This window comes from Drosophila ananassae, chromosome 3R (assembly GCF_017639315.1).
Source record: "Drosophila ananassae strain 14024-0371.13 chromosome 3R, ASM1763931v2, whole genome shotgun sequence".
NCBI lineage: Eukaryota > Metazoa > Arthropoda > Insecta > Diptera > Drosophilidae > Drosophila > Drosophila ananassae.
Window position 1 is genome coordinate 25,233,879 of NC_057930.1, and position 271,310 is coordinate 25,505,188.

General features: G+C 44.2%; 33 protein-coding genes and 5 long non-coding RNA genes across 75 annotated transcripts; 15 read left to right on the forward strand and 23 right to left on the reverse strand.

Moving 5' to 3' along the window:
• Window positions 1-26,695: 26,695 nt before the first annotated feature.
• Window positions 26,696-28,642, forward strand: LOC26514157. Of its 2 annotated transcripts, XR_001408579.3 has the most exons (3): window positions 27,301-27,612; window positions 27,682-27,854; window positions 27,909-28,642. It is a non-coding gene; the product is annotated as an uncharacterized LOC26514157 (long non-coding RNA). The 2 variants fall into 2 exon arrangements; XR_001408578.3 differs by lacking the exon at window positions 27,682-27,854 and having other exon boundaries at window positions 26,696-27,612.
• A 5,719-nt stretch (window positions 28,643-34,361) lies between these two features.
• Window positions 34,362-49,167, reverse strand: LOC6497921 (leucine-rich repeat and calponin homology domain-containing protein). Of its 3 annotated transcripts, XM_001961679.4 has the most exons (8): window positions 48,460-49,166; window positions 40,494-41,011; window positions 39,863-40,431; window positions 39,162-39,801; window positions 38,969-39,106; window positions 38,827-38,904; window positions 37,521-38,492; window positions 34,362-35,345 (listed from the first exon to the last, which is right to left on the reverse strand). In XM_001961679.4, exons 1-8 carry the CDS (start codon window positions 48,794-48,796, stop codon window positions 35,148-35,150), a joined length of 3,450 nt encoding a protein of 1,149 aa, XP_001961715.1. In that variant the 5' UTR covers window positions 48,797-49,166; the 3' UTR covers window positions 34,362-35,147. The 3 variants fall into 3 exon arrangements, with proteins under 3 accessions (XP_001961715.1, XP_014761893.1, XP_032307382.1); XM_014906407.3 differs by lacking the exon at window positions 37,521-38,492 and having other exon boundaries at window positions 48,460-49,163; XM_032451491.2 differs by lacking the exon at window positions 34,362-35,345 and having other exon boundaries at window positions 35,718-38,492; window positions 48,460-49,167.
• Window positions 41,788-42,740, forward strand: LOC6497612 (probable palmitoyltransferase ZDHHC24). Its single transcript, XM_001961680.4, has one exon. It carries the CDS (start codon window positions 41,834-41,836, stop codon window positions 42,644-42,646), a length of 813 nt encoding a protein of 270 aa, XP_001961716.2. The 5' UTR covers window positions 41,788-41,833; the 3' UTR covers window positions 42,647-42,740.
• Window positions 49,168-49,532: 365 nt separating the features above from the next.
• LOC6497613 (restin homolog) lies at window positions 49,533-72,773 on the forward strand. 17 transcript variants are annotated; one of them, XM_014906265.3, is made up of 18 exons: window positions 49,534-50,310; window positions 50,387-50,735; window positions 58,650-58,709; window positions 62,037-62,156; window positions 62,275-62,316; window positions 63,786-63,941; window positions 63,996-64,208; window positions 64,270-64,435; window positions 64,502-64,679; window positions 64,860-64,925; window positions 65,619-65,729; window positions 67,710-67,820; window positions 68,277-68,343; window positions 68,405-69,861; window positions 69,918-71,885; window positions 71,946-72,076; window positions 72,140-72,354; window positions 72,416-72,773. In XM_014906265.3, the coding sequence occupies exons 2-18, from the start codon at window positions 50,471-50,473 to the stop codon at window positions 72,460-72,462; spliced, it is 5,373 nt and encodes a 1,790-aa protein (XP_014761751.1). In that variant the 5' UTR covers window positions 49,534-50,310; window positions 50,387-50,470; the 3' UTR covers window positions 72,463-72,773. The 17 variants fall into 17 exon arrangements, with proteins under 17 accessions (XP_014761745.1, XP_014761751.1, XP_032307565.1 ...); XM_032451674.2 differs by having other exon boundaries at window positions 64,863-64,925; XM_032451675.2 differs by lacking the exon at window positions 64,860-64,925.
• LOC6497920 (DNA-directed RNA polymerase II subunit RPB11) lies at window positions 72,756-73,497 on the reverse strand. The gene is made up of 4 exons (XM_001961677.4): window positions 73,303-73,497; window positions 73,148-73,237; window positions 72,917-73,091; window positions 72,756-72,858 (listed from the first exon to the last, which is right to left on the reverse strand). The coding sequence occupies exons 1-4, from the start codon at window positions 73,353-73,355 to the stop codon at window positions 72,823-72,825; spliced, it is 354 nt and encodes a 117-aa protein (XP_001961713.1). The 5' UTR covers window positions 73,356-73,497; the 3' UTR covers window positions 72,756-72,822.
• A 135-nt stretch (window positions 73,498-73,632) lies between these two features.
• On the reverse strand, window positions 73,633-76,354 carry LOC6497919 (putative E3 ubiquitin-protein ligase UBR7). Its single transcript, XM_014906406.3, has 3 exons — window positions 76,255-76,354; window positions 75,266-76,195; window positions 73,633-74,106 (listed from the first exon to the last, which is right to left on the reverse strand). Exons 2-3 carry the CDS (start codon window positions 76,134-76,136, stop codon window positions 73,730-73,732), a joined length of 1,248 nt encoding a protein of 415 aa, XP_014761892.1. The 5' UTR covers window positions 76,137-76,195; window positions 76,255-76,354; the 3' UTR covers window positions 73,633-73,729.
• Window positions 74,101-75,198, forward strand: LOC6497614 (radial spoke head protein 9 homolog). Its single transcript, XM_001961676.4, has 2 exons — window positions 74,101-74,604; window positions 74,662-75,198. The coding sequence occupies exons 1-2, from the start codon at window positions 74,257-74,259 to the stop codon at window positions 75,157-75,159; spliced, it is 846 nt and encodes a 281-aa protein (XP_001961712.1). The 5' UTR covers window positions 74,101-74,256; the 3' UTR covers window positions 75,160-75,198.
• Window positions 76,355-76,490: 136 nt separating the features above from the next.
• Window positions 76,491-94,532, reverse strand: LOC6497918 (dorsal-related immunity factor Dif). Of its 3 annotated transcripts, XM_001961674.4 has the most exons (7): window positions 89,355-89,871; window positions 82,901-82,948; window positions 81,413-81,973; window positions 80,972-81,354; window positions 80,742-80,817; window positions 78,400-78,507; window positions 76,491-77,531 (listed from the first exon to the last, which is right to left on the reverse strand). In XM_001961674.4, exons 2-7 carry the CDS (start codon window positions 82,926-82,928, stop codon window positions 76,771-76,773), a joined length of 1,917 nt encoding a protein of 638 aa, XP_001961710.2. In that variant the 5' UTR covers window positions 82,929-82,948; window positions 89,355-89,871; the 3' UTR covers window positions 76,491-76,770. The 3 variants fall into 3 exon arrangements, with proteins under 3 accessions (XP_001961710.2, XP_014761891.1, XP_014761890.1); XM_014906405.3 differs by lacking the exons at window positions 76,491-77,531; window positions 89,355-89,871 and adding an exon at window positions 94,202-94,532 and having other exon boundaries at window positions 77,757-80,817; XM_014906404.3 differs by lacking the exon at window positions 76,491-77,531 and having other exon boundaries at window positions 77,757-80,817; window positions 89,355-89,877.
• A 1,281-nt stretch (window positions 94,533-95,813) lies between these two features.
• Window positions 95,814-97,854, forward strand: LOC6497615. Its single transcript, XM_001961673.4, has 4 exons — window positions 95,814-96,118; window positions 96,188-96,764; window positions 96,877-97,343; window positions 97,400-97,854. The coding sequence occupies exons 1-4, from the start codon at window positions 95,958-95,960 to the stop codon at window positions 97,749-97,751; spliced, it is 1,557 nt and encodes a 518-aa protein (XP_001961709.1). The 5' UTR covers window positions 95,814-95,957; the 3' UTR covers window positions 97,752-97,854.
• LOC6497917 lies at window positions 97,729-98,659 on the reverse strand. 2 transcript variants are annotated; one of them, XM_044716568.1, is made up of 4 exons: window positions 98,534-98,659; window positions 98,315-98,473; window positions 98,101-98,262; window positions 97,729-98,040 (listed from the first exon to the last, which is right to left on the reverse strand). In XM_044716568.1, the coding sequence occupies exons 1-4, from the start codon at window positions 98,582-98,584 to the stop codon at window positions 97,885-97,887; spliced, it is 528 nt and encodes a 175-aa protein (XP_044572503.1). In that variant the 5' UTR covers window positions 98,585-98,659; the 3' UTR covers window positions 97,729-97,884. The 2 variants fall into 2 exon arrangements, with proteins under 2 accessions (XP_044572503.1, XP_001961708.2); XM_001961672.4 differs by having other exon boundaries at window positions 98,315-98,659.
• Window positions 98,660-98,783: 124 nt separating this feature from the next.
• Window positions 98,784-111,597, reverse strand: LOC6497916 (embryonic polarity protein dorsal). Of its 6 annotated transcripts, XM_014906400.3 has the most exons (10): window positions 111,360-111,589; window positions 110,478-110,555; window positions 104,367-104,742; window positions 104,126-104,304; window positions 103,671-104,065; window positions 103,533-103,611; window positions 101,028-101,138; window positions 99,960-100,022; window positions 99,322-99,893; window positions 98,784-99,265 (listed from the first exon to the last, which is right to left on the reverse strand). In XM_014906400.3, the coding sequence occupies exons 3-10, from the start codon at window positions 104,726-104,728 to the stop codon at window positions 98,984-98,986; spliced, it is 2,043 nt and encodes a 680-aa protein (XP_014761886.1). In that variant the 5' UTR covers window positions 104,729-104,742; window positions 110,478-110,555; window positions 111,360-111,589; the 3' UTR covers window positions 98,784-98,983. The 6 variants fall into 6 exon arrangements, with proteins under 6 accessions (XP_014761886.1, XP_032307760.1, XP_032307758.1 ...); XM_032451869.2 differs by lacking the exons at window positions 98,784-99,265; window positions 99,322-99,893; window positions 99,960-100,022 and having other exon boundaries at window positions 100,662-103,611; window positions 111,377-111,597; XM_032451867.2 differs by lacking the exons at window positions 98,784-99,265; window positions 99,322-99,893; window positions 99,960-100,022 and having other exon boundaries at window positions 100,662-103,611; window positions 111,360-111,597.
• LOC123257441 lies at window positions 109,946-110,363 on the forward strand. The gene is made up of 2 exons (XR_006507520.1): window positions 109,946-110,247; window positions 110,309-110,363. It is a non-coding gene; the product is annotated as an uncharacterized LOC123257441 (long non-coding RNA).
• Window positions 111,598-113,809: 2,212 nt separating the features above from the next.
• On the forward strand, window positions 113,810-115,297 carry LOC6497616 (ERC protein 2). Of its 2 annotated transcripts, none has more exons than XM_014906266.3 (4): window positions 113,810-114,257; window positions 114,315-114,524; window positions 114,583-114,855; window positions 114,923-115,297. In XM_014906266.3, exons 1-4 carry the CDS (start codon window positions 114,036-114,038, stop codon window positions 114,932-114,934), a joined length of 717 nt encoding a protein of 238 aa, XP_014761752.1. In that variant the 5' UTR covers window positions 113,810-114,035; the 3' UTR covers window positions 114,935-115,297. The 2 variants fall into 2 exon arrangements, with proteins under 2 accessions (XP_014761752.1, XP_001961706.1); XM_001961670.4 differs by having other exon boundaries at window positions 113,812-114,257; window positions 114,583-114,872.
• A 2,361-nt stretch (window positions 115,298-117,658) lies between these two features.
• On the reverse strand, window positions 117,659-129,686 carry LOC6497915 (protein bicaudal D). Of its 3 annotated transcripts, none has more exons than XM_001961669.4 (8): window positions 128,540-129,686; window positions 121,047-121,412; window positions 120,845-120,982; window positions 119,941-120,782; window positions 119,664-119,881; window positions 119,353-119,607; window positions 119,123-119,297; window positions 117,659-118,699 (listed from the first exon to the last, which is right to left on the reverse strand). In XM_001961669.4, the coding sequence occupies exons 1-8, from the start codon at window positions 128,768-128,770 to the stop codon at window positions 118,582-118,584; spliced, it is 2,343 nt and encodes a 780-aa protein (XP_001961705.3). In that variant the 5' UTR covers window positions 128,771-129,686; the 3' UTR covers window positions 117,659-118,581. The 3 variants fall into 3 exon arrangements, 1 of the variants encoding a protein (XP_001961705.3); XR_006507371.1 differs by having other exon boundaries at window positions 118,559-118,699; window positions 118,976-119,297; XR_006507370.1 differs by having other exon boundaries at window positions 118,559-118,699; window positions 118,883-119,297.
• Window positions 129,687-130,011: 325 nt separating this feature from the next.
• LOC6497617 (small glutamine-rich tetratricopeptide repeat-containing protein beta) lies at window positions 130,012-131,291 on the forward strand. Its single transcript, XM_001961668.4, has one exon. The coding sequence runs from the start codon at window positions 130,113-130,115 to the stop codon at window positions 131,151-131,153; it is 1,041 nt and encodes a 346-aa protein (XP_001961704.1). The 5' UTR covers window positions 130,012-130,112; the 3' UTR covers window positions 131,154-131,291.
• A 108-nt stretch (window positions 131,292-131,399) lies between these two features.
• On the reverse strand, window positions 131,400-134,329 carry LOC6497914 (apoptosis inhibitor 5 homolog). 2 transcript variants are annotated; one of them, XM_001961667.3, is made up of 7 exons: window positions 134,115-134,329; window positions 133,858-134,019; window positions 133,244-133,777; window positions 132,958-133,158; window positions 132,692-132,894; window positions 132,448-132,634; window positions 131,400-132,391 (listed from the first exon to the last, which is right to left on the reverse strand). In XM_001961667.3, the coding sequence occupies exons 1-7, from the start codon at window positions 134,181-134,183 to the stop codon at window positions 132,143-132,145; spliced, it is 1,605 nt and encodes a 534-aa protein (XP_001961703.1). In that variant the 5' UTR covers window positions 134,184-134,329; the 3' UTR covers window positions 131,400-132,142. The 2 variants fall into 2 exon arrangements, with proteins under 2 accessions (XP_001961703.1, XP_014761885.1); XM_014906399.2 differs by having other exon boundaries at window positions 132,448-132,643.
• Window positions 134,330-134,456: 127 nt separating this feature from the next.
• LOC6497913 (conserved oligomeric Golgi complex subunit 5) lies at window positions 134,457-137,105 on the reverse strand. 2 transcript variants are annotated; one of them, XM_001961666.4, is made up of 4 exons: window positions 136,963-137,105; window positions 136,277-136,892; window positions 135,148-136,218; window positions 134,457-135,088 (listed from the first exon to the last, which is right to left on the reverse strand). In XM_001961666.4, exons 2-4 carry the CDS (start codon window positions 136,880-136,882, stop codon window positions 134,510-134,512), a joined length of 2,256 nt encoding a protein of 751 aa, XP_001961702.1. In that variant the 5' UTR covers window positions 136,883-136,892; window positions 136,963-137,105; the 3' UTR covers window positions 134,457-134,509. The 2 variants fall into 2 exon arrangements, with proteins under 2 accessions (XP_001961702.1, XP_014761884.1); XM_014906398.3 differs by having other exon boundaries at window positions 136,277-136,895; window positions 136,963-137,082.
• A 2-nt stretch (window positions 137,106-137,107) lies between these two features.
• LOC6497618 (ragulator complex protein LAMTOR3 homolog) lies at window positions 137,108-137,718 on the forward strand. Its single transcript, XM_001961665.4, has 2 exons — window positions 137,108-137,250; window positions 137,318-137,718. Exons 1-2 carry the CDS (start codon window positions 137,207-137,209, stop codon window positions 137,646-137,648), a joined length of 375 nt encoding a protein of 124 aa, XP_001961701.1. The 5' UTR covers window positions 137,108-137,206; the 3' UTR covers window positions 137,649-137,718.
• Window positions 137,719-138,039: 321 nt separating this feature from the next.
• Window positions 138,040-140,149, reverse strand: LOC6497912 (glucosidase 2 subunit beta). The gene is made up of 2 exons (XM_001961664.3): window positions 138,991-140,149; window positions 138,040-138,919 (listed from the first exon to the last, which is right to left on the reverse strand). Exons 1-2 carry the CDS (start codon window positions 140,006-140,008, stop codon window positions 138,276-138,278), a joined length of 1,662 nt encoding a protein of 553 aa, XP_001961700.1. The 5' UTR covers window positions 140,009-140,149; the 3' UTR covers window positions 138,040-138,275.
• A 203-nt stretch (window positions 140,150-140,352) lies between these two features.
• LOC6497619 (mitochondrial inner membrane protease ATP23 homolog) lies at window positions 140,353-141,403 on the forward strand. The gene is made up of 2 exons (XM_001961663.4): window positions 140,353-141,072; window positions 141,129-141,403. Exons 1-2 carry the CDS (start codon window positions 140,416-140,418, stop codon window positions 141,327-141,329), a joined length of 858 nt encoding a protein of 285 aa, XP_001961699.1. The 5' UTR covers window positions 140,353-140,415; the 3' UTR covers window positions 141,330-141,403.
• Window positions 141,404-141,536: 133 nt separating this feature from the next.
• Window positions 141,537-141,911, forward strand: LOC123257329. The gene is made up of 2 exons (XM_044716060.1): window positions 141,537-141,644; window positions 141,736-141,911. The coding sequence occupies exons 1-2, from the start codon at window positions 141,584-141,586 to the stop codon at window positions 141,777-141,779; spliced, it is 105 nt and encodes a 34-aa protein (XP_044571995.1). The 5' UTR covers window positions 141,537-141,583; the 3' UTR covers window positions 141,780-141,911.
• A 451-nt stretch (window positions 141,912-142,362) lies between these two features.
• LOC6497911 (villin-like protein quail) lies at window positions 142,363-153,472 on the reverse strand. Of its 2 annotated transcripts, none has more exons than XM_001961662.4 (7): window positions 153,183-153,472; window positions 145,253-145,462; window positions 144,993-145,195; window positions 144,025-144,937; window positions 142,959-143,966; window positions 142,707-142,904; window positions 142,363-142,643 (listed from the first exon to the last, which is right to left on the reverse strand). In XM_001961662.4, the coding sequence occupies exons 1-7, from the start codon at window positions 153,207-153,209 to the stop codon at window positions 142,530-142,532; spliced, it is 2,673 nt and encodes an 890-aa protein (XP_001961698.1). In that variant the 5' UTR covers window positions 153,210-153,472; the 3' UTR covers window positions 142,363-142,529. The 2 variants fall into 2 exon arrangements, with proteins under 2 accessions (XP_001961698.1, XP_014761883.1); XM_014906397.3 differs by lacking the exon at window positions 153,183-153,472 and adding an exon at window positions 147,143-147,696.
• On the reverse strand, window positions 152,130-153,184 carry LOC116654974. Of its 2 annotated transcripts, XR_004310137.1 has the most exons (3): window positions 153,105-153,184; window positions 152,941-153,046; window positions 152,130-152,881 (listed from the first exon to the last, which is right to left on the reverse strand). It is a non-coding gene; the product is annotated as an uncharacterized LOC116654974 (long non-coding RNA). The 2 variants fall into 2 exon arrangements; XR_004310136.1 differs by having other exon boundaries at window positions 152,941-153,176.
• Window positions 153,473-153,475: 3 nt separating the features above from the next.
• On the forward strand, window positions 153,476-155,652 carry LOC26513955. Its single transcript, XR_001408577.3, has 3 exons — window positions 153,476-154,224; window positions 154,289-154,348; window positions 155,449-155,652. It is a non-coding gene; the product is annotated as an uncharacterized LOC26513955 (long non-coding RNA).
• LOC6497910 lies at window positions 154,340-155,314 on the reverse strand. The gene is made up of 2 exons (XM_001961661.4): window positions 154,877-155,314; window positions 154,340-154,817 (listed from the first exon to the last, which is right to left on the reverse strand). The coding sequence occupies exons 1-2, from the start codon at window positions 155,283-155,285 to the stop codon at window positions 154,573-154,575; spliced, it is 654 nt and encodes a 217-aa protein (XP_001961697.1). The 5' UTR covers window positions 155,286-155,314; the 3' UTR covers window positions 154,340-154,572.
• A 481-nt stretch (window positions 155,653-156,133) lies between the features above and the next one.
• Window positions 156,134-157,791, reverse strand: LOC6497909 (elongation factor Ts, mitochondrial). The gene is made up of 3 exons (XM_001961660.4): window positions 157,171-157,791; window positions 156,864-157,112; window positions 156,134-156,804 (listed from the first exon to the last, which is right to left on the reverse strand). The coding sequence occupies exons 1-3, from the start codon at window positions 157,345-157,347 to the stop codon at window positions 156,274-156,276; spliced, it is 957 nt and encodes a 318-aa protein (XP_001961696.1). The 5' UTR covers window positions 157,348-157,791; the 3' UTR covers window positions 156,134-156,273.
• Window positions 157,792-157,884: 93 nt separating this feature from the next.
• LOC6497620 (dynein axonemal heavy chain 7) lies at window positions 157,885-189,423 on the forward strand. The gene is made up of 23 exons (XM_001961658.3): window positions 157,885-158,482; window positions 158,812-159,036; window positions 160,727-160,889; window positions 160,957-162,770; window positions 162,829-162,951; window positions 163,149-163,302; window positions 163,636-164,382; window positions 164,447-164,995; window positions 165,049-165,495; window positions 165,556-165,669; window positions 165,725-167,238; window positions 167,316-168,102; window positions 168,185-168,367; window positions 168,551-168,897; window positions 168,949-169,788; window positions 169,845-170,210; window positions 173,533-173,820; window positions 173,882-174,297; window positions 174,349-174,527; window positions 175,323-176,699; window positions 177,124-177,373; window positions 188,577-188,728; window positions 188,781-189,423. Exons 1-23 carry the CDS (start codon window positions 157,962-157,964, stop codon window positions 189,285-189,287), a joined length of 12,063 nt encoding a protein of 4,020 aa, XP_001961694.2. The 5' UTR covers window positions 157,885-157,961; the 3' UTR covers window positions 189,288-189,423.
• LOC6497908 (cilia- and flagella-associated protein 91) lies at window positions 177,402-181,046 on the reverse strand. Its single transcript, XM_014906396.3, has 3 exons — window positions 180,657-181,046; window positions 180,366-180,600; window positions 177,402-180,318 (listed from the first exon to the last, which is right to left on the reverse strand). Exons 1-3 carry the CDS (start codon window positions 180,919-180,921, stop codon window positions 177,522-177,524), a joined length of 3,297 nt encoding a protein of 1,098 aa, XP_014761882.1. The 5' UTR covers window positions 180,922-181,046; the 3' UTR covers window positions 177,402-177,521.
• On the reverse strand, window positions 181,186-184,402 carry LOC26515466. The gene is made up of 3 exons (XM_014906950.3): window positions 184,165-184,402; window positions 183,875-184,112; window positions 181,186-183,821 (listed from the first exon to the last, which is right to left on the reverse strand). The coding sequence occupies exons 1-3, from the start codon at window positions 184,358-184,360 to the stop codon at window positions 181,238-181,240; spliced, it is 3,018 nt and encodes a 1,005-aa protein (XP_014762436.1). The 5' UTR covers window positions 184,361-184,402; the 3' UTR covers window positions 181,186-181,237.
• LOC116654456 lies at window positions 184,586-188,468 on the reverse strand. Its single transcript, XM_014906395.2, has 3 exons — window positions 188,164-188,468; window positions 187,865-188,102; window positions 184,586-187,813 (listed from the first exon to the last, which is right to left on the reverse strand). Exons 1-3 carry the CDS (start codon window positions 188,330-188,332, stop codon window positions 184,675-184,677), a joined length of 3,546 nt encoding a protein of 1,181 aa, XP_014761881.1. The 5' UTR covers window positions 188,333-188,468; the 3' UTR covers window positions 184,586-184,674.
• Window positions 189,424-189,540: 117 nt separating the features above from the next.
• LOC6497907 lies at window positions 189,541-193,109 on the reverse strand. Its single transcript, XM_001961657.3, has 3 exons — window positions 192,556-193,109; window positions 192,255-192,492; window positions 189,541-192,202 (listed from the first exon to the last, which is right to left on the reverse strand). The coding sequence occupies exons 1-3, from the start codon at window positions 192,821-192,823 to the stop codon at window positions 189,676-189,678; spliced, it is 3,033 nt and encodes a 1,010-aa protein (XP_001961693.2). The 5' UTR covers window positions 192,824-193,109; the 3' UTR covers window positions 189,541-189,675.
• A 6-nt stretch (window positions 193,110-193,115) lies between these two features.
• LOC26513858 (cilia- and flagella-associated protein 91) lies at window positions 193,116-196,035 on the reverse strand. Its single transcript, XM_014906781.3, has 3 exons — window positions 195,675-196,035; window positions 195,374-195,611; window positions 193,116-195,321 (listed from the first exon to the last, which is right to left on the reverse strand). The coding sequence occupies exons 1-3, from the start codon at window positions 195,940-195,942 to the stop codon at window positions 193,212-193,214; spliced, it is 2,616 nt and encodes an 871-aa protein (XP_014762267.1). The 5' UTR covers window positions 195,943-196,035; the 3' UTR covers window positions 193,116-193,211.
• A 123-nt stretch (window positions 196,036-196,158) lies between these two features.
• Window positions 196,159-198,978, reverse strand: LOC6497906. Its single transcript, XM_001961656.4, has 3 exons — window positions 198,698-198,978; window positions 198,421-198,643; window positions 196,159-198,366 (listed from the first exon to the last, which is right to left on the reverse strand). The coding sequence occupies exons 1-3, from the start codon at window positions 198,885-198,887 to the stop codon at window positions 196,266-196,268; spliced, it is 2,514 nt and encodes an 837-aa protein (XP_001961692.2). The 5' UTR covers window positions 198,888-198,978; the 3' UTR covers window positions 196,159-196,265.
• A 4,777-nt stretch (window positions 198,979-203,755) lies between these two features.
• On the reverse strand, window positions 203,756-204,898 carry LOC123257419. The gene is made up of 2 exons (XR_006507473.1): window positions 204,756-204,898; window positions 203,756-204,258 (listed from the first exon to the last, which is right to left on the reverse strand). It is a non-coding gene; the product is annotated as an uncharacterized LOC123257419 (long non-coding RNA).
• Window positions 204,899-216,480: 11,582 nt separating this feature from the next.
• On the reverse strand, window positions 216,481-218,129 carry LOC6497905 (casein kinase I). The gene has a single exon (XM_001961655.4). The coding sequence runs from the start codon at window positions 217,862-217,864 to the stop codon at window positions 216,698-216,700; it is 1,167 nt and encodes a 388-aa protein (XP_001961691.1). The 5' UTR covers window positions 217,865-218,129; the 3' UTR covers window positions 216,481-216,697.
• A 30,734-nt stretch (window positions 218,130-248,863) lies between these two features.
• LOC6497621 (class E basic helix-loop-helix protein 22) lies at window positions 248,864-250,755 on the forward strand. Of its 3 annotated transcripts, none has more exons than XM_001961654.4 (3): window positions 248,864-249,281; window positions 249,925-250,519; window positions 250,577-250,755. In XM_001961654.4, exons 2-3 carry the CDS (start codon window positions 249,945-249,947, stop codon window positions 250,704-250,706), a joined length of 705 nt encoding a protein of 234 aa, XP_001961690.1. In that variant the 5' UTR covers window positions 248,864-249,281; window positions 249,925-249,944; the 3' UTR covers window positions 250,707-250,755. The 3 variants fall into 3 exon arrangements, with proteins under 3 accessions (XP_001961690.1, XP_032307636.1, XP_044572065.1); XM_032451745.2 differs by having other exon boundaries at window positions 248,864-249,057; XM_044716130.1 differs by lacking the exon at window positions 248,864-249,281 and having other exon boundaries at window positions 249,305-250,519.
• Window positions 250,756-250,831: 76 nt separating this feature from the next.
• On the reverse strand, window positions 250,832-251,855 carry LOC6497904 (cytochrome b5). Its single transcript, XM_001961653.4, has one exon. The coding sequence runs from the start codon at window positions 251,624-251,626 to the stop codon at window positions 251,210-251,212; it is 417 nt and encodes a 138-aa protein (XP_001961689.1). The 5' UTR covers window positions 251,627-251,855; the 3' UTR covers window positions 250,832-251,209.
• Window positions 251,856-254,417: 2,562 nt separating this feature from the next.
• On the forward strand, window positions 254,418-263,207 carry LOC6497622 (synaptotagmin-5). Of its 2 annotated transcripts, none has more exons than XM_014906267.3 (6): window positions 254,418-254,791; window positions 260,191-260,386; window positions 260,879-261,278; window positions 261,333-261,567; window positions 261,622-262,119; window positions 262,186-263,207. In XM_014906267.3, the coding sequence occupies exons 2-6, from the start codon at window positions 260,199-260,201 to the stop codon at window positions 262,362-262,364; spliced, it is 1,500 nt and encodes a 499-aa protein (XP_014761753.1). In that variant the 5' UTR covers window positions 254,418-254,791; window positions 260,191-260,198; the 3' UTR covers window positions 262,365-263,207. The 2 variants fall into 2 exon arrangements, with proteins under 2 accessions (XP_014761753.1, XP_001961688.1); XM_001961652.4 differs by having other exon boundaries at window positions 260,882-261,278.
• Window positions 263,208-271,310: the final 8,103 nt, after the last annotated feature.

Consider the following 271,310-nt stretch of genomic DNA (forward strand, 5'->3'; position numbering starts at 1 on the left):
GGGTGGGGCCAGCAAATAGGGCTCTTGCCACATCGTTGGTTTTTATGGTTTCGCGCACGCACAAAACTTTTGAAAACAACAAAAGGCGCAACAAGAACCCAGTAGCAGTACCAGTGCCAGCAAAACAACATCGCCTTCTTAAATGCCAGTACACTATGGCCATGGCTGGGAAATGTTCATTATATCCGTTAATCGTGGAAATTTCGGGTTATATTAAATTTTCCAAGCACCTGGGTCTACCACAATTTCAGAGAGGATTAAGTTGCAGATATTATTCTGGCTAGAAGTTGTAGGAATTCTAATTAAAATGGGAACAGATTTTCTCAAAGAAATGTAGCTATGCCTCCCTGAGAGTATCTGGAAGTCACATACTCCTGGAATCCTATCGACCATTATGATTATTTTGTGGTTTTGCAACTTCTTCATGTTGCACCTGCAACATCCGTGCATCAGGGGCCGTAACAATGGCCAAAGTATGTAATATTAGCTACATTTGGGAAACTTTTCAGCCAAACCTGGACCTGGATAGAGAGCTTAAAGAGCACCACAGGCCTTCCCAGTCCAATTGGCGGTTAAACGAAAATTTATGCTGCCCAAATCAGAAAATGAAAAGGACTTCCGCCGGCAGAGCGAGGGGCGTGGTGATGGGACGAATTAAACCGAGGCCGAGTGCAACATTAAGTGGCACATAATTGCTTAATCTCTGCGGCTCTTACACGACATTGTAATAATTTATTTGACAGTCGCCCCGTACCCGTCCCTTCGGCGAGTCCTGATGCTCTCCCAGCCCAGAGACATGAAAATTAAAACGAAAATTTTTCAGCCTAGAGACAAGTGGAAGCGGGCTGGGCGGACGAGTGGGCAGACGGGACAACGTCAAGGCAAATTATGCAGTCAGCATGTCCCCGGGCAGGACCCCAAAAAGTGGTTAACAATACAGCGATCCTCGTCGCAAAGTTTTTTTTTTTGAGTTTGTGGGTCAGTAGAGGATTTATGGTTGGCCCAGGAGCGGCTTCAGGTCAGTATTAATCAAAATACAGCCAAGGACCGGAGGGATAATATGCAGATACACGTTCGCATTCAGATCCGATGCTGGTGTGTTTTGTTTCAGGAGATTGAATAAATTATCCAGAAAATGAATGCTTGCATTCTGGCCATTTTTCATATTTCCAGTCCATTTAATTCTTTAGTTCTAGGAATTTGAGGCAATTGTAGTTGCAACATATTGAGACACATCACAGTGAATAAATTTACACCTAATCAAGTGAATATTGAAACAAAGGTGGCCCAAGCCCACACAATGACAAACTTCAAGGATAATGCCTGCCTGCAGCTGCTTGTGACAAAGAGTGGGTCGGAAGAGTAATTGTGTGAGTGGCTTTACAAATGCGTTGCATAATTACGGACACATGATAGATTAATGGATTTTAATTAGAAAATAAGCAAATTCCCAGCTGGAATCCATGGTATTTTCAGTCATAAATCCCCTTAAGTGTGATTGATTGATTGAACTGGCTTTCTTAATCAATATTCTGAAATCTCTATTAACTTTAAAGGTGTTTACAGCATCATCCAAGAACCTAAGAGCTTATTCCAATATCAAGATATAAAGTTATTGCAATATTTTGAGATTCTTTTTTGTAATATTTGTTTATACCACCCACAATATCCTTTTAAATGCATTTTCTGGTGCTCTGGCTGTGACAGGCACCCGCCTAAGGCCTTTATCTGTGTTAAATGATGGTATCGCTTGTTGCCTTTCCCTATTTTTTTTTTTGTTGCAGAAACACACACACACACGACCGGGAAGTGCGGACAGGAGCATAAAATATGCAACCAGCTCTGCCGTTGCACTTTTGAAATATCGTTTCGTGGGTGTCGCATTTATTTACCGAAAGTGAACTCCCGAGGGGGGCGGACAGTGTCCCAGCCCCGTTTAAGGCTCACTTTACAGCTCTTTCTGGCAAAAAATCGGCGAGCAAAATGTGCATATTTTCAATATGATGCCGTGTCAATAACAGTTAAGATTATATTGCCCAGACTTCTGGGTTTTCCCATTCAGTTTCCCCCCACACCCATCCACTTTTCACGTAACTCAAATGTATCACGGTAGAGGGAGGAACTCGATTTATTTCCAGAAGCCCCACCTCGGATTCTGTTGCGATTTCAACCGATCGAAGAACTACACTTTATTATTCATTACGAACCGATGAGTTCTGGGAATTTTTACAGTCAATGAACAGGATTGTTGCCTAATTGACGAAAGGGTTTATTTTTTCGCCCTATCTGCTGCATCATAATTGAAATTAGAAAAGAAATCCCCTATTCAAAGGCTTTGGCATCTTTTAAGTGATTACCCAGAGGAAAAAATGCCAACTTTCTGAAGATTGAAAACTTGTTGGGCGCTAGGAGCTGGGAGCTGGGCAGAGGAGGCAGGCAGTGCATTGAATTTCTGCCAAAGACTTGGTTAAACCGAAAACTTCTGGCTTGGGTTGGGTTCTGGCTTTCGCCTTGCAACGTATCCCTTTCGCAGCCCCTTGCCGCCGAAAGCATCACGCTTTTCAGCCACAAAGTGAGAAACACCACAAGCGCCAAATATTTCATGGAAAAACTGCAAACACAAACGAAAATCCAACAAAAAAGTGAGAGTATGTGGAAGATACCAGAAGGACTAGTCGGTGCAGTGAGAAAAAAGCACTAGTATCACGAAATAAATTGAATGATTTTTCCAGAATCTAGATTCTAAAATATTTGTGTCCACTAGTCCCATGTTTAAATTGAAAACTCGGAAAATCTACTTGGAGATTTCATGAAAAACTTGAAAAGCTAGTGCCTCTGTTGGATATTTGTGTGTTTTCATCGTCTAAATAGTTCCCCTCGAGGAGGGCAAACAGAAAAATATATAGTATATGGTATAGTATGGTATAGAAGTGTGGAGGCATGATTTTTTGGAAAGCAGCCAAAGGAAAAGGAAAAGCGCAGCACAAATACGCATATCAAATTTCTCGCCAGCGCAAACAGAAAACTGAGAAAATCCAACAGCCCGAGAACTCGAGCGAGAGAGAAAGTGTACAAGAGTCCTTTTTTCCTCAACACAAAATAAAAAGAAGAGAAAAACAACAAAAATGGAGACACACTACCAACTATATGTGTGTGTGTGTGCTGGTGTGTCGCACTCAAAGGACTTTTGACTTTGCGTGCAACTGAGCATATGAGCGTGATTTCTGCATTTGAGCTTTGCTGGGGCATAAATGAAAGTCGGACGAGGGGGTTGGCTACTCCACAGAAGGCCCTGGGCCTGGGTGTCCAGTTTGAATCCTCCCATCCTGTTTGTATCTGCCCTGCCCCAGACTCGTCCTTTTCTGGCTGCAAAAAAGCCTGCTGAAATTTCAAGCACTTTTGACACTTTTACAGACACAGAAAGAAAAACAAATATAACATGTTCCAGTTTCCCTAATTTTTTACAAAATAAATATGCTTTTAAAATTTTTAAATAAATTTGAATCCCAAAAATGTTGTTAAAATATTCCAACAGTTATTATGTATCTGGAGAGTGGGTTCATCTCTGAATCCTGGCATAGTCTTACACAAAGATTTACGTACAAAATGTTGACATAAAGTACGCCAAAGTGGAATTGCATTTCGTATGTAACTTGAGTATGCTCTTTTGTTAACACGATGACGATGCTGATGCTGATGATTCTGGCTATGATGAAAATGATGATGGTTTTGCTCCCAAAGCCCAGTCATTTTCCACTTGTCGGGGGTCAGTCCAGCCCTCAAAAAATCCCACTTTTTACACTCTTTGGGCATTTTTAACAAGGCTGAACTCCCACCCAGGCCCACACTCGCCCACACACACATTTGCACACATAAGTGGGTCTCCGATACTCAAAATACTGTTGATTGTTGCAAAAGCTGTTGTAAATATCAAAGAATGTGTTTTCACTCCCCGAGTGTGAAGTGAAATATTTCCAGAATTTTCGGTTGTCGGATTGCCAAAAACGTAATATCTCAAGGCACACAAAATATTAAAAATAAATTAAATTCATTCAAGCCGAGAGTGAAAATTTAACAATTTAATCAAATAACTCGAATTTAATTCATATTTGGGCTGTGACATTTATAGTTTGATTTGCGACACATTTTGTTGTTCCTACAGATGGTAAGGAGAGCCCATAGACCTATTCTTTTAAAATAACTTTTAAAATTTGGGAAGTATACACGACGAAGCGATGCCCCTAACATGACATGCTTCCATACGATCCTTCAGCTGGGGATGTATGGGAAGGACCCATAAGGCCCACAGCGATTTTTTTTTTAGATTTTTCTTCATTTTTTCCGAAGGGATCCCTTCGAAAATGGGGATGAGTATGGAAGGCCCCATATGGCCCACTGGGATGTCTATATCTTTGGCAGTTTTCATCATATCCTGAAGCGGAACACCTCAAACGATTTGTAGATCGATTCTCTATCAATCTGCATCAAAACCTGAGAGAAAAATATTTTTTTTATTTTTATTCATTTTTTCCGATGGGATCCCTTTGAAAATGGGGATGAGTATGGAAGGCCCCATATGGCCCACTGGGATGTGGGCCACTATATCTTTGGCAGTTTTTATCATATCCTGGAGCGGAACACCTTAAACGATTTGTAGATCGATTCTCTATCAATCTGCATCAAAATCTGAGAGAAAAATATTTTTTGATTTTTCTTCATTTTTTCCGATGGGATCCCTTCGAAAATGGGGATGAGTACGGAAAGCCCCATATGGCCCTCAGGGATGTCTATATCTTTGGCAGTTTTTATCATATCCTGGAGCGGAACACTTTAAACGATTTGTAGATCGATTCTCTATCAATCTGCATCAAAATCTGAGAGAAAAATATTTTTTGATTTTTCTTCATTTTTTCCGATGGGATCCCTTCGAAAATGGGGATGAGTACGGAAAGCCCCATATGGCCCTCAGGGATGTCTCTATCTCTGCCAGGTTTCACCTCATTCCGATTCTTGAGAGGAATACCTTAAAAGACTTGTGGATCGATTCTCCATCAATCTGCATCAAAACCCTGAAGCGAAATTATTTTTGGATTTTTCTTCACATTTTCGGGTGGAACGCCCTCGAAAACCTGGGAGTGTATGGGAAGACCAAGAGGGCCCACCGGGATCCTTAAGCGGAATTCTCTTTAAGAATTGTGATTCTCCATCGATTTGCAACAAAAGCCTGAAGAAAAATGTTTTAATTGTTTTGAAAATTTGTTGGTGGACTTTCATAAAATTGCAGGACGTGTAAGTCCCTGTGAATCCCAATTCATTCATAACCATTTTGCTTCTTAAATGCAACTTAAAATAATAGCGTTGGTGCGAAGTCTAGAGTCTAGACCATCCTTCAAACCTAAGCCCGGGATGCTGCACTCTCTCATCCATGCTCTTCTGCGCTGCACTCCTTGGCTGTGCATTAACCCTGGGACTTAGCAGACTGCGCTGGACACCTTGGAGTTTTTACTTGCAAGTCTTTATTATTTCTTTTTCGTTCGAGTCGCTGGGTGGGTGGGTGTTTGTCTATGGAGATGGCGACGTAATTACGGCAAACGGACGCCTGGGGCGCCACTTGGGGGCACTTGCAGCTGCAGCTCCCACTCCTGTTCGGCACCCAGTCTTACATTTTTCAGCACTTAAGTGGCCTTTAACACCTGCTGATGCTGCTTGTTGCAGGTGCAACAATGTTGTTGCTCCTGTCATGTCCTTTTCTTGTCTGTTCCGCATGCAGCGCAGCAGCCATTAGTGGTGCACCGGGATGTGCTGGAGCTATTAAATAAATTTAATTTAAATAATAAACTAATCCGTTCAGATAATTGTTCAATTAGCAATTCAATTTGAAAGTGATTTATCCTTTTGAGAATTGTTCAAACACTTTAAATATTTTAGGCTTAGAGGCTAATTGTTTTCCGTGCAATTCAAAATCCGAAAAGCAAACGCTACGTGACCATAAATAAAATTGACAAATGCGGTTTCTGTTTTTTGCATGATTTTTATTTTTATGGCCGTAATATTTCCTGGATTCCCAACCGCATTTTGCGTCAAATTCGCCAAATTAAGTTTCGTTGCAAAATTGTTATGCAAATTGCAGAGCAGAATGGAAAGCAAATTGTATATTCTATATCGCGATTAGCTCAAGGCAACTCAATTAGTTTAAACGCAAGTCCTTCCTAGGACAGACTCGAAATAAGGACGAAAAAAAATATCGAGAAGATTTCTCGATAATGATTGGATTATCGTTTTCATTATCATTACATTTAATTTTTTTTGTCCTGGCGAGCGAAGAGTGAGTTGAATTTTTGATTTTGCCGGAAGGCAGATGTAAGTACATTCGATAATCGCAGGGCTTTTGTTTTAAAGCTTACATAACATTTAATTTGATTGCTGCATACGCTCAGACGCTCAAATAGCCATGAAAACATATTGAGCAGCAACAGCAGAGGCGGAAAAGGCAACAAAACCGGCAGCAGCAACCCATAAAAGGCTGTTTTATTAACTTCCACACAAATACAAGAGCAATGGTGGAGCAATAGGGCGGGCGGGCTGGCTGTGTGGGCTGGGTGGGCTGTGTGGGCTGTGTGGGTGGGCTTCGAGAGCCTCTGGCAATACAACAAGCGGCAGCAGCAACGGAAACAAAGTGGCCTATAAGCACATCAGCAAACAGAAGAAAACGTTCAAACGGCAACACGTCCAGGTGGCGAAATATTCAAGAAAGGTTTTGACACTTTAAAAGGGAATAGTTCTCATTAATATCATAGTTCTTTACAAAACTCTCTAAAATATATCCCAAAAACTATAATTTTTATGAAATTTTAATCTATAAACTTTAGTTAAATGTCATAATATTTAATATCTATTTGAAAAAAAATACTTTCAATATCAGTCATTGCCTTTTGTCGGCTGGGCAATTATCAGGCACATGGAGGACAATCAAATACTCGCACACCCTCCGAACAGACACAGATACAAAGACTCACTCAGACACACGCAGAACACGGATAGCTATAAGCACATACAATTCAATTTCCTCAAAATGTTGTATTTATTATTTCCTCATTGCATTTGGCGATGACGTTGTCGCTGGAGTTAGTCCGTAAATCGGAACAGTTAAGCAAACGTGGTGGGGGACGACCAGGAGGACATGGCAGACCATGGCAGGGACTGAGCAGCACACACACAAAGCTATTGGATTACACACACACATACAAGAGGGGGTTCTAATAGGATTTATAAATATATAAAATATTAACTACTAAACTATCATATCATGAAAGTAATCAATTAAAATTGTTATATTTCTAAAGCAGAAATTTGATTAAAAAGTGTAATTTTAATGTGCTTCCTCCTACTTTTCTGCCCACAACTGTATTCATGAAATTTGACAATATTGTTGGCATACAAAAGGCAACATCCGAGCAGGTAAGGAAGACACAGTCGGATGACAGAGGCGGCGGAAGGCAAAGCTCCATGGCCGGTAAAGGGGGGTAGCGGGAAAAGGGATAAGGAAGGAGGAAGATCCTGTGTGCAAGGATTTCATGCTTTAAACAATGCGATAAAATGGTATTAGTCACGTTAAATTGAATTTATTTAAGCGCGCTTTTAGGCGCCCCAACAGGCAAGGCTCTCTCTTAAGCTCCTGCTCTCCCATCTCCCACCACCCTCCTGCCCCGCCCACCCTATACCGCCACATCCTTTATGGCTTTGTGTGTACGTGTGTTTTGTTTGTATTTGTATGCGAGTTAAGCCTCATTGTCAGCATATCCTTTGAGTGTTTTATGTTGCAACAGAGCTTGCTGGCTTCAATTGCTACCTGAGTTTATCTCCCCGTATTCATGCATCTCCCATCTCTCTCGCGCCAGCCATGCCCCCTCTCTTTCACGCTCTCTATTAAATACGAAAATTATGCAAATTATGCGGCCTTATTAGATTTATTTGTGGCATTCGGGACTGTTTTTGTGTGTGTAGGGGTGTGGTTGTGTGGTGCTTTTTTCCCTGTTTTAAGTAACCCCCGCAGGGATAGATAGTACCGGCGAAAGAGAGGGGTGTAACAGTGCAGGAAAGAGACGGAAACAGAGGTGGGAATGTGCAAAAGAGACGGCGTTCCTCGTGCTGGTTATTGGATAGCCGGGAAATGATTTACGCGCTCCGACTGCGACCAACAACGCTTATGAGACAGTGAATTATGACTGCCGGTGGCGGTGACATTCCTTTGGAGGCGTGGCAGGTGGCCGGTAGGCGAGAAAAGCCAGAAAGTAGTGGAGACAGAGTGGAAAACAAAGCATAGGGTTCCATGGACCTACAAGTCTGTAAAGGGTATAGTACTCTGGTAACTATCAGGACACTAGTAACTATCGGGTATATCAGATCAAAGGGCATTTGAAAAATATTCGAAACTTCCTCTGGAAAACTCTCCCCCCTGGATCTACGCAGATAATTCCATCGAAATTTATGCAATTCCGACAAAGGCACTCCCCAAATGGAAATCCTGCTAGAACATCAACAAAAAACAAAGAAAACAGTGCTGATCAAGTGCAAATGCTCGACAAAGCCACTAAACCGTTCCCCGCACACATACATATGCACTGGCATGTGCACACCATCTGTGTGTGTGAGAGGAAATGCAATTGAGAGAGGCGAAAAGCGGAAACAACAGTAAAAAAGGATTAAGCCATGTTGTAATTGTTTTGGTCTGCACCAGCTTTTGTCTCTTTCTTTTAGACTCTCGCCCTCTCTCTTTCCTGCTGCCCCGGCTGCATAAATATTTAAAATTTAATTGAAATTGCTTTTGTACTGAGCTATCAGGGGGAGGGGGGTAGTGGGCAGAGGTGGGGTGGTGCTAGGTGGCCTTCGGGGCTTGGGCTTCGCTGGAGATCGAATAACAAGCGTTTGGCAGCTGTGTGGAAATCAACGCCCGAAAGCGTGCCACACACACTGAGGAAAATGTTGGATGGCCCGGGAAAAGTGGTTGCTCCCCTGGGGGGCACATACTTTCGACGGGGGCATGTATCCCGATATCAACTGGAACTACAACTAGCTGCGTTCCCGGCTTGTTTACTGATGTCCGGGGTTTTGGAATAATCAAGGGCAGGCAGAGGAATGCGCTAGATCCATGGGTGGTATCATAAAACCTCTTTCACTTCTCTCTGTACATGGGTAGCCATTTTGGCACCCACCTAGCCATTTCCTTTTCGGACAAAGGCAACGGCAACGGCAACTGCGGTATTCTGCATGCTGCATGCTGCATACTACATGCTACATGCTGCGCCGGGCGACACACAGTGCGTATGCGTTATATGGCTTGTTATTTATCTTTAGCTCATTGCTCTCGGACCAGAGCAGCTTCAGTCCTCAGCTCACAGCATACTGCCCTGCCAATAAACTGGGCGCCAGAAAGGACGACAGATAGGAGGCAGAGGCGAAGGGGCGTGGCTGCAGCACTCAAGGGCGTTTAATTGAATGTACGTGACACGGCACGAGCCCAGAATGGATCGGCTTCCGAATGGAATGCGCCGCCGTAGACACATTAACAGTGGCAGTGTGTCGGACCCACCTTGACATCGTTGCATTTGTACTGTTGCAGGTTGCAGGTTGCTACTAGCTGGTTGCAGGTTGCAGGTTGCCGGTTTCTGGTAGCAGGTTACTGGCTTGCTCTGAGTGCTCCTTGTGCCGGCCATAAATCAATGCAAATTACACTGCCATTGCCACGCCTCTCCCCTGGCTCTCTCCGGCAATGACATGGCCGGAAGCTTAACACATGCTCCTTTGGGGAGTTGACGGCTTAACGAGATGATTTCCAAAAGTATTGCTTAAGGAAGTGAGAGTTATGGAGATACAATGATGGAAAGTCAATCAATTATTTAATATATCAACAAAATTATAGTCAGTTTTAGTAAAGAAAACTGTAGATCTAGCTTACTTTGAGTCAGGTTTTCAATCCACCCTCGCAACTTTCTCCCCTGAACCCTGAACTGTGACAATTTTTCAACACAACTCGCACAATTTTGCATTTTAATCACTCACTCAAAGAATGCTTACAATGATATAATCTTTTCGGTAACTCCTGGGTCGTTGGAATCTCTTGCAACCGGGGTTTTGTGTGTGTGTGTGCTGGAGTGTGTGTGCACATACTGATGCAAATATGCTGTGGCTTTATGTTTGTGAGAGTGCAATTCCCATGCATGTTCAACATGATTAATTTCTGTAATAACTCGATTGGAATCACGCGCCAGCAGCAACTTTTCCATCAGGCATTCCACACACACATTGGGATACCCATGGCGTATATGTAGTATGAGTGTGTGTGAGTGAGTGTGTCCCTGTTGGCCATGCACGTTCCGTTTTTCGCCGCGTACGTGAGGATGGGTTGCTCCTGAAGGCCATGGGCAGTGCCTAGAAAGGGTGTTCTAGCAGAGAGCTTTAAAAATATTTTATTTGCTATTAAATTTATAAATATTTGTAATACTTAGAACTCTCATAAAAACAAAACTATATAAAATAAACTCCCATTGCTACGCCCCTGACAGAATGAAGGCAAGCATCCTCCATACCCGATCAGCTTGTTTTCCATTCCGCTTCTCTGTGGCGGCATTTAGCATTTGACTGCAGCCAGCGAAGCGCACAGGGGCGTCGACTGGGGGGCTTCAGATGATGGGGGGCCCATGCTCTAGTTAAATCATTTGCATCCCGCCCCCTGGCGCCCCAGTGCGGACCCCAAACCATCATGCAGTTCAATAAGTTTTAATGCACTTAATTAATTCCCAATGCGTCTGAGCGGAAGAGGGAGACGGCGATGGGGGCGATGGCGAACGAAAGAGATAGCCACGTTTGCCATGGCAAATTGGATTTTAAAAATATTTCTTTTTGCCCCAACTGGAGTTTGTCAATAACATTAGCATTCCTTGGCTCTCAGATCAAGCCCTGCACTCCGCCGCACGCCGCCCGCCTCCCAGGGCCATCGGAGTCTGTTTACCTAATTTAAGTTATTCTAATTCAATTAGTTCATCGTCTAATTAATCGCATTGCCATCGCAGGGTTGCCATCTCAGCCATCACAACGCTCCTCTGCCTCCTCCTCTCGCTCAAGTCAAACGGAAAATGCAATTTAGTTGAGTAAATATCGGATTCGATGATGTAGAGGATGCATTTGCAGATCCAGACGGCTGTCGGATTCTGCATGGAAATTGGATTACAATCAGCTTTTTTAAAATCGGCAAATCCCCACATTTTCAACACAGAAACATATTCTTATCTGGTAACCCTGGCCAGTGGTATTCTCGACGTTGGCCACACTTTCCATCCAAGCAGGCCTTGACTTCCTCAAAACTTTGAAAGCCTCAGAAATGCTTAGAATTTCCTCATTCGACCGGCAGCAGCTCAGCTGCATGGTCCAATCATTTTATTATTTTCTTTTCCATTTTTACTTTTTATTATTTAAAAATTAATAATATTAAAAATATATTTATATTTATTTCTTTATTTTGTTTTGCCTTGGCTATGGCTGTGGGAAGTCCTTGCGTTGGGCTTCCCAGTCCTCTCCATCAAATCTTTTATTTTTGGTTTCTTCTCCATTTTTAAATTACTTTTTACTTTAATTATGAAGTACATGCAATAGTTCTGATTTTGGAAGCATGAAAATTTGTCAATTAATATTGGCGTTTAGAACCTGTTCCTGTACCCGTTCCCGTTCCGGTTCCTCAATTCATCCCTGATAAAAATTTACCTTTTATTTATGATATTTCTATTGTTTTTCATTTATTATAATTATAAAATTCCATGGTTCTAGTATACCCACGGTTTCAGTACCATAGATCATTCGGGTTATTGCTGATTTACTTCTTGACTTTCAAACCAAAATATCTCTTGAGTTTTTATTTTCTAGAAATGGAAATCCTTGGTGGTAGTAATACGCTTCTGTATCTTCTTTTCTTACTTTTTTATAATTTATATTTAAATTTATTAATTTGCTAATTTTAATTAACATTGGCTTGTTCGAAGTACCAGCGGCCAGAGTTGACTGAGAAATGAGTCCCTTATTTTAAATTTTATTTACAACTAAAAAAATTACAGTATTGGTAGCTGATTTTTATTTATTTATTTGATGCATCGGTATCACTTGGCCATCTTAATCTTCAGTGTGTGCATCTTACTTTCCAATTAAAAAATAGAATAAATGCAAACATTTATTTTTTCAATTAATTTGCATTATTGGTAGCTGATTTGTCTTCTTTGATTTTATTTTATGTTCCAGCATCACTAGTTCGATTCATCCTCTGCATCTTCATTTTCATATAAACATTTAAACATAACATTTTTTAAATTAATCGTTGGTTGCTGTTATTTTTAATTTATTTATTTCGGAGCACCTGCATCACTTGGTTTGTTCGTCGTCCGCATCTTCGTATTTTTTTTCATTTAATAAATATTTTTAAAATGCAACCTATACATATCTTTTAACCTATCATATTTGGTTGCTCATTTATTATTATTTATTTATTTTGCATTTGATTTTACAACGTGATAGATGGAGCTCGCTTGGTGGCCTCTTGCACTACAGAGAAAAACAATGAAGCCAGCCGAATCTCGGCGAGAAATTCAATTGCCAGTGCTCGCGAGCGGGATTTGCTTAAATTAAAAGCAAAGTCAGTCTGGGATGCGAGTACAAATTGCTGGAGAAGCGTTTATTTGTCATAGGATTTGGCCAGCCAGCCGAACAGTGGCCGAAGGAGGAGTGGCAGGAGGTCGGTCGGGCAGGAAAGCTGCAAAGCAACAATACAAACAAGCCCATTGACAGGCGTACCGAAAGAAACAGCTCGAAAAAAGGTGACTGTGCGTGGAGCGGGGCCAGAAAGGGGGGATCTGGTGGCTGAAATACGAGAACCAGCCACGGCCACAGCGGTTAGCTGTGGCGATGACTTAACGGATTTTCAATCTCAGTCGCAGGACGGCAATACCGCCATTTTTCCACAGCTCCCGGTGGGTGCAGCTGAGCCTGGCTACCAGGAAGAGTTGGGTATTTTGGGACTACCCAAGATTGGTAACACAGATCTGTAGATTAGAATTTTATCTGGAAATAAAAGTAATGAAGGAAAGCGCTCTTCTGGTTAACCGACTCTTTTTCAAAGAATAAGGTAGTGCCACAAGGTATCTCGAAGCTGAAACGCTAAATATAACCTGGCCACTTTGCCGCCGATATTTATATTTATTTTATTTCCTTCCACCAGGCAGGCAGGCCAACCCACACCGTCCCTGGCCGCTCTTTTTGTTGTATTAACACTGGACAAGCGCTTGTTTGTTTGTTTGTTTGCCAGCTCGTCTGTCGCTTTCTCTGTTTGCTGGAAACTTTTACTACAGATGGGTGGAGATGGTGGAGAAATCGGCGAGCCAGAGCTGGCCAGAGCGGGGTGTTACATCCGCAATGCATTTCCTTGCGGAGTTAAAATAAATTGCGAATAGTAAAAACCACCAATAAATTGTCATTTCCGTAAGAGGGATATTACATTTTTTAAATTTATGAGCGTGTGTGGACTTTTAACAGAACAGCAACAAAAAAAAACCGAGAGAGACACACAAAATAAATAAAAAAAATAAGCAGTGTGGGCCAATGTTTGCATGTCCAGGGCTACTGTGGCTCCAAAAAAGTTAAATCGAACCGGAATGCTGTAAAAAGTTTCAAACCCTTTTCCGCTCGAACTTCAGCGAAGAGAAGCTTCAATCCGCCGAAAATTCTAATTAACTGATAAACAAAAAGTTGTCTGTGATGGCTGCCCAGCCAGCCACTCCGCTAACCCGCCATCCCGCCACCCGGGGAAAATGAAATATTATTCATATGCATTGACATTGTGAAAATTGCCAAAAATGCTGCAGCGGACAGGTCGGGTCAGACGCTTAAAAAACGATGGGCGACACGCCGACAACGGGGCGTATGTGTAATGTGCAGCAAGACACACAAAACCAAATGCAACCATAACAGATTATAATAAAGTTTATCGATTAATGTGTAAAACAATGCGTAACTCGTCCCACCAACCCACTCCAACTCCCGCCCGCAATTCGAAATGGCATGTTCGGGTGTAGTAGTATGTTTCAATATGCTCACCGCCCGCAGTCCATTTTCCAGGGCCCCCAACCCATCCTTAGGAGCGGTTTTATGGTAAATTTATGTTTGACCAACTAACTTTTTTCGATTTGCCCGACACTCGATTATGACAAGGGGTTATTTCAGATATTTGATGAGATTGGAGAGTGATTACGATGAAATTATTTTTCGATTTATTCTCACTTGGTATTTGGAATGGAATCGACAATGGAGTTTATTTAATTGCATGAATAAAACATTTTCTATTCTAAATAGAATTCTATTTATTTCCCTCTGAATTAGTGTACTTTATGTAGTATACTATCACAATCTTTCATCTTATAAGTAAAATCCCTTCTAATTACTGGTGAGGGTGCTCCCATATTCGATCCTTTCGCTTTCCATTCCTGGCTTACTATTTTGTGTACTTTGTGCGGTTTCTGCAGCAATTTTCGTTTTGACATCTCTTTTGGTCGCTCCCTGGCTCTACCTTTTGGATTTGTGTGTCCTTTTTTTCGCCGCCAAGCTCGTAGATTATTATTTGTACATTTTCCAATGTGTGTCTGTGTTGTAGTCGGTGCTGGTGCCGTTGTGGGTTGGCAATTTGCATGTGGTTATGCGCAAATTTCATTGTTAAGCACCGGAGTCAGAGCTGAAGGCCACTGCATCAACCAGGTGCAGGTGTTTAGTCGCCAAAAAGGGATAGCACTTCTTGAAAACAACAGACTTTAAAGGGCTGGAGATTATCTTATCTATATTATGAATAGGAATATTCTGAATCCATAAAGTAGGTGCTGCCCTAGGCCAATACCATTTTTTGAGCTACTGCTACCATTCGTCGGCACTCGAAATATGAATATTCATTTGTAATCTGGGCATTAGCAGCCAGGACTGCAGGTGTTGGCCCGCCTGTTATTGCTGCTGCGGTAATTAGCTGCTAATGTTTGTTGAGAGTCGTTGCCATTGGCAGTGGGAGGGGGCTCTGGATGGCACTGGAGTGCATGTAATTGGATGCGTCAGATTGCAAGCTAATTATAAGCAATGCAAATACAAGCAAACCGCCGAAATTTTGACTAAGTTAGCATTGGCCCGCCCTACTCCCGCCCTCATAGCTCGCAGGCGTACAGCCTCTATGTATTTTTGTTTTTGGGCTGAAATAGGGTATATATTTATATCCAAACTAATAGCGGGCTATAAATCTGGCCGAGCCACCGCCCTAAGCCAAGATATAAAAGCATAAAAGTTTTCACGATAAATTTCACAAACAAACACCTGAGATACATCATTAGATTAAACACAAAAGATACAACGCGGCAGTGGCGAGGGAGTGTGGCTAAAAGGGAAAATACAAAGATATTGGCCTTGGCTTTTCCGGCACTGGGAAGTGAGTTGATGGAAGTGGTTCAAAAATAAAATTATTTCAAATAAAATATACAGACTATAAGAGGTATAGTAAGAGATTCAATAACTCCTTTAGTTTGAGAATAATTTAAATTATTTTTTGGACCTTAAGTAATAAAATTATAACCCACTGTACCAGGTAATGTTCTTGTTTTTCCCCACCGCTTCGTGGCAAGCTCATTAGTGAAAAATTACTTCTGCGGTGACTTATGTCATTTTGCATGAATTTGTATTTCTGCTTTTGTTTCCTTCAGCATCCTCCTCTCCGCTGGCTGCTTTGAGTTTGTGGCTTGCGGTTGGTCTTGGCGAAGAAATCGCTGGCCATGAATCATCATCTGCATCATTTGGCCAACGAGCTACGGAAGGGAAGGGAAATGAAGGGTAAGGGCAAGGGCAGCTAGGATGACAGTTGACAACGCTGAGGGGAAAATCCTTTGCCGGCTTTAAGGCAAGCCAATTTTTCCGTGTCGTTACGTGCTGCAATTGCACAGATGTCAGGCAAAACTTTGTTTGGCTTTGGCAGGCAAATCATTAAAACGGAATGCCAAGCATCCGTCCGGAGATTGCTCAGCAACTTGTCTTTCCCTCTTACCCTCATGTAGAACAGGCCGCAAAATGTTCGTTTAATGAAGCCCGTTAAATACGCACACACGCGTCATGAAATATTATTAAAGCTCGCCTGCTGCTGTGGCTGGTAATTAAAAAATTGCTCATACGTCACGTGGGCCGATCCCCCCCTTTCTCGCTTCTTTAACGCTTTTCCATAAATGTTACACATACGCACGCCGCGGGTGGCTGAAGTCAGCACTGAAATGTCAACAGTAAATGTTAAAATTTAATAATGAAAAAAATGGAGCCACCGCGGCAGAGTGAAAAATTACAAAATACAATGCCTGGTGAAGCAGGCGAAAATAATTTTATTTATATTTCATCAAGCATTTAAATTTTAACACTTTTTTTTGTCAAATCTTGCTGTTGAAGCATTAAGCTGGAGGGCTTTGGGCCCAGATCAGATCAGATATGTACGGATATCTGGTTAATTTGTGTGGGAGTCAGCCCTGTCTCGGAAGGCTTTAAATATCCAAAGGATGACAGCGAATAAATGCAATTACTTTCAGCTTGGCCTTTATTTAATTTACAAATAATGGCATAACCTTCCAAAGCACTCCCATAAAATGCAATTTTCAAAGTCAATCCCTCTGCCGCTGATACATTTTGGCACATGGCATTCGTTCGTGGGTTAAATAAATTAAATTGTTACAGGATAATCGCCGAAAAAGAGCAAAACTTTCCGTCAATGAGGAATTTCTCTGTTTGAAAATTAAATTAAAATGCCAGCGCGCAAAATGCTGGTGAAAGAAATGTATTTTCTTGATAGTTTTTTTTTTTATTTATATTTTTGATGTGTGTGTGTGGTTAGTGCTTTGGCCAGCTGCTGTTAAAAAAGTGGCATGGTTATGGTACAGGAAAAAAATATGGAAAACTTTAAAGAAATAATTTAACATTTTAAATGGATTTTTGAAGTATTCATTCCCTGAAATTCTTTGATTTAATGATGCAATTTTATTTAATATTTGTGATAGTTTTATAGTTTAAAAAAAACTTGTTTCGCTTAGTGGCAATACTAGCCTCAGCACGCGCTGCTCTCCCATTCAACCTAAGGACGAAGGACGAGCTTGCCCCTCCTTCGCGCCCCCCAGACGCTGCAGCATTTTCATCAGCGCATCGCACACCGCGTTGTCATTTATCAAAAAAGCTAAAAGAATATATTTGCATTCTGAAATATGGCATTTTTATGCATTGGTGTGTTGCATTTTGCAAAACGGCAACAGCATCCCAGCGTCCTCCTGCCATAAATGAAAAAATTTCATATGAAATGCGAATTCATAAGGCGAGAAATATACGTCGAGATGTATGGGAGTTTGCGGTGTGTGTTGTGTATACGCCACGTTGCTCGCAATTTATGCAGACATTCACTTTACACACAACCCATGGACGTTACTTCGACACATAAACACACCTATACGGATGGTCGTATATTCGCGTAATACCCGCCGGTGAGAAAGTTCTGCAAGTAAGTGCATTGGCCAGTTCTTTTCAAACTGATGACTTGTCTGAGAGGCGAACGCTGAAAGGATTCCTGTACAGGATGCCTAATGAAGCTAAAAACTACACAGCTTGCACAACAATATTTATCATCGTAATATCTGCAAAGTATCCTTTATCTGCAAATTTCTTGGGAAAATAAATAAAATATCTTGTAACAACTACTACTTTTTTGCAGTTGTACCCCATCAAAAAATAGTTGAGGCAATGCTGCCCCTGAACCATTTTCTATACCAGAAACTGCCCCAATATTATTGCAGATGAAGCTGTGGTAATTTGCCTCGGGCCTGGCCCTTTCGCCCTGCTCTCAGTATTCAAACATAAAGACACAAATGGTCGGCATAAAATACAAAGCTTAATGCTTTAATAAAATGCCTCATGGGCGCTCACACATGCTATTCAATTGCCAGTGGAGCTCCGAACAAATTAAGCATTGGCCACAGTGTCCTGGGTGGTGCCAGGAGCTGTGAAAGAGACGGAGCTGGGCACTGGCATATGCAATAGCACTTTAAGCACAGTTCGGGCTCAACAATCTCCCTTACCCTTCAGCTCGGCCCAGAAACCACCTGCCAATGCTACATTTTACTTGTACAACAGTTTTTGTAGCTTCTTTCAGATACTCAGTAGTCGGAGAGTTGCTGGGAATAGAAAATGAATGCTAAAGGATAGTTTAACAGATATATTCTTCACAAGTTATCCTTCGAAGAACTTATCATTTTAATCTTTTATTTAAAATTCGCAATGATATTCTAGACTAGTCTAGACTTCTATTATCCCTTCAGTGCCTACCCTTTAAGGGAGTGCCAATTTTATATCCTGTTTGTTACCCCCTTTCACTATTTTATGCTTGTTCGTTTTCCTTTCTACTTTATTCCTCGCATCTGCTGCTCTATACTTTTTTGGATGTTTACTAATTAACCGAAACATGCGCTCCTTGTAGTTACGCCTTACTTTGCCACTTCCCGTTGTTGCTGCCACACGAGCTAGTGTTAGTGCGTGTCCTGCAACGTGCTAGTGTGTGTGCTGGCATTGATGAAAGGCCTGGAAGGAATTCCGGCAAGGGCTCTACGTATGTGTATTATTTTGCAATTAACAATCTGCGCCTTCCAGCAACGCCCATATACTTTAGTAGCAAAAACCAAAAAAAAAAAGAGAAAGGCTCTTCCGAACTCGAATTTATTGACTTTAAGGCTTTTTTGGGAGATGCCGGGAATTTAATTCGCTCGTTACCCGCTGCCCATACGTCCCGTGTGTCCGCTCTTAATGAGCTGATAATGAATTTATTAAATTCACTACTCGTTTGCATTTTATAGTCCAGTCGAGTCTATCCCATAGATAAATTAACTCTTCGTGTGCGTTTTTGCTCGCTTTGTATTTTTCATGGAGCTACCACCGCTCCCAGCCACTCAGTTGGCCAGCGAAATTATTTATTTATTATTTATGCAGAGTCAAGCCGTGTAAATTGATCCGAATGCTGTTTCGCGTTTTTGCATTCCCTTATTGTTGTTAATTTATGCACTTTGTTTAATAATTTTAATGGCATCACGGAAACAAAGTGGGCCAAGCTGGAGCATAATAAATCAGCATTAAAACGTATAAACTAGCCTATGGATGAACTAAAAAAATGAGAAAATAAGAGTTTATTTCAAGATATCCATGTGGATATGATCTCTCCCATCTATTCATAAAATAAAGTGAAAACAAGGCTTAAAGCGAAACAGGAAATTAGCTAAATTATAAATATATCCATAATATATTTCGTGTGCTTTCTCGCCCCCGGACTACTTTTTGTTTTTAATCCCCTTTCAGTTCCCATCTCCCAGCAACGTTTATTGGCCTCAATTATGCCGCAAAATTTGTAAACATTTAATGCTAATTAAATTTAAATGCAATTAACTCGAGTGCCTGATTTGATAGCAACTAATGCATTGCCCTTTTTTTACATAATTCATACATAAACAAATATATCCTTTTAAATGACCATTTTATTAGGCTTAGCACAAAACATTGTAATTATCAGGCTGATGCGAATTCAAATTGCTTTTCGCACTAGAACTGCCTGTTAAATGTTGATTTAATTGGTTCACTGAACTATAATGTGATGTTTGTGGTCAACTGGCTGCGGCAATGTATCCTGGCTCAATTGGTAAATGTATGATTTGGATATATAATTTATATTTTCGATTGGTTGCTACAGTGCCCAACTTTACAAGATAAATAATAACTAGCTAAAGACCTGTAGTTGTAGCTATTTTTTTCTCCTAACCAGAAACTAAATAAATAAACTATTAGTTACAAGATCGTTTCAAAATACAATTTAGGATGGATATTAGCCGATTTGGAACGCCTAATTGGATTTAAAATAAGAAACACACTTATATTTCCTCATTTTCTGTTCAAACCTTGAGATTCAAAGACTTACAAACTCTATATACATACATATAATTTTTATACTTAGGAGATGAACAAAATAGTTTTTTTCACTGTCATCATGTGCTTTATGCTGCTCACTTGTGATCTAAGATGTCGGATTTACAGACTGATGAACGGCAAAAAGGCGGTAAATTCCTGAAAGCCTTTTCAATGTAATAATACAATTTTCACATTTAAAGTCACTTTTATGTTAAAATATCATAAAAACTTAAATATTACTATGTAATTAGTTTCACATTCTCCCCTTTATTGTTTTTCCAGTCGGCTGAACTTGATTTGCGAGTTATTTTAAACCTCATTCTGCGGGTTTTTCTATAGTGTTTTGTGCAATTGTTCAAGTGCCACGCCCACGTCCACACACAAACAATATCCCCCTATTGTTGGACACGCATAGACAATGGGAAATCCTCTTATTCAAGGTATCAACATTATCTGCAGCATAATAAGCAGTAGCAGTGGGTAGCAGTAGCCCCACTCCCACTCCACTCCGAGCTCCGTTTATTATTTATTTATTTAAAAATTTCCGCCTAGTATCCGCCTGCTAGTCGCCCCTCTCTGGTCCTTTGCGGTCCAACCTTTTTAGCCACTTTCGTTTTAATGTAATCAAATGAACGTGCCTCGCATTATTCTGTTGCCAATAAATTTCACGAGGCAAATAGATGAGGATTGGATGCCGCTCCCCTGCCACTGCCACCCACGGGAACTTCTCATCGAACACTGGCAAAAAGTAGATGGGATACGAAATCCTCCTGCTGGAAACTACATTTCCTAGGCCCCTCTTTTCTCTAAGTATATATTTCACCGATTCCTCGGCATCTCCCACGAACAATAACAATGAGCTGGCTTCGATTCGCAGTTGCTGTTGTGGCAACGCCTTTTTCTTTGGGGCGACGTGTAAAATTGAAAAATTCTCCCGAGTAGCCAGCGAAAAGGAATAAAAGGAAACAACCGCAGAGTCCTTGCGGAGGACTCCGTTCGACGGGCGATGGCTGTGGAGTGGGGGTCAGGAGCTGTGGGATTTTCGGCCAGGGTGGCCTCTCATATAATTGAAAGGGACAACACGTCGAGTCGAGGCTATTAGGTTCGCTGCCGCTTTCTCCGCCACTTTCTCTCGACCGCTGCACTGCCCCTAGTTCCATTATCATTGCTCTTGAGACTCGGTGGCTAATGGATTTCGGGTCCCCCCACCCACTGTCCCTCGACATTGTATTTATGTATTTTTTTGTAATATTTATGTATTTATTTTCACTCACTGTCCAAGTGCTCAAAAAGCAGAGTAAACAATGCGGAATAACATTTTACTTCACATATCCAGAAAGCGGTTCACCGTAACACCACCCCACCAGCCATCGCCCATCGTTCTCCTCGCACCTCTCACTTAGCGGCAGTGTACTGTACTGTACTAGCCATGCGAAAAATGCAAAATAGCTGAGAGAAAAATATTTCTATTATTTATTTACTCGCCCTCTCTATTTGCATACATCTGTAGGTCCTGCAAAGGGATATTCGGAGCGGTGGAGGTGGAGGGTCCAGGGTCAGGCACAATGAAGCGTGTAGAATGTGTTTAAAGAGGGCTTCCTTTTTTATTTTGCCAGTTGCCTTTGTATATTTTTCATATTTTACACTTAGCAGGGTCCAGATCAAGTAGTATCCTTTTTGTCACACGCACAGGGTATCCTTTTTTCTTTTTAAGGGATACAAGAAATTGTTAAATTGAAAATTGAAACATATATTTTACATTTATAAAAATATAATTTACTGCCTTATATATTATAAATATTAAAATTATAAATAAAACTTTAAATAAATGTAAAATAACTCGCTAGGCGCAACAAAGTATGCTACAAAAACTAAACTGCCCAACTCACGCACACCAACACTAAAGCAAAAAAAGAGATTCCGGTAAAGAGAACGAGAAAATGGTTAGAGGAGCAGGGCAACATTGTTGAGGAGTTTCCATTTTGTGTTTAGAACTCTCAATTGAATCTTGATGCACGTGCCCTGGCACAGAGCCCAAATATAATTCCGAAGCGGACATGGCGATGCCATCGCATTCGGGGGCATATCCTTCTGGCGTGTGGTCCCAAAGGGTGCAGGGTGAATTCTATATTCCGGAGTATCTCAACGCCTCCCCGAACGCCAACGGGGGCTGGCAGCAGCCCAATGGGTTTTTCTTGTTCTTCTTTCATTCATAATAATTTTTATTATGGGTCATCGGCCATTTGTTTAACGCTATCCACACACACTTACGCACGGAAGGGGTGTTTCGGGATGGGATGGCATAGCCCCGGCGCTCGGGGCTGGGGCCCATTTCCTTCAGTCCATCTATTAGACCAAATGTATCCCTCGCCAGAGCCTGGCCTTCCTCCCCCTCTACTGTGTTCTTCAATATTTTTTATATTCCTTATTTTGCATATTTTCGTATTATTTGTTTTATTTATGGGCCCATGACTCTGATAAATGGCCGCAACTTTATCCCTCGTCCTGTCCACCTATCAACGTGTTGATGTGATTTCTTTTCTCAACCGATTACCCTTTAGTTTTTGGATGTTTCAGGGTTATGCTGGAACTTTAAAGGGGATTTTAAGAATAAGAAAAATAAATATTAATTAGTTGAGAAAGAATTTCAAAGTTAGAATTTTAAAGGCAATTTTATTTATAATTTTTACTTATAACCTGATAAGTACAATCTATTCTTAAGAAACATATCCTTTTTTTCTGAAAATTATTTAAATTTCTTATGCAGGACCTCGTACAAAAAGAAAGAGTGGATGGATGGAAAATATGTGTGGGTCGGCGGTAGCAAATTGATAGATGTCCTGTCCGCCCTGTCCTGCTCGTCCGTCCACTGCGTGGACCCGAAAGTGGCAGCTGCTCGTTGTCTACACAAGAATTATGATGGCTAATAACAGGTCTAAGTGGTTGCTCCACAGTGTTCCATCAAAAATCGCATTTGGTCAGCTGCTAACACAAAAATGCAATTGATTCCAAAACTGGACACTTGCTGATGGTTTTCGAGGGACCCGTGTGATAAATCAAACATGAGAGTGCCAGGGCCCCCAAAATGATGCCGCAGGGGTGCCAACATAATTCATCATATGTATCTGAAGCCGTGGCACTGTGTTTACATTTTAGCATAGATTACTTTTGGTCAAACGCAATTAAATTGGGCTTGATGCAGCAGCTCCCGAGCTCCAGAGGCGCTGACTCTGTTTTATTTCATGCCATTTTGGTGATTGTTTTGGCGCAGACAGTAGGACATCGGGACAGAAGGACAACCGACACCCGTCACCCGACACCGAGTATCCTGCAGCCAGCCCTTTTGCATCCTGCCATGGCTCATCACGCTCGGCTACGTTTTCATTTTGGTTCAGTGTGCAGCGAAAAAGTTTTCCCTATGACAAAGTTTGTATCTGCGGATACTCCCCGTCCTAACATCCTTTTGCTGCGTTGCGAGTGTTTTATTTAATTTCCAGAGCGCGGCCATTCGCAATTGCAATTCAAATTCGCATTTCGGGCGAGTAGCTGGGTGCTGGGGGCGTGGCTTTGGCTTTGGGTTACTTAGTAGCCGCCACTCCCTCCCTCCTCTCGATTTTGGAGCCATCAAAGCCAGCAGTTATTCCGAAATTGAATAACTGTCGCTCTGTTTTAGAAAACTTTTAAAGTTCTATGCCACAGTGCGTATACGTAACGGCCTCACATACGCATGTATTACGCATACGCACTGTCGTCCCATTTGAAAACTCCTACTTCAAAGGCTTCCGTGGAATCGTTTCATGAAGAAATTGAATTTATTCCGAATTTTGCGGCAACTGGCGTTAAGGATGTAATTATGTGTTTCCATTTAACCCGATGTCTAGCTTTCGTTTGGCCAATTTGCATTTGTCTAGCTAAGCGACAGCCGGCAATTAAACTCGACTATGCTACCGGCATGGAACAGATAGAGATAGGGGGTCTAGAGCGAGAGAGAGGGAACTAGATTCGAGAAAGAGAAAGGAGGGCATTTTACGAGAAAGTTGTCAGCGCTTTGAAGCATTCTCATCGTGACTTGTCTTCTCCCGTGGCAATTCCATTGAATGTCCGCAGTCAGCCCACAATCTGTTTGTCTGCATAAACCCACCTGTCCTCCGCTCTTCAGAGTCCTTTTCTTCCCCCACTCCCCCTCTTACTACCCCTCTTTGCTCTGCTTTTCCGGCATTGCAGGACGAGTGTGTGTGTGTGTTGGTAAATATGCCCTGCGTCTATTTGCTCTTGTTGCGCTTTAATTTATGCCATACAGCAGCATCAGCAGTGGAAACAGCTCCTGTGGATGCTACACCTCCAGCTCCCACTCCCCCGCACTCCCCTCTCTCTCTCCCTGTCTGTTTGGTGAAGCAAAACCTATTTTCTTTGCAGCTGATTGCATTTTATAGCATTGCAACCTGTCAGGCTAACAGCTTCAAACTCTCAACTCCTTTGGCCCAGGAATTTTCAGCAACACACCGAGCCATTCCCAGTCCCTATCCTTCCCCGACCCAGCCCCCTTCCACCTCTTTTCACCTCCCTTCCACTCTGTATGAATTTTTTAGCGCAACTCGCGTGCTGTTTTCCAGCTGAAGCCAGAAGGGGGGACAGGTGGAAAAAATGATCATGGCAAGAGAATAAATACAAATTCATTTAGCGGAAGACCTAAAGTTTCGGTGCACTTCCAAAAAAAATATACATTTTTTTATAAATAAATAAATAAGTTTTAAAGTAGGTACAACTAGTTCTTTCTGTGTAGTTTCCTTTATTTGTTTTCCTGCGTTTGGTTGGCTTCAGAATTTATTGGCGCCAATCAGCCAACAATAAGCGTGCGAGTTTTGCGGCCCTTAGCCATAATTTGGCTACAATTGTTGGCCACCTCCCCCACACTCCTGCTAAAGGCCCGAGGCCACTTTCGCTGACACCAATTGCTATTTGTTTGCATTCCCAGCCCCAGCAGCTCCTCCATCGCCCGGACTGGCCCCCTTTGTGTGCCAAGTGGTCTTATGCGATTCAAGTTGCGTTTAATAGTTAATGCAAAGCTTTTAAGTACCAGCAGTAGTCACCGGAAACTGCAAGTCGCTGGCGCAAAAAAATACGAAAATAAATAGGGAGAACTAGGCAAAAACCAGAGTAAGAAATGCAGGAAACTGTCGAGGGGAAGCTCAACGCTTCTCATACCGTATGCACTTCCTATGCGATTAAATAATAATGAAATGTAAATAATTAAGAACAGGATAAATAATAGCCTTTCAGCAGTTAAATGTAAAAGAATTCTATTACCAGTTGTGAGCCCTATATGCCCAGCCTTCTCCGCTCAACTGGTCCTGCCGTGGAGTTTAATTTTTAGTATTTCTGCCGGCAATACTCGTTCTTTGCACTGCAACAAGGCGAAACAAGTGCGGCATGTAATTACATTAGCTTTTATTTCTATTATGCGCTCATAACGTATTTTTATACCCTTGCAGAGGGTATTATAATTTTGGTCAAAAGTGTGCAACGCAGTGAAGGAGACATCTCCGACCCTATAAAGTATATATATTCTTGATCAGGATCACCTCCTGAGTCGATATGAGCATGTCCGTCTGTCCGTCTGTCCGTCTGTCCGTTTCTACGCAAACTAGTCTCTCAGTTTTAAAGCTATCGAGTTGAAACTTTGCACACACCCTTCTTTCTGTTGAAGGCAGTATATAAGTCGGAACGGCCGGGATCGGTCGACTATATCCTATAGCTGCCATATAACTGATTGATCGGAAATGCCATAACTTTGGTGTTTTTTAAGTTAGAGGGTTGGGACTTTCCACACATGTTATATTTGACCAAAATATCTTGTGTACAAAATTTCATAAGGATCGGCTAGGACCGACTATATCCTATAGCTGTCATACAACGATCGGAATTGGCATAACTTTGGTGTTTTTTAAGTTAGAAAGATGGGACTTGGTACAGATTCTATTTTGGACAAAATAATCTGATTTGCCAAATTTCATAAGGATCGGCCGACTATATACGATCTTCTATATATCTAATAATATAAGATGCGTGGCGCCACCTAGCGGACTGCGACTGAACTGCAAGGGTATATCAACTTCGGCTCCGCCCGAAGTTAGCTTTCCTTTCTTGTTTATTAATGCAGCATTCCATTAAAGGAATTAATGGCGAAAAGAGTACGGTGGCAGTGGGAGCTCAGGCAAGGGCGGGTAATTAAAAATGATCGGAAAGTTGAGCCAGCATAATGACGTGCTTAGTGCTGCAAGTGCTGGAGTGGAGAGCAGCTGGCCGAATGCGGCAAATGCCGGACCAGAAGCACTCCTGCTCATTGGGCAGAAGGGATGACCCAACAAGTTGTTAAGTGCTCAAGAACCGGTGCCAATATTTGGGTCAACGAGTTGGACTCTGAAAAGGGAGTCTACAATTTTCTATAGCCAGTCATCGGAAGAATATAATTCCCTCTAAGTCACCTCAAAAAGTGTAGGGAGAAATCTCTCAATATATCTTGAAATGGAAGAATTATTAAATAAAATCCAACACCCTCTAAAATCCATTGACACTTCCCTCGACCGCAAAATGCACTCACAATAGAAACTGCGTTAGCATAGGAATTTCATTTAATTTTAATAACAGAAAAAAAAAACCCACAAATATTAAAATTGCAAAAAAATCGCTCGAAAGCCACAAAAATCACAGCCAAAATGCACAAAAGAATATTTTAGCTGAAAATGCAGTGGACGGACTATTAATATATATAAAAAATTCAATTCCGTTTTTTCGGGAATTTATTTCCCGCTCCGCCCATCAATAACCGGAAGATTTTTGATGAACTTGCCAAAGTTTATTAAAAAAAAGAAGGACAATAGAGGACATTCCAACTCCCTCCGACTGTAGCCAGTTAGTCAGCTGATATTTTATTCATTTCATTTCGATATTGAGCCACAAAAGCGCATAAAAAAGGGGCGAGTGTGAAAAGTGCGAGGGAAGTGGCCAATTTTTAGTTATTGCAAGCGATCGGCCAAGTGTGAAAATAGTTTTTAGCCAAGTTTTTCTCATTCATGAAACAATAGAAACGAAAAATGTTGGGAAAATAAAGACTATTTCAATATTTTTCCCTCTTGAATGTATGACTAGGACTAGTACTCTTAGAAAAAGCTTCTAAAAACAAGCTTTCTAACTCGTTCGAATTAACTTTTCCCTGTAAAGCACTCTTACTTAGAGATAAAGTAAGCTGTCTTAATCAGTCTGGCTTACTACCAAGAAACGATAGTATGTCGGTTACTGACACTGTTACTGGCAGCTTTTAACTTGGCCTAAAGGCAACTTGGCCTGTCAAAAGTTTTTGGGGCAGAGCGTCAATGCTATCGTCATTTTGCTTTGACTGCGCACATGATTATTACACGCGCTCACCCACGCCCACCCCCATCAGATCCAGACCCACAGCCCACACCTAGCACACATCCACACCCACACCCACACACTGATAGACAGACACATGCAAACTTTGAACCGAAAAACTTGCCGCAAAAAGTTTTTAAGTAAACGGAGAGGAGGAAGCCGCAAAGGGTAAGAAAAAATTAAACTAAAAACCAACTTTAACTTAATGAAAATGCAATATTTGCCGGGTTGGGGGAGGCGTGTGAAAAGTTTTCCTGCCTGCCTGCCTGCTGGCAATTTATGCAGCAACCGGGGTAGGCCAGGCCAAGGAAATCAAAGACGAATCGAGTTTCATTCTCCAGTTTCTGACTTCTACTCACCAAATCAAAATCGTTTCGGTTGTGCCACATTATATATTTTTCCAAACACAAGTAAATACTAATTTTAATATTTGTTATTAAGTATTAATCCTATTTACTTGTTAGCTAAAACACATCCTGATTATGGCAGACAAAAAGGATGACACTGGAAGCCATGTGGAGGGATGTCCTTGTCTCTTGAAAGGCAAGTGCACTTGCAAGGCCCCCAAGAAGGACAGGGTGGTCTTGAATCCCTAAGAGTACGATCGCTTGATGGCCACCAATGAGGGTCTTGCCAATTTGAAGAGAATGATGCGGCTGGAAGCCGGTCTAGGTGAACCCGACGATGTAATCATCATCGAGGGCTCCGATCTTGAATACTAAACTATATGCTGCGAAACCCAAGACACACCACAAATAGTATATGATCTTCTACCTTTAATAATAGTTTTTACAATGAAATACTGGTACCTCGATTACTAAACAAGTTGCTGCCAAAAACACGATAAATAGGAATGAAGTGCTTCAAAATTTTCAAGTTCAAAGCACACCACGAGTAGGTATTGATCTTCTGCCTTCAAAAATACTTTTTACAATGAAAGACTGGTAACTCTATTTCTAAACTACTTACTGCCATAAAGATGAATAGGAATCGGTGTATCCTTTATCTTAAAACACTGTATCTACAGTGAAACACAAGTATCCGGTTCTTGCAAGCTCACGATGAATAGCTATGGATCTTCCGCCTTCAAAAACTGTTTCTATATGGAGACACTAGTATACATACTATATTTTGTAAGCATGTTTTGGACTGCTGCTTGAAAATAAAGCTCTTGTGACAAAGGAGAAAGACTACACTATCTAGGAGCCTCATTTTTGAGTACAAATTTAAGGCAACCCACTTGGGCAACCCCATTTCGTCTTTCTACTGATACTTTTTATGCGTCTCCTAGTAAGCAGTTTCTTTTTCATGTGTCTGGGGGGGAGCTTTTGGGGAAAAAAGGGTGCCCAGATAATCCAAATCTCATTACGCGCAAGTCGTACTTAAGATTAAAAATAATTATTTCAATTTCTGTGCCAGGCCATCGTCACGTAGTCCCAGGCCAGGTATGTGCCGGGGGCTGGGCTGGGCTGAACTGGGTGGCGGGGGGCCTGAGAAAAAATTGAAAATTCAATTAGAATGCGCCAACTTCATGTGAACAGGCAGCCAGGCGAGTCTAACTGTCTGGCTCTGTAGTCGGCCTCCCTCTGTCTGTCTGCCTGCCTGGCTGCCTGCTCTCCAAAAATGCAATGCCGGCATGTTGTATTACAGGTGGATGTGGGTAGAAATCCTGGCAGCAAGTCCTGCCACCTGGCAGGAGCGGCCCAGAGCAGGCGCCATCGTCGCGTAATCCTTTTGCCAGCCTGCGAGCAACCACAATAATTTGATTTTACTTTGCTTTAACTTCATGAAAAAGTTTCAAGTTTTTTTTCACTTTATTTTATTTTTTTTTGCAACACATACAAACACACCTTGGTCCTGCCTTCGTCCTGGCTTGTGCCTCTGATAAAGTTTTTAATTTTGCTGCTGAAACTCATTTAGCGCAACGCAAGTGCGAAGCTGCGGCAGCAACCGAGGATGATACGTGTTTTAGGATCGTCTGCTGCATATTTAATGGCCGTCGAGCCCCACAAAAAAGGCATCTTAAAGCCCATCCCCCAGGTCGGTGCGTAGACACAGTTGGCTTATTTTTAGCATAATGTTCATACAATTCGCCAGCAGCCAGAAGCCAGCACTGTGCACTTCCCTGCCTTAGGCTCTCCACAATGAATGCCGAAAAATCAACTCGGTCGGAACTTTGGACAAACAGAAATTTGAGCAAGAAATTGCTACACGAACTGGAAAAATACACAATCTACAAAAATTCATCTTCATTATGACGGCGGGACGGGTTGGAATGCATTTAAATGAGGCCTCGCCAAACGCCATTGGCTTTGTTGGACTTTGGAAGGCAAAATTAAATAAAAATTTATATAATTCGAGAGAAGAAATAGGAGAATAGAATTTCCGGCAACATCTTTTAGCCAAATATGTTTTAATTCTTTGGAAAATAAATTTGTTCCATTTCAAATAATCGAAATCAAACACTCTCGAACGTCATTCGGCCAAAGCTGTCGCCGTGATTGGTTTTCTAGCTATTTGATTGCATCAGGTGGTGGTGCTCTTGTCCTGGTCCTGGTCCGAAGGAAATAACTTTTTGAAACACAAAAGTCGATTCGCAATCCCTTTCCCAAGCTGAAATATTTTTAGAGGGCAGAAAACAATGCAATTCCATTTTTTTCCCAGTTCAACAAAAAGAACAGCCAACCACTCTGCCCCACTCGCCACATCTAACCGCTCCGAAAGCAATTCCCTTTGATGGCGTAAAAGTGTTTGAATTTGAATTAATAGGATTAGAATGGAATGACTTTCAATGGGGGTAAATAAATTAAAGTGCTTTTTACCATAAAATTGAATGCAAATGTTGATTCAGTTACAGGATAGAGGCTCTGGAGCAGTAGCTGGAGATGGAGCTGGGACAGAGCCCAAAGCTGGTCGAGTTGATATAAGAGCAATCAGATTAGTTGGCTAAAAAATATTTCCGCATGTAGCAACAGTAGTAGCAGCTCCACCGCAAGTAGAAGCATTTTAATTATCGCAATTCCCCAGGGCGTAGTTTAACTAATTGCCCTCCCCGATGGCTGGGAGGGACTCCTCGGCTGGTGGCTGATAGCTGGGGTGGGATGATTTTTGGGGTGCTTTTCAGAAGTCACAATTAAACTATGGCCCCAGCCGCTGGGCTGAACAATTTCACACGCAACAGTTGAAGAAATTGTGACGACTGGAGTATATACATATTTTTTAAAAGGATATATTTTCTTTTTTAATAAAATAAGTATCTAAAATACTTACAAGATCTGCTGTTCTTAGATTATCCCTCCTAAAATAATATACATTTTTTCTGTTATATTTTCTTCAGTGCATCTACGCACTTTTGGGCCCGTTTCTGTGTCCCTTATCACAGACTCGAAATGACAAAATCTGCCGGTGTCGGTGTACCCCCTAATAGGAAACCGCAAAAAAGTAAACAACGCCATCCTAGAAGAGGAGCCTGCGCTCTGTTGGCCAAAAAATTAGGCATTCCGTGCGAAATGTAGATACGAGATAATCATTTTAATAAATTTCACTGTGACAAATGACTCGGGCCCTCTCTATTTATCCATCCTTTCTTCTGTATATTCGTCCTTTGCCCTATGTCCTTTCCCAGCTGTAGGCGTGAATTAGTAATAAGTGATGCTAGGCTATGCCTTGACTAATTGATGAGAGAAGCCACTCGGCTCCTTACTCTGTGGGCGGACTACATTTTTTTGCTTTTCTAGCAAACAGTATAGGAGTCTTCAAGGAAATAAATGAGGATAAAATTATACTTTATTTTCATTCTTTTTATAGTTATCACCACTCCAGAACATAATTAAAGTCTTTTTTGAAGAGCATGTTTTCTGAATTCGGGGAATATCTAGGAAAAGACTCATATGGCCCACAGCGGTGTCTCTATCTTTGTCAGTTTTCGTACAATCCTTGAGCAGAATACCTTAAAAGACTTGTGGGTCGATTCTCCACCGATCTGCATCAAAACCTGAGAGCAAAATATTTTTTTAATTTTTCTTTTCATTTTCGATGGGATCCCTTCGGAAATGGGGAAGTGTACGGAAGGCTCCTTATGGCCTACTGCGATGTCTATATCTTTGGCAGTTTTCATCAGATCATAGAGCGGAATACCTTAAACGATTTATAGATCGATTCCCTATTATTCTGCATCAAAACCTCAGAGCGAAATATTTTTTAGATTTTTTTTCATTTTTTCTGATAGGATGCCTACGGAATTGGGGAAGTGCAGGGAAGGCTCCATATGGCCCACTGGGATGTCTATATCTTTGTCAGTTTTCATTAGATTCTGGAGCGGAATACCTTAAACGAATTGTGGATCGATTCCCTATCAATCTGCATCAAAACCTGGGTGCAAAATATTTTTTAGATTTTTCTTCATTTTTTCCGATGGGATCCCTTTGAAAATGGGGAAGTGTGCGGAAGGCCCCTTGTAGCCCACTGGGATGTCTATATTTTTGTCAGTTTTCATCAGATCCTGGAGCGGAATACCTTAAACGAATTGTGGATCGATTCCCTATCAATCTGCATCAAAACCTGGGTGCAAAATATTTTTTAAATTTTTCTTCATTTTTTCCGATGGGATCCCTTCGAAAATGGGGAAGTGTGCGGAAGGCCCCTTGTGGCCCACTGGGATGTCTATATCTTTGTCAGTTTTCATTAGATCCTGGAGCTGAATACCTTAAACGAATTGTGGATCGATTCCCTATCAATCTGCATAAAAACCTGAGAGCAAAATATTTTTTAGATTTTTCTTCATTTTTTCCGATGGGATCCCTTCGGAAATGGGGAAGTGTATGGAAGGCCCCATATGGCCCACTGGGATGTCTATATCTTAGTCAGTTTTCATCAGATCCTGGAGCGGAATACCTTAAACGAATTGTGGATCGATTCCCTATCAATCTGCTTCAAAACCTGGGTGCAAAATATTTTTTAGATTTTTCTTCATTTTTTCCGATGGGATCCCTTCGAAAATGGGGAAGTGTACGGAAGGCCCCTTGTGGCCCACTGGGATGTCTATATCTTTGTCAGTTTTCATCAGATCATGGAGCGGAATGATCTTAAACGATTCTCCATCAATCTGCATCAAAAATCTGAAGCGAAAATATCTTTAAATTTTTAGTTCGTTTTTCGGGTGGGACTCCCTTGAAAACCTGGGAATGTACAGGAAAGACCCATAGGTCCCACAGCGATGTATATATCTGTGTCACTTTTCATCCGATCCTTGAGTGGAATACCCTAAATGACTTGTGGATCGATTCCCTATCAATCTGCTTCAAAACCTGGGTGCAAAATATTTTTTAGATTTTTCTTCATTTTTTCCGATGGGATCCCTTCGAAAATGGGGAAGTGTGCGGAAGGCCCCTTGTGGCCCACTGGGATGTCTATATCTTTGTCAGTTTTCATTAGATCCTGGAGCTGAATACCTTAAACGAATTGTGGATCGATTCCCTATCAATCTGCATAAAAACCTGAGAGCAAAATATTTTTTAGATTTTTCTTCATTTTTTCCGATGGGATCCCTTCGGAAATGGGGAAGTGTATGGAAGGCCCCATATGGCCCACTGGGATGTCTATATCTTAGTCAGTTTTCATCAGATCCTGGAGCGGAATACCTTAAACGAATTGTGGATCGATTCCCTATCAATCTGCTTCAAAACCTGGGTGCAAAATATTTTTTAGATTTTTCTTCATTTTTTCCGATGGGATCCCTTCGAAAATGGGGAAGTGTACGGAAGGCCCCTTGTGGCCCACTGGAATGTCTATATATTTGTCAGTTCCTGGAGCGGATCATCAGATCATAGAGGAGAATACCTTAAACGATTTGCGGATCGATTCCCTATCAATCTGCATCAAAACCTGGGAGCAAAATATTTTTTAGATTTTTCTTCATTTTTTCCGATGGGATCCCATTCCCTTCGAAAATGGGGAAGTGTGCGGAAGGCCCCTTGTAGCCCACTGGGATGTCTATATCTTAGTCAGTTTTCATCAGATCCTGGAGCGGAATACCTTAAACGAATTGTGGATCGATTCCCTATCAATCTGCATCAAAACCTGAGAGCAAAATATTTTTTCGTTTTTTCCTCATTTTTTCCGATCGGATCCCTTCGAAAATGGGGAAGTGTACGGAAGGCCCCTTGTGGCCCACTGGGATGTCTATATCTTTGTCAGTTTTCATCAGATCATGGAGCGGAATGATCTTAAACGATTCTCCATCAATCTGCATCAAAAATCTGAAGCGAAAATATCTTTAAATTTTTAGTTCGTTTTTCGGGTGGGACTCCCTTGAAAACCTGGGAATGTACAGGAAAGACCCATAGGTCCCACAGCGATGTATATATCTGTGTCACTTTTCATCCGATCCTTGAGTGGAATACCCTAAATGACTTGTGGATCGATTCTCCACTAATCATCACCAAAGCCCTGAGGCAAAAATATTTGTAGAGTGTATGTCAACTAGCAAAAGTAAATAATTCCTAGCCAAACAATATGCAGAAGAGTAATACCGCTTATAAAGGACCATTCCAAGCCCGTCTAAAGCTTCATAATCTTCTTTTAATTCCCTGTCCCCAGCATTTCCGGCTGGCTTACGGTTCTCGGCACTTGGTTTTTGCAGAAAACACATTTCACTTACCAATAATGACTGCCGTGGGAGCAGCTGTTAAATGGAAATACCGGATGTGTCGAGTGTTTTTAATTTTCGCATGAGCAGTTTGGTTCCAGCCTCCCTGCAACCACCCAATTGTTTGCTTGGCGCATTATGCAAATTATAAAACTACAAAAGAAAACTTTCAGTTATGTTTTTCGGCATTTTTTGAAGCGCCACAGCTGTGTGCCAATTTCTGTTCAACGGGCTGAGGCTAAATCGGGAAAAATAGAAACGAATAAGCGCCTTTTTACGTACGACCAGCTTTTTCTTAGCTTTATTTGATATATAATGGTTTTACAATCGAAGACTTAGGGATCTAATACAATTCGATTCGTAGAAAGGGTGCAGCAGCAGGGCCCGTAGAAAAGTCTACCACAGCTATACGTAGGTCTACAGCTAAGCTACATAATAAATATGCCATAATCATGGTTATGAATATCATATACATGCTCGGGTATACGTCTATATAATGTGGATGTTCATATGTGATTCATACTTAAAACAGTATTCAATATGCAATCGCTAGTCCCTAGAAGATTTGGCTCGATTGGGGTGTGTGTGATTCGCTCGCTTGGGTGTGATGAGGATTTGTAACAAAAAACAAACTGGCGACTTAGACCACAATATATATTCAGATATAGATATATGATATAGCTAACCTCTAACAAATTCATAGCACAAAACAAAATAGCATAAATAATAATAATTTGTGACTTGGCTTACAATTCAAATTTAAATTCAAATCCAAATCGAAATCTTAACTTAAATTCAATCTTAACTAATTCGATTATTTTGTGTAATTTGGTTTCTTTGAGTGTTCCTTGTGTACCTTGTGTTGGTTGTGTTTCATGTGTTTTTTCGTGTATTTACATAAATGAACTACAAACCTAGAAAAATGAGTGAGATATAGATATCAACAAATCATACATTTTGGCATGTATTTATGCAGGTGTGGGTATGTGTTGGAGGGCGGAAACCCATTAGGCCGACTCATCTCGCAATGAGCCGATTATCCAAGAGTCCCAACAGCTCAGGCCAGCGATGTGGGCGACATTGTGGCACGTGTCGTTCTGGTCGGCGATTTGGTGGGCGTGGCGGCTCCACTGCTGCTGCCACTTCCGCCGCCGCCTCCACTGTTGCCATGCAGGCGGAACAGCTCTCCCACCGTAATGGCCACCTGGACAGCACCTTTTCCCTCGAGCACGTCGGCCGCACAGCAAATTAGATTCTAAAAAACAAAAGATTTGCAAAATAAATGTAATTTTCATTTAAGATTAAAGGAGGTTAAGTGGTAGTCTTTGTTTGATGTTACAGGACGATCCACAGGACATTTTTTCCTTATTCAAAGGATTTTTAAGGAAAAAATGTAAGCTTTAGATTTTTTTATACTTTTTTAGAACAGGTAGTTTCAAAAGAAAATAGATCATCTTGTAAAATAAATTATATTCGAACTCTCAGTTTTCCGCCAATGAGAGATATGGGATTGAGTCCCAACTATGGGAATTTCCCTCCACTCGCTGGTTGGTGTCTTTGCTACACACCATAATGTTACTCTAAAACTGTAATGGCTGGAATACAATATTTTTTACGTTTTTCATATATTTTTCTTTTTAATATATTTAGCAATTGTTTGACATTTTGTGCTTACTTTTAAATGCAACAGGTTTTGTATTTCATTTTCTTTTGGTTTGGAAGTAAATGCATGGAATATTCCTCTGACAAAAAGTTGTAGATTTCGATTTCGTTTTCGTAAGTGTATATGATGTTAAATATTAATAGATTATAAAAATTAATGACTGATTACAGTTGGCATTTCGTATAGCTGCCACCACGAGTGCTGGATCTTTCCACAATAATTTTGTTAGACAAAATATATACTTCTGGTTCTAGACTCTAGATAAATATATGTGTTGATCTTTCACTTTTGTGTTTGAGATTGTGCTTCTTGGAGAAATTTGATTAGCTTTCATTTTTTTTTCATTTCATTTTTCATTAAGTACATTTTAGGCTTTTGCTTAAAATAAAGTTAGGAATGTGGTTAGCACAAAGCGTAAGCTACGTCTATAAAGTTAGCTGCAAATCAGAGTTAGAGAAGGGCTTTCTGCTCCTTCGAACACACCAATTACTAATGGGAAAAACATTGCTTTCGAGAAGGATGAAGACTGCAGAAGATCCCTGTGGATCCAGATACAATATAGCTATAGATTATAGGCAGACTAGGGTGTCGGCGATCTGCAGTCAAAGGCACTGTTTTCTGGTTCTGGATTTGAGAGTTTTTATGTCATTGATGTGCATTGAAATCCTTAAAAAGTGTGTAATGTCTGGTCTGTGTTTAATATTTAACAAATGTCTGCTACTCTTCTTTGACACAATACTTTGTACATCGAAAGTACATAAGAAAAAGGTCTATTACTTTGACACATCTGTGACTTATACAGAGTACTATTGAAAAAATAGATATTTCTTGATTTCACTTTCAGAATGAGTTGGAATTGCTTAATGATTTCTGTTGATTTTCTGCTATGTCCTACATCTATTTCACGCTTTTCTACAACTATTTAGAGTGTCCCTGTCATAAAACTCCTCCCACAAAATCCTTCAAAGGTGTTCTCCCACCAAACTGTAACAATTCTCATTCCTGCCACTCTTTCTCTCCCTAAACGTATGTCTATTTAAATATTTAAATATAGTATATAGTTTTCGTGATGTCTTTTTGCCAAAATGGAACATAAATCGATTTCGTTTCGTTGTAACTTAGGTCTTAAATGTTAATGAAATTAGATATTTGGGTAATTGTTTTCCTTTCGAATTCAGTTCAGTTTTTCATAAAATTCTTAATCCAATTTAGAGTTCAATCGCTTGTACTTGAACTAGGAATATGTGGTTAAATGGGAATACTTCATCAAGGGTATGCACAATCTATAAAATAAATACTTAGATACTGCTAGATAGTCGCGAGATAATTAAATTAATGTCTGAACAAGTATTGTCGTTAAAGTAGAAAATAAAACTCAAAGGAACTAGAAACTGTAAGAAACTAAACAAAGGAACTTTTTGCTTAAAAAGAGTCTTCAGTGTTTATAGTTTATATTAATATAGTTCAGAATAGTAGTGCATACCCTTCTAGCAAATACTAGTTGCCTCAAAGTCTTTGGGTTGTCTCTCGATTAAATGCCTCAAAAGTTTCCTGTTTGTGGGTCTCTTAGATGTAGATCGGGTTATATAGAATAGAATATATAAATACGCGGCTTAAACCTAAAAGCGGTAAACAAAAAGCAGCCTCAAGAACTCCCTGTACCGAGTGGAATATCTGCTCCAACTCCGATACCCTATCTCTACTGGCAAGGCAAGGACATAGAAGCTATCGAAACTACATGGACTAGCCGGGCAGCGGGAAGAAGACCAGCCAGAGAAAGGTGGCTATGAAGACGCACGACAGGATCACGGTCAGGGTGTGGGAGTCGTGCTTCAACAGAGTTGCTCCAGCTTCCAGGGTCTTGGTCTTGATCTTCTGCTCCAGCTGCTTCTCCTTCTCCTTGGGCAGGTAGATGCTGAAAACCTCCAGCTTCGGTTTCCCGTTCCGCTGCTGCTCGAAGAACTCGATGCGCTTGCTGATGGCCTCCTTGTTGCTGGAGGACTTTTCCCTGGGGCTATCGCACTTCTCCAGCTGCTGCTCCTTCTCATCAATTACGTGGTAGTGTCCTGCCGGTCCAGCGGCGGCCACATCGTGCTCGTTCTCCACAATCGTGTGCAGTGTCCGGTTGTTGTTGTTGGTGCTGTGGAAGCTGTGCTGCCCGTGGGCGCTCAGCAGGTTCTGCTTGATCTTCTCGTAGGTCTTCTGTTTGGCCCGCAACAGCATCTGGCCCACTGTCGCCTTCTGCCCTCGGCCCACAGACTCCTCACCGCAGTCCTCAACCCCTACATCATCGGAGCCACCGTTCTCGTACAAGACATTCTCTATCTGCAACATCTGTTCTTGCTGTTGGCTGCAGGTTGTTGGCTCGCTGAAGTGCTCGTGCTCAAGATGTTCAACAACCGATTGCTGCTGCCGACGCGATTGCGGCTGATCGTGATGTTGCGGATTGTGCAGATGATGTAGTTGCTGGTGATGCGGATTGGCATCCAGGGCAATCAGAGCGGACACTGTTTGGAGTAGGGCCATGGCATTGGGCACTCTATCGTCCGTATCGTTATCATTGTCAGTATCATTATCGTTATCATTGTTATTGTTGCTGCTGTTGTGTTGCATGTTGCTGTTGCCGGCATCTTTGACATACACATCAGCATCATAGTCATCGTCAGCACGTGGTTGTTGTTGTGCCTCTGGTTGCGGTTCAATTGGCGGCACAACATCTTCACAGGAGCAAATCAACTCCTGCAACCAACACCAATAACAGATGCATCAGTTTCTTGTTTTTTTTGTATTTTTGGGTATATTTGGGAGTGTGTTTGTGTGTGTGAGGGTGTGTTTGAGTGTGTTTCTGTGTGTGGTTGGGACTTGGACTCTTAAAACTAAGCTACAGTGGTCTAGAACAAGAAGCTAAGACACCTTACACCCTAAATCTATCTAAGATGTTGGATACTAAATCTAAAAAGAAGGGTTGGATACAATGCCTTTAAAGTGGTTCCATGATATAATAATGCTTTCAACTTCAAAGGACATTGTATTTTGGGATCTTGGGATGAAATTGACTCTCTGAAGTACGCACCTCATCCACGCCTATGCGCCGGCAGGCCTCCAGGAAGTTGTCCACATTGCGGCGACACCTGGCCATGGTCAGCTTGTTCTGGAAAACAAATTCCAAGCATTATTTAAAGTTTAAAGTTTAAAAAATATGCATAAGAACCTACCACACCCGGAGATGGCACATGTATGCTAGCCACTGAACGCGGACGCACGTAGTTGGCCAAGTGGCAGAGTATGACGCCGTCGGTCAAGGCCGAGGCAATGTCCACCGGTAGTGTCATTTTCAAGCGTGTTTCGATAATCTGCAAGGACACCTTATATCAGAATCTAAAATCTTGTAAGTACACCCCCACTTACACTCCTCAGCTGCGACATCAGCTCGGTCTCCTCCCGCTGGCGGTCGAACTCCCGCCGCATGGTGAAGCTCAGCTTCTCGGCGGGAATGTCATGGTTCCAGGTCACCGAGCGGTGCGCCTTCACTGAGGCCAGTTTCGTGGTGGAGCTGACCGGGGACTTAATGGTGGTGCTGGTGGCTGGGCAGCCGACGCCCCCACTGCCGTTGGACGTGCTGAACTTGTTGGCGCCGTTCTTCAGGGGACTCTGCGGTTTCACGTAGCCGAGGCAGTCCGATGGAACGGCTGACGGAATGCCGGCAGTGGATGGTGGCTTTATTTCAGTGTTGCGGGAAGGAATCACCTTCTGGATGGGTTTCTTTGGTATGACAACATCATCGACTCCATTTCCGTTTCCGTTTCCATTTCCGTTGCCGTTGTGGCCGTTCTGGCCATTCTGGCCGTTCTGGTTCAGACTCGACTGTTTCATTATGGACTTTGGCAGTGTGCTGGACGCGGTAGAGCCGTTGGAAAGGCTCTGCGAGGGAGGCGGCGGCGGGGAGAGGTCCTCGTCGTCGTTGGGACTGTGGTTGGCATTCGGATGCTTCTGCTTGTAGACGCTGACCTCCTGGTTGCGCTGCTGCTTGAGGGCCTCCTTGTATTCCCTGGGAAAGAGTAGGATTAGGATTTGGTGTTCTTGAAATAGAAATCAAGTGTCCCCCTTACTTGTAGGTCTGAATCTGGGGGAAACCCTTGCCGGACTTGCCGTTGCTGGCGTGGGCAGTTCGCTCCTGGTGGTCCAGCATGATGTCCTCGTCCTGGTCCGGCGACGAACCGTTGCTGGAGCTCGAGTGCGTGTAGCTGAGCTTGCAGGGCGAGTCAGCGGGACTCAGGGTGAGGCTCTCGTCCACTATGGTGCTGGTGCTGGAGGTCAGCGAGGCGTCCATCATGTCCGCATGGGAGTGGACCGCACTGGGCAGCGTCCTAGGCAGAGTGGCTGCCGCCGAGCTGGAGACGCAGTGCAGCGGCGAGTCGGTCTTGGACTTGGCGGGGGCGTCGTGCGACCAGCGCTTGTCCAGGCCATCGCTGGTGCTATAGCCGGATTCCACCTGGTGCCTGCGATGGTTGCCTCCAGTGGTGCTCGCCTCGAGGACATTGCCGCTGGAGTTGTGCCGCGGCGCCCGTCGCAGCGTCGTGTAGCCGTCGTAGTTGCCACCCGAGCGAGAGCCCTTCTCGTCCTTGGTGGCCTGCGTCTCCAAAAACTTGAACACATGGACCAGGCCGCGCATGCAGAGCTGTGGAAGATCGGATGGATTAGTAATCTTCCAGAGAAGAGAGAAATTCCTTGGCTACTCACACTAGCTGGCGGCGAAGTCAGGGGATTGTTCTCCAGCTGCAGCTCCACCAGAGTGCCCATGTGGCGGATCTCCAGCGGCAGGCTGGCGATCCTGTTGTTGCTCACGTCCAGGGAGACCAGGCTCAGGCAGGTCAGCTCTCGGGGTAGATACATCAAGTGGTTGCTGCGCAGCGACAGGGAGCGCAGGGACCTCAGCTCCCCCAGGCGGGCCGGCAGGTTGGCCAGCTGGTTGTAGGAGGCGTCCAGATCGGTCAGGGTCTGGTCCAGCCGGCCCAGCTCGTCCGGCAGGGAGGTCAGCCGGTTGTTGGCCACCAGCAGCACCTGCAGGGGCAGGAAGCATATCTCCCGCGGCAACGTGGACAGCTGGTTGCTGCGCAGGTCCAAGTACGTCAGGGAGGAGAGCTGCTTCACCGACTCCGGGATGCTCCGAATGGTGTTGTGGTAGAGGAGCAGCGTCTCCAGGAAGGCGAACGTCGTCACCTCCTCGGGCAGCTCGCAGAATCGGTTCCGGGAGAGGTCTGTGGAGGAAACGGAGGAGGAAGCCTTAATTACAAAGTCTGTTGGAGGAAGGGGAGCGGTAAGTGAACCCGAACCCTGTTCCATTAGCCACGCACTTCTATGTGGCTCTCCCCCCGCCCTCGGCAAGCTGCTGACCCCAATCTGCCGGCAATTTGATTCGCCTTTTCTCCACCCACTCTAAGCTCCAGCAAAAGTCATCCAAATAGGAGTCTAGACAGGGGAGATACCCTGGAAGTTGCTTTACTTCTTCTTCAAAAGTAAGTCATTCCAAACGGATGATGACGTCGCCAACAAACCCTCTTTTTTCAAATGAAAAGTTTAACTTTAAATCACTCTGTCTGCCCTATTTCCAAGACCTATTCCAGTGTATCCCTTTCCATAATCCCCCCGAGAATTCCGACAGTGGGCCAGTGCGTGGAGTGAGCAATTAATTTAGTAAATGAATTTGCATGCGAAACGAGCACAAACAGTGCCAGGTCTGTGAGTGCTGTGAGTGCTGTGGGGGTGCGGTCGCACTGCGGGATAATAATAATGAATAACCAGCACAAGAGGTGGAGCCATGGAGCGATGGAGCGGCCGAAACAGAGACAGGAAGAGGTAGCAGGCCGGAGCAGACAGTGGAGCGTAATCAACGTGAAATTGTGCGTAAAGTTTTGGGGAAAAACGCGAGATTCTTTAGCCAATTGCTGAGATTAAGCAACGAGGGAGTGAGCCTTGGTTCCATGGGAAGCACGAGAGCCCAGCACTCTCGAGAACTACGTCAGTATTTGACATTCTGAACAAATTCCGAGATTCCACAAACAACCCAGAGAGCTCCAGGAATGGCGATCCGTTCCCTGAAGCGGATAGTCCCGCCCAACGCCCTGGAGGGCTTCTTCCTGGTGGTCCTGGTGGCGGGAATGACCGTGGTCCTGGCCATCCTCCTCAACATGATGATGCCGCAAATGGTGGCCCAGGGAACTGCAGCTGTGACACTCTACACCCTGCTGGGCTTCTTCCTCTACACGAACATCATCACCAACATGGCCATGTGCATCCTGGTGGACCCCCGAGCCGATCCCAAGCGCATGGCCCTGGAACTGGAGCTGGCCGGGGGCGGCAAGGGCTGGCACGAGTGCACCGAGTGCCAGATGTGGGTGCCGCCGCGCTCCCGCCACTGCCGGATCTGCGCGGTGTGCGTCCTGAAGCGAGACCACCACTGCATCCTCACCGGCTGCTGCGTGGGCCACCACAACTACCGCTACTTCTTCTACTTCGTCCTCTACATGTTCCTGGCCTCTGCCATCTCGTTCGTGGTGGGCCTGGACTTTGTCTACGTCCACCGGGCCGGCAACTTTGAGTTCTTCCCCATCTACGTGTCCCTGTTCGTGATCGTCATCATCATGTCGCTACTCTTCATGGTCATGTCCGGCTGCATCCTCTACAAGCAGTGGCCAGCTATACGGTATGGGGCTACCAGCCTGGAGGCGGAGGCCCACAACTTTCAGTACAATCTGGGGGTGCTGGGGAACCTCCGGATGTTCCTGGGCAAGTGGATGGTTCTGACCTGGATCTCGCCGTTTATTCCCAGTCCACTGCCCCTCGACGGCGTACACTGGGAGGTTACTAACAGGGAGGTAGGGGATTGTTTGTGAAGGAGGCACAACTTCCATTCCATTTCATGCCCAACTATGCCAAAACCAATAAAGTTCAAGCAGCGAGAAGCGAGCGATGCTACCTGGATGTTCAGTCAGAGACTTCAGCTTCAAGTGGCTCACTGGGCACTTGGGCCAACAGTGCGTATGAAATCGGGGATCTTAATGGGCTCATCGTTAAAGTTTACGAACCACAGACCAGTACCAGTACCAGTACCAGTCTGGGGGCCAACCTTCCGCACCCAGCCTCTGGCGTACTTACGCAACCGGGCCAGAAGGCTGTAAAAAAAAAAAACAAAAAACCAGAAACGCCAGAAAAACTGGCCAACTGGCTGGCTGACTGGCTAGACTGAGCAAGTGACTGATTGACAAACTGACTCCAGACTGTCGGCAGCCGGCTGGGTGATTTACGCACTGAGAGCAGACTTTGCAGGGCAGACTCACTCCTGGCACGGCTCCCAGACAAAGGCGGTGAATGAATGGGAGCTTGACATCGGCTTCTAGACATTAACCTGCCACTTGGAGGGCCACTGCTACTGCTACTGCTACTGCTTCTGCTGTTGCATACTGCATGAGCTTCACAATGATGCAACACACAAAGGAAGAAAGAGCTACACTCGACGGAGTGCTCTCCGACAAATAGGAGACTAAGTTTTCCCTTTAAATCCCTGATTACTCCACCCCTCAAAGCCTAAAATGAAAAAAGACTCCATTTTCCAGAATGCACATCCCTTTGTGTCCTTATATACCGACAAGTTGAATAAACCCTAGGATACGGTAGGATACGGAAATTGGATTTTCCCAAAGAGGAGCCATCAATGTGGGACAAGCACCGACTTTGTACTTTGAACCTGTCCCCCGACGACGTCGGATATTTTCATCTTTCTGACACCTGCTCGTCGTCGGCGCTCGTCCCGGCTCTGGGCTGGCAGCCTTCCAAGAGTTTCCACTCTATTTATCCCGCTTCTGCCCCCCAACTGGCTCTCGGCCAACTTCATCGCAATGCGACAGCCGCAAATGTGTTTTTTATGCCTCGCAAAATAAATCAAACAGCCCGACGCGCCAAAACAGCCAAAAAAGCGAACACCAGAGTGCCCTGTCACCCCATTTTGTTTTCATTTCAAAATTTTGCATTTCTGCGTCGGGGCCTGCGTTTGTTTGCCCACCTGAGGCTATCACCCCTCCCTCATAAGACCATAAATATTGCAGAAATTGTCCTCCAACCAGAGAAACCGCCAATTATCACAAAAAAAAACCGAAAAGGGTGCGGCTCGGGACTCGAAAAATGGAGGAACATGGCTCTGGGCAACGCCCAAGTTAACTCCGGGCCAGACAAAGGCGAGGAAGGAGCACACACGCATGGCCATGGACGAGGGGCAGGAAGGCGGAGAGATGATGTAAGTGGAGCAGGGTATGATGCCTCAGGTCTTTGGAGCATGAGACTTGCAGTTGGGGGAGGAATATTACAAAATGGAGATCAATTTTTAATCCAAAAAGGAAAATCATACATGGATTATAAATTCCTTGAAGGGAGTATGATTATTTCTAACTTTGTAACTGAAATTGTTGGCCAAAAGCCACAAAAACCGGTAGGAATACGCTTTCTGCCATAAACGGACGAGTACTGTTCCGATAAGACTGATGACAGAGTGATATAAAAATCAATTTTAAAGATAAGAGGGCTTCAGATACTTCTAGCTTCAGGGTCTGTCATAAATACAAAAAAAAACTAAACATAAATCCAGAATTTATGGAAATCTTTATAATCCAATACACCCTCGTATGCCCTGGAGCTCATATGGCAAGGACCCATATGGCAGACATTGAAGGGCGTGTGTGGCAAGCCCGGAAGCATCCAGAAATTAAATTGCTGGCGCTTCGAAAAAAAAGTTGGCAGATGGAGCTGGCTCTGGCTCTTGCTCTTCCCCTCTGGCTCCAACTCCAACTCCAGTCTAGCCAAGTGGGCGATGGCTTCTCTAGAGGGAGCACGTGCCAGACTCTATTTGGCTTTCGGGTCTTTAATTTTTCGCTTTTGGTGACTAACGATGCGGATGCCACTTCATGTCCGTTCATTAAAGCTAGCTGGCCATCAGAGTTATTGAAATTAATTTGATTGGCTGACATTGTTCGAAGTGGTGAGTCCAAAGTAGGGCGTCGAAATTAAAAACCATTACGGAAAGGGGTTGCTTTCTATAGAAATATAGACCCTGTTTGAAAATATTATTCTATTTGTTTGGAAGCCACTCGAGATCACTTTGTTATGTGGGCCAATGTCCCAATGCCCAGCTCTTGGAACTCTAATCAAAATAAATAATTTGGAAAATCGCGCCAGGCTCTCTCGCCATCAGTTGATTGCCTTCCGATACTGAAAGCTGGAAGCAATCAACCCACAGAGTCGCACTTTATCAGTCTGCTTTTAATTTCATGTCCAAACACATACAGTGCGCCCCCGATTTGTTTACTCTGGCCCTGGTCGCTGCAATTTCCTCGCCTATGAATTCTTCGCTCTTAATCACAAAACAAACACCCAGTTCTTTGCTGCTGCTTGCCAAGTAGTATAAACATTTGGGAAAACAAATATTGAAAATATTTGGAAGCAAATATTGATTGCTTGGCTTGTGTTTTTGGCCTGTTTTTGTTGCTTCTTGATGAATGTTTTTCTTTCTTAATTCAAAGTGTAGCAGCTGTGATTTTCTAGTTACAGAAATCCAAGGCAGAATGCAAATAAAGGAAAAAGTGGGGGTTCCGAACAATAGCAGTGAGGGATGAGGCTTAACTACTAGTGACTTGAAAGTAAGAGATCGAAACAAGCAAATACCTATTGAAATATATTTATTTTTTGATAGAAAATAGTGCCAAGATAGAGTTTAAGTAACAAGTCTAGAGAGTAACTAGTATATAGTAAAGTAAAGTAACTTCAAAGTAGGAGTTTGAAACTCTCAAATATTTTATTTATTATTTATTATTTTTTCTTCTACAAAATAGCTATAAGACAGAGCTTAAAAATCAATAAGACTACAATTTCAAACACCTCCTTATGTATGACAGTTCCCTTTTTCCAGAGACCACTGTAGACTCTTTGTAATTCGATCCAAGATCTTTGTTCCTCTATTTCTTTCTACGAGCGCGTGCTCTACCAGGCAATTAAGCAACTAGAACTGTGGAAACAATGCCAGCCAGAAGAATTAGCCAGTCGCCTGTTAAATAATGCTTACACTTATAAATTAATGAAAATGACTCAATGTATAGTTTTTTTCTCTATCTGTGTCAAGTTTGCAGTGCCCCCAATGATACCTCCAAGATATGAACATTGCGGGTGTGTGGCGAGTATTCGCATAAGTCGTTCAACCGCAGATAAGCAATTGCATTTGTTGATGAAATAATTTGTTATTTATAGCCCGCAATGGGCACAAAGAGATTGCATTTAGAAATTTGTATAATATGGAAAGAAATATACATAAGTTTCTTCTTTAAATTATTCAATTAGCTGATGGGCATTGAAAGTAAGATTTTCTGGCTAAGAGAGTCTTCTGTGGCTTGTAGTTTGATGAGTTATTGGCTTCACTTTTTCCTTACCTTCCTCTATTGAACATATTCCTTCTGGGAAGTGGCAGTACTTTGTATCTTTGTATCTTTTCCCTCGATTGCGCATGCAAGCCACGAACCGTGCCCGTGCAGTTTGAAATGCACTGGAGATAAGCGACGTGCTGCGGGGCTCGCATTTCCTCTTTTGTCTGCGCGGCAGTCGGGAGACTGGCAATAAAAGTACAAAAAAGCGCAGACTAGCTGTCTTTTTATGCCCCATCATATTTACAATGCAAACAGCCTCGGATATAAGCGTCAGATACACACGACAAAGGGACTATATCCCCACCCAGAACTATTCTTTGACTTCCAAAAAAAAAAAGAAATATAAAGAGAAAAAAAGAAAGACATTTCACTTAGCATCCTATAAATTCCGAGTATCTTTTGGTAAACAATTTATGTGAGAGATACATTTGTGTATCTTTGAGATACTTAATCTTTGGCCTTAAAAAAGCCAGGTGACCACTGCTGTCTCCGCTGCTGCTGCCTTGCGGTCTGCGCAGCTGCCGTTGCTACCTTCTTCCAATGACTTGGACTTCGCTTCTAGCTCCACTCCACTCCACTCCACTCCACTCCACTCCTGCCACTGGCAGCTGCAGTTTCGACCCGTTTTTCTCTGCCGTTCCGCTGCTTTCCTCTTCTGCAAGTTGCAATTATTTTAAACAATTTCCTGCCACAATGCTGTCGCTTCTCTCGATCGACTCTTGCCATTACGGGCTTTGTCTCTCTGTCTGGACTGCTGTTTATGGCTCTGTTTCATTTACGTGGCACGCGTGTTAATTAAGCGCCTCCGTGGAATGCAGTTCCACGGAAAGAATGCCATCAAGGAGAGTGTGGGTGGTGGTGCCTGGCAGCCACAACTTCCTCTTGGGGGTTGCAGGACATGCGTGCAAATAAAGAAAAATGAAAAGAAAAAGAAAAGGCTGCCTTCTTGCCATTGATTTCTCGGAAACCTGAAACCCTTGCCACTTGCGCCGGCAGCCATTAAGGCCAAGAGCTGTTGCCACCTCTTATGGTCCTAATGGGGGTGGCTTCATTGTTCTCAAAGAGGCAGCGGTTCTTGGCTCGACTTTATTTACAAATATTTTCCCCATGGATTAACCCTTAAAGGGGAGCTCCATCATATCCAGCACTTTAATTAGTAATTAGTCACGCCCTCACGGCTTATGACTCAATTGTCGAAAACAGGCCAGAAACGGAAGTCTCCATAAGAGTGGGGAATGGTTTTCCTATTTTGGGTTGATGGCCCGTGACCATAAGTCACGGCTAGTCACAGTCACGTACCAAAGGGAGCTCTGTCGGAAGCGTCTTTTTCTTCTATTTTGAATCAAAAAAAGCCCCTAAAACATGACAGATTGGCTCTCGAAGGGAGCCCCTCTCGCAATTAATCTCTGCGGTCCAAAAATAAACAGTGCCCGGCACTAACTTCCATTCCGGATACTACACGGATGGCATATATGTATACGGGGAAAAGCCAAAAACCCAAAACACAAGTGAAAATCGATGAGAGACATGTCCCGTGCTGAGAACAGATGTTCGAGGGTAGCACCCAGCAGCTGTGGCAGGAGGCAGGAGGCAGCCAGTGTGGGTGGGTGGCAGTGGGCTGTGGGCTGAGAGCAGGGTGGTTCAGGGTGGGTTTCTCCCATTTCCCATTTCCCATGCTGGTGCATATTTCGGCTCTAACAAAAACGAAAGTTGGTTGAACTTCGACGAAATTTTCCACGCCGGCTGCAGTGGCAAAAAAAAAAAAAAAAAGGAAAGAAAGGACATACAGGAAGAAGAAACACGAATAGTGCCGGAGAGCGAAAAACGGCGGCAATATTGTCCTTGAGAGCAGCAGCAGAGGAGAGCTGGAGAGCGAGAGCGAGGAACAGGGAGGCGACTGCCAGGCGAGCACCCTCTGCGGCTGCTGCAGATTATTGATTTTCGCGGCACGAAAGGAAAATTCGCTAATGCAGCTGGGAGAGATAAGGAAAAGCGGTGGAAAACGCACTCGGAACACATCTTCCTACCATCCTTGGAGGGCCGCGCCCTAAACTCCGATATAAGGAGTTCCAGGCTAGGAAAGGGCTGTCCAAGAGGGCTATCTCTCACTGATAACATGACGAGATAATAGCTCTAAAAAGCAAGTTCCAAGGACAAACATTACAACCATTTTCAAACCCTTAAACATGGAAACACTCCAGGACCAACCCTTAGAACTAGAATTATAAATTCGCATCGCGCACCTGCTATTACGGTGTCCGTGAGCACGTACTTCGTGCCCGCTTTGGGAAAGTCCTTCAGCTTGCGATTGGTCAGGATCAGCTCGCCGCTGAAGTGCGCCTCCTCCAGGATCCGCTCCAGCGACCGCGTCAGCTGCGAGTGGCTCAGCAGGGCGGCCGACGTGGATGAGGAGGTGGAGGCGCCGGCCGAGGCATGGCCAGCCCCAGTGCCGGAGTTTCCTGATCCCGACCCAGACCCAGATCCAGGATATGAGGATGAGATGCTGGTGCTGCTACTGACGATCGCACTGCCGCCGCCGACGGCGACGCTGTGGAGGCGCTGGTAGACCGTTGCTGCCATTTCCCGAGCGAGTGGGCGTGGTGGCACTCGCACACACACACAGAGACACTGCCTGGCACTCGCACACCGACACGAAGGCGGACAGACGCTCGAATCGGCAAGAAGTGCCGAAAAATAACAAACTGGCCACTAAAATCACTCTTCTACTCGAAGGCACGCATCTCGAGGCTTTTCCGTTCAGTTTTCGCTCATTGATAATTTTTCCCGGAATTGGATTTTCTTTTGCGGCTTCCTGCTTCGCCTCCCACACACACACAAGCGCACGCACACAGTCACAGGCGTTGGAGCGGCGCGCTATGGAAGTCAACCGTCGGTCTCGGGAATCGAAAAAAAACGAAAATACAAACGAGAAAGACAGCTGGGGCCCGCCATTAATGTGACCAGCGGCCATGTTTGTCCATAATGGCGGCTAAGATATGGCCACTCGTGAAGAGCTGCCAACTTGTGACATAGAAAGATATTTTTCACCACCACAACTAGATATTTTAGGATTTTAAAGACTTTATAAAAAATAATAGTGCCTAGAATAAAAATTATGAATGTTGAAAGTATTGTGTGGAAAAATTTGAAGACCGTAGAGTTTCAATAGGTTTTAGTTCATTATCCTACAATTTTGAATGGAAAAATATATTTCTTTTATTAAAATAATAAAAAAGAGACTAATAATTCACAATTTTAATCTCGATTTTAAATTGAATTTTAAAATGTCGTTACTGAGCACCTGAAAAAGCTAACAGGTAAGAATCCTGAAACACCGCCTGGGCACACTAATCAACAACAACAAAATTCCAACGCAACGCTTGCAAGTTCGTGCAAAAAATAAAATTCTAAAATTAGCTAGAAAGTGTAACAAAAACAAGCGCGTTGTTTTTCAAATCGTTCCGGGCTCGACGGTGCGGCTGGACATCCATTATCCTATCGGTGGGCGTGGAAACCGTAGGACCAGTCCACGGCAATTACATCCCCCTCGGGTTCCGTTCTCTTCCTCTTCTTCAGTAACTGTGTCAAAAAGGCAACAACAAAAAATAGAGCAGCTCTCGGTGCGGTTCGGTGAGAGTGAGGGTCGCTGTGAGCTTTAAATGCACAAATTGATAAGCAATTTGATTCAATTTCGTTCGGTGGAAAGTGTTGCAAGCTGCGTATAACTCGGTCGCATGAAATCAGAGCAAGCAGCGCCAAAAATATCAAGTCAGAATGTCGGAATCGAGCAATCTATATAAATAGACTGCCCTTGACAGTGTCTGGTGTGTGCATAATTTATTCGAGTGATTTTGTTCCGCGTTTTTTGAAATTATAAGCCCGCATTCGAACAACAACAAAGCAGTTTTTGTTTATTTTTCGAGCTCGGCGAACGAAGAGAAAAAGAGAGCTCCCCGCAATCAGCTGTTCGGAGCGACCGCCAAGAGCGTGCGCGCCAAAACAAAAAGAGGAAAACAACACAGGCACAGTGGTCTGCAAGCGACGAAAACTTAACAAAAACTGAAGAATTCTTAAAAAGTTAATCTCTATTGAAGGTAAGTACTCAGCATCTACTTTATTCCACACTAACTTATTCTTGTATAATATTTCAAATATTATTACATTTTCAAGTTTTTTTAAGTCGTTAATTTTAATACGCGTGTGTCAAAAACTAGTGCAAATTTCTAAACAAAAATAGTTAAAATATAGTGCAAAATGAGTGAAGAAACTGGAGACTTGGGCGGAGCTATGCCCCCTCCTACCCTGCCGGCCGGAACTGAACCGGAAGCAACGCCCAGTGCCTCCAACTTGCCGGTGCCCACGCGCTCCAATATCCCCACGCCCGCTTCTTCGGTGACTGGCATCCCAGTGGCCAGCAAGCTGAAGGCTCCGTCCAGTTTCGGGTCGACCGGGTCGGTCTCGAAGATAGGCAGGCCCTGCTGCAACCACACAACCCCAAAGGCCGGACCACCCCCCAGAGGTGAGTTTATTTTCTATATTTTCATGTTTTCCAACACTAACTTTTGAGTACTAAGAAACAGTATTAAAAAATAGAGAAAGTATTTAACAGTTAGTCGGCTATCCTGGCTAAATATTAGGGTTGCCACCTCACAGTTCTGTCAAAATCATAGTCACTTTTTAAACTTCCATGTTGTGTCATCATAAAATTAATTCTGCCTCGGAAAAGTTATTAGTTTTTTTTTAGGATTCTACATTTTTTCGGTGAAATATTATATTGTAGAAGTTGTTCCTCTTCTGATTATATAGAGTTTTTAGGATTCAACTCCCTCAATTTGATGTTAGTTTTGATAAATATTGATTAAAACTTTATCAGAAATATAGTTTTTTATACTCTTAATAGGTAAGTGTTTAATCAAGACAAGAGAAAAAAAAGCCAAGAATAGAGCAGAGAACCTAGAAAGGAGCCTTTTAAGAAAACTACTTTCTTCATAAATACTATCATCAATATAAATTAAGTTTCCTTAATTATTTTACACCCAAAACCATGTAGTAAGATCCTGTCAAATTCAATCATTGTTGTTTCACAACTCTTGACTTTTATTCAAAAAATTCTATCAATTCATGTGCAATTCCGGTTAGAACCACTGCATCCATTCATCGACAGAACTATTCACGGAGACACCCACTTGGATGTACAATAAATGGCTGCAATGATCTAATAAAGGCGATGACACACCCACACACTTGTTCCAAAGAGCACACACACTGACCTCACCCACTCGAAAGTGCACTTTTTGCACAGCCTTGAACCCCAAGAACAGTGCAAGTCTCACTTCTTTTCTGTTTACAAATAATATCTCACTTTGCGTCTCATTTGGGGTGACATGTGTGCCAGCAACCGTTTTGCTTGGCAAACAAATACTTGGGAGCATTATTTAATAATTTGGGAACACCAACGCGCTCCACTCAAGACGAAAATAAACAAAACAAATTGCCGCCCACTCTCGATTATAATTACAGAGCTGGCCCGAAAAGTGTGTTTTTGGTTTGGAGAATTATGGCCAATTAGGCAAGTGCTGCTACCATTTAATTGAGCCGCCCATTGTGGCATATTTGAGGCACGTAACCGCAGCCGTCGACCCACTAGCCCATATAACCAACGATCTGCCATCGATCGACGGGTTTTCTATTTCACCGAAGCACACTCGCTCCATATCCGATTGACAGTCGCAGTGCAACCGCGAAATGGTAGACCGCCACGGGGCAGGGTTACCCAAAATAAACACCATAAATCTTTAGAGAAATGGCAAAAGATTAGACTGAGTCACAAAGTGTAAGTGCGGCACAGTGGGTGAGAAAAGTATGGGGTGTCTGATACCTGAGATATTCCACAAATTAGAACAGTTTTCTGTGAAAGAATTTGGCAAATTACCAATTTAACTAATCCATTCTAAGCTCCACTGCCAAGAGCTCCATCCACTTTCTAAAATCTCTCCTAACGCGATGAAACGGACTGTCCGATCGCAGCACTTAATGTCACACGGCAGAGCCCGTCCGTCTCTCCGGCTCCTAATTGAATTTGTTCTGACGGATGACACAGAAAACACAAAACACACGAACGTATCTGCCAGCTAGAGTGTCTGTCTGGCCGTGTAGATACTCTGAGATACATCGTGCTGCGCACTTTGATGCCTGGTTCCGTTTCTCGGCTCTGATCCGATATGAGCACTGCGGTCGCGCCCGCTGCTCGCGGATGAGCTTATGTCACTTTTATTGATTTCGATCGGAAACCCAAAAGTAGAGCCCCTCTCCCACTGGCAGCTCTGGAAACAGAAAGCCCATTTGTCTTCGCATTTAGATACAATCCGGCAGACTTCTAATGGATGAGCGCTGTCGCAAGCGGGGATTACTCCATTAGATTCCAGATTCTAGGTTGAGAAGGGGGTCTGTTTACATCAGCAGCTCGCCGGGGGAGTCAATATTGGTATTATGATTTAATACTTTTTGTCTTATTTGGCGCGGCCACTTCATTGAGTCGTTAAAGCCGGTATAATTGGAGACACGTGTTGCATATTCAATAAAATCAGTCTCAGTCTCAGGTTTCAAGTTTGGGGAGTCTGGGGATTTTCTTAACTTTTCTCACATCTAATTTTATAATTTATTATTTTGCTGAGACTAGAGGGGTGGTAGGATCTTGGTTTCAGAATAGTTCAATAGAAATAGGGTGGAGTTAGTATCTCAGATCTATATTAGTTCGATCTAGAATATTTTAGTAAAGCTGGGGTGCAGTTAGGATCTTAGATCTATAATAGTTCAAAAGAAGAATAAGGTGGTTCTATGATACCATTCCATGAGATACCGTTCCGTAGATACAATAGGGTAGAGCTAGGCCAATAGATCTACAAGAGTTCCATATAACTTGGATGGAGTTAGGATTTAAGATCTATAAATAAAAGATTCTAAAGATCTAGGGTAGAGTTAGGATCTCGATACCATAAAATTTCCATAGAGGTAGGATGGAGTTAGGATCTTATATCTATAATAGTTCCATGGAACTAAGGTGGTGTAAGGATCACCGATCTTTAATAGATCCTTAAAGCTAGGATGGTAGAGTTAGGATCTCGGTTCCAGAATAGTTCATAGAGCTAGTGTGGAATTAGAATCTCACCCCCCTAATAGTAGTCTCCTAGTAAAAATCACTTAACTAAGACTGACTATTCCAAGATGTCCCATTTGTAAGCCTCTATCCGAAAACACTTTCTCAACAAATCCGTTCTCCTCTTCCCCAGAAAGAATCTATAAATAATTGCCTCTTATCTGCTGGAACGTTTCTCCGCGGCATCCAGCAGCCTGATCTTGGCCAGCAAGTGTGCATGAAAGTGCACGGAATGTTTGTTAATTTGTTTTATTACCTGGAAACTAAACTAAAAAACTAATTAGGCACGCATCGTTGAGCAAACCAGTCCCCTGTGACTCAGAACGTGTGGCAGTCACTTGAAAAAGATCCGTTTTGCGGGAAAGTTCATAGAAATTCTATAAATATTAAAAAGAATCTGAAATCTGCATTATCTTTATGTACTTTTAGAGTGCTAGGGATAAAGTACTTAACGTTGAGAGCCAGAGACTGGCGGCGCCGGTCGATCCATCAATATCCGATCAGAAAATGGGAAATCCAAAATCCAAAGCCATGTGGCAAGAGTGGCGGGAGCCTCGCGTTTGTTTGCAAAATATATTAAAGTACGCGTCCGTGCGAAAATAAAAAATAAAAGCAGTGTGTTTACAGCTCTTATTTTACGCGAGTAGAGTCGTTTATTCAATAAAAACACAGAAAGCGAGGCATTGCCACAGTGTCTGCTCGGCGGGGCACTGGCCAACAAAGCTGGGGTTCCGGTTGGATTTCGCACTCGCTCTCGGTTAGCTCTCCCGCTCCGAAGTATCTCAAAGTTTGCAGTTGCTTCGGAGCGCTATTCGGCGATTGCCGTTCAGTTACTTGTACGACTTTTCGCGAGACGGACGTGTTGGACGCGTGATTGCACCTCAGATGGCAGCCAATTGAACTTGATCGGCTCTATACTATAGCTTATAGTGAACACGCAAACGAAATTGACAAATCCCCAGCCCAGCAGCCACTGTCTAACAGAGTCCAGTTCATTGTTATAAAGCACATAAGCTGATTTAAGTGCCAGACGGTATAAGAACCATCTTTCAAGTCCCTTATCCAAAAGTCCAAGAGAGTAGTGCTGTGTCCTTCGAGAGTCCCTAAAAGGAAAGCATATTTCAGTGCCCATTTCTCGAACTGCTATTGTTTTGATTTTTTTCGGCCACCGGTTTCTCATATTTGTGACGACTAGTGACAGCCTTTGACCTTGGTTTAGTCTGTTGTTTTTAAATTATATTTTTATTTGGTAATCAAATGTATTCTTTTGTTTTTTTTTGTGATTCCCAAACTGTGTTCTCCAGCGTCGTGCTAGCTAATGAATATTTATTTTTGTTCTAGCCAAGCCTAGAATTTTGTGAGGTTCTCTTGTTTAATTAGTTTTTATTGCATTACCAGATAAGATAATAGTTTTTGAATTGTAACATTTTTAGTCTCTTATCTGTGCTAGCGTCTTATTTTAGGGATTGTTTTGTTTCTGGCCGAGTTCGAATTTAAAGGCCGAGATAATTGGCGAACGGAAAAAAGGTTAATAAATAATTATTTCAAATTTTCCCAAACTCTTATCTGCTGACTAACTCTGAGGAGGAGTCAGGCCTTAAGCAATTGATAGAAAAATAATGAAATTGTAGGGAAAAAAGTGGGGTTTTTTCTAAAAACTGACAATAAAATTAAAATTTTCTATGACAGCTTGAACTTTAGGTCTCAGCTCGTCGCTAATTGTGGATTTTCCGGTGCCCCCTTCCTGCGCGGACTCACTTATGCAAGCCAGTTAACACTCAAAAGCTTGTAAATGGGCTTGTAAACTCTCATTGAAATGTCGACTAAGTCGCCGCGATAACCTTAAGGCATTCTATCCAACATCCAACGCAACAACAAAAGTCCATTTGCCGAAACAGTCGAAACAACAACAGACTTCGATTGAAAAGTTGCGGTTAACCGCTAATTAGATATAAAATTTGTTTATTGCTCCGCTGAAGCCCAAAAAAAATATCATTATTAGAGAGATATAGATACGACTGATCAGTCTATAAATAAGCAAGCTGAATGGTAGGACTTTCACAGTCGCAGCAGTATTTGCATATTTTGGTCAAGAGCTGGGCTTTTAGTGCAATTTCATTGAGGCTCTCCTATTGCCAAATCCGATGGCCAACTCTTTATGCAAATTTCGATTTTGTGAATTTAGTTGTTAGCTGGTTTTCAGCTACGACAGCGTCTTTGGATAACTTTCTTTCCGTTTGTGGCTTTCTTTTCTCGGCCACGTTCCGTTCGCATAACGCACATTTCCATTCATCCGTCTGTCTGTCTGTCTGACAATTGTCTAAACATTTTGGCTCTGGCTTTGACATTGTTAGTGTTAACTGGTATTTTATCAGCGGTACACTTTTGTGAATGTTTCTACTTTATTTTTTTCTGATAACAGTCGGTGTAGAATCGTGTATAGAAATTCACTTTTATTTTTTGGTTCTATTTCTCTCTCTCTATAAGGCACTGCCAGCACAAAATGGTATAGCTGTTGCCAAGTGTTATCTTTGAATTAGAAACGAGAGTGAGATCTACAAATACTAGTACTACCCTGGGGAAGTGAAATTCTTTTCCATCTGAGACGCTGATAAGAGAGAAAGAATGTTTTGAGGCCAGGAGCTTGAAACGCAAAAAAGCCAAGACTATTGCTGCTTACACAACTGAAACAAGCTAAAATATATAGAACTATTTACTAAAGGTATCTGCGGATTACACAATCCACCTGTATATATTTTGTGGGCGGGCTGTCGTAAAGCCGCCTTTTGGAGGCATCACCTTGACAGCCCTGCTCTTCCCAGCTGCCGAACGGGGGGACTCTGCCAACCAGAAACCCAGTTCGCACCAACTTCTGAACACATTCCATATACTTTTGTTTACAGACCTTTATTATTGCTATATTTGATTTATATATACGCTGTTTTGAGCTTCCCAATGAGCTCAGCTCGCTGTTTGTTCTAGAATCGAAGATGTGTGGGTGGTGCCACTGGGGCGTATGAGCAATATCCGATGCTGCGAGATCACGTATACGCACCATTGTACTCTGCTGGCTAATTTGCATTGCCTGTTCGTTTGTCTTGCCGTTCGTTTGTGGGCATTTAATTGCGGTAAACGCTTTTCTTTGCCTAATTACGCTTCACACGCCTCGAAAATGATTTTTATTTTTTATTTATTATTTATTATGTGTCGGCTTCTTTGCTTTTCCGCCGGCGCCTTTTACTTTTCTCCATCCCCTGACTGGCACGGCACTTTAATTACAGTTTCTTTGACTAAACACAAATCGGCAATGAAAAGCTTGAACAAAAATATTGAAAAGGTGTAACCACCTTCAGTTAATTAATTTTTATGGTTCGCACAAAGGGGTTTTCTTTCTCCGGCCGCTGTCCAAGCCGATTATGAAATGGTTTTAGAGTTTGCACCTGTTTCACTTGACCATCTCGGGCAGTGATTTGTTGCCCGAATGGAGATCGTAGTTTCGTGTAAACAAACCCATTATTGCCTCCGTTTCTTCCGCACTTTTTTTTAGTTTTCTGCTTCTAATGAATTATTGGCTGAAGGAGCTCGAAATAAGCCTAATGGAAGAGTTCATTAAGAAGCCGAGACTCCAAGAAACTCTTGAATATTAGTCCGTGTATTGAATTGAAAAAAGTGAAGCCGGATGGCAAATGCAAGCAATTTAAGCTCGAACGCTTGACGGCCAACAATTAAGCAAAAATAATCACATTTTCGGTCATTTTTTCGTGTTCTGCTCGGTGTGTGTTTATTATTTTGCTTCCACTCGACTGCCTTTAATTGTTTCGTGTGCAATAAAGCTCTGAGCGAGAACAGCCAAAGCAAAAGTCAAATAAATTAACACGTCACTTACACAATGCTTAGCGGGGTGAAGCACTTGGCTAGACCTCAAGTGGCGGGTTGAGATATTCACCAGAAATATACATAGGTGCGTAAAGGAGTTCTCCAGATATCCAGTCTTTAGTACACATGCTTGATTAAATATTTGCTTCTTGAGAGAGCACCTGCCACAGTTTAAACTCCTCCCAGCTGATGATGGATGATGAACTCCCATTTAATGATGACATTAATGTCCATATGTGAGGGCCTCCTCGAAAACAGTTACAAATTGCGACACGCCCACATTTTAACTGGCGTTCGAACGCTCCATCAAAATTAATTCGAGTGGCAATAGAGTGTGGGTTGCACAACCGCAGAGAGCTTATGGCCACTGACCAAATACAAAGACATTTCGGCATTTTAGCCATTTTTCGAAGACTTATAATTTGACAAAAACAATCCCATAATTAAGTTGTTGTTTGTTTATCTTTAGATCGCAACACACGCGTCTCTTTGAATATTAATTAATCACAAATAGAGGAAAGAAATATTATTATTATTATTATTATTTTATTTTAAGAAGTATACTTTGGAAGACCACTTCTCGTGAGGGGCTTGTTTGTTTTTCTCTCATATGGCAGTTGATTGTCGAAGTAAACAAATACTGATTACAGGTGAAAAAGTCAAATGTCAAATATTGTGTGGTTAGAACTCGGAGTGGAGCTTGTTTTTGGTGGTTTCTGTCTCAATATTGATGGATTGCTCGAGTGGCATATGCTAATGAACTGAGGAGAGTTGTTTTAAGATTTTATTACCCCAGGCAGGTGTAGTGGCATTCGTTTTATGGTCAGTGGACTTTGTGGTCCAGAATATATCTGAATAAAAATCTCAGCCAGTTATAGCTAAAGTTTAACCCATCAGTGTGTATATTTTTGGGGCAAATGTATGTCAAGTTTGGGTTTTGACGGACAGGCTTAAATCAATGAGGCATTCCTTGTCATAATTATGCCAAATTGGTAATTGGATATTTTTCTGTTGGCTCTCGGGTATTATTTTATAAAAAGATAGTAGCTGTCTTTCCGCAGAATACCTGTAGTTTGAGATCCGGGAAACGTTGTCTCTCAAATGTCTTTCACCCAACACTCGCCCAGTTACGTAATCTTTTTGAAAATTGAATGTGACTCTCGGGGAGGGAAGTTGATCTGGCAGGGCGACCCATAACTAATTGCCACTTTGCACACCATTCCGAGGCCAGACTCTCTTTCTGGGCCCGTTACCATGGCCTGAATACGCCTGGCTCGGCTTAGCCCCCAGCCCTTAGCTCTAATTATGTTTTAATTTTAAGTTTTAATGTTTCTGCTCTTATTTGTGTTGCTCACTTTGCGTTTTTGTGCTTGTTTCTTTTTTTAACTTTTGATTTTTTAGACACAGCCAGCATGAGTCGTGAAAGCGATGACTTGAGTTCGATCAATTCGGCTTACACAGGTAATTATGCTTTTTATTTTTATTATTTAACATTTATTTATTGCATTTTATTAATAATTTACACATGACTTTAATTGGCTTCTGCTGACTGCGTTTTTATTTAATCTCCTTAAATGACATTATTAATTATTAATTAATTTTACCATAATTGCTTGCTGATGTGGGTGGAATTAACACATCTGTGTGAAGATCATAATTGAACATTAATAAAATTATTAATAAGAAATTAAATAGACTTGACTATGAGTCATAGGTAGAGCTAGAAATCTCAGCTAGTTATACTCGAGATAGTGTTTTGATAGACAAGTTATCTTATCAGGTCTAGCTGCTCCTCAACATGGTAATTAATTCATCGAGACTAGACCTCACTGCAGTTTTTGTTAACCTCCGAGTCAGACTATATCTACTCTCGTATGCACAGTCTCTTCTCCATCAAGTCCCACGATCTGAGGAGCAATCAATAGCCTATTAGGCCGACTATCATCGGCTATGATAAGTCATAATTTTAATCGCTTTTGGCCTTAGCCGACGGGGGAAATCCATTAGCCTGAAAGCGTCTTTATAGATGGCTTCCATCCAAAAGTGTGGTCTTGGAATGTTCATTCAACTGAGTGCCCTTCTGCTGCCAGCACATGTGTTTTCGGTTTTGTCGCATTTTTATTCGAAACACGTTCTAAGCTCTCTCGTAAAAACTGAAATTGTAATGCGAGTCAAACAGAGGAGGCCCAACCGGTTGTGTTTTTTGGGCATTTACTATATAGTATATATCTCTCGATATCTATAATTAATATATATGGGACACGCCTTGGGCGATCCGGCCCGAATCACGTAAGCATCTTCATCCGGAGAACCAGTTTTCTATTTGGCGAAATTCTAGTTTCTCGCACAAAGGTTCCTGCTGAAAGCATTTAGCATTTCCAGCAATCGACAGAATAAATATTTATAACCGATTCTGGAATTACGGATGCAGTTACTGTGCGCCCAGAACAATGAGCAGCGATTAAATCGATTCAGATAAATGCTGAATGCTATTTTAGATGTCTGGTGGTGCAGTGGCTACTCCCTAACCGGGACAGTAACTAATTTCAAGGAAGTGCTTGTAACTAAAATTAGTAAGTACTCTCAACCACACCTCCGGAAAGTTTATTTTTATCAAAAAACAGAGACTGCTCATTAAGAGCTTCACTGTAGCTGGCTGGGAACTGCCCACAGCGATCAGGAATCTCGAGCTGCAACCGCGACAGCTAATAATCAGCGTTTGTCGGCATTCGCCGGAGAGACTCGCAGATGGATTTGCATTCAACATGCCAAAAAGTCATGTAAGTTGTAAGTCAGGCCCGAAATGTGGGCAGCGCAGGCAGCTCTTTCAAAAACTGGACAAAAATTGCATCACAGCGGAGGGGAGTTGCACTCGAAAATGGCATTTTAGAGAAGAAAAATATCAGCCAAATGGCTGAAGATTTCTTCTCAGTGGATAAACCCACACCTGCAACTCAATGCCAACCTACACTGGCTACCTCAGCAGGGTAACCTGCACACAGTTTAGTTTAATTAAATGTTGTTTAATCATTTCAAAAGATAATAAGCTAGTGACATGACCAGCGCTGTTGGCTGATTTATCGCCGGGGAGCGCGCGATCGATGTGCCTTAGATGGCTGGTTAGGCCGTGTATCTTTTGGCCAGAATCGCAGTTGAATCGTGCACAAAGTGGGTCGATGCGGCGCCACACTCCACTTGGTCTGGAAACTTGGCAGCGAGAGCGCGGTGTGCTTTGATGAATCACCATCGGGCAGTGTGCTGCGTATCTGTCAGATACATGAGTTCATTAGCTGCGACACTGAATGTCAACTGCAAGGAAATCGTCGTTCGTGTTCGTCATCTAGGTGCGTGCGTATTTTTAGAATCAACAGCTACAGCTACAGCTATAGGCTGACATCGATGACGTTTCACAGTTAAATGTTGCAAATTACCTGAGAGGGAGGTCTGACAGGCGGGGGCTAAATTAGCGAAGGTAAGATCGAGTCGGGTGTGATTTATTGGCTGGCATTGGCCGGCTCAGGCTCAGGCTCTCAGGTATTACATAAAGTCAGGCACTCGCTGCGAGATACAAAACAGAACCGTAGAGAAACTGCTCCCTGCCCCTAACAATTAGTGAAAGTTGGCTGAAAAAAAAATAAAAATAGGGAACCACTCGCCAGATACACATTCAAGCGGTTACAACGCCCAATTGTGATAATTAAAAAAATAGCTATGAACATGGCTGTGAGATGGAAAATAAATTGCTACCGTCATGATGTATAATGGCAAATAATAACAAATTGTCTCGCACGATCGGCACTATCCGTATCTGGCAGATACAATTGAACCTTGAAGTTGGCTAGCGTGGCCAACACAGCGCCGTGTCATGGCTGGGCCGCTTGATTAGCCAAAAACAGTAGCCCAAGAGACACAAAAGCCCGAAGAAGAAGGCATCGTCTGCCGTAAATTAAAAAATGAACAACAAAAAATAAATAAAAGCAATTCCAACTGACAAAAACACAATTAACTACATGACGTACAGCTGAAGATGAAGATGGTGTGTATCTGTATCTGTAACTGAAGCTGAACGGAAACTGAAATCGTGAAATTGAAAAATTGAAATCTTTTGCGCGATACTCCTTTGTCTGCAAATGCAATTGTGCTTTTGAGGCTCCTGCTGTCTGGCTTTGAAAACGTTACCAAACTGTCGACAATTTAATTGATTTATGCTCTTGTGGCTCTTTCTCCGCCTGGTGGGCAAATTGGTTTGAAAGTTGGCTTTGCAATTGGAAGTGAAAGAATATCAATAAAGGTGGGGATTAGGGCTTCACGTTCTTCACTTCACTGGTAGTCCGCTAGTCTTCCGCACCATAATTGCCCCACGAACCACAAGATATATGTTGTGTCTATATTTCGGGTCTAATAACATCTCGGATTACCGTTCGCTTTTTTTGTTCGCTGCCATTTAACCTTTACCACAACTGCTTGCGGCCAAGATCTTATTAAAAAGAAGAAACCCAGCCATCGAGCCACAAACTTTCACAACCCAAAAAAAACGAGCAAATTGGGCTTAACACAAATGCGCTAATTTCTAACCAATACCCATAACTACTAAGTATATAAGGCTGTGGATGTAACCAAGTGGCAGTGGCTGGAAAAACTCGAAGCACAGCTTGTTCTCAACCTAACACCCACACGGCTAACAACCTGGCCAAAAACGCCAAAATGCGAATGCATTTTATGGAAATTCGTCTCGAGTTCTCATCTGTATGTACACTATATATACAATATCTGTGAAATACGCTATAGATCTCTATCAAGAGACCGTCAGACGCTTCACGCGCTCCTCGCTCTCACCCACATCCGATTGGGACCGCTTCTCGCCCGCTCGCCGCTCGCTCAAGTCGGAGGCTGGAAGTCGCACATCTTGTAAGTTCTTCGCCCCGCCATCGCCATCCCAGTTCTCAGCATGTATCTTTTTATCTTTTTGTATTTGTATCTGTATCTGTTTTTGTTTTCGTTACTGTTGCTGTTTGTTTCGCAAAAGATGATTATTATCTAGAGGCCACTGGGCGACGTCGCAGCTCAGGTAAGCATAGCATTCCATCTCGATTGTGGGTGGTACATGAAAAATATCTTTACTGGCTTGCTTTACTGGCTGTATCTTGTATCTGCAAAGCGAGTTCTGGCCATGTGCGCAGGTGGCTATCTTATGCATCTGGGTTACTTGCTCGCTCCTTAAACGGCCATTCGGCAGCGCAGATTTATGGCCAACTGTCAGGCGCTGTTACACGTTCCAAGATCTCAGAGATCCAGTCCAAGACATGTATCTTCGGAGGCCCAAAGTATCTTCAAATTAAAGCCTAATGAGCCCCACTCTTTGAGCCACAGTGGGTGTAATTGTGTCTCTAATGAGCCAGACGGTGGCTGTGACAATATTTGCTGACTCAAGCCGGGGGGAAGTCAAGGTCTTTCTGGGGTTAAGCAGGGCTTGAGTTTAATTCACGGGCTCTCGGGCTAATGAATTTGGGCCAGAGTCGTTACGGTTTTAATGGAAAATAAATTGATGGGGAAACTTGATCCGTAAAGTGATTAGAAAATATTAAAGTGAGAGATTAGGCAGGGTTTAGGAGGAAGTAGTAAAGGGTAGTAGGAGGAGCTTAGTAGCCTAGGTCGAAGAGTTGTTTATCAAAAATATATTATTAATATTATTAATTAGATGTTTGATGTTATGTAGATTTATGCTAAAAGATGTATGAATATTCATCACCTTGGTTATGACAAGAAACTGAATAGTAGCTTGTTTATTATTAAGGTTATTAGTGAATAAAAATAATAAATAAATCTTAGAAGCGTTTAAGGCGACAAATGATAATGCTGCTATTGAAAATTATTTAAATAGAAAAGCCAAGCAATCGTAGAGTAGCCTTTTCTGTTTTAAACACTCTTCTAGACAACGAGGCAATAAATTTCAGGCAATTGCAATTTAAGGCGTAGTTCAGTTTCAGCCAGAGCCATTGAGAACTGTGAACAAGTTGCCATATCTAATGGGTGTGGGTGGATGCAGCCAACAAAATGGAATTAACTCTCGGCCGACACGACAGACAGGCCAGGTTGGCGAATTGTTGTTATGACTTCATTGGGCCGCATGCAATTTTTATTTTTGCCTTTAATCGGCTTATTTCCTGCAATTTTCCACTTAATGGCTTTCCACTCAGACCTCTAAAATATGAACAGCCTTTCGAAATGTCTGGCGGGATTAGCACTCTAACCTTAGAAGTGGAATACTGTACAGATTGCAAATGTCAAGTCCGAGTCCGTTTATAGATATTCATTATGCGGGGGATCGCTCTCAATGGTTTTCCACTGAAGCCTGGGATATGCAAATGCCAATTGCCAATGACATCATACTGGTCTGGGTCTGGGTCTGGGTCTGGGGAGATAAATGAAAACGCAGTCAGGCCAATTTTAGCATTGTGAAGTGTACTTGATTGATGACTTAACTGCTGATAGAGACTAATGGACCCCCCAACTCGATTCTTATTTCCCATCGGACAGACCACAACAGCGCCGTGCTGACAGCCAACACAGACCAGTTCATCATCGGCCAGCGGGTCTGGGTGGGAGGCATCCGGTCCGGCAAGATCGCCTACATCGGCGAGACACACTTTGCCCCAGGAGACTGGGCGGGCATAGTCCTAGATGAGCCCAATGGTAAGATCTCAATCTTTTCTTAAAAGTAACTCTGTTAATTATTGTACTTTTCAGGCAAGAATGATGGCTGTGTGTCTGGCAAACGATACTTCCAGTGCGAGCCGAAATGCGGCATTTTCTCTCGCCTCACACGACTCACCACATACCCGATGTCCGGGGCCCAGACCCCGACCTCGCCCTTGGCCAAGAACTCGCCGGACAGATCGCGCACAGTGTCTCCAACTGCCAGCATTCGCAGCTCGATGCTCCGCAGTCCCGGGATAGGCAGTAGGTTTTCTAAAAAACGCTCTTTTTTTGTTGAAAATAATAATCTATTTAACTACCTTAGAAAACGGGTTAACCGTGGGGGACCGTGTGATTGTCTCCTCTGGTTTCGGAAGCCGTCCTGGCCTGCTGCGCTACTTGGGCGAGACCCAGTTCGCTCCTGGCAACTGGTGCGGCGTGGAACTGGACGAGGCTAGTGGCAAGAACGATGGAGCTGTTGATGGTATAAGGTACTGTGACCCGAACTTCAATAAAATAAAATATATCTCCTAAGTAATCACTCGTTTTTCTTTTAGATATTTTGATTGCAAGCCCAAGTACGGTGTGTTCGTCCCGATTGCGAAGGTCTCCCTATCGCCGTCCTCGAAAAAGACGCGACTTTCAAGGACTGGATCGAGGGAGTCTCTGACCTCTATCGGGACCATGAACAGCATCGCTACCACGAATACGTCGCGTATGCGCATGAATGCCCAGGTATAAGCGGTGTCCTTCAGAAAGGACACCTTCTCCCACCTCCACTTCCCCAACAGCTAGGCTACACTAGTTTATGTTCTTATTCTGTTGTTACCTTTTAATTGACCCATTAACCCCTGATTTGTTGATTTTATTTGAGCCCCGGTACTAACTAGTTACAATTCTAATCGCAATCCCTAGCAGCGCAAGTCGAGCACGCCCGTTAAGCCAATTCTAACGACGCCGAAATCCCAATATTCCATGCAGGTATGCTAAATGAAACAATATCTACAAAAAACACAAAGAATGTATGGTATTCGCTGTTGGTTTCCTTGGGTCTTGCATAGCTCTAATAGTTATAGGAGCTCCTAAGCATACTTAGATGGATATCCCCAATCCATTGGCGTTGTATCTTCCGATCTAATGCCACTGGGTTGGGGCTACTTCCTGTGTACATTTGTTCTTAACTTAGTCCTTAAGCCGTACAACTAACACCAGACACTAATACCCACACTACACTACACTCTACACACACTTATCCCACCCAAAACAAGACAGAATATGTAAATTAATAATAAATGTTCTGTTAATGAACTCCTTGTGCAGTTGATGCCACGTTTTTTATTACACTCTGTACGCCTAAAATGAAATCTATTCAATTATTTCCCGCACGCTTCTTCGCCTCTTTTAAATGTTTATTGTTGAATGTTTTTTGTAAATATTGCTACTTTACTTGCATGTGTGTCTGCGCTGTCGACGGTAAAGGTAATGACTCTGCCACAAGCTGCACCCTGTTTGTTTGTTTCTGTTGTACATACACCCACACACTGCCACGCCTATATACGAACTATCTGTCTACCAGTATCCTTCTTCCTATAAACTGTGTTATTGTTCAGGCATATATCATAAAAGCTTGCCTTGTGCTCTATGTGTTTCTCTACCCCTCAAACCCCCATATAGGATCTGCTGCGCGAGAAGCAACAACACGTGGAGCAGCTGATGGTGGAGCGGGACCTGGACCGAGAGGACGCCCAGAACCAGGCGCTGCAGCTGCAGAAGAACATCAACGAGGTAATTATCTTCACCGATACCATGTACACACCGCAGCCCTATGCGGACCGATCGCGACCCTATCTGCCGGCCAAGAAGCCCAAGCAGCGCCATCTGTGGGTGCCCACCACCCTCAGCAGCAGCATAACGAGCAAGTCAACAGTAGCAGCAACATGCAGGCAACCACTCCAGCAGCAGCAGCAGCAGCAGCAGCAACAGCAGCAGCAGCAACATCATCAGGCCAAGCCAAAGAAAGTTTGGTTTTGCGATAAAAAGAAACTCTTTCCAGTTGGCTGACAGCCGACAGCCCAGTCCCAGTCGCAGTCAATGTTTGCTCAGTCACTTGTGCAGTTTCGGTTTCGATTAATTGTGTTATGTTTTGTGTTCGCATTGCACCTGCCCTGCTGGCTGTTGAAAGACTAAACACACCCACACTCCCATACTACTCACTCATTGAGGAAATCATTTCCTTTTCGTTTGGTTGACTCCCTGCCTGTGTTTAACATTTATTTCTTTTTCGCAGTTTTGTGTTTTTCGTTTTGTTGTTACTTAACTCAAACTCACCTTATTTTCGGCACCTTTTAATTTTTGTTCTTAACTCACCGGTCGGTGGAAACAATGAGCCAGTCATCACTCGTCAGTCATTTCCCAAAAAATGATTCATCTGAGAAGAGTACAAATTTCACAAACCTAACTAGGCATGAAGAAGGGATTGGGCTAACAGTGGGTTAAGGGTAGGGGATTATTGGACTCCATTTACTGAAATACAGACCAATTGGCTTCGAGTCTGCCTCCATTACTTACAATCCTAATTATACATTTTTTGTGCAGGCACAAAATACCAATTTAAATATCATTTCTCGCAACTTGCGAGAACTTAACCAGAATCTTGGCGGAATGGCTCATAAATTAAGGTTCTTCCAGAACAGAATCTCTAATGATCTTTCATTTGACCTTCAGTTATCATATCTACACTACAGAGAAATTACAGCAAGTCTGGCCACCAAATAAATTATTATTATTTGCATTAAATGTTGGCACTTTTGCACACTTTGTTTCAAAACCATAGCTCTTGGGGACTATTTTGGGAGATGACTGTCTGGGATGATTCAGTTTTGTGCTTTCTGTTTGGTTACTTTTTCAATAAACTGTTTGTACTTGTAATTACATACCTGCGGGTAGCTGTTAGCCTTTTCTATTTGTGAAGAGCACTGTGAGTTTGAGTGTCGAATTAGCAACAAAATTGTACCCATCCCACCGCGCATTGCGCATCACCCACCACCCACCTTCCCACTCCCCATACTGAACTTGTATCCTTTTTAACGCAAAACCAATTAGAAAGTAGAGTCCTAGGCTGGCCCTGAACGTTATTCTTGTATGATTATAGCAAATACTGATCGAAGCGGATCGCTGGAGACGTCTGATAGCGCGGCACAGCATAAGGCTGTCTGATCTGCGACGCGAGTTCCGCGGCTGGTCGGGCAAGCACGAGAGGCACTGCATCCTTCACAGTGTCCTTACCCCGCTGGGAGTGAAGTGAATGGCCCGGAATTGGAGTGGAGTGCTCAAATTCGATTGGATTCTTCTCATCGAGAAAGAAATTGAAACTGAAGACAATGTTGAAGTCTGCACAGCGTTTTAAGCTGCTACAACCAAATACAGAATAAAAACTATCTACGAGATAAAACAAAACAGAAAAGAGTAAATAACGAAAGCCAATCATATAACCAAAACGAATAAAAAAAAAAAAATACAAAAAAACTGAATACGAAAAGAATTGGAATATGGAAAAGTTGTTCAACAATTTTTGATTATTTTTTACGAAAGCGAATTTTTCTTGCTGTTGGACTAGTTTATACGATACTATATGACTTAACTACTACTATATGAAGAGAAATACATTAACAATATGCAAAACACTATTACCCCTTTAAACGTTGTTTTATTCATGGTCTTGACTCCGATTTCTAATATTATTTTTATCCTTATCTCGATCCTTAGCTGAAAGCAAGAATAGTCGAGCTGGAGACTGAGTTGGGGGATGAGCGCAAGAAGAGCGAAGAATTGCAGTTTTCCGTAGACGAAGCTCAGTTCTGTGGCGATGAATTGAATGTAAGAGAAAGTAGATTTGAAAATCTTAGTATTCATAGACTTTGGACAGAGGATTTGGATAGTTTTTCTAAAAAATATTTATAATTTTATCTTGAATTGCTCTTCAAAGTTAAATATACTTTGTATTTTATTTTTGTAGAGTGTAGAAAGTATTCTTCTTGCTTCTAAATTAATGAAATTCAGCTATATTCTTATTAAATCCCTTAATTATTTTTTTAAGTTTAAAAACTCACCTCAACTGAAGCTAATTCTTTATAGCGGCAGAAAGTATGCTACAGATTTTTTTCAAAAGGTCCAAGCCACAAAGAAAAGCTTCAGTTAAGTAAATCGCTTTTAAATATAATATTACATTGCTTTAAATTACAAACTAAATTCAAAATATATCTATCCAAATCCTGTAGTCAGTCTATAATGAAAACTAGAGACCCAGTAATCTAAATTCCTACTCTTCTTCAGGCTCAATCTCAGGTTTACAAGGAAAAGATCCACGATCTGGAATCCAAGATCACCAATTTGGTGTCGGGTAATAAGAATCTATTTATCATTATACCAACCACGTCCATAATATATACATCCCGCTTTAGCCACGCCCAGTTTGCAGAGTGTCCCGCCGCCTGCCTCGCCTCCGGATGACAGTGCCTTGAAAGAGGAGATCGCCCAGTTGCAAGAGAAACTCGCTGCCCAGCAGAAGGAGGTGGAGTCCCGCATTGCGGAGCAACTGGAGGAGGAGCGACGTCTTCAGGAGAATGTCAAGTACCTGCAGGAGCAGAACGCCACGCTCCAGACTGAGCTGGTTAGCAAGGACGAGGCCCTGGAGAAGTTCTCGCTCTCGCAGAGCGGCATCGAGAATCTGCGCAGGGAACTGGCTCTGCTGAAGGAGGAGAACGAGAAGCAGGCGCTGGAGTCGCAGGCGGAATTCTCCCTCAAGTTGGCCGCCAAATCCGAGGAGCTGGACAAAGTCAGCACCGAACTGCTCAGGCTCAAGGTGGCCTCAGATTCGCTGGAAAGCGAGAGGGCCAACAAAACGGATGAGTGCGAGATTCTGCAGACGGAAGTCCGCATGCGGGATGAGCAGATCAGGGAACTGAGCGAGAAACTGGACGAGATCACCACCCAACTGAATGTCCAAAAGGCTGATAGCTCTGCCCTGGATGAAATGCTGAAACTCCAGCAAGTTGGAGGAGCGGAGAAGGATACTATTCTGGAACAAAGCCAAAAGGAGCTCGCCAAACTCAAGGAGGAGCTGGCCAAAAATCAGCAAGAGCGAGAGCAACTGGAGAAGCAAGTAACTGAAGCACAGCAATCAGCGGCCCAAGAGAAGCTAGTCAGGGAACAGGTGGAATCCGAAATTAGTAAAGTTAAGTTAGAAAAGGAGGCCACTGAGCAGCAGTTGACCGCCAAGCAAACCGAACTAGAAGCTTGCCAAAAGGAGCAGGCTGAAACGAACACGCGACTCCTTAAAACCCAGGAAGAAAATACTCAAAAGGATCTTCACCTGACAGATTCAAGCGCTGCTCTGAAAAAACTCCAACAAGAGCTAGAGGAAAAAGTTCAAGAGGCAGACAATCTTCTGGCTAGCCAGGAGCAGCTGAAGAAGAGTCAGGAGGAAACTGTCAAGGAGAAAGACTCACAGCTTCAGAATCTCCAGTCGAAAGTCTCCGAGACCGAAAATGCTTTGAAAACAAGCCAAACTCAACTGGAGCAACTGCAACAGCAGGCAGCTGCTTCCGGGGAAGAAGGGGCCAAAACCCTGGCCAAGCTGCAGGAGGAGATTAGCCAGCTCAAGTCGGAAGCTGAAAAAGTCCAAGCTCAGTTGAAGTCCACCCAGTCTGATGTGGAATCGAAAGCCAAGCTGCTGGAGACGGCCAATGGATCACTCGACGAAGAAGCTAAAAAGGCGGCCAAGATGCAAGAAGAGATCAGCAGGTTAGTGAAGGAAGTGGAAGAGACTCAGTCGAAGCTCTGTTCAAGTCAGACCGATGTGGAGTCGAAGACCAAGCAGCTTGAGGCTGCCAATGGAGCTCTGGAGAAGGTCAACAAGGTAAGCCCAAGAAAATATGAATCTTTCCGCACTTTTTAATCATATGTTTCCAACAGGACTATGCCGAGTCCCGAGCAGAGGCTTCCCACTTGGAAGATCAACTCAAAGATATTACTGAGAAGCTGCACGCGGAACTCTTAGCGGAACGCTCTTCCAGCACCGACTTGCACTCAAAACTGTCAAAGTTCTCCGAGGAGCTGGCCACCGGCCAGAAGGAGCTCACCAGCAAGGCCGATGCGTGGAGCCAGGAGATGCTGCAAAAGGAGAAGGAGCTTCAGGACCTTCGTCAGCAGCTGCAAGACAGTCAGGATGCTCACACTAAGCTCAAGGCAGAGGGCGAGCGGAAGGAGGCTTCTTTGAGTGAAACCATCAAGACCCTCGAGGATCAGGTGTCCAAAGCACAGATGGAGAACACGCAGCTCAGCAGTGGCACTCAGGAAACCATCAAGGACCTTCAGGAGCGGCTGGAAATCACTAACGCTGAAATCCAGCACAAGGAGAAGATGGCCGCCGAAGATGCTCAGAAGATATCCGACCTTAAGACTCTAGTGGAGGCCATCCAGGTGGCCAACGCCAACATATCCCAAACCAATGCCGAACTATCCACCGTGCTGGAAGTGCTCCAGGCGGAGAAGAGCGAGACGAATCACATATTCGAGCTCTTCGAGATGGAGGCAGACATGAATGCCGAGCGCTTGATCGAGAAACTCACAGCCATGAAGGAAGAGCTGAAGGATACCCATATCCAGGTGGATGAGGGAAACAAAAAGCAGCTGGAGCTGGAGCAGAAACTAGAGCAGGTGCAACAGAGTAGGGAGGGTGTGGAGAAAGATGCTCTGGACGCAAAAGATCAACTTACGGAACTCCAGAAATCATCCACAGAACTCAAGCAATGCCTCGAAAGCAAAGAGAAGCTGGTACTGGACATTGAAGGAAAACTAAAGGATGCCAACTCGCAACTGGAGGCCAAAACTAATCTCTCTCAGGAAGTACAGGATAAATTGGAGGGGGCTCTGGTGAGGGAGAAGACTCTGGAAGAGAAGTTGCAGAAACTAAACGAACAACTGAAGGAATCTGCTAAGACGGACAAGGAGCTTAATGAACAGGTGTTGAAGGATAAGGAAGCTGTCCAGAAACTGGAAGAGACCCTAAAGGATCAAAGCAAGCAGTGGGAAGAGCAACGCGCGTTATTTGAAGAAAAAGAGAATCACCTTCAGACTGAGGTTTCGAAGTTATCTGAGGAGTTGGAGAAAATCAAAGACAGTAGTGAGAAGGCTGTAGAAGCCTTGACTCAGGCACAGGAGTTTGTGAAGGAGCGCGAAGCGGAACTCCAGAAGGTTAAAACGCAACTTGAAACGCAGGAGCAACTAAATAAAAACCTGGAGGAAACGCTGCTAAAGGCGCAGGAAAGTGAGGGCACCTTGCAAGGCCAATCTCAAGCAGTGCTGGAGCAGCTCAATCAGTTGCAGCAAGCCAATGCCGAGCTGCAGGATGCGGTTTCCCAACGAGAAGAGGTTCTAAAGTTAGTGACACAGAAACTTGAAGATTGCAATAACCAACTGGAGGAGCAAAAGGCCAGCCACAACAAACTGCAGGACAAATTGGAAAAGGCACAGCAAAGGGAGAGGGACCTTGTGGAGGAAACATCGAAGCTAGAAGAGCAAATGAGTCAGTTGAAGGAAGCTAACGAGGAGCTTCAGAAGTCCCTGCAGCAGAACAAAACTCTGTTGGAGAAGGGCAACGAGTTCGATTCCCAGTTGGCAGAGTATCAGAAAGTCATAGATGAAATGGATGAAACGGCCTCCATGAAGTCCAAGCTGCTGGAACAGCTTCAAAAGCGGGTCGTTGAGCTGGAGGCTGCCCTTCACTTGGCCAACGAAGCACAAAAGACAGCTAGCTTTGAGATGACAGAACTGAGGCGTCGGTTGGAGTCACTCGATCAGGAGAAGTCCATGGAGATTCTCTCACTCAAGGCGCAGGTCAATGGAGCGGGCTTAAAGACAAGCGGTGGCGGCGACGTGGAGGTGAACTTTTTAAATTCTACGGTGTTGTATTATTTATAAAATTATTGTATACTTTTCTAGGGTTCCGATAATGACAGTAGCCTGGCCAAGATCAACTTCCTCAACTCGATCATTGCGGACATGCAGCAAAAGAACGATGCACTCAAAGCCAAGGTCCAGACCCTAGAAACTTTGCCAATGGACTTTACCAAGTATGGAGCTTTACAAATTTTACATTTCCATATTTTTGAAAATCTTTGTTCTAAAAATCCTAGACCCCATGCCTTCGATGTGTTGACCAAGCGAAAGCCTGCGCCTCGACTATTCTGCGACATCTGTGATGAGTTCGACAAACACGAGACGGAGGACTGTCCGATCCAGGCCGGCGAAGATCGTGATGACTCTCCGCCCCCCTCTGCCGAAGCCAACAACAACGAAAAGAAGGACCGCAAGCTTCCTGCTCCCAGGAAGTACTGCGAATCCTGCGAAGGTGAGTCGCCAATCTATCTTGCTATTCTCTGAACTAAAAAGACGTGTTTGCTCTTTTCCAGTCTTTGGCCACGATGCAAGCGAATGTGCCGACGAAGAGACCTATTAGTTCTAGAGAAAATTTTTAAATGAAATTCCTGTTTACCTTCTTTTGGAACATAGGACTGTACCGTATTGCGAGATCGATCAGATGCTATAACTTTCAACATACCTCGTCAAGGAGAGCTTCATTCTAGCTAAAAAAAAAACATTCTATTTAAAATTGTGATCTTGCGTTTTAAAAGATGCGTGGAATGTAGTCTTTTTTAAATTGTTTTTATTTATTTAATGCGATGTGTAAATCACTTGCGGTTGTTTCGTATTTTTTGAATGTAAAAATAGTGTAAAAAGGAAAAATTAAAATTACAATGTGGAAAGAGACAGTTTATTCAGTTATTTGATTTTATCTTATTTAAATAATAGTATAGAGTTAGTCTCCGCCCTCCTTCTTCTCCTTAATGGCGTCCTAGAAAAAGATTTTTATGAAAATATTACTGTCCAGAGGGAAGTATATAATATCCTACTTTAAATCGCTCCTCGAAGAGGGACAACTCGGCCAGCAGATCGGTTATGGCGTTCATGAAGGCTTCTTGCGGAGAGTAGTCCGCTGTAGTCTGGATTCGGATGACGAACTTGTGCTCCAGGGGATGGGGCACTTTGTAGCCGGCAAACAAAACATTCGGGTCCTTCAACAGTTGGCTGCAACGAAATAAGTGAGTCAATTGTGGCAACTAAAGGTAAGCGTGTGCTCTTACTTGCGGATCATGTTTCCCAGAGTGTGGTCCTCTTTATTTATTGTGAATATAGCCGCGTTTGTCACTTTTGTGTCCAATTCCTTGATGATTCTGCCAAAACAAAAACAAAGTTAGTTAAATGCGTTACCCCGACTTTGCTTGATTAGTATACTCACTTCTTCTCGCCTTCATACAGCAGGAATGATTCGAATGTGGGTGGTGCGTTCATTTTGTTTAGTTTATTTGTTCAATTTCAGAAAAATACGAATTGTTTACTATATTCTGCACGCTTAGATATTTTTTAGCTTAGTGAATGCCCTTGGAGCTATCGATAGTGCATCCGATATGTACGCTCCAACAGCTGATAATGCACATCACTAGATTTAATATTCGATAGTTTTACCGGTTCGTATATATCGATAAATTAGTCCACCTGGTAACACTAGAATTTTTTAATCAAGCGCTTAAAGCTCGTCCTCCCCTTAAATAATTAAACCAATTACAACTTTTTCAATGTGTAGTATGTATGTGTAGCATGTATGAGGTCTTGATTTTATGGGGAATGTGGGTAATACTAGGAAATATAATAAAGGGCCTCTCTCTCTAGCGACAGAAGTAGGGCTGACCCAAGTTGGCATTATTCTCGTTGCGCATCCCAGCAAAGAAACGATTGATGTCCTCCTCGGTCACAACCTTCTTACTGGCAGCAAAATCCTGCAAGTACTCCTTTAGCTTGTCCTTCATGCGGTTGTACTCTGTGATTGCGTCGATTTGCTGTGTCCTGTCGATGGAGGCCAGGGCGCGGATGCCCTGCTCATAGCTGGAGTTCTCCTCGGCTCGCTTCATGCCGCGCTCCTCGTAGGTCTTGGCTGAGTCCTCGGCGTCCAGAAGAAACTCAACAGCAAGCTCCTTGTATAGTGTTAGGCAATCGGAACACTGGCAGAGTGACTTGCGCCAGTCATTAGTCCAAAAAGCAGCACCTGGAGTAAACAAAATAAAGGATAATGATAACTGTCACATAAAATAGAAATAGAATGTTCTTATAATCAATCTAGTTCTGACTTTTGAATCAAACATTTTAAGCCTAACGCACATAAACATACAATAAGTTTAAATTTCAAAGATCTACCATGAATCTAGAGTACTTCACTGATGGGCTGGACTCCCTGATGTACTGCGGAATGAAGCTATCACCGGAGCAGCGCATACTGATTGAAAATTCCCTGATTGCCTTGCAGAATGATAACCGCTTCTCCGGCATGTATCTGTGGGGTCGCATTACGGCCACCAAGGGGGATTATTACATTGCTTTTGGCTACACTAACGACTGCCTGAAGGATCGAAAGTACTTTTATAGTCTGGACCAGTTTCAGTGGCAGCTGCTGCCTTTCGTTCAGAGTCCCAAGATATTTCAGGCCACTATTCTGGCGCGGGAGCCCTTCATTGGGGATCCCAGTATGCTGACCTACGTTAAATTGGTAAGTACGGAAAGGAAATGGTACGAGGTTTCATTTGATTGAGTGACTTCCCTGCAGGATCCTACCTTTGACATTGTGGCCAATCATGTCACTGGAATCAGTCGCCCCGAGGTGGTCAAGCTAAAGGAGGAGGAACGCCTGGCTGCCATTGTGTTTATTATCACCGAAGAGTGCGCCATTTGCCCACGAGGAGCCTTCTACAAAATGACCGACGGCCGTGTAATACCGAACCAGATGTTCCGTGGTCTAAACAGCTTGCAGATCGACAATCAGTCCTACTACCAACTATATCGACTGCCCCGAAACGATCTAAAGGTTAACTTGGCCAAGAGAAGTGACTACAACTACGCCATCGACTTTCTGGACACTATCGATTGTGTGATCCCGCTGGGCCAGGCTTTCGCCTTGAATCTCCAGAAGAATGAGCGTCTGGTGGTGATTAAATCGTGCCTTTGGCTGGGCATGACCTTCTTCCACAAGATCGACTCGCATGAACATGGTTTCCTCTACTTGGGCGATGGCAAGAAGAACTTTGACTTGCTTTTTATGTATTAAGTTTGGTTCCTTATTAAAGTTACTTCCCATTAGGCAAAATGCTATACTGTACTCTGGACTACATAGAAAGGAAAACAATCAAAGTTCGAAGTGCACATAGACTCACCCTCGTGCTGCTTGAGCGGCTTGGGTCGACGGCAGTCATCCAATTTGGCACGCTTCTTGCTGGGCTCTTCTGCTTGAGATTCTTCCTCTCCGTCGGCTACTTTCATTATGTCGCAAATGCTGCGATCCAACTCATCCTTAAGCTGGTTGTCATCAGCCTCCGGCTTGGATTTTTTCTCATCCTTGTCCTCTTCCTTGGCGTCTTTCTCAGTCTCAACCCCCACTGGCTTCAGGGCCAAGCCAGTATAATCCTTAAGGAACGGCTTGGAATCCATGCAGCCGTCACAGATCATTTCACTGCACGAGTCCAACCATTTCTCGCTGGAGCCCGGGGCCTGCATGTGTGGCAGGTGGAACCAATCTTCACAGACGGCACACTGCAGCATCACTTCCTCGGTAGTGCGCTCGGGATCAGGATACGGACGCTTACACTTGCAGTATAGTCCCTGAAAATTCTGGTTATAGAGATTCTCCAAATTCGGCGACTGGGCGCCCTCCAGCTGGGGGTTTAGAGAGCATTTGCCCAGACGCTTAGTGGGGCAATCGCAGCGGAAATTGCGCTTGGTGTAGAGCTCCACCAGTTCGTGGTTCTCATGGCACCGGTACGAGCAGGCCAAGCAAACTCCGGCTGCCTTGCTCAGATCACCGCGAGATTCCGGGCAGCAAGTCAGGCATGAGTAGAGTGCCTGCCGTCCAATGGGGCCCTTGGCGTACGTACAGGATTTCTCGTCGGAGGCCCCCAGCACAGCGGCATACTCATCTTCCAGCTCCTTTTCCTGCTCGAGGACATCCACCATTGTTATTGTCGATTGCTCGTGGGGATTATTCTCATCGCCCTCGGCGTTGCTGCTGGTAGTGTTGAGTTCACTCATCTCTTCGACTCTTCTCTCGGAGGTGGAGCGGGACTGCGTTGCAAACTATTTAATTCCCTCTAAATAGAGCAACGCGTTAGTTTGGCGGGATGATGAACGAAAATTGCAATTAATTTACCAACGTCTTCTTCTTGATATTAAATCCAGGGACGTCGAAATATCGGTATGTCCCCCTAAATAGATATACTTATATCGTGTATCGAACAGTGTTGAAAAATGTTCAATGCTATCGAAAGTTAACAGACCTCTGTAAGTATTTCAAATATGTCGTTTTATTGGAGCTGGAGCCGGAATTTGAAAATTAAAATTAAATTAAAAAAAAATGGAACCATTATCCCCTCCAAAAACGAATCATTTAAAAATCTTAATTTACTCTTTATTATAAGAAAACATTTACAATATGAATTTCGCTTTAAAAAACTACACAAAGTCATAACAGGGCTTTAACAGGCCAATGAGATTCGCATTTCCGTCTCATTTTTATGAATTATATTTATGTACAAATGTGGATAACTAGAGTTATTATAACCAGTTGTACTTGAATTTTAAAACAGCCTTTTTTGGAGACCTCTATACATATCTCTTAGCTTGGTTAATCTTCTGGTGGCTTGACAAACTTAAATGCATATAGACCTTAGTAATTGGCAAAATTATTGTTCATTTGGGGGGTTCCCCCAAAACCTACAGCTCCGTCGCCTGCCAGCCCCAGGCCGCTAAGGGTCTCATCAATGAAGTCGATGGAGCCCAAGTCCATCGGTGTGCCGTTCAGAATCAGATCGCTGAAAGACTGGACGTGGCCCTCGGTCTGTTGCTGCAGCTGAGTGGGCTGGGTGAACTGGTGCTGCTCCGCCTGGATGGAGTACTGATTCTGAGCCGGCAGATATGCATTTGGTTCCGTCTGATACTGGGTCTGCTGCTGCTGTTGGTATACTTGGTGTTGGTTGCTCGGCGCCGTGGGACTCATGGCATTCATCTTCATGACGCCAACATTATTCAACTCCAAATAGTTAATGTTGTTATTCATCAACATATTATTGTTATTGTTATTCTGGTTGATGGGAGTCATGGATCCACCATTAAAGTTCGTAGGACTGCAGGAAGTCATGGAGAGGTTCGAGGTCTCTGGGAGATATAAATGGTTTGTATTCTGGCCGATCTGAATCGGTGGAATACTGTCCACTGTGCTGCAGGTAGAATGAGGCGAAGGATAGTTAAAGGTCCCTGGGGGGCAGGGATTACTCCGACTGTCCATATCCAGTACGGCCGGCTCCAGCTTGATGTCTTGCACATACTGCTGGGGACTCCTTCCAGGAAACAGCATCGCCAGGTTGGGCGACACCTGAGCCTGTGGCTGGCCCTGTGCTGGCTGAGGCGGGGGGACCACCGAAATTGGACCTGGAACACACAAATACGACGTTATTAGCCAGATGCTTGGAATGACAGTAAGCCGGAGAAAAGTTTAATGAACGCAGAGGTGAACCGCATGCAAAAAGCATTTACATAATTGAGGCGAAACTGAGGTGAAACTAAAGTAATTTGCGAAAAGCGAAAACTCAAAAAGGACAACGGTCAGCCACAACATCAACTTGCCAACACAACAAGGAGGCAATATCAACTTACTCTCGTTTGATGTCCAACTTTGGGGGCTATAATACGAAGCTTGGGAAAACTAGACAAAAAACAAGAAAGGGAGAAAATCCTCGGAGGCCCGAAGCATTTAATAGCCTTGCCGTTGCCAGATTTAATGAAAATATAACTTAATTTTTTTGGTTTAATTGGATGACAAGACAACAGATATTTAATTGTAGATTTTTTAAGTATTTCTTAAATAATTCAAGGCAAGACTATTACTCTTTCTTTGCAGAAGTACTTCACTAACTCTTGAGAGAATAATTTTTTTTCAAAAACGTTTATTTTTCAAATTCAAGTACAATTAGAATGTGTAGAACAAATATTTTCAATTCGAACGGCGCTCAATAAACTATTCCCTAAATCAACCAGATTTTTACCGACTACTATTCAAAAAATTTCCAACGCTTTCGGGCGAAAACAGTCATCAACCCATTGGTCCACAGTATATCAACTCCTGTTCTATATATCGTATATCTATATATTCAAAATTTTCTACTCAAAATGGTCATTAAAATGAGTATGGGTAGTGTGTGTGTTTGTGAGTTTCTAGGAACTATGTAGAGGTGAGATTTGTATTATGGAAACCTAATCCCAGCACCAATAAACATGAGGAATACTCTTGAGGACTTACTGGACGTTCTGAACTGCTTGGATGGATATAATTCTGTGTTCATTAGAGTGCGCTTAAGGCTTTCAATCGTTTGAGAACCCAGTTTACGAGTGTGCTGGATGCGGATGTCTATAAAGATATTCGGATATCGGGGTGGTTAGAAATAAATAGTAGTTTCTGTTTCGGGTAAGTGCTCTCAAAAACATTTCTAAATCTAGTAAGTTGTGAAGCCATTGTAGTTTGTAATACTGAAATAGAAGACGACTAGAAAACGTATTTTATAGTTATAGCTGTGTTGGACTAACTAGTGTCGGGTAGTCCCGGGTAACTGATGTTAAAAATATTTTTGTTGTTAAATTTCATGTTTTAAGCTCTTGGTTTCGGATCTAATAAGTGCAACTGTGTTGCCAATAAGAACAAAAATACATCAGTTACCCACAACCCCAATTTGTTCCATCCCCCAACCCCCATTGTCTACTGCAAGCCGTTGGCTTCCGCCAGACGCCGAGCAATTTCATCCGCGCTGAGGAAATCGGCCGCATCCGTTCCGCCACCGGCCGCTCCGCCCTCGCCGGATTCCGGAGGCTCCGGACTTTTGCTGGTGTACAGGGCAAAGTGTTCCGCTTCGGACAAGTCCACACTGGGATCGAGGACCACTCCGTAGGCTCCCTCACAGAGATTCTTGATGCTCTGCCGGTCGGCAATGGCTATCAGTTCCATGTTGCCATCGCTAATGGGAATATCGGCCAACTGGAGCGTGCTTAGGGTCTTCCTGTCCAGCGGTCTTCCATAGCTTAGGGTACTGGCATTGGAGTAGCTCTCCGGCCGCAGCAGGCTGTTCTCGCTGTCGCCTCCCTTCAGCGGAATGTGAATCACATCCGCGTCCAGGTGGGCAGGTCTTTTGCCGGACACACTGCTCGAACTGCGGCCGACGGGCTTGCCGTTCCGGGTCTCGCCTCTGCCCAGGGGTTGCATGGATTTGGTCGAGCTGCGATTGGGATCCCCAAGGGAGAAGTGGGCCACACTCGGCTCCCGGCTTCCAGTGGGAGTGGTGGCCCGGGAGCCGCCCGCTTGCTGTTTGCTGGGACTTGCTCCCGGTGTCAAGGACTCGTCGTCTTCGGCTTTGCTCTTGCGACGGGAGAAGAAGCGCGAAAAGAATCCTTGGCGCTTCTTCGGAGACGCACTCGGGGTGGGCTGCTTCTTGGTGGGACTCTGGTCTGGGGTTCTCATTATGATGATCGGTGAGGGAGTGGTTCTATTCGAACTGAGGCTGCCGTTTCTGGACCGACTTATGGATATCGAATCGCTGACGATGCTCAGGTCCTGGGAGTTTCTTTGCGGCTTCGGTGGCAGCGGCGGCAGCCGGTGTTCGGGATCGGGTGAGGGTGTCCTCGGTGGGAGCGGTAGTGGCGGCGAGTCTGGAGGCGTGGCCGGTGTCTGAGCTGCATTAACTTTGATCCTCGGTGCCGGTGGATTGGTTAGGACGACCAACTCGTCGTCATCCAGCTGGCCGAACGGATTAGTGGGTGGGTAGCTGGTCTGCTGCTTGTTTTCCTTGTTCGGAGCTCCTATTTCTACGGGGTTGTTAAAAGCTATCTGAAGGCTGGTGTACGTGGCCGTCTCGTCGAAGTTCTCATCCAAGTCCACCGACGCCTGGGCACTGGCCGAAACCATTTCCGGTTCGATCTTCTCGGTTTCCGGCAGCTCTTTCACAGCGGGATTCTCAAGGGTGTCTCGGCGCGATCCGTTGGCCGTGACGGGCAGACCATTGCCTTCGTCGTCCAGCTGGTTAGTAATGGTCGTGTTGGCGGTCAAGCTGCTCACGTTCGTGAACGCCGTTTGGGCGGTGCTGTTCGTCAGGGATATGGTGTCCCCGTTCTCCACCGTGAGGCTATCCGTTCGCTCGAACTCGCTGCTCTTCATCCACTCGGTTATCTTGTCCACATTGCTCAGAGGACGTGGCTGGAGCTGCGGGTGCTGCAGGATCTCCTCCATGGGCGTAGAGGTCTGCGTGCAGTCATCGGCCAGCTGGGGCAGCAGTTGCGGCACCTCCAACTCGATTTCCATGTCCGGTTCGTTATCGTTATCCGTGTACTCGGTGACGGTGCCGCCGTCCATGTCGTGGGACTCGCCGCGATGTCGCATTTGCAACTTCTTCACCGCAATCTCGAATTCGTTCAGTGTGCCCGAGCTCTGTTGGTCGTCGGAGGACACCGTGTTGTTCTCCTCGTCGTTGAGGTCCAACGGCGGGCAGGAGTATTTCGTGGCTGTCGTTTCGCTGTCAAGGGAAAGAATCTGCTGGAAGATGTCCAGCTCCTGGCGGCGCTTCAACTTGCGCTGCAGCCTGTCAAAAGTTACCGTACCTGTTTTGGGGTAGTACTCGAACTGCAGGGGCGCACTGGTCGCCTTATCCGAGGGTCGTACAAGTTTCAGCTCCACCTGAAGAAGAATTTAGAAAGGTTTTCAGATGACGGCATATGTTAATCAGTAATCTGATTAATCAGATTATTGCGGTTGGGGAAATTCTGAAACTACTATTAGCTCATTGAGAACTATAATTGCTTTGCTTGTGACCTCACAGACTGAAACTTACATTAACATTTGCTGTGATCTCTGGATTCTTGTAGCGGGGCACCTTGAACGTAATGGCCATCTGCTTGAAGACATCCGTGGGCTTGAACTCCGCATTCTGACTCCAAATCTCCCGGCCATGGCTGTCCGTTTCGTAGAATACCACCTCGATGTCGTCCTTGGCGACCCTGTCGCACAGCATGATGATCTCAGAGCCACCGGAAGCCGGGGCGGAGCAGGTGCAGATCTTGGAGATGGTCAGCTCGTTGCTCTTGCCGAAAATCGGGGTGGACACAACGGGGTCCAGGGGCACCGGCTTGTTGTTCACTGTGATGAAGCCCTGGTAGCAGAGACGCAGCTCGTACCGGTTGATCTTGTCGATCTGGTCCTTGTGATCGAATTTAGCTGAATCGCGAAAGGAATGAGATTAGCTTGGACTTCACAGTCTCAAGAGGAAACCTACCTCCAAAAGGATCCACATTGATCCGTTCCCTCTCCAGCAGGGAATCGCGCATCTCCAGCTTCTTGGCGCACTGGATGCCCACCTTCTGGAGCACCAGCCGCCGCTCCTCGGGAGGGAGGCGCTTGGAGTAGGTGCCGGACCGGCAGGCGTCCGCCTCCTCCTTGCTGACCAGCCAGTGGGGGTGCTGGCGGTAGGGTTCGTCGCTGGTCACGCAGGACACTACCACGACAACGGGACCGTCGTAGTTGCACACCTCGACGGTGGGGAAGGTCTTGCCCTTGTCCGTGTTGGAGTTCATGCCCGGAATCGATCCTGCGGTGCGGCCCTCGCACTTGTACCGAAAGCGGATTATATTGTTCGTCGGCTCCTCCACGATTCGCAGGTGGGGTCCACTTTTGGTGCTCGGCTTGGGCAGCGGCGCCGGGCTCTGGAATTGGAGTGGCAGGTGCGACGACATTACCGGCAGGGATGTGGACTGCGGGAATATTGGCTGTCCGGACGGCGGAGGGCCGCCCCCCGTGGCGCCATCGCTCTCCTCCATTGTGGCATTGATAATTTCCTCTAGGGTTGGTGAAACGCAAAAATCAATAAGTCCGAGAGCTAACAACAATTTGGCTTAAGGTGGGTAGGTAGGCGGTATTGGAAGGGATGGGGTCACCAGCAATGCCCCAGATTAAGTGGAGTGGCCCATTGCTTTCGACCGCAAATCGAAGCCACTAATTCCGCAAATGGAAATGTGGAAAAATAAGGGAATTGCTCTTCCAAAAGTGTATCCATCTCTAATTACAAGAAATGGTAGCCTTTGTGCGGCAAATTGGATGCATAATAAGCCTTTCCTGGCATATGACCTTCTTCCTGGAATATGTCAAAGGATGACAAACTAGAATGTGAATACGAAACTAGTCATCCATCTCCTGGCAAACGGAAATCGAAAACTGCGTGCCACTGGATAATTCCGTATCCATCAGATACGCGCCGACTACGGGGCATACTATATACATGAAAGGCAATGGCATTAGGTTGCCATTGTTTTGGCGAAAGGGTGGGGGCTTCTGCCTCCTGCCACCAGGTCTCATTTGAACTCTACCACGGCCAGATGTCGAGGCACTGACGTCAAAAGTTACGCAGCAATTTGCCAGACTTATTATGCCACTCTGCCTTGCATGCTCGCTGTTGTTGGCGTTTCTGTTTCTGCCACAGGCAGAGGCGGAGGCAGAGGCCTCGGATAGCAACATCAACATTATTGCACATTATTCACCCGAACACGAGCAATAACAATGTTCAATTAGCCACTAAAAATTCCCGGCCAATCCGATACTTGCTCATCCCCGGCCTAATTAAGCGCATTGTCGATTGACTTATGTGCCCAGATTATTCATTAATCCGAGAACCGGACTGTGGCAGGACTATGAGGGGCATTATGGTTGGACTCTGTTTATGTTAATGCGGGCTAGTATGTGCCATAAATTGATGGCTGTTTATACGCACCTATATCCCCCAAGAACTCGTCAGCCATTTGATTTCAGTGTTGATTGCCTGCGAATTAAAAAAGTGATAGATTGTCATTAAATTTTTCATATTGCTAATGTGTTTCCTGATGGATTAGTATTCCGAAGTGCTTTTTATACATTGTGACATCTTCCATCATGGATGTTTATGAAATAATAATGAGAAGAGAGACTATCTATGAGAGTCTATTGATTAACTTTGTTGAAAAATTCTAGGAAATTGTAATTATTTTAAATATCAGTGTCAAAATACATGTAATCTTTAATTAAATATATTCTCTATTAACTTAATCGCATTAAAATGTTCAAGTATATGTTTCTATTGATAGGTCGGGCGAGCTGTCAGACTTCAAGAAATTATAATCTTGGAATGGGGGAAAAACTGCTGTGACGTTGACCTGATTAGTGGGCTTATCTTAGTTCCGTTCGGTCCACCTACTTATAAGTAGTTGCTCTAGGACCGGTCCGAACATTTTACTACTGGTTATCCCCCAAGAATTTCGTCAGAGCCAAAATCTGATTTAACAACAGTGAAATTCCCAATTCCATCCATCGGCCCAAGAGCAGCGCTTATCTGTGTGATTTTTTCTTTCCCCCAAAGGTGGGCTGATAACATAATCTGTTGCATTTCGGTGATAATCGGAGCAAGAATGGGTGTTGCCGGGGAATCTCTCGGCATGACTCCGAAGGTCGTAAAGGTGATGGGGGTTATCGGCTGCGAAGATTTGTGGGAAAATTAGTAATAGTTCTTAGTGTATAGAACTACTACTGTTTGATGGAGAAAGTTGACTTGATGGCTTTATCCTTCTTTGGTATTTACCCAAATCCTATAACATGTGCCTCTGCCCTTAACGATTTCCCCTGGCCATTATGTAAGCATTCAAATACCGACTACTGGCGCATCGATCAAGGCTATCATTGTTACTCGCCTTGTGTGTATGCGGGATAATAACATTGTCCGTGTAATGTGTATTTAATAGTCGCAGCCATAAAGAGGCCAACAAGGCGAACCTTGCCCCGGTATCTGCCACGAAAGTGTTTTGCATTTTCCGCCCATAACTCAACTTTTCAACAAAAGAAGGACACAGCAGAGCACACATTCGCAAGGCAGATACAATCCAGAAGAAGGTCTTCAAGGAGCCTCAGACAGCCTATTTGTCTAAATGCCAAACGTTGGCGTCAAGACTCCCTCACCCATACACCAACAAAACCCACTAATACACACGCACTGGGGGGCTTGAAAAAATTTGCATATGTTAATTTTGTTTACATTTATAGCCTTGCAAAAACAATTTGTCCGTCAGTGGATTTGTGTTGTTGCTGCTGCTTCTTGTTTTGTTCTGGTTGCTTTGCAATTCACACCACACACCACCACAGCACACCAAATACACACATATGTATGTAGCTGTGGGGACACATCCTTCGGTCTTGTTTACGAACCACATGACGCTTTATGGGTCTACCTCTGTCCCTGCCGACCTGCTGCCACTCACGTGGGTAGCACATCTGAGCCGAGTAATAAGCGCAAGTGGATAGAAGTGTGCTGGCAGTCGTCGTAAAAACACTCGAATATCAAAATATCAAAGCATCGATTTACATTTATGACACATTTGACTGTTGTATTAAAAATTTTCCAACAATAACTAAAGGCTCAATTGCAGCGAGTAAACATCAGTATAAAATAATGAAGCTGAAACACGAAGGGCCCATAATATTTGAAAATCTGCATCACACATGGCGTATACGTAATATGCACCGAAGAATATTCTCCACAAATATTTATGAGAAACGTGATGAAACGCAATATTTGTGGGATTATCCCAATAAAGATTGCATAAATGGTGCTTTTGCCAATTAATAAAATAGTACGTCAGCCATGGCGTATACGTAATATGGGAAGCATTTCTCTGGAGTACACTTGAAAATGTGAACTTTTTATGAATTTTTAAAGTCCAGAGACATCTCCGAGTGCATTAAGGCAGTCGAGTGACAGGCAGGAAAGTTTTTATCGAGGTGTTGCCTTACTGCCACTGACAGCAGACCCGCTAATCTCATTCGCAAAGCGTATCCTCATCCAAAAACACACAACACACACCCACACACTCTGTGCCATTCTCTGCAACATCCGGGCAATGGCCTGGCTTTGAGATATCATTTGCAGGCATACATTATGAAATATCTCAAGGTCGTCACCGAATTTAACTGAAATTTAAATATTTAGGGCCTAATTATACCAAAAGTTTGCCGTCAAACGAGGCAGACCCACAACGAATGCGCCACTGTAATCCTTTCTCGTTTTCCACACATCCTGGGCGGACCTGGAGCATGCAGGCATCCGAAAATAGCGAAAGGACTAATGGGCGAGCTAATTGGTTAAATCTTTTCGCATATGTGAGCAGCTGTTGTATATTTAGAATCTGTAAGTATGTCAATTAGCCCCTTAACCAGCAAGGAGGGTGGTACTGCCTCCAAAAGGATCTAAAACCTCAAAAACTCCACTGATTAGGGAAGAGTAAGTAAGTTTTCTTCAGAAGATCAATATTCCATTAACATTTCTCTCCATCCAGCCTTACAGTTTAATTTTTCTATTTTATTAAGTGCCTCAAATGCAAAAAAAAGAAGCTTTCCAGAAGCGTAATTGCTTGATTCATCTCCCAAGGACTCCCTCTTCCGCCACCTCTGTGCCGGGCCTAGACCGGAGTATCCTCCTCCTTGAGCTGAATAATACTTTAAGATGGGCCCTGGGTCTGCCAGCTGAAACAGAAAAAAAAACCACGCACAAATTTAATTCGCATTTTGGGCTTAGGGCGAGTGATGGCCAGTGGGGCGGGTCCTGGGGAAGGACTCGGAAAAATTCGGCGACATAAATCAGAGCCACGAATCGGCGCATAAATAAGGCAAACAAAAAGGCCTTCGCCCACGGAAAAGAAAAGCGAGTTAGGTAGCAGAAAAATGTTAATTAAACGTTGTCAAAAATAGAGGGCATTGGAAATGAAGATATCCGGGGATGGCCAAGGAAATGCCGGGTTTTGAGTTACTGGGCTGGAGCATTATGTCCTTTGAGCAGGATTGTCGTCTGACATACATATTTCAGTAGCTAGAACCTTGTCACGTGCTCAATCGATTGGAAAATCGCGTTCTGAACCGAAAATAAACACACAGCTAAATAGAAGAGAATAATAATGGAATGGGTCCGAGATCGGTGCCGGGGACAGGCCAGGGCCGAAAATTCGCCACCCACTTACCCTCCCACTCACACTCCCACATCGCACACACTTCACACACCGATGGCCTAATCACACTCAGTCACACACAATACACACACACATGGGCTCCACATCAAACACAGACTAGCAGCTCCCCCCACTTGCCAGGCACTCTCTCCCATTGGCACCTCAAGTACTTAAGCCCTGTGTGTGTCGGTGCGTGACTGGAGGTCCTGCCAGTGTCCTAGTGTGGATGCCGAGTGCCTTGCATCACACTCCATGCCCGTGTGTATCTACGAAAAAAATTAAATTCAAATAAAAAGTTTCTCGAACGAATTTCGCCTGTCACCCGAAAGTAGAAATGAATTCTCGCAGGCGATGACAAAAAATCTCCCACACCTCCAACAGCCCTTCCCCCCCGAGGAAAATCAATAAATGCTGAAAATTATGATTTCCCCGTAGTTCTTAGACAGTGTCCTTGGACGGGTCTTGCCCCGCTGTCACTTGCAGGAAATCCATTTGCCGCTCTATATGCATCGCGTATATAAATAACTAATGTTTGTTTACTCCCCGAACCGAACTTTTCTAAGGTCACCATCGATTCAGCTTGGGTTTCCATTTCCATGAAAATAAACTTTTTAATGTTTAAAATAAATGAAATGTTTTGTGCTCTGTCAGGGAAAAGGTAGCAGCGGACAACGGCTCTAGGTCGAAGGTGAACAAATATTAAATAAAATTGGACCTCAAAGCATTCCCAATCAATAAACTGCCCTTCTCTCCGCTTTTTTTCCCTACTTTGTTCATAATTTAATCAGCATTTAACTCATCGTTTTGTGTGCTGATTGCCACAGCATTTTCATGCACAAAATTCTTATTTAATTTGTTCAGACAGGCAGCTCAAATGGATTGCCGAGGCACGTGCCACACAGGGGCAGCTAGCTGCTGGAAGACTAAGCTGGTTTTGATAAGCTTTTCCACACTGCCTATCAGTGGGTAATCCCTCGGCGCAGACTTCCCCGGCTAATTAGGAACGAAATGAGAGGCTAAGTGCTGCAGATTGCCCTTCCAAATATAGAACGTGGACACCTAGGTGGTGGTTACAATTGCCTTTCCTGCTTGCCAGGACAGTGTCTGTGTTTTCGTTGGCCAACCGCGTGAGCCCATAAACCCGAAATATACTTTTTGTTTTGGCAACATCACCTGAAAACTGTTAACGTATGCGCCCGACTAATTAAAAAGCAATTAATTTCCTCACATTTTCCGGTTACATTTGGCTTCCCTCATCACTCACAGTGGCGAAGCAGGGCGAAGGGAAAAGTTAAATTATACAGCAAATCGATTTTCATGGCATTCCAAGCAAATCAAAGGAAGCATTTTTGCAGTCAAGTAAATAATGCCCAGCCCGAATGCCGGGTGCCGTGCCGACCAGACCAGGCCAGTGGAGCGTTAGAACCATTTTCATTCTAATGGCCAAGACAAAACCGAAACAGAGGCACACGCGATGCCCGAAAACTGAAGAAACCGCAGCCTTTAATTATTTTGCCATAAAACTTTTCACGATTCAATCAATTCAGATTTGGTCCAGCATGGCGTATGCGTAATGGGAGTCTGCTTTTCCGACATGGGGTGTGAAATTTTCTTTCGAGGGAGGCCTGGGTGTGAGTGGCACATAAATGTAAAGTTTGGTGGTTGTTCGAGTGGAATATGATGTTGGGACGGAGGGATTTTTAATAGAATTGGTTGATAGCTTTGATAGCTTTGGTGGAAGTGATAACGCTCGTCTGAAATTTAAATTACTCATCAGCAGCATGGCGAGATTTCTTTCGAATATTTTGACACGAGATGTCATGCCAAGACAACAAAGAACAAAAGAATAAAATATACACATTTATTTGGAAAATATTTAAAGAAAACCTTCTTAATAACCTTCCTGGCACTGGCATTCAATTTACAATAACTTTCAACTGGCAACAAGTCTGCTTAGTACAAGTTGCAGAGTTATAGCTCCGACTCTGTAGGTCGAATGTAAGCAAACTGCCACACACCCGGGCCAAAAGGTGTGAAAATGTAGCATTTGTTTGTGTTGCTTTTTTTTTTGCTTTCAACAATTGCCGAAAAACATTCAATTCGGGGCGATACAAGTAGGGATAGCTCGTGGCTATCTGGGCGCAGATAAATCGATATTTAAGTAAGTTTTGACCCTGACTGTTCCATTTCGTTCCATTTTTATGGATTCCCAGTGTCCGTGTGCGTGCGGAAAGTCTTCCAGTCTTTATGGCATTCTGTGTCTTTCGATTGCCGATTGCCAGTCAGTCGCAGGTTGTGTTTTCCTTTGATTACAAATGAAATAAACGAAATGATCCAGATGCCGTGGATGAGAAATTTTTATAAACTTTTCTCCGATTTTGTAAAAATATTTACATTTCGTTAATATAAATATTTCTCTTCCCTGGCCTCGAGTCAGAAGCGCTTCAGAATCATATTCCTCTTGAGATGATTCGATTAGAAGCCAAGAAAATACACTCTTTCCAGCTTAGCCCGGAGCTTCTTATCGCTTACTAAGGAAACACAAGCAAACAAGTACCAGTTTCAAGGCAATTAGCTTTTCAGTGGAGGTCCAAGAACAATTATGCATTTGGGAGGAAACAACTACTCGGGGGAATAGTTCCGGCATGTGGGCCAGCCAAAGCGATCTGGACCAGTATGCTAATGAGGCCTGCAATCGACAAATCAAACAGAAAGCCATAGAATAATACTTTATATTATTCTTATTTAATCGCTGTCGACCGCAGCCTGCATTGTGTGGAGATTTATTGGCATATAATATAGACCAGTAGATAGGTTCTAATATGTGATTCATTTGGCATTCAAAACAAGCCTAAAACTGACTAAATAAAATGTCAAATTTGAGGGAAATGTTTGCCAAACAGAAGGTACTAGTCCACATTGTTTTCTGTACAAAATTTATAAATAAAATTTGCATTTCACGCGGCACTTGCATAACTAATTGCCCACAGCAAGAGTTGATATTTATTTATGTATCTGGGATTATAATTTATGAATATTTCTAATGTATGCGCTTTCATGCAGTGTCATTGCAGTTCCTGAGCCAGGGTGTGCAGTGTTCTCCGTCAGATCTGTCTACTAGACATCGGTGCTTTACAAACTACGCCTTAGATTTGCTAATTTTGTTTTTTTTTATTCGCAAGACTCATATTGCGGGCTAACCTTTTATGGGGTTTATGTTGTGGTTTGTCCCGAAAACAACTCTATTAGCTATTAGCTTATTTAATTTAATTTCGAATCCGAATGCACTCTGCGACACAATAACCGAATTATCTCTTTGTTTGGACCGACACGTGTAATTGATTAAAATTCGATTTTATTCACTTATTTGTGTTTTGTTTGTCTGGCTTATCGCGCGTGGGGGCTTAGTCACAAACAAACCGCGCCAAATTTTCGACTCAGCCTCTTGGCCGATAAACAACAACACTTCCAAAAAGCTGTCCAAGCAACGAGCGCTGCTGTTTGGGGCTTTATTTCTTATAGATACTGCAGCCGCAGCCAGTTGATAGCGGACATTGATTTATACACACATCTGCAGTTCACTGCGGTAGTTGTCGTATAATTAACAAAGACACACACATATAGTCGCGTGCGACTTGCACAATATGCTTTTAATCGGAGGAAATGGTTAAGAGAGTGGCACGACCGTACCCGGCCAAGTTCAGATTAAAAATGAGCGCAAGCTTCCCAGTAGCTTCCAGGCAAGCTCAACTCCGGCAGCGCCCCGACGCGATTCGCTCTCTCTGGCCGATCGCACACAGTACGTATACTTGATACGTATACGTGATACGTATACGTGATAAACTGTACTGGCTTCGCTGATATGGCGATCGCTCTTGCTGCGCTGCCTTTTTGGAGCGCAGCACTTTTGTTTTCGTTTCAGCCCCGAAATCGTCCATTGATGGCCGTACTTCTTACGTCTGCCGTTGTGTTTATTGATTTTTGTTTTTTTTTTTGTGCGTTCCTATGACGTAACAAATCGCACAAAATTATTATAGATTTTTAAGTGGGTTCAGCCGAGTGTTGAGATTTTTATACTACACGGCAGGTGTTTCAATTTCCATTTTTTTCTCTTTTTTTTTTTTGCTATAAACAAGCAGAGGTTCCTGGAGGCCGAATTTTCCGGTGATTTTTCAGGGAAAGCAAATTTATTGGTTCAAATGAAATGTAAATAGTATCCCTAAATTGTTAGGTCTAATGAACTCTCCTTAAAAAACTTAAGGAGATCAACTGGAAAATTAAATATTTCGAATTTCAAACAAAAGATGTTTTTTGAAACAAAAGATCAAAGAGACAGAACATCTAATCGATCAGTGGAGAAGCGGTGTGAATCACTCGCTTTAATGATCTTACCTTTAACATTAATTTTTTTAGCCATCGGCCATCTGATTCTCAAACATCTGGGCATCTGGCAGGTGCACAACAATAGATCCTATTTATTAAATATTGACAGATGAATATTTTTATTGATTTTCCGAGGAATTGACAGACTCGAAACTAGCGCGGCCCTCGGCCAATGTAAATTATAAAATCTATATGGACCTGGCCAATTGGCGCAAGCAAAATTCCCCAAAAATGAGGAAAAAGTCTCGACGGCGTCTAAGGTCAGGCTGAGTTATTAACTCAATTTTTGGCTTCTGTTCCATCGCCGGATTTTAGTCATTTAAATAAACACACAAGTGCAGGCCAAACAATCGAGTATACAATGTTCGGACCTGGTCGGGGGGAGAATATTTGTGGCTAACATTGCAATTTGGGCTGAAATAATTCAATATTGTTGTGCCTCTAGATATTTTTCTTCTGGCCAAACAGATTTTTCAACTAACAACAAAGTTTTCGAGAGGCGTGGGCGGGTCGAATGCAATTTGTGAGCTATTTTTCTGGACCTGAACAACAAAAACCATAAAAGCAGATGACTAGTTGAAAATGTAACAATTTTAGTGGTCCTCCGTTAACTGGAATTGTTAAGAATTTTGATAATTCATAATGTTTTATTTTTTATTGTTTTATTTGAAAAATTAAACAATTAACCATCTCTACGCTAAAAATAAAAAATTAATCACGTCACGAGCGATGCAGAATACTATTTTGGGCACAAGACGTAGTACGTAGTACGGCCCATGACGTTGCAAAGTGGAGCCTACGTCACAAAAATCTGAACTCATTATGGAGCTTGGTTCGGCGCTCCACAAGAAGAAGAAGCTGGGCGAAGAAAGAGAGGCTGAGGCAACCCCCCCGCCATGCAGCCCCTGCAATTCCGGCACATGTGTGTGATTCAAGGTCACACGCGTAAGCGGTTAAGAGAGAGGGAGAGAGAGAGAGAGAGAGACCGGGTGACTGACTGCAGACAAACAAAGCCAAGCCCCAAAGACACAATCACGGGTGTAAGGGAGATGGGGCCACAAAGAGAAAGAGGCGAAGGGGGCCAAGGCGAGGGGGCGGCGAAAGAGAGGAGCGCATAGTTGGGCAACCACTTGTTGTTGCTGCCGCTTTTATTGCTCCTCTTCGTTCAGCCCCACATTAAGGCCAGCTTGAATGCACTGCCAAAAATTATCTACAAGTTTTTTATTAAAAAAGAGTGTAGATAGTTAAAATATGATAAATTATTTTATAACATTAAATTATTTAAATAATATTTTTGTATTGTTTTGAAATATATTTTTTTTATATTTTTTCCAGTGCCTGTGCAATAAAGTCACGACGAAAGGTCGCAGACGCCCTCAAAGAGGCAGCGTAACAAAGACCTCAGCGCATTAACATTCAAGACATCCACTAGAATAGTGATAAGGGACCTTCAGGAGGAGCGGGGCTGGGTCGTCAGGCGTATCGATAACCCGATGGGGCCAACGGGCCAAAATTACAAACGAACTGAAAATGTTTGAAGACCAAAAGACGCAAAAGCAATGCGTCCCAATTAATTAAGAAAAAAAATTAAGTACTGCGTCGAAGCTAAGATGTCCTGCGTAAAACAAGAACTTTCATAGGCCCCTTGGGAGTCACTATTGCTGATTTTATAAAAAAGAATTGGAAGAAGAAAGCGGAACTTCAATATCTTACTAGGAAATTATACGTAAATTCATCTCATAAAAGTTTTTTTCCAAAAAAATTTACCAGAAACTCCAGATTATTAATTAATCTTAAGCATAATTGATTCAAAAGAAAAATATTGCGTATTTATGGTACTTCCGTTTAAATCAACCTTTCCAGGTCCCTTTTGAATTGTTTCTGTTTAAATAAAATTATAAACTCTCCTCTAATCTTTCCTAATAAATAATAGAGGTATGTATGTATATCTCTACTATGCTGTAGTAACTACTATTACCACTATTACTATAGTAACTAACTTAAATAAAAATGTATGCTCTTTAGATTGGCCAATCCCCTCCTTTTGAAAATATAAAAATCCAACCAAAAACCTGTCCGTCTGCCGTGTCTTGGCTTTGGGGCCTGAAGCACTTGATTGGCTTTGGATTCCCCGAACTGGCGATGAATCACTAGCCCCGCACACAATCGCAATTCCGGTGGCCCAAGCCCGATACAATTGTATCTCACACTCGCTTTCAATTGGGGCCACTCTGGCTTAATGTTGGTGGCTCTGTATCTGTGTGCCTGCCCATGCGGAAATCTGCGGAGAGCGAAAGCCGAGAGAGAGTGGGGATCCTACTGGAGGAGCAGCTACTGGTTGCAGTCTCCACTCTCTTTGCCTTTTACTTTGGCAGATCCATTATGTAATCGGCAAGTGCAGTTGGGGAGTTCCGCATGCAATGCAGAGATATTGTATCTGTATCTGTTGGAGCTTTTATAACTCCAGTGTGTAATTACACTGGAAAAAAGTATCTTTTTTTCATCTCTATTTCTTTCAGTATCAAGGCTGTTTGCTTCGAAGACACTTACTCCATCATTTCACAACTACAGGTAACAGGTAACTGAGACACAACAAGACAGCCGACAGATTGTTTTGATTCTGCCTTATGGCCAGAACCAGCAACAACAACAACTGTTAATTAATTAACGCCTGGCGAGGTGGGTGCAACGGGACAACAACAGTGTGTGTGTGTGGGATTAAAACTTATTGCGATTTGGCAAACAGAACTGGCCACAAGCCCAGAGTTCTCTCGGAGCTCAATACCTTGTTTGTATTTCACAGTTTGTTTTGTTTAAAGCGGCGAGTGGAGAGTGGAGAGTGGAATGCGGAATGTGGGGGAAATAATTGTTCAAAGGTCAGATAAGACTGAACTTTAGTGTGATTGTGACGAAAAGTGTTCAGTAAACTGATATCTTTTGGGCGCGATTGAAATAAGAGAAACAGGGAAAAGCAATTTAATTAGAGCAGAGTAGGACCTGCCTAGTATAACTCTTTGTTTTGGCTAAAAAACACCTAACACATGTTAGCCTCACATCGATTCCCAGGAAAAGCGGTCATTTATTGGCTAACCGTTTTGCAAATGCCAGTAACGCGAACAAGTCGCTCAATTGCCAACATTATATCCGATTAATAATGCATTGTCTTTCCAGGAACATTCTTAAGTACACTTCCAACTGCCAAGTTCCCAGAAGTGTCCCAGAGGCGTGCGCATATTCGATCGACTTCAGTCGATTCCAGTTAACACGTCAGGGACTTTTTATTGGCATTATTAACGTTCTGATCCAAGTCCCCAAAACAGGTCATCATCCAAACAGCCAAATGATAGTCTGACTTGTGGCACTCCTAAGCGAAAGATCGCCGCATGATTAATGTAATTGGATAACTTTTTCCCCAAGACGTAAGCATTGGAGAGTGTAACACCTGTAGCCCGATGCGGGGAAATGACTAAGATCCCCAGATACCAGTTTGAGAGACCAGTCTAATTGATCCGCTGGGAGAAACCCAAGCGCACATCAATGAAATGTTCTGCCACAATCCCCAATTGTTGTATTTGCTCTTAATGGCCAATTATTTATAAACAAATCGGAATTTTGTAATCTCGCGGAGGCAGTGAGATTATTTATAGATGGATTCCAGAACTCACCTAAATCAGAATTTTTAGCCGGAGCAATAATTCAATATGTTTTGTTGATTTTCAATTTTCCACTCGAATTTTTTTCAATTTTATGTTCGTTTTTCGACTTTAATCACTCCCACACACGCACCAGGCAACAGGCACACCACTTTCAGATGCGAAATTCGAGCCGAATCTATTGTTTTATGAGCACATTTCGGTTTCGATTTGAATTTTACGTTAGTTTTCCGCTCCTTCGGAATTCCTGGACTAAACCCTGCCTTGCTTCAAGCTGTTGAAGGAGACCGACCGACAACCTTATGCCACCAGCGACGAACCGTTAATGAACCGATGCCGCCTTGGCCACCACGCAGAGTGGTGGAATATCGACACACTGTGGGGAGCTGCGCCAGCACACGGCGCCAGCAGTTATACGGACGGACTGCCGGTTATTCTGGCCACCCTTCTAACTTCCACCCACACTGGAGCTTCCAGATCCTAGAGGTAGTGGAGTGCTCCCTTGAAGGGGATAGTTGGAGGAGCAGCTGAAGTTCCTCCGGCGGCACTTCCATCGGCAGCTGTTGGGCCAGCCAGGACGGAGCTAGGACCAGGACCGAAAACAAGAGACGAGATACTCTGTTTAATAATGGAAGGTTCTAGGGAGGATGGTTTGGAGCCCCGAGTATCAAAACACATTGCTAGTGTCTCCAGTTTGAAAAGACATTCCCATGTCATAATTGGGCATATATTGGAAGGATTTCATCCGGGAATCATAGGAGACGGTGAACGGGATATATATAGGCAGAATTGGCTAGAAACGAAACAGAAAAAACTTATATGCGATTGAAACTTATTCGGAACTGAAATATTAATATTAAGATTCTTAAATAACGTTAGTTTTTTAGAAAAATAGTTTAGTTTAAGTTTAATTCTAAGTTTTTCAAGAAAAAAGCATAAAATAGAATATATTTGCTTCATTTAAAACTTACATTTTGTTATACATTTACAATTACTATTACAATTACATTTACAATTTATGATATAACTAATTATTAAATATAACCAGTTAAATTATTAATATATAGTATATACTTTATATATATATATTGAAATGATCACTGAAATTTTGTTTGACTTTTGGCCGACAAAAGTTGACCTAGGACGGTTATTTGAAGCTTTCGTCGTCGCTTTCCAACACTTCAAAATGTATCGTAAAACTAAAGCTCTCTCTCTCTCTCTCTCGAATATCGAGTGTGGGGAGCTGCGTTTGAACGCACATTTGGCGCCCAATGTAGCGGAAATTGTGCCCCCCGGGAAAATGGGCCGCAAAATAAGACAACGGATGCGGAGGCAACCGCATCAAGTTACTTACGATGTGTGAGAACTCAGCCGGATGTGATGGTTGAGTGGATGATAGCCGGGGGCGAGACGAACTGGTGCCCCAGCAGGATATCTCTCCGGCTTTGAACATGGCCCGGATCCGGATTGGGGGTAGACGTAATTCGTAACATGTCAATTGAAGTAATATCTTAATCATTATTAAAAATAAACCGGTTCCTTAAAGCAACTAAATCAATTCTCTAAATCAGTCTCTACCATCACATTTGAATTTACAAAGCAGTAGGCCTTACCTTTGGACTCTACCCCCATAGATCTGTCTTGTTAGTTTCCTTTTAGCATAGCACAGATCTATAATTTGTTTCTCTACGTTTGGAACATAATACAAAAGTTATTGTTTATTTAATTTGTTCCCGTCGAACTTAATTTTGATTCATATTTGGACAGCATGTGGCCGAAAAGTCCTCGCATCCGTCAGGCGAACACCTCACCTCTGAACAGTATATCGCCGAAGGGATCACCAAGGGCACTCTACACAAAGTCTTCCATCCCAGGACAGCTAAAAAAGCGTCGCAGTTATGGCTCAAGATACCTCAAGAAGGATATGATGTAAGTTGTGCAGAGAGGGATGGATTCAATAGAAAGTAGTGGCTTGGACCAACCCCTTTTGTTTTTCAGCCTCGACAAGGAGAACAACAACCAGTTCCTGAACAAAATACCCAAGGCAGTGCTGCTGACACCCTCGTCCTCGGACAACTCACTGTCCACCTCCACCACCAGCTCCGGCCAGCCCAGCTATATGGTTGCCCCCAAGAGCAGCTTCGTTAAGGAACCCTCCCTCTCGACCTCCACTGTCGTGGCACCTTACTTGACCCTCAAACGCCAGCAGACCGCTGCCATGATTAATTACCGTGTTCGCAAGTCGGTGTCGCAAATGGACTTCAAGGAAGCACGACGCACCGGGAACTACCAGGTGGTGGCCCACGTGCCCTCACCGCGAAAGATGGCCAACGCGGAGCTCGAGTCGGAGGAATCTGCTGTTGCAGTTCCGGCAGGATTAGAGGCCAGTGTGGCCAAGCTGGTGTTGCCGCTCTGCGAGGGGAGCGAGGGAAAGATGAGCTTTGTGGTCGCTCCGGAGCAGGATGCCCGCGTGGCCAGCCTCAGGATTTTCAACACCATCATGCTGCATGCCTGGCGCAAGAGGCGTGAGGAAGTGCGTCATCTCAGCGAGCAGGTGGAGGATTACAAAAAGAGTGTAAGTGGGTTTTGAGGTTACGGAATCTGCATTGTAGATGCCAAAGGTCAGGGGCGTTGCAGTGGAGGTGCTACTATGGTTTCTATAGATAACTTCTACTTCAATTTAACAGGTCGTGAAGAATCGCAACCAGTTGCATGTCTACAACTCGCTCTTCTGCGTTGAGAAGCGCCGCAATGCCACCTTAAACGACCAGTTGAGACAGTCATTCCGGGACAATGCACAGACCAAGCTCTCCTACGAGGAGCTGAGCTTGATCCTGGTGCAGACTAGGAGCGAAAAGGACAAGCTAGCCGAGGAGTTGTCTGCCAAGAACCAGGACATCGAAAATCTGCAGGATATCCAAGAATCTCTTAAGACTGAACTCTTCCACGTGAACGCCGAACAGCGGAAGCATCTGGAGCAGCTCACCCAGCTGCAGCGCGAGTACCAGGAGAGTCAATTTTCCCTGGAGGAGATGAAGCAGCAGCTGGAACTGCTTCACATCGACCTGGCTCTCAAACGAGATTTTATCAAAGATTTGCGCGAAAATATGGCTAAGCTGGAAGAGGTCAAGCATGGCCTCGATGATCAGTACAGGTAAGTATCTCCAACCGTTTATCGAAATCTCTCTGAATTTGAATTAAAATAATTAGCAAGCTCCTGGAGCACTCCTTGGAACTGGAACAAACCCTCCAGGACAAGCAGGAGCAGGTGGTCACTCTGCAGAACTGTCTGGCCGCCACTCTGGGCCAGAGGATCCGCCAGTGCTTTGCCCAGAGCCAGGTGTACCAGCATGCCACCTACCGCATGCTGCACTTCGTGGCCCACTACATGTTGCCGGGCACCCCGCCACCTCCACCGCCGATTATCCCGGGAGCGGTCACCAAGCTGAAGGGGCTCTTTTCGCGTGCGCCCCAAAACGGAGGTCCTATGGTTGAAGATGATGTCCTTGACAGCGATGACAAGGACACACCGTCCAAGAGTCTCTTGAAGTTAACCAAATAGTTTATTGTTCTCTTTTAATATTTTTCTGTTGATTGACGGTTGATTTTGTTCGTAAAATCCTTATAGCCAGTTGTTAGTTAAAAATGTATGCATAAAAAAGTAACATCCTCTTGTTAATAAGGCTCAGTTATCATCAGGAGTAGGACGTATGGATGCGAACATTGGCTCGATTGACGCCCGAAGTAATCCAGTTGCTTGAAAAAACGTAGTCGCCCTCCGGAAAAGGCCAAACTGAGGCCAGCTTCTCGTGTATGAAGTGGGTGGGCAGTCGATCCACAATTACATCATGCTGATATTTAAATAGTTATTTAAACAAAAATCTGAAACAAAATGCTTAAAACAAGCTTACGTCGTAGGGACACGAGTGGTTGATGTTGGTGTATGTTCTGAATGCCTTGAACAGAAAGGATATGAAGGGATTCTGGACTTCGAGCATTTTGCAGCCGTCAAAGGTGAAGGTATAGTTGAAGGGCGACAGGCCATTCGAACGCTTAAAGAGCGCGAAGTTTACCTAAATGAAGGAAATATATCCAGAGAATTAAGTTTCAAAATTCCAGGCTCACCTTAAACTGATTAACTGGAACCTGAAGGAGCAGGACCTTGAGGGAGAAATGCTTCAAGGTTCGGTTAACAGCTTTAATATAACAATATTCGAAAACGGAGAAGTTTCTGTCGAAGCTAGTACACTTGATATTGGTAAAGTCCACTCTACGGCACTCCATCTTGAAAAGGGTATTAGAATTAAAGGGAGTAGTTTTTAGGAGAAGTAGACGGCTACTCACCAATTTTATAAAAAATAAAACTAAAAGAACACAACCGAATCGGAAATTCATTTCAACAGCAGAGCAAATCCATAAGTACACTGAATGCGAATTTATAAAGTTGGATATTTTTGTAAACGATTAAACTCTCGTTAGGTCCACCAACCATTATAGATAATTGAATATTTATTTTATTTATCTGAAATAAGCTAAACAAAGGGAGCAAAGTATCACTTTGTGCTGACAGTGCTAATGACAGAAGTGTCTCTAATTTACTGCTAAAACGATTATTTTATTCATATTTAAAAAACATATCCTAAAACACACATTTTACATTTTTTTGTTGCACTAACTCTAATTAAGACAAAGCTAAAACAATCAATGTGACGACGACCAGGTCGATAGGGCTAAATGCTATATCATCTCCTACTGCCTCCTAGGTTACTTCTCAGGTTTCGTTTCGATAAGGTATTACGTAGATATGGATAGGTTGGATATCTGCAGATCTTCCGAATTGAGGCGCAGTATCTGCTGATCCTCCGAGTTGATGCGCACCAGTTGTTCGCTATCGAAGCTCAGCAGATTGCTGATCGTGGGACCATTATCCGCTTGGTTGCTCGTGTTGGGGTTATTGTTGTTGTTATTATTGTTGCTGGGGTTGCCGGGGGCACTGTTATCATACTGATGCATTGGCGGGACATGTTGCTGCTGCTGTTGCAACTGCTGTTGCTGGTGGAGCGTGTGCTGGTTGTGCTGCAATTGATTCTGTGAGTTAGAATGCCCGACAAGGACCTGGCTATGCCACCTACCAGATGATTTGAGGTCAGATTCCACTGCGGATTGCTGCCAGCCCCAGGACCTCCGCCGGATGTCAGCAGGTTGTGCATGGTGAAGGGATTGTTGAGATTACTGAGATTGTTGATGTTGTGACTGGTGCCAGGAGCAGGCTTAATGTCCGTGCCTCCTGCTGCCCCCGCGAACTTGGACTCCCAATGACTAGTTGCCGCATTTCCGAAGGGGTTGCCGTGGAATTGCATTGCCTGTTGCTGCTGCTGCTGATGTTGCTGCTGCTGCTGCGGCTGCTGTTGGTGTTGCTGCTGCGCCATCACCTGCTGGGCAAAGTGGTTATAGTTATTGCCCAGGTCGGGGGCCCCGTACTGCTGGTGGGGCTGCTGCGGCTGCTGCTGTTGCTGGGGGTGGTTGGGCGACATCAGCTGCTGCTGCTGCTGCTGGCCGTTGGTGGGCGTGGCCGCAGAGCCCATGTTGTAGGGGGAGGGGGTGCTGTTCTGATTGTAGTTGCTCGACGGCGACAGGGGCTGCGGCGAGGGCGTTAGCTCTGGAGGGGCTCGGTACGCCAGACCAAAGGGTTGAGGTGAGGTATCTAATCGCAATCGGTTATCAACACAAGCTTGTAAAAATAAAATGCGCATAAAGGCTAAGCACTTACCTCGCGGTTCGGTTTTAATGGGAGGTATACTTTGAGCATTCCAGCAATTCATGTTAGTTTGTCCTAAGAGCGGCAAGCAAACAAAAAATTTAAGTAAATAAAACAGTTTTTAACTATAAATAAATAATCACAAAAACAAGCACAATGAAATAAAGAGGTAGAACAATAACAAAAGGGCCAGGCATCGAGTTAGCTTATTTATTAATTCGCTTTTAAACCCAAAAATATCAGAACTACCTAATCATAACAAAAAATCATAACAAAGTTGAAAACTAAATGAAAAATAATCATGCATAAATAAAATCAAGTTAATAATGAAACAAGTTAATTAAATATTTAAGAAAACTAAAAAACCTCATAAACTTACTCAGAATTCAAATCTATTTATGGAGACTTGGAGCAAAACTTACTTTAATCTAAAAACTCCAAGTTTAACAAATAAGATATATCCATTTTAACTTCTTTTCTTTTTTTATTAAGCTACGATATTTTACAAAATATTTTTACCAAACTTGTATTTTATTCTTTATATAAAAATATCAAATATTCCTCGAAAAAACGACAAAAATTTCATGTTTCATGCTTTAAGTTGATTACAAATAGGTTTCACATTTCTCCTGACTCCTGTCGGCTCCAAAAATATTGCTATAATTTCGACTATGCATGTAAATCAATATATAAATATAGCAAGGACCTTTCCTCGTTATTTGTTTATTAATTACTTGTTAATATCGTGATTGTGGGTGTGTGCATTCAGTGAGTGAGTTGCTAATAGTTGCTAATAGTCTATTCGATTAATACATCATCGGGCGATGACTAGTTCAATTAAGTCTTTGTATACCGAAAAAAAATACGTCAAATACGAACACTATTTGACCAGGTAGGATCAGTTGGATGGCTGGCATCCCAAGACAAAGTACCCAAGGAGACCCAGACACAGATGGGGAGAATATCAAGAAACACAGAGAGAGAGACGAGTGGGGGCGCCCCCAAGATGGAGCGCCACAAATGGAGCCAACACCAATGAGTTATGTGGCATAATAGGGACAATGACAACTGATGACTTACTGCCATCCGGATGGTCGCTCTGTTGCAACTGCTGTTTCTGCTGCTGCTGGAGCAGCAGGTGCATGGGATCACCGCCAGTCTTCTGACGTTTCCGCTTCAAGTGCGCTGGATCTATAAAACAAAATATACACACAAGTTGTACATAGATTCGGGATTTGGTTTTAGTTTTCGTTTCAATCAACGCAATGTTCTACTCTGAAAATTGAGTCATTTGCTTAAATACAATAGTTGGTTTCGGTTCGAACCCTCAAAATGGGCAACCTGGACAATAACAAATCATTCCTCCACCCACATTTGGGCGAGGATTTGGGTTTTATGCCTGGTATCGCTTACAAAATATTTAGCCAGTCAATGGCTGCTGGGGGGAAGGATACTTTAGCACAATTTTATCAAATATAAAACAAATACAAATTTTTTTCGGGAGGACTGGCCTCCGGCAAGTGGACGCCAGAGCTTCCAGGGGAAACAAGGACTCTCCCTGGCTCCTGGCCTGTGTCCGACTTGCTTCGATTGAGAGTTTCGTTCGTTTGCCTATCAACAAATGGGTTTTTTAACAAATGGGCGGTTGTGTTCGGGCCTAGTTCAGGCCATTGGCTGCTGCCAACCGCTTGGCCACCTCTTCGGGCGTGAGAATCTCCCCGGCGTCCACGGGGGCGTAGTAGGCGGAGGTCTCGTCAAATTCACTGGCCGCCGCCAGTGGCGGAACACTGGTGTACAAGGCGAAGTGCTCGGCCTCGGTCAGGTCCAGGTTGGGATCCAGCTGGACGTTGAAATGGCCCTCGATGGAGCTGACCAAGTTGTGCAGGCTCTGGCGATCGGCGATGGCCACCAGCTCCATGCCGCCCTCGCTAATCGGGATGTCCGCCAGCTGGAGGGCGGATGCTGTGCGTCTGTCTAGCCCGGTTCCCACCGACATCGTACTCGACTGGGAGTAGGCCTCGTTCCGCTGCTGCTGGGGCAAGCTGTTGGCGCTGTCCCCCTTCAGGGGGATGTGCACCACGTCGGCGTTGAGGTAGGCAGGTCGCTTTCCGGAGACACTGCTCACACTGCGGCCCACGGGCTTGCCCAGCTTGGAGCCGGGCTTCTTGGCCTTCACGGGGCTGGATTTGCTGGGAGCTGGAGTAGTAATAATGGGAGCTGCCGACTTAGAGGACCTGAGCGACGCCCTCATGGGGTCCTGCATGTTGAAGTGTCCGATGCTCGGCTCCCGACTGTTCGCCTTGGAGTCTAGCAGCGAGCACTGGTCCTGGGCCAATTCCGGCTTGCTCTTCCGCCGGGAAAACAGCTTCGAAAAGAATCCGGGCTTCTTCTGCCTGGGCAGGGTGTTGAAGTTGGGGTTCTTGGGAGTGGGCGCCGGGGGCAGGCGCTTGTTCAGCGGCGACTCCGCCGTCGAAGGCCTGGCCTGGACCGTGTTTGCCTCAATGGAACGGTTCTCAGCGTTGCTGTCCTGCTTGCGAATCCGTTTGGGCGGCAAGGGCGGCAGTTTCTCCTCCTCGGGCGGGAACGGAACTGTCAGGATAGCCGGCATAGGAGTTGGTGGCGCCGGCCGTGGTGGGACCGGTTCTGATGTCTGGGACTGAGAGTTAACCTCAATGGGATCGTAGTGCTGGTGGGCATCTTCCGGAGCACACTGGGACATGGGCGGCGTGGGCGGCATTATGTCATCCATGGGTATGAGAACGGGATTCTTGAAAGCTATCTGCAGGCTGGTGTAAGTTGCGGCGTCATCAAAACTGTCCTCCACCATCAAGGGCCCTCCCTTTTGCCCAGTTCCCACGACCCCAGCCAGTTCGTTCTGCAAAGTATTGTTATAGGTGTCCCTCTGGACTTTGTAGTCGGTGTAAATCTCATCCAGTTCTGCCACTTGCTCCAGGAGATCGTTCAGAGTCTTGTCCTCCTCAGTGATATCCAGAGTGGCCTCCAAGCCAGAGTCTAGGACGTCGCCCTCAACGGTGGGGCTCGGTTCGTGGGGCTGCTGTTCGATTTCGTTGGACTTCATCCACTCGGTGATCTTGTCGTTGGCCGACAGAGGACGTGGCGGCTCCAGCTGCTGACCCAGCTCCAGTTGCTCCAGCTCTCGGACCTTCTCATCAATGATCGTGTCGATTTCCTTTTCCTGCTCGGACCGCAGGCGATGTGCCTCAGCCTCCATGTCCTCGGGCGTGTGATCCGAGCCGTGATCGTGCTCGTGAATTATAGCTGAGTGTTCCTGCTCAAAAACCTGCTCCTGCTGCCCCAAGGGCTCCTGGCTATAAGCCTCTTGCTGTAAAATTTGATCCTGCTGGAGCACTTGCTCCTGCTCTAAAGATGGCTCCTCCTGCATAGGTTCCTCCTGACCAATAAATGGCGCCTCCAAGACTGGCACCTCCAGCTTAGGTGTATCTAAATCAATGACCTCAATCGTGGGCGCCTCCCGCTTGGCGTCCAGCGAAAGGATCTGCTGAAAAATATCTTCGTCGGGCTTCCGTTTCAGGTGCCGATGAAGATTCCAGAACGTGTGTTTACCTGAATCCAATGGCACGTACTCGAATGCCAGCGCCTCGCTGGTGACTCCGTCCGAGGGACGTCGCAGCTGTATGAAGACCTGAAAATATTTTATAAGTTTTTTGTATTATTTTCTCGATTTTCGGATGAGAATCCTACCTTGGCGGGCTCTGTGATGTCCAGGGTGTGATAGCGCGGCGTCTTAAAGGTAATGGCAGTCTGCTTGTGGACATCCGTGTGCTGGAAATCGCCGAAGGCCTCCCACACACTCTGCCCGTTCTTCTCCTCGAAGAAGCGCACGGAGATGTCCTCCTTGGCCACCTTTTCGCAGAGCAGGATGATCTGGGTGTTGCCCAGGACGGTGGCCGAGCAGCTGCACAGCCGACAGATGACCAGATCGGACATGGCCTTCTTGTCGAAGATGGGCTCCGAAACCACCGGCGGCAGGGGCGAGGTGAAGCGACCCTTCTGCTCGCTCTCCATGAATACTTGAAAGCACAACCGAACCGAGTTCAGGTCGATGCTGGAGGGCTGGAAACGGTGCGAGAAGCCAGCTGGGGGAGACAAGTTTATATTAGTTTATCTCAGAAGATAGTCTCATAAGTTAGTCTTACTCTTGAATGGATCCACGCGGATCTCCTCACGCGCCTTGAGTGCCGCCTCGATGTCCTTCTTTTTGACGCACTGGATGCCCAGATTGCTGAAAACGGCCCTCATGGTTTCACTGTTGATTTCCAGAGTGCAGACACCCTTCTTGCAACCCTCCTTGCCAACCAAGTTGTGCGGATGGGGACTGAAACACAAGTTATTAAAATTTAGGCTTAAATGAGTTATAAGTCCAAGAAGAAGTCTTACCGATGGGGGACATCTTTGGTCACACACGAGACCACGACCACGGCGCGTCCTTTGTAGCCCACTATCTCAATAGTCGGATACGTCTTGTTCTCCGGCGTGGAGTTCACTCCGGGAATAGAACCCGCCGATCGACCCTCGCACTCGTAACGGAAGCGAAGGGCCTTTCCCGCCGGCTGCTCCGTGATCTTCACGTACGGTTTCTTCCGCACATTCTTCGACGACTGTGACAGTTGCTGCTGTTGCTGTTGCTGCTGCTGCTGTTGCTGCTGCTGGGCCGGCAGTCCGTTGTAGTTGAGGCTCTGTTGGCCATCAGCCGCCGGGCCTGGCCCAGACGCGGCTACGTTGTTCTGGTTGGGAAACATTTCGTGGCCTATTACTGCAAAAAAATGTAAATGTTTTGTTTGAAAATAAATATCTAAAGGGGTTTACGATCCTATCAGTTTGAGATAACACTTAAAAATAGATAATTTGGCAACAAATACGTTTATAGTGTTTTCTGTTATGGCCAAAAAAAAGTTATGGCCAAAAGCCGAAACAATTCCTTGGCACGAAATCGAAGACCGCCCAGACAAACCAGACGATGACGGTGTTAACCGAAAATAAGACCCCCAGATCCCTTCAATTTTTGCTGAATTATGAGGTGGAAGTGGCACATAGATATGTATGTACAAAGTTCTCTATAAGTATGCTTCTCCTGACCAGTGGCTATGACGAACCAAACCGAAGAACGTCTGAAAGAAAACTGAATATGCGGAGAAGAAACAGAGAAGAACCATGTCCCTCTATCTTCTATGTGGGTGGTAGATTCTGACAATATTAATGGGTCTATTTAGGGGTCATTAGGCAGATGCATGATTTCATAAATGTGCAACGGAGAGCGGATGCAGTTTCAGTGCAGTGGTTGCTCCTCCTCCCTTGCCGGATGAATCCGGGTGCAGGTCTGGTCCGGTATAGTCCGGCTAAAGCTCCGGACGCCTTGTTTAAAAATAAACATTTTGCGTAACGCGGCCGCAAAGCGACAACTCTGCCGCGGATCTGGCGGATCGGCGGCAGCTCCTCCTATGTACCAGGTAGTGCATATATAGATGGGCGGCTGTATATAGATCGCCTCGCGGACTGGCCTCCCCGGAGATGGGAGAGCTTTTTATTTTGGTTTTTGGCGAGTTTGGAGCAATCCAAACAAAACATTTTATCAATGATGGCGCATTGTCAACGACCATAGCCGACCGACTACATATAATAGGTAGATATAGGTGGATATATACTCGAACGAAGACTAAGTAGCTGTATGACCTCAGAGTTTATTCTCTGATCGTGTCTAGACATTGGTCTGCCATGGGTAGTACACACGTCAATGGCTGACAAAACTAATGCCCGTGCATTGGTCCGATCCGAGCAGATTCGATCGGTGGGGCCAGAACGGGAGCCAGCCAAACGTGTGCCAATTATTGGTCTTTTCTGTTGTCTATATATTAAGAAGATATTATAAACTCTTGTTTTCCCAGCCGACCAAAGCAGATGAAGATTTCTGTACACAAAGACTGACTAATCGCCTGGAAGAGTTTGTTTATTAAATACACCTCTGCCCAGCTTCTACGCCAAAGAATCTCTGATGATTAATATTATGAAGCAAGGCACTGGGATGACATTATTTTACATCCAAAAATCACTGAAAACCTATAATATTCTCTCGAACTATAGCACTCTAACACATCTGTTTTTCTCTAGAGGAATTCGATTTCCCGATCAAAGTTTCTACAGCTGTCAAATGTTTTTTGTACGTCAACCGAAAATATTTGGTCTACAAATCATATTCCCAGGGCAGCAGCTCTCGAAGGCGGCAATATTTGTGTCTTTAGAGAAGGAGCAACAAATCAGAGCCAATAACCTCCGGAACAACCTCAGGCCGAAATTTGCCCAGGAATAAATGATAAATCAAATCCGAAATTCCCACGTGCTGTCATCCTGCATGGTGTTTTTGGGAAGGAAAATAAAAATCTTAAAGTAGCAATTGTTGAAACCGATCAAGCCTTGGCAGTTCATAGAATATTGGGGGAGAATTACGTCATTAAATTATTTGCATTTTGGCGAGTATGAAACGGCAGTTGGACGACTGCCAGAATTTGTAATTTTGTACAAAAACGAAATCATATACTTGATTACAGATATTGGCCATTTCTGCCGCAGTTTTTGGAAACTTAATCAATCACCTTTCACTTATCACGGCCGAACTTTGATGGAAAGTGGCTTCCAAGCACAGATAAGAATCAAATTATCCGGATATTCGAATCGATCTAATAGTTAATCAATTACAGTATTGTCACTGGGTTTCGAGATACGTTTCCGTTTCTGTTTCACTTCAGCTCTTCAAAAACCGCACCGAAAACGAACTCTTTTGTCGCTTTGCTCTTGAACCGCGAGCTGCCCGCTATAGCTATATATTTTCGGATCTATAGATATTATAGAGAGAATTATTTGATCGAACCGACGAAATAGCACTCGGCAAAAAAAAACGTCTTGAGTACTCGCCTAACGTCTGAACACTGAAGCGAGGAAAATGTTTTTGGGAAGAAACACAACACAGAATTCTTTATGCACGCTTCGCCAGCAAAAGTTTTGTCGTCTTCGGAGCTTTCTGCTATTTTTATTTATCTTAATATATTAAACATTTATTTTGCCTAAAGTGATTGCCCGAGCGATATGTATCTGCTTGTGTTTTGTGTCGTGTATTTATTGCTTTAGCTTTCAAGGAATTTTCTCTTTCGTTGTCCCAATTTTCATGAAAATTCTTCAACTACTTATAGAAATATGATTTGCAAATGACATTTGTAGCGGATTAGTTTGAAACTTAATTGAAAACCTAATCGACGATGTCAATAAACTTTTACTGGGAAATGTGTAAACAAATGCACGACACTTGTTCATTGATTGTGATTCGTAATCCTATACTGGATAGTATATAAATAAACCAATAACATGACTAACTTAAATATCACTTAAATGTCATATTTAATTCAAATTAAAATTAACGTTTACCAACATTGGTTTTATCGATAATAAAAATTCATCAAGGATATCTCTCCTATCCCAAAAAAGGTTATCGGAAAACGACTTCCGGTCAGCTACAAGCTTTAATAGAAATGAATTTTATTCTTTTTTTATGAAGAAATATTTATGAACAAGTTGCGATTAAAAAATTTATAAAGCCCGGCACAGAATACTAATGATTCACTCTCAATCTTTGACTCGAACACGTCATTAAAACGAAACATTTGTTCGAATTTTTTCGAATCTTGCAACGAAAGGGGAACAAAGGCCTGTCTATAAAATATTTTTGCCAAATATTAGGCCTCATAGCATCGCAGAAAATATGCCTAATCCAAGCAAAAGATGTACAGGTACATTAAAAATGCATCCACGGGGGTTTGTTTGTTTTCCCACTGAATATAAACACACAACGGGAGTATATTTGTACACAAGTGGAATATATTGTAGGCATATGGTTGTAGGCCTCTGGGCTATATTGGCATTTCCGCTTCAAAATCAGCAGCGAACAAAACCGCCCGGCACTTGTCACCAACCGACCAATCCGCCTTGAGTCTTTGGCGCCAGTTCAACGGGTTCTAATGAGTTTGCAAGAACACGCCTCTATGGATCTATGCTGGGCGGAGGATATATATTGTATAATTGCTTGAAACGAAATGAATGAATGCAGAAGATTTTCAATAACAAAATATCTGAATTTCCACGAAACCGAGTGACTCACAAGACAATATAAGCTATAGGCTATAGATTGAAAAATCTGAGGAATGTGCTCGTGTGCCACCCACTGTTGCCAAAAATCATTCGGAAAACGCGTGACTCCCGCCCTGGGAAGCGGATAAACAGAGCGGGAATAGGTCAGTTACCCTCTGGGATGCAATCCCCCTAGTCCAAGACATCAAACACTGGAATTTCCCTCAATTTCAATCGATTAGTCGAGTCCAGTTGAAAATGTCAGTCAATGCGCTGTGGCAAGTCACTGGCCAGGCAATTAGCCGACCAAATATATTTATATTAGCAATTCCTCATATGATTGGCGATTCTATCATCCGCTAAACCGACAGGAGATTAAAACCATTCATAAGGCGGCCAAATCGCAGCCCCCACATCAGATAGGAGCGGAAAAGCGTATCGTTCAGACTGATAGTGGCAGCAGACCAGGTGCGGCTGGCACATAAATTCTAAAAACAATACTCCAAGATAACCGAAACTAAGATTAAATGTATAATTTTAGATCGCAATGACGTGATCAAAAAGAAGGTTAAATAGGACCAACTAAAAAAAGCATTTTTAAAACCTTTAATAAAATTCAAACCATGCTAATGAAAGAACGCCTCTTCCTTTAATGGGCGAAATGGATGGGCAGCGATCGGCGTCGCTTATCTGCCAGTTATGACTTCTTTGGCGAAAAATAAAAAAAGGTAAATAAACAAAATGAAATAAAAACAATTCGTTCGGTCATTTAAGATGCTAATTTTATGCAATTTCCTATAGCGAAAAAGACAGAGAAAAAAGTTCTTTTGGCGCCAGCACCACAAATTAAGATTAAGATCAACATCAAAGTAGCAGAAGCAACCACCAAAAATTCCTCAGGTTTTTTGAGCCCCCGCGAGAAACGGGTTCTACCCAATGTCCCAGACCCAGACAGGCGAATGTTTTTAACGATCTTTGGCGTCAAGCAATTTACAGCTCAAATAAAAATAAATAACCGATATGCTGACAAATCGATGGAACTAGTTCCTAGCTGGGGGGTTGAAGTTTACAGCGAAATGGACTCATTTTCAAGCTTATTTTTGAATTGGATTTCGGCACTATCACTGGCATGTGACATGGACTTATCATCAGCCAGAATATCATTGTTCTATCATTTTATTTGAATTATAATTCACAAACACTGACACACACACGGATTGAGAATTCCTGTTGATTGATGATTTGCATATAGGGCTTTACCCACCACCTCCAGATCGTATCTAACGTGACGGAGGGGGCATATGGGGAAAACTACAATATATACGGAATATCATCTATTGACTTGGCCTTAGATCTCTGTTAGCACTCGAGATTTGTAAAGCATTGATGACTTGCTAAAACTAAATAAATATTTCTGTTTTTCGCCTTGTTTTTCTTTCGTTCATAGGTGAGTCAGCAGCCGGTTTGCACTTGACTTGGACTGCAGTTTCCTCATCAGAGCTTGCTCCGAATTAACTGAAAGTGGTTTTCTGTCGATAATTACCTGCCAACTAAGACATGGTTTTCTGGATGGTATTTGTCTGCTCTTGTTGCTTATTGATTAATATTATTATAATTTTCTTTTTAATGAAAAAATCACGAACCACCAAGGAATTTAAAACGAAAAAGAATTAAACTTGAGCGCGAACACGACCGCGAAGGCATCGAGTCGATCTTGGAATGAAACAATTGAAAACCTCTCCGGGCTATTTGAGTGGCCGCAAAAAAACAAATGCAAGTGGAACTCAGTGGGGCAAAAGCTTTTCCCAAACCACCCCCTCACCCCACAGCACCCCACCAAAACACACACACTGGTGGCTCGTAAGAAACTTTCGTTTGGGACGACGCCTCATCGGCAGTGGCAGCAGCAGCACTAAAAGGCAAAAAGCCAACAGCGACTGCGCTGCCATGTACACAGGTGTTTTGGCCATTATTTCGGTTTATCGTTTGTATTCACAGTAGATTATTTAATACGCAGGTGGATAATTGCCACCCGAAAAGCTTCGGGTTACACTGTGAAAAGGACAAGTTGGGAAAGGTTTAATCTCATGAGGTCTTAAGGTATTCCCCGAATCGGAATCTCAAGGACCAAACTGAACTGATCTGAGTAATACTTTGGGAAATACAAACTCATTAAGTTGATAATATATTGTTGGTAAATATTGTAGGAAATGTATGGAAATGAATTATCGTGATGGCCCAATAATCAAATACTGCCCACAGTCTTATCCCAAGAGAAAAGCAGTATAGAACCTCATTTAATAATGCTTTCGATGAGGATTTTCCCACTGATTGGTCCAAAGATCAAACACAGTAACGGCTCTTTAGGGGACTCACCCAAGTCCAAGTCAAGGAGTGATCTGGAAACTTGTTATATGCATTGATCACTCGAGCTGCTAGTAGTCGCGGGTTCACCTGAAATATTCAACACAAATAATCAAATACACTGTGTGCTGCACTTTCGGTTTCCGCGGGCTGGCAGGCAGTGTTAGTTATCGATCGAGAATTTTGAAAATGGTGCCGTTATGCAAATTAATCAAATGGAAACGGGCAAGTAAGTCATATTCGAATATTGGTAGTTGAATAATGGCTGGCACACACACACACACAGAAGCGGCAACTATTACAGAAACCGGTTGCTATTATTATTTATATATAAAAAATAACTTTTTTTTTATACTGTCTTGTCTTTTTTTTTTTTTTTAATTTTTGCGCGGGCACAAAGCGGGTGCGATAATATCGGAATAACAATGGCAATAACAACAACGAAAACGGCAAACTTTGATGGGAGGAGAACACAGAAACAGAAACTATAGAAATGGCAAGAAATCAAGAGAGAGAGTCTGCGATATGACGTCGTTTTAGGGAATTCCGGGCTTTATGCTTATGCGATCACCTGGTGCGGCGGATTTTAATTTTTTTAATATTTTGTTTTCGCGCTCTCCCTCTCGCGCTTTCAGTTTCGACGTTGTTTTTGTTAAATTTTTATATTTTTTTGGTAATATGCCTGCGACGTCTCTGGTCTCTGGTTAGGTTTTCGATGTGCCGTGTAATCTAATCGGTAAAACGCTCATTTTTAATCGAAATTATCAATACGTGCCCGTGTTATTTGCTGTTTATAAGGCAGCGTATCGCTATTTTTTTTTCTCGTAATTCAAAGGCAAGTGAAACTTTCGGAGCTCAATTGAATTTTTATATGATTTTTACTTTTTATTTTACTTTTATCTCAAACACACAGAGCTCGTCCACAGGTTTTCTGGTATTCCAACCTGTCTCCGTCTCCCCAAGAGAGCGGCCGGGAGAGTCACTGGGGAGCTGGTGAGCTTTTGAGCACGACGGCAAAGATAAATAAGGAAACACGAAAAGCCAGTAAGGGCGATATAACCACGGAATCACGGACAACCGATCTCGAAGCCAGCGAGTTGAAGACTAACTAAAAGACTGACTAAAACAAAAAGACGCTCCGCGAAAGACAGCGAAACTTTCAATATCATACTGTCGTAGCTGTCCCCACAAAGACGCTCAATTTCGCTGAGCTTTTCGGGGAGTTGTTGGTGGCCCCAACGCACAATTAGTCACAAAAACAACGCTTCCAAGATCTAACCTAAGCTTAAATGGGAGAGAAAAAGAGACTAGAGGTTTTTAAGAGAGTGCTGGCTTCTGTAGCTGGGCTGAGTCACGTCCCTCCGATCTCAGTTTTCCGATGTCAGTATTAGTTTCTTCCAGCTAACAAAGTTTCAAATTACTTATAACTGTCCACAAACTAGTAATAAAATAATTCCAATAATTGCACCACTTGCTATGGCTACCTCATGGCTATTCCCAAAAGTAACAATTTTGGGAACCATGTCCAATAGTTTTCGAATAAAATGAATAATACTATTTCTTCCAGTGCTTTTAGTTGTGACTCATCCTTTGCAGCTCGTGTAGCTGCCTCGGAAAAGCTCTTCCACTTTTATGAATGAAACCACACGAAGCGCCTGATGTCTGTGTCTGTGTGGAACATGGACCCAGCCGACTCCCAGACCCCATCCCCATCGGCCGACTGGGAGGCTTGAATCAGCGTACAATTCCTGGAAAAAGGATATTATCCTGCGCCGGCATTTGTTTTGGCATTTATGTCCTACTGCGAGTAGGAGTCCCGAGTCCATGACTCACTTGTTCCGTGTTCTGCATTCCGGAGCAACTTTCACTTTCTGGCCGGACGACCTCTGACATTCGATACGCTATTTTCCTCAGAACTGGCATAGTTGCTGATTCATGTTGGCCTCTTAAACATCGAATTAAATAGAATATTATATAATTCATTTGCTCACACTTAATCAGAGCAAAATAAGCGATAAGAATTTTTAATTTTAAAACGAGATGCTGCTTCCTGGAATCTGAAATTATAGTTGACCAAACAATAAAATTTAATCGGAACACTCAGATACAAATACTCAGTACAAGTACTGAAAAATGACTGAATTATTATACGACCCAACACCAAGTCCCACCCCAAATGAGCGCCTTGTATCCACATGAGCTAATCCCAAATAAATAGAAATTATGTCAAATGTTTATATTGAAATTCCAAAACAATTTCCAGAAAAGTGTGGAGTGGGATGGGAGTCCTTACCCAACTCGCAATGCCTTGATGGCACGAACGAAGAACACCACAAAACACACTCAGTTAATGGAGTCCAGACATCGATCAAACAATGGTGGAGAAGTAGTCCTCACCTCACCAGTCCCCTCGAAAAGCCGCTGACCAATTGCAGAGGGTTTTTCATGAAAATCACGCGATATTTATCCAGTCCCAGAGTGGTAATCCTTCATGGAGATGGGTAGACCCCTCGAATAAGCCGACACGTGCTAAGGGAGTCACTTTGCATTGTATACACATGTACCACCAGTATTACAATACGACATTATTGATTTTTCCGGTTGTCGGAGTCTCGCCTTGGCGATTTAAACTCTTTGAACTTCCTGTGACACGTGTCCTTGACAGCGGGAGGGCAACTAACCCTACAAAGTTGGGCGCTAACCGTTCAATGTGAAGGGTACTGCGGATTTTCAGGGGCGTGGGTCCAATCTTATTTAACTAAATTATAATCAAAGTAATCTCATAAGAATGAACTTTATCTTAAATATAATAAAGTTCTTCCGAATATGGTCCCTTATAATAAATACAAACAGCGCCTCTGTTTTAGGGTCCTTGCTTAAGTGAAGCAGAGGTCCTTCCTACCATTGAACTTTGGATGAGTCAATACCAACTTAAAATTGCCTTTAAAAGGTTCCAAGAATTATTGTAATACTTTACCGAGAAATTTTAATAAAAAGTGTAATTGATTCGTAGAATTTGGATAATAAAAGTAAAATTTCTAGAAACTATTATTATAAAAATGTAAGAAACTGAAAAGAAAAATGTAATATTAATTTGACACTTATTAATAATAAGTTATTATAGTAACAAACGAGAGGTTCTTGGATTCCTTTAGAGCCTTCCTTTAGAGGGTATCCTTTAGCAGAAAATCCTTGAGACCTCGACGCTCTGGTTGATGTGGAAAGGTGTGCGTGCCATCCGCCAGTTAACCCCCGATGACCTTGGCCGATTCCGGGTATTTCTTGCGAAATAATCAATGGGCAAGATTTATTCGCAGTAGGCTGGGAAAACAGGCAAAAATCTTTCAAAATTCCAATCTCGGGGTATCACTTAATAGAACCTCACTATATACCCAGTCCTTTTCCCAACTCAACTCGTTAACAAATTCAGTAAGGAATGTGATTTTTTTTGAAACTTTTGTAACACGCTTCGAGAAAACCCGAACACGTCTCTAAAATTATAGTTTAGTTATCTCATCTCATACGAAATTGGCGGATTAGCAGTATCTGATCACTCGCCCGATTTGGAAAATGGACGGCGAAAAGAATGCGGTGATTGAGTGCCAGTGCGAGAGCTACCCGGACATGCACCTGAAGGGAATGCTGCCGAAGCCGGAGCTCTGGACCACGGATGTCCAGCGGAAGACTGTGTCCAGCATGAAGGTGTTCACCACCATAATGCTGCACGCCTGGCGGCAGAGGCGCGAGGAGGTCCGTCACTTGCAGAAAGTTGTCCAAACCCTGCACACACGAGTAAGTTGATCTCCAGATTTGTGAATCATTTTTGTCATCTCGAAACTCCATCTTCAGTCCATGAAGACTAGGAATAAATTACACGTTTGCGACACACTGATACGAGTAGAACAGAAACGAAACAGTGAACTTCAACTACAACTGAAACAATCCACCTTGGACATCAACCAGGTCCGCACATCCTGCGAATCCCTTGCCTCGACCGTCCACGACCTCACCGCCGATAAGATGCAACTCCAGACGAACCTGCACCAGCGCGAAAAGGAAGTAAGTTTGGAAAGTCTTCCCGGAGGACTACTAATCCCTAATCACTACTCATTGGCAGTACGCAGAGCTGGAGGAGATTTCCAACCAGACCAAGAGGGAGCTCTTTGGCTCCCTGATGCAGCAACGCAACCTGCAGCACGAGCTGTGCGACCGCCAGCGTGTCGCCCAGAAGCTGCAGAGCGAGAATGAGCAGCTGATCAGCGAGGTGGTCATCATGGAGGGCAAGGAGGCCAAGACCAAGAAGGCGCAGGAGTGGTATCAGCGGGAAATGGCCCGCAAGGACGAACTAATTCGGACCATGAACGGGGAGATTGCTTCATTAGTAGAGAAAGTGCGAACGTTGGCAGAGTAAGAAAAATCCAACCCAGAAATGAAATAATCTAATCCCTAATCCTCAGCCAAAATCGTGAACTGGAAAAGCTACGGGAGGGAAAGGAAAAGATAGATGCCTTGGTCTCGGAACTCAGTGAGAAGATCCAGTCGCTCCAAACCAACGTCCCGGCTCCAGCCTCTAGTTCCAGCTTCTTTAGTTTTCGGGAATCGACGACCCCCAACGGCAGTCAAGTGGGGACGCAACAAATGATGTGCCCCTCAAGGTATGAGATTTGGACGAGGCTCCGCAACTCGGCGGCCAGGGTGTTCTACCTCTTCTGGTTTACCCTGCTGCCGGTATGCCCCATTTCGTACCCCCATTAGATTTACCATGCTTTTAGTTAGGTAATAAGAAGAACATCATTTTTATTCGTCTATTAAAAAAACTTTATAAAAAGAAATTTTTCATTTAAACCTAATCAAGGCCTAGAAATAAAAAATGTTTGTAAAAACAAAAAGGAACAAAATTACTACCCTTGATATTAATAATAGTATATTTTCAGTAAATATATTAAATCTATTAAACAATACTAACGGGAGTAAAGTTTAAAAAGAAATTTAAAAGAAGCTTATGAATACCATGTATCAATCAGCAAGTGTCACTGTTCGGGTAAATACTGACAAGCTCTAGTTGCTAGTTCACTACGTATACGTAATTTTTACAATTTCCCGCTCTTTGTCGTCAGCACAACTATAAACATCTTTTTGTTCAATAAACGCTTGCAGAAGGTATTTAAATTTTGAGTACAAAATATTTTTTCAATTTTTTCTTAATTTTCTGGGCCATCCCCTTCGAAATGTAGAAAAGGCAAGGGGAGGCCCATATAGCCCCCAGCAATGGCTGTATCTTGGCCAATTTCCATCCGATCCTTGAGCGGAATAACTTTAACGATTTGTGGATCGATTCTCTATCATTCTGCATCAAAATCTGAGAACAAATTATTTTTTCAATTTTTTGATAAATTTTTTGGGACACCCCTTTCGAAATGTAGAAAATGTATGGGGAGGCCCATATAGCCCCCAGCGATGGCTGTATCTTGGCCAATTTCCATCCGATCCTTGAGCGGAATACCTTTAACGATTTGTGGATCGATTCTCCATCATTCTGCATCAAAATCTGAGAACAAATTATTTTTTAAATTTTTTGATAAATTTTTTGGGACACCCCTTTCGAAATGTAGAAAATGCATGGGGAGGCCCATATAGCCCCCAGCGATGGCTGTATCTTGGCCAATTTCCATCCGATCCTTGAGCGGAATAACTTTAACGATTTGTGGATCGATTCTCTATCATTCTGCATCAAAATCTGAGAACAAATTATTTTTTCAATTTTTTGATAAATTTTTTGGGACACCCCTTTCGAAATGTAGAAAATGTATGGGGAGGCCCATATAGCCCCCAGCGATGGCTGTATCTTGGCCAATTTCCATCCGATCCTTGAGCGGAATACCTTAAACGTGTTGTGGATCGATTCTCCATCATTCTGCATCAAAATCTGAAAGCAAATTATTTTTTAAATTTTCTGGGCCATATCGGCCTATTTGTAGTTTCCCTGATCAAGTTCCAAGCTAAACCAAATAAGAAAACCCGCACATATTTTCTAATCTCTTTATTTCACATATTTTGCAATAAGTATTTTGTATAATTTATGTTATGGTTATCCCTTGCACACTCTGTTGCATTTCTCATATGTCCACAGTGACCTCGTGAGAAGTAATTCCACTTAGCCGGCAATTTATCGTAAAACTTACATTAAATATCGTTCAAATCTTAAATTGCTTTTACACTTACACTCTGCACTCTTATATTTTGTATCTGCATTATCGATCTGTGAAATAGAAAACTATTTTCCGTTTGTTGCTGTTCCTCTATCCATGGTATCTAAGTATCCTGTGGAGTATTTTATATTATTTATGTAGTATGCATATTGGCTATCAATATTTGGCTTGTTGGGCGTACGATCGATCGATGTATGAGTTGAATTTCTTGCTCGGACTGTTTGCTTGGACACGAAACTTAAAGTGAGTCGAGTTTCATCGAGTTTTTCGTTATTGGTTCAAGTGAGTTGAGTAAATAGACTTTGTTTTCTTCGCTCGCAAAAAGGGACGGTAAAATTACAATAAAATCATTTTGAAATATGTATGCAATTTGTTTGTTCGCTTGTTACTCGTTCGGTATTACCTACTAACGATTCATATGTATATAAATATATTTACAAATGGTTAGAGTTCTTCGTATTCTTGTGGCATATTTCATAAATAATTTCTATGGGCAACTTCCCCAGTGAACGCATCATGGACGTTGTGTCTCAGTGTGAATGTATGTTTCTGTTTCTGTGTTTATTAAATATAAATTCAATTTAATGGCTCGGTAATTTACACAATACACGATCTTGTATATATAAATTGTATGTAGTTTATCGATCTCTTCCGATTGACAACAGAAATCATCAGTAACCCAAAAGAAAAGCAACAAAGGTAGGTTGTTTCCTGGATGGGATCTGGATCGGGATGTTCGGTAATTCAATAGACACTACTACAGAAAGTGCTCTGGCTGCTGTCCCTACTTTCGTGATCAATTAGCTACGATAATATCTATTTAACTTTAACGCTTTCGTGGTATTTGTATGATAGTTAAGCTGCTTGGTAATCACCATAGTTAATTACTTTTCGATTAAAGAATACATTGTGTTTAAGGCTGCAAAAATCAATATTCTCTACATTTTCTACAGCAACAGTTCAACGCAAATAAATCAAATACAATTCCGCGTTCATCGCTTGATATTTCTGTGTTGCAATTTATTAATTGAATTAAATAATAATGCACAAATCATAAGTTAATATCGGCAATAATTGCTAATTAAACCAAAAAAAAAACTAAGTTTTTCTTCATTGCAAATCATAGTTATTTCGCTACATTTTCTTCATTTTTTTCAGCGGCGATATGTCGCCCATAAATACAAAAATCATCTTCATTTAGAATCGTCTTAGAGACGTAGCCACTTGCTACACACAGACCTGATACCTGATTGTATTTAAATATACATTTCAGTCCCGATCTACCATAGAATCGGGCTTTGTATTCTCTACGAACAGCCACAGGCAATACCGGACTGTCGTGCAGGTCAATAATACATATAATTTGGTTTCCAATATCAATATCCTTTGTTCAACATCAACTTAATAATCATTTTTTAGCTTGTCGATTTAGTCGCTTGCGCACAGCGTTGATAACAAAATCAAATAGTCAACGCGTAAGAGTTAACAAAACCGAAATCGAATCAAACTAAGGAGTCATCGAATACTTTTTACGTACTTTTCATTTAGGGAAATACATTTCTTTACGTTATCGTTTCAATCTTTTGCTTAATATTTTCTCTCATTTCTTTCTTTAATTAAATTAATTGGACGTTTAAGTAACTAACCGTTAATAATCGTTCTTCGTTGCCTTCTTGTCTAACGCAACACTTTCGTCTAACTAAACTCTCAATAAATACAAATACAATACAAACAAATACAGTATAGATAGTAGTTGGATAAAGTTGAATAGTTATAGCTTCGTTCGGGGATGTCTGGCATGGATGTCGTCGCATCGCTCATCGCTCTCCGCTAGTACTCCAACGACCTTACAACTTAAGCAAAGTATAAACCAAAGCCAAAAGCTTACGCTGCACGCTGATCTTATGTTAGAAGGGGTTGGCGTTGCTGCTGGCTGGATTCCTGCTCGAGGGTCGCGTGCTGAACGAGGACCTGCCGCTGGTACCCCGCTGGGCAGGCAGGGGGCGGCGAGCGTGGCGCATTTCACTGGAGAAAGGGAAGAACTTGGTTAGTGGGAGTGTCTATTTTAAATTGTAATCAAAGTAGATCGATCGTTTAGTTGGCTCTTGAAACATGAATTTAAATCTTTATGAAATACACTTTCAAAATGCACGAAACTACAATTTATTTGATCGATCCGACTGTGAAATAATAAAATAATCAGCGCACAGCGGTTTCTTATCAAATGGTTAGGCGGATTCCAGCAGCAAGTTATCAGGCGAGCGGCATGCAACACGTTTTCTGCCTCATGCAGTTGCTTACCGAGTGCTGGAGTCACAGGGGGATTCAAGGACAAAACATGGGGGATGAGTAACTCTATTTGTGAAAGGGATGTGTGTGGAGTGGTATATTTTTTTTTTTCGGGAAAGTGGAGATGCAGCTGACTTTTAACGACCCAAGTGCACCCACCGATCCATTTCCATCTCCTCGAGACGCTGGGTGAGGGCCAGCTTCTGCTGGACAGCCAAGCGCAGCAGCTGGTTGAGAGTCTTCTTCTCCTCCTCGGCTGCCTCCAGCTGGCGGTTGAGATCATCCACCTGGGTCACATACTCCTCACAGCGAGCGACAAACATGGCACGCAGGCCTTGATAAAAAGTTTGAATTAGAAAAGATTTTATGAGAAGAATGTAGTGATTTACTTGAGAATGTGGCTGCATCTTCCTTCAGGCTGCGCAGCTCATTACGCAGCTTCGACATGGTGTCGTTGACGTAGATCTTCTCGTTCTCGTACTTGGACTTGAGATTGGTGAGGGCCACCTCGGCGGTTTGCTTGTTTGACTTGAGCACGTTGCGCAGGGTTCCGATCTGCTCGCGCTTCACGGACAGCAGACTCTTCAGCTTGACTATCTGTTCCTGGAGCTCCTCCATCTCCTCGGTGTTGACCTTCTCCAGAGCTACAAAACAGAAGCAGTTTAATAGTGGCTTATACTTTATTATGCGTTGGACTTACCATCACCACCCTCGGAGCGCACTTTGTGCTTGTTGAGGTCGATGGTATGCTCGACGGCGGTCTTCAAATGCTTGATCTGATCGCTGACTGTGTCTACGTGCTTCTTGATCTCCACGGAATCCGCCAGGCCCTGAAGATCCTGAATGATCTGGGGCTTGGCAATAAACACATCCGATTTGAACTGCGATTGGATGGCAGTCAGGGAGTCGTTCTCGAAACTGCAAAGCAACATAACATAAAATATGCTCATCTAAGCCAAATAGTTCTCGCAACTCACCTCATGTCATCGCTCTTGTGGTCCAGAAGGACGCGGGTAGGCGTTTCTCCATTCACCATGCAGACCAGGTGATACAACTGGGCCAGGTCGTCGCTAAGAGCCACCAATGTGCTACGGGCTGATCCCAAGCTTTGGCCGGCGTTTTGGGAGATGTGTGTCAGAGTCTCGACGTCACTCTGCAGGTCCAGTGACTTCTGCTCCGTGGACAAGAGCTTGTTCTTCAGGTTGGTCACCTCGTTGCGCAGGGTAGTGGTGGCGTCCGTGTAGTTGAGACCCTTCTGCAGCTCAGAAATGTCAGTCTTAAGGCCATCGATCTCCTTGGCGGAGAGTGTGAACCAGTTGGCGTACTGTGAGATGACGCCTCGCAGCTGTTGCTCCAGTTCCTCCCTCTTCTTGTCCTCCTTGCCCTGCTCCTTGACATCGATCTGCTTCTTGAGCTGCACCAGGGCATCGACATGGGCGGCCAAAAGGGCCAGGCGGGACATGAAGTTCTGCAACTCATTTTGTGACTTGTCCAGACTAGACTGGGCGTCTCGAAGGTTGGTCTTCAGCTGGGTCTTCTCGCTCTCCATGCTCTCCAGCTGCTTCTCCAACTTCTTCAGCTCGTTCAGGTGGATCTCCGAGAAGAGATTGGTGCCGTCGGGTGACTTTAGTTCGGTGGTCAGATCTGCTTCCAGGCGCTTCAGTGCCAGATTATCCTCCTCGCCGTCCGAGTTGTTGCTGGCGTTGTCCTCCATGTTGCTGCGAATGCTGTAGGCCAGGTTGCTGATGTGGTACATGGACTCTCGGTTAAGGTGACCGTCAAGTTCCTTCTTCAAAGCATACTTTGCCTCACGCTCGCCCTATGAAATAACCCATAATGATAGTTTTTGAAGGGAAGAGGTATTCTGTGGGATGATCTCACCTGCAGGGCCTCCAGAGCCTCCTCCATCTGCTTCTCGGCAATCTTCTTCAGATTCGCCAGCTCATCGACCTGTTGATTTAGCAGCTCAACCTCCTCGGTGAGACGGCGGATCTCGTGTTTGGCACCTTCAAATTCAACCTGGAGAGCAGCAATACTTATTTTTATTTAGAACTATTAGGGATAGTTTGAATAAGTAACCCACCTGTGAGCTGCGCAGGTTGGAAACCTGCTTCTGCAGCGATATGTTCTCCTCCTCCAGCTCGGAGTACTCACTGAGCATTCGGGTCTCTCGGAATTTGAGGTCCTTTAGCTCGGACTTCAAGCGCACCCGCTCAGCCTCACTGTCGCTCTTGTCCCGGCCAAAGTCCGAGTTCTCCTGCAGCATCCTGTCGCGTTCGTTGCGCACCCTTTCCAGCTCGTGGCGCAGCTGCTTGATCTCGTTCTCCAGATCGAATATCTGCATGTTGAGGGACGTCTCCCGGGCAGCCGATTCGTTGAGGAGGGCATCCTCCTGCTCGATACCCGTCTTGTTGGTCACCTTCTGCGAGGTCTGGAACTTGGTCAGTGCCTGGAACAGGACAGAAAGCGGAAAGGGCGTTACAAAGCGAGCGGAAAGCAAAGTAATGATAAAAGTTTTCCGACTGCCCGCCCCTAAATGCCTGCGATTTTATTGCAGTTATTTGCATCTCCCAGAAGGGAGGCGCTGGGCCGGGGCGTTGGTCACTGGGGAGCCTGTTTTGCTGCCTTCTCGGATGGTGTACTCCCTTCCCTATCTTGCTGTCAGTTTTTATTAAATTTCTTATCAGAGGTTCGCTGTTAAAGGGTATGGAGAGGTAGTCCTCTTCTATTTAGATCTTAAATATTTATTTTATTTGTTTATAAACCTTTTATCTCCCTAAAGAAGTTAGTTACTCTGTCTAATATTAATATCCTGTCAGTTAAGAGCATATTAAGCCAGCCATGATAAATAATTATTGCCCAGAAGTTCTCTGTAATTATTTATTCCCATTGCAGATACGTGCCTTCCCATGGGCCAGATGCACTCTCTGTTGGAGATTCCATGCTCGCTGACCGGCAATTATTGGATTTTGTTAATTGCGCCTGGCTTTCCGCCGACCAGGCCAGCCCGGACCAGGCCAGGCCAGTGTTGGCAAGCGCATTAAAGACGCCCGAGAGCACATAAAGGTTAACGGTGGCCAGAGACACACCCAACACCCTGGGATGGGAGGCGTCAGCGGAGGTAAACACGAATACTGAATGTTTATGGGGGTCCTGGCCAAGCCCTTAACTGGGCGCTGGAGACCACGCGGTGGCCAGCAGTGGGCAGCAGCGGGTTAAGGTGTGTGCGGAATCCAGTGGTGGCTTTAATTGAAATCTCAACCCCCAACAGTCGTCCGCTCGTCTGGCATATTTTGAATGGGGGCCATTTGGAGTACGTGCTTCACAAGTTCTACCACCAACATCATCATCATCATCATCATCTCAGTCGCAATAAAAACTGGGCCCAAACAGCAATCTCAAGTGGAGAACCACGATTCAAGGATTTTGGGTAAACTAAACCAAGTTCTGGGAAAAGTTTCTTTTGACGGGAGGCTTCTAAATGCCGGGTAATTAGCAAGTCTCAGCCTCCATCCCACATCCTTAACCCCTTGATGCGCCTAACAGAGTGCTTCTATGGCCACTCTTTTCATTCCTGGAAGCCCGGGCCGTATAATTATTGTTGGCGGGGCTGGTTGTTTTTGCAATCTCGATTTGACAATCGCCCAGCCAAGCCGCCCCCCTCCTTTCAAGCCAAGTGCATTTCGTTAATTAGTGTAATCCGAAGAGGGGCGTGTGGGTGTGGGTGTAGTGAGAGAGAAAGCAAACAAAGGCCGACCGACCAAGGCGGGTCCAAAGTCTCGGATGGAATTTCAGCTGCCTAAAGCTGTCACACATTCTTGCAACTGAATTGCAAGGCGCCTCTTGAAAAGACTGGTGGCAGGGGCATGGTGGTAGGAAGTGGAAGTGGAAGACCTAGTGTGAGATAATCATCAGACAAAAGTTCTGCCACGAGGGCGGGCTATTAAAGCATTCCCAAGCCATAAGACATTTCTCTCAGTGCAATTAGAGGAAACAAAGCGAGTGTTTCAATCAATATTCACATCTTTGAGATAAGAATTTAATGACACAACACAGCTCCAAAGATAAGAAACTGAACTGTAAACAAACTGAGTTGTATAACAACCCCAAGAATTATCCTCAGTGCACTGGATGGCGCCATCTATAAGGGCAACAGGCCGCAAACAAATGACGGCATAAACTTTATGCAAATTAGAAAAGATTTTTAATTAACTCGAGCAAATATTAACACAGTTCAGAGAGGGCCAGACACCACCAGCACCACCACCCCACCCACGCCTGCACTTTGTATCTGCCGGATTGCCTCACAGTTCTGCTGTGTTTGGGATTGGAATGCGAGAAAGATACGGCCTAGATAGAGGGCTTCACCGAGAGAAACACCAAATCCCGTTCACCTAATCTAATCCAATTTAGTTTTGAAACTCGCCGGGCATTCTTCTAGGTGTAGGGGATTCATACGACTATTTAGGGAATCCCTGGACCGGCAGCAATAGCAGCTGCTGCCGTCAGCCCGCCGCCGGATGACTGCAATGAAGCTCCTCCTGGCCGGAGCCCACTAAAAATAGACCAGATTGCCCACATTATGACGGCGATGAGCAGAATTTCGGAGCACTGTGAGTGTGAGTGTGTGTGTGTGCCGGAGCACTTAGGTGGCAAAGCAACAACAACAAACACGGGCTATACCGGAGACTATAACAATTTCCTCCTGGTCAGGGGAGTGGGCCGATTGCGGTTGCTGCTACCAAGAGGGTGGCTTGCTCAGTGGGGTGGCGAGGGATGGCCTACTCCCCTACTACCTACCCGCCGCTGATAAAGTATGCCATGAATGACTGAACAGATTGTGCAGGGCGGCGCCACGCCCAGTTCGTTAACTGATGACGCCGACGTCGCTGCCCGACAGCTCCACTGTCCTGGAACGCATGAAATTTAAATGTGGACGAGCAGCCCGAGAGTGCAACAACATAGAGGGAAATATAGTAGTGAAGTATATTCTTTCCACTAAACATATCCGCTATAACTACTGTCAGTCTTTGCTTTATAGTTCCATTTATATTTAGAAAAAAAATTCAACCAAATCGGATAAGTTTTAGAGGAGTTATGGATGTTTTTATTCTACTACCTACTGGCTGGCTTTCAAATCCCCAAAAGTAGGCAACAAAATCTGAAAGATTGGACAGAAGAGTACCGGGTATCACTACTGTCCGTCTTCACTTTATAGTTCCATTGAAAAATTCTATCAAATCGGCTAATTTGTAGAGAAGTAATGGAAGTTTTTATTCAACTACCTATTGGCTGGCTTTTAAATCCTCAAAAGTAGGCAACAAACGTTTCTTTATAGAGAAAGAAGGGAATGGTTTGAAAGAGAATAGTACCGGGTATCACTACCTCTGTTCTCTTTTAGTTTCTAACTCTCTTTCCCATTTTTCCGAGTGCACTTTAGGTGTAGGCACAGTTCTTAACCCACGCACGCCCCATCAAAGCCGGCAGAGGGAATGGAAAATGGATAATGGGGAAATGAAAATGGAAATGGAAAACGGAGAATGCAGAATGGAGACCAGAGACCGGAGGCACAAGAACGAAGAGACGCATTTGCGGTCGTCATGTCAATGGACGAGCTTGACACTCTCGCTCTGTGAATTTGAAATGTCGCCAAAAGCGACAAAAGAAACCAAAACTGCAGGCGGAAAATGGGAAAATTGTGGTGCTTGCCGCCGAGTGTGTCTTGGTCCTGACGTTGCGCAAATTTGAAGGCATGCTAGGCGCTGACACAAAAGGACTCAAATTACGCTCTTAACGGAATGGGAATCCATGAAATGCACGGCATTCGCACTAAAAGGATACCACGGGTAATCCTATTATACTTAACCGCCCCTGTGAGTGTCCTAACAAAGGATGTGCATTGCGAGCGGGCCTTGATCACATGTGCGTAGTTGCTTTTAAGTGCTTTCTATCCCAAAAAACCAGAATCCTTAAAATCCACAGACTTGTTTTTGTTTTTTGAATACTCAGTGGGAAGTAAAAGGATTCAAAATTACATACTCGAGCATCATCAGAGAGTCCTTGAAAGGAAATAATAACCATTCGGTCCTGCTGCGAATCCTTTTCGGAATCAGATGCCAGTGTGTTGCATAATACAGTGTGCATATCCAGTGGAATCATCTCGAGCACATTTAACAGCCAATATTCCTCGCCACATTCCGTTCGTTGCACGACGATGATGATGGTGGCTCGGATTTGGCCAAGTTCCAGCCCAGAGCCAATTGGCCTCTGCAACTGGGGGTCCTTAAAAAGGCCAGGACCAAAGTTTGTGCAAATAAATTGCATCGTCATTATGCAGGACAATCGCAGGAGCAAAGTTCGCAGCTGGAGAACTGCAATTGTCACAACAGTCATCCCTGCATCCCAGCCCCAGCATCCTTGCCCAGATTTTTTCCTCATCATTGTGGCACAGACTGTGTACTTTACATTTTCATTGCTTGCGATTCATTGCAACGGCCTCTGGGGCAGAGTGGGTGTGGCTGGGTGGCAGGAGGAGCTTCAGTTGGCGGGAAATACAACACTTTTTCCTGCTCATTTCCTTTCTGCCGAGCCAGACAAACAGCCCTGGCCCTGCCAGAGAGACGGAAACATGTTTTGTCAGTTTTCAAGCGCCGCATTTAACCCTTGCCAGCCAACAGCCCACTTGCCAGCTTAACCCACCCACTGCAACCCATTGTGGCTGCTGCAGTTGTTCCTGTCTGCTGCCAGTTTGATTGCCGTGGAATTGCAATTTGCGCCAAAAGAACAGAGCATCAGTGTCAAATCATTATAATTTTTTATGTTTTCTATTCTTTTTTTTGCTTTCTGGCTTTATCCTCGTCCTGCTCGTCCTTGCTCCTGCTCCTGTCGCTTAGTCTGGCTGGGATTTGGAAAGGATAATCATTTGGCTGCCTGCACAGGGCCATAAATAGAGGCGGTGTTTAGGCCAAAGTGTTGGGGAATTAGCAGATGGGATTGTAATGCCATTGATTGCATTTGGAGGGATTATCCTTTCCATTTAGGATGCAATTAGGTGGCTGGTTGGGGTCCAGTTTTATGATAAATTATTAGAAACTTGCCTTCGTTTATGACTGCCAACCCCGAATGTCAAATAATGCCATTAATTATTAAATTTCTGTGAAAAGTTTTCGGGCAGAGGCACCCACTCTACACCCATTTTACGCCGGGCTGGGAGTGTCCTTGGTGGCCGCGCTATGCGAGCCATAAAATATGGCCCCATATCACACACTCACATGGCCAGGACAATACAGGACATGGCTTATACGGTCGTACATACGGCGGGCACTGCGTCGTCCATCGTTCGTTCGGTTTATGGCTCTTGTTTCGGGGCCTTTAATTGCCGCAGTTACAATCGTGTTTCCCTGCCACTTCCCTTGTTGCACCACCAGCCCAGCCCAGCCCTGTGTTGCAACTGATTCTGGTAACAGAATAAATTGCCAAATGCGGCTGACAGTTCTCCTCCCCGCCTGTCTCCCTAAACCTCCCGAAAACTGGCTAAATATTTGTTTTGTGGTCCTGGCATTGGCTCCCAAATTAGCAGCAGGAGTCCTTGTTTTCCAGGAGTAGTTTTAATTAGTTGTTTGTGGTTCTTGATTTAGAAGTTTTAACACTAACACTAACATTTGATTTTCGATCGATAATATTCAGTTTCAATATCCCGAGGACCTGTGTATAATCGAATTTCTGTTGCCTCTAGAGTTCATTGGATCAGAAAAATGCAAACGCCTTTGGCGCTTTGAGAAAATATTCGATTAATTTTAGAAGCTAATTCTGCGCCATGGCCTGGAGTCGGAAACTTGGCTCTCCAGCTGGCTGGTGTCACTCCTGGCTGGGGTCGCCCACGGCTGATGTCTTGATTACAAGTGGAAGTGTGTCCCTCCGCCCACTGTTGGGGAGCAGAAATGCCCGCAGTGACGTTGCCGTTGCCGACATTGTGAAAATTTTTAATTTTTCAGCTTCCCATTAAAAAGGCTGAAAAGTGTAGTGTGGGCTGAAAACTGAAGGGTGGCTCTCGGTTCTCGTAAAAGTTCAGTTGAGTTCAAATCCAACAAGCTGGAAACTATCAAGCTGCGGGGGGGACTCGCACAAGTACGCCAGTACCCCACCTGTCGGACAATTAATTGGCATGCTTTTTGTCCCCAACGCATAGAAATGCATGAATATGTACACACTTTCCAGTATGCAGTTATTGTAAAAGGTGTTTTTGCATCTGTTTAGTGCTGCAGGTGTATGGGTGGCAGGTGTGAATGCCCCCATTACGTTGCACTCTAGATCTTTGAACTTTGGCGTATTATGAAATGTGCGTAACTCGAGTTGTATTGTATAATAATGCCAGTCACCAGTCGTTAATATTGATTAAGCTTTCTATTTTCCAGGGGTGGAGATACATAGCCCGTTCCTGTTTCAGTCCCTCGCTTTAATTAGCAACTAAAAAAAGGGAAAATAAAGTTTGAAAAAGAATAATACAGGACCTGAAACGATAATAGACGGCAGGCAGAATGATTATTGTTCGTTTCCCCCATCGGAGCAGGACAAGAAGGACAAAACTTTTCCCTTTCAGAAGGACAGAACACTTCGGGGCCTGGAATCCACAGCCGGTGGCGGCGGAATTCCAGCGGAAATGCCAAGCGCTCGTGAAGACTAATTGGAGGTAGGAGGAGGTGGGGCATGTAGGGCTAAAGGTAGGTGCAAAGTGAAATAGCAAAAATAGATTGGCCGGCAGGGCTTACCCGAGAGCCAGGCGCCAATTGAGCGAGATCGGTGGGGGAGAAGAGAAGAGCGAAAAACGGAAAAAGAGAACAAGGAAATGGGAGCCCCCCAAGGGAGAGAGACAGAAGAGAGTGGTGTTCACTGAGGCAGTTTAGAGTACCGTTAGGAATGATTATCAAGGAAATACAGTAAAAATAAGCTACAATGGATAATAATTAATAAATTAAAAATAAAAACAAAAATGTATAATAAAATAGAGATAACTCTTATTTCATGACATATCATGACTTATAACTTATGACTTATAAAGTATTTATTACTAATCCATTACTAATTATGGGAAGCTCCACTGTATGTACAGACAGCACGTGACCATATGGTCAGCTTTAGTTCCACGATCAGCGAGTTGATCGCAATTATTTCTGCTAGACCAGACGCCAGACACCGAAGAGAGAGCGCCAGAGCCGGAGAACCGGAGAAGCATAGAGAATCGAGGAGGCTCCAACTCCAACAACTGACCAACAGGTGAGCGAGTTAATTTGCCAGCAAGACAAATTGGTGGCGATTGTGGAAAGGTTTTCTTTGTCTGTATTCATAGGTGAGTGTATCGGTGTCTGGTTGGGCGAGCAGATAAGCGGCGACTGCTTAGAAACAGATCAGCGAGCAGCAGTGAGGCCCAATTGGACATGGATTCGGATAAGTTGCAACAACAAAAACAACACTAATTTATGAAAAGCAACTAAAACAGGTAATAAAATGAGTCAACACCAGCTTTCTTAATGGAAATATAGCATATAGCACTTCCATTTAGAAAACCCACTCTCTTACCTCCTGGGTAATGTCCAGCTCGTGGCGTGTGTTGTCATAGAGTGTCTCCAGCTCCTCGCACTTGTGCTGCAGCGCCGACTTCTCCTCGAGCAGCGACAGGCCATATTGGGCGGACTGGGCGCTGGCGGACGAGACTTGGTCCAATTCCCGTGTTAGTCGCTCCACCTCCATGCGCAGATCCTGGAGCGTCTGGCTCTGGGAGCCATTTTCCTCGGCACTGGGGCTGGACATGATGGATCACCTTGCCTCGTGCGGGGGGGGAGGGTGGACGGTAGAGCCGCCGGGGGGGCGTGGCAGGTGCTGTTTTCAGATGCTTATTGCTCTCTTCCTGGGCGGAATCGTGGTTACTTCTTGGTATTTTGCAAGGTTTTCGGTTCTCTTTCGTTTTTTTGGAGGGAAATCGATAAAGGTGCTTCTTTTGTGTTTTTGTTTATGCCGGACGTCGAGCGAGTTCTTCTTATTTTGGGGGGAGGGGAGCCCAAACACTGACACACACACACATGACACAACTCCGCTCCGCGATGTGCGCTGGTGTGCGATGCGTTTCACCTTTTCTCTTTTTTTTTTGTCCAGTTTTAGTTTTAGTTTTTTGTGCGGAATCGGAATCGTGGTGTTGTTCTACGAAAGAAAAGCAAACGAACAAGTGTGTGGCACTTAATGGCCAATTATCCGCTATCCGTGAGCTTTTACTAGCAAATTATTCTGCACAGCTAATAAATAATTGGTGTGTATGTAAATTCCAGCAGTGGTGCACTCGTTTGCACACTCCCACACTCGCACACACTCACGCAAACACAGCACAGCGGCGCTTAAAACAGTTGGCAGCTAAAAATCGGCAGCAGCGCAGGAAGTGGTTTCAATTGACTCGAAAGCAGCGAAACACCGTCCAAATGACATCACACAAATTCCACTTTCGATTGGGGAGTGCGAGTTGTGCCCATTTTCAGTGCGTTTCTCCTGTCTGGCTCTACGTATTTTCGTTGCACAATTGCGGCGTAGACGGATGAGTGTGGCTTTAATCGGTTTTTGACGGGCAGGCGGATTTTTCAAGCAAGTGCAAAAACAAAAATTTTATCCGCAATCACGTCCGATTCGCTTTATTTTTGTGACGGTACAGGTACATGTTAGAGGTGGCCAAACTGCAATGTCATCGATGTTTTCAAAACATCGGTTCATCGATGTTTTTTCATCTCTAGAAAATGTTAGTGATGGTTACGTGAGAACAGAACCAAAACACGTATAAAAATATCGAAACAGATAGGCTTACGTTGCGGTGGTACAGAACGTAACGTGATCACAAAACCAAAACAAAAACAACGTAATAAATGGTTTGCCTCGAATATGTCGAAATAGGCTAAATTAATAATCCAAATAGACCCTTTGAACGTTTAATTTAAAATTCTATATTAATTGGCAATGAATTTTTAAAACTGCTAGATCATGTTGCAGTCGATAGTTTCTTAATCGATAGGTGCTCACCTGGCCACACCAACTGGTTTGACAGCTAATACACCGACACATATATTTCTCAATCACATTTACTTTACTCGGCAAAAAGGAAGGAAAACTTAAAATGCCAGACGCTGTACAACAGAGCTTCGTACGGAGCTTCATCGATTACTTGAAGAAGCAAGTGGACCTGATGTCGCCGGACCAGGGGGAGAGTATCGAAGTGGCCATCCAGTGCCTGCAGGCTGCATTCGACGTCGGCGATGATGGGGAACAGGACGGAACTGGGCAGGACCTGGAGCAGGAGAGGACACAGAGCACCACCTCGAGTGCCCCGACTGGAGATGCGGCGCCCAGTGGCAGCAGTGCAGCACCCAAAAACATCGACATGTTCGAGCTCTTCCAGTCGCTGTACATCGAGCGGAATCCGGAATCGCTCGCCCTGGCCGACTCTATAAAAAATGAGGGCAACCGCCTGATGAAAGAGTGCAAGTACAACGAGGCATTGCTGCAATACAACAGAGCTATTGCCTTCGACCCCAAGAATCCGATCTTCTACTGCAATCGCGCGGCGGCCCACATCCGTTTGGGTGACAACGAGAGGGCCGTCACCGATTGCAAGTCCGCCCTGCTGTACAACAACAACTACAGCAAGGCGTACTGTCGGCTGGGAGTGGCCTACTCGAACATGGGAAAGTTTGCGGAGGCTGAGCAGGCCTACAGCAAGGCAATCGAACTGGAGCCAGAAAACCCAGACTACCGCAACAACCTGGAGGTGGCCAGAAACGCCCGGAACCAGCCGCCGCAGCTGTCCCACCTGACGGACGGACTGAACGCTATGCTGGCCAATCCCACGGTCAGGAATCTGTTCAGCAGCGCCGAGATCGATCTAGAACAGTTGCAATCGATGACCCAGAACCCGATGGTTATGAATACGATTGGACAGCTATTTGCCAACATGGGCAACTCAGCTGCAGCCGGGGGACTTGGAGCGGGCGGCGCTCCGGCTGGTGGTGGTGCTCCGCCACAGGTCCCTCCCATGTCGAACGATATGCTGCAGCTATTCCAGAGTTTCGCCAGCCAGCTGATGGGTGCCCAGCAGCAGCCGGGCGGCAATGCCGGCAATGGTCAGCAGCCGGGTAACCAGCCTCCGCCGAGCATCTAGTGAGGGGGCAATCCCAGCCAGGACCGGATAGTTAAGCTGGATACTATGATTATTGTATTTTTAATGTTTAAAAGGCTTCTATAACACTATAAATATATATATTTTTATTAATGGTAATAAATATATACAAAAATTCAAGATGTACGTGGCCTTTTCGAGTGACGTTTTCTCCGCCAACTGGAGCCCGCTTCCTTTACCGATTGCATAATGATTCTATTTGAACTGCAATCTTGATTAAAACACATCTTTAATAGCGTAATGTTGCCTTTATTGAGTTCAAAAATGTATGCTTTCAATGTGAGTTGGGGGTTCATCTACATGTGGTACAATTTGTGGCTTTCAATACATGTTAAAATAAAAACTAAGCAAGTTTTTTAAAAAACAAAAATTCCATTTGATAACCGTTTAATCAATTGCCTCAAGTGGGGAATAAAATCGTTCGATTGATTTTTAGAAATTCTTATGTAAAGTTGGTTAAATAGTTTCAATATTATTGCTGGGTTTTGGTTCATTATTAACGTTATAAACTAATTTTAATTCATAGTACACAATTGATAATGGTGCGTGGATTTCAGTTCAAAGCAACACCAGCGCCAGCCTTTGTTGTTGATGTGAAATGAGATGATGGCGTGGTGTTGCTTAAAGAGTCCGCAAGAGACATTGTTCACGAAACAAAAACAGTTTGAGATTTTCGAAAAAAATTAAATAAAATGAATGGAAAAATATTGCAAACGTTTCAAAATGTTGGAAGTTGCGCTGAAAATATACCAAAAGGAGACTGTTAATCGGAAAATGTGTTCATACTCACCAGCAGTCGGTTGTTGTTTCATTCGTTTCTATTTAGTAGCCTGATTGCCGCAGGATCATTGAAGTTTTGGGTTTTTCTTTTATTCTGTATCTCAGTTGATTGTTTTCTTTTTCGTTTAGGACTAGGATAAAAGACCGAATTGGGGTATTGACTGCTGCTGCTGCTTCTTTACTTTATAAATCTAATATTTGTTGAAGCGTCTGTTTTTGTAGCCGCCCCCGCCACCGCCGCCACCGCGCTGTCTCGCCCTGTTGTTGTTTCCGAAGTTCTGGTTAACTTTGTTCGAGTATTTGCCAGAAGGCGGCGAGTAGAACTTTTGATCGTTGGATGGCCGCGCCTTTTTCTCCTGCTCCTGCTCCTGTTTTTCCTTGCCGTTGGCGGCAGCTTTGTCCCCAAATGTGATGGGTGCATGGCGTTTGCCAAGCTTGTTCTGGAAATAAGACTTAAATCAGTAAAGATACTCGATAGAATAAGCTAGAGTCTTACCGGTTTTGGCACAACCCAGGATAATACAATTTCGTGCTTAAATATAGGAGGCGAGTGGAATAGATCGCGAATCAATACATTGATATTCGATGTGGTCTTCAGGGCCGTCTGCTTCAGTTGGTTCTCCTCGGTCTTCAGCTCCTCCGCCGACTTCCCCTTCAGAGCCTCTTCCAGCTTCTTAATGTAACTGAAAACTCTGCGATAAGGTATACTTTAAACATGAAACTCTTTTGTGGAAACTCACCCTTGCGTGCCCCGAGCTAGATATTGCAATCTGGCTCGGAAGTCTTTTAGTTTTTCGGAGTCTTCGACGAAACTTAAGCTATTGGGATGTTTCTTGCCCAAAGTGTGCAGAGCGTACAATAAGCACTCTGCGTGTGAAAATTGAAACGATGGCGGGGTGTCCCCAAGATCCTCGTCATTAAGTTTTGGCAACGGCATGTACTCCTAAAAAGACATAATTTATTATAGAAAAGAATAATTTGTATAGCTTATAGGTTTATAGCTCACCAGTAATACATTGTAGACGGCATTGATGCGCTCGCTGGCGTTCTCTAGGGTGTCCGTGTAGGTTACCATTTCCGCAAATACTTTCAGCAATCTGAGCTGGATCTGATCCTGTGATACTGCAGTGGCGATCATGTTCCAGGTCTTTATGGGCAGCAGTTTATCGCAAACATGTGCGACAAAGGCCGTCGACTTAATGGTTTTCTACAAAAATAGAACGATTAGATAAGGCGATGCACATTTTTTAGGTTTTCAAGAAACTAAGTCCATAGTTGATGCTTATATTTACCGAAAAATACGGTGCTGCTGCTGTGGCACACTGTATGAACCGCTCCACAACCTCGTCGTCAACCGCAATAATGTCAGTGTCTGTGTTGTTGAGCTCTGCCTGCTCGGTGGCCAGTTTAACCAGCTCGGCGTGTCCGGTGATGGTGCTGCCCAGCTTCGTAGCTCCCAGTATTGTCATGCAATGGTGGAACTCATCGGCTGTCACGTCCTGCAGGGCCTTCTTGATCTCCTCCACGATGTAGTCTTCGATCTCCTTCGTTATCACATTGGGCCCCATTGTCAGCAGCTTGGTGGCGATAAATTTGAAGCAGCGTTCCCTGGTCGGCTCATCGCCCGAAGTGATTTGTTGGAACAGTCCGGTGACGGAGCTCTTTGTGTCCAGTTTGATGATGCTCAGCAGCGAGTTGTTTACCTGCTGCAACTCAGAGGGGTCGTCTAGGACGAGCAGCTGAGCAAGGGTGTCTCCCACTCGGGTGGTGGCTTCGGCGTTACCCTGGCATAGCTTGGGAAGGTCCTTAATGGCTTGCCGGCGAATCTGAAAGACCAAATAATTTGGTCAGAATATGAAATCGAAGTTTTCACGCTTCATTAACATCTGCCGTGTTAAAGACTCACCTGTGTGTCGTCATCTTCGCATAAATCGAACTGTGCGTCGATGGCTGTGTCGGCCAACTCCGGGAAATGTTTGAAAAAGTTCCCTATAAACTGCGAGGCCAGTCTCTTTTCCTTGGAGGTGCCCTTTACCGCCTTCAGTATCTCCTTGTATTCCTCCACATGCTGCATAAACGGAAAATACAATTTAAATATGTACCACATATTTTTCCGGCACGTTTCGTGGATTCCGTTTTTTTTTATAATGGCGGATAGCTTACCTCGGATATTTTATCGCCCGCCTCCGAAAGAACCTCGTAGCATTTGTACAGTCGCTCTATGTTGTCCATCTTTGAAGCAAATCCTAATTTTTAGATACTTTTGTAGTCAGTTTTATATTTTTATTTCGTAAAACGAGAGCGTTCCGGGTTTTTTCACGCTGCTAACAAAATGGTGCGCTTCGGTGTGACCAGATCGGAATAATAGGAAGACCTATTTTACAACGCACACTGCGACGAATATTTCTAGTCGAACGTTTATGCGGCACTGTTCGAGAATTTACAACGATTTAAAATTTAAAACTATACAATAATTATAAATTAAATTATATTTAAAATATTAGGTTACACCTTGTAAAGATCTTTTATTTACTAAAATAAATATATTTTGATTACATTTATGGAATCGCCTTCAAGGCCTGTTCAAAATACTCGACCATCATTGGGTAGACTTCGTCATACTGCTGGATGTTCTTGCGCCTGGCATTATCCCGGTACCGCTGCAATGCTCCAGAGATGAGCTCCAGCTTCTCCCGCTCCGCCGTGTGTCCGTCCAGCCACTCAATTAAACGTTCGTTGGACCAATTCGCCGTGGTGTGGGGAGACTGTAAATCCGCTCCAGCATGGCCAAAGAGCAGGAGCAGCACTATGTAGCTGGGTACCAGGGATTCCTCTCCGATCGTCTGCTTTACCAGCTCTTGGGGCGTTTGAATGATCAGCAGCGACATGGCTCTTAGCAGGCGCGAAGGTTTTCCCAGCTCAGCAAGATTGAGGCAAAGTGGCTTCAGGGCCTGCTCCATGTGCTGGCAGTCCTGCTTCAGGCGCTGTCTTCCCGCGGCACTCAGCGGACGCAGGATGCTGATGTTGTGCAGGAACAGCTCGATGCAGCGCTTCGCCAACTCATGGCCGCACTTTGTGGTCATCTGTTTGTCATCGAAGAGGGAGATGTGATGCGACCAGGATCGGTTGATGAACTCCTAAAAGAATAACGTATTTTATAAATAACTTGAAGCTTGAATGAGTCTGCGGCACCCACCTGGAGCTCCTTCATGTACATCGACGCACCAGTGGTGGACAGCCTCTCCGAGTTTAGTCCTGGCTCTCGGTGCATACTTAAAATGATGATACTGATGGTCGTTACAATCGACTCCATGATCTGCTGCAGAATTGTGCCGATGAGAAGATCCGCCTGTTCAAGGGAGTGGAGGATGCTATCCTTGGCCGTTCCCTGCGTCTTCTCAAACTGAACTTGCAAGTCGCCTAGCATACGGCGCACTGAGTCCTTGTAGTAATATAAAACGTTGGCCAGCTGCGTGTTCTGCTGCTGCTGGAGATTGGGCAGATCCACAACCTGTTTCGAATCGGCTCCCAGCTTGATTTGAGCTTCCAGTTTGGTGCACAGTTCCTTGCCACAGGCAATGAATACATTCGCAATGGAGTTCGTTAGACGGGAATCGATCAGAGCCGCACTTAGTTCGGTGGAGGCCACGCGGATGAAGTTGTCCACCGTTTCGTTTCCTGGCAAGTCGACGCCAGCCAGGCAGGCTTTCAGGTTTGCAGCGCACTTGCTGACATAGCCCACTTCCAGTGGAGCAAAGAGCTCGTTATCGAACTGAAATTCGCCATTCAATCGTTGTTCCAAGCCTCTGGCGGAGGTCAGCAGTTTGGATAGTCCCTCCTGGAGCGTCTGCGTCACGTGCTGGGGGCATTCATCAAACGATTTTCGCAGGAGCTGCTGCACCTTTTGCCAGAACCGCTGCGGAATACACTGATCCGAGGACTCTGAAGTGTAACCGAACTGGTTAATCTGCTCCAGAGCAGCCTTTAGCAATTTGATCTGGGTACACGTTTCGTAGAGTTCGTCGTACAGGAGCCAGTGCAGCGACTTCCAGAATTTGGCTCGGAAGTTCTGGGTGGTGGTCAGTTGAGGGGTCTTGCCAGGGCCCCGTACTGGGGCAGGCTTGCTAACATTGTGCGTGGGTGACTTGTTGAGCACGGAGATGTCGTTGCCAGCAAAGCACTCTTTGAGAGACTGCTCCATGTCCGCAATGAAGGTGGCCAGGAGATTGTCTAACGATTTCTCCAGAGTGTTGAAGTTCATAAAGATCTGTGAAGTGGAAGAGAAGGTTGTTACAGTTATGAATAAATGTGGATGAAGTACAAACCTTTAAGGCATTAACCACTTGATTCTGATTACGCTCCTGGAGGCCTGTGACCAGCTGCATTTGCGTGAGGTTTCTAATCTTCTGCCCCGAGCTGATCACATATGCCCGCTCCTGCTGGATGAACTCGATGTCCTTGAGCTCCTTATCTTCGATAAGTTGGCCCAGCTCAAAGTGCAGTTCCGCTTGCCGGAGCACATCTTTGGTGCCCTTCAACTTGGCCGTAAGGCTCAGAAGAGTTCCTGCGGATCGCAAGAGGTGACTGACATCGTGGAGGCGTCCCAGCACTTGAGTCTGGTTTTCCACTTGCTGGTACTGCGTGTCCACCTGGCTCTTTAGTCGGTGTCCCGTCTCCCTCACCCGCTGGACATCCTCCGCCAAAGTGTTCAACGCGGCATCGAATCTGCCGGCATGTGTGGCCTGCTGAAGAAGGGCTCCATGCTTGTCCCGAACTTGCTGGTGGAGCTCCTCGGTAGTGTGCTGTAGTTGCTTCGACAGCTCCTGGATCTGCTGTCCAATGGTTAGGTGCGACATGGACGCCGAGTAGTCGTCATCATCGGACGCTACCCCACTTGCGGACTTTGTCACAGCCGCATCTCCAGACACCATGTTGCAGATACTTCTGGGTGTGTAAAATATTTAAATTAACTATATAACTTACTTAAATTAAAATGTTTTGTAATGCAAACCAATTGTTTTTCCACGCAATCAGTTTACGTTGAATAAGTACGTTGGAATCTGGAACGCCGATGTTCTATTTTCAGTGTTGGATAGCGTTGTAGTGTAGTGTTGCAAATGGTGACAAGAATTATCATCACGGTGCACCTCCCCTACCAAAGTTATTGTTTTGATTTTGGAAAATACCTGTGTATGGAAAGGAAAACTTGATAATATTGCTAAAAGTCCTCTATTTCCACATTTGGCAAGTTCGACATGTCGGACGACATCAAGAAGTACTTCAACGGCCTTCTCCACAAGTACGTATTCTCCTGCAGCTGTCTGACAAGATTATGTGGGTGACTTATTCCCATTCCATTTTCACAGGGTCAGTGGACTGCATGTAATACAGATAACGGATCGCGATGGAGTGCCCCTCCTACGGGTCAGTCAGGAGAAGAATCTGGACTTTGCCCTGATGCCGTCCTTCATACCCACATTCACCACGGCCTGCGACCAGGCGAGCAAACTGGGCCTGGGCCGGAACAAAACAATCATATCGATGTACTCCAACTACCAGGTGGTGCAAATGAACAAGCTGCCACTTATCCTCACGTTTGTGGGCGCAGAGAACTGCAACACGGGCCACATCCTCGCCCTGGAGCACCAGGTGGACGGGTATCTGGAGGACATTAAGCAGGCGGTTACCGAGGCATAGAAGTAGTCTACCATGTATAACATAATGCGCTTTATACATATAAATATATATATTTTTAATATTTGTTAAACAGCGGTTTCTATTTTAGCTACATTAGTTCCCTCTAACAATATCAAAAAATGTGTAAATTTTATCCGAAATCAAGTGGTTTCTTTTAAATGCAAATTTTAAAGTTTCTACATCTTTAAGCTTGACCTGAATTGAGTTTTTAAGTACCTTAGAAATGAATCTTTTAATTTAAATCGTTTTTTCGATCAAAAATGTAACATTTTGTTTGGAAAAATTGTGGGAACCTTATGTTGTTTTCTTGATACTTATTCTTATCATGTTATTAGACAGAATGAGAAACACCATAGTGGCTTAAACATTTTAGTGCTATATAAAGATTTCATTTAAAAATACTAGGTGTTTACACTTTATTCAAAATGAAACGTTTTACGGTTTTTCTTAAATGCATACACTGAAATAATTCGCTACATTCTTGATGATGTTCCATGTTCCTCCTGCCTCAGCTTAGGAATGATCTCGACAAAATAATGTTCTCTGTTTACAACTAAAATACAATTCCCAAGGGGCTGATCTTCTACCCCTCTGCCTTTCCTCTTTGCGCTTCAACTTGTGGCCTTTTCAGAGTTCGTCGTGCAGGTTATCCGTCTCGGCCTGGAAAGCTTCGCTGTCGCAGGCAGCAGGAGTCTCGAACTCAAAGTAGTATTCACAGCGGTTGGGTTCGCTGACGGCAGTGATCTTTGGCTCCAGGGAACATTTGATGTTGATAATGGCAGAACGTGAGGGGCCATTCCAACACGCGGCGCCGTTGGCGTACTTTTGCTGGGAATACTTCTTGGGTTGGCCGATCCACTGCTCCCATCGTCCCAGAGTTGTTTCGGCTCCGCCGCTTCTCGACTTCTGAGAAGTCCGGTCGAAGGGACACAGCGTATAAACATACTCCCGATCCTCGAAGGTATAGCACTGGCCATCCAGCACAGCCCACTCTTCGTTGGGACCGTAGTCCTTGCCATTCTGCTCGTCGATCTCTTTGACCTCATGCTCTATCTCCCGAATGCTGCGCTCCACTTCCTCCAGAGCATTGCGCGCCTCGTTAGCCTGCTGGATCAGACGTTGAGTCTCCGGGTCGTAAACAGGAGGTTTAGCATCCTCCACGTCTGGGGTGGCCTCACCAACTCCAACATCGGGCTCTTCGTCATCGTACTGATCTTCGTCGCCCTCCTCGTCAGCCTCGATGTCATCGTCCCCAGCCAGATCGGCTTGTTCTGAAAAAAGGTAAACACATTGGTTAGTTTAGTTTACTCAAATGTTCGCATTGTCGAGGCGCATTGTTTACCATCATTAAGATGTGGAGAAGTTGGGTTGATTTTTTCAGGGGTAGCTTCTGTCTGCTGGGCTGCATCTCCAGTAGAATCCTCCGGTGTGGGTGGTTGGAACAGACCTTCGGCGAGCATCTTCAAAGGTTTAATTCTGGGCCAAGATAAGGTGATGAAGGCATCTATGTCCACGCGGTCGCGCTCGTCCAGGAAGTACCTGGCCTCCTCTTTGGTAACGACGCCGTTGCGATCCTTGTCCAAGACCATGTCGACCATGAGCTCAGTTACCTCCACAAAGCCGTCCGTGTTGGTGTCATATTCTATAAAGCTTAGCGAGGCCTCCTTACGCATCTCTTTTGGTTCCTCCTCGGCTTTGGCGGTATCCGTATCCAATTCCCGATGCTGCTCCTTGAAGGCATCGATGGCCTCAGTTTCGAAAGCTTCCGCGTTCTGCTTCAACTGCTCCTTTTCGGTGCGGAGAAGCTCCTGCTCCTTAAGACGCTGATCCAGTTCCAGACGGCGAGACTCACGCTCGGCTCGCATTTGCTTGCCGCGGGTAATCAGCTCCTGACGACGCTCAGCACCTTTCTTAAACAGCTCAGCCTCATTCCTGCGCTGGACCGCTGCAGCTGCTCCGAGCTCCTGGCAGGTGTTGGGACAGGCCACCAACTGGGACTCGTCGCTGCCATCGCAGCAATCACAGATACCGTCCTGCACCTGGGAACTGGGAATGTCAATCGGCTGATGGCCCTTGTTCAGACAATGGAATTTTCCCTGAGCACAGGCAGAGGTTCCTGGTTCGTCGCTTCCGTCGGGACAGTCGCAATAGTCATCGTTAATCTGGGTGAAGGGTATGCTTCGGCTTCCGTCCAAACAAGTCCAACTTTTGTCCGCTCGAGGCTGGTAAAGGGCAGCCTTTGCCAACGAGACTCCAACGGGTCGAAGAACTTCTCCGCTTGCCGAAGTTTCGCTCGCCAGAAGTAAGGCCACCAGGAACGGTATTAGCACCAACAAGCTCCTGCTCCTCATGCCTTGCATTTTTCCGATCAGTTCTGACTAATCGCAATAGATTGGTAAAATTCAGTTGCTTGTACCGTAAATCTTACGTGGAATTTGCTATGAATTTTACGAGTCGTAAATGCCGGTGCAGGGCTAGGGATGGCAAGCTATACAAGCTATCGATAACAGTTGACAGTGGTGCGAAAGGTGTCATGATAGGGTTACATTACATATTTTAGAACTAAAATATAGATATAATATTTAATAATACCCACTATTGCTTTAAAATCGCATAGTTCTTTTATTGTTTGATAAATTGCTTCCCAATACAATAATTTTTTTCATAAAAATCCAACCCAATTTTGTATATGATTTTTAACCATGTGGCATCTCTGTTCCATCAGCTGCCGGTTTGTTATTCAACCAGTTGGAGGAACTAAAAAACAATGGAATTCCTGACTAAAGTGTGGGCCAAGGAGGTCGCAAAACCCCAAGAAATAGAGGCTACATCCACACCGAAGCCGGAAACATCGAAATCACAAAGTGAAAAGGCATCGGCCAGTGATGAAATCAAGGAATCCCCTCAAGATAACACCACAGTGAAGAAGGATTGGGGATATGACTTGTACCCTGAGCGCAGGGGGGAAACCTTCAAGCCCAAGTGGTCCCGCATACTCTTCGGATTGGAGGGCCAGGAGAACATCGACCGCTTCAAGTGCGAGGAGAATGTCTACTGGTGTGTGAAAAACGGACCCTTAGTGAAGCTTATGATGGGAGCCCTGAAGAGCTCCGGATGCGCCATCGATCTCCGGCGCCACATCTCCTGCGAGGTCTGTGATCCCTCCGTAACCGGCGGCTATGATCCAAAGCTCAACCAGATAGTTGTGTGTCAAAATATGGCCAAGAACAAGAGCATGGTTCACGGAGTGCTGACACACGAAATGATCCACATGTTCGACTACTGCAATAACGACCTTGACTTCAGGAACGTGGACCACTTGGCCTGCACGGAGATCCGGGCTGCGAACTTAGCTCACTGTTCCTTCTTGAGTGCAATGTTTCAGGGAGATGCCTCGCCATTTAACGTGAAAGAGGCGCATCAGGTGGGTATTGTTTTTGGATCAAGATTATGGAAAACTAAAACCCCTTTCTCTCGTAGAACTGCGTGAAATCCAAGGCACTGGCTTCTGTGCTGGCTGTGAGGAGTATCAGCAAAGCTGATGCCATCGCCGCCGTGGAACGAGTCTTCCCCAAGTGCTACGCCGACCTAGAGCCGATCGGTCGGAGAATCCGCCGAAACTCCACGGACCAACAGAAGGCCTACATGGAGGGACCCATGTATGGCTATGATGTATATTAAACAAAAGTATACACATATATGAGCCTGTTTTTAAGTACACCAAAAGCGTAATAAAACTATTTTTAAGCTTTGAAGTTTTAAATAGGTTTCTGTCAGACCACAATATATTTAGAGGCAAATGGATGGATATTAATTAAATTATAAGCCATTAACTTTGGAAAAGTACCAAGTTCAAACTAATTAATCTTCAAATTCTATATAAATTGAAAGTTTTGAGCCTGTTTTGGTAGTAACACTCTGTAATTCTGAACGCCATGGAGGACTGTGAAATAATTGGAATGATATTTGACTTCATTGGGGATGTTTTGTTCGGCTGTAAGTTGGAGGATATTGGAGAAGTGGAGTTGGATAAGTAATAGCTACTAAAACAACTAGACAAGGCTTAATCTATGTCGGATATTTTCAGCTGACTCATCGACTGATGATGACGATGACTACTCTTCGAGATAAAGAAACACATCCTACCAACCATGGAACTCTCAAAAAGGTGTGGTAATATTCGTTTCATAACTTGCCTTTAATTGGCTCTAAGTCTTGTTTGTAAAGCTGATTACTGTGACAACTAAAATTGAAATTCAAAAATAATCTGATGATCGAGATGAACACAAAGCAATAAATTTGTTATGAACATTTACCTTTAAAAGCTTTTCAATAGGCATAATATTTTACCCTTGTGTTTTTGTGACCCAGATCATGCAATCGTTTTTGGTTCGAATTAAGCCAGAATTGGTCGTGCGATTTGGTCATGGCTCATTAAAGGGGTCTGGGTCAAAACCCATCTCCGGCAGTAATGCCTATGTACTTGATTACAAAACGGTGAGCTAAGCGGATCGAAAATGTTTTGGGACCTGCTCGGTGGAATTTTCGAGTTCATATTCGGCCTATTGTTTCCTAGTGAGTTGTCCAACTTCCTCCTTAAAATTTTATTGGTTTTTCTCAACGAACAGGTTCAGGCAGTGGCGATGAACCAGACTCGGAGGAGGTCGAAACAACCTAGAGCCCAAAACTATTAAAAAAGGATATCCTTGTTATATTTTTTATGTAAAAATTCCATGTTTTCGCTTTATTACATCTACTAAAAGTGTGTATATATAACATAAACTGATTCAACAGCTACTATTCCTTCATAGTATTCATTCAAAGTGAGAATTATATACAGTGCGCACTCGCTACAAGCAAACTCAAGCAAATCTGCGGGGCTCAAAACAATTTAAACTGCTTTTTCAGCTCGGTTTTCTTCCATTTGGGCAGCTCGTCAAACTCGTAGAACGACATTTTAAAAACAGACACAAAATCGTCGTGGGTGAGATGAACCTGGAAGGGATCACAAATGTGTAGAATAGATCTTGAAGCAATGGAATCTCTTTCCAAACTTACCTCTCTCTTGAGCGGGTTGATTTCCGGAGGCAGCATGTCCATCTCCTGGATAAGAACGGCCAGTGGATACTTCTTGTGAGCATCGAAATCTGTTTGTCTGTTATTCAGGAGCAGCGGTGAGCCCCCATTCCCAAGACTGCAGGTGCTGGGTACTGAATTTCCCAGGTCCTTCCGCATTTGCTCGTATGAGAGGAAGTTCTAAAAGGATTTCGAAATTATACTCTTGCCGGAAATTCAAATATAATTAGTTACCTTTCCATAATCATTCTGCCACGACTCGAAGAAACCCTTGAAGACATTAGGTTCCTGAAACTGTCGGACCACCGCCAGAGCCGTGGCCGATCTGCGACCAAAGGGGGCATTCTGTACATAGTTCTGAGCAATGGTTGTATAGCGCTCCTGATTCACAGCCTGGGATCCCAGCCAGACATAGGTGAGGGTGCCAGTGTCCAGGATGTAGGTGCAGTCCGCACTGAGATCCTGCTGCTCGAAGCCGAGTATCTCCTCGTAGCGCAGCGTCGTCTGTTGCCACCAAACCAAGAAGAGCTGGACCGGAGGACGCGGCTTGCTGGGCACACTGGTGTTTAGATAGCAATTGTTGCTCAGGGTGGGCGACACGTTGCCACCGTTAGAGCTGCCGTTGCACATGCTGCCGGCTCCGCTGCTGCTGCTGGTGGTGCTGCTGGAGCACGAGTTTCCATTACCATTGATCACAAGCGTTTGATTGAAATACATGACCACCGACTGCCAGAACTCCTTGCTCTCTTTCCCCTCCAGGACCAACGAACTCTCGCCGAGCAGAGCTCCCACCGATTTGGCCATCTCTCGAGCGTCACCCGTGCTGCTCTGACCGCACCACACCCACACATGACTCGTCTTGATCACGTAGCAATCTTTGGAGCTGATGGACGAGAGCGGAGTCTCCTCCACCGCCTTGGAATTGTAGCTGGCGTCACCGTAGACCTTCAGCAGAAACGTCTCCAGCATGGCGTTCGTCTTGAGGTCTCCGCCGTAGAACATCTCGCTGCGCTGGCCGCGCATGATGATCAGCTTGCCCTCGAAGATCTGCAGAAAGTGCGGAGGCTCGTCAAACTCATAGAGCTGGACGAACATGCCCGGCTCCTTGAGAGCCTCAAAACTGGAGGTGGCAAACTTGTCGGCTCGGGCAATCGACTCCGCAGAGGCCTCAGAGCCGTTCCACTGATAGATGACTGTCTTGATTCCCACTGAAGCTAGGTCCGCGGGGATGACGGTGGCGCACTAAGGATGAGGAATCATAAGGTAAGGTATTGTTTTCTCAGATTAGGTTCCTGCTTACCTGCACACTGTACTTGACCACGTAGCTGGCATTTGTGGTGAAGACCACCGTCTTAGAGACCGGCAGCTCCTGGACCTGATCCCCCAGAATGCGGTAGATCACTCTCTCGCCTCTGCCATCATCCACGAGCTGGGTGTCCGCCGCCATCTTTGGCCGCTCGCACAGGGAATGGGCATCCAACTTTCCGAACTTGGTGGACACTGGCTTATGGCCTCGGGAGTTCTCCTGCCAGACGCTGAGCCAGTTGGCAAACAGCCGCTTGAACTCCACCGGTTCGTGGCCCTCTAAAACCCGGACAACCAAAGTGTTATCCGGATATTTTTTCTTCTTGACGAAAGCCCTGCCGTTTCCCATCGCCGACAGGGCGTCGGCCTGGGGAGCCTGGGCACCCACCCAGAGCCAAATGCTCTGACCGTAGTTGTCCAAGAGATAGACCCCATGGGCATCGCTCAGATCGTCCTTCGCCGGCATCCCTACATCCAGTTGGTCCAGATGCAACCGCCCCCGCTGATTGCACTTGTAGATCCTGAACTTGTTCATATTGTAATCCGCGAAATCACTGACCACCTGGCTGGCCTGGCACACCATCCTCTTATTGAGCGGCAGCAGGGAGTTCCATAGCTCCTTGTGCTCCGCCGACATGGCTTGCTCGTAGCCATCATCCACAATGGTGATGGGAGATCCCTGAGCATGCTTCTGCACCCAGGCGAGGGCACTCCGTCGTTCGATCCCCGAACTGGAGCGTCCGATCCATACAAAAATCAGGCCTTCGGTGTGCAGAACCATTATGTAGTCCGAGTTAAAGTGCGACCACTCGATGGTGGCCAGCTCAATGGATCGAAGCCACTTGCGGGAGTGCAACTGAAAGAGTCGTGGCCTTGGAGGGGAATTTGTCAGAGCTCCCGAAAGAATGCTGAAAAGAAGAGATATTTGAAGTAAAAATTATTTAATCTTAATATACGACTTACTCGTAGCCCGATTTGAAGTACGAGAGGAACCTGGCACTCTCGTGTCCCTGGGTCTCCCGGTAAATGGCCGCCACATTGCCCAGATACAAGTCCAGCTCCTGGATTTTGTGCACCACATTGGAGCGGTTCTGTTCGCTGACATTCCGGCCCAGCCAGTAGTGGATATATCGCTCCAGAACCACATTGGGTTTCTGCTCGCGAGTCTGCAGGATGGGATTGAGATTAAGATGGTGGATTTAAGTGGTGATTAAGCCACCTACGATAGTCTCATGAGTGGCGTAGTGTCCTGACAAGCTCGCGGCATAGACGATGTAGGCGCAGGAGTCGTAGAAGGTTCCGAACTGCGGGCGGGGCACAGCCTCCAGTCGATCCTCGTCGATTTTCCAAATGGCAAAGGTTATTGCATTCTTGGCCACCTTGCGGAATGTGGCATCCACCTTTAGGTCTGGGATGGTGTTGGGACGGACCTCCTAGAAGGATTAGACATTAAACCTTCATTAGATTCAGTTTTGGATAGTATTCGTAATTAAAGATCTATATTGGAGCGAAGAGCAACCGCTCCAATCGAAGCAAATCAGGTTTTATTAAATGTAATTGCTTTTTCAATTATCATTCTTTAACTTGATCGTATTTTCACCGCAAGCTATCTGTCAGTTCCAGGCCGATCCGACAGCGTTTACCACGACATTAAACACCTTTCCAAACGGTCGCTGTCATGAGACACTTTTGTGCAAAAATCTCGCACAATAGCAGGCGCCACGAAAACAAATGAAAATTGATTTTTTTATATCAACAAAAAGTAGAAAACCAGGCCAAAACCCGTCTGGAGAATGCTCTGCATCTGATTGGGAGGCAAGTGATAGTGAAAACTGAAACTCCAACGAGGCGGGAGTGAACCACATTTGTGGCAAGGTGGCATGGTGGCAAGGTGGTGGTGCAGTCGTGGTTGCAGCCAGTTTTTAATGTTGGCCGCTGGTGTCGAACATTAAGTTTTTATTTATTTATGGAACGCAGCTAGGTGGAAAGTGGTTGCCGACCGTTGGGTGGATAGACACACCTGTGCCAGTACCCACTCCTGGCATCTTCTTCATCTCGATCTTGGCCAGGCTAACGGTCTGGGGTCATTAGGCTGCTCTGGGCTAATTAAAGCTTTGACTCGGAGCCATTTCATTTGGGGGCCTGTGATTACAGCTGCCGTGCTCAGTGACCAAAAACGAGTTCATGCTTCGCCTGTCAGGGTGGTGGGTGGCAGGGCGGCATCCCCATCACATGGGCTCCCCCAGCGACATTTCAATGGAAATCACAATCATAATTGCCGGCTGTGGTGCTCATAAATAAGCAATGCATAAAATGTGCTGCTACGAGATATGAAATGGAAACATTTTAATTGTCGCCTGCAAATGGTGAAATAACTGGGATTACTTTAGCCAGAGACAGAGTTGGGTTGAACCTGGTTTTCCAGCTCTCTGGCTTGGTTGATTGATTGATCTTGGCTGTTGACAGCCAAACTACATTTGTCACGGTCGCCAAGTGGCCAGAAACGAAGAAAAAACTGGCACAGAAATTTCCTCTGCTAACCGCAACGATAAACATAGAGAATTATGACTGTTTTTTGTGGTCTTTGTTTTTGAAGTTGACTGCCCCGAAGAGACTTTCTCAGCCGGCAATTAGCGACATCAATCTAAGCGAAAGCCGATCTCTGAAATGTTCTAAGCAGAGTGTCCACAGAAATAGATCTATAGACATACTATAGATCTACAGCCATAGCCCCCATTGTGTACATTCTTACTTTCTTTGGGCCAAGCCATTAGTTTGATGGATGGAGCCCAAATATTAAAATTGTGTAGGTTTTAATGATTGCGGTAAACGGTTATGATTATTTTCTTGATTACCGAATTAAAAGTCTCGCATAAAAATAGAAATCTTAAGTGTTTGGCCAACTGTTTTGGAGGAAAGAGCACTTATGTCCTAATCAGAAACCACAAATTATTGCAATTGCCAAACAAATAGTTGTCAGCTCGTTATTAGTGGCTGAAACAGGCTAAAATAAACTTGTCTGGATGGAAGATCGGGTGGAGATACAGATAGATATAGGAGAGCTAATGGATACTGGATACTGGGGGTATGCATAATGAAAAGCCTGTAATTACCGTTTCTTTTGGTGACAGCGATAGCTCCATGACGGGGCGATAGGAAGAAGCTCAAACTCTCAGTTGTATCTGTATCTGAGAGATACACTCGAGCTGCGGGGCAGCCTTGAACTAGTTTTTGGTTTTTCAAAACTGATAGCTATTGGTAGCCAATTGGTAGCTGCCAAGCCGGCAAAAAAAAGCGGCTCAAAGTGAAATCCTTGCGAGTTTTTCCAGCGCTTTTGAAAAGCGAATGTCGCCACACACACTCACGCGCACACACGCATCTGGTAGTAGATCGATTGAAAGCGGATGGATCTATGGAAGTTTCACAGGCACACACAAATAATCATGGATAATTCGCAAATTTAGGATGGGCCTAGGATCACCCAAAAACTTATCCGAAATATCGACGAAATGAAAGCAAAGCCAAATGCTAGCTATCTGGATTGGATTTAATTCGATTTGAAACGATCGGATTCGTTTCGGGTTTCCCGACTCGCGCTCTTCTGTTTTCCCAAGACGCGTCTTTGCCAGCAGAAAGCCAACTGGAGACTGGTCGCTTTGGAACGCGGCGCTCCAAGTTTATGGCCGGGCCAGCAACGGTCTGAGCCAACTCTGCCGGAGCAGCTGCTGGGAGTCGGGAAGCGCCGACTGTGACTCAGAAGTGAATGAAAATTATCAGTTATAATGTCGGTTCGGTGTTCGGACCAAGAGAGAGAGACTCTTGGTGAGAAAAGCAGAAAGCGCAGCGCGTTTTGTTGCGGTTTCTTGGCCGTCTCTGGGTCTTAGCCAACGGAACCCGGCTGCGGGTCGAGCACCAAGAGGAAGTGCTGTCACTAGGGTCTGGGCAAATTCCTCTGGGGTGTTTGCTAATTCTTTCCATTAACTGCAGGTATTTAAATACTTTTAGTATGGGGTCTTAGCAGACAAGAGCTTATTGAAGAACTTAAGTTAAGGTAGGTGAAGTATCTACAAGGAAATAGTTGGAATACCCTAGGTTATAGGTCATTTTCATACAATCTATCAGGAGAAAAAAGGAGTAGGAGTAGTACACCAGAGAGATCTAGTAAGGTTTAAAAGTAATTGCATCAGGAATCTAAACTTATGAAAGGGTATTGAGTTCGTGGCCTAGCTCAGGTGTCTTTTCCCGCTCCATTCCACACTTTGCTGCACTTACTGACATTCTCCAGAGCCAATCAAGCACAAACAGAGCCGAGGAGGAAGGTATCGGCTTAGTGTACTCCATCGATTTGCATCTCTCGGGTTTCCTTCGGCCTCTGTCAATTGAACTGACTCGCTCGAGTGACTGGAAGTCGTCACTTTTATGATTTATGTTTGGCGACCAGCCGAGGAGACAGACGGCCACCATTTGCCATGATCATTAGCGGCTGACGCGGGGCGATGGGATCTTGGGAGGTGGCCCGAAGGCTGGAGCTGAAGACACCCCCAGGTGGTGGGGTTGAGTAAGTGAGGAAAGTGGTTGAATCATTCCGGGTAGCAATTTTGGCAGCGATTTGCTCAACAATTCAGATCTCAATTAAGTCGAAATTGTTTTGTATATTACTCGGTAATGAGTCTTCCAAAGCGTGAAAGACACTAATGGGTGTGTAGCCCAGAGCCCAGACTGTCTACTTATCTATGAATTTCCGTAGGTAGTCCGTAGAGTATCTTCATATTTGCGCATCAAAGTATCCCAGAGTATCCACATCTTGGCAAGACAATGTGCGCAGTGAGCGCCTTTCGAAAGACTCTTTGTTGGCCATGTTTCATGTTTCCATGTTTCCATGTTTCCCCCAACTCAAGTCGAATCTCTGGGCAACTCAAAACTCTGACAAGTTCAATCAACCGTTGAGGTTGAGGCGTGAACTGGGGGAAAAAGCGAGAAACAAAAATGAAAGCAAATGCTAATGTTATTGTGGACGTGGACTTGGGGAGTTGGACTCCATCCATAGTGGTAGATGCGAAATGCAAAGCATTTTCCAACTCAAAATGTGCGACTTTTAGCATGATGAAAAATGCAATTTACGATTTATGATAATTACACACGTCGACCCGCAAGACAAACGACCATCCAACCAGGCAATTGACTTTTCCTTTTACCAAAAGCCCCCAAACCATTTGATTGTTTGCCTTTTGTGTTGTGGGGCGAAAAATATCAGAAAAACCCCAAACACATTAAGACCGTTTTGTGGCCTCCGCCGCACGCGACATTTACGTAAAAAGTCTCAAAACCGAAATGCAAACATCAGACATTGCAACAGGCACAACATCAGACAATGCAACATCGACTTGTGGCATTTTCCGCAAATGAAAACGGGAAACCGTTTCAGACCAGCAATGTACCGCTGTGGACGCCTTTTTTTATTTTCTCGATTCTCCGATCTCTTGATGCCGCCCCTCTACCGGTCGGCGATCGTCGATTTGTTTTCCCGGCTCTTGACTCTTGGCTCTTGGCTCTTTTCCAGACTTTTCATTAGCCACTTTTCTGAAGATGGCCAAAGTATGGCCAACTGGCTGGAGATTCTTCCAAGCTGTTCTTCGGCCTGGAAGCAGCCCACATTAATTGCCAACCGATCCAGATCCAGATCCCGACCACACCGCACCATCAGGTGGCTCCAGACGCTTCTGGCACTGGTACTGGCACTGCTCTTCGTCATGGGAATGAGCTTTATTGACTTTCAATTATACTCTCCCAAAGGGTACTATAATTTGGACCTGAGTGCTAAAATCAGTTAAGGAGATTCTGTTTAGAAGATTTTCAGATAGTTAATGAATCCATCCACTAAACTTTTAAGGTATTAGGCTTAAAAATCGGACAAATATTGTTAAAGATATAAACTAAGCTGTAGTGCCTATGGGTCCTACCCATACATTCCCCCCATCGGAAAAATGCATGAAAAATCTAAAAATATTTTCGTTTCAGGGTTTTAATGCAGATCGATAAGGAATCGATTAAGAAATCTTTTAAGGTATTCCGCTTAAGAATCGGATGAAAATTGGGAAAGATATGGCCTTCACTGTGGGACCTATAGAGGCTTCATGCAATTTCTTCGATTTTCGATGGGCATCCCACAGAAAATGTAACAAAAAATCTAAAAAAAATTATGTTCTTAGATTTTGATGCAGAATGATAAAGAATCGATCCAAGGTATTCCGCTCAAGGATCGGATGGAAATTGGCCAAGATACAGCCATCACTGGGGACTATATGGGCCTCCCAATGCACTTTCCACGTTTTGAAGGGGCCCAGAAAATTGAACAAAAAATTGAAAAAATATGTTGTTCTCAGATTTTGATGCAAAATGATGGAGAATCGATCCACAAATCGTTTAAGGTATTCCGCTCAAGGATCGGATGGAAATTGGCCAAGATACAGCTGTCGCTGGGGGCCATATTGGCCTTCCCACACACTTTCTACATTTTGAAGGGGATGGCCCAGAAAATGGAACAAAAAAATGAAAAAATATTTTGTTCTCAGATTTTGATGCAAAATGATGGGGAATCGATCCACAAATCGTTTAAGGTATTTCGCTCAGGAATCGGATGAAAATTGGGCAAGATATAGACTTCACTGTGGGACATATGGGTCCTTCCCGTACAACTCCCCAATTTCAAAGGGGTGTCCTTCAGAAAATTTAACAAAAAATCTAAAAAAAATTATTGTTTCAGGGTTTTGCTGCAGATTCATAGAGAAGGTATTCATTTCAAGGTATTCCGCTCAAGAATCGGATGTAAAATAAAAAAGATATAGATATCAATGTGGAGCCCAAGACCATCTCAGCTGCGCTCTCTAAAATGCAATATTTCCCAATTGCTACATTTCTAAAGACTTTTTTGTGTTTTTTGGGGTCAAAGCCAAACTCTATGGATACGCTGAATGTAAAAGCCGGAATATCAATTATAATAACAGGTGTTTGGAGTGGCAGAGCTTTTGATTTGGTATTAATAAATGGCTAATTAGATTCGATAGGCGGGAACGAAACCGGCGACCACAAATCATAATGGTTTTGAAAGGCGTTCAATCTTGGATTGGAAATGCGATTGGATTTTCTTCTGCAACAATTGATTTGCTGCACATTTCACAAACTCGCTACCGCAGATGTTGTTTTCCAGTTTTTGGGATGCGGTTTTTCGTTTCTTACATTTTCAGATTCAAACTCCTCGCTGGAAAATAATCATTCGGCATTGTCTGCTTCCCACGCCACGGGCTTATAAGTCGGAGTGTGGGTGAAGTTAAACCGAAAAGTTCAAAATAATTTCTTCATTGAATTTGGAGAGGGGGAAAAGTGGAGTCGTTGGACAACAATTGCGATGGAAGCTAAAGCTGAAGCTGTATCTGAAACTGAAGCTGTATCTGAATCTGAGCATTTGGGAGCCATAAACAAACGCCGTCTAACGGTGGTTTAACTGTTATTTAACATACAATTAACCCGGCGTTAAATACTAAAAACAAAAACTGAAAAATGTAAATATAAGTCAGCTCAGCCTCAGCCTCGGCCGCCTTTCGGTTCGGGTTCAGTTCGTCCGAGCTGAGATAATCTTGAAGCTGAAAAGTCGGGCTATCCGCGCAGATGTGGTGCAATAACTTTCTAACTAGCCACCAGGCGGGGGTCATTCGTCTTAATTATCACTCGACTAGGAAAAGCCGCACAATTAAGCCAAATGCTGGCTGGAAATTCATTAGGCAGGCCCTTAAAAAACCGTCTACTATAATCAAATTCTCAGTTACACAGCAACAAAATAGAGGTAACAATATGGTCATAATCTATAAAACGAGAGGAGCTACTAAGTATCTGTTAATTATACAAGGTTCTGCAATGAAATGACTATTATAAAGTATTGGTATTCAAATATTTCAAATCAAAACTCTTTAGCTTTAAATCTAATCATTTTCGAATTTCGAATATTCTTTTTTCGAAACTACAGACTCTAAAACATAAAATATTTAATTCTGTTATTTATAAAAGATTCTCCTCTAAAACACTAAATACTTAAACACTCTGAAACAAGTTACTAAATATCTATTAATTATACAAAATTCTCTTCTTAAATTACTATAATATAGTATTAGTATTCAAATATTTTCAAAACCCTTTAACTTTAAGCCAACTTCTATTATTTTTTCGAATGTACAGCCTCTGAAACACTGTCCATTGCCCCATTTGCATTCGGCCTGGTCCAAGATCCAACTAAATTAGTGGGGGAAAAGCCATAAAAGCATAAAGAAAGCTGAGATGGGCCGGGCCGTGAGTTGCGTAGAAATTGTTCCCACCTCTATGGTTTGTTTGGCTTTGTTTTCCCTTCCCTGGGGCTTCGTGTTTATGCGTAGTTCTCTGCTGGCCCCGGTGGCTTGGTCTTGTTTCTGACATTTAATCACCGGAAGCTATCTTTGGGCATCTGCAGAAGCGGGCGCTTAATTAGAAGAATCCTATTCGGTTGGTCGGCGCCCTTCTTTGGATCTCCAGCTGGGCCGGCCCCAACCGACTCTGATAAATCCATTTGCGTTATGCATTTCATTAGTTTTGGTTCGGAGCCAACCACTTCAAATTGGTTTACCATTTCCCCGTATTATGTTATTTTCTTTGTTGTGTGTTTTTGAATCTGCCAATTAGACACGTTCCCTGTCTGCCGATTGTCTTTCACAAATATGGAACTGGAGTCCCCATTATCTGGGATTGTGGGCGAACGGGAAACTCTTGACGATCTTGCTATCTTGACGAGCTCTGATTCATGGGGGTTTTTTTTGGAACAGAAGTCTCTATCGATGCAAAGAATCAATTATTAAAAAATAGATTGTTTTGAAACACTCATACTCACATTGCTGGAAGTGAAGCTATTGCCAAACTACCTGAGACTAGCTCCACTTGCAAATCAGAGACATAATTAATAGACTTATGCCAGAGACTTCTTAGCCAATCGATTACTTGCATAAATTATCGAATTAATCGAGGTGCAACCAACAAATCTCCCTGTCCACTCACCGCATAAACACTTAATTAATTACTTAGCGCCATAAAAGATGTAGAAACACCTCCTAATCGCCTCCAGCTTGCACTCACCTGCTTGAGGAAGTTAAATGGAGGCATTTTGAGGTCCGATTTGTGGCGGCAATTGCAATGCAAATCTGAGCTTTTTCTTCAAGTTGCAAGTTGCAACTGGCGCCGTGACGCTTCTCCAAATTGAACAATTAAATTAACTCCTCGCACTCAGCGGCGCATTTGTTGTCTTTCTGCCGCTTGTCACCTCTGCTGACACTCGAGCTTTATTTGGCGGTATTTTGCCAATTCGCTGTGGCCAGTTTCTTCGCGCAATTACCGTTATGGCGGACGAGAGGCTCGAAAAGGAGTGGCCGAAAAGTGATAACGCGTTTGGTGTTTTTTTTAACGCGCCATTTTCATGTGGATCGCTTTTGTTTAAAAAGCCTCTAGCTTTTTTGCGAAAATTTCAAGAGTACTGCAGCGGAAGTTGGAGAGAAGAAACAGCACGCTTTCCAAACAAATTAACCCAAAATAACGCAAAAGCGGAAGCATTAAAGGCCACACCGAATTCCCGCTCAAGAAACTTCAAACCAGACAACAAACAAACTCGGGATAACCACTACTAGACTGTTTTATGCGTTCGAGGCAGGCACTGATCTGGCTCTGGCGTGTTAACTTAACCCGTGAAAAGTCGGCTTACGACTGGAAGCCTCCAACGTGAAAAACTTCAATTGAAGCGGCTTCAGGCCCAGTCGATCGGTAGTACATATGTACAAACATACATATATTCGTAGTATGTATTATGTTCCCTCCACTGCTGGCGTCAGTGAATGTGACCCTTTCAAGTCGCCCTCTGACCATGGCCGGGTTTGGGGTATATTCGGCCATTCGGACAGTGAAAACGATTGTTCGGAGCCCGCTAACCATATTGCAAGGTGTCTGCGCAGTGGTTAATTAAGAAAAGCTTGTGTAATTGCAAGAGGCATTACCCAGAAATGTGGCATGGACAAAATACGCGATGGCTTGTGGATGGTAAGCCAGCAACTGTTGGGCAAAAATGCGTGCAACATCATGTGAAATTAAAGATGAAATGGCAACAGTGAACTTTTACCCAACTAATGTTGTACGTACTTTGCAATAATTGCATTTCTTGTAGAGATTTATTAAATATTTTACCTTTTACTTAGGTTTGTGGATTGGATTGATGATCTAGAAGCTTGTGGATGATATGTGACAAGTTGTGGATGGTATGTGTCTCACCCTAAAGCTTAAATACTCAATGGGTACTAATCAGTCGACTACTTCTACTCTCCTCCATGATGGACAAGTTTCGCGCTCTGCTGCTCGCTGGTGTCAAAATGCCGGATCCATTCTATTCCATCCAACCACCTTCCGACGCAGTACTACCAAAACAAGAGGGTTCCCAGAACTCGGTTCTTGTTTTATTTTTTATTGTCTGACGTTAGTTGTGTCATTCGCTAGTGGGGGCATCCACTGAGAGGGACTGGGGCTCCTCTGCCAGCTCCTGCTGCTGATCCCGCTCCAGGATCAAGAGGCACTCGCGCACTATAACCCTGGCATGGGCAATGTCTCTCTGCAGGCGTTCCTTTGGCGCTCGCAGGCCCATCATAGTGGGCGCCAGATTGGGTTGCATCTCGGCCAGCAGGCGCAGCAAATCGGAGTACTTGTCCTCTATATTGGCATTGGCGTCTACAGCTGCAGGGGAAGGAAGGTAGAGAAGCTATCTAAAACCCAAACTAAGGAGGCTGTCTTACTTATCGCCGTTGGCATCATTCCGTACAGAGAACCGTCCATTCCTGCTCCGGCCCCGCTTCCCACCCCACTAGCCATTGCCATCAGCTGGATCTTGGCCTGCATGTACCTGGTGTACTCCAGCTTGGCCATCACCTCCTTGTACTCGTTGGCATAAGCCAGGGCAGCTGCGTTCTGCTGCTGCTTGCTGCGCTGCATCATGGCAGTGGAAGTGGGTGTGCCAGAGGAGCTACTACCTGGCGCTCCCGGCACCCTAGTGATCTCCACCCGGGGCTCCTGTTGCTTCGTCACCGACGCCTTGGTTTCCGGTTCAACGGGTGCTTCTTCCAGACGTTTGGAGCGAGTGGGCACAGCAGTGACGGTTATATCGCTGTATTTTGAACGAAAGGATTCAATGTCCACGTAGTCCATACTTCCAAATAAATCTTTCTTGACTGAGCAGTAATTTACTTTTCATTGGAAGACAAAATTAAAAAGGCCTACTACTCCTAGTACTTTCATTATGTCAAATTATTAAAATAATTTAAAGATAGACTTTATTTTATTGACATGTTTTGTTTAAATTATTTTTCAGATAACATGGAGTACAAATAAAGGATAACTTTGCACACCAACTTTATGCTAGAGGACCTTTGGAGGAATATGCAGGTTTTAAAAACAAGGCGCTTGGCAGTTAATACTTCTTACTAATTAAGTAGCTCAGTATTTCTATTTTGTAATATAGATATAGAATAACATTCTTAAATCATTTTTAGAAAGTAAATCATTCAAACAATAACATTATTCTTTAGCTTCATTTGTAAAAACCTCTTAACTCCTTCTATAAAACACGATTTTGAAAAAAGTAGCATAAAGCAACCCCCTTAACTTGACTTTCCTGTAAGACAAAAACCAATTAGAAGCCGGTGCACGTGACTCGGGGAGCTCAATGAACCTGGCGAATGTGAAGAAAGGGGAGCAACTTGCACTGTTTACCTTCACCTGATACTTTGCTACCTCTTTATTGTCTTTGGCCCCCACATCAACCTTTCCTTCTTTTGGGCTATCGCATAACGTGCTGGTAATTACCGGCTGTAGAACAAAACCCGCTCATAGACAGTTCATTCTTCTGGCCCCTGTCCCCTCCACACCGAACCGCCCGACGGAAGCCAGTCAAGCGTGCTTCCCGTTCTGCGCAGGCGCACATTTCCCCGGCTGGTCACCCCAATTTTTTGCCATGACTCATGGAGTATTCAGAAAAAACACCAACACGGGGCGACTCTGATCATCAGGTTGGTGTACTTGTACTGGTAAACTGTTTCACATGCAAATTTAGACCAGAACTGTGCTCAGAAACTGGGGGTTAACAATCTTCGGCTGGTGCTTATAACAATTCAGTTGGCTAGGGACTAGATTCCAGTTAGTTGCTGCTCTGCGACCGGATGTACTCCTCCAGGTTGAGTCCTCCGGACAACTGCTGGCCGCACTCGAAGCGATGGAAGTCGACGATCTCGCAGTTGTGCTCCTGCAGAGCCTCACCCACCGTCTTATCGGCGTCCAGGAGGTACTCCTGATGAATAAGGCATGTTTCTTCGTCCTTGTTCTCGTTCGGCTGGTCCTTATCGTATTCGCCCACCTTCTTCGGCTTCATGCCGACGATCTGCTGGCAGATGCTCTTGTGGAATTCGAAGTCAAGTAGCTTGTGTGTAGACCGGTAGGCTACGACGGCTCCGTACTTGCCCACCTGGGTGATACCTTCGGTAGAGCCAACATTGGTGGGTGCGGGATGGGCGTAGCCGGCCAATCGCAGATCGTTGTTGACCTTGAAGCACAACGCTCGCCGGATAGAGGCGTTCTCGCCCATAGCCCCGATCAACAGGGCCAGATGGTCGCCCAGGGTGCGCCCTTCGTCCGTGCGAAGGTTCTTCAAGGCGTCTCCGTCGAACCCAAGCTAAAAGGGTATTGGAAATGAATTATTTTTTGCAAATTGTACTCCCTAATGTGGCATACCTTCCACAGATCGCCATCGAAGTCTGTCATGTCGGTGTAGTGCAGGCAAATCCTAGCGACGTGATCCACAAACCGCTTGAAGGTGTCGTTCCTGGCCACGAAGTCAGTCTCGCAGTTAAGCTCCACCATGGCTCCGCGGTTTCCTCGGATCAGAACACCGACGAGACCTTGGGCGGTTGCCCGGTCCGCCACTTTGGTGGCCTTTGTCCAGCCCATCGACTGCGCCTGATCGTTCAGCCATTTCTCTGCCTGAAAGGTGATTGATTACATAAGAGAGTTTGCCATTGAAATGTGACCTTCTACCCACCAGACTGACATCGTTGTTGTGCATCTCCAGGGCCTTCTTGCAGTTGGCAAAAGTGTATCCTGTCTTCTTTCGCAGAGCAGCCAGAGCACTCTTTTCCAGACCCGTTCCGGCACTGGCCCCGGCGCACAGCTGCCGGGTTGTGTGAACTGCACGCATGCATAGCCTCTGCACAAGCATTTTCAACCGAGATGTGGTCCGAATTTCCAAAAAAAATATATAACCAAGTCAGAACAAATGAAAACCGTGTGGGATTGTGTGTGTGGTGAGACTTGTTGCTCTTTGCCTGCTGCCACGGGCAACGTCTGGTGTTTGTTTTTCCAACTGGAGTCGACCGGTGTCGTTGTTGTGCCACAAAAATCAATTCATTCTAAACAAGGGGAAACTCGGGAAACGTGTGTTTTTGCATTTGTTTTCAGCTCCTTCGGATGGTCGGTTCAACTCGGGCCAATTGAACGCGTTGCGGCGCGTATTAATCGAAACCCTTGGTTGAGACTCTATTGGATGACGACTGGGTGAGTCGACGTGCAGTGAATTTAGTAGCTATTGGACGAATTAAATTTTGACAATTTTCCGGGTTGCACAATTCCAAAGACAGTTAGTGATGGGACAAAAGCCGGCCAGTCGCGTGGGGAGGGGTGGTATCGATAGAAAACTAGGCGTTGCCACCTAATCGGCTTAGCCATGACTTAAACCTTTTATCAAACATTTTTTGGATCAGTAAATACACAAACCGTATTTGCCGGGAAGATTTTATTTTTAAATGTTTGCTTTGAATACTTCCAGGGCGCACCATGCAGAGCCGACAGAATCCCAATCGGGAGATCAGTATCCCCAGCTTCACTTCAATATGCGGCCCGCGCCGGCCATGCGAGAAGATGAAGATGCAGTACACTCGACCCAAACCCGACGTCCTCCACAGTATCCTGCAGTCGAAGGCCAATCCGGACTACAAGGCCCGCCGGCTCTGGTATGAACTGAACATGCCCGAATGCGCCAGCTCCCTGCTGGACGGCAAGATGCAGTCCGACCTGCCCGACAGCATCCTCTGCCCCAAGAAACGGAAGGTCGGCAAGAAAGGACAGAAGGGCGATAGCGCGCCCAAGGCCAACTACATGACCATGCGCCTGGAGCGGGAGCACTTCCGCCGCAAGCTGGTCGAGCTCATCCTGCACATGGACGATGACCAGGACCCTGGTGCTGGCACGAGCTTTCCCGACAAGGACGAGCGGGAGGTGCTGCGCTATTACTACTACATTAAGCATGGAATAGACACCATCCACGTATCGCCGCTGAGCAAAAAAATCCTAAAGAGGTGGGTTTCCATTTTTCACAGGGTTTATCTATGTTTTCTATAGAGAGTTTTAAATAGGACTGACCTAACTTTACATTACTTTAGGAATTAATTACTATAGATACCTATGGTAATTTAAATTATAATTTTAGGGATTAAAATATCTGTTTATTTTTGTTTAAATGCTTTCAACAAAATTTACACACGAATGTCTCTTTGAAAGGTTTATAATCCCGCCTGATCCGACTAATACAGGACTTCATTTACTTTACCGACATTAAATTTAATTATTTTGTCGACAGAATGTAATTTGATGGGCTTTATATTGTTATTTTTTTTAAAATTTATAGAGTTACGGAGTTGATTCCGCCGCTGCTCTTCAAATGGCAGACCGCCCTGAACGAGAACATCGCGGAGGTGCGGGCGGACTACGTGTTCGCCATGAAGAAGGCTGTCGTGGACTTCGTCCTCCGCCACACGGTCCTGGACCGGCTGACCAAGGAGGGAGGTGTGGGCAAGGTGGAAACTGCAGAACGAGTGGAGATTCAGAAAATGACAAATTTCTGGCGTTATCGGTGAGTGTGCATCCTCCTGACGAAGCTAACAGTCTATTTTATTTTTTCCCTCCATTCCAAGGGGAATGCTTTCTTCTAACTGAAGTCCTTCACAGTCTACACATACGCTGGTTTTTTGTTGCACTAGTGCAAAGTGCAAAAGGGTTAAATTTTAAATTAGCCCCGCATGTGGAAAATTCAAATTTTTTAATTAAAATGAATTACACCACCGCCCGCACCTCTCACCGGCTCCCAACAAAACGTAAAAGGCAACGAAAAAGTTACCATAATTGAATGTGCGAGACTCGGCTTTCCGTGGGAAGCGTGGGAAGGGGGATTCCCATTTGCCAAAATGCCAAAAGCGTGCAATTGACATGCAATTACACCCACACACAAACACCCGAACACCCCCACACACTGACGCCCCCAGTCTGGTGGGAGGTAGGGAAGGACTACTCCATGGCTCACGTGTGTATGCCAGTTGGGTTGCCGGTTGCTGGTTTCATTGTGAATTAAAAACCCAATCGGATTTTTACGAAATGAATTGGTGGCTGCCCTTTGAGTCGGCAGGGCGCGAAATCTTATGAAAATAACTTTGGCTTCTGAGGCTCCTCCTGAGACATCTTCTCGTACAGCTTCACTTACAGCCGCTGACAAAGTTGCCGGCAAAGACCAGAGGACTGAGGACTAAAAATATGGAGAATAACGAAAGTCGTGCGACATTATTAAAAGCTTCTTGCAATGGGGAGAACGCGAGAAATCGCTTTGCGGCGTGCCAAAAACTTTTTAACCGCACTTTTTCAACTACAATGCCACGGAAATGGAAAAGCGGAAAGGCTGGATGGGGGGATTGAGGTGGGAGATGGGGGAGAATGCAGGATGCTCCAGAAAGTTAAGTCCTCCTGTGTATTGGTTTGACATTTGATGAGCAACAGTAAGCTGTCCGGGGGGCGTCGAAGAGTCCTGGTTGTGGTCGTGGTCTTGGGCTCACTGCTCCAGCGGCTTCGGCTTCGGCTCAAGGAATCAGCACGACATAAATTCCAAAAAGGATATGCTTAAAAACGAATTGAACTTGTTTCTGACACTGCGGGGGCGGCACTTTCGAGGACATCCTTCCCTCCACCTACCGCCCACTCTTATCAGTGCTGACAAGCTGTCTTATTTTCAAATTATCAAAAGAGTAAAGGCAGGCTGAAGTGTTTGGGGATTTATTTGCTTTTCTAGAAATAATATAATATACAATGTAGTAGATAGATATAATATAGTAATCCTTAAGATTATGTTTCATAAGAAGTCTAAGAAACAAGTGAAAAATTTGAACCACTTTGTACCATCAAATAAATCTTGTTTTCTTCTCATCCCCGATCCCCAACACCTTGTGCGGTTTAGGATTTCTTTTGTTTCTCCATGGGCCTCCGAAGTGGGTCGAAGGCCTATCGATACCCACATCCGCGTGCGGTTTGCTAATTTATTGCCCTCAGGCATTTGGCATCATTAGGGCAGGCTCTTCAATGGTTTCGGTGGTTGGGTGGTTTTGTGCGGTGCTATGTGTGGTTGGGCGGCTGCGGTTCCCTGCACTGCTTAATGGGCTGTGACGGAATAGCTGGAGTGAAAAGTTTTCCCTTATTCTCGAGATAATTTGCATAAAAAGACGCTACTAACTGTGCCGCCCATTCTCCGTTCTTTTTTTTTATCCAATTTATGTTGGCAGCTATGATGAGAATCGCAATGTCCTGATGAAAACCCTCTTCTGCATACACCGAAGTGTGGCCAACATCTTGGAGCTGTGGAGCATCAAGTACAAGGACACCACCTTCATCAATAGCAAGGAACTGAGCAAGAACGAGACACCCTTCGCCTTATTCGGTTTTGTGGTAAGAAATCGCAGTTACTCAATTTTCAATAACTTTTGCATTATATTTTTAATTTAACTCTGGCTAGTATGCTTGTGGATCCAACATTGATGCCGGCAAAACCTTGCTGGAGGAAAGCTGGTACGGCGAGATCCACTCCTCCCTGCTGAAGGCCAGCAAACGCGGCCAGTTGCCAGATATCCGGCGATTCACCCTCGTGAAGAGATTCTTCAACTGTGTCGCCGCTCTGATGACCCAACAGCTGGAGGACATTTGCATTCGGAGTCTCAAGGCCTACGCTGACTTTATCTGCGACTATGGACACTCCAATCCAGGGTTCGAGATAAGTGTGATCTTGGCTGACGAGGACACGATACAATTCAATCCCAGTTTTACCAAGATTCAGAGCGAACTCCTGCGGGTGATCGACTCCATCCTGCAGAGCATCCAGTGTCATCCGCGTATCGAGAGCAAACTCTACACGGACTTGGTGGTGTCCAAGAAGATCTTCCTTACACCCAACGTGCCGGACAGCATTGTCCAGGAGACGAAGAACAGAATTTGCGCCATGCTGGAGGAGCAACGCATCGGTCCGGAGCTGAGACTTCAGGACTTTGATCCCTTCATTGACCTAATCAACGGCAGTGATGCGGAGCGGGTGGCCAACTTTATGGAGAGCGAGGCCACCTTCGATCAGTACTCAGAAATGGTGTACGAATACCGCGAGAAGGAGGATCGCATTGCCAAAGAGGTGTGGGCTGTTATCCGGATGGGATTCTACGAGTTTCATCGGGACAAGTTTATTACTCACTTGGAGACTCTCTGCCGGCAGCTGCAATTGGATTTGCTGGCACGAATGGTCACTGATCAGCAGGCCAGGATCTCGCGGTTGGGTAAGGAATACGATGCCATTGCCAAGAAGGCACTGACCGTGCCGAAGGATACGGCTGAGCTGATGGAGCTGAAGGCTTATGTGGTTCACGCCGAGGAGAATCTTGTGCCGGAAATGGAAGCCAGACTAAAGGTGAACATGAGTGAAATCCTTTGGCTAATGGACCACACCCTGTACTCTCCGCTGGAGATCAAGAACAACAGCAACTCCTTCCAGTGGTACCTGAAGCTGCCCTCGATCTTCGAGCAGCATCGTGCCATCATAGCCGAGAAGATAATCGAGTACCAAGAGCTGCTGAAGAAGCGCATCGAGTTGTTCCGCCGGGAGCTGCAGACCTACTACGAACAGGTCCAGACCTACGACACCTGGGGCGACTTCAAGCAGCTTAGCCGATACAAGAAGCGAGCTGGGATCTTGGATCAGCGCCTGGTTCAGGCCATGGAGACCATCGATCAGATCAACGAGGAGGAGACTTCCTACGGCTGGGATCTCTCCCAGTACCCGGTGCGCAAGAAGGCCCACGACCAGCTGAAACCCTACAAAACGCTGTTCGACGCGGGTCAGGACTTCATGGACAAGTGGGACCTGTGGATGCACTCCCAAGTGGGCTCGTTCGATCCCGACGAGATCGACACGGATGTCTCGAACTTCTACCGTATCATTCAGAAGCTGGATAAGCAGATGGGCGAACACCCGATTACCATGCAGCTCATCCAGGATGTCAAGAACCAAATCGAAGCCTTCCGCGAACACATGCCGATCATCAATACCCTGGGCAATCCGGGCATGAAGGCTCGCCATTGGGAGCTCGTGTCGGAGATTATCGGGTTCCCCATCAAGGTGTCGCCCGAGCTTACGCTGGAGAAGATTATCGAGTACCAGCTGGACGAGTACGTGCCCAAGTTCGAGGCCATTTCGGAAAGTGCTACCAAGGAGAACAATTTGGAGCGGGCAATGGCCAAGATGGTCAACGAATGGGAAGGCGTGGAGTTCTCTGTTTCGCCCTACAGGTGAGTAATCCACGTGTATCCGTCAGAAACTTTGCTGTAATTGAAATGTCTCCCGCAGGGATTCTGGAACCTACAAGCTGGCTGCCGTGGATGACATCCAAATCCTGCTGGACGATCAAATTATCAAGACCCAGACCATGAAGAGTTCTCCATACATCAAACCCTTCGAGGCGGACATACTGTAAGCGCCACAATCTAGTTAAATTTATTTGGAAATTATTCAAATAATTCTCGTGGTAGAATCTTTAAAATTTATTGAGTAATTTCCAAGCCCGATGGCCATTAGGGATTCCTTTTAGACCGGCCTTTTTGTTGGCCCGTCAGTGTCACTCGCAGACGACAAATCACACATGGCTAACCTTTGTTGTCCTTTTACAGCAAGTGGGAGGCGAAGCTCATGCTGCTGCAGGAGATTCTGGACGAGTGGCTGCGCGTCCAGGCCACCTGGATGTACTTGGAGCCCATCTTCAGCAGCCCGGACATTCAACAGCAGATGCCCGAGGAGGGACGGCGCTTCAGTGCCGTGGATAAGGTGGGTGGTTGGGTCTTCGCCCCTTGTCAGTCCACTTTAAGGATGTCCTAACAATAGCATTTCAAAAGGGATTAGGAAGGCTGATGTTGGGAGCACAAAGAGAAATACAATTTAAGAATTTATTGATTTTATGAGGGAAATTCCAAACAATAGGGATTTGGATTTATTTTATTTCTCGATAAGGATGTTAGGCACTTGGTTAATAATTGCTTATTTTGAAACTAGCCTAACGATTGTTATTTGGATTTTAAGGAGCTCTTTAGTGAACGCTCCCTGGACTCCCAAGCCTTTAGATTGGTTTCCAAATGCTTATCCCTTATACTTATATTTCAGATATGGAAAGAGTTGATGAAACAGGTGGCCAGCGATCCGAAAGTCATGGTCGTGGTCCAGATCGATAAGATGAACGACAAGCTGAAGAAGGCCTACAGTCTTCTGGAGGTCATCCAGAAGGGTCTCAACGCCTATCTGGAGAAGAAGCGTCTCTACTTCCCTCGCTTCTTCTTCCTCTCGAACGACGAGTTGCTGGAAATCCTGTCCGAGACGAAGGACCCCATGCGTGTCCAACCCCACTTGAAGAAGTGCTTCGAGGGCATCGCCACCCTCAACTTCACGGAGGAACTGGACGTCACGGCCATGCGTTCCTCGGAGCGCGAGGAGGTTATCCTGGTGGACGTGATTTCCACATCAAAGGCCCGTGGCCAGGTGGAGAAGTGGCTGCTGGAGCTGGAGATCGACATGAAGAAGAGCTTGCATCACAAGGTCTCGGAGGCCTTCTACAGCTATATGCGGATGGTGCGACATGTTTGGGTGCTCACCTGGCCTGGACAGTGTGTCCAGTCCATTTCGCTGACCTACTGGACTCTGGAGATCACCGAGTGCTTCGAGTCCGAAGATCCCAAAGGCAACCTAGCCAAATATCTGCAAAAGTGCATCCTGCAGATCAACAAGATTGTGGACTTGGTGCGCGGAGACCTGAACACCCAGAACCGTATCACTTTGGGCGCGCTCGTGGTGCTGGATGTGCATGCCCGCGATGTGCTGGCCGAGATTGTGGCCAATGGAGTGGAAGATTTGCAGGTACGGATGTCTCCGGAATAAATAATAATTCTGATTTCATCCAAATATTTCCTATCATGTACAGGACTTCCAGTGGCTCTGCCAGCTACGGTACTACTGGGAGGAAAACAATCTGGACACACGTATGATCAACTGTTCCCTGCCCTATGGCTATGAGTACCTTGGCAACACTCCTCGTCTGGTGGTCACTCCACTGACGGATCGTTGCTACCGCACATTGTTTGCAGCGCTGAATCTGCATCTGGGCGGTGCTCCTGAAGGTCCTGCCGGCACAGGCAAGACGGAGACTACCAAGGATTTAGCTAAGGCCGTGGCCAAGCAGTGTGTTGTGTTCAACTGCTCCGATGGCTTGGATTACCTGGCCTTGGGCAAGTTCTTCAAGGGACTGGCTTCTTGTGGAGCCTGGTCCTGCTTCGACGAGTTCAACCGCATAGATCTGGAGGTGTTGTCCGTGGTGGCTCAGCAGATTCTGACCATTCAGAGGGGTATCAACTCTGGAAGTCCTACGCTGGTCTTTGAGGGCACCACATTGACGTTGGATCCTACTTGTGCCGTGTTTATCACCATGAATCCGGGTTACGCTGGAAGATCAGAGTTGCCAGACAACTTGAAGGTAAGTGAAGTCTTTTGCAGATTACGGCAGTAAACTTATCATTCTATTCATAGGCGCTGTTCCGTTCCGTGGCTATGATGGTGCCGGACTATGCTCTGATCTCTGAGATCGAATTGTACTCTTACGGTTTCCTCACCGCCAAGCCTTTGTCCGTCAAGATTGTGGCCACTTATCGACTTTGTTCGGAGCAGCTGAGTACCCAGTGCCACTACGATTATGGCATGCGAGCCGTGAAATCCGTGCTGAAAGCAGCCGGTGCCCTAAAGCTTCGATACCGAGACGAGAACGAGGACATTTTAGTCCTGCGTTCCATCAAGGACGTCAATTTACCAAAGTTCTTGAACCAGGATATTCCCCTCTTCCAGGGCATAACCTCCGATTTGTTCCCGGGCACTGTTCTGCCCGAAGCAGATTATGTCCTTTTCAATCGATGCACCCAGCAAGCCTGCGAAAAACAGAACAAACAGTGTACTCCTTTTGTTTTGGAGAAAGTTCAACAGGTGAGACTTTACTTTTCTAATTTTTAAGGATGTAATCCTTTATTCTGATGAGATTTTTAGCTGTACGAGATGATTGTGGTGCGTCATGGTCTGATGTTGGTGGGCTATCCTTTTGGAGGCAAATCTACAACGTACCGCGTCCTAGCAGAGGCATTGGAGTGCATGGAGAAGACGGTAAAGAATCACCTCATACTGTTTTGTATCCCTAATCACGCCATTTAATCCGCAGGATGGTTCTGAGAACAAAGCCATTTACACGGTGATCAATCCTAAGGCCATTACCATGGGCCAGCTGTACGGCCAGTTCGATGCAGTGTCCCATGAATGGAGCGATGGCATTCTGGCGGTCAACTATCGAATCTTTGCCGTGTCGGACACACCCGACCGCAAGTGGTTGATCTTCGATGGGCCGGTGGACGCTATTTGGATTGAGAACATGAACACTGTACTGGACGACAACAAGAAGCTGTGTTTGATGTCCGGCGAGATTATCCAGCTGTCGAACACCACAAATCTGGTGTTTGAACCCATGGACTTGGAGGTGGCCTCCCCTGCCACAGTGTCCAGATGCGGAATGATCTATCTGGAGCCTAGTTCCCTGGGCTGGGAGCCTCTGGTGGCCTCATGGAAGAACACTCTGCCCGCCGCCTTCCACACGGTCAGCAAGCAACTAATATCGATGCTAATCTCGCGCTTCTGCCCCATTCTGCTGTACATTGTACGCAAAGGTCTGAGGGAGATCGCCCCGACGTCGGACGCCAACCTAATGGTCAGCCTTATGAACTTCTTCGAGTGTTTCATAGACGACTTCAAGGACGAAAAGTATGTGGCCAATATATCGGACTTGGATTTCAGGGCCCAGACCGAAGGTATATTCCTGTTCTCTTGCATTTGGTCCCTTGGCGGAGCCTTGGATGCCGACAGCAGGGAGAAGTTCAACATTGTGTTTAGAGCTCTTATGGAGAAGACGTTCCCTGAGAGTCTGTACGAGACCTACGGCGTCACCGAGGATCTCTACGTGGAAACACTGCCCAAGCCGTTCATATTCCCAATACCCAAGCAGGGTTCCGTATTCGATTATAGGTACATCAAGGAGGGCAAGGGCAAGTGGAAACCCTGGCAGGACGATGTCAACTCGGCGCCCCCCATTCCCCGTGACATTCCCGTCAACCAGATCATCATACAAACCAACGAGAGCGTGCGAATTGGGGCTGTTTTAGACCTCCTGGTGCGCCACGGGAAGCCCCTGATGCTGGTGGGTCCCACGGGCACGGGAAAGAGTGTCTATGTGATCGACTACATGCTGAAGAAAATGGATCTGTCCGTGTACAAGCCACTGCTGATCAGTTTCTCCGCCCAGACCTCCGCCAACCAGACCCAGGACATTATCATGTCCAAGTTGGACAAACGGAGGAAGGGCGTCTTCGGTCCGCCGCTCAATAGCCGTTTCGTGATCTTTGTGGACGACGTTTCCATGCCGCTGAAGGAGAACTACGGCGCCCAGCCTCCCATTGAACTGCTTCGGATGATGCTCGACCACATGATGTGGTATGACCGGAAGAACATAGTCCCGATGAAACTGATTGATCTGCAGATGATCACGGCTATGGGTCCCCCTTCCACTGGCAATACGGTGACGCCTCGTTTCCAGCGTTTCTTTAATGTGATAGCCATCGATGACTTCAACAACGAGATTATGACCACTATTTTCAGTAAGATCGTCCTTTGGCATTTGGATACTAGGTAAGTAATCCTGGATATCTTCTGGATGTGCCAATGTCCTGTTGTACTGAAATGCTAATCCAAAAATCTCATCCCAGGGGCTTCTCTAAAGAGTTCGATCCGTGCATTGACGAGATCGTGGGTGCCACTCTGACCATTTACAATGACGCCAAACTGAATCTGCTGCCCACCCCCGCCAAGTCGCACTATCTCTTCAACTTGCGCGACTTTTCAAGGGTAATTCAGGGGGTCCTGCTGTCCGTGCCGGAGGCAACCGAGGATGTGAACTCAATGCGGCGCTTGTGGGTACATGAGGTGCTGCGGGTGTATGGCGATCGTTTGGTGGAGGACGGTGATCGTACCTGGCTGTTCGAGAACCTCTGCTCCACAGTGAAGAACTCCTTCAACACGGATCCCTCGCGGCTGTTTGGGCGCCTTGTGGAGAAGGACAAACAGTTGCAGGAGTCGGACTTCCGGCAGCTTATCTACTGTGACTTTACCAACCCGAAGGCGGATACCAAAAACTACGTGGAGGTGCAGGATCTTGAGGAGCTGCGGCGGGTGGTAGAGGCTTATCTGGTGGAGTATAACAACATGTCAAAGAAGCCCATGAATCTGGTGCTTTTCCGCTTCGCCATTGAGCATTTGTCGCGCATATGCCGCATCATAAAGCAGCCGAGGAGCCATGCTCTGCTCATCGGGGTCGGAGGATCCGGACGCCAGAGCTTGACTCGATTGGCTTCGCATATATGCGACTATGAGCTGTTCCAGGTGGAAATCACGCGATTATATGGGCCGTACGAATACCACGAGGACATCAAGGCTATCCTACGCAAAATTGGGGCATCTGAGATGCATGGCGTCTTCCTCTTTACGGACTCTCAGGTGGGGAAGCGTCACAATTGGCAATTTGACTGTGTTCCTTTGGGGTGGTCTTGGTCTCGCTAACTTCCCTAGACTCTTTCAGATCAAGGACGAATCTTTCCTGGAGGACATTAACAACTTGCTGAACTCCGGCGAGGTGCCCAATCTGTTCACCAATGAGGAGAAGATCGAAGTGGTGGAGAAGATGGCCCAGATTGACAAGCAGAGGGACAAAGCCGTCCAAACGGACGGTAGTCCAGTGGCTCTCTTTAACTTTTTCGTCACGGTGGGATCAAAACAACCATTTTGCTTAAGTTCTTGATCTATCTTTAAGTCCGCCTTAAGTTATTGCTTTTGTCCGACCTTCAATCCATCTATATCATATCGTATATATTATCAGACAAGTCGGATAATCCGTCTTTACTCTATTATCCTGCCGCTTTTTAACGTTTAATTTCTTGCCTGACAGACCTGTAAAGACCAGCTCCACATTGTGTTGGCCATGTCGCCCATTGGCGAGGCCTTGCGAAACCGCATCCGCAAGTTCCCCTCGATCGTCAATTGCTGTACCATTGATTGGTTCCAGTCCTGGCCGGAGGATGCCCTGCTGGCGGTGTCATCTCGTTTCCTGGCCAGCGAAGATCTGACTGCCCTGGAACGTCGCACGGCCATCGATATGTGCATGGAATTCCATATTTCCACTCAGATCTTGTCAGCCAAATTCTTCTCGAGATTGCACCGCTACAACTATGTAACTCCGACTTCGTATCTGGAGTTGATTCAGACCTTTAAGGCGCTGCTAAGTCAGAAAAGAAAGTGAGTATTTAATCCATTAAGATTATTAAATGGCATCTTTGTCCTTTAAAGCAACATCACCACGAACCGAAACCGCTACTTGACTGGCATTTCCCAGCTGGACATTGCTGCCCAGCAGGTGGCTGTGATGCAGGAGCAGTTGATTGCCCTAGAGCCCAAGCTGAAGGAGGCTTCAGAGATTGTGGCCGAGCAGGTTGCCAAAGTCACGGCGGACAGCAAGCTGGCCGAAGAGCAGAGAGAAATAGTCAAGCTGGACGAGATGGCTGCCAAGGAGCAGGCGGCTGTGGCCCAGGAAATCAAGGACGAGTGCGATGCGAAATTGGGTGAAGCCCTGCCTATTCTGGAGTCGGCCCTGGCCGCCTTGAACACCCTGACCACGGCTGATATTGCTGTGGTTAAGACCATGAAGAGCCCCCCCATTGGCGTGAGGATTGTGATGGAAGCCGTGTGTATTCTCAAAGACGTAAAGCCGGATAAGGTGCCTAATCCTAGTGGTGTGGGCACAGTAGAGGACTACTGGGGACCCTCGAAACGTGTGCTTAGCGACATGAAGTTCCTGGACAGTCTGCTCAACTTTGATAAGGATAATATTCCGCCCGAGGTGATGAAGAAGTTGGGCCAGCGAATTCTCAACAATGAGGCCTTCGATCCGGATAAGATTAAGACCGCCTCGACGGCTTGCGAAGGTTTGTGCCGATGGGTCATCGCCTTGACAAAATACGACGTGGTAGCCAAGGTCGTGGCGCCCAAGAAGATTGCCCTGGCCGAAGCCGAGGCTACCTACAATGCCGCCATGAAGACGCTCAACGAAAAGTTGGCCCAGTTGGCCAGGGTGGAGGCCAATCTGGCAGCCATCCAGAAGATACTCGATGAGCAGCTGCGCCAATACGGGTGGAGTTATCCTTTAAGACTCTCAATATTCTTTGCTGATGAAATCTTTCTTTTAGAATCCTGCTGGCAGAGCACGAGGCTTGCACGAAGAAATTGCAGCGTGCCCAGGAGCTCATCTCTGGCTTGGGAGGCGAAAGAACTCGATGGTCGGAGACGGCCAAAAATCTGCAGGCTAGCTTCAAGAGCGTCACCGGGGACGTGCTGATTTCGTCCGGCGTGGTGGCCTATCTGGGACCCTTCACCATCGATTTTCGGTTGGATCAGATCAAGGTGTGGGTGAAAAAGTGCCTTGATTATGGCGTGACCTGCACCCCCGATTTCCAACTGGCTGTGGTCCTCGGAGAACCGGTTGAGATTCGGTTTTGGAACATATGCGGTCTGCCCACGGACGCCTTCTCCGTGGAGAGTGCCATTATGATGAAGTGAGTTATTCATTAAGGACCACACTATTAATCCAATTTGGGGAGAGGGAGTTCTATTGTTTGGTTTGTTGGTACACTTAATACTTTTAATCATTGTCTACTATTGAGGTTTATGGCTACCATTTCTCAACTTCTATGCTTTGCAACCACAAGTTGTGGCAACATCTGGCACTGGCCCCCGTGCGATCGCTAAGCCGACTCGCATCAATTAAACAACCTGACACGGTAATTACGACCCTGCCACCGCGCTTGTCAGCGGCACGGCATTCGTGGCTCTGTTTCATTTTTATTTTTTGCCAGTCGCCCTGTCGTGTTTCTTCGTTTTCTAATTACAAAACATAAAACGTTAGAATTCACGCGTATTAGGAAAATTAAAGATACGCCTGCGAGTGTGAGAACGGCACCGGATGCTGCACGGTAGCGCGGAATGGAAGCTGGGTAGCTGGGGTAGCTGTTTAGGCGGAATAGAGTAGGCGGATGGAGGGAGGGTGCATGCGCGCATTAGGCAACACACCCGCATGCGGCCAGAAGGACTCGTTGCCAGGACACGCCATCGCGGTGGTGGATGCTGTGGCACTAGTGCCCGTCAAAGGTACAAAGGGCAAGGGAACTGGAAAATCCACAAAAAAAAAATTTTTTATTTTAAATAATTGATTTTAGTTTCTTTTAGTTTTATTTATCTGATATGAGATAAAATTACTTTTTATTATTTTTCTTAAATTTTTATTAATTGAAAATATTTTTGGAAAACCCTCCTATTTATTTTGTACTGACTTCTCTCAGTGCAAAAGGGCTTTTAAGGCGGGAGGGAGGCTTTCATGTAAGATGCGTATATTACGCATCTGGTGAGTTTCTCGGGGGTCAGAGGACGGGAGGCCACATGCCACTCCAGGCCGGTTGTTCGCTGGTTCGTTCCAAGCCACTCCATGTCGATTTAATAAAGGAAATTCCTGGCTGCTTTCCACGAAAGTGTTCAAAGTAATTTGGAGCATGCCCGAAAATACCTGAGGGCCATCGGTTTTCCGAATGCGATTCGGCAGGGCAACTGCGGCAGGGCAACTGGAGTCTCAGACTCTCGTCCTCGTCCTGTATAAGCAATTGATTAATGTGCGCCCAGAGCGGATTAGGTTTAATTTTTACGCAGGCCAGAGGGGTAGTTGATAGAACAGAACATACAAGAATACAAGGATGCGATAACGATAGACGATTGCACATCCTGGGGGACTTGCCTCTCTCTAGTTTCGGGCTTTTGTCTATCCCGCACACACACACACATGGATGTGCCTGTGTATTTGTGTTTGGCAAATATCCTGAGAGGGTGGTGCCCCCTCGCCAGGGATGTCCCCGTGTTGTCTTTACTATTAACATTCATTTGCTTAATATTTCGGGTGACACGTAGCCCATATGGTGACCGCCTTCAGCATCGTAAAAAGCCATTCCCTTTTATATTGGGGGTATCAGGTGCGGATGTTTTCCGTTCATCGCCAGCCGGTTTTTAGGGTCATGCCAGTCATCTGAAACTCGAGGACCCTGTTTTTGATTAAATAATGTTAATTTGAAAAAGGCACAAACAATTTGTAGAGCTTGTTAAGGGTCTGAATTTTAAGCACAAGAAGGGAGAAAGGCTTCTTCTTTCGCTTTAGTTTCAAAGTAGTATTCTAAAATTTAATACTTCTAAATATTGTTTACTCTCAAATAAGTATGAAATCTTCTTTTAAAAGCGCATGCGAATCCATGCATTTGTTTTATGAATTGCAAGGAATTCTGCAAAAATATATTTCGCTTTGTCGCATGTTTTTTCTGCCACGGGAAAGTAGAAAAATCCCAAACTCCATTCAACAGATTCTCAGCCAATATACAGTGCAACACCATTGCATGTTTTTTTTGCAAACTATTCTCATAACTATTTCCTTTTTTTTTGGCGACAAACAATTCTATCTCTGTTTGAATCCTATCTATTCACGGTCCCTGGTGATGCGCTTTGAACTTTCACAATTTTTCACATGGCAACTGCCTACCCGGGACCCACTCCCCGTTTGGATCCTGGTGTCCAGACACATCGTATGGGGGTTTCCACTGAAAGTCCTTGTTTAAAAATTGTTGGGGCTTTCCGTTTATAGTTATCTTTTTTTCGGGGAACCCTTTCTGGCTGCGCCGAATGCACAGGAACATTGCTCTTTTGTTTTTCCATCAAATATTTTTCATTCATCAAGTTTTCAATTTACAAAAATGTTCATTCATTCGCACGAGCAATTTGTATTCGGTGTGAATTTGTCATGTGTTGGCTGCTGCTTCTGCTCCGGCTCCGGCTCCTGGTCCTGGCCCGGCCACCGTCTAGGTCGCAGCCACTGCTGCAACTTATTGTTGTTTTTTCCCGCCCTCCCCAATTTCTATTTTTTGTGTCGCTCCCAATGCTTATGCCCGGATTCCCAATCCCATTTTTTGTCCCACCGTAGTTGTGAGTTATCGCAGAAGCTATAGCTCTATATATGTGTACCAATGTATATAAATATATAAATATATATATGCAGTGTCCGACATACACAACAACCGCAATCGATGTACACACAAGTCTATATTATATGGGTTTGTAGAATTGTGTAGAAAGTCCAGAGGCTTAGTCCTAGAGTCCTTTAGAGGGAGAGGATATTAAACATTAAAAACCTTTACACATATGGAAATAAATTATATTCCCATATAATCTAGGTGGGAGTAACATTTTTATATTTTGACCTTAAGAGCTTCTTTATCATAATGCATTCATAAAAATGCCCCATCAAATTTTTTAAATAATAACTTTTCTCTGTTTGAAAAAAAGTGTATTTAAATGATGATCCCTCTCAGCACCCACCCAGACTAAGGTCCTTCTGTAATTCAGTTCTGTTTGTGGCTTAACGTTTGCATGATGTATTGGCATATTTGAAGCCAGAGGTTTTCCTCTTATTCCGAAACCCACAAAACACACTCTGACAGGCTCGCACAACAACACTACACACCACAGTCACCACATACACCCTGCACACTACACACTCCACACACACCGCTGATACATTCGAATAATGGGAGTAGGGAATATGTATTTCTATAGCATTATTTACGCTTATGAATTATTGACGTAAATATTGAATGTGTATTTATGCGGTATTTTCTTTTTTAATATTCCCAACTTCAACACACTGCTGATGAGTTTGTGTTGGAACCATTGTCGCTGTTGTTGCTGTATGTTGACAAATTGCTGGCATTTGATATTACTTCTATCATTTAAAGTACATGTTACGCCTGGCTACATTTAATTTAATGGTGCCTCCAATCCAAATTACAGAAATGCACGCCGCTGGCCGTTGATGATTGACCCGCAGGGTCAGGCCAACAAATGGATCAAAAACTACGAGAAGAACAACAAGCTGTGTGTGATTCGCCTCAACCAGGCCGATTACACTCGAGTCATGGAGAACGCCATACAATTCGGGCTGCCGGTGTTGCTGGAGAACATCGGCGAGGAGTTGGATCCCATTTTGGAGTCTGTACTCCTGAAGCAACTATTCAAGCAGGGCGGAGCCCTCTGCATCAAGCTGGGCGACTCTGTGATTGAGTATAACCACAGTTTCAGGTTGGCAGAATATCGGCACGCATTCCTATTTGATTTCATTAAATGATGATTCTTATTACAGATTCTACATGACCACGAAGCTGCGAAACCCTCATTACTTGCCTGAGGTGGCTGTCAAGGTGACCCTGCTGAACTTCATGATTACCAACCAGGGCTTGCAGGATCAGTTACTGGGCATAACGGTGGCTCGAGAACGGCCTGATCTGGAGGCAGAAAAGAACAATCTGATTGTCCAGGGAGCGGAAAACAAGCGCATGTTAAAGGAGACTGAGGATCAGATTCTGGAGGTACTCTCCTCAGCCGAGAATATTCTGGAGGACGAGACGGCTGTTCAGATTCTGAGCTCGGCCAAGGCGCTGGCCAATGATATCAGTGAGAAGCAGATCATTACGGAGGCTACTGAGAAGCAGATCGATATTGCCCGCTTGAGCTACGTGCCCATAGCTGAGCACTCGACCATTTTGTTCTTTACGATAGGTGAAGATTGTGTTTTAAAAAATTGACTCTTGTTTTAATTGCCCCTTTCAGTGGAGTTGGCCAACATTGATCCCATGTACCAGTACAGTCTGGTGTGGTTCGTCAATCTGTACATGTCGTCGATTGATAACACGGAAAAGGTGGACGACATTGCGGCACGTCTATTGGATTTGCGGAATCACTTCACCTACAGCCTCTACGTCAACATCTGTCGCAGTTTGTTCGAGCGTGTGAGTGCCCATTGGATGAACCCAATTACCGTCAAACGTTGTCCATCCGCTTGTCCAACCGTAATCCGGCAGTTTCCTTTAGCCTTGTTAGTGCCGTAATTGCGCATAATCGGATAATGTGACATTTGAAGCGAGGTTGTCCTTTGCGTTTCATTTGCTTTGTGGCTGAGCACGGTTTCTGGCTGGACTTGACTTTCGCGAATTTGTACGTAAATGACATTAAAGTCCGCCAGCTTCACAAGTACATTGTAATCAAAGTAGTTCCAGCAGCATAAAATACTCTTGTCGAGGATGATTCCTTTTGGTTTAGCTTGTTGAATTTAACTTATTTTCATTCGTCGTTTATTCCACCCACTGTCCATCCTTTGACCATGAATAACATTACTTGTCTGCTGCAGCTATCAAAAGATGACCTAGCCAAAAGGAAATAATAATCCAAACCCGCTCTACGGCTCTATGCTGTTTTCAGTCAATTATGGCCCTGTTCACCCCACCCATGTGGGGCGCCCTTTTACCGACCCGACCTTTGATCCCTTGCTTTTAATTTTCTTGCGCAAAAAAACGACTATCAGAGAAGCAGCCTTGCTTTGATTTCTTTGGATAACCCTTCCATGCAGCCCATTTAATGCCCGAGTGCGCCTTCGAACCCTGACCCTCAGGAATCCCAATCACATCGCAACCCATTTTACACTTCAGATTCTTCTTCAGAGTCTCTTTTCCTCAAACTAACTCTTAGTCTGTGTTTCAACTTCTTTATTTTTTGAGTGTAATGAAATGTTTTGACCTTCCGAACAGGATAAGCTGCTGTTTTCCCTCATATTGAACATCAACATGATGAAGCACGAGAACAGGATTGACAACGCCGAATGGATGTTCCTTTTGACAGGTGGCATTGGCCTGGAGAATCCCCACAAGAACCCCACCACCTGGCTGGGGGTCCAAAACTGGGATGAGCTCTGTCGCCTGACCACATTGCCAAACTTTAGCGGAATTCGGGAGAATTTTGCCGACAATCCGGGCATATTTAAATCGTTTTTTGATTCCACGTCGCCGCAGGATTTCAAAGATGTCCCGCCCGTCTGGGCCAAACGTCTAAGTACGTTCCAGAAGCTGCTGCTTCTTCGAGTTTTCCGGCCGGATAAGTTGGTGCCGGCTGTGCTTAATTTCGTGTCTGGAGAATTGGGCCAGCGGTTTGTGGATCCGCCCCAGTTCGACCTGGGAGCTTCGTTCGGCGACTCGCACTGCTGTGTCCCCTTGATATTCGTCCTGACCCCCGGTTCGGATCCCACGGCTACGCTGTTGAAGTTTGCCGAGGACCAGGGCTTCGGCACCAATCGTTTGTTCTCCCTGTCCTTGGGCCAGGGACAGGGACCCATTGCCATGAAAATGATCGACGAGGGCGTAAAAATGGGAAATTGGGTGGTGTTGCAGAACTGCCATTTGGCGGCTAGTTTCATGCCCTCCCTGGAGAAGATTTGCGAGAACCTTCTGCCAGACTCTACCCATCCGGACTTTAGGCTGTGGCTCACCTCCTACCCGGCGGAGCACTTCCCGGTGGTGGTGCTGCAGAACGGCATCAAAATGACCAACGAACCGCCCAAGGGCCTGCGGTCCAACATCATGCGATCGATGATCAGTGATCCGATCAGCGACCCGGAGTGGTACGAGTCCTGCACTCAGCCGAGGATCTTCAAGCAGTTGATCTTCTCGCTGTGCTTCTTCCACGCCGTTATCCAGGAGCGGCGGTACTTCGGGCCAATCGGCTGGAACATTCCCTATGAGTTCAATGAAACGGATCTCAGGATATCCCTAATGCAGTTGCGGATGTTCCTCAACCAATACGAAACGGTTAACTACGATGCTCTGCGGTATTTGACAGGTGAGTGCAACTATGGAGGACGTGTCACCGATGACTGGGATCGCCGCACGCTCAGGACCATTCTGGACAGATACTACTGTCCCGAGGTCATTGATCTGGAGAAGCCGCACTTCCTCGACGACACTGGCCTGTACTACATCCCGGTGTTCAAGGAGGTGGAGTTGTATTTGAACTACACCCGAGAATTGCCGCAAATCTCCTCGCCTGCCATCTTTGGATTCCATGCCAATGCGGACATTATGAGGGATCAGAAAGAGACTGATATGTTGCTCTCACACACCCTACTAACTCAGGTGAGTGCCGGGTATTAGTTGTTGAATGGTAGTTGTAGTTATGGAAGATTTAGGCTTCGGTAGCCTTGAATTGTCAAACAAACATTATACCATTTTGAACACTTTTTTCTTGCCACAAAAAAGGATCGCTGGGTAAGACCGCTTTAGAATACTTTACAAAAATACACTATAACTTACACTCTTTTTAAAATTCCCGAAAAGGACCTCTATGAGCGACGCGTAAGTAGAAATACAAATATTTCCATTAAGACATGAACATTGCTTATAGCTTCTTCTCATTCATTGACATGCTACGCTTCAGAAACTGGTGCAACAACAAAGGGTTTATGTAGAAACGATTAGTAGACGCTTCCCCGAGAACCTGTCCCTACCCACTTATCCCACTTGTCCCCCCTTCCTCGCCATGTACCAAATCCCTCTGCAGGACACCAGCTCTAGCGGCGACGACAGCGGCAGTTCCAAGGCCCTCACACCCGAAGAGGTGGTCACCAATGTGGCCACCGACATATTGCAGAAGCTCCCTAAGCTGTTCGACCGTGACGCCGCCTTGCTGAAGTATCCGACCTTGTACCACCAGAGCATGAACACCGTGCTAGTCCAGGAGATGGTGAGATTCAACGTGCTCCTCAACACTATCCGGACCAGTCTGATAACGCTGAAGAAGGGCATCAAGGGTGAGTGGTCCAATCAAACAGATCGTGGTATTTTTATGCTAATGTATTTAATATATCACATTCACAGTATGTATGTTGGTCGAATTCAGACAATGATCGGCTAAGGGAATTGTCAAAAATCGAATGAATAACCGAATTCTGGGCGCGTCTATTCGCTTAAATTTGTATTCGTGTTTATATTTGGGGTACTCTTAGAGTTAATTGTCCTTCTTTCGTGATTTCGGATGAGTAGGTCGTCGTCACTGTGCTGCTCGGGTATAATCGATTTCAGGCTTTGGAATATAGATACCACTTGGCCCGACTGAGTGTTGTCTAGATCTATAAAAGACAGTTGATGATCGCTCTTTTGACTCTTTTTCTCGGGCGAGAACGATATTACAGAATGGCGGTCGTCGATGCCAACGGGAGCTATCACAGAGAATTTTTTTTTAGCTACCTCCGAAAAATTCGAGTATCCGCTTGTATCAGTTTTTGCTAGATTTTCAGATGAGTTTGTGGCAGATGGGATTATTGTTTTTGGCCTATTTCTGATTAGGCGCCTTTCTATCGATGCCTGGGTGTCGCGGTTAACAAATGGTTGTACAATCGTACTTCCAACAAATATAGATGTCTTCTCATCCATTTTAGGCGGTGATTCCGACGATTCGATGTTTTTCTCCTCTACAGTGTCCTTAAGTTCTATTGAAGAAATGACGGCATCAAATTCGTAAAGGGTTGAATCTAAATCCACTTCGTTGGTCTTTCTACGGCCTCTGAAAGGTTGCAAGTCCTCTTCTTCGGCAACATCCAAAGTGCTTGTTATGCTAAAAACTTCGCTCAAACATGGTTTCAAATCATGCATGGGATTAATATTTTCTGTTTTAATATAAATGTCAAATTCATCTGGGTCGGAACCCTGGTAAACGTCCAAGTTTTTTAAATCCTTGGTAATTTGATCCCATTTTATTTTCTTGATCAGTGCCAGGAGCTGAACTTTCTTCACCTCTGTATCCGAGAAGGAAGGCAAATTCATTAATGTCGTTAGATCAATAGCCTCATTCTGTCGAATGTCATCCGTCAGTGCAATCCTATTATGAGACATAGTTGCGTGCAGGTGGGCAATGTCATTTGGATTTACTGGCGGCGGGTTCTCCATCCTGTATTCTATTTCTGCAAACAACTCGTCGAGGAAACTCGTGTATATTGTGCAGGCAATCCTTTCATTCTCCTCCATCCAGCGCTTTCCCGGAACGGCCTGCCGGATAAGCTTTCTGATTATTGCCCTGGCCTCGTACCAGGAGAGCTTGCGGGGAACATCGTCCTCGCTGTCCGTGGAGAACAGGTACAGATCGTTGTCGATCAGGCGGTCAATCAAGTCGCTCGTCAGCGTGGTGCCAATATCGAAAGGATCGAGTTCCTCCCAAATTCCCGGAAAGAGCACATCCTCCAATACGTGCTGCACGATTAGGGAGCTTTCGTGGCGGCGTTGTGCTGCATCCAAATCGGGGACTAACATGTCCTTAAGCATCATTCGCAGCGGAATGAAAGTAAGGGGGTTCTGAATTAACTTGAAACTCTCGAGCCATCGTTCGAGGTCGGCGTCGATTTGTTTCGCCAGATGAGTCACCGAAATGATAGCTTGGTTTTGGGTCTCGTAGACGGCGTCTGTGTCTAGGATGTTATTGATGTACTTTGTAGCGACTTCGTTGTTGGCCGAGTTAATCTCCTGGAACAGTTCTTCGTACAGGAATCTCAGCTCATTCTCCTTCTGCCTCAGCCCACCTTCCTCCGCCTCGCGCCGCCAGCGCTCTTTCTGCGCCATCATACAGAAGAAGTGGAGCTTCCTCTGTTCTTGGAGGCGGGACATTTCGTCCGACAGGAACTGCATCACCCAGCCAATATAAGTGCCCTCGTATGAGTTCAGTATGTTCTCCAAATCTTGTTTGTATCTCTCCTTTTTCATTAAGTCAGTTTTGGCCTGAGGCGGCAAAAAGTATCCTTTTGGATCCCACTCCATTGCGGACTTTTTGCGGTCCGACCTCAACACATCGTATCCGTGCCTGTCGTAGAGCCCGCCAAAGTGGGTAAGATTAAAGACGGAGGCTTCCCGTTGTATTACTGGTTTCGGGCGCTTAAAGAGACACTTCGGTTCTTCCTTATATTCTTTTTTTTGTGTTCTAAGAATCTTTAGGTCCTCAAAGAGAGTCTGCAAATGCTCCTCATTGCAGAAGTTTTGCTCGTACTCCCTGATAGGTTCCTTCGGCTTGGACCAGTCCTTCAGTTTTCTGAACGGACATATTAGATTGCTCATGTTGACCTGCTTTTCCAGATCGTCGATTCTCATGTCGAAAGCCTTGCGTTTAGTTTTCGACACGAAGCTTCGACGGGCTGGATCGACTCCGTGTCGCAAGAGCGGCGCATAGAACTCAGAGCACATGGATCCAAGTGCCTCCAATGGGCTTTGCTTCTCCCACTTTCGGGGGATTTTGGAAAGGGTCATCTCCAAGCGGCGCATTCCTCTATTGTACTGAATTTCGTTTTTCTGCAAATCGGCCAGACGTCGCTTCTCGATTTCCTCGCAGGCTTTCTCAATCCGCGACTTGGAGGCGGTGTGCATCTGCTTCTCCCGCTTGTCGAACATCTTGATCACAATCTCCAGGCGCATCATCTGGCACTCCTGTATGTACTCCTCACGCTGGATCCATTGCTCCCACTCGAAGGCTTCTAATATGGACTTGTATTGGATCTTTATGGCTTTTTTCTTGGCATCTTTGCTAAGAATATTCAAATTTGTTTTGAGGACTTCCTTGAACTCCCATCGCTTCCTGGCGCGATCCAGGATCTCGACCTCATTTAGGCCCGGGGGTCCTTCTCCAGGCAGCACTGATGGCAAAGAAAATAGTTCAAGGGTTTGCTTTTTATCTAGAACATTTGGCAGGTACGCCAAGGTTTGTGCCGAGGATTCTCTAAAATAGATGTTGTGAAAACCATGCTTTTCAAAATCTTAACATACCTATAGAGTGTCTGGGTCCTTTGATCCTTAAACGGACGGTCATCCGGTATTTTTGATTTAGTGCATTGTGGTGATGGCTTTATAAACGGAGTTACTGATGGAGACATCTTTACCTCATGCGTGGACACATTTGTTTCTCTGTGCATCAGGAATTGGATTCCTGGTGCTTTCAGTGGACATTGGCTGTCGGTTGTCGGCAGCTTTCCGGTACTTCGTTCTGCCGGATTGTTGGCCCCTAAATGGAGGTAGGGGTTTGGAGTATTTTATCAAATTTTTTATCCGCTAACTTACCTCCGGCCATTCTTATGATAGGCGAAGTAGTGATCAGGCATGACGACAGGCTTTGGGGAGTCGGCTTCCCGGTTTTCCTGGAAAGGATCAAGTCTACCTTATGATGTTGCCTAGAGTTGGTTGGCTTTGGCTTTGGTTTAGGTTTCTCCTTTTCTTTTTTTGGGGAAGATATGGGTGTTGGTGGCTTTTCAGGTGCAAGCGATCTCTCCTCCAAAAGAAACCTCATTATATTTTCCCTCATCAAAGACCTTTTTCTTCCTCGCATTGTGAATATAACACTTTTTGGCAATGTCTAATTATTGCGTTTATTTTTGTTTAATTAGTGTAGGTCTTAAGTGTTTTATGTGCCTATTGTTTTTTAATGACTTTTTAATGTAATCTATTTTTTTTTGTAAATTTCGAAGGGCTACTTGGATTCCCTAAACGAATTATGCGATTTATCGACAAAACGATTATAAATCTTGATTTTATTTAAAATGTAGCGGGAAGACCTTAATAATCTCGGTTATTGATTGAATTTTTGGGAGTATTATAATTCTTAAGTGATCTTTATTAAATGCTTATTAACTACAGAAGTACTATTATAATTTGTCATCACGATACGGTCGTGTAGATGTCGGATTTGGAAATTTGATTTCACTTTCACTCTTTATTTTCTTGGTCCTGGGGGAACTCGCAACTGTCTCAGATCCCCTCCTTTGCTCCTCATTTTCCATTAAAATTGAGTCCAGTGATACGTAGACCTTGTGCTTTAGGATTTCCGAATTGGGGGACTGTATAAGCGACTTTGTACTTCGAGAGTGCTTGACATTTGGTGTACCGCGTGAGGATTTAGTCTCACCTATTAGGCTTTTATAGAGGCTATTCTCGTCGAGCTGACGTTCCGAAAAGTACATTGATGATACACTTGTCTCTGATGACAGGCACTCTGACTCCTCGAATTGTTCTTTATGGTTTTCCCTTTCTTCTTTCATCCTACTGTGCCTACTTTTGAGTAAATTAAAGCTCACATCCTCATGAATGTCCATAGAACTAAGTACGCTGAATATGTCATTGACAGTTTTGTCCGATTGTGTCGAGTCGATGGGATTGATTATCTGGGACTTAAGGTATGTGTCGAAGATAACGGAAAAGTCTTCCCCATTATACTTGTCCTTGTTCTCCAGATTTCCGGTGACCGTATCCCATTTAAGTTTCTTTATCAAACTCAAAATGTGCATTCGGATCAATTCTGTGTCCGGCAGTGAGGGTGCCGTTTCTGAATTCTGGACGATCATTTCCCTCTCCCTGATGTCGTCCGTCGTTTGAATGATATTGTGAGACCTGGTGGAATGCAGATCCACCAAGGTAGTGGGCCCAAGATTCTCCATTTTGAATATGATTTGGTTAATAACATCATCAAAAAGGTCTTTGTAATTTTCAACTGCAATCCGTTCGACTTCTCCTTTCCAGCTCTGCTCCTGCACAGCACCTCGGATAAGTTTCCTAATTATGGCCCTAGACTCATTCCAGGGTTCGTTTTCGGGAATTTCAGGATCCTCGCTGTCGGTGGAGAAGAGGTACAGATCGTTGTCGATCAGGCGGTCAATCAAATCGCTCGCCAGCGTGGTGCCTATATCGAAGGGCCCTAGTTCCTCCCAAATCCTCGGAAAGAGCACATCCTCCACTACGTGCTGTACGATCTGGGTGATTTCTATATCTCTTAGTACACCTTCCGGGTCGGGGAGAAATATGTCCATGCAACCCTTTCTTAGAGAATCTCGATTGAGGGGATTCTGGATTTCCCTAAAGCTTTCCATCCACTTTTTCATGTCTGCGTCGATTTGTTGGGACAGCTCAACCACCATCTCGACAGCTTCTTGTTCGGCGCAATGGCGGGCATCTGCTTCTAGTAACCATTCTATGTAGTTATTAGAAACGTCACTGTGGGTCCATGCGCAGTGCTGCAGCAGTTCATCGTAGAGGAGTCGCATGTGGTTCTCCTTCTGGCGTAAACCGCTCTCCTTGGCCTCGCGTCGCCAGCGCTCCTGTTGGACCGCCATGCAGTACCTGTGGAGTTTTTGCTGCTCTCTCAGGCGGGACATTTCATCCGACAAAAACTGCATTACATAGCCGAGGAAGGTGCCTTCGATAATGTTCAGTATGTTCTCCAGTAAGAAACGCGTATTTTCCTTCTTGGATTTCTCTATTTGCTGTTGTGTCAACGAAACGAATCTGGGGGCTCTTACGGGCACTTTCTCCTCTTGGTGAGTATAATATGCGTTGGTATCATAAAGACCTGTAAACCGGGTTAGGTTAAAGATGGAGCCTGCTTTCGCTACTTTTGGATCTGCTTTTCGCCGCTTAATTAGACATCTGGGGTCATCCTGTTTGTCGACGGCTTCGGTTCTTAGCTTTTTCAGGCTCTCGAAGAGGTTTTGCAGATTCCTCTCATTACAGAAGTTTTGCTCGTACTCTTGCACGTACTCCTTGGGCTTGGACCACCTCAAGAGGGTCGTGAAGGGACATTTCAGATTCTTCATGTTAACCTTCTTTTCCAGTTCGTCGATTCTCATGTCGAAAGCCTTGCGTTTAGTTTTCGGCACGTAGCTTCGACGGGCTGGATCGACTCCGTGTCTTAAAAGTGGTGCATAGAATTCGGAGCACGGGCTACCCAGTGCTTGTAGAGGGCTTTCCTTCCGCCACTTGCTCCTTTTGGCGTCCAATTTGCGCAACGCCTTGTTGAACTGTCGTTCATTGTTGTACAGACTGGCTTGGCGACGCTTCTCGATTTCCTCGCAGGCTTTCTCAATCCGCGACTTGGAGGCGGAGTGCATCTCCTTTTCCCGCTTGTTAAACATCTTGATTACAATCTCCAGACGCATCATCTGGCATTCCTGGATGTACTCTTCTCGCTGGATCCATTGCTCCCACTCTAAGGCCTCCAAAATAGGCTTGTACTGTAAGATTTTTGTCCGGACATCTCTGAAATATGTTTTGATATTCGTGTTGAGGGCTTTCTTTAAGGCCCATCGTCTTTTCGCGCGTTCCAGGACCTCGGTTTCGTAGAGCCCTGGAGGATTTTCGCCGGGAAGAACAGTTGGTAAGGAGAATAGTTCAAGTTCTTGTACATCCACTTCCTTAAAAACTTCTGGCAGATATGGCAGGGTTTGTGCCGAAGATTCTCTAAGAGAAAATGAATTGGTGAATCTCGGGTTATTCTTCTAATTTTAACTTACCTATAAAGCGTTTGTGTTTTTTGGTGTTTTTTTGGACTTTCATTTGCCAATTTTGACAAGGAAACGTGTTTGGGCCTCAGTTCAGTTCCCGGGGATGTCAAAGGGAACATTTTGACTTCGTGGGTAGATAATGTGGTATCTTTTTCGGTCATGAAGAGGATCCCTGGTGCTTTAAATTGGCATTCGCTGTCGGTCCGCGGAAGAGTTCCGACTCGGCGTTGGGCTGGATCGTTGGCTCCTAAAAAGAGAATCAGCTTAGAAGTAAAATTTTACTTTTTTCTAAAACCTACCTCCGGGAATTCTTAAATTGGGGGACGTAGTAATCAAACATGAGGAAAGACCCTGACCATGGCCCTTTCCCGACAGGACCTTGTTCTGCGGACATTTAGACGAGATTTTGTTTCGGGTTTGCCTTTGAGTATTTTTGTCTTCCACATTTATCCTGAGAACTTTCCCCATATTAAGACGTTTTCCGGGTCTCTGCATATTAAATGAAACACAAACCACTTTTTTTTATAACTAATTAATTATGTTTTTTATAATTTATTGGTTTTTAAGTGTATTTTTGTGGACATTAGAGTTTATAATGATTAAATTTCTAGTGAAATTTCCCTTCTCTTTTTCATGGCAACTTTGATGAAATTTTATGTCATTAAGATTGTATTTAAAACTCGATAATTTCCACCATGTCATCCCATTAAATAAATTATGTATGCTTATAAAATTTTATTGTTTTCTGTGTAAGATGTTCGTTGTAACGTGCATAGGACTGTTAAAATACGGATGTGATTTTTATTCATTTACTTCTTGAGTTGCGAAGTTGTGGCCTTTTGTCCGTAAACAACTGTAGACTGATCTGATGGCCCTGCGGTTAATGATGGTTTACCTTCAGTTTCGTGGATTTTCTCCATATCCGCTATAGATGGAGCAATCAAAACATCAGACTCGCTGGGTCCGAACCGATGATTCGCGTTGAACGCCAAACTAAAGTTGGATGATTTGTTACCCTCTTTGATGTCCGGGTCGTCCATGTGCTGCATTAATTTATTTTCCAGCATGTCTTTATCACTTTGCCTACTAATGTGCTCTACATTTACGGTAAAGAACCCGTCTTGATTTTGGTTCTCATTCAGCTCGCTTTCATCGTCTCGAAATTCATTTCCTAAAATTTGGGTAATAATGTCGAATGCAATGTTTTCGTAGCTCCGACGTGTGGACACCTCTGTGATAACTTCTTCAATGAGGTTATTGCCGTCCTCTTTTCGATTCTTTACGGATTCTGGTGGCATTCGTTTTTTGTTTATATGATCCTCATCTGAACCGGATGGCTTCACTTCTTCTACATATTTATTCTCCACTGTCTGGCCGTCTGGTCCAAGTTCATTTATATTTTGTTCTCTTTTATAATCTCTAATCTTCGAATCTTCCGTTTTTCCCATTTGACTGTCTAATGGTTCCTGATTTTCTTTCGCTGATTCTTGATTCTGTTGCGAATCTTGACTTTTCCCCAACGATGCGAATGTGTCTTTCTGTTTTCCCAATGCGAGCGTTTCTTTCTTTTTTTCTGAGTCAAGTTTTCCAGAGTGAAGTGAATCTCTTTGTTTTCCCGAGTCGAGGGAATCTCTCTGTTTTTGCAACTCGAGGGACTCTTTCTCGTTTTCCTTTAAAGTCCTCTTTGCCCTGTCGGGAATCATTTCGGTCATTGTGGGGAGCATTATTCTGTAGCCTCTGCCTTTAAGTATTTTCAAACGATTTTGATCGGAAATGTTATAAGTACTTTTTAAGCTAAAAATATCGTTGCTTTCCTGGTTCGTGTTGACGGCTGGTGTATATATTTGGGATCCTAAGAGAGTGTCGAGTCCAACGGAAACATCATCGGTTATATAATGGTCCAGGTTTTCTAACTCGCCTGTGATCTTGTCACCCTTCTGTTTCTTAATCATGTTCAGAATATTAGACCGAATGAATTCCGTATCCGGCATTGAGCTGACATTTCCTATTGAGAACATATCTTCATTTTCCTTCGCTCGTATGTCGTCCGAAGAGCCAATGTCGCCGTGGGACAGGAACGAGCACAGTTCAATTAATTCGGTGGTCGATAATGCAAGCTCCATGTTGTTCAGAATCTCCATGAATACGTTATCGACGAGGCTATTATAGATTTCATGAACTATCCGCTCATTGGGCTCCATCCAGCGTCTTCCTGGTACTGCCTGTCGAATGAGCTTCCTGATTATGGCTTCGGCCTCGTACCAGGATGGCTTCTGTGGAGTCTCACTCTCGCTGTCCGTGGAGAAGAGGTAGAGATCATTGTCAATCAGCCGGTCAATGAGGTCGCTCGTTAACGTGAAAGCAATATCGAAGTTGTCTAGTCCATTCCACATTTTCGGAAACAACACATCCTCCACTACGTATTTCACGACCATGAAGCTTTCGTGGTGACGCAGAACTTCGTCCAAGTCCGGGGAAACCATGTCCTTGAGCATCATTCGCAGGGGAACGAAAGTGAGGGGATTTTGGATCAACTTGAAGCTCTCCAGCCACCTTTCTATGTCGCCGTCAATCTGTCTGGCCAGATGTGTTGTATTTTCAACGGCAACTCCCTGAGCATAATTTTGCATGTCTGTAGTCAGAATACTTTTTATGTAGTCGTTGGATACTTTTTGGTTGATCGTGCTAGTTTTCTGGAACATTTCTTCATACAGCCTACGTATGTCATTCTCCCTCTGCCTTAATCCTGCCTCGGCAGCCTCGCGGCGCCAGCGCTCCTTTTGGGCTAACACCGCCAGTATATGCAACCTCCGCTGTTCCGTGAATCGCGCCATTTCCTCCGACAGGAACTGCATATACCAACCAATGTAGGTGCCCTCGAAGGAGTTCAGTATGTCCTCTATGGCCTTTTGATTATTCTCCGCCACAAGATATTTGGGATCATTGCAGCAATAAGAATTCAATTGGGGTTTCAAACGCCAGTCAGAAGGCGGCTTATGTGGCTCCTTGAACGATGCGTGAACGTCTATTTTTTGAGTTTCATAAAGGTTGTCCAGAGTGTTCAGTCGCGAATGCGAATGCTCTAAATGTACATAGGGTTTCACTCGTTTTCGCAGGCACCTCGGCGCCTCCTTGTCCTTAGTGGACTGGGTTCTTAAAGTTTTCAGTGTGTCAAACAGCTTCTGCAGAGTTTTTTCATTGCAGAAGTTTTGCTCGTACTCCCTCATATGCTCCTTTGGCTTGGACCACTTTTTAAGACTTCTGAAGGGACATTTCAGACTACTCATGTTCACCTGCTTTTCCAGATCGTCGATTCTCATGTCGAATGCCTTGCGTTCAGTTTTCGGCACGTAGCTTCGACGGGCTGGATCGACTCCGTGTCTCATAAGTGGCGCATAAAACTCGGAGCACGGGTTACTCAATGAATGCAGAGGGCTCTGCCTTTGCCACTTACGGGAGCTCTTGGACAGTGAAATCTCCAAGCGGTGCATTCCCCGATTATACTCCCTCTCGTTCTTCTGTAAGGCGGCTTGGCGACGCTTCTCGATCTCCTCACATGCTTTCTCAATCCGTGACTTGGAGGCGGAGTGCATCTCCTTCTCCCTCTTGTCGAACATCTTGATTACAATCTCCAGACGCATCATCTGGCACTCCTGTATGTACTCCTCCCGTTCGATCCACTGCTCCCACTCGAAGGCTTCTAATAGGGGCTTGTACTGCGACTTTATGGCTTTTTCTCTGGCATCTTTGAGAAGGACCCCCAAATTGGCCTTGAGTGCGTCTCTGAAGGTCCAGCGTTTCCTGGAGCGTTCCAGGACCTCGGCTTCATAGAGCCCTGGTGGCTTGTCGCCAGGAAGCACGGATGGCAATGAAAACAGCTCGAATGGTTTCACATTTTCCTTGTCAAGCACCTCTGGTAGGAAGGCCAGTGTCTGTGCCGAGGACTCCCTGGAAAGCAAATGGTTATAGTGAGCCATTCAAGTATTTTTGTCCACTTACCTATAAAGCGTTTGAGTTATTTGGTTCCTGAGAGGATTTTTATCCTCAAACTTTGGAAAGAAGTCACATTTCTCCCTCAGTTTGTTTGTAGAGGTTATGGAAGGAGGTATTGTAACCTCATGGGTTGTGACTTTGGGATATTTCCCAGATAGAAATTTGATTCCCGGGGCTTTTAGTTGGCATTCGCTGTCTGTCCGAGGTAGTTTTCCTGTCCGCCGCTTGGAGGGATCATTGGATCCTAAAAAAAAACACAATATTTTTGGAAACATTTTTGGAAACAATAATTTTAGCCAACCCACCACCAGTCATTCTCAAATGTGGGACAGAGGTGGTTAGACATGATGTTAGTTTGTGGCCAAGTTCCTTTTTTTCTTCTGGTGTTGTGAACAAAACTCGCAATGGCCTTTCCTGCCGTTCTTGTCTTTCCCTCTCAAGAACTTTTTTCTTTTCCTTCTCAGTATAGGGCATTATTTAATAAAATTGCTTAACTTCTCTTTTTTTGTGTTTTCAATGAACGAAAAGAAAAAGAAACGCAAATGTGTCTTTGGGTAGTTGTGTAGTTGTGTTTTCACCAAACTTGTTTCATTTCTAATTAAATTTAAGTAAGAACGGGCTACTAAGTTAACTATGAGGGAATACCCTGTACAATTTTTGAATGGGCATGCTAATTTTAAATCCATTATTCCATATTAACCAATCTAATATCCAACAGGCTTGGTCGTCATGTCTGCCGCTGTGGAAGCTGTCTACAAGTCCGTCTTGATAGCCAAAATACCGGCAATGTGGGCTGGAAAATCCTATCCAAGTCTTAAGCCACTGGGTAGCTATGTGACCGATTTTCTTCGGCGCCTTGATTTCCTGCAGGTGAGTAATTGATTTGTACCTGTGGGAAATATTAAATTTTCTATTCGAACAGCACTGGTTTGATCATGGAGCTCCCTCGACGTTCTGGCTGTCTGGCTTCTTCTTCACCCAGGCCTTTTTGACTGGCGCTCAGCAGAACTACGCCCGAAAATACGTAATATCCATAGATTTGCTAGCTTTCGACTACGAGGTCCTGTCGCTGGAAGAGACCCAAATCCAGGGCCTTAAAGCGCCTGAAGACGGCGTCTTCGTGTACGGAATATATCTGGAGGGCGCCCGGTGGGATCGCGTTGGCAAGTATCTGGCCGAATCGCGGCCTAGAGAACTGTTCGATACGATGCCTTTGATTTGGTTAAAGCCGCTTAAGCGGGTTGACCTGCCCGATCGCCACAACTACCTTTGTCCCTTGTACAAGACGGCAGAGCGGCGGGGAGTCCTGTCCACCACAGGCCACAGCACCAACTTTGTGGTGGCCATGTTGCTGCTTTGCAATCCCAAAACCCCGACCTCCCATTGGATCATTCGCGGAACGGCGCTGCTCTGCCAGCTGAGTTTCTAAAAGTTTTTGGTTTGTTCGATTTGAACGTATATATTTCTTAAGTATGTTTTGGAGGCTAAAATAAACGTAAAGTCTGAGCAACATAGAAAAAATAAATATAAAAAATATGTGCAATTGCCAGACTATTCTTTTCAGCTTTATAAGACCAGGCATCCAAGGTAGGTCCGACCAAATTTAATTAACAAATTTTTATTTTTTCAACCAGGAACAGTGAGATTTTTTTAAATTAATATAAGTAAGCAAGGTAAACGTATTTCAGGAACCTGTCATTAGCTCTTTATTTGCCATACTACTAGTGTCTAAAATTGAAACTGTGCCAAATGATGCGTATGAAAGTAACGAAGTTAACCGTTACCTATTAAATTATAAATGTTGGCTATGATCTAAGTTATCTAAAATTGAAGAGCTGCGAGTCTTTGGTTCCGTAGGTGTAGTAGGAATTAGGTGTTTCAGAATCCTCTTCATTTTCCAAGGACATAGTGGGGGAAAAGGCTAGAATTTCGTCCCCAAATGCAACTTCCTCTTTCACAATAGACTCTTTCCTGGAATATCTCCTAGAAGGTCTTTTGGAAAGTCTTCTGGAAGATCTATTGGAACCCTCGCCTGTTCCCTCATTCGCTTCAGGTTCCTGGGTTTCTAAATGAAGCGTCACGGTACTCTCACGAGGCGGTCCGCCAAAGAATGCACGGGAATGATGGGAACGCAGCATGGTCAGATTGTCGCCCTGTTCGCGAATATCCGTGACGCTAGTTACGCTAAATATGTCGGAGTCCGATGACAACTTCTCTGGTGTAATTGGTGATAGAACTTGTGCCCTGATCAACTTGTCGTCATGGATTTCGTCTGAACCATCGTTATCCATTTCGTCAGTTTTCAGTTCCGCGGTTATTTTTTCCTGATTGTACTTCTTTATGAGATTCAGCAACTGAGCGTGCAGAACCAACGAGTCTGCCGCACAAATGGCGTCGGTTGCATCGACTGAAGCGACTTCTTTATTTATAATCCGACCTTTTGACTTTTTAGCAGTTTCGTCGGTGAAACGGAAGACATCGTCCTCCGAGCACAATGACAGCAGTTCGCTAGATCCCAATGGCGGGACATTCTCGGCCTTGAAGATGATTGCGTCAAAAATTTCGTCGAATAGGTCCTTATAGGTGGCTTCCACAACCACCTCGTCTTCTTCTTTCCACCTCTTTCCGGGAACCGCATACCGTATGAGCTTCCGCAATATGGCATGGACCTCGACCCATGATTTTGGTTGGCCGGTTTCGCTTTCACTGTCTGAGGAAAAGAGGTAGAGGTCGTTGTCAATCAACCGATCAATAAGGTCGCTTGTCAAGGTGGTGGCTATGTCGAAGGGCTCCAGCAGCTTCCACACATTGTCAAAGATCACGTCCTCCACTATATATTGTGAAATCAGAGTCTTCTCGTGGTGTATGAGAGCAGCATCCATGTTCGGGGATACCATGTCGCGAAGCATAAGTCTTAGTGGGGCGAAAGTCAAGGGATTCTGGATAAGCTTGAAGCTTTCCAGCCACCGTTCGATATCCTCATCTATTTTCATCGCTTCTTCAGTAGTTTCCTGCTCAGCTAGGTTTTCCACGATGTTCTTCACATCTGTTGATAGAATCCTTTCGATGTACGCATTGGAAAGCTCCTGGTGGAGGGAGTTGCAGTTCTGGAACAACTCCTCGTATAGCAATCGAACGTTGTTCTCCTTCTGCCGGATGCCAGCCTCCTGGGCTTCGCGGCGCCAGCGCTCCTTCTGAGCCAGGATAGAGAAGAAGTGGAGCTTACGCTGCTCCTTGAGTCGTGTCATTTCGTCAGCCAGAAACTGCATAATCCAACCAATATAATTGCCTTCGTAGGTTCTGATTAGGGCCTCAAAGTCCAGCTGGCTCTTTCCCTCAAGTTTTCCTGTGACGGGAAACGGGCGCGTATCCTGCATGGATTTATTTTTCTGATGTCTCGGTGACACGGTCTGTCTGGTCTTTCTGCTGTCGTATTGCCCAGTGAAACGGAAGCTATCATACGAATCACCACTGTCAAATGGAGCGGCCTCTCTTTGGATTCGCGTCTTAAGGCACTCAGGAGCTTCCCTTGCCAAGTCTTGTTGCGTTCTCAGAGTTTTCAAGGACTCATAAAGCTTCTGGAGGTTGTCGTCATTGCAGAAGTTCTGCTCATACTCCCTGACGTATTCCTTGGGCGTCGACCAATCCTTAAGCTTTCTAAATGGACACTGAATATTCTTCATATTGACTTTCTTTTCCAGATCGTCGATCCTCATATCGAATGCCTTGTGTCCGGTGGTGGGAGCGAAGTTGCGTCGAGACGGGTCCACCCCATGGCGTATCATGGGTCCGTAAAACTCGGAGCAGGGCGATCCCAAGGCGAGTAGCGTGTCCTGCTTCTCCCACTTCCGGGAGGTCTTGGCCAGCTGCATGGTTATGCGCCGCATGCCACGCTGGTACTCGATCTCGTTCTTGCGCAGCCCTGCCTGACGGCGCTTCTCAATCCGCTCACAGGCCTGCTCAATTCGGGCATTGGAAGAGGCGTGCATTTCCTTCTCCCGCTTGTTGAACATCTTGATCACGATCTCCAGCCGCATCATCTGGCACTCCTGAATGGACTCCTCGCGCTCGATCCACTGCTCCCATTCGAAGGCCTCTAGGATGGGCTTGTACTTGGTTTTAATCTCGAACTCCCTGGCCTCATTGAATAGGCTTTGAAAGTTGTGTTTAAGAGCATCTCTGAAGAGCCACCGACGACGGGATCGTTCCAGGATCTCTACCTCCTGAAGGCCTGGAGGCTTGTCTCCCGGCAGCACCTGAGACAGAGAGAACAGCTCAAGCTTTTGACTCTTCTCAGCCTCTTGTATCTCCGGCAAATAGGCCAAGGTCTGTGCAGAGGACTCCCTATAAAAAGGGCATGAGTTTTTTGTCTATTAATGGTATCAAAGAAACTTACCTATATAGCGTTTGTGTGGTCTGATCCTTGAAAGGACTATTGTCGTAAAACTTTGGAAAGAAGTCGCATTTGTTCTTCAGCTCTTTGCGGATCGGTTTTGGAGGAACTAACTTGAGAACTTGGGAAGTACAGTTTTCATTTCGTTCCCTGAGAAAGTGCATCCCCGGCGAATGGAACCGACATTCGCTGTCCGTGCGAGGAAGTTTTCCAACATCGCGTTCGGCAGGATTGTTTTCACCTGATAATTAGTGAATATAGTTATTTTTAATTAAGTTAAATCTTTTTTCCATGCTGGACCCACCGCCGCATACTCTTGTATCCGAGGACTTTGTTATGAGACATGAGGTGAGACCCAGTCCAATCTGCACATCTCTTTCTTTGACTTTGGGCAATGATTGGCCGCCAGAGGATCTCGGCTTCTTCGCCTGAATGAATGTGACGCGTTTCTTCTGCTTGGACTCATCCTCCTTCCTGGGCGAAGTCAAACCAACGGGCTTCAACTCACGATTTTCCTGGATGAACTGAAGGATTCGATCGCTCCGCGACTGTTTGTCCTTAACCGGAGGCATTTTAAGTCAAATTTGTTGTCTAGTGTTCATATGAATTGGTTGTATTTGCGTATGAGTTATGATGTGACGTTTTGCTCAGTCGGTAGACAAACAGATTACTTGGTTGACCTGTTCGCCCCAGCTTTGGTGGGTGAGTAAGAAAAATATTGGGTTAGTCAGTCAGTCAGTAAACAGTTTGCGGAATATCCTGGCAACCGATCCGCTGTTAGGGGGTCGACCGTGTTTGGTGGCCTAATCGATTTGGGCTTGGCCGGGGTTGTGTGCATTCCACCATAAAGAAAATCCTCTTTATTTGTTTGTGTATAAACGTATTTTTTTGTTTCATATTATATAAGATATTATTAAAAGACATACTATTGCTAGCAAAATTCGAAATACCTTTAAAGAATTAGTTAATTTGACACCGCGAACCGATATCTTTAAGCATGGACTCTACATTGTCATCATCATTACGAGCTTTTGACAGATCAAAAACACTTAATAAACGTTCGTCACCGACAACCTGGTCACTTTCCACATTAACAAGCTCGGGATTAGGAATGGTTTCGTTCTCGCCAAGAGCCAAGAGATCGATTCCCGAAGCACTCTTCCTTAGGACTCCGGTGGGATCTTCAAATACTTGTGGAGGTTTAATAAGCAACTTATCTTCAAACTCGAACTCGACTACATTATACTCGAACCCTGCGACCGGGTCCCGCCATTTAAGAATCAATTCAACGAGGATGCTGTCCAACATTTCTTCGTATATGCCGTTAATAATCCGCTCAGTTTCCTCTTTCCAGCGCTTTCCAGGCACTGACTGACGTATCAACTTACGAATGATGGCACGGGCCTCGTACCAAGACGGCTTGTGGTCGGTATCGCTCTCGCTGTCCGTGGAGAAGAGGTACAGGTCGTTGTCGATGAGGCGATCAATGAGGTCGCTGCTCAAGGTGGTGGCTATGTCGAAGGGCTCCAGGAGCTTCCACACATTGTCGAAGATCACCTCCTCCACTATGTATTGGGAAATCAGAAACTTCTCGTGGTGTATGAGAGCAGCATCCATGTTCGGGGATACCATGTCGCGAAGCATAAGTCTTAGTGGGGTAAAAGTTAATGGATTCTGGATAAGTTTAAAGCTCTCCAACCACCGTTCGATATCCTCATCTATTTTCATCGCATCTTCAGTAGTTTTCTGCTCAGCTAGGTTTCCAACGATATGTTTCACATCCGTTGATAAAATCCCTTTTATGTACGCATTGGAGAGCTCCTGGTGGAGGGAGTTGCAGTTCTGGAACAACTCCTCGTATAGCAATCGAACGTTGTTCTCCTTCTGCCGGATGCCAGCCTCCTGGGCTTCGCGGCGCCAGCGCTCTTTCTGAGCTAGGATAGAAAAGAAGTGCAGCTTACGCTGCTCCTTGAGTCGTGTCATTTCATCATCTAGAAATTGCATAATCCAACCGATGTAATTGCCTTCGTACGTTTTGATGATGGTCTCGAATTTCTCCTGGTCCGTATCATCAATCCTTTTAAAGGGCGACTTGGGCGGCTTCGGCATTGTTTCATTTTTATGCCATGGAGTTAATGATTTAGCCTTTCTGCTGTCGTATTGCCCAGTGAAACGGAAGCTATCATACGAATCACCACTGTCAAATGGAACGGCCTCTCGTTGGATTCGCGTCTTAAGGCACTCAGGAGCTTCCCTTGCCAAGTCTTGTTGCGTTCTCAGAGTTTTCAAGGACTCATAAAGCTTCTGGAGGTTGTCGTCATTGCAGAAGTTCTGCTCATACTCCCTGACGTATTCCTTGGGCGTCGACCAATCCTTAAGCTTTCTAAATGGACACTGAATATTCTTCATATTGACTTTCTTTTCCAGATCGTCGATCCTCATATCGAATGCCTTGTGTCCGGTGGTGGGGGCGAAGTTGCGTCGAGACGGGTCCACCCCATGGCGTATCATGGGTCCGTAAAACTCGGAGCAGGGCGATCCCAAGGCGAGTAGCGTGTCCTGCTTCTCCCACTTCCGGGAGGTCTTGGCCAGCTGCATGGTTATGCGCCGCATGCCACGCTGGTACTCGATCTCGTTCTTGCGCAGCCCTGCCTGACGGCGCTTCTCAATCCGCTCACAGGCCTGCTCAATTCGGGCATTGGAAGAGGCGTGCATTTCCTTCTCCCGCTTGTTGAACATCTTGATCACGATCTCCAGCCGCATCATCTGGCACTCCTGAATGGACTCCTCGCGCTCGATCCACTGCTCCCATTCGAAGGCCTCTAGGATGGGCTTGTACTTGGTTTTAATCTCAAACTCCCTGGCCTCATTGAATAGGCTTTGAAAGTTGTGTTTAAGAGCATCTCTGAAGAGCCACCGACGACGGGATCGTTCCAGGATCTCTACCTCCTGAAGGCCTGGAGGCTTGTCTCCCGGCAGCACCTGAGACAGAGAGAACAGCTCAAGCTTTTGACTCTTCTCAGCCTCTTGTATCTCCGGCAAATAGGCCAAGGTCTGTGCAGAGGACTCCCTATAAAAAGGGCATGAGTTTTTTGTCTATTAATGGTATCAAAGAAACTTACCTATATAGCGTTTGTGTGGTCTGATCCTTGAAAGGACTATTGTCGTAAAACTTTGGAAAGAAGTCGCATTTGTTCTTCAGCTCTTTGCGGATCGGTTTTGGAGGAACTAACTTGAGAACTTGGGAAGTACAGTTTTCATTTCGTTCCCTGAGAAAGTGCATCCCCGGCGAATGGAACCGACATTCGCTGTCCGTGCGAGGAAGTTTTCCAACATCGCGTTCGGCAGGATTGTTTTCACCTGATAATTAGTGAATATAGTTATTTTTAATTAAGTTAAATCTTTTTTCCATGCTGGACCCACCGCCGCATACTCTTGTATCCGAGGACTTTGTTATGAGACATGAGGTGAGACCCAGTCCAATCTGCACATCTCTTTCTTTGACTTTGGGCAATGATTGGCCGCCAGAGGATCTCGGCTTCTTTGCCTGGATGAATGTGACGCGTTTCTTCTGCTTGGAGTCATCCTCTTTCCTGGGCGAAGTCAAACCAACGGGCTTCAACTCACGATTTTCCTGGATGAACTGAAGAATCCGATCTTTCCGCGACTGTTTGTCCTTTAATGGAGGCATTTTCAAAAGCAAAGTGTTTGTGTATGTGGATTTTTAGAATGTGAGTGACTTGCGTGTGAGTTATTGCTTTTAGTTGTTACGTGAAGTGTCTACTAAGTTTATTTAGGTTATTAGGTTGAAAAATATTGAGTTAGACTTCCCACCAGGGACCTGATTAGTGGTAGGTCGATAGATAATTCAATAAGCCATTAACAGAAAATCTTTCTTATTTATGTGTAAAAATGTGTTTATTGGTCTGTTTATACAAATAATAAAAATATATAATAATCTAGTAAAATTCAAAATCCCTTCGTTATTGCCGCATTTGAATTTTTCCCATTTTGTTAGTTGATTGCGCATTTCCAACCGACTTGCAGATCCGTATGACTGCTTGCATTATTTGCGTCCTCATTTGTGTCTTCCTTTTCGCTTAACAAGGATTCGGTCTTATCGTCCTGATCGTCGTCCATATTATCATCGTCCCCTTCGTTAATTAGGTCTGTTACAAAAAGGCTCTGATTGACTCGTTTGGTTGATAAGTCAGTTCTTATAGGAATCTTTTCAGCTGTTTTCTCCTCGATGAATTCCTCATATTCTTGGCAGTTGATCCGTACTTGGGAATCGTGTTTGGGGGGGTGGTATTGTAAAAGTAACTGAACAAAGATGTCGTCCAACATATCGTCATATATATCGTGAACAATCCGCTCGTTCTCCTCTTTCCAGCGCTTTCCGGGCACTGAGTGACGAATAAGTTTCCTGATGATGGCCTGAGCCTCGTACCAGGAGGGCTTGTGATCGGAATCGCTCTCACTGTCTGTGGAAAATAGGTAGAGGTCGTTGTCGATAAGGCGATCGATGAGGTCACTAGTCAAGGTGCTGGCAACGTCGAAGGGCTCCAGCTCCTGCCACACCCTATCAAAGATCACTTCCTCCACAATGTACTGGGCCACCATGGCGTTTTCGTGCTTAACTACAGCGGCATCCAAGTCCGGGCATACCATGTCGCGGAGCATAAGCCGCAGCGGGACAAAGGTTAAAGGATTCTGGATGAGCTTAAAGCTCTCCAGCCAGCGCTCGATGTCCCGGTCGATTTGCCGGGCCATCTCAGTCACAGTTTTCGACGTCTCGTTGGCGGCAATCGCTGCCACGTCGTTTCTGAGGATGTCTTTGATGAAGAGATCGGTGACCTCGTGGTTTACATAAATGCTTTGCTGGAACATCTCCTCATACAGCATCCGCAAGTCATTTTCTTTTTGTCTATATCCTGATTCGATGGCCTCGCGGCGCCAACGCTTTTTCTGGGACAGGATGGCGAAGGCGTGGAGGCGTCTCTGCTCCTCCATCCGATTCGATTCCTCAAAGAGAAACTCCATTAGGTTGCCGATCATTTTGCCCTCGTGGGCGCCGACCAAGATCTCCATGTTGACATTTTGGATTTCTCGTTCTATATTCTTATCAAAATTTGAAATCGGTATTTTAGGTTTGTGTGAAGGGCGTGGATCCCACGGCTTTAGCGTTCCTCTACCGTAGAAGAATGGTGGGGGGTGATCGTAAGAAACTGTTGAATCTCCGCGGTTATCTGCGAACTTTGCCCAATCAACTTTTTCTTTCAGGCACTGGGGCGCATCGATGCGGAGATCTCCGTGTTTCCTCAGGGTCTTTAGGAACACATAGAGGCTCTGTAGGTTGGCGTCCGTGCAGAAATTCCTTTCATATTCGCGGGTCAGCTGCTTAGGCTGGGCCCAGTCGTGCAGCTTCCTGAAGGGGCACTTTAGTTGGTTCATGTTCACCTGCTTCTCCAGCTGATCGATCCGCATGTCAAAGGCTCGACGCCCAGCGTTCGGCTCGAAGTTTCGACGGACGGGGTCCACGCCGTACCGGCGGATCGGTGCGTAGAACTCGGAGCAGCGCGATCCCAAGGCGTGCAGTGTTTCAGGTTTCTCCCACTTCCGGGAGGTTTTGGTAAGTTGCATGGTTATCCGTCGCATGCCGCGCTGGTACTCGATCTCGTTCTTACGGAGGTCCGCCTGGCGCCGTTTCTCGATGCGCTCACAGGCCTGCTCGATTCGCCTCTTGGAGGCGGCATGCATCTCCTTCTCCCGTTTGTCGAACATCTTGATCACGATTTCCAGTCGCAGCATCTGACACTCCTGGATGTACTCCTCCCGTTGTATCCACTCTGACCACTCGAAGGCCTCTAGCAGGTTCTTGTACTTCTGGAACTCCAATTTCCGGGCATCTGCCTGCCGTAACTTTATATTGCTTCTCATGGCCATCAGAAGAGCGCGGCGCTTGTTGGCCCGCTCGAAGACGTCTACCTCGTAGGCTCCCGGAGGCCCGTCTCCCGGCAGTATTGAGGGCAGAGTGAAGAGCTCCAGGGCTTGGTCCAAATCTTCGGTCTCAAAGGCCTCCGGAAGGTAGGGCAGGGTTTGCGCCGAGGATTCCCTTGAATGGAAAGCAACCGTTATATTATGTTTCTCAATAGACTTGCCGCCCTACCTGTAAAGCGTCTGCGTGGTCTGATCTTTGTTCGGATGAGGATATTCATATTTGGGAAAGAAGTCGCACTTGTTCTTCAGCTGTTTTAGTGGTTGGGGGTTGACCAGCTCCAGAACACTTATCGCTACATTGGAGCTTCTTTTCTGAAGGAAACTCTGTCCAGGGGCGTGGAACCGACATTCACTATCTGTGCGCGGAATCTTTCCAGCTGGCTTGATTGTGCCTGGAAGTGGATATATTTAGCATGGTGGAGCACAGGTTCTTGGCCCAGACTTACCTCCTGTTAAACGCAGGTCCATTGTAGGCGTTGAGATCAGACATGATGCCAGTTCTGCATCCTTTTTCGAAGCTCGACTCTTGTCATTCAAACGCGATTCTTTTATTCGGTTCTCCTCGATGAATCGCATAATCCGCTCCTTGCGCTCCTCCTGCACGGAATTGGACATTTTTTGTTTGCGGTTCCGCATTTTTGTCTCCAGTGATTATTGTCCGAATTTTTGGTTGAATTCTGTTTGGGAGGAGTGTTCAATGCTGCCTGCTTGATTCAAACTAAAATATTTTCAATATTTTGAATAATGACTGTGGGCGAAAGAGTGTGCTTATTGGATATTATTTTGTCTCAATTATGATTAAAATTTCCCTTTTCCAGGCAGAGATCTAAATCCTAATGGGCTCGGCTCATCAATATCAATTTGGGGCATTGAAACGGTCAACATTTGCGCAACAATCCCAGAGCAATCAGGGACTTGGATGAGGCGGAAGACTTTACAGGTTTCACCCAACCCGCCTGCCAGGACGTTAATCATTTATTATCCGACATGTCTGTGATTATTTAGCTTTTTGTCTCTACTCGCCCATATTTCATTTTCTTCAGGGGCTTTAAATTTTTTAAGTCACAGAAGATGTTCCAGCTTCACCCCCACCATCCCTTCTGCAACTAATTTTGTGTAATAATTTATGAGCAAAGTTTCCCCGAGGGTAGGAAATGCTTTTCGATAAGAAGTGTTTTTGACGATTAAGCACAACACTCGAGCAAGTTGGGAGCCGTAAATTGTTGTTTTCCAGAAGGGAGCTAGCCCGGGGGTTTTAAGCATTTGAGAGAGTCTTCGGTGGGCAATTTAATGCGGCACTTGTTCCAAAGCCATGCCGAGCAGGCGATTTTTTTTCGGATAGGGACCTGGTCCTAAAAACTTGACCCATTTTGACAGCTTCACAGATTGCCAACTTTTAATTGGCATCAATTTTTATCAACTCGGAGAACAACTCTTCTCGAAGCTGCAATTGAGGACTCATGTTCGTGCTTAGCAGGCCCATTAATTATAGCCTCAAAGCCTCAAACACTGAAAGGCTGAAAGCCCCCTCCTGCACTTGCCTATTAATTACCTTTGCTAAGCATTTTCCCATTTATCAGACCGGGATTCGGTTCCTGGCGAAAAGGTTTTCGGAACGATTTCAGGAGCCTGCAGGATGCCTGCGTGACCCCATCAAAAATAATGATGCCAATTAGCCGTCAGAGTTTTCGCCGAATATTTAAACCGATTAGAGGGCCAATGCCAATATCTTTTCCACAAGAGCACAGAATACCAGGAAAAGCCTTTTAAAATTATATTTTTACACTGAGCGGACAGATGGAAAGCAGATTTCTGAAACTAGTTTATTTTGATTTCTACCCTTTTTTATACTGTACTATACTGTTTTCAAAGAACACTCCTCTTCAAAGAACAGTCTTTAAATATGTTTTAATTAAACACATTATTGGGATATTTTAAATTTTGTATTTTTCAACCGTTCCCGAAACCATGAGCTAATTGTAATTAGTTATTTCTTTGTGTTGCCTCGTTTTAATGTTATTTTTCGAAGGTGTGGGTGGAGATGCTGGGTCTTTTCTATTTTCATTTTCCAAATAATGCGTATTTATGAGTAAACAATGAAATTATATTTACTTTTACTCTGTCAATATTTGCATGCAATTAATTTTCCCAGCCCGGGCAGGAAGCAGGAGGTTGGAGAAAACTGGGGGCCACCATCACATCACCATGAGGAGGAGCGAGCAGTGAAAAATCAAAACCAAGCGAAGCATGGAGCGAGGGCAAAGTGCCGTAACGTGTGCAGGGAGCACTTTCCATGGACCCGTCTCCAGGACATCCCATTACCCAAGTACCCAAACACCCAGCAAACCCCCCCACCCCAGGGTCTGCCGCAATTTACTTTAAAAGTATTGCTAACGAAGGAATCGAAGACGAGTGGCTGGCATCTAGTCCTTTGTTGTTGGAGGTCCTGTTATTATTGTATCTGACGCTGATGATGGGCGATGATAACGAGATACTCGGCTCCGCTTTGCTCTGTGCTCCGGAGAAGTTTGCCAAGTTGCCGGGCTTCCTTTGGGCGCATCCTTTGTGGTCGGTCGTTCGGGTCGTGGCAGGACCTCTTGCCGGAAAGTTCTGGCTAATGCCAGCCGCATTTCACCTTCCCTTGGTTGCCCGCCAACAAAGTTCGTTTTGCATGCTTTCGACTTTTTTAATTAAATCTTCGAGCAGAAGACAAATAGAATTGGCTAAAGTGCGGCCGAAATATTGGGAAATGTTGGCTAAAAGGGAGAGGGCTGATGCTGCACCCTCCATCTCTACCCCTGAAAAATGAAGCCATTAAACCACATCCAACTCGTTTCGTTTAATGGCCTGGCCGTTTAAATTTTCAGGCCTCGCCGAAATAACAACAAGAAAGGGATCTTTGGATTCGCTTGGCTTGATTTTATGTTATCAAAAATATTTTCAGGCACTTGAATTAATTTATAGCTCCACGACGCACTCCCGTTCGGAAAGGCTAAATCATTGTTCTTCTGGAAGAGAGCTTATCAGATATGCCTCTAATCAGAGGCGGAACAAAGGAAGTTGAAAATAATTTTGTTTTTAATCAAATTAATTCAGGCATAAAATTCTTAAATCCAATGAAAATTGTGGGATTTTTTATTGTTTTATTTTTTATACATTTTATAGTTAATGAATTCTTAGGCTACGCCTCTGATTCGAGCCAAATAAATGTTCTAAGCGCAAAAAATTGTAAATCAATATTTATTGTAATGGGCATGGCTTCAACATATAAACGTGCTGTGAAATAATAGGGTAAGCCTCTAAAAAGAGGTTGATAAATATTTACTAAAGCTAACTATGTTTTTAATACAAGTAATACATTTAAATTACATAAATATCTTCCTGGAATTAATCGATAGAAAGTATGTGTAGATGGAAAGCTTTACATTTTATTAAGTTTTTATTCTCTTAAGAAAGTTATTTATTTTTAGAGAGCATCAAATATTCGACCCAGTAAAATTGTCACTTTCTATTCCCATTTTTTTCTGTTTTTTTGGGGGGTTGGCTTTGTGTGTGGTTTTGCCTTTCGCGCTTATGTCGTAAAATTTATGACACGAAATGTTTTGGCATTACTTTCGGAGGGTTTATCTGCGGCCATGTAGCACTCGCAAAGGTGGGCGGCCTGTTAGGTAGGCGTGGCATGTGGTTTCGCCCAGCCCTTCGTGGCTTGTTATTCTCGATTTGGGACAAACATAAAAAACAGCGACCATATTTATTTATACTATATGCACCCTACATCCATACATGTATTTGTATGTGAATATGAAAATTTTTAGATTTATGCTCGGAAATTTGCATTTTTTTCCGTTCGTCCTGCTGCTTTGAATTGTTTTGGTTTGGAAGGCTTCGAAAGGGATTGGGTTTCGGTGATTTCCATGGATTTTGGGGGGCGGCCATCGTCGTCGGTTAGCCATTTATCAACTACTTCGCTTCGAAGGCAACTTTCGGGCCAAAACATAAAATTGCACTTATGCAGCGCCAATCTAGCCATAACCAACCAGCCATAACCAAAGCCCAGCCAAGTGCATGTGGGTTCCTCCTTCGTCCTTCATCCTTCGTCCTGACATCCTCTTGGGATACGGAACAGGGAAAACTATTCTCGCACATCTTCAGTTTGGCTGTGTGTTTTTTTTGCTCCTTTGCCGGAGACTGCCGGAGAGTGTAGTTTGTGGATACATCCCATTCCCGGAACACAGATCCTGGATCCTGGATCCCGAATGGCTGGAAGCCGCATAAATTGCTTTAGCACCAAAGGGATTTGTGTCAAAATCAGACCAAAACATCCAGCCCAAAGACAAGAAGCCTTCACTCCGTTTATTCGGTTTGGTGTCTATGCGAAATAGAAGAAGTCTGTCCGGATTTATGATGGAGGAGCCATTCCATTCAAAGGGAGTTTCCTAGAAAACAGGTCCATTCATGGGAGAATAAGAAGTACTCTGCAAAAAAGAGGTTCCATAGATATTGAATGAAGTATTATTAAACCGAAAGTAGAACACTAAACCGTATTTTAATTCCCTTCAAATCTTGTTAGACTACCTTCCTAGTTAGCTTTAAGAAAAAAAGCCTGAAAAATAACATATTCCCTTTATTTTGGAAACTCAGCCAGGTTCATTAGAAATGTATGAGACCCTCGCTAATGGCTTCCAGCAGAAAAGGGAATCCATGGCAAAGTTTTGCCTTAATTTTAAGCATTTTGTGTTGCTTCTCCGGGCAGAAAGTTTTTCCGCTTCAATGGACGGAGGCAGAAAAAGCGGCGCCCCTCCACACATATGGGCGGATACATATCCGGATCCGGATATACACACCTACGTATGCGTATGTGTACATATATGGGATCTTGTGGTTGTGTGGGTGGTGTGGCAGCCATATTACGCTCTAGCAAATCAGCTTACAACTTAAATTGAGGCACTTTCGTTTAGCTTCACTTTGCATGGTCGCTCCTTTGCCGCACATATCCTTGAGCGCCTTTGGCAGAGGAGGCCTTTTCCAAAAGCATCTCAAGCAGGAGCAGGAGCCGTGTACGTGGAGTTGAAAGGAAGCAAACAAACCGCCAGTGGCACAATTTAGTTCCTCAGGGAACATCCTAAAGTATTCCCTGTTGTTGTTGCAATTTCGGCCATTTTTTTGCTGGGGCTGGGGCGAGGGCGGAAAGAACTTTTCACTTGCTCCATTTACCAGAATATTTCTTCAGCATCAGTACATATATAGAAATAAATCAAGGGATTTTTGGGATTTTGGTTATTTTTTCTTTGTGCTTCGTTTGATTTCGTTTCGCTCCTTGCTTTTCCTATGCCGCTTTCCACCGTCATCCCCAGCCCATTTTCCGACATATGAGCTGCTCCCGACGGGGCATTAGTTTGGAAAATTGTTTAGTCCACCGCAGGGCTAAGCAACAACTTGTTGTGGTCTCCCTTGCCGAATTGTGGCCAAAAGCTGTTATACAAATACAATGCAATTAAGGCCGATTTTCAGTTTCATGAATCCAAAAAGTTTTATTTACTCTAAAATTAAATGGGATACAAGTTGATTTGTGTCCTGAACAGGGCCAAGAAGACTCTGTCGAGAAAGTAACTTTTGAAAAATCAAGTACATTATACTAATTAGCGACTGGCAGGGTAAACTATAGAATTGATTCGAGTCCAATAGTGCTTAGTACTTAGTGTTAATTAAAGCAACATTTGCTGCACAGCTTTCGGTTAATCAAGCGAAAAGCCAACAGGAGCGACAGGAGCAAGCACAAGGTTCTGTACATTATTGATAATTTGCCGCATGTCGAGTCCTGTTTAATTAGGACTGTAAGTGGGGAGATGTGCCCTGCCCCAGCCACAGCCATGACATGTCTTTGATGTTGGCTGAATGTCCTTTGTCAAATGCGGTTAATTAAATGTACTCACATATTAGCAGCAGTATTTCAAACATTTTATTTGGCATCTGTTGACGTTGATGGTAATGTTTCTGCAAGTAGCATCTGAAAATGAGCACGAAAATTACTTTTACGGAAAATGTGACAGCTATCGAATGACAAAAAGTTGAAATTGGAAAATTACAAAGGATGTTTGGTGTCCGGCCGAGTGGAAAATGCGTTTCAAAGAGTTTCAATGGGTTTCAATGGAAATTGCGTAAAATTTCATCGAAACCAGGTTCTGCCAGAGCAGGCATGGATATGAATATGAAATGGAAATCGAACCTGCTCTGCAATTTTTCAGATTTCGGAAAATGGCTTCAGGGCATTAAAACTAATTACTTTGTAATTGAATCTGTTCCTGACCAAAGCCCTAGTTCATAGGAAGCGAATGCGGTATCTCTGGCAACAGTGCGTATGAGTAACAAAGGCTTTGCAAATGCATTCGCCTGCAGCCTCAAAATATTGTGTTACTTCCATTTCTCGGAAAATGGGTGAGGAAATGAGAAGGGGGAACTTAAACCACATTCACGAACCATTATTAAGCCATTTTAAATATTTACCTTTAAGCCCGTCACGGACATTATATCCATCGCTATAACGAAATCGAATTAAGAGGAAATTTTCAACTCTGCCCGTGTCTAATGGCGATAGACAAACGAATAAATGGAATAAATCAAATATGTCCCCTGGCCGCCAAATGCTGTTCAAATCAAACTGACTGTCGGCCAGCATTTGACATTTAATTAAATAAGAGTCGCAGTTGGCCATGTTGGAATGTGGGTTGTGGACTATATATACCATAGAGGGCTACCAGTGAGGTGATGGTATCCTGTGAACCTCCCTGGCTGAGGGAGGAAGAGTAAGTGCATAACTTTTCCACCTACATTTTTCGAGCATGTTGCCCTTTTTGTTTATTTGCGGAACTTTTTTCATTTTCATTTATTTGCCATGCTGGTCACAGCTGCGTGAGTGCGCACTTCCTTCGTAATATTTCCTTTTTTTTGCCTCAGTTTCTCCTGGCTGCCTTTGCTTTGTGACAGCTCATAAAATGTGAGCGACACGCATTAAAAGTGTATGCCTCTAAGTAGCGGGGAGGGGCTTGGAAGGGGGTGTTGGATTTGACACTGAAGAATGGCCTCTGGGGCCAGTGTTGCGCTCCTGTTTTACTACAGGTCCTGGGTGCTGCTCCTGTTTGGCTCCGGGCAGGAGCCGGGGACGTGCCGTGGTCGGGGCCATATTATGATGAGCCGGCAAAGAGCAATATGAAAATGAGGAAAAACATTGCACACTGGCGCCGCAGGCTGGTGCGGAAGGTCCTTCTGCCCCCGCAAGGATATTTCTTAATAAGCAGAAGAGCTTGCTAGGGCTGGGCCGGAGCTAATGCCGTCTATAAAAGCGGATTGAACACCTAAATAGTCCAGGCATTTATTTAATTGAAATCTGTGCGAGAGCCCATTAAATGTTTGCTCATTTATCACGAGCCCGTGCCGGAATATTAAATTTGCTCAAGATTATCCAAATCTTTGTACACATTCCAAGGACATCCTGGCCCGCAGGATGCCCAAGATTCATAATGTAAATTAAAGCTGGCTGGTAGATTCCTTGATTGTGGAATGTTTTCTGAGATTTTATTAAATTACGAGGCCCGGAGCTCGAGCTTGAGGGTTATCTTAGTTTATGAAAACTTTGCAGGACTCTTGATGAATATTTTCGGGGCTTAACATAACAATTACAAATAATTGCCACTGTTAAATGGCGCCTTAATTTTCCATTTAATTATATGGCCCCATAACGATCTGTATACACTCATCCCGGCCCATCCCACATCCTCGCCAGTCGGACTTTATTTTATATTAATTATCGCGCTATTGAAAGACGGGGATTTTTGGTGTTTTATTTTATTTCATGCATATTTGTCTGACTGGCCTATTGCTTTTTTCTGCTTTTTTGGTTTTTTATTTGCATCGCGTGTCCTGGCAGCCATTTTGTGCGCAATTAAATTGCGTAAGCGTTTATTGCCCCCGGGTGTATATGGATTTTATATTTGTATATTATGCTTTCAACGTTTTTATTTTTATTTTTAATTGGTTTGGTTGCCGTTGGATTTGTACTCTTTGTTGTTGTTTTTTCGGGCCTTTTAATGAGCCAGTTGCCATGCAGCATTAATGGCAAAGAGCCCACACTCTTAAAAACGCGACAAAAAAGTAAAGTCCCACCCATTCCCTGTACAAAGCGAAACAGTTTTTAAATGAAGTGTTGCTTCATTAAATATGAAAATTAATGCTATTTATTTTGATTAAAAATTCATTTGCATTGCATTTCCTAAAAGTTATCCAATAGTCGAGGGCACCCATGCATAAAAATTCGCCCATAATGTCGGGAATCATTTGCGATGTTTGATTTGCTTATCGAAGCGAATGATAATTTGCATTAAGAAGATCCTTAAAAAGTGTCTTTTCTAAAGCCCTATTTTACAAAATTTTATTTAAAGCATTTACAACTTAGTTTCGGCATCATCACCTTCATTTTTGAGAGTCAAATTCGACTGGAAGTTTATGCAAAAACTTCAAATGACCTAACTTTGTGATGTAAATTTTGGGCGGCTTCCCCTCGAAAAAGGGTGAAACATTAATCAAAAACCCAGCCTGGTGGCAGAAGCCCTTCATAAAAATTCAAATAAAATTTAAGGAATTTAAAGCATTGACAATTTTCAGTTCGGAGCTGCCAAGGATACGGTTTTATGATGCGTGAACCATTAAAAATCATATAAAAAATTCCCCTTTGAGATCCAATGCAATCCCCGTACCCAATTGAGTAACCAAAGCCCTATTTGGGCCCACGGCGATGTGGCTATATGTATCTGACAACTGTCACCAGCTCGGCTCATCCGTGCCCCTGCCACACAAAGTGGCAGTCTCATCAACTGCAGGCGGCGCAACCCTTTGCCCACCCCTTTGATATCACATTTTTTTTTTATTCCTGCCGAAGCTCAACCCCCGCCTGATTATCAAATGCGAAACTAGATTTCCAAAACTTGCTTTTATGTTTATGTTTAAATTTGGATTTATCTCCCTTCGGCTGCGAGTCTCGAGCTAATAACAAAGGGGAGATTTAAATTTTTGGTTGTTAATGTTTCTCTGTTTTCTTTTTTTCGGCAATGACTGTCCCTTTTATGCCCGGAGTCGTCCTGGTTCACGTAGTGGTTCCTGATTTCTGATGCTCCTGCAAATAATATGCTGATGGTGCTGCTTGCTGTGTAATTTTCCTTTAGCCTCGGAGATTCTGTTTAAAACTCACAGTGGGATAGATTGGGTAAACATACAAGAAATAATGGATTTCGAAATTAAATTATAAGAGATAGGGTATCCTGACTATATGATAGATGGTACTTTGTATTATATTACTTTTTTTGGTGGTAACTTTCTTGGGACTATCTCTAGCATAAGTTCACAATTCTTTTACAATTTATTTCCACTTGATTGATTTTTCCTTATTTTATTCCTTTTAGAGTCCATCGTCCTAGGCAATCCTTGATGCCAAAGCTAATTAAATTCAGTTCATAGCCTTGTTATGCTCCGCCTCGCTTCGCCTGGTGTTTCATATTTCTTCAGGTGCTTTCTCTCCATTCAATATATTATTATGTATTCCGGTTAGTTTATATTCTCCGGGAGTGAGTTTAGTTTCATCTGCAGCTGCTGCACATTCCACCCACATTCCACCCACTTGGGACCACTCTTCTTACACATTTGCACCCTGAAAATGGCTGTCTGTTTGCGCAAGTGTGTGTGTCTGCGTTGGTAAAGCTTAATCTTACTTAGTTAACTTTAAATTAAATCTTGATATTCACATATCGTTGGCCCAGCCCTCCTCTCGGAGTCCTCAGCCTTGCAAAGTCCTCCTATGGTTCAGTGGGTGGTGGGTGTTGTTTTAATGTCCATGTGTGTGCCCCTGTGTTTGGGTGCAGGATGCCAATTTTAATGTGGCCTCGTGTTCACCCTTCTCGGCCTGGCTCGACCAACTCATGTTTTTGCCATCAGGCAGACAATTTCACATTTTATTTTCTTTTATTTTTTACAATACATGTGGGCATTATTAGTGCCAATGTGTGTGTATGGCTGCGAGTGTGTGTACGTGGACCGTAACCATAGAAATTTTATTTTAATATTTTTTTAATGAGCATGCTAAAAATTTAATACATTTTCCATGCTGGCGGTGTCAGTTCTTTTTCACATTTTCCGCTACACTTTCTTTTTATTTTTGTTTGCGGTCCATTAATGGCTGGCAAGACTTCAAATTAAACTTAATGCAAATTATATTAATCACATTTTTGGCTACGCAATTTTGTATATAAAAAGTTTAAGGTTGTGGTTTGTGCTTAGCTTTTGAATTATTTTTATGGTCGGTTCGGAGGGCATCAAATATTCATACACTCTCCTCGTCCATTCGTTTCATTTTATTTTAATTTGTGTTTTTGAGGTTTTTGCATTTTTATTACATTCTCGCATTCCCAGCATATTTTCCTACGGATTCCTCTGTGTGTGTTGGGGTTTGTGGGGGAGTGTGTGGATTTTTGAAACCCTGCTCAGGTTTTCGAGGCTTTTCGGTTAATACAAAGTTTTGGTCCAACAATTTCGGCTCACCGACCGTTGGACTGGCATGCGAGTTTGTTTAAACTTTAATCGTTTTTTATCCACTTTTTTTCCCCAAAATATGATATAGAAATCCAAAAAGTTTTATCAAACAAAGTGTGGAAATGTGGAAAAGGTGGTCCTGGAGAGCAAACATAATTACATATTCAGTGCGAGGAAGTGTAAACCTTATTTTAATTATGTTACGGTCACCAATTTTGTATTTGAAATGAAACCTTATGCCCTAGGGGTTGTACTTCCAAAATTTCCAATATGGAGCTCCATTATTCCCTCCAGAATACTTGTTGAAATCGTATTAAGTATAATTTTCCTTTCAAGCAAAGTATTTGCAATTGCCTTTAATTGAATGAAACGGCTTTTCCACATCAGCACATTGCTGGTGCGGCTCCTACTTTCATCGTATTTTTTCACCTTTCCTGGTATTTTCTTTGAAATGTCAGACTGCGATAGCGAATGTCTCACTCGATTGGGCTAAGTCCGTGCGATTCCTGACAGCCTGGGGGATTGGAGGATTGTATCCTGCCCGGCTTAGCGCCGCCAACTCGGAGGCATTACACTAAAACCATTTAATTGACACATCGATTGGGAAGAGCGGGCTGATGGGTGGTCGAGAAAGTAACACCTACTAGAGGACCATTGTTAACATAGACGAGGCTTTCGTCTTGCCTCGCCACACACTCTGACGACTCCATGTTGCAGTTGTTATTTTCCATTTTTATTCCATTTTTTAGAAGTTGAAAGCAATTTCTTCAATGGCTGCAAATTTGTTGGCAACAATTTGAAACGCTCATTTGCCGAGGCATTCAGAGCCCGCCTTTGAAGCTGCAAGTGAAAGCTGGAGAAAGGAAAATGGGAAATGGGAAAAATGGGGTAAAGGGAAACGGGAAACTAGAAAATGGCAAACGGTGAAGAGGAAAAGTAAGTGAACCTGCCGTGCCATAGTGAATTGTAATGCAATGGCAATCGGAATCAGAAACGGAATGCGAATCAGAACGAGTGCGGGCCACGGGGCAGGGTGAGAATGAGTCACGTAGCTGCTACACTGTGGCACACGGAGTGGGTGTGCAATTTCTTGTAAAAGTGCTCAATGAATCGAAATTAATTAGTAAAGGAAGCTGGCACAAACCGACAAAGCACAAAGGCAGCTGGCAAAACACACAAAAAATAAAAGGCAACGGCAGACAGTCGCTGGGAAAGCTGCAACAATTTGTAACCTGAAGGAAACCGACTTGAAGCAAGCAAATAACGAAGGACGAAAAATTAAGATTTCCTTTTTATTATAACCATTTTTTTTACCCCCACCTCCTACTCCGCCCCACCCCAGTCCAGTGACGCTTTTCTATTTCTTTTTCAAGTTGGCTTTGGCTCGTTTTCTCGGGGTCTTGGGTTTTGGGTCTCTGGGTTTGAGGACATTTTACACATTGCCAGGCGCTTTGAAGTGTGGAAATTTAATTAAATTCAACTGGCGAAGGACAAAAAAAAATGGGTGGAAAAAAACGAAATAAACTAGGCGAAAACAAGGGGGAGGAGGGTGCTGCGTGTGCTAGAAATTCGCACTTAATTAGAAATGCGATTACCGGGTCTTAGCTGCTGACTTGTGCACTCTTTTCCCGGCTTGCCACATTTTACGGAAAGTAAATTAAATTCTTTCGGCCCTCCATATCCTTGCCAAGGACAGTAATCACACATATTTTCTGTTTAAGCTTTCCCCACTTTCGGGCTTACTCCGAAATATGTTTTTCTCATTTTTTTATGGACTGTCAAAACAACTCGCAATCCGGAAATTCATTTTCAGCGGCAACTGCCACAAAATGAACCCCAAGAAGGCAATTCAAAAACTTATTTATTTGCATACTTTAACGAGATTTTCCATGGCAATCAGCTAGTTTCAAAAAAAGAATATACATATACATAGAGATGTGGGCTGTGGATGCTGGACAACAACAATTATTGTCAATGACTGGCAAACATCCTGTGTAGCATTAAAAACTTGTGGTCGACTGCCTTCAAGGGCTTCCGTCTCAAAACTGTTATTACTTTTATTCCAGCCTGTGGTATTTTCTTATCCTGGGCTTTAATTGGAAGCCCGAAAATGGGCAGGAGTCCTTTATTCGGCCAGCAGTTTGCAGATGGCCGGGAACGGGCGAAGTTTTTCGGCAGCAATCTAAATTACTAATGGCAGTAACTAGCGAAGTCTGTCGGGGCACTTCATATGACCCGGACGGAGTCCTGGGGCCCGCCTGTAGTCTTCATCTCCAGAGTCCTCAGGACACGGCCAAGAGGCACTTATTTTTATTAACTTTTCGGCCAACGAGTGCACTTGAAGCGGGTTCTGTATACACGACTGACGGTTGTCATGTATATGTTTCCACTTTTCTCCCTTGGAATTGCAAATTATAAACAGAGCTTAAATGCACAAGCTTACCTTTTTTTTGAGGCTTCCATAAATCTATGCTCGCCTTTGGCAAATGGAACATTTCATATTGTTGATTTGGCTGTCAAAATTGTCTAGTAAGCGAAACGCTTCGCTTGCAAACAAAAATCATGCCTCATATCAATTCAACTTTTTGGCTGACTCTGACAAAAAGCCACCTCAGGTAACTTCAATATTAATGGGAACAGAAAAGGTAGCTACCCATTTATAAGAAGAGATTTTTAAGGAGTTCCATTTTGTATAAAAATGTACATAAAAAATATGGAATAAATGAGTTTGCTTTATAAAACATCACTTACAAATTGTTAGTCGTCCCTTTTGGTATCAAATATTCGAGACACTCTGATTCCCAAATGAAAGCCAAAAACTCGTAGGGATTCGGTCCCATTTGTGTGTGGGCTTTCCGCCGCCCACTCTGCCGACAAAATCGGCTGGCAAAAAGCTGAAATTGAAAACTCAAAGTACATGGCATGATGCTTCTATGGCCATAATGTGCGCCACTGACATGCATATGTATGTGCGCAAAACGTGTGTGTGCAAAGAGGTTGTGTGTCTGTGTGGCAGGCCAACAAACATTCAATTAAAGCATACTTTTGTGTGTCTCAAAATGGCGTCGCAGTTTTTCACACTGTTTCCGCTTTGCTTGGTCAGCCAGCCCTTTTTTGTAATCCCGCTTTGATACTCTTATGTGTAAACATAGAGCCTCGGGCTCTACGGACAGTTTAGGACGAAAAAATTAATATTGCAAGTTTTGTCAAAGCAGAGCATAACAAATTGGACAAAAACCGCTTTCAATTCGACATTTTGTTCGATGCAAATATTTCAAGTTGAAATTGATATCTATTCATGGTTGGATGGTACTTTTCCAGGGTTTTCATTTACTGGTTTTATGGACTGTTTTTAATTAAAAGTTATCATCCCAACTAGAGAGATTTTTGTTGCTTGTTATAATTAATTTGCGCTTTTCTAGGGCATCCTGTCTTCACCATGGCTACTAATTCCACTTGCCGTTTCGGTTCATTTTTTTTGCTTCAGCTCGGTCCTGTTTTAGTTTTGTTTTAGTTTCCAAACATCTCCATAGTCCTTGGCTTTGTGCATGTGTGTGCAATGGCTTCATTTGGCGCACAGAGAAACAGGAACGCCAGCAGAGTGAAAAGTAAGAGCCACTCCTGGCTGAGCACCTGCTCAGGTTCCAGGGTTCAGGATTTTTTCCCTGCGAGTTGTTTTGGGCTGCACATGAAACATTTAATTTAACTATAATAAAGCAAATTAATAATTGGGTTAGTTGGGAATGGGAGATAAAAGTATACATGTAGTGTCTTTTACAGTTTTTTTTTTAAGGCACCCTCAATAATTGACGAGCTATTCAGTGCAGTTCGATTGAACATGATTGTGATTGGAAGCAGGAAATATTACGTCCTGTAATTGATTTATCATTAATTCAACAGCCAGTATCTGCAGCATTTCTTTCTGTGTGGCTTTGTTGCATGTGGAGTATTGTTTGCTGGCACTAATAGTTTTTCAGCTCGTAAAGTCTTTGGTGCTGTTGTTTGTGCCCCTTGTCTTGGCTTGGCACTTCGATCTAAGTTGGCTTAGATTTTCCTTCTTCTTTCTTTTCACCTCTCCCCATCTGTATCTGTATCCGTTCTTGTTTCTCTAGCTGTATCTGTATCTCTAGCTATAGATATTGCTTGGTGTTTTCGGTCGAGGCTGCTTGTGCGCTTGGCATGGCGGAAACTTGCCAGGCAATTTCCGCTTTAAGTACCATTAAATTCGTATTCATTTTAATGAGCTCTCAACATGATGCCCCTTTTATCCCGGGTTCTGTTTCCCTCGCCGGCTTCAGTCAGACATTCAGTCAGTCAGTCAGTCAGGCCCATCTCCCAGGGCCATCGTTTTAATGACATTCGATTCGTGTGTCTATGCCATGCTGTGTCTTTGTTTGGACAACCCATAGCGCTGGCGGTTTCTGGCCGGCCCCCTTTTAGCTTTACAACCACTTTGATGGACTTTTCATTTCATTTCGGACCATTTTCGACCACTCGACGGTGAAATCTGCTTAAGGTCCACGACCGCTGGATTTTCTTTCTATCAGGAGCGAGAGTCGGGGAAATCGATTACAAGTCGCAAGTGAGGTTTGTTAAGGATTGTGTTTATTTTTTAGCTCACAAATCGATTTCAGCCAAAACGCACCTGGGAAAAGTAATAGCTGTTGGTAAACTAATGAATCCTCGTGCCTTAGGCGGCATTAAGTATACGCCACGTTGCACACAATTACCTCGCCTTCTCACGAAAAACTCCTGATAAATAATTCAGAGCGCATATGGAACTAAAAACGAAACAAAGTAAGTTAAGATCCCTCTGCGGCTTCAACCTTCGAACAAAAACCACAAGAATCATACCACTTTGGTTCGTGTTTTGCGACTTATCTCGGCGAATGGATTATGCAGTAGCTTTCCGGGGCAGATCGGAAGAGGGCGGGGCCCCACTTTGTGGGTGTCCCTCCCACAGCAGTTCCTCCCAAAAATCCTCATCTATTAGGGCCAGTAAAAGCAATTATTTGAGTGAAAACTTTCAGACCACCGCTGAAAGTTAAGAGCTGCTTTTGGAGCTGCGGTGTTTTGGCATTATCTCGGTGCGTTTCACGTTTCACGTTTTTCAGTTGGTCCAGGAAATAAATTCTCCTAAAGTAGAGTCAGCAAAACAACTTTTCCACCTCCACTATAGCTGGCCATTGTGCACCTCCACCAGTTCACTGTTGATGTTAATGGTTTACCATTGCGGTGGGAGTCGTCGAATAGATTAGTTTTTCAATTTCTCAGCTCAACACTTCGGAGGCATTGACTGGGATGAATGGCTTCAAATAATCGTGGTAATGGTAGAGGCAGTTACAATCCACAAAAAAATTCTGCTTTTTATGCCCTTGCAGAGGGTATCTTGAAATCTTTGACATTGGAAATAAATTGATAAATAATTTCATTACATGGTTTTGAAAAAAACTGTTTTAAAAATATTAATCTATTCCGCTTGAGAATCGAAAGATTTTTATCTCTCGATGGAGATCGATGAAGATAAGAGAATCGATATACAAGTCTTTTAAGGTATTCCGCTCAAGAATAGGGTATAAATTGACAAAGATATAGACATCGCTGTGGTCCATATGGGTTATATCCATACAACTCCCCCATTTCAAAGGGTTCCCATCGGAAAAATTTAAAAATCAATGATGAAAATTCTTCTATCGTGTTCTGTATAGCATTAGAAATAAAATAGATTCCACTTCCTTAAATAATTTTAAAGAGTATCTAAACATCGGCAGTGCTCGAATAAGGCATTTCTTTGTTTTTCATTTTATTTGATGACTTTGCAACACATTGTATTTTTTATTGATTGCCGTGCCGTAGAAGGCTTTACGTTAAACTGGAATATTTCAAACTGATATTGTGTCCGTGGGTTGGTTCTTGTAAATTCAGTTTAGAGCCTTGGAATATGCATTTAAATGTCTGGAACCGCATTCAGCTCACATTTGAATGGCTTCGGCAATTTACATTCTAGTCCGTCCCATTCCGTCCCATTTATATTCCACCAACGCCACTCACTTGCCTCGGCAGCCGTTGCTAACTATTTTCCTTTTGAGTGCAAAATGCTGGAAACTGTCACATCGAATTGGACAAACTCGCAGAGCAGTCGGATGGCATACACGTAGACAAATTCACATTCACTTGGCAAATTAAATAAACACCTATTTTAGCATTCACTCAACGAAATGTGCAATTACATTTCCCAAAAGGGGGTATCCTGTGGGCACCCAGTTTGCTAGGCTGTGTGTGTCACCAACTTATCGAAGGAGTGAAGGACTAAAGGACAGAGTTTCCATAACATTCGAGACTCAAGTCACCTGCCGGCTGAACAATTTATCATATGCTGACATGCCAACTGTCATTGTCAGCATCCGCGAAAGGTGTCTGTGGAAAGACGGAAAATCAAGGACTCGGAGCCTCGACCATGTCTGGGCCGGCATTTTGTTTTCCACTTGCCACTTGTCAGACCGCTTTATTAGCCAGCCGACAAGGCTGGTAGGAGATCAGCCTCCCGTTCACGGGTCCAGAGGACTCTCAACTATTTTCCCCAATGGAATTTGCAATTTCCCGTACTTTGCTTCGTTCATCAACTGTTTGTCATGTCAACTATGCGCCCAACTCAAGACAACACTTAATTATGTTTTCCGTTCGCAGTTCTCTGTTTTCGGGCTCCCGGAAAAGTTTCTCCGCGGCAACCGGAGAACAGAAGAACCAGAGAGGAGTGCCCGGAATGGAAAGAAAAATTACTCAAAATGGCAAAATGATTCCGTTGCGATGTTTTTTATCCTTTCGGCTGCTAGATCATAAATTATTGAAGTTGTCAGTCTGTCATGGCCAAGTCTCTGTAGTTCTTTTTCTATCTGGGGTCTCAGTGCTACGTGGGTGCTGGAGAGGTGGCGGGAGATGGTAAGTTTAATTTGGCAGCAGGTGCCAAGTCGCGACCTCGTCTTTAAGCCAAGCCATTGTCCCACAAATATGAACGTAGAGAAAAGTAAAATAAAACTTTTCCACTTATTTTTTCGCTTCCACCGAAAAAGAAACTAATAAAATTTCCTTTGCGGTTGACACAACTATATATCCTTTTTTTTCAGCGAGGGTCCGCTGCTACTATAAAATTTATTTTGTTTTCTCATAACTGGCGAATGATTCTCCCTTCTGGCCTCGCCTGGCCTGCCTCGCCAGGACACTCAATAAATAAGTAGCGTAAATAAACCCGCAACCTCCTCGTTTTTTGTCAACTCTACGGTTGCGAGGTAAAAAACTTTCGGTTGCCAGCTTTGTCCCGTTTACATGACAATTTGACAGTTTATTAAGTTGTCTCCCCAGCCCGCTGCAAAAGTTCCCACTTAATGGAAAACTTAGAGTGGTGTAGAGCTTTCCCGGGGGACGCAGAACCTGGCTATAAACTATTCAACCGGGTGGAGTTTCCAAAGAATATTATAAATTAGGTTGATTATGGACATAATTAAATTCCAGAAGGGCAGTCTTACACTCGGATGATTTCTAGACTCGAAAATATTATTTAATGTTCCATAACGATAAAGAACTTTAACTGAATATACAATTTGATGACGAATCCAATCCAGAAACAGCCCGCAATTTCCACAACAACAAACAACTATTATAGTTGACAATTTCTCGTAGATTTAAAAAATGTATCAACCTTGTAAGGATCGGAAAGTATCTGATTTGATTGCGAAATAACATTCCACCAAAACTGGGCATCCCAACGTGGACCCCTTTTAACTATTGAAATATAATAATTTTGATATACTCCTATATTATGGAGACGAGTGGCCGTTGCCCCGCAACTCTGACCCCCATGCCCCCGACCTTCGCTATTTTCTTTTGGAGAGGGCGCCATCGCCGATCCAGTCACGATCGTATTTGCTGGACATGCGCCGGTAGGAGTGCGGCATGACGTACTGGGTGGATGTCCGGCGCATGTCCCGATCCCGCGGTCGGTCCCGATCGCGTCCATGGTAGGCCACCCGATCGCACATCCGGTGGTGGTCGTGCTCCTTCTCCCGCTCCCGGTCCCGACGCAGGCGCTCCTTCTCTTGACTGTGCAGCTGGGTCCAGTCGTATATGTAGTCGTACTGATGTCCCAAGGAGCGGAACAGAATGCGGAAGAGCTGCCGGACGTAGACGTGGTCCGGCGGCTCCTTGAATCGCAGGTTTCGCACGTACTTCATGTACAGAGCAAACTCCGCTGGAAACCCCTTGCAGAGCTCCTCGATCGAGACGCTATTCTTCTTTTCCAGGATCCTCTCGTACTTCTGTTTCTTGTTGGCGGCGGTGACGCCCTGCCAGGGCAGCTTGCCAAGGTTGAAGTACATCATGCAGTAGCCCAGGGACTCCATGTCGTCACGCCGCGACTGCTCCACTCCCTGCTGGGCGTTTATGGAGGCGTACCGAACGGTACCGGTGAGGTTACGGTCCTTGCGGTACGGGATGTGCTGCTCCGTGCCGGAGTCCTTGTACCGCTTCGAGAGCCCGAAGTCGATGAGGAAAAGCTTGTTGCTGTGCTTGCCCAGACCCATTAGGAAATTGTCCGGCTTGATGTCCCGGTGAATGAACCCGTGCTCGTGCACGCACTCCAACCGCAGCAGCAGCTGGTCGACAAGCATGAGGACGGTCTTCAAGGAAAATCGGCGCTTGCACAGGTTGAAGAGCTCCTCCAGCGAGGACCCCAGTAACTCGATCACCATGGCGTTGTAGTTCTTCTCGCAGCCGAAGTGCAATAGGGCTGGGAAGCCCGGACTCTCGGCAAGCTGCTCGTACACCTTGGCCTCGTACATCAGCTGCGGGTACTTGGCGTCCGCCGTCTCCACCTTGATCGCCACATCCGTGCCGTCCTTAAGGCTCAGGCCCTGGTATATGTCCCCGAAGGACCCCGAACCGATGGCCTTCAGCACCTGATATCTTCCACCGACTAGTTGGTTTTCGAGGTTCAGCGATGTGTTGCGGGCCTTCGATCCGGGCGTCAAAGGCTTTTGGGCCATGCCTTGTATGTGCTATATATATATATATATTTGTGCTGGATCCCGCTGCCGAGTCCCAACTATATCAGATTGAGAGCGGACCGTGCGAGGGCTCCCGCTAAATATATAGTTGCTGTAAGCCGAGAAATAGAATTTTGTCTTTTTGGTCTTTTTTTTGCGGGGCAGAATTTCTACTAAGCCGATTTTGACGTTTTAAGCATGTTGTTTTTTCTCTCGGATTGTAGATTTTGTTGAACAAGAATTTTCATTACACAACTTTTTGACTGAATAATGAACGCTACCGAATAAAAGACCCAAAAATAGGCGGTTGTTTTTTTTCTTTATTAAAGATTTTATTTAGCGCTAGGGTTAATTAATAGTATGTTGTAAATATTTATCCTAAGCTCTGTTTAGTTTCCACTTAGCCAGGTTTATTTTAATCAAGCTAAGTGCAGTTAGGAGCGATTATATTTGCATTTATTTCCTGCATTTTAATTTAAACTGCTCTCTCGAAATAAATTCAAATGGGGGGCCAAACTTCAATTAGTTGGCAGTTTCGGCAAAAACGAGGCCAACAATTTCCTGAAACGCTTACAGCATTCAACAGTTGAATCGGAAATTAAATATGGAGGAGTGGCGATGTAAAATTCAATATTTTAATGCGCCTCCATTATAAAATGGAAATATGCTGGATATAAATATGAAATTAGATCATTAGCTTAACGTTTTGCAATTTAACAGTCGGGGGGGTTGGGGCGTCGAGGGGAAATAGAGGGATGTGGAAATGTATAGGAAGGACAAAAAGGATGGGAAGGACTCTGGCAATGAGCGAAAATTAAGCGCTACTAAAGGTAAATAAATAATGAGCAAACACACATAAAATGAAGCATTTTAAAAGCGGCTTACAATCAACATAATCATGCCCAGGACGATGATGATGATGATGGTGGCGATGATGGTGTCTCTGAAGTGTTTTTGTTTGTGAGTGTGTCACTGTGTGTGTGTGTGTATGTGTGTGTAAGAAGACAATGCCCGGGCCGAACAAAGCAACTTAACTGCAGGTGTATGGGTTGGTAGCCGAGCAGGTGCATTAAATGCTATTACGGCCACCCACTCCCCTTAACCCATGGCAACCAACCAAAAGCCAGGAGCACCTTTCTCTTGGCAACGTCCATTGTTAATAATTTCGAGACAAAAGTCCACACTAAAACAATAACTAAGCACGCATTAAGTAGTAAGTAAGTAGACTACAATGCTGTGGGCTTGGTCAGGAGCGGAGTCAGTTACGTGCCCTGCACAAAAGTACTTCTGGCCAAAAGCATAGGAAATAGACATAAAAGCCGAAACGAAGCAGTCCAAGTGGCAAGAAGCTGCTGCAAACGACGAAGACGTGGCAGCAAATAAAATAAAACAAATATAATGAGATTTCGTGCAGCGGATGGAGCTGAAAGGTGCACGAGAAGAAAAAAGGGTTTCTAACATAAGAGATTTACAAATTACAAAAAATAATATTGCTTAAAATATTTTAAAAATAAATGATAGCTTGGCCCAATCCTCACTTAATAAGATATTTAATTTTTTTCAGTGGCCTGGCCTCTAGTAGAAGTGGCTGCAAACCAGCGTAGCATACTTATCAGCGCCAGAACCAAGGAGCAGCAGCAGCAAAGTAAAGATGGCGTCGCCGCGCTATCTTTTGTCTGTCTATTCTGTTAGTGTTAGTGCCAGAGTGTGTGTGAGTGTGCGTGAGGTAGCTCGCGAACACAACAACTAAATTTATTTTAGTTTTAACTATTTGCCCGACTCAAACGACGAAGAAGCTACGCCAAAAGTAATGCCAAGTCCTGTAACTGTGTCTGTTTGGACACAAAAAGTATGTGACACACACACACACTGGCAGACACATTTTCACTTTTCACAAAACACAGAGCACAAAAGCCGGCTGAGGACAAAGGATATTATAAATTACAAACCAAGTTCGTTTATTTTTTTCTTCACTTTTCGCTTCTCCCAGCCATGCTGGAAGTGTGCCTGTGTGTGTATGGGTGTGTGGGAGGTGTGTGTAATTTGGTGTGTTATTGTTGCTGTTTCTGTTGTTGCCGTTTTACACTAGTTTCCATTCTTTGTCATCGTCCATGTTGTTGCTGTTGATGTCCTCCCACCGTCGGCCGTGCGTCGCCGTGTTATTATAATTTTAGCAGTTTATTTTCTTTTGCTATGCAAACTTAATTCCATTTCTCTGTTTATGTGCTTACACACTTGTTCAACTTAAATATAGACGAAAACAGGGTGCTTACTGCAAGGATATATTACTTATAATACCTAATAAAATAAACCATCTAAGATAAGGCTGTAGTTCTTCTGTTCTTTTGAATTGTGTGACCCAAAACCCATAGGTATGTTCGAAAAAAGCACCCTGTTTTCTAGCAATCAAAGAAAAGCCAACAACAGCAACAACAAGAGCAATAACAACACGATTCCTGAGCATCGTGAAGCACAAAAAAGTGGTTACCCCGCACAGTCAAAAGTCTGCTCGTCTGGGCAGATCGGACGGACATTATTGCTGCCGTTTGCGTTGACGTCGCAGTCGTGGTTGCTGCTGCTGCTGCGGATGCTGCTCCTGCTCTGTCGCAGCCGCGGCTGACGTTGACGCTGGAGAAGAAGTTGCTGCTGCTGCCAGCGACTGTACCAAACATAAAACGCCAACCACTCACACACACATACACAACCAAACACACCCATACAAAGGCACAAAAATCAAGAGTTTAATGTATAGGTGTACATACAGATGGCGGCATATGGCAACATTCCACGCGCTCACTCAAACGGTACTCGGCAGGAGCAACAACAACATGGGCGACAGGACATGCAACATGGGGAGTGGTAGCGATAACAGAAATAATAGCAACAGCAGTGAAAATAACAGGAGCAACAACAGGAGCAACAGCAACTTCAGTGACAAGAGCAACAGCAACACAAGCAACAGAAACAACTACAGTAGCAGCAGCAAGAGTAGCAGGAGCAACAGCAACATCAGTAGCAACAGTAACAGCAACATCGGCTACGTTGAACAAAAGCAAAAACAGCAAAGCTTCAAAATTGTGTTGACGTTGGCAGGCAGGCAGTTAAATTTCTAGAATTTTTTGGGAACCACCACCACTACTACTGCCACTGCCACTTCCACTGCCACAGCTGAAACATCATCCAGAACACCCTCCCTGTCCACCCCTCCGAAGCATCCCTCTTCGCCTCCTTTGCATCCCAGAAAATCTGTTTTTTTTTCCCCCCTTAGCAGGGGAGAGGTTTCTTTCCTCTGTCGGGACTATAAAAATGGATTTTTATTATTTTTCTGCTTTTGCTTTTGCTGCTGCTGCTGCTGCTAATATTGCTGGTGCTGCTGCTGGCTGTGTTGTTGTAGTTGCTGTTATCTCTGCTGGCGGAATATCCTCTCACCTTGGCATCCGAAGGTAAGAGCCAGAGATACCAAAAACTTTCCTCCAGCATCCTGGCTATATACAAAGGCGAAAGTTACTCCAATCCGAGTGAGCTTTGAGTAAAAGTTAGAAGAAGACTACAGTACACTACAATGGAGTTTATGAATCTGAAATATTGGTAGGGGCTTATATTTGCTGTTGCAATAATGTTTTTATTATCATAACACAATATATAATAAAATATGTTTCATCGGGCCACGGTGCATTGTGAATTATAATTTTGGAATAGGTGGTTTAAAGGGCGGCAGCTTAGCGAGTATATATCCGGACTTTAAAAGATTCTTTAATCATTTATTAACTCAGAGATAAATAAAAATTTACATTTTATAAAAAATTACTATTAATCTTTATATTCATTTTAAAAAATTCCAGAAATAATTCTGAATAATAGTATGAAACAGAAACAAGAAGGTCCTGGAAAATCTGAGCCCATTTAAAGTTCTCTAAACTAAAAAGTAAAAGAATATAAGCCTATTTATTTATTTGTCACAATTAAAATAGTATTTCTTATATGTTTCATAAAACTATTTGCTTTCGATTTTAAAATGATAGTCCTAAAATGGAACAGAGAGCTTCTCACTCGATTTCCAGGACTCGCTCGAAAGGAGCTTCCACTCAAAGCGAAAGCCGGCAGCAACAGTCTGCTTGTCGAATCCAGCCTCTCACACAGATACACAGAAGCACTCTCACCAGTACCACACACACACAGGACAGGATCTATCGAAGTATATAAGTAACTATGTAATAGAGAGGACCAGACCCGGGACTGGACGCAGGACGAGGCGCACGAGAGAAGCTCGCCACCACCCCTTGTGGCAGGACACTATTGGGATTAAGTCCCAGCGTCTGCGTCTGTTTTGGTGTGTGTGAGCGGGATGCTGTGGCTGCCTGTTTGCCGGTGTGTGTGTGCGACTGTGACTGTGAGCGTATTTTGTATTATTTTGTTTTTGCCTTTTGCCATTTTGTACATAAATCACCAGCGGCAGCGACTGCGACTGCGACTGAGAGTCGCGCAAGAGGATGCTGCGCAGCTGCTGCTCTGCCCGGGCTCATGTATGTGTGTGTGTGTGTGCGAGCATCTGTGTCTGTGTGTGCCGCCATTTGGAATTTTTCGAAATTGGGGTTCGCTACAACAAACGCATTTCGTAGTAGACGTTTAGGCGTCAACTAGTGCGCTTGGTGCTGCGCTTTCCCGTAAACTCGCTCACCACCAGCGGAGGAGACGCTGAGTCTGAGCCAGAGCCTTAGCCAGGGCCAGGATCCTGCCGCCGCCATCTGCTGTCAGGACTCCTACCTAATATACTACCTACTATTAACACCCATAGGGCCCACAGACCCAGACAAAGACAGAGGGACAGAAAGCTCCATTAGACAATAGCACCAAAAATATATATCCGATTTCACACTCCACGACTCTGACCAACAAAAAAATAGAAAACTACATCCGACACCGACAAAAATCCTCATTTTTTAATCGAAGCGGAAATCCAACGAAACGAAAAGTGAAAACTCTGTGGAATAATTCCAAAGCTATAACCATAAAACAAAATCGAAAGTGTGCAGGTTAAATGCCGAAGCCCCTCATAAATCTTTAAATCTATAATTGATTTATAATTCAGTATTCGAAAGTGCGCGTTATGTAAAATATTTCCATGGGTATGTACTTGATGTTGTAATGGAATATTCGTTTTATGTCATGTTGCAATTTTGGTGTTTGTTGTTGTCCTTTTCGTTATTGATGTTGATTGTCCAAATACGAATAACTGCGTTTAAATTAATACCGATGACACTTTATACTATATTGAGTGAGTATTATATTTAAAGAATTAAATAATTAAAGAATTAAATTTGCTTAGAGAATGGCAAGAATTAATTTTTAGGTCAGGTTCCTCAAATATCACCCAAAGCAAAAACAAGTCAGACATGGCCAATCCAATTTCCTGCTGAAATCACAAATCAAATGTTGTCCAAGAGACCCAAGACAAAATACAGGACACGGCCAGGAGAAAAAAGAAACAGAAAAGTGCAAACAGAAAAGTTTCAACGAGCTGAATTTGTACAACTCATCAAATATTCCTTTGCCATTGCTGGGCCTTTGCCGGGGCCTGTGTGGGCGTGTGCTGGAACTACGGCTGCTACGGCAGGACCAGCACCGACATCGGCCCTAGCCGAGTCCTTTTTCAAGGCAAAAGGAGCAAGGGGCTGGCCAAGCAAAGGCAAAGGAAGTGGGGGCGAAGGCAATGGGCAAGCATGCCTGTCGTAAAATCGAGTTCATCGTGAATTCGAAACGAGAAGCCGCAAATGGGAGGCTGGCATTCAGGCAGGAGGGCAGGCGGCAACCCTGCGAATCTCAAGCACTCGCAGGATGCTAGAACACACACACACACAGACACACCAGTGCACACACTAACACCGACGCACGTACACTAGCACAGTCAAACCGAAACGAGTGTCATGCGTCGTGCGCGATGTCAAGGACCGCACCCAAAAAACTTTTTTTTTTCGCAGCGCAAATTTCTGACGAGCTCTGAGCTCTGATGGATGTCCTGGCTGGGCTGGCTGGATGAGATTTGGGTGCTCGCCCCGCCAAGTGTCGATGAATTACAGGAGCAGCTTCCTTTTTAGTTGAGTATGCAGTTAGCGAAATTTTTGGGGGCTCACTGGAAACATTGTGTTAATCATTTTTGTTGAATTTAAGGACAATTATAAAAGAGAAAATATTATAAAATTGTTCATAAAAATAATGATAGTTTTATATTTTACAAGAGAATTGAAACCTTTAGCTTGATTTTAAAAAACTCGGAACTCCATATAGTTCAAGATTGATGTTTGAATATTTTACTTCAAACATTTAATAAAATACAAACCGACAGATAAAAATAAAACAAAGAAAAATCTCAAATTTATGATTGTACTTTTCGTGTAATAACCGTTCTGAACATAGTCTACAATAAGGACTCGTACATTTATGGCAGGTTAAGTTTGGAGAAGTATGCGCGCGGAAGAAAATTACATTTTTATGTGTCGCCTAGTGTTCGTCTCCCCAACTAAAAAACTTTTTGCTTTCTTACAAAAAAAGAGTGAAACGTGCTTTGCATAAAAAACGAGCTGTCCGTGTTTTATTATCCACGACACACTCACACTTACACACAGACAGGACATGCAGGACAACTTGATTCAGTCGGGTCTTCGTTATCTCTTACGCTTGGCTGACATAAAAATTTGTTGGCTGCGTTTTTTGCACGTATTTTAGCTTTAGCTTTTTTGGTCCTTTTCCCCGGACTGGTGGTTCCGTTTTTACGAGTGTGAGGCACCCCGCCATCGCGAGTTCATTCGCGTTGCTTTTTGCCGGATTTTATTACGATTTTCTCTTTTAGTTTTTTGGTTGTCTGCACTTGTTAGGATATGGACTTGGAGGTTGGAGTTCAGGACGTTGTGGGTTCAGAAAATACTTCTTAGGCACTTTTTTTCAGGTGAAAAATATTTCCATTCAGTATACTTTGAGCAGAAAAAGCTGATCAAGTTTTTCCTGGATGCATTTTTGCAAAAAGGTCGGAGCATTCGGTTTACTTTGTATGTGTAATCGGATTAGCAGAGTTTGTGCGTTTTAAGAGGAAACTTTTCGAAGGGTTTTGCTCGGCTAACTGGGGGAGTAGGGAGTGTAGGTGTTATGGCTTTTAGAGTGCACTTTTTCTTGGTCCATTAGCCCTTAAATTTTACATCTAGAACCTACAAATATTTGTACTACTTCCAATGTAAACAGCTCCCTGAATGGCCTGACATAAAGCCAAGAAAAATCTATAAAAAGAGAGCTATGACCTCTAACACTTTCATCTTCATTGCTTGGCTAACAAGCTGCCTTACACGCCATACTACCCGTCGCACTCGAGGTCCTCTGGGTGTCCTGCTCCTGTCTGAGGCAATAAAGGCGAGAAGCTTGCCAGCAAGGGGACCTCGGCAAACCATTGACATTAAAATCATGCATAAGTGCTCATATGGCAGCAATGCGACAGTTACGACGACATTAGAGCAAAAAATAAAGGAAAGCAAAAAGCCAGTGGAAGCAACAAAGAAGGCTAATTGTCGGGCATTGAAATGAAAAGACAGGCAACAAGGAAAAATGCTTTATAAAATGCTCGACTTGAGTCTTCATATAAAAGCCGGAGAATGAAAGGACTTGGAAATTTGTAAGCCAGCAGGGAAAAGTAGAGAATAGAGGAGGGAATAGAAAAAGCAAGGGTGAAAACAAGTAAGATGCATAGAATTTGGAGAAATTATTTGAAATAGTATTCAGATAGTTCTAATTTTGTTTTTACTTTAAGCTTGGTCCTTTTCTCTTCTACCCCCTTTAGAAAAATTTTATTCTGCCCTTATAGGGATATTTATTTTTGTTACATTTTTGTTCAATGAAGCGTAATTCTGGGACGGGCTGACGGCAATCGATAAATAACCAAACAAAAAAATATGAAACGTTGCTGACAGATGAGGCGAAAATTTGCATAATACACGACAAAATCAATACCCAAAGAGTAGTCAAGGATGCTGTGAGTTTGTCAGCTGTTTCGTTTTCCATTCACTGGCCCGGGGTGCAGCTGGCAGGGTCCTGCCACAGCTGATTTCATGCAATTTTCATTGTTGCCGCTTTGGGCGCCAAATCCGTTGCAGGAAAAACGCTCGGGGGAAGATTTTCCACCCCATTGTCCTCCGTCGCCTGCTGCAAATGTGTGTCACGGGCCACGAGGTCCTCGCCGTTTCCTTTTCAGTTTCAGCCTATTCAGTTCGCCGGGCCAGGCCAAAATCTGACTGTTTCTCGATCAGCTGCTCCTGCTGCTGCAGGACAACAATGCACACAAAGCCGTATATTTTCCAACTATTTTCCATCCCCCCAGTCCGTCCCAGCCCATTCAGCCTGTGATTTTCCTTTGCTGTGCATTTTCCAGATGCAGGCCGTATTCCTTTAGGGTCCTGTGACGGATTGGCGGCCTCTCCTTGTGCCTGTCTTTCAAAGAATATTGACTGGCCAAGTGCCAGCTTGATTTATAGTTCTGGTTATTTGTTAGTTAAATATTTAAATTTAAGGGATATAACTCACAAAATTAGAGCTCAGGATAGGTATAAGATAAGGTCCTTAATGTGCCATTAAAGATTAGAGTCACTACATCAAAATAGTCTCTGGTTAGCAGGGTTGCATATCAAAACCCATAATTTTATATTTTAATTAATCAGTTTGGCATTATCTGGCCTCACAATCAGTACAATAACCCAGTGGCAGCTATTTAACGGACAACAATATGCGACTGTAAACATAAGGACGTGTCGCAGGATCGGCGAGCTCATTCACCTTTCTCGGTGAGATGAACAGCTGCCGCCTTGGGAGCTTCGGGCGCAAATCACAGCTTGCATTCAATGGGAAGACGAGCGCATAAACAGGATATAAAAAGTGCATTGCATTGCCCCGGCAGCGTCATAAAAAAATGGAATGAAACGCAAAAGGATACACACGACTCCGATTCAGATACGCACACAGATGCATCTAATCGTAAAATCAGCAAGGATAACAATAACAGGGAGCAGGACGAGGGGAACGGGGCGGAGGGAGCACACTCAAATGTCCTAAGCCAAATGTGCCAGGCAAAATCGGTGAATGAAACTAACAGGCAGCTGGTCCTGTAGGATAACCCAAAGTGAACTGAAACCGGATTTCATCCTTGGCGGCTAGAGCGAGAGAGAGTCTGATCGTGCCCACCCTCTTCCTCGCGTATCCTTTGATCCTGCTCCTGATCATCCCCTAAATCGAGGTGTTCTCCTTGCATCCCGATCGTGAGTACTTAAGCCCCTGGCCGGTATCGGGGTTCTTGTATCGCAGCACATTCGCCAATTCGGTCAGTTCGATCGCGACTTCGTTGGCGAAAGGATCTCCTAATCGAATCCTTGGCAAAAATAAAATTTTCAAAATTCAAAACGGAAAGTAAAGTCTTGGAACCCTGAGAGTTCAAACCGGTTCGCGTTCGTTAACGTTCTCGCTTTCGCTTTCGTTTGATGACCTCATGCGGTTCCTTTTCGGTCAAGGATATGTTCTCCCTTGGATATTTCTTCGAGTTCCTGTCTTCCCATTAAGATGGTTATGCAATCGCCTTGCCCAGAGGCTTTTGTGTCGTTTGGTACGTTTTTCTCCTGGTATCCACTGTAGGCCTATATGTATTTCGACCATAAGGCACGCGGTGAATGCCAAGAGCGAACGAAACTCTACAAACTACAAATGACATATTAAAAATACAAAATATATATGATTGGTGCTAATAAAAAGTGTTGAAAATATAAAATAGAAATAATAATGTTTATATATATCTAAAGTTATATTTTGAAGCTGTAACTCCATAAGTTACATAAACTAATAATTTTTTTACTATTGTATTTAAATATTGTGTGCTTAGAATTATGATATCTTGGGCTTCTTCTCTTGAGGTTTTTTTAAAAGTTACTTAGATGAAGCCTATAGGGCTTATAACACATATTGAAGTTTTTATTATTAGAAGTCCTCTGCGATATTAAATACATATATTTCTTAAACTCAATTTAAACTTTCTCAATTCGCGCAAAAAGTTTCATTAATCTCCCTCGCACAATATCGCCAAGTTGATAAATTAAAATAACAAATTAGAAACTTAAATAAGAAGTTATCTTCTCTCTTTGCTCAAAGATTTCTATTAAATCCAAGGATAAGTGGGGGAAAGGCATCTAAAAAATGCCAATAAGCCCAGCCAAGCATGAAAGGGAAGCAGGATTATAATTCCTTTAGCGGAAATTAATTTAACGTCAGCCGGGTCGGTACGTGGAAAGCCGTCGCACAAATATGCATTAGGCGGGGGCTTAATGCAGGTGTTCCCGGGAAAATCTACAACCTAACAAGGACAGCGACAGGCGGAAAGGGGGCGTGGTAGCACCAGCCGTCCCACCTTCCCGCCCATCTCATAAAAGCAACGAATGACGCTGTCAAGCTTCTAAGTTGACAAAGAAATGAGCAGCCAGAGGAGCAGAAAAAGTTGGTAAGTAGGAAATTTGCAATATTTCTCCCCAGAGTGCCTGCGTCCTTAAATGGCAGAAAAGCAGAAGAACGCAAAATATTTAAAGAAAATACCTTGGCCGTAAAAAAAAGTCCGGACTCCGGAACATGAAAAATCCAAACTGATTAAAAAAAGGTAAAAATAACAGGGACGTGCTTGACAAAGTGCTGGGATTTAGGATGTGTGTGTAGGGAGTGGGTGGTTGTGGGTGGCTGTGAGATTTACTTGGTTACATGAAAAAGGACCACACCCACACGCAGGCGAGCATATATCCTTGCAATTTGTTCACTTCTTTCCACCGTTTTTTGCGCTTTTCTACGCGCTGCAAAGTTTTGCATATCCTTGCATAATACACTAATAAAAAATGTGGATAAAGTGAGACTTATATTTTATTTTCTTATATATTGTTGCTTTTAAAAGTTTGATTTATGAAACTATCAAAGACGCTAAGAGAAGAAAATATTTTCCTTATTATAAAATTTTGTTTTTAGTCTCAAGTTTTTTCTCTCTCTGTGGCATATTTGCAATTGCACCCACACGCATACACGCTCAAATGCACTCACATACACGACTGCATGCCTTAGGGACTTATCCTGCTGCCGTCGTCCTTGTTGTTGATGTTGTTGTTGTTTTTCTCCAGGCCTTACCGCTTTGGCATGCAAATTTGCTTGCATGAAAATGAAGGCAGAGTTCTGAACTCACTGTTCCCCCACTCCCTTTCAGATCGCAATCCTTGCCGCTCGCAGGACTCACAGGACTCGCTACAGCATTCGGGCGTGTGCGTTCCATTTCGCATATGCATAAACTGCTCGTGCATTTGGCTGGTTTTTGGGTTCTGTTTGTTTTTAGCCCCAAGGCACTCGGCTGGGTCGTTTCCAGGCCAGACCGGGGGATCCTAGGAGAGCTCTAGCTTATGCTTCGCCTTATGGGTTTTCCTTTTTCGGGTTTTGAAAACTTAATAACTGTTCAATGCAGATTACTCGCCAGATTACTGACGCAAATGGGTTTTCGGGCGAGGAAACTTGTCGAATCCTTGCCCATATCCCGAAGCTACCGAAATGACTGCCATTGGTGTTCTGAATATCGATAAAATGGCCCTGGAATACAAAGAAAGAATAGCAGAAGCTTATCTTGGGACCTAAGCTTAGGAGGAATAAGAAAAAAATAAGCTGAAATGAGTTTCTGAAATGAATATAGAAAATCAAATTAAAGCAAATAGTTGTTAAGGTCCTGGAGTGGAAAACCTATCATTATATCATCATCATTGTGTTTGGTTTTTAAATATATTTTTGGAAAATATTTTTAAAAAGAACACTGTACACTTTTGTAAGGACTTCAGTAAAGAATATGCAGAAATGTTGATATCCTTTAGCATATATGCTTTAATCCTTCCACAGAAGGCTGTTCGCCCAAAGCCATCGGTTTTTGATTGGCATTTGCATAAGCAGTTCAATGCATTTTCATCGATGTCCGGGCTTCATCTTCGACTGCATTTCAACCGCCAATGGCATCCTGGCGAGTACACAGCATATGTGTTTGCTTAGTCCTGGGATCCTTGCACATATCGAAGCGTACATAGTTATGGCCCTTTATAAGTGCGGAGGCCATTTGATTTGGCCATGCATGAAAATGTGTTCGACTCTGCCCCTACTTCACTCATAAAAGCGGAAATTGAAAATATATAAATGTTACACAAACACATACTGGGATTGTGGGAAGAGAATGCAAAGGATATTGCATTTTCCTGGTTGCATGTGAAAAGTATCCCATTTGAATGTGCCTATAATTAAGATGGCTTACAAGTGGCCAGGAGCTGGGGGAGGATGTCTTTTCAAATAGCTGTCGTGCCCAAAGTAATGAAGGATTTTGAAAATAGATACTCGATTTAATGGAAATAGCAATCATGTTGCGGATTCGTACTCGTGGGCGGGCCCAGGATCAGATTTCACTTTGTTGTTGCTCCTGTATGATGGATATTAATTTTCTCATGGAATAAATCGCATATTTGCATTAGAGAAAATTACAAAATTCTGCCTGACACAAGCCAGAAATTGAATTTGTCTATTTATTCGAGAATCTGTTTCCTCTCCCAGCGAGTAATTTGCAAATTAACGTTAATTTTGGTAGCTCTCGGCCAATCAAATTGGGCTAAGAAGATTTTTCAATTAAATATGATTGAATTAGCCGATGGATAAGAGGCTGAGGAATAAGCCAGTATTCAGAGGCCTAGAGGCTGAAATAAATCTGATTAGGCAGATAAAACATATTCGAGGCCATCAAATTGGTAATCCCCGATTGTAAAAAGATAAAACAATCTTGCCACATATATGCAATGGACGTTTTGGGCTCAAAACAATAAACCCACAAAGCCCCGACAAAAAAGAAATCATAAAAGTTTAGTCCTCGCCATTAAAAGTAGTCGAATAAAAGCCGAATTGCAAGCTAAGCTGGAAAGGCTTACGACATTGTTCTGGGCAATGGATTTTCCCGGACTACCGAAAACACCCAAATGTATCTCAGCCCAGTTCTAATATAAGGCTAAAATGGGATGGAGGGTAGCCGGCAGGGGATGGTACAATTTGGAGCGCAGGCAGCGCTTGGCATTACGCTACAATAAATCTGGGCATGCAATGAAATGTAACACGAGATATTGAATTCAATGTTGGAGGAGGTCGAAGGGCAAAGGGGCAGAAACTTTCTGCCCCTGCTACTGTTGCTGCCACTGCTTCGGCTGCTGCTACTGCTGCTGTTGGAGAGATAAAGAAAAGTGGCAGCAAATGCGGAAGAATAATGCGACAGCACGAACAACAGACAAGTTGGGTGGCAGAGTAGCGGGATGGCGGGATGCCAGGTCTGTGGGTGGCTCTTACAATGGCTAAAATACCCTGGGAAGAGTACACACTCCGCACACACATAGAGACAATGCAACACCCGCAACATGGAAAGGCAACAATTGCAATGCGGCATCTAATATTTTATGCGTGAGAGCAATTCAGCCGCGCCTCCGATCCCGATTCCCTCCATAAACAAATACTTTATGCATACTTTATGTGGAGCACTCGGGCATACTCTATCCCCTGGCTTGGTTTACTTTGCAAGTGTGATTATTGTCTCTGGATTTATCATCCATTAACATTTGCATATTAAAATATGGAGGAGTCTGTCTGGGATAGACTTTAAAAATAAGATAGTTTAAGGTAATCAAATGTATAAAGGACTAGTGAATATTTTTTTGACAAAAACAAATAGTAAACCTACTTGTCCAACAACGTTTTAATTAAATAAAGTAATTCCTGCCTTTCAAGTTGCTTTAAGAGTACATCCTGTTCGGGTTCCAATATGCCAGTGCCAGTGCCACTCCTTTTTCTTGGAAACAACAGCAAACTCTGCTTCCTAACATCATTGTGCAAGTTTCCATTAAGGGAATTAGTTGCAAAATAATAAAAGTGCCCCGGACGAGGCCAAGACAGTGGCTCAGGATGCCACAACATGCACACAACCCAATAAAGGATTCGCCTTACGGTCGATTCCCTTCATAAGAATTTTCTCGCACAAGCCTGGGCGATTCCTTCCAGGACGTGTGTGTGTGGCTGTGGGTTTCTGGCTGATTTATAGAAGGTGACAGATGTGGGCACCGAGTGATAACAAGCTTTTCCCTCTTTTGGGCACAAAATTCTATCAAATGCTCCGTAGACAAAGGCAGTCACTGGAAAAATGCCTTTAGTTTGGTGTTGGGAATTTTCCCCTTTTGCCACTAGAATGAGTCTGGGAGGACAGGGCCCAGGACACTGGCAGGAAAAAAGAATTGGCCCCGGCTGACGGGCCAAAAAGCTCTCGGTTCGCTTTTGTAGTAACAGCTGCAACTGACGGGCATGAAAAGTGGTTTTTGGAGCGCGCAAATACTAGAAAATGTTGGCACCGCCTTGCCCACCGACTACCGACTGGCTGGAAAAATAGTTGGAAAATGGCAGGGGAAAATGCGGGAAAAGCGCTGCAAACGAGGAGGGAATATTTTTGCAGTTTTGCTATAAATTAAAGCAATGACGTTGCCGCCGCCGACATCGTCTTTCACATATGGCTGGTTCCCTTGGACTTCAGGCAGTGGACTCTCCACTCCGGACTCTGGAGGCAAAAGTTCATGCAGAATTTATTATTATTTTATTATCAGCGGAAGTCCGCTGGGGGGCATAAAAAAGGGCTTCATCTGTAACCGAACTTTCACAAAAAATGCACAAGATCATAGTCAATTGAATAGGAATTATTCACTGTCCTTTTTTATAAGATTTAAACTGAATAATATTGAAATTTTCATCTCCTATGCGAATGTAATTCGATTAATTACTTCCCTCTGGCCAATTTAATTTGCAAACGATTCGTTTGTTCCCAATTGGAAATAATTCCTCCCACTCACGTCTCCTTCCAATAAAGTAAAGTAAACTAATTTGCTTAATAAAATATTACACAATGGTCCTTTTGCTACTTTTATAAATATTTTCCAATCAATTTGCCATAGATGAGGCAGGAAATTTCATTGTAAAACTTTTCGAACTGTGAGGCAACTACCATAAATTGGTCAATGTTGCAGCATTTTTGGTAAGGGCTTGTGTGCGCCAGCAGCCAACAAATGAATTTATTAAAATTGGCCCACTAAGTGCCACAACTAGATGGCAGTTTTTTCTAAAGGCCGGAAATTCAACCATTTCAATTTTATTAATTGCCCTTCGAAAACAGGCAAAACACTGTAAAAATAATTAAATTCAATGAAAGTGGCAACACCGAACAAAATGTTAAAGAGCCAACAATGCCGCGTTTATTTTTCATTTAAGAAATAAAAAATGGAAAAAGGGGCAGAAATGCGGCAATTAAATTCTGCGATGCTTAATGAGGTTGTTCTGGGGAGAGAGTGGGAGGATGGGGCGAATAACCAACCAATATCCCAGGCCGCAGCTAAAGCAAATGGAAAGCAAAATGAAAATTCGCTGCGAAAAATTGGCAACGTTGCATTTCCATTTTCGCATCCTTCGTATCCTTCGGGTTGGCCATGTTGATTTCATTTCATTTAGTTGACTCAAAGCTACTATTGTCGTTGTCGTTGTGTTTTGTTGTCTGAGCATTTCGATCCATACGTGAATTGTACACTAAAAAAAATTTGGCGAATAAATTTGGTCTCGAATCTCTGATATAGGAGTAATTACACCCGATACTAGATCCTCTTTTCTCCCTATCATATAAATACATTTTCAGGACTAGAATTTTCTTCAAGTGCATCTATTTGTCTCTCAGTGTTTTTAGTTTTTGCTGCCATTGTTGTTTTTGCCGCCACGCCAACGCGAAACCGTTACGCGCAGTGGCCGCAACAATGGCGGCCATCGCCATTGCCTTTGTATTGGTGTTTCCAATGGCGTCTGGCCGGCCATTAGTATGCCAGGAACAGGAGCAGGGATATGGACTTGGACAGGAACAACAACCGCGTCCAGAGGAGGCTTTTCCTCCCAAACACACACACCATCGAGTGGCGGAAAAAAACACGCCTGTGGAAAATTATTTATAAATAAATCATCATGTTCTTAAATTATTTATCGCTGATTGGAAATCCATCCAACTGATTGCATATCTCTCATTTTTTCCCTGGATTTTCATTATAGCAACATTTAAAGAATAAAGCTCTAAGCGGTAGGAGATACAAATTTCAAGCAATTAAGATCAGATCTTGAACTTAATCATTTTAATAGTTCCAGATATTATCTAATAGCCCCTATTTTAGGTATAGTGTCTGCAATGGGGGTTTTTCTAGCCAAGCTAAGCAAGTTCCTGGACACAGACGGGCCTACTAGGCATCATTATCTTGGCCATAATAAATCGCTGGACATCAGCATGCCGCAAACGTATTTCCGTGGGGATGGCCCGCCCGGACCTGACCAGCAGTCAGATAGATGGCCGAAATGGTCTGAACAAAGGACCAAGTTGACCAAGTGGCTTTGGTGAGAAATCGAAACAGGACAAGGGCCAAACATCAAATATGGCAACGGGAATAGACCCAAAAAACCAGAAAAAGAATAGACCCAAAAAGCTTCCCCAGCACAGAGCATTCAAATGCCCAAAACGACGAGAAGCACTCAGAGTTCTGTAGTCCCCCCAGCTTCCTCCCTCGCCCACTTTCCTTGGGGGTCGCTGCCCCTCCTCTGGCCGTTGGCGCCCCCAGCCTCCCTGCCTACTACCCAGTGGTAGTAAAAAACCGGCAAAAAGCAACAACCGGTAAAATCGAATGTTCACTTGGCTCACTCATACACTCGTACGAGGGCTCCCTTACGGCCAACACCCACACGGCGGGATATATAGGGCTGTGTGTATTGGTAGTGGGTCTGAAATTTTGCACACATTTACAATAATTGTAAATGTGTTGAAAATCGTTTGCACAACTGTGAGCAAAGCACGTCGGAGTAGAAATCACTCTCTTTGTGTGTATGTACAAGTGTAGGGAGTGGGTGGGTGAGTGCTGGTGTGCGGGTGTGCGGGTGTACGGGTGAGTGTATTTGCTCATTTGTTAAGGGGAAATGGTCTTTGTCTGTCTTCAGCTGGTGCGGGTGTATTAGTGTGGGTGTGAGTGCCAGTGTATGAGTGCCAGAGTGTCCTGGCCGTGAGCGCAGCCATGTTTTTTCCAGCGAAATAAATGGCGCAGGCGCCATCACACAGACACTGCAAGATAAACTATGGTCTTTGGGGAGTAACTAAAATCTCTCAACTTGGGTTTTATGGGGCTTAATATTTCTAATTAATTTTTAAGTCTAAATGGGATCAAGAAATATTCCTAAAAGTAGCAACTAATACATAGAGAAAACTGATATTTTTATTAAATCATTTTAAGAAATATCTAGCTCTAGAGATCTATAAATTTTAAGACCTTTGTTAAATCCCCTTTCTAATATTTTCTTAGATTGATAAAATAGCAAACTTTTGAAACAAACTGCTCCGAAAACTAATCAAACTTTAAATCTTTGTTGCCACTTTGAGCTCTCTTCAGTCCAATATAACATCTAGTCCCCGAGCTAACTGAAATGTTGCTTTTTCCAACAGTTTCGCCAGCTTGCAGGTCGGCCTGGCAAACAATGTGGAAACGGCCAGCCACTCGAGAGCCAGAACCGGGCCAGAAGGACTCCAGCCAGGACAGCCCGAAACAGGGGGGAGGCTACCTGGCAACGGAAACTGCGGAGCATCTCTGCGGCGGGCTGTACATGGCAACGGCTTTTATAGCCCGGCCCTGAAAATCCCACTTGTCGGTCTGCGCACAACATGGCGTATGAGCAACGCACACACACACTCACAACACATATACAGGCAGGAGCTCAGTGAGAACTCTCTTTTATGGCGTTATTGCTATGGCAACCTTGACTACCTGTGCTCATGCCCTGACAGCTTAACCTCATCAGTCGCTTGGCGGTCGCAGCTGCAAATATTCCGCATCCACCTACGAATCCTTGAGTCCTTTTTGGGACGCTGAAGTCGCTCCTGCTGATGATGCTGCTCCTGCTGCTTCTGCTCCTGCTGCCAATTGCGATTTTTCGTTTCTTTTTGGGGTTTAATGGATCGATGAGTGCTTTGCTGGGCTGGCTCGGTTTTGACATGTCAACATTCTGTTTTTCCTTTTTTCTCGGGCACCCAAAAAAAGTTGGTAAAAGTTTTCCCTGCCGTGAATACTTCCACAGCCCAGTGTACATAAGAGCCAGCATATGCAGAAGCCAGGATATATATATGTACAATATATACATGTAGAGACCCTAACGTTTGGCTATTAGATTTTCTCAACTGCCAAGATGCGGTCAGGTAACAATTTTCTGGGTTAGCTGGTTAGGAAAACTTCTCGGCCTCAAACTCCCTCCACCTTGCAGAAGAACTTTAACTTTGGGCCAGCCATCTATTGAGTGGCGAATTGAAACTCAACCAATATTTAATTCCGGCCTCCCCAAGTGCTTATTTGCAGTGTGCAATTTGCACTTGAATGGAACGGCAAATAGAATCCATTTTGAAATGTAGATTCATTTGTTTGTCTTTCGCTTAAGCAGGACAAACATGCAACAGAATAAATAAACAAGCCAGCGCAGTGGCGAATACAAAAGACTCTCCATTCTGGCCATCTTGGCCGTCTTGGCCATGACATGTACAATGGTATCCTTCACTATTCGCTCTATCCTTCTTTTTCGCTCTCTCTATCTCTCTATAGCTCTCTGTTAGTGGACACGCAAACAAGTACACGCACACATCTGGCCAAGTTTTTGCTATTTATTGCAAAAATATTTATTTTGTAAGTTTCTCTTCATATTGTATACATATGGTGGGGCTGGGTTGGGGTGTACTTTCTGGCTCACTGCTTGGTGCTGTTTGAACTTTGTACATGGCCAAAGTATTTTTAATATGCGCAAATAAATATTGAATTATGAGCAGCAAGGACTCGTTGACAACGGCAAACTCAGCAGCTGGCATCTGAGAGATACAGGGAATATGAAATTTGCTTTCAGGATTTATGCCATGGGGGAATCAGCAGGAAGCAGCAGGAGAATGGCGGCTTAGCCGCTAAAACATCAACTTTCTGGTCCGCAACGGAGAGCCTTGCTAAGACCAATTAGAAATTTTTCACTCTTTAACACGGAAAACTTTTGTGCTCGGCTCGGAGAGCGCCAATTGACGGCAACATTTTCAATTTGTCTAACGAGTTGGTGGGGCAGAAAGTTTGCCGCCCATCAGCCGGCCCACATGTGGCAAGGCTTGACGTCGCAAAGCCATCAAATGCATAAAGGCTTAGCGGGAGCCACCACACCCACACCTTGACTTTCATGCCATCTGCCATCCATCGACATCCTTTCGCATCCTTTCGCTTCCTTCCGCATCCTGCACTAATGGAAAACAATTTCCGAACGTTGCCAATTTTCTGCGCTAATGAAGTGCAGCGGTGGCAACAAAGCAGATCCTCCTCCAAGCCATTAACAACAAAAAAACTGAACTCGACAACTCAAAAACAATTATTAATTTCCATGGCAGCGTTTTCTTTATTTTTGGCTTGTCGTTTCTCAATAATGCTTTGTACTCTGACTGCATATAAATTGGCTTAATTCGCAGAAAATGGCAAAACTGAATCAGAACAGCCGGGGAGGAAGCAACGGAGACCCATCTGCAGCATCGCATCGCATTGCCACACATCGCCAGCATCATCATGCTGTTGCACTTGCAACACCCCAGCATCCCAGTATCCAAAGTTGACAGCATCAACAACAAGAACCATGCCTGACAAAATATATGGGGGATGTGCCTGGATGGGAAAAACTTTTGCAAATGAATAATCCACAATTGTGTGTGGGAGCACAAATTGCAATTGTTGCTTCCAGCCAGCCAAGAAATGAATCTCTACATTGAACAGAAAGGATTCCTTTTGAATCGAGGTTATTTTCGGTCTAAACTATTGAAAATGTGTATGTAATTGGGAATGTGAATTCAATTGTGGTCTGTTCAACTTAATATTAGTAAAATAAATTGAAGAAGACCAGAAAACTATTTTTCATTCCATTGAATATTTCTTAATGTTATATTAATTTATATTTTTATATTTTATCTTTTTACATTTTTATTCCGATTGAAAAAAATACCCATTTAATATTCCCAGTGATAGACATGCATTGTTATTGTTTTTGCAACTGGCATGCTCAAGTGGAAAAAAGCATTGCGTATACGCCCGAGTGCACTTGGCAATAATAATTTGAGCCACTGTGGCAGGCATTCCAAACCGACAGGCGGACAGATGGACAAACGCACAGAGGGACAAATACACAGGATGGATGGACGGAGTGACAGCGGACAGGTGGGCGCTTTTCATCAGCAGTGTCCGTACAGTGACATAAATCACCGATGGCTAAGCAAGTGCTGGCACACAGATCACTGAGAGAAAAATAACGATTTATTTAAATTAGTTTTAAATCTAATTTGGTTCAAAAATGAACTTCAAGTATTAGTAGTTGCATAAACTTAGGTAATGAAATAAGAAAGCATACCTTTTGATTTAAACTTCCTATACATTTTTGCATAATCCCTAATTTTTTCAAGTACCTTTCTCGAAGTGCATCAATAGGTACTGAAGCTAGAGGCAAAATCGCAGTCATGGCAACCGTAAGATGAAAGATTCATGCGGTGCAGGGCAGGATTGGGAGGCGAGGCCTCTCTGCTGAGTGACTGCCTCTAAGCTGGAGGCTTTCTCTGCGTTTATTGCCAGGAGGTCCGAGGTGTGTTCGATTCCCTTCTGCGTTCGGCTCTTCCCTACCTCAATCCATCGTCCTTTGTGTACCGTCCACGCACTCATATCAATCAATAAATAAAGACGAACATGGACATGCAAATCTTGGCCGTACAGACTCTATTTCAAGTTGGCATTAGGCTTAAGCCACTCCGGCTAGATAGGCCTCCTGATAGAGCCTTTGTTAATGCATTTCGTCTAAATTAGTTGCCATAGAGCCTCCACATTCTGCACTGGCTGTTAGGGATCATTTTAAATTGAATTCCGTAATCGTAAACCCCAATATAACTTTTGAATGGAGTGTGCATCGGGCCTGATTGATGCGATTTGCAGCTCAATGGGAATATAAGGACGTGTACGAGATATATCGAAATCTGGGAAATTTTCCTCAACAATTTACTGTCCAAGGCTTGAGCAACATTTATGCAAATATTGGTTTTTCAATTACAACAAGAAGAAAACTTTTTCAATTTAATAACACTAAAGTGGGGAAGTTGCCGCTCAATAGTTCTGGCCAAAGGGACGAGTTTGTTGTCGGGAAATCATAAAATCAAATGCTGCCTCGTTTCGCGAACAACTTTGCGAAAGAAAAATACAATTTTGGAAATTTTATTGCCACGGCAACAGAAACAGAAACTGAAACAGCAGCCGGAAAAGTCTCTCGCCAGAATATCATATCGTAAAATGGAAATGAAATTAAATGCTGAACATTATTTATGACGCTGTGCATATCAAATGGCTGAAAGCAGGCAGAGGGCTGCTCCAGATGCACCCTTTATTATTGGAAACGCACCACCACCACCGTCAGAAACACCACCACCTCCAGCGTTTCTGTCATCCGATGAAGGATCTACCTTGGGCTCGTGCTACGTGCAGGGATTTCCGTGGAATTTATTTTGTTTTCCATTTACATTCGCTGGCACTTCGTGTGCCTTTCATTTTATTCTTGCTCACTACTATTTGTATCTAATTTGCATATTCTCGGCGTCGTTCCGCGCATCCTGATCCTGATCCTGACATGCGCCGCTCCGTTATCGCCGTCCAGAAGGGCAAAGGACATCCCTCGTCCTGTCGAAAGCCAAGGGCAGAGGGTCGGAAGGGTCTGCGAGGGCTCTGCCATGTGCATCTGCATCGCCGCATCGCTCAGGCTCAGGCTCAGGCACAGGCTCAGGCTCCTGCTGCTTCATTTAAAGTTTATTCGGCAACTTCAAGTGAAAAGTTAAGTCAACTTTTTCGGCGCCGCCCCTGCAAGTCGCAGGACGAGTCCTTGCATTTTCAGTTGTAGAAGAACACAAAATGCCATTTCCGTTTCCGGCAACTTTTCCTTCAAGAACAAAGCAGAAGGCGAGGCAGAAATTTTAAATGTATGGGAAAGAACCTGAAACGAACCTGAAATGCTCTACATAGTCCTTTTTTCAAAAACGTTGTTTGATAAATGAAATTCTAAATGAAGCTTTTAATAAATATTTTCCAAATATTTTTAGTTGAATATTTTTGGTATAGTTTTCCTTCAAACAAAAGCAAATAGTTTCCATATTCCCAACAGTAATTTCTCCCCGAAAATATTCTTCACATTCTATTCAAACAGACTTACTTCCACCCACTCCGTGCATAAATTCCACTCAAATAATATTTGTGCTTGTTGTGGAGCTCATTAGTAGCTGGCAGCAACTGGCAAGGACGACCGGGTGAGGCGGAGGAGATAGCCGGAAGGAGCTGGAGCTGGAGAGGCCGGAAGATGTGGGCGACATGCCACACCCAGGACATCCAGGAAGGACTTTGTATTTGGCCCACACGAGCGAACTGGCAAGTCGGGATCAAGTTGGGCCTTTGCATTCAGGGCTCTTTTCGGGGGGTTCCAGCCACGCCCACTCTACACCTGTTGTTGGGGGCGGCTTAACTTATGACTGCCGAAAAAGTTTCCACGCTACATAAATTAAATTACGAGTTACCCAGGAGTACGTGACGGTGTGTGTTGGAGTATTGGGTTTTACTTTCATGAATATACCCCTTCGGGGTATAATGGTTATGCAGACTATTTGGGGCTCTGATGGAGTTGTAGCCTGACTATTTGATAACCGGTACTTGCTAAGCCTTTCAAGATATTATGATTACTATGAAGTACCGTGGAAGTACTTCTTGTCGGGTACTAATACTTCCCTATAGTTAGTAATGCCTCCCAAGTATCTCTCAGTCGAATAACCTTCCCAAGTATATGGCATTCCTTTTATTTCGCGTTTCAGCACTGCCTCCTGTGGTTGACATTCATTTGTGGAAATTTATGTTAATTAGAATTGAATTTCGACGCATGCAAAGTTTGGCCGCGCTCCTCGTTTGATTCAATTTATCTGACGCCGTCAAAGAACAAGAAGGTCGAAGGATAACAGAAGACGAGGCTCAAGGATGAGGTGTCCTCTGGCGAAACTTATTTTTCTTCAATTTTCCCTCACTGGCTCTGGCACATTATGGCGTCTAGCGTTCTCCCTCTGCTAGTATATAGCCATCTTGTTCGCTTTTCAACGTCAGAAAGTTTCGCCGAGGTCTTGTATTTTGCGGTTGTGTCGTAATGATTTGCGGAATTTCTTTATGGCACAAACATTTTGCATAGCTGGTTGTTGTGGCTTGTTAAATCTATCATCAGTGACATATAATACGGGAGTAATATTATTATGATTGCTTGTTACTGTCTGGAGTTCGGCTTGGCAAAGAAAATATATTTCCTTTTTCGTTTTTAAATTAAAATCGAAAGAGAGCTTAAGTAAGAGCTCTTGGCTTAACTTGTGCAAAGTTTACAAAGTTTTTAATCCATAAAAACTTAGTTAAACCGAATTGAGAAGTATGAGGAAAACTAAGCAGATGCCCATTAAAGAACTGATTTACATTTTATGTAGTTTACGATCTTAAAGTTATCTTGACATCCTAAAATATTCCGCCCCCTTGTTAAAGTTCTTCCCGTTTTAATTTGCTGCATATTTTAGAATGTAAATTCTTGATGCCAACTTACAATGAAAATGCAACATTTTTGCAGTATTTCCCATCGTTTTTTTGTTCCCTTTAAGTTTATTTTTTATTTTTGCATTTTCCTCTATTTTCTTTTTTTGACAAAGCATAATCAGTGGGGATGCTACAAACAAACTGAGTGAACCGAGAAAGGCACACAGAAAAAATACTGGAGCGGAGAAGAACGCAACTCGACTTGTGCGCATAATTTTCCTGAATTCGGCTTCAGCATCCCAGCTCCTGTCTCCCGCGTCCTGGTCTCGTCCTGGCTCCCAGTTCCGCTCCTCTTGGCTGGACCTGCAGGAAATGGCAGCTATTAGCATTTGACTGCTTCACTGATGATGTTAACGATGCCAGCCACCAACCGACCATCCAACCAACCGAAAGTCCGTCCGGACTCCCCGACGGAGTATGGGCGAAAAATGTTATATGCACATAAAGTTTTAAGTTACAGGGTGAGGGCGAAAGGGGCTGATAGGGGGAAAAAAGGACGCGAACAGGACAAAGTCGCCGCCAGTCGCCGGTCGGCAGTCAGCATTTATTATTGCACATTTTATGCGCTCCACTGCACAATAAAATAAATGAGAATCATCCAAAATGCAAAAATGGAACCCAAGAAATTGCGCATAAACGCCGAAATTATTTTGATGTATTTCCCTTCCTTTCCAACGGAATAAGAGTGCCAGAAGAACTCAATGTTTGTGAGCCTCATGTGGCCAAATAATTGCTGACGTGACACATTTAACTAGACCAAGAGCAGGACCAAGACGGACTCCCTTAATGATCTCCCAGGGAGGCGGCACGTAAGCGGATGCAATCAAAATTCCATTTGGCGAAGCGCTGAGAAACGCACAATCAGTCATTAACAGCATTCTTCGTACACCCCTTGGATCCATGGAGGGGGACCCGAATAAATAAAAATAAAGTACAAAAACGAAAACTAAACAAAATTTGAGGCGGCTCCGGCCGTCAGGAACACACGTCCATTCAATTCAATTGAAGATGTGACTGATGTCGGACTACGACAGAGGGGAAACACTCCAAACACTGAGAAAAACACCTGTAGAATAGGAATATATAATTAATCTTAATAAAATTAAAACAAAGATCATGTAAAGACTGATGTCTTGACTTGGAATAATAAAAAAAATGATCTTATACCATTAGATTTTGATTATTTCCTCTTCAGTAAATGCTTTCTGTTTCTTAGTTTTTTTCTGTGTAATGACCACAGTGGTCACTGTTTCCGTATGTAGCTCCGGTAGTTGCTCCTCACCATCCAGGGTGGCGCACAAAATGTCTAATCAACATCAGAGCAACAATTTGTTATGAATCCCTGGCTCACTGGCTGTCACATCGACAGGACCATGGGCCACAGTAATGGATGTTGTGGGCGTGGCAGACTCTGATCCACCAGCTTTCGGATAAGGGAAATATCCCAAAGTTTTAAGCTGCCACAGAGAATCAAAAAGCAATCTTGATTCTATGTTACAGAAAGCAATAAATCACTTAACAACATTGAAGGTAATTATACCCTTGCAAAGGGTATTATAATTTTGGTCAAAAGTGTGCAACGCAGTGAAGGAGACATCTCCGACCCTATAAAGTATATATATTCTTGATCAGGATCACCTTCTGAGTCGATATGAGCATGTCCGTCTGTCCGTCTGTCCGTTTCTACGCAAACTAGTCTCTCAGTTTTAAAGCTATCGAGTTGAAACTTTGCACACACCCTTCTTTCCTTTGCAGGCAGTATATAAGTCGGAACGGCCGGGATCGGTCGACTATATCCTATAGCTGCCATATAACTGATTGATCGGAAATGCCATAACTTTGGTGTTTTTTAAGTTAGAGGGTTGGGACTTTCCACACATGTTATATTTGACCAAAATATCTTGTGTGCAAAATTTCATAAGGATCGGCCGACTATATCCTATAGCTGTCATAGAACGATCGAAATTGGCATAACTTTGGTGTTTTTTAAGTTAGAAAGATGGGATTTGGTACAGATTACTCTTTTGGCAAAATAATTCGATATGCCAAATTTCATAAGGATCGGCCAACTATATACGATCCGCTACATATCTAATAATATAAGATGCGTGGCGCCACCTAGCGGACTGCGACTGAACTGCAAGGGTATATAAACTTCGGCTCCGCTCGAAGTTAGCTTTCCTTTTTTGTTTTTTTGTATTTCTGACAGTGTTAAGTTTCGGAGGACTTTTTCGGAGGAATTGCAAACTCAATTACCAGAGCTAATTCCCGAATATTCCCACGAGAAACGAAAAAGGCACAAGGATCTGCGGGGAATCGAGTTTCCCTTCGGCCATGCATTATTCAATATTTCATTGAAATCTCGCACACCCGATAATGTACACTCACCCCGGACACACTCACATACCTCCGACCAATGTACGAGTGTCTGGTCTAATCCGAGCATGGCGTTGAGAGCAATAGGAATAAGGACACATCATTAGAGGCAGTCCTGGCCATTTGCACCAGACTATTATCCTGCAGGGGCAACATCCACCCAACGCACTACCGGGCGGGAGGCCAGTCCAGTGCATAATTCATCAAAATCAGCAACAGGAACCGCACAAAAGTTGACTCTAAAATGGACCAGGAGTCGGGTTACTGGGGAACGGAGTCCGTAGTGTGGGTATAATATCGAATGGCTTAGGCCCAGACTACGTTACCTGGACTACGATTGTAATTGCAGTCCTCGGGTGCCTCATGGTTAGGGGCATAATCAAAAATGCGTGTGCCGGCCAGCCAAACGGGGCATAATCCCAGAACGCACGAAGGGGCATCATCGTCGTCGTCAAAAGCATCGACAAGGCTGCCACTTCGGGGTGAGTGCACTGAGAGATACCTTATATTAAGGGTGTCTTTTGAATGCATTAAGGATTGCAAGATTATAATGAGATATGGGGTAGAAATATCTACTTTTAAATCTAAACTGTATAACTGAGAAGGTCTTCAATATTTTATTCTTAGATATGTTGGGAAACTACAAGATTTTCTATCTGTGTAAAGAAGAGATCCTGGTAGCTGACTCAGCGACCTGCTCGGGGCCTTGTTGGTCCATTTTGTCCTGCTCCCCCACTGACTCCCTACGTCCACCCACATCTCTCCACCTCGTTGCTCGTCCTGCGTCCCATGTACCAAAGTTTTGCCCTTTGTTTTGTGACTTGCTCCTGGTTGTGCGGTTCTTCTGGGCTCAGGATTCTGGGTCCTGTGCGTGGTGGTCTGTGCTTGCATTTTTTTTTTTGCTTTTCCCGGTTCGGTTTTGATTCAGGCCTGGGTTCTTCCTTTTCGACTTCCACCCGGCCACCCTGCTCCCTTTTTGTTTGTGTAACATTCCATATCCATTTGCAACAACGCGCTCAAAAAAAAAACCAAAAAGCGAAAAAAGGAAAAAAAAAATCCTTGGAAACAGAAAGCGACGAGCAACCCCTTTGGACCGGGGACTGTGGATGAAAATTCAGTGCCACCCCCCAGCATCAGAATCAGCAGCATTTTAATTCGAATTGGTATTCCTCTGGCACTGTTATTGTTGTTTTGTGTCCTGGCTTACTGGCACCCCCTACCTTCCGATCCTGCCTCCGTCCTTCTGGAAGTAACCCTCGCGCTGTTTGGTTTCCATTTGATGCTGATAAATTGTGAGCCCGTCGGGTGGGTGTTAAGGATTCGCCCTAGAGCGGAAGTTGCATACAACGCATAATTTGATAAAATATTGCACGCTTTCCTTTGTCTGAAAGTGATTATTATTTCGTTTCGTATCGTTTTTTCTCGTTTCTGTTTCTGGGTTGCTGGAGCGCATACATATGATGAACATTAGATGTAATCAATAAAAGCTCGACGCAATCCATTCAGTTCAGCTAATGGATGAGAAATCCTATCAAATGGCGAAATCAAATTTCGTTCGCGGCCCTTACCCCAGCACAGTATTTATCCCTTTTTTTCTGGTCATGTTTTATGTGTGACAGAGTAATTATTTAGAGTGTCAAGTCAGGCGTAAGGGTTTAGATTAAAACAAAGCGAACGGAGCTCTTTGGAGGACTTTTGGTTTGGCTACGGGCACTGTCTGAAATGAAACTATTTACCCGTGATCCTTACAGCGCAGAAGTTCATCCTCCTGCCGGCTAATGGCGAAAGCACATCAGGCCTGTCAAACCGGAAATATACGATAAATATATCTTCATTCAGTTGCTTATTTCGAAGACACAGCACACGAAGACTTCCCCGGCGATTTCCCAAGCGTACAATTGACACATTTTTGTATTTCGTTGACGTCTGCCAATAAAAATAACGAAATAAAATATGGGCCCAAGTGGAAAGAAGTGGAGTGGAGTGAAGTGTGGCAAGTGCACGGAATGGAGGAGATTGTTACCTTGAAAACGATACGCTAGGGAATCATTAGGGGCACGTCAGGGGCTGCTGCCATAAATATTGGCAATAGGACGAAAAGCCCATCGATAATAAGGTTAGAAAGCCGTAAACCCAAAAATCAACAAAATCTCCAAAGGGGATACTCTGCCGAAAGGCTCTTCATAAATGTGCCAAATTGGTTTTTCCACAATAAAATGCTAATGATTGATTCACATTGCCCCATGGTGGGCCGTTAGTTATGCCCGGTTCCGTATAGCTCCGTATAGGACGTCATGGATTCCATGGCTTTGTCTAATTTGTGCAAACCCGAAAACATTAAATTGGGGTTTCGTTTTGGGTCTCGGAGCTTTTGCATTTGTAATTTCCCGAATAACAAACAAAGAAAGGTTCAACTCGACTGCCAAGTACCTCTTTGGCTTCCCAATTCAACTAATTTGAGTTCCACAACGGTTTCGATAATGTTATTAGGCAACTTTTTTAGAGGCTTTTGTGCCCTCACTGTGTCATAGTTCGAGAACTAATCATTAACCCCCGACAACCCCTTGACTGGATTGCGAGGTACGAAGCAAAAAAATCTCTCTTCTGGCCATTTACAATTGGTCCGCAGTGCGGAACCTAAGCTAATGATGACTGGCATGCACAAATGTACAAATCTTAATTATGCAAATCACGGTCGCGCATAAATTATGCAAATTATAATGAAATTCCTCATGGCCGGACTCGGGAAACCCGGGATCCGGAATTCGGGGATCCAGGGATCCGGAGACCCGGGGACGCCCGGACCAGCGACAAATGCCCATCTATATGTATATGGATTGATAAAAATGTGACCATAAAATGAAAAAACCGAAAATTTAAATTCGTCCTGGCCGTAGGCCTAGGCCGGGGTTGAAAAGTCGAAATTATTTTGGTGGCCGGAGTGGAGGGCCGTAAATTGCAATGTAAATGCTGAATATAAACCGAATTAGTCCCAGAACAATTACAATGGGGTAGAGTGCCCGGGGAGGCAGGGTGGTGTACTCAGTACACTGCAACTGCAAATCTTGTCAAAAGCCAATCCCCGAAATCGCAGACCAAATGCTGCATTGCCTAGAGGGTCTGTCCAGATTCCGGATGCCATAGAAAATAATAGCATACGGTTGCCGGTTCTCCGGCTTTTTCTGCCTTTTCTCCGACCATCTGACACAATAATTCCCCTACTTTAATGTGGCCCGGGAAAAAGGAAAAACAAACAAGGGAAAATGGTAAGTTGCCAACGCAAATTATTAAATTTATTATGCGCGAAGTCATTAGGTCTGTCGCTTGTACCTCCCTTTGAGTTATTCTAAGGACTAAACGGCGCACTCACACATAAATATCCTGGGATCCTGGCAACTCTGAAGTGTGGAAATTCATTAGTGGCCATTGCATGTGACAGCCAATAGAGATGCTTTGATAAACTATTTCTAGCTATAAAGTGATGGCCCCAAAATTAGAACAATACTTCTATCCAAAAAGTAATTTAAAAAAAAAAAAATTCCATTAAATCAGGAAATATGTTGTTAATTGGAAACCATGTAGCGAAGCAAAAATAATAAAGTATACAAATCTACAGAAAACCTCGGCTTTCGTTTCCAAAACTTCCTTTGTTTATTCTAAATATGAAATACAAGCAAGGATTTTTGTAGTTTTCAATGTAAGCATCACAGCACTAACAAGAATATGTAAAAAAATATTAAAAGCAAGGATAATGATCCTAGATATACTCTCTTCAATGTTTTAAAAATAAAACAAAGGTCAAATTAGAAGTTTCATAAACTCTTATTTAAAAAACATCATCAGAAATCCTTTTGAGGATCAAAAATATTCTGGTGATTTTTAAATTTAAATCCCAATTAATGAAAGCTTTGCAAATGAAAGGACATCCTAGATTTCAAAAGGTCCTTCTTCTAGGGTATGCGCTAGGCAACGAAAATATTTGGCATGTGCCATTTATGGCATTGTTCCAAGTTGGAACAATGCGATACCATAGTTTCCAGGCAACTCTTGAGCGCACACACTCGCAAAGAATGCCTCGCCAAGCCATGCCATGCAGATGTGGCATCCACTGGGCCATGCCTCACACACATACTTGCACAATAGTGTGGCAGGAGTTTGATGCACGGGCTGTGTTCAACCCCCAAAGGCTATGGGCGAGCCGAACTCAGTTCCAGGACCAAAAAGGCGACGGGCAAGGATCAGCAGGCAGTGAGCATGTGATTAGATTCAGTTTCAATGGAAATTGAAATCATGGACAAAGGAGAGGCCACGAGGTTGCCGGTGGGAGGGGCGGGCATGGAGGAAGCTGGGGGGTTGGCAGGATAGCACAGGGCCATCAGGGTTGAAAAGGAGCGAAGCGATAAAAATCCCAAACAACAAGAGAAATGAATTTTCGGATGTCCGTGGCAGGGCATTAAAAACTTTTTACACAGAAAAAAATGAGTAAATCATTTATAATTTTTAATAAATTTATTATATACTCTATAAACCCTCTAAAAAGTTTAAGGAAAAATTTAGGCATGTAATTTATTTAAAAATATTCAAATATAAAAAGATATTGTTGGTTAAAAATGTTAATCTTTCCTTTTATAAAATAAACCCAAAAAATGTTTAAACTTTTTATGAAACTTTTTAAAGCCTGTACCATAATTTTTTTTGCCAGTGCATTGATTCTGACTCATCAGGTTGTGTGCGTATTGGTAGTAAGAGTGGCACACGTATAGGTGTGGATGCTGCATTATGAGGCACAACCACTAAACGTCAACCACCCGACCCACATTTTTATGTAGTGCTTCATAATATTCCTTGTGCAGACCGAGATTAACACCAAACGGCGACGGTGGCGTCGGTGGCAGAAATAAAGGCAAAAAGGATATTTATAATCGACGGCAGTCCTGCGCCAGCCCCAGAAAGAGACAGAAGGCACGCACACAGACAGACAGACAGAGCGAGAGCAAGAGGGTGTGGAGGCGAGTGAGTGAGAGGAGAAAATCGGAAAATCGTTATGCGACTACTATAACCCACCACAAAATCGCGGTAGCCTCTGTTGTTGCCGGGCACCCCACACTCGCACATCGAACCAGAATCCTGAATCTCGTCCAGAACCAGAATCAGAAGCCGAATTCGATTCCGGGCCAGAATCAGAAACAAAATCCTCTGATACGTCGGCCACATTTTCATATTTTTTCCATTTTGTGGTTCGTGCTATTTTCGAAAATATACATAAATTGGCAAATCCTCAATTTCCTTCGCCTCTCTGTCTCTGTCACACCTTAGCGGATCAGTGATTTGTGGTTTATTTAAATTCATAATCCTTAAAGTGTGTCATAAATTAAACAAAAAGCCAAAAGTTCGGCTTCAGTGATTTTTCACGATTTCACGGTTTCACGGTTTTAAATATAAAGAGGATTAGTGTTCACAGTTTATTTAAAAAAGAACATTTAAATATGGAATATAAATATTATTTTAAGGATTCCCATCTAAGTGAAGCTTTGTTTTTCATCAAAAATGGTTAAAAAGTCTACTATACTTTTAACTATATTAGACCTCGTGATTACTATTTACATTTTTCGAGATTTCTTATCACAAAATCTTAAGTCAATATATTTAAAATTTAATAAATAAACTGACTTCCACAAAATCTGACACGCCACCTATGAGAATATTTACAAAGCTGTAGCTTCTTAAAAACACCGTAGGAGGGCGCCACTTATCAGCTGTGATTTTCCACCCTTATTTTCATATCCTTGTAAATCCTGAGCAACCCTGGCAGTCGATAGCATCCTGCGACCCAAGGACTACCCTAAAACGTTACACATCTCCTCGACCTTATCCTTTCAGAGTCTGGAAAATAATCAGGAATGGATCCCTCGAACCTTCCCTTCGGATTCCCCGGTCTGCCCAACCACGGACACATGCCCATTCCGCCCACGGCGAATATGCTGGGTGCCCACCCCGCCCCCACCGCCAGTCCGCCGCAAAGCGTCCCCGGCCGCAGGACGCCTCTGGGCTCTGTGGGACTTGGCGGCTTCTATGCCCAGGGCATGGGCATGTCCCAGCCGCCGACTGATGAGAACAAGCCAGGACCCAGTGCTCCCGACAAGTCTCTGAGCCCCACCGCCGTCGCCATCGCGGCCATCAGTGGCGGCACCACCACGGTGGCGGTGCCGAGTGGCTCCGGAGGCGGTAGTGGGTCTGGGCCAGGGGGCTCCAACGGTGGGAAGCAGAAGAACCGGCAGGGGAAGACCGTGAGGCTGAACATCAATGCCAGGGAGCGGCGGAGAATGCACGATTTGAACGATGCCTTGGATGAATTGAGGAGCGTGATTCCCTATGCCCACTCCCCGTCCGTGAGGAAGCTGTCCAAGATAGCCACTCTTCTTCTCGCCAAAAACTACATACTGATGCAGCAGAACGCCCTCGAGGAGTTAAGAAGGTAGTACGCCAAATAGCCAAGTGGCATTATTGTATTCATAATTTTTCTGCCCTCCAGACTCCTCGCTTATATACAGAGCACCACGGGAGCAGCTCCTCTGGACCTGGGGTCCTTCCCAGCTGCCGCCAAGCTGCAGGCTCTGCTCCAAGGACCTCACAACGAACCGCCCACCAGCAGCAGCAGTTAAGCCCCCAGTCCTGAAAAGCAATCGACGAGCAATAATTTTTAAGTCAATTGGAAAACGGCCAAAAGTCAATAAACTAGTCAGAGAGGTCGGAGAGTCGTAGTGAGAGTTGGAAAAGCCAAGTGAAAATCTGTTAAGTGATATTTATTTTTGTCGTAAGCATTTCTTTTTCGCGCATTTACATAATGTCATAAGAAACCCAATACCAAATAAAGTATTAATTCCCGATTTGTAGAATCAAAGCCCAGCCCACTGAGAACACAACAGCATTATGAAAACAAAATAATAATTTAATTCTAGATCCGTTTCAAGTCTTATAAAGTAGTATACATGATAGCGTAGTATAGATGATTTGCTGAATAGCATTTGATGAGTGAGCCAAAGCAATTTGCTGAGTGCGAAATAAGCTGCTGATTAAAACTAGACACAAAATCGACAAATACTTTTGAAATATATATGCAGTAGAGGACGGCGGCGGAAGCGATCGATTAGTGGATCGGCTGACATTATTCCGGAATGCCCGAGGACAGGACCTTGTTCTTGCCGGTGCGGAAGATGCGTTGCTGCACCGGCAGCTCCCCGATCAGAAAGTGCTTCATCTGCTCGACGGCATCGCGGGAGTGTCCGGTGCCATGAAAGGCGATGGTGGCGTCGCGTCCGGCGTGGTCCATGATAACGTCATCGCCGCCGGGGTGCTCCCTCAGGAAGTGGGTGACGTCGTAAACCCGGTCGTAGATCACCACCCAACAGTCATCGAAGCTGTCGTGCTGTGCCACCTCCTCCAGGGCGATCTCCGGCAGGATTTCGGCCGCCTTCAGTCTGTCTTTCTCGCTGGGCACGACCATCACTTTGGAGCCCTGCTTGCCGTGTCCCAAGGGCACGATGCGGAGGGATTGCAAGAGGTTTGACAGAGCCGACGACATGACTTTCACTTTGCGATTATTTGTTGTATTTATGGTGTAGAGCGTGTTTTGTAATTTCTGCACCCACTGGTACTCGCTTCTCAAACACAATCACCTCAGACAGTCTGGAGTCGAGTGAGTTCCGCTCGATCGGTTTTGGTTTCGAGTTCCAGTTTTGCTCAGATTCCCCCGAGAAATCGTGTGTGTCTTGGACTGCTTGTGGCACTGGAGTGTCATTCAAGCGTCGATCTGTAATCGTTTTATAAACGCCAACACGTGAATCAATCGGACCAGTCGAGGGGGCTGATAAGACTTCGTGGAACCAGAACCCGAAGCCGGATCGGTTAATACGTAGGGCTACGCAAGACTAGAGCCGCGAAAACTAGTTTTAATCAATATTCATGGGGGGCCCGTGATTCGCACCGAGATTAGGTAATAAAATGAGCCACGAGTAAAAAAATTGAGTCAATTTATTAGCTGAATTGGCAGATGAGCACTTTTTCAAACTATGCGTCTTCTCAGTGAGCTAATTACCTGAAAAACCCCATTAAACCCGTTAATTGGTTTCACAAATCTATATTAAAGCGAATTTCCCGAGGTGCTTATCAGCATTGCAGTTGATTTATGGGAGCAAGTCAAGTGTGCATCGGAGAATCAATTTCGTTTACGCAAAACAATTTAACGCCAGTCATTAAAAAAGTAAAAATACGTTTTGGGTTAATAGCCTGCAGGCTATCAAAATAAATTTCTAAATATGGTTTGGTCTCAATATTTCTAAAAATCATAATGGGAACAAAGATTGTGCCTCAAATCATTATCGCAGAACACTTTGAACTTGAAACTGGCTGGAAAACGGTGCCACGCTTCTGAACTACTTGAAGTGTATACAGTTTCAGTTTAAGGCGAATTTGCAAAAACTAAAAATTCTTACGAAAGAAAAGGGCTGATGAAATTAATCGTTTCATTTAATAGGTGCCAGACAAAACGCAATTAAGATTTCAGACATTGTGTTTATAAATAAAGTGCACAGCTTAACTAAAATAAAACTACGACATCAACAATATTGTTATTTGCCACGTTTCACACTAAATATTATTCACACATCGAATACGTCACAAGTCAATTGTTATTGAAAAGTATTATGTTCAATGGGTTCAAGTTCGATGTGCGGTTTTCGCATCTCTTGGAAATCTTGGAAACCCAATACCCCCCCAAGTCAGTGTTAAGATCAGCATCATTACGTTCAAAACCACACTAAATTATAATGTAATCAAAAGTATTACGAGATGTAAATCTGGGTTAGGCCACTTGACTTTGACTTTGAGGTCAGGACTGCAGTCACATTCGTAATAGTATAACCATAAAATTATGCCTGGGAATCTGAATGAGATTATAAAAAGAAATTGCGCACAATCTGAACCCCAAATTTGAGGTTATCAGTTCTTATTTGTCATGATTCGGAAACATGGTTTAGCTTTTTTTGAACTGAGGCGTGTTTCGCGTATTATCAGTTTAGTTTCACAAAAAATAGGCGTATGAGATCAAAGTTGACGCTGCTCAAATTCCCCCGGATTTGAATTTGAAGAATTTTTGCAAATTTAAAGATTACTTTTGACCTTCCAAAACATTTCCAAGTCCATGGCCAGCAAAAAAAAAACACTTCAAATAATTTAGGTTCTCTTAAATTAGGTTCTCAGATTATAAACTGAGTATATACAAATCTACACAATATTTTGTTCTCAGATTTTGATGCAGAATGGTGGGGAATCAAGAATCGGAAATTGGCCAAGATACAGCCATCGCTGTGAGCCATATTGGCCTCCCCATGCACTTTCCACATTTTGAAGGAAATGGCCCAGAAAATTCCACAAAAAATTCAAAAAAATAATTTGTTCTCGGATGCAGAATGATGGAAAATCGATCTACAAAACGTTTAAGGTGCTCCGCTTAAGAATCGCATAGAAATTGGTAAAAATATAGCCATATTGGCCTTCCCATGCACTTTCCACATTTTGAGAGAATTGCCCAGAAAATTAAAAAAAAAATTGAAAAAAAAAATTGTTCTCAGATTTTGATGCAGAATAATGGAGAATCAATGAAGAAATCGTTTAAGGTATTCCGCTCAAGAATCAGATAGAAATTGGCCAAGATAAAGCCATCGCTGTGGGTCATATTGGCCACCCCATGCACGTCCCACATTTTGAAGGGGATGGCCCAGAAAATTGAGCAACAATTGAAAAAATAATTTGTTCTCAGATTTTGATGCAGAATGATGGGGAATCGATCAAATCGTTTAAGGTATTCCGCTCAAGAATCGGATAGAAATTGGCAGGATTTCCACATTTTTAAGTGGATAGTTTGCCTCTTATTTTGCCTCTTTACCAACTGCAACTGCCAGGTGGCAACTTCAAAGACAACTTTTATCCTAGAAAAGCTTATTTGAAATGAAGCTTTTTGGGGAAACTGTAGATTATGAATCATTTATGACTTCGCGGGCTTTTGGAAAATGAGCCAGCTGTTGCTTTTTAGGAAGCTTTCCCTAAAATGCCCTCAAAAGAATTAATTGCATATTTATGCACTTAGTAAAAAGTACCGGGTATTGAAAGTTATAATAATTTTAAAAAAATATTGAAGAGCAAATCATAAAGTATGATTCCTTCGAATCGAAGCGTGTAACGGACGGTTCCAACTCGAAAGCAAAGTCTCCCGCTTCCTGTTTGCGTGAGTGTGCGTTTGCATTGGTGTATGCGTGAGTGTTAGTGTGAGTGTGAGTGTGTGGGTGATGGAACATGACATCGGGCCAACTGCGTGTAATTTTCGGTGAACAACAACACAGTCGAGTTCCAGCAACGCTCCGGCCAAGTTGTTGAGGCGCGTGAGCCGCAAAAACAAAAGCCAACCGCTTTCCTTATCTCTTTCACTTTGAAATTCATTGAAATAATTGACCAGTGTGGAAAAAGGATTATTGAATTAAAAATTTATGAAAGCCTGTTAATAAGGAAATTATTTTCGAAAAACTCGTTAGGCCTGTATGCTCGCACAGTATGCGGTGTTCGGTGTAGAGCAAATTGCGCATACGCCACGTTGGACCATCAAAGGATTTCGCAAACATATTGTTGCGGAAAATTGCATGCAGCGATTTGAATAACAAAATTGTTTGCTCACATTATTGCAAATAATCAACGGGTGAGTGCTGACACAATCGAATGATTTATTTAACACTCCATTTGCATATCAATGATTTGAAAAACGTTGTTCGATTCCAAAGGCCTTTCAAAACGTACGCAGTATATTTAAGAATATTTCATAAACTAAAGTTTATCGGGAGCACTGTTGATGAAATTTAATTGAAACTTTACGATTCCATAGCCTAGGAGTCTCTAGAGCCAACCGAAGTTTCCCTCAAACTTTTATTGTAAAAGTTTTTCTTTTGAATTTTTATTCGGAAATGCTTTACAGAAAACGAGGGGTCTCATTTCCAGAGAAAGGTTCTAAGTGAAATTGTTGTGAAAGCTGATATGGATGGGCAATAGAAATGGAAAACCTAAAAGAGAACTTAGTCTGTCGTGTTTTTTATTTAAATTCAAGAGGAATTTGAAAGGTTTTTTTTAGCGAAATAATGATGGAATAAGTAGGTAAACGGGAGTTAATATCCATCAAAAGTTCATATCGGATTTTCTCCAGATATGTTTGCTTTCGAAAATTAATTTTTCTTTCACGTTGAGCACCCTGTTTACTTTTCTGCAGCTGATTACTGATTGAAGTGATTGCATTGCGTATACGCCCAGTGTGCTGGAGCTGTGAAGTATCTTCCAAAAAGAAAAGCGTATTTTAATTTAATTAGTCTGGCACTCGGGATCCTCTGCCGACATATGTGGATAAGGTTACCCAATTTGCCGGATTTTGTTTGAAAAGCCAGTAGGATTTCCTCCGACATCGAAACAAGAAAAAAATCCTTCCCCCGCCGGAGGCTGTTTAACCTGGCGGAGAGCTTGGGCGGTGTAACAGGCACTCAAACACAACAGGCAGGTCCTTGAAATACCCATAACCCTCACCCTCCCCGTGACCGTGACCCCCGACCTCCATTCCGGAATACGGGTTTTGAATCGAGCTCATTTTTTTTTTGCTGGTTTGCGACCTTCGTCTTATTTCTGGCGTGTCGGGCCGTCAACAGGCTGCACCAGAGAAGTGCATTTATTATAGACGTCTTCGAGTGGCGCGGAGCCATGAATATTTATCACATGTACAAAGATTAATGCATTTTTAATGCAAAAAACGTCACCCCATTCAACCGCAGGCCGTAAAAGGCGGCTAAAAAAAGGAAATACCCGACATAATACGGCCCGACAGGCAGCCATATTTGCTAACTTGTTGAGTTATTGGCAGCTCTTTAGCCTCCAGCCCCCAGTGGGCGGGCTTTCCTTTTGTTCCAGGCTCAAGTATTAATATCACACTTATTATTTCCGTAGCCCACATGCCAGTTTTCCTTTTTGGCAACATTTTTTCGTGTGCGCATGTAAACATGTTCCGGTGTTTACTCCTTGGACATTTTCAGCGTTTTAATGAGCGTTTTATTGTTTATTTTTATGCTCCCGCTCCCGCCGCTAGTCTGGGGCGCATAACTTTGGCTCACTTTATTAAATTGCTGTTTATCTTGCCCACCCAGACCCGGTCGGGCCCGGTCGGGCTTTCTTAGCTTTTATTTTATATTTTATTTTCAATATTTTCCTTGGCTGCCATGACAGGATCCCATGGTTTAATGGCCTGTGGCAAATTGACATATGGTTGTTGATTTTAATAGGATATTTAACTTTGCTTTTATTGCATGCGGGTATTCTAGTGAATTTTCAAATGAAATATAGAAGGATTGTCAACAGGGAGGCCGAACAGCCTCCAGCCTCCTGGGCTTTTATTCATTTTTATGCATTAACAACTTCCCCTGACATTTTTCATGGATTATCACGAACTTATTCCATGCCCCCAAACTTTGAGGCAGCTCCAAACTTTGGGCCACCACGCATATCCTTTTTATCCCCGCCACAAGCCATATATATTCATTGATGGCTAATTAGCAAAGTCAGTGAAGGGGCCAGCCTCCCATTTGGCCCGCTGATCCCATTGACATTGGGGTCCCATTGACAGCACAAACAACTGCGGCCGCCAATGGCGGGAGATAATCAACTCGAATAACGAAAACAGGACATTCCGGAGACAGACAACACTCCGGGCAGGGCGGGTTAGATGGACGATAATGATGTTGATGATGTAGATAAAGTTGTTGCCCTGGCCCGACTATGGCATTACAGCGAGTAGTACAAATTGCTGATGCCTGATTATTGACGGCCAGGACCTCTGCATCCGTCACCTCCTAGAGGTCGGCCTTCGTCCCGGGTAAACAGCCAGAGCTTGTTTATTCAGACCGAAGGTTGGCCTGGAGGTCTGAATATAAAACTGCACTGGATGAGTTAAAGCCAAACGCAGAGTGCAGTCGTGGGAGGACACAAGCCAAGGGATCCCTGGCCAGCAGCCTTCATAAGTTTCATTCCACACCTGGGCTAATGAAAAACGAGGAGAAATGTATGTAAAAGGATACAACCCTTTCATGGGATTCGTTTTTTTCATAGAAGATATGTGGATTTTTTTATTTTTTAAGTAAGAGTACGATTTTTTTCACTGTACCCCATAGAAAACAGCCACAGAATGCTCGCTTTGGTGTTTTTTTTCTGGTCACTCTCGTGTCCAACCCAAAGGACAAAGGCAACGCGCATCCTGGCGGACCTGATGTCGTAATATAATTACTCCTTCCTGAGAGCAGGAGTGGGGAGAACGCATGCCCTACAACAGGAAGCGCTAAACAAAGTGGAAGGATGTAGGAAGGATAGAGGAAAGTGCTTCCGGAAGTCGAAGAAAACGATAGTTTAATGGAACTTCTTTAGTGAATTAATGGAGTCAGGTTTATACTAAACGAGGAGCTTCCGTTCAATCAAAGTGAAAGCGATTCGATATGGAGGATTTCTGTCATTGATATGTGAGAACTTTCAATGGCTTTAATGTGTTTAAGGAGAAAGGGAAAAGGAACCCAAATTGTATATAATTTTCTAAGGTCAATTTCAAGTTCCCTTATAGTTTCTATCTACCCAGCCCGGGGCATAATAGGGCATACGACTGGCTGACAACTGCAATTGAAGAACAGCAGGGCGTGAGTCCGTTCTCGGGGTCTTTGGGCCACAAAACACTTCATTAGACTAATGAACATAATTTCCCCGTAATTGTGCAATTCGAAGTCCCTCCCGGCTCTGAAAGGCATCTGTATCTATTTATTTATTTTTTTTTTAACTTGTGGAATGATGAAATCGCCAGGCGGGCCAGAAGAAATCACGGGGATGAGCTGGCCTAGTCGAGGGCCCACGCTCACCCATCGTTTTCCCAGGCAGGCAATGAACCATGCGGCTGATTTTATCGATTAGATAAACTTAATTTTAGTCACTCTGTGTCAACACATTAACGACTTGCCATGTTCCTGGCCTTGACTTTGCCGCGAGCCGCGAGCCAAACAAAAAGCGGCGAACCACAGGCGGAAGTAGTGTGCGTCCCTTATCTAGGGATTCCAGCGAAAAGCTAAAAGTGAAAATGTGCACGATAAAGCCGCAAAATGATTTACAAAGCCCGCTCGCCAAGGAGAAAGCAGACAGACAGACAGGCCGACGGACAGACAGACAGACACTGGGGGCAGGGCTAAAGCGCGGTTTTGTATTGAAATTTATGGCAGTGGCAATAAATCCCAATATGCCCACAGGTAGACACATGTGCGAATGATGCATGTTGGCAAATACCAGGGGCCCAACCAGGGAGCAGGAGCATGAGCAGGAAAGGATTCAAAATACCTTCCTCCAACAGGTATTTGTCAAAATAATATGCTCGCCAGAGCACAAAGGCTTTATAATGTGGAGAGTGTGCTAAATTGTAAATATTTGAATACATATTTTTTAAACTTTTAAACCGCATAGTCACATATGCCAGGACCAAGCAGTACTGTCAGGACAAAGGCAGCCAACCGAATGACAGACTGACAGAACGACTGACTCAATGATTGAATGAATGAGTGGGCGCGGCTGGGCGATCTGCTCAATTTGACATTGATTGGGTTAAATGTGATTTACATGAGGTGGGGCTCGGTCGTTGTTGGCACACGGGATGAATGGAAAAAAGAAAGAGGTGGCCGTATCAGCTCTCTGGCATTTCCACAATAAACCCCGGGATTAGAGCCAGATTGACTGGCAAATAGATTTCACTGAAAAGGTCTATATAAAGCACATTGTTTCGGGAAAATCGCTTATCTTGGTAAACTGTCAAAATTCAAATTATAACTAATTTCATGAGTTCTCCAGCCCACGCCAAGCCCACCTCAGTCTTCCAGGTGGGCTGAGCCTACTCACATAGGGGAACATAAATCATTTTCCAGGGCTTTAAAGCAGGAGATGGAGAACCTGTGGGACAGGTAGGGGATTGAACCCGCACACAGCCCATGCAATTGCCGTAAAAGAAGGCCAGGACCCACGGCCCAAAAAATAAACTTGGCCGTAAATAAATAATGAACGAAGAGTAAATTGCAGAACTGCCAAGTCCCCAAAACGGGGTAAGGACGAGGGCGGGACCAAAGCCAAAGGATCCGGGACCTAACGAAAAGAAAGACTCATCCAAAGGTAGCGGAAAAATATAAATATAAATACACTAATTAATTAACAAGTCGCTTATAAATTTTGTTTTTAAACAGACATCGCTTCGTCTTGTTGGCACTTTTGCGCATTCCCTACATTTCTAGGACACTGCGAAAAAATAAAGTTGATTATTTTACAAATAGTCCTACGGCAAGGATTAAGGACTCACATAAAGTTTCTTTAAAAAATAATTGGGTTCTGATTTGCCAGCAAAGTAACCTTCATATTTTTCAGTAATTAGACGAGTTTAGCATTCAGCTCCTACCTTTCTGCTCTGGTTCTTGAGCGTGTGGGTGGACTTTTGAGGACTCTTGTGTGGGTCATGGGGGTGGGGTGGCGGGGTTCACCTGGCAGTTTGCTCGGCTAATTGCGGACTAACCGAGAACGAGGCGCCTTTATGGCAATTTTGTGGCTGCCGTCCAACAAAGACAAAGCCTCCTGTCGCCTCCTGCCCCCAAGTCTCTCTTTGATCCTGGCCGGGAACTGTCAGCACGTGCTTGTGGTCAGGATTTGCGGGAGAACCGCAAAATAGCTCCCGACCACTACCTTAAGCCGCTCAATTAATAACCCAAAAAGCCAGGGAATCCTGAGAAGCCTGGGAAGCTGGAGACTGGAGGCTGGCAAGATGAATGTCGGACGTGGGGGCACGAGCTTTGATTTATTTATGAGGTTCAAACACACAGGGTCCTGACTTGCTAATGAATGTTTTATGGCTAGTTTGGGTGTCATTAGGCGGGTCAGAGAGCGGGTCAGAAGGTGCTCATATAATTGAGCCACGTTACCAGGGGACTTAGAATAGCATATGTTATTTTATGTGTAAGAAGCTGATGCATTCCTTGACCCTCGTGTCTCTGTTTTACTCGGCAGCCGGAGCAATGGACATTGTCATACGTGAGGAGGACATATCCCTGGCCCAGATTGGTGTTTACGCCTCGGTGTCCTTTCTGGTGGTCTCTGCCGTGGGAGCCGCCCTTTACACCACCTGCTCGAAGCGCTACCGCCTGAACTGGTTCGAACAGAATCTCCTGGAGTCGGCCAACGAGAAGGAAGAGGACCAACAGAGGTGAGTCAATGCCAACATTGTTTCTACGAACTTAATTAAATTTTATTTGCGAAACAATTAATCAAGGCATGCAAAATCTGCACCCGAAGACCCATTAATCACTTGCCTTTAAAAATGTTTGCGCGACAAGTTCAATGGCCAATTTTTGCAAATAAATCTTGGGCTGTCAGAAAATTTTTCATTCAAAAAAGAGTATCTTGTTCGTTGCCAGTACATTTCCATTTATTTTGTATAATTTGAGAGACAACCGGAGTATTAAATATACCTTGTAGGTACAAGCACACATTCGGGAACACTCAGAGTAATGCAATTTGCCTTTCCCCAGCGATCGGCGGAAAAATAAGTGTGTTTTTCTTTCTGAAAATGGCAAGTTTGTGTAAAATAATTCGAAAATGTTTGGCAACTTCAATTGGGCCTTTTCGAGCACCCTCGTCGCCCCTAAATTGCACACAATAACAACCCCTGCTATGTGTTCTCTCCATTCCACTCTAGCAGGGAGGCTCTGGTTGCCGGCGCCGTGGGCTACAATGTGGACAACGTGAACGAGGTGCCGCGTGGGAAATTCGGGACTGGAAACGCCGGAAACCTCAGCCCCACCTCACTCAAGAGCGAGGACAACGACCCGGCCTTCTGGGTACCGGCCTCGGTCACCTCCACCTCGGCCATCCAGCAACAGGTGTCCAACACCACCGAAGAGTCCGCCCCACCCACTCCCACCTCGCCCACTGGCAGTCTCAAGTCGAACACTCTGTCCTACTGCTCAACCACATCGGTTCCAATCGCCCGGTCGGACAAGCATGTGGTCCTGGCCATGCACCCGGGTCGTCCGCGAGTGTCCTCGATGAACGCCAAACTGGACCACACCAAAATCGATATGACCTTGTACAGGAGCGTAAGTTTAGGAATGTTAACTTGGGGGTCAAAAGCCTAAAAGATTTCCTTTCAGCACTCGCAGCCAAAGACCATCAACCCAGTGACCATCAATGAAGTTAGAGGCAATCTCCACTTGAGCATCGGCTATGACCCGGTGGGAGGCTTACTGAATGTCAGGTTGTTGGAGGCCCAGAATCTTCAGCCAAGGCAGTTTAGTGGCACCGCAGATCCCTATGCCAAGGTCCGACTTCTGCCTGACAAGAAGAACTTTTGGCAAACGCGCATTCACAAGAAGACCCTGAATCCCGGTAGGTTTTGTCCTTGAAATTGTGACACAGAGACTAACTGAGGCCGTTCCTTAGTATTCGATGAGCAGTTTGTTTTCGAGGTCACCGCCGGAGTTATTGACAAACGCACTGTGGAAATTCTACTCTACGACTTTGATGCCTATTCCCGACACGTTTGCATTGGCGGAAGCAAAATCCACCTGGCCAGCCTGGACTTGAGTGAGCAGGTGAAGCTCTGGACGCCACTGAGCTCGGCTTCGGCCCAGGACATGAAGGTGGACCTCGGCGACTTAATGGTGTCCCTGGCCTACTTGCCCTCGGCAGAGCGCTTGATGGTGGTGCTGATCAAGGCCCGTAACCTTAGGATTGTGGACGATGCCCGGAACTCATCGGATCCGTATGTAAAGGTAACTCTACTAGGACCTGGAGGTAAGAAGATGAAGAAGCGCAAGACAGGCGTCCAGAGAGGCACCCTGAATCCCGTTTACAATGAAGCTCTGGCTTTCGATGTGGGCAAGGAGACGCTAAAGAATTGTGTCCTGGAGTTTACTGTAGTCCACGATGGCTTATTGGGTGGGTTCTGATAAAAATGTAAAAGGGTTTACATGAATTTTCCGTTAAATCTCTTTTTAACTGCAGGTTCAAGTGAAATTTTGGGACGTGCCATCATTGGAAATTCACCGGAAGTGCGCACAGAGGAAAAAATATTTTTCGAGGAAATTTTCCGGGCCAAGAACGCAACAGCCCAATGGGTTCCACTACAAGAGCCGGCAACCAACTTGGCCAACACAGCCAAGTCCACAACCAACCGCAACTAGCTTCCACAGTTGACGGCTGCGCTTGGTTTTTGTCTCAAATAAAACGGCGGTGAAGGGTGTCTTGGATAAGTGAAAAGATACAGATACGCGAAATACCTGATGTAGAAATTGGAAAAGGAAACCATTTATTATTGGATTGTATTGGAGGATAAAAATCCATTTGAAAAAACCAGAAAAGTAAGCCGAGTGTGAGGATATCAAAATCATAGACACAATTCACAACATAACTCAGTATTCGGCAACGTACTTAAAAACCACCTCATTCACTCATATACTGGAGTAAGGGAACTTGCAGGGATAAGTTTTAAGCTGGACGGACCGGGGGAGAATGAAACCCAAAGAAAACAAACTATTGAAACAATTCGAAACAAATATCACAATGAATGTGCTTTGTATTGCATCAATTAATCAGAAATATATATATTTACTATTCCCTATATGTGTCAAAATGTCAAGAAGTACCTAAAATACCAAAATACCTACTGCGAAGAAGAACAAATCAATTACAATATACGATAATCGTTGAAACACAAGGTTTTATAATTTTATAATTTTTGTAGGCGAAGGTTTCAGGGCAAAGCGGGCACAAAACATAAGATTATTATATTAATTCTTGGCTTGAAAAACATGTATAACTGTGCACAGCAACGTAGAAGTAATTTTAACCAAATAAAGCTATTCTTATATATTATAACCACTATAAGTAGATAATGATGAGTGTGTCTATATTGTAGATCTAGTTGAAACGCACTATGTATTCTATATTCGCATACCAATTGTATTAACTATCTGCTAAATATTTATCCATGTCAAATAAAGCCCTTCGAGATCTTTGACTTTAAATTTGTTTTTCAAACTATAGGTTAATTAGCAAACTTTCCCTTGGCCAACTAGCTGTTGCCTGAAATTAATTACGAGGTCGGGCTTCAAACGCTTCAAGTTTTTAGTTTCCATTGCCGAAACCAAAAGAATTCCTTGTTCCTAAATAGTTCGGACCGAGCGAGAAACTAGAGAAGTGGGGGAAAACCCTTCCGAAAAACCCTTCGTGTAATTTTCCAAAATTCACTGATAACTCTGGCAGAAGAGGAGACGACCATCGCTACATTGGGCGTTAAAGCAGCCATACTGGTGTGACCTGCCCCCCGGTGCTGAAAACTAAAACGGAAAACTGTTGCCGTGTCCTGTCTGTGTCTATATAAGTTCTCCGTAAAATTCCTTTTTAATCAAAATGTGCTTTCATTCAATTTAAAAGGCATCGACGAGTTTAAGTAGCCAAAGTCGGGCGGGAGAAGGCGCTTCAGTGGGAGGCAGCTTTGAACAAGTGCCAGAAATTCTTGGCGCCAAAGAAAAGTTAACATGCTCAAGGGGGTGAGCACTGAAAAGAATAAAGTGGATCATACTCACCATTTAATAATATTTAAAACATATTAAAAAGCTTAAATAATAATAAAATATTTTAAGCAATATAGTTATTCATTTAAAACTTATAATTTAATAGTTTTTCTTAGTGTACTGATAAGCTGGTAAAAGGTACCGGATACATTCTTATGGAATTTCAACCAAGTCCATGGGCGTATTACAAAGTGACCCAGGAAGACGAGTGCAAAGTGAACTGACCGATAGTGGGTTGCAAATTGATTCAAAGATAGTAGGAAAGTCAAATTATTTGCTTGGAATTTCCCCTTCTTCGTTTTCCTTTCTCCCACCCCTTTTCTTGGGTTTAGAAAAGTTCCTTACGATGGTGGCCAAGGTCGTGATTGGAGTGGGCAGATTTTTCATTTAACATATCATAGTCGAAGTCCACTCATATCTTAATTTAAACAATAAATCGCCATTGTCAGTCCTTCATTCCGTTTAATTGCTTAATCAATTGCAATAAAAGCCAATTCACAGTCGGAAAAGCATAAAACGAATTTCCCATAGCATACTTTTATGATGATGTACCGCTTATAGATGGAGTCCGCCTGCCAATTTCATCCTTTTTCATTTTTCAACACGTTCACAGTTGCCGGGATGCCTCTGGAGCGGCAGCTATCAATTTTTCACCGATAATGCCTCGCATCAAAGTCAGTTGGCAATAAACTGGAAATGCGACTAACGAGTAAATTCCATTTTTAATTTCGACTCACTCTTTGTCTATCCCAACACCATTTTGTCTCTGCATCATCTTACTTTTTTTATTTTCCACTGCATCCGCAGCTCTCTCCGGATTCCCTCCAGCGCCCCCCACACACTTTTCCGGGCTCTGGCCAGTCTCAAAAGCTTGTCAGCGGAAAACGTAAACTAACGACATTTTCGTTTTCTTATTTACACAATCAATTTCGTGCTTTTGTGATACTCGGGCCGAGGCAAGCGAGAATGTTGAAATGAAGAGCAGTGCGAATCCTACTGCAAGTGCTCCTTGCACATCCTTCTTGCATGGCGTCATTGCGTGTGTATCACATCCTCTTCTTGCCCCCAGACTTTCCGTTCGGCTGCCTCTTGGAAGGGGTATTTGCATCTCGGGATCGCACAGGAAAGTCGGCGGAAATTCGATAAACATTAAAATATTGGTATTAAGGTTTATTTGCTTGCCAGTTTTGTTTAAAATTATTCTTTCAAGAATGGAGATCCTCAAAGTTTACGGAAACTAAGAGATCGGTGCCCTTCACAGTGCTTTCCCTTTTTAGAAAAGCTCACTATAGGGCGCACTTTTTAATTTCCCCACACCTTATTAAGGTTAGTGTTGGGAAACACAGGAAAATCAGTTTTGAGGCAGTTGGCAAGCTTTCCACGAAATCAAATTCAAAAAACAACAAGTAGACCTACGAAAATATTTTTAAGTTTGAGTTTATAAAAGTTTGTTTATATATAAGACTTTAAAAATTGTAATCCCATAAAACCAAATTGCTTTATTTAATCTAATTTTTAAATTCTAATATAGTCCTGATAGAGTATTTGCCAATTCGATGTCCCAATTTGTAGCCTGCAATCCTTTTTGGGAGCTACCTCCACTGTATCGTTAAGTTGCTATAGCTGGAGCTATAGAGGAGCAGGAGCAGGAGCAGTGCAGTAGCCATAGCCGTTGCCATACCAGCGAGGATGGCAATGGTGTTGCAGTGGCTGGAGCAGTAGTTGCTGCGCTGCCATTTGTGCCGCGAGGGAAATTGTCGTCAAAGCGGAAAAAATGTCACATTGTTGTTTTAGCCATCATGGAGATGGAGGAGGGCGGAGATCGGCGTGTGGGCAGGATGGCAGAACGGATGGGATTGGCATAGGAGCTACTACCAAACTACTTGCCACACGTTGCATGTGTGCTGCAGTGGCAGTAGCGATGGCAGTAATAGTTCTAGTTTCGTTTCGCTTTCTTTTCGCCGCCTCCATCAGCCCCTTCCCCTCCCCCTCCCCCTCCCCCTCCATCTTTCTTCTGCCGCTTGATGTTGACCGCATTCGTTGGCTCGTTTCACTGGCTGAGTTCGCTTTTTGGGGCTGCCTTTATTGTTTATGCAACTGTCAGCAGTTTTCGCTGCTCGTTCGTCCCAAGTTTTCCCAGCGCCGCCTCTCTCCACCCTGGATATCCTGGACACACTCTCCCCCCCTGACGGATTTTCCTCCCAATATATCAGTGTTTTTCGGTCGCTCGTGTGTTTGTGTGTTTGAGGAGGTGTTTGCTTTGTATCTCTCTGCGACTTCCATATTTGTTGTCATTTCGAATTGTTTCAATGACTTTTGACAGGGAGCAGATTAGCTCGGCGACGCCTCCCGCAGAGTTCCCATGCTCCAAGCTCCAGGCCCCACCAGCATTGTTTTCCCCCTCGGCTAGTGTCCGGGGAAATCAGAGGTGTGTATATTCGGATCATTCTCCTTTCCCAATCGACAAAAAGTTCAACGGTTTCGGATTCAATAGATTTTCTGAGATTATCCGCAAATTGTTTTCTTTGTCTTAAGTTGATGGAAGCGAGGTGCTGGCTGGTTGATAATTTTTTAAGGTTCTGGCAGAGAGTCAAAAAAATAATATGTGACTCCTCAGGGATCTGATACCTTCTAAATTCAATCAATTGACTAAAAATCTCTTTTAAAATATTTTAGTAGGTAAAGTTTTGCGATCTAAAACTCTCTCCACTCCAAATTAATATCAAAAGCAAAATGCAGCTCTATTTTCTGCCATCAATTTTTCAGTTACCCGTAGGGGTCCCCTGGTGGCCGGACATCCAATTATAAAAAAGCCATTTTGCATGTCAACAAAGTGCATCCACATCCCGGACCAAACTAAAAAGCGAAAATAGAAAATTAATTAAATTATTTTTGGCTAAGCAATGTCGCATCTGGCGGTGGGTCGCTGCTCATCAATATACGAAATTTATGGCGACCGCCGGAACAGCAGCAATGGAAGCTCCAAAGAGCAGGGGCATAGCCAATTGAAGCCAGGAGGGAGGTGGGGTGGCCAGCTAAAACAATGTCCCCAACGGGCCTGATGGCCAACCGAAATTTCAGCCACCCAATCAGCATATTTAAATTGTGTTGTGTTTGGTGATCGAAATGCATGAAGTACGACAACGTAAATAGGACAACGCACCACTAGTTAGAAGGACACCGAAGCCGCAGTAGCACACAGATCGAACCGGAGGAAGGACACATTGGCAAACATGAATTTTTACCATGTCGGTGACTCTGCGGCTGTGGCTTTTCTTTTCCTCCCGCCCTAGCTCCATGCCCCCAGCTTTATGCCCCATGCCCCATGCTCCCTTCACCCAAACACCTTCTGTCCTGGCCCGCTTTTGTTGCCCCATGTAGCTCGCGCTGGCGACAACATCCACACTTTAATGCCCCCCATACAACGCTCTCGGTCAGGTTGCCATTCCCATGCACTGAGCTAAAAACTCCAAAGGAAGCTGAACCCGTTGCATATCCTGCTGCCAGTTTCAAAAACTTTTGTGGTCCTTTGATGCAAATTTCTTTGCTGTTTGCTTATTAGGAATTCAGTCGCACTGAGTACTGTATACTGTATCCGATTTTCTTAAAGTGCACCCACACCCATTCCGGTTTCGAAAGCCATTGCTATTCCGATTTCGATTCCGATTCCGATTCACCGTCGTCATAGATCGATGCTGGTCAGCAGTTTCGTTTTGATTGTGCGATTTTCTACTTTGCTGTGCATTTTTCCCTTCATTCATGCCATTTTGCTCCTTTTTCCGCCTTTTTTCATTCCCGGCAGCTGCCGTTGTCCAGCTCCTTTTTTTCCAGCAGTGTACTCCAGCAATGTCCGTCCGGTATTTTCAGTGGTCAGCCGCTGTAGAACTCTAATTGCTGGGCAGCGGCCAACACATGTGAAGGTGGCCGCGGCCTATCCATTTTTTAGATCCACACAAATCGCTCGAATATTGTTTTTCGGTTTTTTCTATTTTTTGCTTCAATCCTTTCGCGGGGGCGCTGAAAAAACGCTGGTAAATATAAGTCGCAACAGGAAGTCCGGCCCGCACTTAAAGCCATCCAATTTTAATTGGAATTTAGCGAAGAGCCGTAAATATTATTGTCGTGGTCCGGAAGCAAATCTGGCTATTACGACAGGGCCTCACGTATTCAATTCCGATCCAGCTGCAGTGTTCGGGAGCAGATATTGGAGTTTCGAGTACTTTATATGGAGGGAGAATTGCCGCGAAAATGGTTCTGGACGGTATGTGATTGAGTGAAGGACGCCATAGGGGTATTACGTGAGTGGCGCAGTATCTTTCGAAGCGGATGTGACAGTTTTGAATATGAAATTCCACAAAACTGGTGCCAACTTATGGAACATAGGATTTATTAGAGGTGTTTTTGCGGAACACATGCTATATCTAGTAGTTGAAAACAATAATTTCTGGTCCCCTCCCTCTAATTTTCTGCCAAAACATGAATCTACATTCTGAATCAGAAATCATTCTCCAACTCCCACGACACGCCCCCCAAAAGTGAATCGGGCCTGGTCGATGTTTGCATTCTGCGTGTGCAGTCTGTGAAGGGTTGGGGGCTTTGGAGCAGAGTGGGAGAGAAAACATGCCAAGTCGCAGCACTGGAAATCTTAACGTGATTTAAGCATCCTGGCAGGAGTGGGGAAGCTGCCACAGACATGGGGCTAACGGGACTGTGGGAGGTGTAAAGGAGTGCCGCTGACAGAGGACGAAGATGTAGGAGCACGGAGGACGACCAGACATTTGGTGGTCGCACAATTGGCACGTCACAGCGGCTAAAGCCAGAAACTGGCAGGAGAAGAGGATGCCTTTGAGCCCACAAGGGCACTGAAAGAAACGATTGTACTTTACACTTTTCATAGCTTCATATATTTTTGGTTTAATTTTCAAAACACGATTAGTCTTAGAATTTATTTCAGTGCTTCTTTACACTTCTGGCTGATGTTTTGACAATATCTCTGCTCTTGAGTTTGGGTGTTTCTGTAGGGTTGTTGCCGCTGCTCTGCTCCTCAGATTTCTGTTGTTGCAAGAGCCTCGGCAGCCTCGTGACGCAGCCAAAATGCTTCAGTATCCTAATCAGCAGCAACCATGCATTTCGGCACTGACTTCGATGCACTCACTATTTATGTGCAACCCATGAACCGGTTGCCTTGCCACGCCCAGCCCACATCCCCTCGACTGCTGCACTCCGCCCAAATTGCACGTGACACAAATAGGTAATTGCACTTTGGTCGAAAGTGTGACACGCAGACATCTTTCAGCGGAGATCGAGGAGAGCAGGGATAATATTGGCTGCGGTGCTAGTGACACCCTGGCGATAAGTTTTCTCAGTCAGGAAAAGCACTCAATTGTTCGCATTCGCATTTCCCCCAAAACATACCACGGGGCCTGGATTCGTAATGAAGTGCAAGTCCGGGTCTAAGCGAAGCTTGGAGTATAGTTTTTAAAGTATTTTACATGCAGGATTACTTTTGAAAGGCAATTAACTGCAATCATGCTCGTTATTTCCATCGCTAGTAACAAAACCAGACCACCTATCGCCACCATGTAGTGTGAAAGATCTCCCTTTAAAGTGCAGTTGTCAAACCCCTACACAAATATCAGGCTTTAGTCTCATTTCCTTATCATAATTCGCAAACTGTCGCACCTGTCCCTTCGCATTTTCAACCGGCCTTGTCAACGCAATGTTCCAGTTTGTTATCGCCTCGACACTTGCACATTTGGGTGGCGGGATAACACCCAAAACAAGCTAAACACCCAAAACAGGCAGAACACAATGGTACAATGGCAGCATGGCACTATGGCACTATGGCAGTGCGATTTGTGTTAAACAATTTGTAGCTCGTGTTTTGGTTGGCGTTGTAAGCGACGTTGATTTCACTTATCGCGCCCGGTCCACGCGGAAATTCACGTGAAAATAGGCAGCTATGAGCGGAGATAGAGGATAGAATAGAAACACACTATAAAAATAAAAGGGCTAATTGAAAACTATCTGTTTCAAATATATAGCAGGCTTCGGTTCATATATAGTAGTTAGTATAGTATAGTTCGGTTCAAGAATAATATATCCTTTTTTATATTCCTTTAAATATTATTTTTAAGTGTACACGCTCTCAGGTTCAAATGACAATGCTATGGGGCTTAGTTCGGCAGTCAAAGTTCGAAATGCAACACCAAATACAATTTGGGCAACATCCGAAACACACCTCTTGCTGCAACATTTATTATTTCATTTTCTCGCGAAAAATTTATGATACAGTTTCGCTGCCCAGGGGGTACTGTCTATTATTCTAGGTCATCTATTTATGGAATTCTGGTTGTAGTAGACCCAGAAATTCAATGGTTAATGCGCAACGTAAATTATTATTATTTGGGGATTTTGTCATTGAACTCATATTGCCTTAAGCCATGACTCGCCATGAGTTAGACTTGAATTTGTTTTTGGGGGCCGGCCAAGCCCGACTCTCCTTTGCCATCGCCAGCCAAGAATGGTAGACACTTTCTGGTCATAAAACATAAATCTGCAACACTACAAGCAAACAAAAAAATGTCTGAAAAAGTAAAAAAGAAGTGCAGTAAAGTTCAAGAGCTCACAACTGGGTGGAAATATATCTGTGTACGAGAAGTTCTACAGACCCGCCCATTTCTTCTCTCGTATAATGATGCCAAGTTATGTTTCCATGTGTTTTGGTTTGTTTTCCTCCGTTTGTTTGCCGAACAATTTTTTCTCGTTCAATGTTTGCTAACTTGGCCCGATAGTCATAAATTCAGAGCAACGAGGAATTGTGTTGTACGAATTTTAAAGAAAGGGTATGTTTCTCATTCAATATAGTTTCGCTTTTAAACCATGGAGGTCACTGCATTCTAGCAGTAGACTTTTTAAAGACAAGCCTATTTCTTTAAATATATATTTTTTTATTTTATTGACAAAATAATAGTCACCATTGCGGAAAAGGTATGCGAAGTTTTGGCTTCAACTCCGGCTAGGCGACTAGGCCATAAAACATAAGCCAGCGAGTCGGGCAAACGCGAAAAAGATGAGAACTCCTATAATAATTCTGGGCGGGTTTTCGTGCTTCTGCTCCACGCCTACCCAATTTTATCGCCTGCAACGGCATAAACTAAAAATTGAAAAAAAAAAAAATTAAAACAAAAATAAAATTGAGCAAATCGACCCGCAAATCGCAAACGAGAAGTAGAACGGAAGGCCGTGGGTGGAAGGCCAGAAGTCCGGGAAACTGCCAAGAGATTTTTGCAGTTGTAATGATAATTCTGGTGGCTTTTGGTTGTTGGACTCTTTTTCTCTGTTGTTGTGGACTGAGGTCGCCACAACAGCCGCAAAACCCGCAAACGAGACGGCCAGGGTTGGGGGCGGCAGCAGTAGGGCTATCATGCATTTTTGGTTTATAAATTCAGTTTTGGTCTGCAAAGCGTTCAGCCGGAAAATGCGAGAATTCCGGCCAACCAGACCAGGAAATGGGCAACGCATTTTTTTCTGCTTATTCGGCGCATAAAATTT

What these genes read in the sequence shown, in the direction of transcription:
- LOC6497612 (XM_001961680.4), top strand. Translation starts at nt 41,834, where the DNA reads ATGGCGATCCGTTCCCTGAAGCGGATAGTCCCGCCCAACGCCCTGGAG.
- LOC6497921 (XM_001961679.4), bottom strand. Translation starts at nt 48,796, where the DNA reads ATGGCAGCAACGGTCTACCAGCGCCTCCACAGCGTCGCCGTCGGCGGC. An exon ending in ATGTGCCATCTCCGGGTGTG is followed by an intron (nt 38,905 to 38,968) that starts GTAGGTTCTTAT and finishes TTTGTTTTCCAG; the next exon opens with AACAAGCTGACCATGGCCAG. An exon ending in GGCGCATAGGCGTGGATGAG is followed by an intron (nt 38,493 to 38,826) that starts GTGCGTACTTCA and finishes TGTTGGTTGCAG; the next exon opens with GAGTTGATTTGCTCCTGTGA.
- LOC6497613 (XM_014906265.3), top strand. Translation starts at nt 50,471, where the DNA reads ATGAGTGAAGAAACTGGAGACTTGGGCGGAGCTATGCCCCCTCCTACC. An exon ending in GGCTGGAAGTCGCACATCTT is followed by an intron (nt 62,157 to 62,274) that starts GTAAGTTCTTCG and finishes GTTTCGCAAAAG; the next exon opens with ATGATTATTATCTAGAGGCC. An exon ending in GCGGTGGCGGCGACGTGGAG is followed by an intron (nt 71,886 to 71,945) that starts GTGAACTTTTTA and finishes ATACTTTTCTAG; the next exon opens with GGTTCCGATAATGACAGTAG.
- LOC6497920 (XM_001961677.4), bottom strand. Translation starts at nt 73,355, where the DNA reads ATGAACGCACCACCCACATTCGAATCATTCCTGCTGTATGAAGGCGAG. An exon ending in CTGGGAAACATGATCCGCAA is followed by an intron (nt 73,092 to 73,147) that starts GTAAGAGCACAC and finishes ATTTCGTTGCAG; the next exon opens with CCAACTGTTGAAGGACCCGA. An exon ending in TCTTCGAGGAGCGATTTAAA is followed by an intron (nt 72,859 to 72,916) that starts GTAGGATATTAT and finishes ATCTTTTTCTAG; the next exon opens with GACGCCATTAAGGAGAAGAA.
- LOC6497614 (XM_001961676.4), top strand. Translation starts at nt 74,257, where the DNA reads ATGAATCTAGAGTACTTCACTGATGGGCTGGACTCCCTGATGTACTGC. An exon ending in TGCTGACCTACGTTAAATTG is followed by an intron (nt 74,605 to 74,661) that starts GTAAGTACGGAA and finishes ACTTCCCTGCAG; the next exon opens with GATCCTACCTTTGACATTGT.
- LOC6497919 (XM_014906406.3), bottom strand. Translation starts at nt 76,136, where the DNA reads ATGAGTGAACTCAACACTACCAGCAGCAACGCCGAGGGCGATGAGAAT. An exon ending in GCCGCTCAAGCAGCACGAGG is followed by an intron (nt 74,107 to 75,265) that starts GTGAGTCTATGT and finishes TGTTTACTCCAG; the next exon opens with GTGCTGCTTTTTGGACTAAT.
- LOC6497918 (XM_014906405.3), bottom strand. Translation starts at nt 82,928, where the DNA reads ATGGCTGACGAGTTCTTGGGGGATATAG. An exon ending in CGAGTTCTTGGGGGATATAG is followed by an intron (nt 81,974 to 82,900) that starts GTGCGTATAAAC and finishes CACCAACCCTAG; the next exon opens with AGGAAATTATCAATGCCACA. An exon ending in AGATCACAGCAAATGTTAAT is followed by an intron (nt 80,818 to 80,971) that starts GTAAGTTTCAGT and finishes ATTCTTCTTCAG; the next exon opens with GTGGAGCTGAAACTTGTACG.
- LOC6497615 (XM_001961673.4), top strand. Translation starts at nt 95,958, where the DNA reads ATGTGGCCGAAAAGTCCTCGCATCCGTCAGGCGAACACCTCACCTCTG. An exon ending in TACCTCAAGAAGGATATGAT is followed by an intron (nt 96,119 to 96,187) that starts GTAAGTTGTGCA and finishes TTTGTTTTTCAG; the next exon opens with CCTCGACAAGGAGAACAACA. An exon ending in GGCCTCGATGATCAGTACAG is followed by an intron (nt 97,344 to 97,399) that starts GTAAGTATCTCC and finishes TAAAATAATTAG; the next exon opens with CAAGCTCCTGGAGCACTCCT.
- LOC6497917 (XM_001961672.4), bottom strand. Translation starts at nt 98,584, where the DNA reads ATGAATTTCCGATTCGGTTGTGTTCTTTTAGTTTTATTTTTTATAAAA. An exon ending in TTCCAGTTAATCAGTTTAAG is followed by an intron (nt 98,263 to 98,314) that starts GTGAGCCTGGAA and finishes TCCTTCATTTAG; the next exon opens with GTAAACTTCGCGCTCTTTAA. An exon ending in ACCACTCGTGTCCCTACGAC is followed by an intron (nt 98,041 to 98,100) that starts GTAAGCTTGTTT and finishes TTTAAATATCAG; the next exon opens with CATGATGTAATTGTGGATCG.
- LOC6497916 (XM_032451869.2), bottom strand. Translation starts at nt 104,728, where the DNA reads ATGTTTCCCAACCAGAACAACGTAGCCGCGTCTGGGCCAGGCCCGGCG. An exon ending in ACCAAAGATGTCCCCCATCG is followed by an intron (nt 104,305 to 104,366) that starts GTAAGACTTCTT and finishes CTTGTGTTTCAG; the next exon opens with TCCCCATCCGCACAACTTGG. An exon ending in CCGCGTGGATCCATTCAAGA is followed by an intron (nt 104,066 to 104,125) that starts GTAAGACTAACT and finishes TGTCTCCCCCAG; the next exon opens with CTGGCTTCTCGCACCGTTTC.
- LOC6497616 (XM_001961670.4), top strand. Translation starts at nt 114,036, where the DNA reads ATGGACGGCGAAAAGAATGCGGTGATTGAGTGCCAGTGCGAGAGCTAC. An exon ending in TCCAAACCCTGCACACACGA is followed by an intron (nt 114,258 to 114,314) that starts GTAAGTTGATCT and finishes CTCCATCTTCAG; the next exon opens with TCCATGAAGACTAGGAATAA. An exon ending in TGCACCAGCGCGAAAAGGAA is followed by an intron (nt 114,525 to 114,582) that starts GTAAGTTTGGAA and finishes ACTCATTGGCAG; the next exon opens with TACGCAGAGCTGGAGGAGAT.
- LOC6497915 (XM_001961669.4), bottom strand. Translation starts at nt 128,770, where the DNA reads ATGTCCAGCCCCAGTGCCGAGGAAAATGGCTCCCAGAGCCAGACGCTC. An exon ending in AGGCTCTGGAGGCCCTGCAG is followed by an intron (nt 120,783 to 120,844) that starts GTGAGATCATCC and finishes GTTATTTCATAG; the next exon opens with GGCGAGCGTGAGGCAAAGTA. An exon ending in GAGGAGATGGAAATGGATCG is followed by an intron (nt 118,700 to 119,122) that starts GTGGGTGCACTT and finishes CCCTTTCTCCAG; the next exon opens with TGAAATGCGCCACGCTCGCC.
- LOC6497617 (XM_001961668.4), top strand. Translation starts at nt 130,113, where the DNA reads ATGCCAGACGCTGTACAACAGAGCTTCGTACGGAGCTTCATCGATTAC.
- LOC6497914 (XM_014906399.2), bottom strand. Translation starts at nt 134,183, where the DNA reads ATGGACAACATAGAGCGACTGTACAAATGCTACGAGGTTCTTTCGGAG. An exon ending in CGGGCGATAAAATATCCGAG is followed by an intron (nt 134,020 to 134,114) that starts GTAAGCTATCCG and finishes CCGTTTATGCAG; the next exon opens with CATGTGGAGGAATACAAGGA. An exon ending in CTAGCTCGGGGCACGCAAGG is followed by an intron (nt 132,644 to 132,691) that starts GTGAGTTTCCAC and finishes ACCTTATCGCAG; the next exon opens with AGTTTTCAGTTACATTAAGA.
- LOC6497913 (XM_001961666.4), bottom strand. Translation starts at nt 136,882, where the DNA reads ATGGTGTCTGGAGATGCGGCTGTGACAAAGTCCGCAAGTGGGGTAGCG. An exon ending in AAGTGGTTAATGCCTTAAAG is followed by an intron (nt 136,219 to 136,276) that starts GTTTGTACTTCA and finishes TCCACTTCACAG; the next exon opens with ATCTTTATGAACTTCAACAC. An exon ending in TGTACATGAAGGAGCTCCAG is followed by an intron (nt 135,089 to 135,147) that starts GTGGGTGCCGCA and finishes TTATTCTTTTAG; the next exon opens with GAGTTCATCAACCGATCCTG.
- LOC6497618 (XM_001961665.4), top strand. Translation starts at nt 137,207, where the DNA reads ATGTCGGACGACATCAAGAAGTACTTCAACGGCCTTCTCCACAA. An exon ending in TTCAACGGCCTTCTCCACAA is followed by an intron (nt 137,251 to 137,317) that starts GTACGTATTCTC and finishes CCATTTTCACAG; the next exon opens with GGTCAGTGGACTGCATGTAA.
- LOC6497912 (XM_001961664.3), bottom strand. Translation starts at nt 140,008, where the DNA reads ATGCAAGGCATGAGGAGCAGGAGCTTGTTGGTGCTAATACCGTTCCTG. An exon ending in TTCTCCACATCTTAATGATG is followed by an intron (nt 138,920 to 138,990) that starts GTAAACAATGCG and finishes ACCTTTTTTCAG; the next exon opens with AACAAGCCGATCTGGCTGGG.
- LOC6497619 (XM_001961663.4), top strand. Translation starts at nt 140,416, where the DNA reads ATGGAATTCCTGACTAAAGTGTGGGCCAAGGAGGTCGCAAAACCCCAA. An exon ending in ACGTGAAAGAGGCGCATCAG is followed by an intron (nt 141,073 to 141,128) that starts GTGGGTATTGTT and finishes TTTCTCTCGTAG; the next exon opens with AACTGCGTGAAATCCAAGGC.
- LOC123257329 (XM_044716060.1), top strand. Translation starts at nt 141,584, where the DNA reads ATGGAGGACTGTGAAATAATTGGAATGATATTTGACTTCATTGGGGAT. An exon ending in TGGGGATGTTTTGTTCGGCT is followed by an intron (nt 141,645 to 141,735) that starts GTAAGTTGGAGG and finishes GGATATTTTCAG; the next exon opens with CTGACTCATCGACTGATGAT.
- LOC6497911 (XM_014906397.3), bottom strand. Translation starts at nt 147,172, where the DNA reads ATGGAGCTATCGCTGTCACCAAAAGAAACG. An exon ending in ACGCCACTCATGAGACTATC is followed by an intron (nt 145,196 to 145,252) that starts GTAGGTGGCTTA and finishes CCCATCCTGCAG; the next exon opens with ACTCGCGAGCAGAAACCCAA. An exon ending in TGGTCAAGTACAGTGTGCAG is followed by an intron (nt 143,967 to 144,024) that starts GTAAGCAGGAAC and finishes CCTCATCCTTAG; the next exon opens with TGCGCCACCGTCATCCCCGC.
- LOC6497910 (XM_001961661.4), bottom strand. Translation starts at nt 155,285, where the DNA reads ATGGACTACGTGGACATTGAATCCTTTCGTTCAAAATACAGCGATATA. An exon ending in AATGATGCCAACGGCGATAA is followed by an intron (nt 154,818 to 154,876) that starts GTAAGACAGCCT and finishes CTTCCCCTGCAG; the next exon opens with CTGTAGACGCCAATGCCAAT.
- LOC6497909 (XM_001961660.4), bottom strand. Translation starts at nt 157,347, where the DNA reads ATGCTTGTGCAGAGGCTATGCATGCGTGCAGTTCACACAACCCGGCAG. An exon ending in ACAACAACGATGTCAGTCTG is followed by an intron (nt 157,113 to 157,170) that starts GTGGGTAGAAGG and finishes ATCACCTTTCAG; the next exon opens with GCAGAGAAATGGCTGAACGA. An exon ending in TCGATGGCGATCTGTGGAAG is followed by an intron (nt 156,805 to 156,863) that starts GTATGCCACATT and finishes ATACCCTTTTAG; the next exon opens with CTTGGGTTCGACGGAGACGC.
- LOC6497620 (XM_001961658.3), top strand. Translation starts at nt 157,962, where the DNA reads ATGCAGAGCCGACAGAATCCCAATCGGGAGATCAGTATCCCCAGCTTC. An exon ending in AGTTGCCAGACAACTTGAAG is followed by an intron (nt 164,996 to 165,048) that starts GTAAGTGAAGTC and finishes TTCTATTCATAG; the next exon opens with GCGCTGTTCCGTTCCGTGGC. An exon ending in TCCTCTTTACGGACTCTCAG is followed by an intron (nt 168,103 to 168,184) that starts GTGGGGAAGCGT and finishes AGACTCTTTCAG; the next exon opens with ATCAAGGACGAATCTTTCCT.
- LOC6497908 (XM_014906396.3), bottom strand. Translation starts at nt 180,921, where the DNA reads ATGCGAGGAAGAAAAAGGTCTTTGATGAGGGAAAATATAATGAGGTTT. An exon ending in TATCATAAGAATGGCCGGAG is followed by an intron (nt 180,601 to 180,656) that starts GTAAGTTAGCGG and finishes ACCTCCATTTAG; the next exon opens with GGGCCAACAATCCGGCAGAA. An exon ending in AGGACCCAGACACTCTATAG is followed by an intron (nt 180,319 to 180,365) that starts GTATGTTAAGAT and finishes CATCTATTTTAG; the next exon opens with AGAATCCTCGGCACAAACCT.
- LOC26515466 (XM_014906950.3), bottom strand. Translation starts at nt 184,360, where the DNA reads ATGCAGAGACCCGGAAAACGTCTTAATATGGGGAAAGTTCTCAGGATA. An exon ending in CAATTTAAGAATTCCCGGAG is followed by an intron (nt 184,113 to 184,164) that starts GTAGGTTTTAGA and finishes TTCTCTTTTTAG; the next exon opens with GAGCCAACGATCCAGCCCAA. An exon ending in AAAACACAAACGCTTTATAG is followed by an intron (nt 183,822 to 183,874) that starts GTAAGTTAAAAT and finishes ATTTTCTCTTAG; the next exon opens with AGAATCTTCGGCACAAACCC.
- LOC116654456 (XM_014906395.2), bottom strand. Translation starts at nt 188,332, where the DNA reads ATGCCCTATACTGAGAAGGAAAAGAAAAAAGTTCTTGAGAGGGAAAGA. An exon ending in ACATTTGAGAATGACTGGTG is followed by an intron (nt 188,103 to 188,163) that starts GTGGGTTGGCTA and finishes GTTTTTTTTTAG; the next exon opens with GATCCAATGATCCCTCCAAG. An exon ending in ATAACTCAAACGCTTTATAG is followed by an intron (nt 187,814 to 187,864) that starts GTAAGTGGACAA and finishes TTTGCTTTCCAG; the next exon opens with GGAGTCCTCGGCACAGACAC.
- LOC6497907 (XM_001961657.3), bottom strand. Translation starts at nt 192,823, where the DNA reads ATGCCTCCGGTTAAGGACAAACAGTCGCGGAGCGATCGAATCCTTCAG. An exon ending in GGATACAAGAGTATGCGGCG is followed by an intron (nt 192,493 to 192,555) that starts GTGGGTCCAGCA and finishes ACTAATTATCAG; the next exon opens with GTGAAAACAATCCTGCCGAA. An exon ending in ACCACACAAACGCTATATAG is followed by an intron (nt 192,203 to 192,254) that starts GTAAGTTTCTTT and finishes CCCTTTTTATAG; the next exon opens with GGAGTCCTCTGCACAGACCT.
- LOC26513858 (XM_014906781.3), bottom strand. Translation starts at nt 195,942, where the DNA reads ATGCCTCCATTAAAGGACAAACAGTCGCGGAAAGATCGGATTCTTCAG. An exon ending in GGATACAAGAGTATGCGGCG is followed by an intron (nt 195,612 to 195,674) that starts GTGGGTCCAGCA and finishes ACTAATTATCAG; the next exon opens with GTGAAAACAATCCTGCCGAA. An exon ending in ACCACACAAACGCTATATAG is followed by an intron (nt 195,322 to 195,373) that starts GTAAGTTTCTTT and finishes CCCTTTTTATAG; the next exon opens with GGAGTCCTCTGCACAGACCT.
- LOC6497906 (XM_001961656.4), bottom strand. Translation starts at nt 198,887, where the DNA reads ATGCGGAACCGCAAACAAAAAATGTCCAATTCCGTGCAGGAGGAGCGC. An exon ending in GGACCTGCGTTTAACAGGAG is followed by an intron (nt 198,644 to 198,697) that starts GTAAGTCTGGGC and finishes ATCCACTTCCAG; the next exon opens with GCACAATCAAGCCAGCTGGA. An exon ending in ACCACGCAGACGCTTTACAG is followed by an intron (nt 198,367 to 198,420) that starts GTAGGGCGGCAA and finishes TTTCCATTCAAG; the next exon opens with GGAATCCTCGGCGCAAACCC.
- LOC6497905 (XM_001961655.4), bottom strand. Translation starts at nt 217,864, where the DNA reads ATGGCCCAAAAGCCTTTGACGCCCGGATCGAAGGCCCGCAACACATCG.
- LOC6497621 (XM_001961654.4), top strand. Translation starts at nt 249,945, where the DNA reads ATGGATCCCTCGAACCTTCCCTTCGGATTCCCCGGTCTGCCCAACCAC. An exon ending in GCCCTCGAGGAGTTAAGAAG is followed by an intron (nt 250,520 to 250,576) that starts GTAGTACGCCAA and finishes TCTGCCCTCCAG; the next exon opens with ACTCCTCGCTTATATACAGA.
- LOC6497904 (XM_001961653.4), bottom strand. Translation starts at nt 251,626, where the DNA reads ATGTCGTCGGCTCTGTCAAACCTCTTGCAATCCCTCCGCATCGTGCCC.
- LOC6497622 (XM_014906267.3), top strand. Translation starts at nt 260,199, where the DNA reads ATGGACATTGTCATACGTGAGGAGGACATATCCCTGGCCCAGATTGGT. An exon ending in CAAGAAGACCCTGAATCCCG is followed by an intron (nt 261,568 to 261,621) that starts GTAGGTTTTGTC and finishes GCCGTTCCTTAG; the next exon opens with TATTCGATGAGCAGTTTGTT. An exon ending in AGTCCACGATGGCTTATTGG is followed by an intron (nt 262,120 to 262,185) that starts GTGGGTTCTGAT and finishes TTTTAACTGCAG; the next exon opens with GTTCAAGTGAAATTTTGGGA.